Genomic DNA, 222853 nt, shown 5'->3' with positions numbered 1-222853 from the left:
GTCGCTAACGGAGCTATGATGGATCTGTCTCCTCTGTGGGTCAGTGGGTGACTCCTTTATGCTGCGAATGTGCCTCAAGCAGCGCAGGTAATCTTGGCTTAACTCTTACCTGGAGGGACCAAGCACTCAGAGTGCTTCTGTTGAACGTGCTTATGTTACCTCCTGGCCTCTAAGACAGGGCTGACTGGGGTTGCCTGGAGGGATAGGTCCATCACCAGAGTGGGGTCCAGCAGGGCTCCTCGGATGGGTCCCCACGGGGATAAGACAGACAGCTCCACCAGAGTTGTGCTGGCGTCAGGGTGGGGGGGATCAACAGAGGCAGGACAAGGACAAATGTCTGGATTCAGACTCGGTCGCCTGAGAAGGGATAATGTGGTGAGACCCGGAGCTCAGGGAGGTCCCCACCACCACCAAACCCTGAGCGGGAACAGAGCTGGGATGTCCTTGTGCCTGTGAGGGACCCTGTGTTTGCCGACACGGAGCTAATATATGGAGCACCATGTGTGATGAATAAAACATCCCAACCTACAAGCAGAAACTGCGTGGACTCATTTTAGATCTATTTTGCAATCAATATAGTTAATTCAGCACCTTGGCTCCTGAATTCCTCACCAGGCTGAGATTGCCCTAAACTGGATATCTTACCTTGCTCCCACACAACACCCAAGGGCTGTGGTGCATGATGCTTTCCAGCTGCTACAGCCACTGAAAAACGTCCAGCTGCATTAATCTCCTTATCTGAGACTGCCTTTTTAACTGCATGCAAGAGGCGCATGCAGACATAATGAAATTAGCAGTAATTAATGGCGCTGACACGCACGTAGGGACCAGCCGGAGCTTCGTGTGTACAGCTCCCGTGGACCGTGCACCCGCAGCACAGCGCCCAGCACCACCTTGAGACATCGAGGGCTCTGACTCAGTGGTTCCTCATTGCTGGGATCGGGTAGGTGAATGCTAATGAATAGCAGCTCCCATGATCCTACAGAAATTGAATTAATTGAATTACTCTGCTGATGTAAACTGGTGTCCAACCCCTAATATTTATAGGCTGGCCGAGCAGAGCTGCAGTGATTTATGTGGCTGCCTAACCTTAGCACTGCTTTTTCCTCATAGCTGGAGTGTTGACTCACTGCTGAACAGCAGAACGGAGTAAATTTGTTAAAATATTGTAGCAGCCTGAGGACAAGTCCAACTTCCCTCCTTGGGTAAGAGAAGTGATGAACAGGACGGCCAAATCCACTCTGCACCCAGGCGAACCTGTCGGGGCACTTGTGAGTCATTGCTGAACAGGGTTTTGCTCCTTCAGAGTCCTCCAAGGGATTTTTTTTCCTTGTTCTTTTTTCTCCCCTTTTCTGCTTGTTTAGTTTCTTCTTTAATCTTGTTTTTAACATCCCACCTTGGATGGAATGAAAACAAGATTAAGTGCCAGTTACAAGATGAAAACCAGCAACGAACCTGTGAGCAACAGCATCAAAGCAGAGCTGTTACAGAAGGGATATTTTTATATAGGTTATCTGGAAAGCAAACAAACTCCAGCTGTGTTTTCTTGCTGCTGGCATTAATTGAAGCAGGAGGGCTGATTAATATTGTGGAGTTGTTCCTGCTGAAGATGTCTCGGCCACGTCTTCCTGAATTTACCAGTTTGCTGGCAATTTGCTTTGCTGCCGATGCGCTCACGTACATGCCTGCAGTTGTGGCTCTTCAGTAACGCCCAGGACATCTGATACTCAGTGGGTTTGTCCACGCGCTCACATCGCATGGTGTTTGTGTTCGGGATGGAGTACAAGCCCCTTTTCCCATACCGTGATCCGTGCTACATCCCAGCAGGCCCCTTCCCCTCCAGTAAGTGTCACGGGGTGCATCAGCAGCTCCACGTCAGGTTGGTACCATCACCACAGCCACAATCCCAGCCCAAACCCACGATGAGACTTTGGCATGGATCAGGCTTTAGGGGAAAACAGTGTTTAAACACCACTCAGGGCATATCTTTTGAAAGGCAGAACCCCAAATCAACATAAAACCCTGGTCGTTCTTGCCTTAAATGGATTTAACAGTGCTAGATGGAGTGGTGGAGGCAACTACCTCCAGCAAGGGTGGTGATGAGTATCTGGAGCAGAAATGTCATCAGGTGGGAAGGCTGGAGGTGGAGGAGAACATCCCTTTCACAGAATCCCAGGCTGGTGGGGGTTGGAAGGGCCCTCTGGAGCTCACCCCGTCCCACCCCTGCTGGAGCAGGCACACCCAGAGCAGGGGGCACAGGAATGCATCCAGGCGGGGGGTGAATGTCTCCAGGGAAGGGACCCCACAGCCTCTCTGGGCAGCCTGTGCCCCTGCTCTGGCACCCGCACAGCAAAGGGGTTTCTCCTCATGTTCAGGTGGAACTTCCCGTGTTCCAGCTTGTGCCCGTGGCCCCTTGGCCTGTCCTTGGGCACCCCTGAAAAGAGCCCGGCCCCATCCTCCTGACACCCACCCTTCAGATATTTATAAGCATTGATGAGACCCCCTTCAGCCTTCTCTTCTCCAGGCTGAACAAGCCCAGGTCTCTCAGCCTTTCCTCACAAGGGAGATGCTCCAGCCCCTGATCCCCTTGGCAGCTCTGCGCTGGCCTTGCTCCAGCAGCTCCCTGCCCTTCTTGAACTGGGGGGCCCAGAACTGGCCACAGCCCTGCAGGTGTGGCCTCACTGGGGCAGAGCAGAGGGGGAGGAGAACCTCCCTCGCCCTGCTGGCCACACGCCTTTCCATGCCCCCCAGGGCACCGCTGGCCCCCTTGGCCCCAAGGGCCCGGTGCTGGCTCAGGGTCACCTCGCTGCCCCCCAGCACCCCCAGGGCCTTTTCAGCAGAGCCGCTCTCCAGCAGGTCCCCCCCAGCCTGTGCTGGTGTGGGGGGTTGTTTACAACCTCCCATTTCAAATGAAACCCCAGTGTTTTCCTGCCGGAATCCATGCCCAGCTTGGGTACTTCTGCTTGGTGATCTTGGATCAGGGAGGAAGAGCAAAATGGGAGAAACACTCACTGACAACTAAGATATATTTTGATTTTTATATATATATGTATATACACACACACAGAGTCTGATAATATCAGCGATGGCTCCTGCAGCTTAAATTCAGAAGTCAGCTAGCTGGGGAGAGCAGGAGTCGATGCCAGTCATGTTCATTAAGGTGTGACAGCAGTTGTAAGGTCTCATACATCGTCCCTGGAAGGAAACATACATCTATATGAGCTGTGAAAGTATGGCCCATGTCAATGTGAAGAGTCAAACCCTACTGCGCTTGCATGAAAGGCCATGTTTCTTTTTTCGCCTTGGCTTGGCTGATGAGAAGCAGCCCGCCCAGTTCTTCCCAAATGGCTGACGTGATTTCTGCGGTCACCTGCGCTGACCCACACATCAGGCTGTGGGGTTTCCCTGGCAGAGCTTCGACAACATCAATCTGTGGGTACGACTGGAGCACCACGTTGTCGATCCAGGTGCCCGGAGGAAGGGACGATGCCCCGTGTCCCTGGCTAATCTGTTTCACTGACTCACACCCCACGCCGGACCTGCAGCGATGTGGCAGTGGGAGCCGTGCCCAGAAGCACAGGGCTGCTTGTGCCTGGGGGTCACCCTGTTTTCCCCTGCTAATGGGGGGTCAGGGTGAGCCAGTTAGGGCCAGCACGGTGCTGCCTGCCCTCCACCTGCACCCCCCCAGCTGCCATGCCCTAGCACAACGCAGCCTGTCAGGACGGTGACTGAAACCTCCAGGGATGGACGCCACCGTCTCCTCTGCGTGCCCCAAAACCAGACTTGGAAAGTTTTCCCTAATGCCTAAATTAGAAACAAGCCTTGTCCCTCCTTTGGACTCTTCTCCTGATAAGAAGCTGAATGGGGTTTCCATCTTCCTTTTTTTCCCTAAACTATTGATGTAATTGAACTGGATTTTTTTTTTTTTTAGTATCTGAACTGGATTATATATTTTTTCCCTGTCTTCAGAGTTAAATAGAAACTTTTCAATTCTGAAACCCGTTTTTCCTCTCTCTTTCTTTTTGGCAAAGACATAGAGCAATGAAAAGACGTTTTATTGGCCGTGTATATCATTAGACTTGTACAAAATACCATGTGCAAAGAGGAAACAATCTGAATGCTTTGGGATGGATTTATACCCTTGGGCAGTACGATTTCCCAGCCTCATACATGGTGATGGGTCTTTTTGTGATACATGACCACTGCTGGGTCTGTTTGTTTCTCCCTTTTCCCCCTTTAAAACGCAGGGATGCCCATGTGAGACAGCACCATCCCAGGGAACCCTTCAAGCAAGACCAAAAGCTCCCAAAGGATGCAGGACCCGGATCAGGCATCCCAAGCCCATCCCACTGGCTCCATGCAGCAGCAAATATCTCCTTCCACAGCCCAGGCCAGCTGAGGTCCACTGAAAGCAAGTCCAGGGGCTGAATCCAGCAACCATGGCAAGTCCAGGGGCTGAATTTAGGCTGCAGACACCCACCTGGATGAAACAAGAGGCTCCACTGAGAATTTAAGGCAAAGCTAATCATTTTGTCTTCACTTTCCCTTACCAAACACTTTGCACAGTGCTCTTGCTTGCTAATTAACGCAGCCCTTTCTTTGCAACTGGCAAGTAAGTGAGATTGCTTGAGTTATTAAAAAATAAGGAGGACCCCAGATCTTAAGGAGGACCGTGTAATTACCTAGCTGGCTGCTGTCCCCTATTGCTAGCCTGGGATACTAATTATTTTCCTGCTGATTCAGAGGGAAGACAGCCAAGCTGTGAATCAGCCCTGCCACCTCTTGCAACACCTGTCTTTTTCCCTAGATCTCCTCTCCAAATCCCAGCCAGATCTTGGCAGCGCTTTGTTAATGAGATCAGGCGTAATTACAGCACGAGCCGGTAGGGCTGTAGGGCTGGGAGAGAACCGGAGTAACTGCGTTTTCTTCCACGTTGCAAAACAGAAAACACTGACCGTGAGCTCGATATATTTTTCTCCGAAAGACGGACTAATGATTGCTTTTTTGCAGGATCAGAGGTTTCCTGGTTCCTTCTCCGCTGCTCTTCCCACAGACTGCGCAACACCGACTCCTTTAAAAAAACCCACCAAGAACAGGAAAAAAAAAAAACCCGAACCCCAAAATCTCCATGCACGTACACAGCCCAGCAGCCAAGACGTGCATCCTTGTGTGAGTGAAAGTAGATATGACACAGATTTAATGAGGCAACAGTTTCTCGGCAGCACCACAGGTCTGCTGAGAAACTGTATCGGTCTTCATTTACTTGACTAATGCAGTCGTGTTGTGCAGAAGACGGGGGAAGCTATCTGGAGGGCTAGGTAAATGAGGTTTTTAAAAAAACCCCACATAGCTAACTCGGCAGCGTTTGCTGAAGCTTAGGTGCGCTGTGGGCATACCGTAGCTTTGAGGTTGATGGAGAAGCCTTCCCAGGAACGCCCTGAAGACTTAGGGGGCCTCAACACCAGGTGTGCAATGCGTGAGCCTGCACTGCCTACAGAGACCGTTTCAAATTAGTGCCACGTTCTCCATCTCTGATTGAGACGTCCCTGTGCTCTAAAACTTTGCAAAAGGGGGAATCGAGGTATGCGAGATGCCGTTGGTACCGTCATCTGAATTACTGGTCCGTGGGGGTAGTTGCTGCTTTCCCCAGTATATGATAAAAAGGTGTAGCCAGAGCTTTTAAAATGATGGTTGAGTCCGTTTCACAAACTGGCAGCAATGAGAAACTATTGTGTCAAAGATCTCTTTGAAAAAAAGTACATTTGGGAACATCTCCTTCTCCTACACGCTCATTTTGGCTACAGAACAGTTTTTCCCCTAAAATATAAAACCTGCAGAGGAGGAAGGGGCAGAAGCCAATCTCTAGATGCTGCAGGAAAAGAGGGTGATTCCTGAGCGTGCATTGAGGGGCCGTACCCAAGGCAAGGCTTTTGTGGCCTCCCAAACACGGCAGCTGAATTACGGTTCAGGGGTTAGAGGAGGATGCGGAGCGGCGCCTTGCTGCTGGGGTTTACAAGAAGAATTACATCGCTGTTGTTTTTTTCCCACACCCTCGGCTCCACCTTTCCAGCCAGCCGGTACTGCAGCAAATAAATCTCGATTGCGCTAATGGCTTTATGCTTGCCTAGTGTTTGAAGCTAAGCCTGGATGAAGCTGAGATGTAGAGGTGACCCCTCTAATTAATACTCAAGCAACTTCCACGAGATCTGTAATCGGAGACGGTCCGGGAGCAGGGGTTGGAGTTGGCTTCCTCACCAAGTAGAGGAGTCAGCGCAAGTGCTGGAGGTGCTGCACGCTGATGTTGGGGTCAAGGTTAGGCCGATAAGCACTATGTAGAAGGAAATACCCTAGAAGCCTCCAGGACATGTTCTAGACATGTTCCTTGCTGAAGGAGAGTAGGTTGTAGAGTGAAAATACCTGCCTTGGAAAGGGTGGGGAAATTCCCAGATGCCAAGTTCTCATGGGGTGAGAGTGCTGAAAACATGGGTGCATGGTTCCTGGTGCCAGGGGGTGAAGGGACTGTTGGGGCACATGGCCACCACAGCAAATTACCCTTAGTCCCTCTGAAACCTTCGTTTCCTTGAAATGCAGTGGATGCTCGCGGCCAACCCACAGGTCCTGGTGGGTGCTGGAGGTAGCTCAGTCAGAAATATATTGCAGTAATATCAGTAATTTAGTTGTTGTAAATCCCTGGGGAAATTTGCCCCTTCAGACCCACTGGCTGCTCCTCTTATTGTCTTGTCTTGTAGGGAATCATCTGAGTCATCTTGTGGCAGCTTTGCACTACGTACATGGTAGCAAGCACTTGGTCAAGGGTGTTCCCATGAGGTTCTATGTTTGCCTGGTCCTCCTCCTCAGAGCTGGCCGCTCCAGAAGCCAAGGAGGGCAGTCCAAAAGTGACATGGGAGGATCACCGTCCGGAAGGACAAAGCCTCTTCTGACACAAGAACCAGGTGGTGCTTTCGTGTATCTACACATTATAAGTGGGCGGTATTGTTAGGCGACTGGAAAGCAAAGAGAAACTCAAAACACAGCAAAATTTTCTAAGGTTTCCTTAGGAAAAGCAAATCCTGCCTTTCTGTGAGTCCTGATGTCAGAAACGAGCCTCCGGTTTGCACCGTGAGCGTGACTGGGAGCAGAGGGAAGCTGTTACCAAGAAAAACTCGGTCTCAGTTACACCAGTGTAAATCCAAAGTCATTCCACCAATCCCAGCATTCATTTAGGCTTGTGAAGCCAAGATCAGAAGCTGTCCTAATATCACAACGAGCTGCTTATCTGCAGGAAGAGTTGTGTGGAAGAGCTTTGATGTGTGGCTCTGCCTTGCCCGGCTCTCTCTATGCTCTTGGGAGCTACTGGAAATGGGAGCTTCAGATGTCTGCTGGGGGATGAAGGCAGAGATGGTGACAGAGGGGAAAAAAAAAACTGTAACTTTTTTTGTCTTTGGGGTGAAGAAAAGAATCAGCAGGAAAATTGCCTAAAAAGCTCTTGGCAGGACAGTTTGAAGTCAGCATTTGTTAGGGTGGCTTCTGACCTGTCATAAATATAAAGCAGCTGAGAGGACAGCGGTGCCATTTGCTCCTTTCCTTTCTCTCTGCTCCAGGGAACGTGGGATTTCTGGCACCCTGCTTGTTTTCCAAACTGTCTTGCTTCTCACTGTGGAAAACCCCATGGAAAAATCAAGGTCGTCGGCCAAACCCCTATAACGCTGTCTACTCCCAAGCAGAGGTGCGTCCCTGCCAAAGCAGCTGAGCCCTGGTCCTCTCCAGCTGGGTGGTCACGGCTGAACGATGACCAAAGTCCTGGAGGGATTGTGGTCAGGAGGTGGTGTCGACTTCCAAGCGCTCTGGTGCTGCTTGTGCCGTGAGTAACCCTGGCAAGGTGGGAGCTCTTGGCCACTGCTTTGATCTGCTGATGTCTGAGGGCTTTGGCAGAGGGCAGCACCCGTTGGTTGTCACTGACCGATCTCCACCTGGTCCTGGCATCCCACTGGGGTTTCGTGAGGGGTTTTGTTCCTTTCGATTGAGGAGGAGCATAAGCGACATGGTTCTGGGAGTTGTAATCTCCTTGTTTTCTATATTAGTGCAGCAAAAGGATGGATGGCAGGTAAGATGGAGGTGTCCTATGGCTGTTACTGAGTTCTCTGCTATTCCTACATCATCAGCTTATGTCTAGAAGCCTTGAAATTTGATGGTTTCTCTGTGGTATTGGGAAGGTGGCTCTTCAGGCTCTTTGAAAGCCCAGGAGTAGAGGGGCCATGTCACACTCAGCTCCTGGAGCCCAGAAGGAATTGTGGTGGGTTAAGAGCGTGGGAAACGCTCACATCCCCAATCCTCCAAGCTGCCCTTTAGGTGGGGTCTCCCCATTCTGCGCAGCAGTTTAGCTGTTCAGCTGCCTGGCTGCAAACCCAGCTGGGGTTTAGCCAGGACACTTGCCCCAGCCTCATCTCCTTAAGTGCAGATGTTTAATGTTGAAGCACATCCCCAGACCGGGCTTTGGAACACCATCTTTTTTTTCAGCACTTGGGTATTTTCTTCTGAAGTCGCTTGTTCATAAGCAGGTGAGTATGCGTATAGGAGAGCAGGTCGATGTGGGGTAGGAAAGCTGTTAGAGTAAGCTCAGCTCTCCTCAAATTATGCACTGCTGCTCAGATGGCCAAGGCGCTGGGGACCTGAGTCCTGTTTCCCACGCTTGTGTCACCCAGTGTCATCCCCAAAGAGGAGAGAATTCAGGATAGAAGAGAAGAATAAATACTCAAGCAGCCCTGTGCTGCCAGAGCTTGATTTGTGATCCCTGAGTTACCTTCTTTAGATATTATAATGGATAATCTTTCCTCTGCTGATTTACCTTGCTAGTTTTCCAGGGGAAGGCCAACCTCTCAGCATCTCCCTGGGCCACAGCCCTCACTCTGATCTCGGCTGCAACTCTCTCCTCCAGCATAAACCCTGATGCCATGTTTCTGTTCCCTTCAAGCATGCTTCTTGCTGGTTGCTTAATAGCCAGCCCATTAAAAAAGCCGCCTGATTTGTGACTGTGCAGAAGTAAGCGCTGATACAGACAATTAAGTGGAGAATTTAATGGTATGGATTTCCCAGCAGAGTTATCAATTAGCGCGAGCTGTTTGCCAGCCGGCCGCTGCGCGGGTCACGGCGCGGGTGCATCCCGAAGCGCGGCTGATGCATTGGCCAGGGCAGCGAGGCAGAGGGTGGTTTTCATCAGGGCTTATGATTTCCACCTCTTATTTTATGAGGAAATAGGGAAAAAATGGGCCTTTTGATGATGAAAGGTTATGATATGGACTTTTGGATGGAAAGGTCTCTTCTGGCCAGGTACTGCTATCATTAAAGACACAGCTGCCATGATCACGATGCTCTCCCATCACACAGGAAGCTATAAGGTGTGGATTTGTTGGCTCCTAGTGACTCCAGGTGATACCTGCCCAGTTTAGTAACTGATTTTCCTACCTTAGCTGGCCCGTGGTAGCGCATGGTGGAGGAGAATGGAAAGGGGGGGGGGAGATGCCTGATATTGGGGAGCTCTTAAACTAGGAGGAAAAGGATATTGCAAGGTCTAATAGCTGTAAGAAGATGCTAGTGAAGTTCAAATGGGAAACGAAACACAACTATCAACAGAAAGGATATGCAGCTACTGGACCATCTGCCGAGAGAGGTGGTAAACTCTCAGGCAAGGACCTGTCTGCATGAGCGGCCGAAGTATCTCAGGTGCCCTCTGAGGCCTCCACCCCTGCTAAGCTCCTCCCCAGCCGCTGCCCAAGCATCTTTGTGGCAGGAGTATCACCAAGTTCAGCCCCAAGATGGACTTTGAGAGGGGGAACTGCCTGGCTGATGCCTCACAGGGCTCCACCAGGTCTCCATGAGCATCACAAGGCTGCCTTTCGATAGCCTCAACTTCTCCACCGTGGTCAAGGACAGCAATTTGGCTTCTCATCCAAGAGCCTCTTCCGTCAAAAAACGAGGAGTTGCTATAGTTTCCCCTTTCATTACCAACTGCTGGTTCTTTGGTCACGATGACCCCCATAAATAAAACAGCTAATTAACACCCTTCTCCTCCCACTAGTGATTGACTGTGACCTTGAACGACCTTGCTTAATTTAACTTTCTCAACCAGCTATTTTTGACAGTGAATAATTTAACATCCTTGTGACCCCAGTCTTGTCTCTCTCCTGCCAACTGGCTCTGCAGTTGAAATGAACAGCGATAAATAAATACATATCTGCAGAGGGACCTAAATGACTCCCATTACTGGAGCATCTGAAGGCCTGCTTAAATAAATCAAGTGAATAGGAGATTTTGCTGCAATCATGTGGAGAGGGAAAAGAGAGAATACATTACTGGTATTCCAGAGGCTGAAACCGGGGCAAACAACTTTGTAAAATTCAGAAAAATGCTGTTTAATTTAAGTGCAGATGGGCCACCGGAGGAATCGTAGAAGGCTCATTTCTTGGTATCTTCAAAGAGGAGCAGAAGACTGCAACCCGGTGGGATTGATGGTGCTCAGATGGCTCTCGCCAGGCAGCTCCATTGGGGATGGGACCGTCAGAGGTTGCTCCCTGTATCTCCGCGGCATGAAAATGAGGATACGGGCACCAGCCGCCCACCTGCAGTCATTGTCTCACTTTTTTTCCCCCAAACGTGCCCTCAGAGAGGGGGACCTGGCCTTGCAGGAGCAGGGGGGGCAGCAGCAGCAGGCAATTCTCCGCCTCCCACCACCCTGGGCAGGCAGACCCTCACCTTGAACCACCGCAGGACCAAACCTCACCTTGGGGGTCCCTGGCATGAGCAAGAACAACATATTATTCCCAGGAGGGAAGAAATCTCTTCTAACTAAGTCATCTGCTTTGAAATCCCAGAAGGAATAATGAAATCCCATTCATTGGAGGAATCACCGGCCGCACTCTTCCTGCTCCACTTTGCCTTTTACCTTATTCCTACTTATTTTCGGGGTCCGGTTTTAAAGCGCTGCGATTTCTTCCTTCCCCTCTGTGCAGCCCTCGCATCACCCCCGTCACCGCGGCCTCATTTGCATCACGCTGGGGAGCGACGAAGTGTTGTTATAAATTGTATTTACATAATTTTCTTTCCCCTGCTGAGGCTGAAATCAAAAATGCAACTAAGTTAATGGGTGAGATCTGGGCCTGTGATGAGAGCGGGCTGGGGCTCCACGTCCCCGCAGGGAGATGGGAGCGGCTGGGGACCCTCTCGATGCCTTAATTCAAGCGGAGGAGCTTTTCCCTAATGTTTTCCAGCCAGATAACAAAATAAAAGCCAGGCTCCTGCTGCTGACTTGTCTCAAGGGTGAGCCCGTTTTCTCTTGTTTTTCTTATTCCTTCCTCCTCTTTTTAATCCCTTCGTCCGGTGCTGCACAGCATCACCCGTCAGCCCCGTGGATGACGAACTCCCCCACGTGCCCCCCGGTCCTCATGTTCCCCAGCAGCGAGATGCTCCCCCTTAGCAGCTTTGGGGCCAAATAGGTGAAACAGCGCAAGAGGAATTTACCTACCTCCGTTGCTCCGTTAAAGCAAGCCCACAACACCTCCCTGGGCAGGAGGTGCCTGTACTGGTGGGTGGAATGATGGATGATGATATTAATTAATTAACAGTCATGGAGTGTTTCCCCATTAAGCACAACACAAATCAAAACGGGCTCCGCGCTCTCCCTCCCAGGCGGCAGCAGCAGCCACCCCTGCCCAAGCCTGCCTGGCAGCTGGTTTTAGGGCTGTTATGGATGATTTTGGGCTTGGGGTTGGAGATCTGCTCAGGGCCTGCTCTTCCCCCTTACAAACCTTCACAGACTGCGGGTTTATCTCTTTTTTTGTGTGTGTGTCTTTGCCTTTTGCTGCTGGAGTTTCCCACCGCGGTGGGGGTGATGGTTCAGCGCTGCACAAGGCCGGGCTCAGAACCTAATATGGGGTCCTAAATCCAGGCTCCTAAAACCCTGGGGGTTTTAGGGTTATTTTCCCAGGTGATTTTTGATGAGGGGAGAGAAAAGGGGTGCGTGAAACAGGACCCTGGCACTGACCTTACACCAACTAGATCACAGCAGCCCTGGGATCCATTGGGGAGAGGGGAAAACGAGCAAAGACAAAGAAAACGTTAGAAAATGGCTTTTGCTGCCAAAGAAAGCAGTTGTGGAACTACAGATTTTTGGCTTTCCTATTCCTTTAACTAATAAATGAATTAAAATAATTGTAACATAAATATTGCATGAATTGAATAAATAATGAAGTTAGCATAAAATTAACAGGAAAATGCCAAGAACCTTTATATAGGAAGTCCAGTAGGGTTTCAGATAATAAGAAACGTGAGGAAATGGCTGGCCCTAGAGGAAGTGAATCACCCACGTGATTTGCGGTGACCACGTACAGCTGCAAGTGACACCTCGGTGGGAACAGGAGCTCCTGCCAGGCCAGTGCTGCTCCAGGCACAGCCCCCTTTCTAATTTTATCACCGAAATTTCACTGCATTACCACAAATGTGGCAAGCAGACGCCTTTAAGCTTTTACTCTGTCGCTTGCAGGCAGCAGCTAACCCTTCGCCTTGCTTTTCTGTTGTCTAAAAGAGCCTGATCTCCCATAATTTTGAATGTGAAAAGTTTATTCCCATCATTTATGAACATTTTCTTTAATTGTCCTTCCCTTGCCATCTCTTTTTGGCCTGATTGATGATAAACCCTGAATGCTGCCAGTAAAGCTTGTGTGTCAGTTCAGAGCATCAGACCTGCCCGTGACATGCAGGGTCTGTAAAACCCCACCGGCTCCTTCCTGCTGTGGGGGATGCACTTTTGGGTGGGTCAGGTTTATTTTTCCCCCCTCCTGGATGTATATTTGTGGGCTGGGAACATACATTTTCCACCGTGGGGGCATGGCCAGCCTGGCCACATCTCCATCCCTGTGGCACCCGTTGCATGTCCACCTCCATGGATGTGCAGGGGGGCCAGGCACCCACCCAGGCTTCGAACTCCCTCTCCAGTGCCTCAGTTTCCCTCTTGCAAAACAGAAAAGGGCAATAACTTTTGTCTTGGGCTGAAAAACATTTCTCATTCAACCCCAGTGATCCTGCCCCACTTTATTCCTGACTGGGGGATGTTCCCTTTGCACCCAAATCCCATGACCTACAGTGACTCTCCCCTGCACCCTCTAAGCGTGATGTCCTAACGCACCCCAGCTGCCTGGTGCCTGGGTGGCCCTGGTGGGCAGTGCCCAGCTGGTGCTGGTGCGTGGTGTTCCAGTTTGCCCAGTTCCCAGTTCTGGTGTCAGGTCCGAGGCAGAGCCAGTGGGACCTTGTCCCGGTATCCAGTGCCATCGCAATGCCGTTCCCAGTGCTGGTCCAAGTGCCAGTGCCTGGGAGGTCCCAGTGGCTGCTGCCAGTGCCCCAGTGATCCAAGCACTGGTCCCAGTTTCCTGGACTGGTGGTGCTGGTGCTTGGGCAGCCCCAGTTCCCCATCTGGGCAGTACCAGCCCCGCCGGGGGGGCTGGGTGATGGACCCATTTCCCAGATGATCCCAAGTCCTGGTGCTTGGGCAACACACCCAAATCCCAAATTCCAGTTCCTAGTGAGGTTTCCCAGTTCACCAGACTGGTCCCTTAGTCCGGGGCGAAGGTCCTGGACCAGCGCCAGCCGGTGCCGCCTCCATTTCCCACTGCCGGCCGGTGCCGGTCCCAGTTCCCAGCGGTGGGAAATGCCGGTCCCCGGTTCCCGGTGTCTGTTCCGGGTTCCCGGTGCCAGTTCCCCTTCCCGATGCGGCTCCCCGGTGCGGTCCCCGGAGCCGGTTCCCGGTTCCCGGTGCGGGTCCCCGGTGCGGTCCCAGCGCAGGCGCGGCGGCCGCTGCCCGCCCCGTCGGGGCGGTGCTTGCGGGAGGCGAAGCGCTGCGGGCAGCGGCGCTCCCGGAGCCGCCGGCATCGGGGAACAGCACCGGTAACCGGCAGGTAAGGCGAGCCCCGGCCCGGGGGAGGCGGGGGGCGGCTTCTCTCTGCACCCCCCCCATCCCCGCCGCTGCTCTCCCCCACCCCGCGCCCTGCCCCGGGGTCCAGCCTCCCCCTCGGGGGATGCTCAGGGCACCTGTGGCTTCGGGAATCGGGTGCGGGGGGGGGAGCTGCATTGCGGGGGTGTGTGTGTGTGTGTGTGTACGATTATTGTAGGGCAAAAGAAAGCAAGCACCCGCCTCCTCGCCTGTGCTGCCTTGCGGGGAGCACGTTACTGCCCTTGCCTTTAGCGAGCGCTGGCGTGAGGTCTAGTTTTTAGGGATGCTGGAAGTCGGGGTGCTCAGGGCCGGTGCACCCGAAAGTCACGTCCCGGGATTGTTAAAACCCCGCAGCTGCTCCGAGGCCGGGTTGTTTCTGCTGGCGGAGCTCAGCTGGACAGAAACTTTCAGTGGCGAGGCCTCGCGGAGATCGGTGCTGGCTGGAGAGCAGAATTTCTGTGCCGGGGAAAAAATCCTGAGGTTTCAGTATTGTTCTTTGTTCCATTTTCTTTTGGGACAAATGCAAGAGCTTTTAGTAAGTTGCACGGAAAGTTAAAGCAAGAGAAAGCTCCTAACCCCGGGGCAGGCCAGGCTGCTGCTGGGGCGCAGGAGGCTGATGTCTTGTCGGGTTTCCAGGTAGAGATGTGAATCTGGATTGCCCCTATCCCGGGGGTGGGAGGCACCATCCCTTTCTCCCTTTCTTCCTGCCCTGAAGAACGTTATTTTGGACCTGAGAACCCAGCCCAGTGCTTTCTAGTGGAGGGTGTCCCAGCAGAAGCGGCTCTGGTCCTCTCTCCCTCACCTCCCACTCCCGTAGTGCCAGGTGAGCCCAGGCTGCTCGCCTGACCCCGCAGTTCCACCCAAGTGCTGTGCTTGAATTTATTGCTCATTATTTATTGCCAAGTACTGTTACACTTCTGCCTGGGTGCTGCGTTAGCTCTGGGCTTGGTGGGGAGCGCGGGCAGATGTGGCAAATGGAGATGAAAGCAGGGCAGCGAGCACGGCGGGTAGCGGAGGATGCTGTGAAATCCTCAGCTGCTTTTCTTGCTGCATCCAGCAAGCACCGTGCTGCAGGCTTTCCCTGGGGCATCTTTCACCTCCATCCACTCTCGCATCTTAGGGGGCTCAGATCCTGCTCCCAGGTTAGTCTGGTGTCCGGGTGTGCTGAACTGGTGTTATGCTGGAGTGAGGGGGTCCCTGCAGCCACATCTCCCACCCCATGCTCTGTATGTGGGTGGTCAGTAGCCCAAGGCAGAGGCACAGAGCCTGGCGAGCCAGCTGCTTGTGGTAGCGGTGAATTGAGGAGGGGCAAGCTTATGGATGCAGGTGAGAGAAGGTATCACCTGTTGGGAGCATCCTTGGGGCTGCAAGAACCAGGGAGGGGGAAAAGTAGGAGAGCCAGGCATGGGTGGAGGAGCTGGGGCCTGATCCAGGTGCTTACCATTTAGCTCCAGCTAAGTGCAATGTCTCACTACTGTCACATCCATCCCGCCAGTGCGATCCATTCCCCCAGCCCCTTTCTGAGGAATATAGGCTGCCTCCTACTTAAAGTAATTCTTCAATGCAAATCACCTGGGGCTCAGCTCCAGCCCATGAACCTTGCAAGTAGCACGGTTGAAAAACCCAAGAGGGACTGACAGATGCTCTCTGAGAGACCCTCCACCCTTGGGCTGTGAGGTCTAAATCCTCCCCCCTGCAATGGGGGTGTGTGTACAAGCGCTGCTGCTTGCGTGGGGGCTGGCTCGCTCGGTGTCTGGCGCTTGCCAGGAGCCACACGCCAGAAGTGGTTGGGAAAAACTTTCTCCTTGGCAGCAGAGTGGAGGATCAAGGCATTAGTGAATGGCAAAGCAGGTTTTCAGGAAGGCTTGCTATAGCAGGCCCTGCTCAGGATAGAAGTCAAGCCCCTTTGCCATGTCCCAGGGACGCTCTGTGTGACACACAGAAGCAATAATCCTGCCTGCAAAGCAATGACACACAAAAAAGGGGGCAAAGTGACATGACCAAGGCACTCGGGAGGTTCATGGCAGAGTCAAGTCCAACCCTGCTCTCTGCCACCAGCCCCCAGTCCTTGCCTGTTGTGGTAAGAAATTACTTAGGTGGGGCTTTCACATGGCCACGAGCCCAGCAAAATCCCTGCTTGGCTGCTGTCTCCCCCATAGCGCGATCTGTTCAAGGGAGCCCTCTCACTGGTGATGGATGCCCTTGGAGAACTACCGTGGGCATCGTCAAGCCCCCCGGGGCGGTGGGAGGTGGAACCCCAGGACTGCAACCAAAGGGGGATGTGCTGGACTGACCTGTAGCTTTGCTCTCATTTTTAGGCAAAGGAGATACAACACGGTCTCCTTTATCTGATGGGCTTTACTCCCACACACACTAAATATGTATGTCAGTGGAGAAGACTTCTGCCTGGGGGCTAAGGGAGGTGGCAAAGGGCACTGCTGGACAGGTTAACGCCACGCAGGGGAGCTTAAATCTGCTTAAAGCCTTTAGGGGAAGATCTGTGCTCGTTCTCATTTTCCATGTGAAAATTTGCCTGCGGAACCAAGCCGAGCAGCACCATCCGTAGGGGGCGGATGAGATGCTCATCCAGAGGGAACCGGCTGCCCTCAAGGATGAGTTGTGGGGTGAGGGGGTGTCCCCTAGGACATACATCAGGCCATACAGTGAGGTGCTGTGTGGCTGGGCTTTGTGCTATGTGTGGAGGTTGAATCACATCGAGATGGCAGAGCCTGGGGGTTCGGGGCTGCTTTGGTCCCTGGGTGCCTCTGGGAGGATTGCAAAAAGGCGAGGGGAACCAGGCAGAGGGTGCTGGTGGGACAAGGGTATGGAAGAGTTAATGTGAAAGGACCAGGCTCTGAGAGCTGGTGCTTGAGAGGGATTAACTCAGCCTGGAGCAGGTGCAGGGAAACAGGGCTGTGAGGCTGATCAGAGGGATGGAGAGCTATTATACAGAGGCTATAAAAGCCCAGCGAAACAAAGGCTGAGAGGGGATGTGCTTGCTGCCTATAAATACATCCAAGGGGTGAACACCAGGGAGGCAGAAGAGCTGTTTAAACTGGAGGACAGTGTTGGTGCAGGGACGAACGGGTGTGAATTCATTCCGTTTAGCTTGGGAGGCTTATCTAGAGGCTTTGCAGCTACATCCCATGGGAGGAGGGTAAGAGAGTGTTAATGAGGGCACATGACCTCTCTTCTAAGGTGCCTGACTGTGATATAAAGAGGATTTGGGGCTTGTTGAGGTAGGAGGCCAGGAGTCTCTAGTCCAGAGATCCTGTCCTGGCATCTCCTTTGGGAAGGGCTGTGTTAGCCGAGTGGGACTCTCGGCATGAAGCAGACGAAGCCCAGCCATGTCAGAGATAATTTTTTGGTTTTGATTATGCCTCAAAAAAAAAAAAAAATCCAGCTCCCCCTTCCCTGGTTGCAGCACAGATTAATAACAAAGCATCAATGCTTTAAGAAGGCTTTGGATCTGATCCCAAGAGGAGATTTAGATAACATTTGTGCTGGGGTATGATGATACTAAGAACGGGTGCATCCTCTAAATCTGTTCACACTTCTGCATTCGTTACCGGATAATTTTGGCTGGTCCAGAGGTGCCAAGACCCCTCTCCTAGCGTTTACTCCAAGCAGGGCTGCAGCAGGTTAATAGTGGAGAATGAAAAGGATGCAGCGGTGCTTTGAAGGCTGGGATCAGGCACTCTCCTTCCTCCTCCTCACTAGTTTCTAGAGGTGTCAACTCCTTTCTCTGCAGATGTTCAGAGGTGAAACCTCTTCCATACCTGCAGGAGGGTTTCAGCATGAGAGAGGCGTCCATCATGTCCATTGCCCTTTGCTCATGCCATGAGACACACTTGGGTACCGTTTATTTGCTGATGTCTTTGTGCCTGAGCCTTCACCTGCTCTTCTGAGCTGCTTGTGGAGCACAAAAGGCTCAACCATGGGCTTGCACTGACCTGCCTTGGGCCAGGCAGTGCTCCTCCATCTCCTGGCCCTGAGGGCAGGGTTGCAGATGGAGAATGAGGTGCAGTGATTACTCTGGCTCTGGTGGCTTCCAGCTGATTACTCAAGGAGAAAAAGCCAGGCTCTGGGCCCTGCAGAAAATGAACACAGACCCATTGGCTTCATGGGGCTGCTTTTTTTCACGAGTCGAGCATCTGGCTGAAAGATTAACCCTTCCCCTGCTCTTAGCTATCCCCTTCACACCATGGAGTCTTTTCATTCATAGGTTATTCCTGCTAAATTAGCTTACACTGTAGGAGGGAACCTCATTCTCAATATAGGGGTAACATCTTGAGGTCATGGTGGAAATAAGAATGGTTTCCTGAGTTTTTCTCCCCATCTGGGGAAAAAAAACCTCCTTTCTGATCCACACTCTGGGACTGGGGAGGCTTCAACAGCTTTTGCCTTTCTGTACGATTCATTAGTTTTCAGCCAATATTGCAGATTTTCATGCTTTGGGGTCCTCCTGTGCTGGAGATGTGATGGATGATACCCCTGCAAAGCCACATGGGGACCCGTGGGGTTTGCAGCATGTAGGTCAGAGAACAAGCTCCGTTGGGCTTGATACAGCCCTTCAGAGGGGGCTGGACTGAGCTCCTCATCCCCCGCTTGCTCGCTCATCCAGCAGGCAGCTTTGATGTGCCCTAGGGGGTATGTCCCAATTCAATAATGTTTTGATGGATTTTACCTTAAAATACTCTTCCAACACAGAAAAACACTCCCTGTCCCTTGGTTTGCCCTTGTGCAAAAATGACCAGTTTTAGTCCCCCCACCGTCCATCTGAGCATCATCTCTGCTCTCTCGTGTCCTGCCAATCCAATTGGTCGTGAATGTAGGTTAAGGGGAGAGGGGACTGTAAAGCACCCCAACCACCTTAACACTGGGAGGCTGGAAAACCTTAATGGGGAGCTCCAAATTATACACAGGAGAGGTTTTTTTTCTCCCCACCGTGCAAGTGCCTCCTTAGCTTATTGGGCAAATTGTCTCCCTGGCTGGCTGGAGCTCGTCCTCAGAGGAGGGAGGCTGCAGCCATGTTTTATTGCTTCGAGGTTTATCCTGTAATCTGGCCATAACTAATCAAATATGGCTGCAGCAGCCCAGGGCAGGGCTATGCTTTTACCATCAGGGAAAGGGACACGTCACACTGCTTTCTACGGGGTTACAACATGACTGGCAGCAGGTATCTCTGGTCACTGGGTGAAAAGGACAAGGTTCCAGCTCTGCCCCTGCCTGGCCTTCCCTTAAAGCAAGATACTTTTCCCCGCACTGTGTTTTTATTGTCGTTGCTGCACCTTTTTGTTATATCTCCAGGTAATTCATACAGCGAATTCCCTGGGTGAGAAAGCACATCCCTCTCTTGCAGTGAGCACCCTCTGTCCCAGGTTACACTGCATTTCTACTTGCTTGAGGTTCCCTGGCTCCTTGGTGCCGGATGCAGATGGCTCTGGTTGACCCCAGCCCATCCTGAATTGTTCCACCATTGCCCCCAGTCCCCTTATGAAGAAGAAGGAAGCATGCCTGTTTGCTGCTCAGAGTTTGGAGTTGGTTTGTTTTATATTTTGCAAACCACACCCTGGTAAGCAAGAGCTTCCTACAAAGTATTTGCACGCTTGCTGCTCTGAAAGCCTTGAAGAGCTGGTCCTACCAGTTGTCCGAGCATGTGTAAATACTGTAAGGATTACTCTGGATGATTAAAGGAGCAAAGAGAAGTCTTGGATTGGTAAAAGATGCAGCTGCAAACTCTGCTTTTGCAAGGAACCAGGCCATCGGCTGCTGCGTGGGCATTGGATGGGGATGGTGTTCGTTGGCTGCTTGCCTGGCAAGTCTTGCCTTGGGCTGTCTGGCAGGTCTTCATGCAGGAGCAGGAGAGCAGTGACTGATCACGTCTAACACAGGGCTGTGGCCAGGGCTGCAGCAGGTTTCTGTCCCATGCAGGGAAGGGAAACTCTTCCCCATGTCATGGGGTACGTCTTTTACGTACCCTGTGACTCTCTGCTCCAGCTCAGGGCTGCTGCAGCATGCTATCTAAAGAGATACAGAGCAAGGACTTCCAGCAGGATGTCTCCTAGGAGAGGAGGCAGGGGCTTAAGCCCCATCCTGGAGCCCTGTGCTCAACCCATGCTCTGCCGCTGGCCTTAACCGTGGGGTATTAACGTGCCCTGAGCAACCTCCTGCAAACAAGCCGCTGCCCGCTGCGGCCTTGAGCGGAGTTTCTGGACAGACATTGGGGCAGTGATAGGTATTTTTGCTGGGATGAGAACAGCGGCAATGGATCCTGCTGCTGGGCACGGCAGCAGGAGCAAGCACCAGCTGTGCTGGGCTGCAGCAGAGCAAGAGGCCTTCAAAAGAGGAGAAATCCTCACCTGGAAGAAATCTGTTGACCTGGGTAGATGGCTGCTTTTTATCCTGCATCTCTCCTGATGATGCTGCCTGTAATCCCAGCCTCTGGGGATGTCCCTTAGGGGCAGCTCTCAGAGGAGTGAGGATTTTGGATTTTGCTCCCAAACATGAGGTTGGAGTTGCAGTGTGAGAAGCAGGGTTTTAGTATCATTTATTTGTGCTTGTGGCTTTGTGATGGTTAGTTTGACCCAGGGAACCCGCCCAAGGGCACAGCTCGGGGTGCTAAGGAAGGGCTAGCAAAGGGCAGGGTCTTCTGGGTTACCGCAGGAAGGGCCCAGAGGACCATGTGGACCCCATGGGTGCAGAGGTCCTACCTTGCCCTCTGGATCGCATGGAGCAGGATGACATGGGGATGCATCCCATCCTGATGGCTCATCCTGTTACAGAAGGGAAGCAAAAGCAAAGATGGGTGCTGCACCAGAGCATGACCCCCTACCAAAAGTCATGTTGTGTTGGTGAATGGAGACCTCCTGTGCTTTCTGGGGGTCGCTGTCCCTTGTAAAATGGATCAGTCCTTCCCTGAGTATTCCTGCTATGCACAAAGAGCTGAAAGCATCTCCACAGCAGGAGATAATCCATCCCTAACCCAGCAAACATCGCAATGCTGCAGCGTGTGCCAGCCACAGTGTGTAGCATCAGCTCCCGCGCTGCTGGTTGGCTTTGGTCATCCAGCTGTGGGTCACGGACCTGCTGTGGCCCATGAGGGGTGTCCGTCCAACCTCCTGCTACTTCTTAGGGAAGATGCTTGATAGGGAGATGAGACTGAATGGAGGTAACCTGCGGTGCTCGGCATCATGACCTGTATCCGTCTCCCTGGGGGAGGAAAGCTGGTGTCTAGTCCCTGCCTGGTGGAAGGCTGCAGCCTTTCAGCTCCAAGGGTAGTGTGGCAAACTCTTCCCTCTCTATTAGAGAAGAGCAGTGCTGCTGAAATGAAGGAATAAGGGGAAAAACTTGACTGGGAGGGTGGGGGAGTTGCAGCATCCAAGGCAGAAACAAGACTTGGAGAGCTTGAACTGGGACAGCAGGAACTTACAGTCAGACCTTTCAGCTCACAAGAGCTCAGTGGATCCAGTAACAAAGATTTCTAATAAACCTCACAAACTTGAGGTGGTTCAGACTGCCTGATAGAGGCTTCTGTCTTCAAAAGCACCAGCAACTTGAGGCACTACAGGCTTTTAAATATGACTTTTGTGCTCATGATGTTTTGGAAGAGTCACAGAAAGAAAAGCTCATGAAAGATGGGGAGGGAAAAGGAGGTAAATAAAAAAATAGCAGATCTTGCTGGCCCGGCCCGAAGGTTTTGCTGACAAGGGGAATGCTCTTCTGGTGTCAGGCAGTACCCAGGTGTGGTCTGGATACCTGCTGTTGTGGCTATGGGATTTGTAGGACGAGGGGCTCAGGAAGGGGCTGCCAAGGGAGTTAGAAGCCTGTGAAAGGGGAGGACTGAAAATGGACGTACTGAGTTGGAGGAGGAAGAGGAGCAGAGTGCCTCAGTGCTTTTATTTGGGTCTAGGTCAGGCAAAGAGGAAATACTAAAACTGTTTATTAGCCAAAGCTGGGAGATGTTGTCTTGGCAGAGGTTTGAGTCCTGACTTGGGGCAAGGAGCTGTAGGGTTGGGTGCAAAGCGTGGGGTGTGGAGCCTGATGTCGGAGGCAGTGGGGAGCCCTCGTTGGCTGAAATTGCAGGTGATGTTTGGATCCCGTTCAGTTTGAACCGGAGCAGGTCAAGGGACACACTTCTCGTGTGGCCCGGAGTCTCCCAGGAGACCTGAAGGACTGGTTGGTACCTCGAGGCCTTTGAGGGGACAGAGTTTTGGGCTCTGCCTGCACCAAGGGGTGAAGGTGAGGGAGGGAGAAGGAACCCATAGCCCTGGGGCTGGTGGTGGTGTTATGACGTGATCTGGGCTGAAGCTGCCAGAGGGATGCTTTGGGCCAGCCAGAGGGATGCACAGCACAGCTAGTCTGGGAGGGACGATCTTGTAGGATCCAGCTGCCTCGATTCAGTCTCCTACAGAGTAGCTGCAGCCCCGTTATCTCTTCTGCTCCTTGGGCACACGTCTCCGCATCTTTTGAAGTTCAATTGCTTTAATTATCCCAGAAGCTGCAGAAGCTATTGAAGGCAGAGCATTTGCATGGAGATGTGCTGCATTTTATCTGTCCTAATGATGAGTTTTCTGAATGAATTTTCTGGTTACCCAAACCTCTTAAAGAAGCATTAATGCCTAAGAAAAAAGCTCTCTAGGCTACTTCAAGCCTTGTGACTCTTCCATGCTTCCATCTAGCCAGGTCACAGAGGTACAGGTCTGTCTTTAGACCATAATGTTTTTGTCCAGCTGGCAGGAAAACCAGTGTGAGTGTATTGAAATGGTGCAAGGCTTTCAGTGGAGCCAGTGTGACCAGATTTAAAAGAAGCCGGTCCATTCTGTTAGAAGCCCTGAATAAATAATAGAAATACATGTTCAGTCCACTCCTACAAAGACAGCATCCTTTTGTTTTCTTTTCTTTTCTTTTGCAACCAATGATGATTAAAATGGATGCTGAGGAGGGCACCACACTCCTGTAACCTCGCGGGGTGGGTGGTCTGTGCTCAGTGCGAAGCATCTGTGGGGTGACAGCCCTCTTGGGATAAGGAAGGCCCATGTGGCTGGACAGCCTCAGATGGAGGTGGCTTTATTCTGCATGCGTGACTCTGCTCTTCCTAGGCTGTATTTCTCCAATGCCTGAAAACCTGCTCTGTGTAAGCCATGCCACGTTTGAATACAGACCTTGCAAGGCGATACCAGCCCCGTGCCCCTGTGCAGCTCCCTCCCGGTTCAGGCTGCCGTGTATAAACCCAGGAGAGCCCTGGGGAAGGTTCCTGCTGTCAGCAAGGTTTTGCTGGGAAGGGCCAGGGCTCCTGAGCGAGGTCAGGAGTGCTGTGCTGGTGCTGGTGCTGTGCTCTGTGCCTGCGCCTTGCAATTATTAACCAGGGTCAGGGCCGGGGTGCTGGGGCGTGGAGGGTTAGAGAAGAGATGGGGCTGGCATTGGCAAAGCCTGTTAACTTACCTTTTAGTACCTGTCATGCAACTTCTGCTGATCTACAAGGGGGTTTAACCCTGCTGTGGCCTAGGGAATAAGCCTGACGTAACATGTACCTGCCTTGCTAAGGCTGGCTCAGTGCTTGAACAGCAGCACCTGGGGATGTGTTGAGGGTATCCAAAACTGAGCTTCTGTGTTCTCCCCAAACCACGAGTAAGTTTGGATGAGCTGGACCCAGAGCAGTGAATATCTTCAGCTCCTGCCTGCTTCTCTTGGCTGAGACTGGCTGCCTGGTGGGACCTTATAGCCTTCCTCTTCCCCCTGCTTTTGGGTCTGGCCTGCTGCCATCTCCTTTTGCTGTTCTTCCGCCCCTGTCCCCGCTAGTTCTGCGTCTCTCCAGCTTCCTGCATTTGCCAGTCCGGTGGGGGATGCTGCCACCGGCTTTGCTTTGAGCTTGCTGCTGCTGCCTGTGCCAGGAGGCCTGCAGACATATGTCCTGGTCCCATCTGACCTTAACGTCTGTGTTGAGCAGAAGGGCCAGTCTGGCTAGTGCCACGAACGCATTTTGTGCGCAATGCTCTTGCCAGGCAGAGCTTGCCGCCGATGCGGGGTTATTAGGGTGTTTACCATGCAGGGCTGCCCTTTCCTCCCACAGCTCCAACAACTCTGTTTGCAAAGGGTGACTCATATCTGCAAGGAATGAGGAAATCCCGAGCCCAAAGGCGTCCCGTGTGAGTTATCCAAAGGAAAGGGAGCTCCCGGCCATCACGCTCAGCTGGCTCCTGCAGGAGACGGGCACCCAGGGATGCCTGGACCCCCGGCTTAAGCCCAACATTCCCAGGAAAAAACATATTTGAACACTGCCCCTCCACGCAAACCCGCTGGCTGGCTGTGTCTCTCCCTGCGCCGTCTTGTTGACATTAAACAATGAGGGAGCGACGTTCTGGGAGGAAAAACAACAGAGGAAATAAGGGAGCATGATAAAAACCACTGTGCTTTGCTGGAAACAGCCTCCAAATATGACAGCTTATCTTCAGTTGATTTTGTGCAGATGTTGCCAGCCAGGCTTGCTTTGGCGATACGGAGTCACTTGCACTAGTTCCCTGCTACGATGGGTGACCCTGGCCCCTGCCCTGGCTGTGCTGCAAATGCACTTTTTAATGAACGATTACTTTTTTTCCATGAGGTGTTTGCAGTAACAACCACCCGTTAGACAGTACCTTCTTCTGTAGGTCTCGGAGTGCTTTGCAGAAGGGACCAGGATCCCTGCAGATGGAGGGTGATGCTTTTTCGCACTCGGTAGATGAGGAGATATAACCAGGGAGCATTTGCCATACTGAAGTGCTTGCAAAAAGCTGTATCGCTGCAGCGGGTTTACTCGCTCAGAGCTAACAGCCCCTAACCCCATCAGGATTTCTTTGAGACTAAATCCACTACACCGAGTTTGTGAGGGGGAACACGTCTTGTCCCCATGTGCCTGCACACAAGATTAACCCTCTGGCTGAAAGGTGCTGGGCTGAGGTGTCTGGATTCAGCCCCCGGCTGAAGCACATCACTGACAAAAATCAGAGCTTGATATAAATGTAATTAAGAGTAAAAATGTTTGTTCCACCTTTAGCCTGGTGGAGTTATTAGCTCTTAGATGAGAACAGAGATACCACCAGATGAAGGGAAGAGATAAAGGCCAGAAAGGGACGTTCAGTTTTCCGTTCTTCAACAGTTTTGTTTCAGCAAGTAACTGCTGTAAATGCTCAGTAATTTGCATTTTGGCTGAAGCAGCTGCTCTGGAAAGATGTCCAACTCTGCTCAGAAACATCTGGAGATTAACTATCTATGACTTCCCACAGGAATTAACTCCTCTGCTTAACCGCAGTCAATCTGAGAAGAAATGATGTCTTGTTTCCTAATTTTCATCAGTGTGGCTTCACCTTCCAGTCCTTGCAGACGTCGCTAATGCAGGATGCTGTGCAGCCCTGCTGGCTCCGGGCCACGTCACTTCAAGTCCGAAGCAAAGCTACGGCAGATGCACAGCTGGGAGCAGGAAGGGGCTTTGGGAATGCAGCTCAGACCTGCTGTGGACCATGTGCTGCTGGCCCCGATGGCCTTTCATTTTGTAGCTTACGGCTTGAGGCTTTTTTGTTCATAGAGATTTTGGCTAAGAGGTATGGAGTGCTTATCTGGTGTTTGGTGTAGAGAGTGATTGACGGTTCAACTGCACCTTCCCTGGGCTCTGGAGAAAAGGCTGTATGAAGCTGTCCTTGCGTTGACAGTGTTTCTTCCAGAGAGCTAGACTTCTGTGTTAGTAGGCAGGAGGGCAACCCCAGAGTTGTCCCATGCCCGTCAATAGAAACACCCAAGGAGGCTGGAAAAAATTATTTAAATAACATTTTTGGAAAAAGCCTGTCTGTTCTGAACACCCTACTATTAGGCTGCAGTGTTGTAGGTTGCCCCCATAAGACTGCACCTGGCTGGGACTTGAGCAACCACATGCCTCCTTCCCACGTTGTCTTCTCTCGGGCTGATCCTATGCCTTTGCAATGCCATATCAAAGGTATCTTGTGTTCAGTGAGAACAGAGCTGGAGAGCACAGGCCAGCAGGTCCTGTCCTCTAAGGACAAAGTGTTTTGTCTGACCTAGAGGCAGGCAGCTGTAGGGTCTACAAGCAAGGAGCCCTTTGCTCCTGGCCGGGGTGCAGCCTTGCGATAACGCAAGCGCGGTGAGCCCGTGCCAGCTAGTCGTGGTACAGGAGCCTCTGAGCTGGAAGGGAAGGAGAGGAAGCAATTTGTGGGAGAGGAAGGAAGAGCCTTTCAGCAAGTATTTTGTCCAGGTACAATACTTTCTCTCCATGTCGGTGCTCGGAGCCATAATCATTACCAGCTGATAGGAGCCTGGACGACGCTGGAGGTGAAAAGGGGGAGTCCACAACACCCGTGAGTCATACGTTTGGGTCCCCCCTTGAATAAAATAGTTTCCCATTTAACTCCTTCGTGGCTTGTCTGAGGTTGGGCTTAGACCCATTTCTAAAAATTCAGCTCTACTAAGAGGAGTTTGGATATCCTTCCCTGCTCACACACAAACACCTGCACGGGCAAGTGTAGGGTTGTTAATTCAGACCAGGCATAGAAAACAGCCAGTTCTTGTGCTCCTGGAGTGTCCTAGCTTGGTGCAAGAAGGAAGAGAGTAATTAGGCAGCCCTTGAGGATTTTAATGTGGCAGTTCAGCCTGGTAAGCATGAAATGCTGCAAATTAGAGGGAGTAATGAATCTTAACACTGCTCTGAGAACATTCTCCCATCCCTTTCTTTTAATTATTTTGTAAGGTTTGGGGTTTTTGTTTTCTTTTTCTTTTTTTATTTTAAATGATCCTGAGCAGTATCCCTTCTCGTTCTGCTTGGCATTTCCTTTGCAACTCAAATCCATCTCCGCCCTCTGATGTGAGAGCAGCCCCGCAGCGAGGACAGATGGCTGTCAAGGTGACGGTCACCGTGGGGTGGGATAGCAGGGCAAGGAGTTGGCCCTTTTTCCCCAGACAAATTTGGGTGGCAGAAAGGCTGGAGCTCCTTGGCCAAGAGGACCACGGGCCTGTTCTCATAGGGGTGGGTGTTGCCCAGGGTGTCTCGTGGAAATCAGCGTTGCAAGGGTTGCTGGAAAACGCAGCTCCAAGCTGTTGTTGCAGAGCTGCCCGGGGAGGAGCAGTAATTTTATGAATGAGCAGCCAAGTGCCAGCCCTCGGCCACGGGACAGGCTGCGGAGAGACATCCAGCATCTCCTGTGTCAGACCCATAGCTCCTGCCTTAACTCAAGCATGGCTTTTAGAAAGGCACAGGACCTCCCTCCCCTCCTTTCCAGGCTCTCTTCCTAAATCTCACTGGTTCTTTCTTCACAACCTCCCATGGAAATGTCCTTTCTCATCTGTCAGCCCAGTTCATGCACCAGTCCAAGCTATTCATCTTGCAGCTCAGTTAACAGCAGCATCCTCCTCTCTCAGCCCGTTGTATTCATGCAGGAGGCAGCTGCCAACCGTCCCTTCGCAGCACTGCTGTGTGTCTGCAGCAGTGAGTGCTGTCACTGCGAAAGTCCTGCCTGATGGTGACTCGAAAGCAGCTCATTTACTGCCGACATGTCCCCACAGCCTCCCTGGGGATGTCTCCCCTGTCCTTCACCCCCTTTCTCTCTGGAGATCTGGAGGCTAGCTTGGTTTCTGGCCCTCTTAGCAGGGTGGCTGCATGTTTTGACTGCTGGGTGCGTTCCCTGACTGCTCAGTGGGGCTGTCTGCTTTTCTGAAGGAGTAAATCTGGTGTATTATTCAGGTTCTTATATTGGGCCATTTATTTTTAAGGCTTTTCTGAGGGCAGGTGATGCTCTTGGGCTGATTTGTAGCATCTGGGACATGGTCCTGATGCCAAGGAGAAAATCGCGTGAGCATTACTATATGCCTGGTATAACACAGTACCTCAAGGCATTGCTGAGCTGCCTTCTAAGGCTCCTGTGTGAATTAATACTTTAGCTGGCCCCACGCAGGCAGGGTCCTAGCAGGTCGTACAGCACACCGAAGGCAGAGCTGCTCTCCCTGTCTTTGGCCTGCAAGCTAAGATGTTATAGAAACATAGAATGGGTTGGGTTGGAAGGGAGCTTTCAAGGTTATCTAGTCCAACCCCCCTGCAGTGAGCAGGGACTTTTTTGTAGTTATAAATTATAAAATCTCAAATTCACAGTCCTGGAGGATCATCGCTGAATGCTCACTCTGTTATTCCTCCACGCGGGCGACATGGGAGCAGAGAGACATCAGGGTTGGTGGCCATCCAGTGCCAACAGTGGGAGATGCATCTACCTGTTGCACCAGTCCATCCTAGGCAGTCCACCCAGAGTGGTGCTTCTCTTGCAGTTCAGATCACATTTAATTAAAGGCCTAACTGCTCCTTTGCACAGTTATTTGCAGTCACTGCGTCTCAGGGCATGGGGCTGGGACGTGAGGTGATCTGGAGAAAGGTGGGTGGCTGGCACAGAGCACCCACCAAGCTTAGCAAGTGATCCTCAGCAGCAGAGACCTGTGGAGCAGCTAACAAGGGGGTTATTTTGGGTTCACTTAAGCTCTGAGTGATAATCACTTGTGCTGCTAATCAGGCTGATAAATGCCATTAATTAAAACCTATGCGTTGCTCTTGTGCTTTGCAGAAGTGAAATGTTTTCATCTCTCGCAGGCGAGAGGAGGCTGGCTGAGCGGGTGCTGCTCCTGGAGGATCGCTCGGATCAGCACTGACATTGGTTTAGCTCTCAAACACCTACTTTCCTTCAGCTAAGCCTAGCGGTTCAATAACAAGGGGTATGATACTGCTCCTGAGTGTCTGTGGATGTTCACCACAGTAAGCGGAGAGTTTCTCTGTGTCTCGCTGGACCAGCCTGTTGGCTGCATCTGCCCGCTGGATGGGGCACCCCCCATTTTACCATGGGTGGTGTTGGAGACTGCTGCTGGGATTATGGGGCACACAAACCCCCATTTCTTTAGGAAACCAGAGTAGATGTTTCCAGACTAGGGTCACTAATGGCCAATGGCTGACGAGGACATCCCGTTTGGGGGAGAGAAGGATTGTACCTGGCTGTTAAAAATAAATACAGAAAAACTTTAGGGAAGGAGCTTTGGAAGAAAGTCTGTAATTTAGTAAAGGGGAACGATGTAGAGCACCCCCTTTCCTTGTGCCTGCTGTGGGACCAAGGGGACTCGACGCGCAGGGTGGAGGGATGAGGACCTGACAAAGTGGTTGGTACCCAGTGACCAAACGGCAGGGGTGATGGAGAGGTGCTGTGCTCTCTCTGGGGGGCATTTGGGCAACGGTTTCCTGCTGTCTTCTGGATTGCTAAATTCACATCTCTGCCCTGGAAGCTAGATGCTTGTCAAGAAAGAATAATTAATTCAGAAACACATGGTGCTCTGCCAGGAGGCCTTTTTTTAATTAAAAACAGATCTGATAAAGTCTACTGAGAAACTGGCGTCTCTGAGGAAATAATGAAATGTATTGCTGTGATTGGAGACTGCATGGTGGGGGTGCTCTGGGTAGGGCTTAGCCCCCATAAAACCTGTGCCCGCCCAGATTGCAGGGGATGCCTTTTCCTCCTTTGCCTCCAAGAGCTGTGTTTTTCCCAAATGAATTATGAATTTACTAAAAGGCAGGACACCGGTTATCATCCCCTAATGTTCCTGTTTTGGTGGTGTTTGGCCACCTCCGGGGAAGATGGGAGTCCTGTGCCCAGGGGGCTGCAAGGTATGCTTGAGCTTTGAGGAGTCATCCATCTCTCCTCGTTTGGATGCAGGATTTTCCTTGCCTGTTTAAATTGGTAATGGAGCACACTGATGCCTCCCAGAGTGAGGCAGAGATGCTTCATGGGGCTATAAATGTGGGGCCTAACAATGTAGGAGAGCCGGATCTGGGGGAAGACAGAGACAGAGGCTGGGTGGTTGTCTCCAGCCATGATGTCTTGGTCCTGCCACCCAGGTGCTGTGGAGGAGGATTGGGTGTCCCTGGCCAGACCATTCCCTGTCTTACTCCCACTCTGCATGTCCTCACAGGGCCGGTGGGGAAGGATGTTTTCCTCGGTGAAGCCATACGAGAACCAGCGCTACGCCTCCCTGAAGAAAGAGTGTCACAGGCGGAAGCAGCTCTTTGAGGACCCGCTTTTTCCTGCCAATGACGACTCACTCTTCTACAAGTCAAGGATCCAGGGCATCCAGTGGAAGAGGCCAAAAGTAAGTGCGCCCACCCCCTTGCACCTTGACACTGCTTTACACCATCTCTGCTCTCGGGCATCCCTGACAATGCACAGCACAGTGTTCACCAAGGGTGCCAAGCCCCAGCTGACATCTCCTCTCCCCCAGGTTTATTTGCCCAGGATCGGCTTTATGAGCCTCTGGGGTGCCAGGGAGACCTGCTGCACCCAGATCCAAGCTGTTCTTCCCCCAGTGAGGCCCAGGAGCAAAGGAGGCTTTTCTGTGACCCAGTTTGCCCATGCATAAAACAGAGAGATGGTTTGCAGCCAGGTTGGTGATGGATACTCTTGTTAAGCCTGGTTGGTCAAGCAGGCCAAAGGGTGATCGCTGAATACTCTTGGTGGTCCATGTGGAAAGGGAAAAAGAGATAAGCTTTGGGTAGGTGAGATGGTTTTGGGGTCTCTGGGAGGTGGATGGTCTAACCCATCCTTCCTCCCCTGTGCAAAACCGGTGTCCTCTGCAAAAAGCATTCTATGTGTCCTCCACGCTGCTGTGTCTGACATGGAGGCAGGTTGTGGGAAGCTGGGGGTGATGTTGCCCGTCCCTCTTCTGCTGTCCTCGGTGCCTGCCCGAAAGGCAGATCAGGGGCCTGAGGGCACTATGTCTTGGGGAAGCTGTACGCCCTAGTATGGCCATCTGCTTGGGGTTGACCGTGAGGCCAATTCTCTGACTGCTGTGAAGTACCAGGCGTCCCAGGGAGCAGAGATAATTACAACAGGGGAGAGGCAATATCACAGCATCTAATGCACCAGGTCTCCTTCCTTACCCATGGGGAGGAGCAGCCCTTGCTGCCCAGCCCGTGCTGTTTTGGACACAGCTTGGTGGCATTTCAGCGTGGCAGGGTTGCCTGAGCTGCTGTTGTCTTCCTCACCCCCGCCCGCAGCCCAGAAAATCAGCTGGCCTTTCATGAGACAGTGCTGTGTCTGTCTGGGTGAGGCAGTCTCAGGGGGGATGGACAAAAAAGCTTTGTGTGTAGGGTAGGATGGAGCTGAACTGACTCTTTCTTGTGGCAGGAGGGGCTGAGCCCCCCCTAGCACCCCACAGGACCCGTTGTGGGAGGAGGTCTGACTTCCCTCTGCCTTGCCTTGGGCTTTTCCATGCCAGCTCTGTCTGGATGTGGGGTTTATGCAAAGCTTTGCACGTGTTTTAGCTTATTCCCCTTGTCCAATGGAGTGGAAAGATGCTCTGTGCACAGCTGCCTTCAGAAGACAGGGCTCACCACGGTTTGGGCTCATCACGGGGGAGAACGTTAAAACCCCTTGCACGTCCCACATATAGGCAATACCCAAGACTTTCTAAACAACTTTCATTGGGACTAGAGGGTAAGGATGTATTTGACACCCCCTTGCTGTTTTGCATTCAGAGACACACATTAATTCAGCCCCACATCTATTGCCAGAGGGTTGGATGCAGTTGTGGAGGGTCAAAGTTTGCTCGTCTTCTGCTGAGCATCTACGGCTCAGAGCTTGCTGCACAGGACACGAGTGACTCTGGTTATTCAGCTTTATCATGCATAGACTTGTTGGTGCTTCTTTTCAGGAAGCAGGGAGACCTTTTCTGAACTGGTGACCCACCTATTCTCCATCTGCTTTTCTGGCTTTCGGCTCACTTGCAGCCCTTGGTGTTGAGGTATATAGCATCAGCGCTTGCTTAGGAAGACATGAGATCAGCCAGCAAGGCATCATCCTGTTGCTGCCTTGCTCCAGAGAGCATGAGGTCTTTCTAAGAAAGGTTTCTGGACTTCCTGGTCTTCATCTGCATGATGGCATGCTCAGCTAGGTCCAAGCCCATCCCTGCTGAAGCATGGGGTGAATTCAAGCTCTTTCCAACCAGTCAGCTCTGCAGTTTGAAGAGAGGCTCCTTCTGGCGTGGGCTGGCAGTGGGTGCTGGAAGTGGGTCCCGCACACAAGCAAGGTCCTGTGTGCTTAACCGGAGGTGGTCCCTCTTTTGCTGCTTCTGCACCAGACGAAGGGAGCTTTGCCAGCAGTTTCATCACCAGAAGGAGTCCATGCTGAGCAATAGCAGTCTCCCTTATGGCACTGTCTGGTAGGATCGTCTGATCAGACCTGCCTAGCTGCCTGACCACAAAATCACCTCAAAAAAAGAAATTTGAGCTCACATGTGTCCTGGTTACTGCTGAAGTTTCCAGAGGCCTCTTTAGATAAAGGACTTCCCCAGGTTCTTTCCTTTCACTCGTCCATTTTGGCAAAAGCAACTGAATTTCATGGGAGGAACAACTGCTTTGTGCCAGCCAGCCGATGCAAAGTGACATTTTTAGTTGTTGGACCCAATTCTGCCTGAATTCATACCAGCTCTCTAAGGGAGAGACCCCAGCAAAAGGTCCCAACATCTGCAAGAAAACACACACAGTGCAGTTGGCCGTTAGGGATCTTGATATACATCTCACCACTTCGCTGCCTTGCAAGGGAGCTGGGAGAGGGTGCAAGAACCGGCATGAATGCAGTTGTAAAATCCCACGTTTCTCTGAAACAACTGTACACCCGCTGTAGCGGGTCTTGCTGTGTGTCCAGCCTGATGGTCTGCTGCAGAATTAACCGTGCTCTTTCCTACATCTGTAAACTGCTTGGTCTGGTCAGAGTAGGAACAGGACACAGTAGCAACGCTCAGAGGTCGCGGAGGAAGAGCTGGAAGCCACTGTTGGAGGTTGCGTGGGAGAAACTGGGTAGAGTTTTCACACAGAACCATCATCAGCTTCTCCAGTTTAATGCAGTGTTCAGTAAGGTCCAAAATGTCCACAAAGTTCAGATCAACTGCCCTGCTTGTGTGGTAATTGCGCGGCACGGTCATTAAGCCACACTACGTCCCTGCAACATCCCCTTTCTGTTACAACCAGCAAATCTTTCCTTAGGCAATCACATTTTATTTTTGTTTAGAAAAAACAGAGTGATACTCCCAGCTTTTGGCAAGTGCAGTTTTGGGGAATTCCTGACCCTGAAATGGAGTCTGCCAGTCATGGGGACGCTGTCTGCAGGGAGGGGATGGTGTGTACACACCTCTGTTATCTCTCAGGGCCATGGTTTGTTTTGGACAGTTTCAGCTGTAACTGCATGATAAAATGCAAGAGCTCATCACGCCTCAAGCTTTGCTCTGAGAGCAGAGTGGGTGGAGAGTGGAAATAAAAGGCATCAACTATTAAAAACAACTGTTTGCTTTCTCAGAAAGGCTGTTACTTATGATCTATGCAGAGAAATGATACTTAGGAGCTAACTTTTTCAGGCAAAGCCCTTGCATGTGAAGAGTATTTGTAGCAAACTTGGTGGGGTAGTGGGAATGAGCTTTGGCAGAGGCAGGATCTCCTTCTCATGTATTTACTAGTACAGATATAAACCCATCCCTCATGTGCACATCCCTTCTTTCCCAACCAGGACCTGGCCTCATCCTTTCTGTTCCTCTACAAGCTCCCAAGGCTTGAGGTTGCTTTGGCAGGGGGGGAAAAAAAAAAAGCAATCTCTGCAGTGCTCTCCCTCTTGCTTGAGTTTTTTTCTGGGGGGAAAAGAGGAGGCTGAAGGGCTTTGCTGGAACAGGCTGTTCGGGTCAGGCTGTTTTACTTCAACTTCTTCCTGCATCTGGCATTGCAGCCTTTCCTGGAACGTGCTCAGCCTTATTCTTTCCAGCGGGGTGTCCTCCCTCCCTCCCTGCTTTCCCCTGGCCTCTAGCCCTGCTCTGGATGCCAGATCTTTGCAGAGGGAGCAGCTGTTTGAGCCCTCTAATCGGGCTTTGGCTTCAGTGGTTGTTTGCTAGACATCTTGGTGATGCAGCACGGTGAAGCCAGAAAGCTAATTGCTCGAGTGTGTTGGAGGGAGGGAAACCGTAGCATCAGCCTAGGCTAGGAAGGGGTCTTGAAGAGCATTCTTTTACTTCATCCACTTAAAAATGAGACTGGCCGCTCATTGCTGGGCTGAAGTAGTTTTTGGAGCTGGCTAGGGCAGCATCAGCATCTCTTTCTGGCAGCAGTGCTTGGCTATTGCATTAGAAATTAAACCAAGCTTTTTGGACTAAGCCCAAATCCCAGCACCTTGCTTGAAACTCCTTTCCCTTGCGCTCTGCCTGCTACCATATGAAGGAGAAGGAGATCTGTGTGTTCAGGCAAGTAGTACCACCCGTAGAGAAAGTCTTCCTGATCCTCAGGCTCTGGGTTTTGCCGTCCCCGTTTGAGACAGGAATGCTGGCAGTAGTCTGTGCATTGGTGAGCTGGTCTGGGCTTTTGGGAGCTAGGTAAATGGGGAGGGGTGGTACTGAGAAGGGAAGGGAATGGATGAGATGCAGGCTGGGAGGCAGAAATTAGGGGCTATCTGGGGCATCTGCCTATGTCTGTTGATCCTCTGGGAAAAAAAACAGTGATGGCCCAGGGTGGAAGAGGCTCATCTACCCCGTGGAAAGAGTTCCTCTCTTCTAATCCTTACTGCCCCAAACTCTCTTCCTGGGTACAAACCACTTCCAATGATGCCATGGGATTGATAGAGGTTAAATTAGGGTCGTTAGTACCCCTGGGCCTTAACAAGGGCTTGCTTTCTCTCTGCAGCAAGGAGGGCCATGTGGTTCAGTCCACCAGGCGATGACCTGCTGCTGAGACTGGTCACCAGCCAGGACAAATCTGGGCATCACTGTGCTCCTGCGGGAAGCAAGTGAAGCCTGGTAGGAGGCTTAGGCCATGCACAGATGTGATGTTGAGCCACATGAACTGCGTGCTCTGGTCCTTCAGCTCTTGCCAGGGAGCAAGGTTGAGCCTGGAGAAGGTTTTTTTCCTCCCTGTCCCGGGAAGCAGACCAGGCTGCTGTGTGCTGAGTGTTTCCCTGCCCACAGCAGTGTGTCGCAGGACCTTGCAGAAGCACGTCATGGTCTTCCCTAAGATGCAGAGGGGTCGGGACAAGAGATCCCAAAGATTCTTGCAGGGGACCAGGTGGCAACTCAGCGGCGAGCTGCACCAAAGGTGGTGTAACGAGAAGCTGTGGCGAAGCACGAGGGTTTCCAAGCAGGCTGTCGTCACAGTGGCTGGGTGGCTCAAGGTGACGCGCAGTGATGGCTGAACCTGAGCTGCACCTCTGCACTGAGTTCAAGCCTGGCAGTTGCAACCAGAGAAACTCTTTTGGATAAAGTCTACACTGTCCCATCTTCAGGGGAAGAGTTTTGCCCTCAACCCTGTTTCTCAGTATTTTTATCTTTCTCCAGCATTTGCTTGCAAGCGCTGAGTTATCTCTGCAGGAATTGTCAAGGGAGGTCGTCACTGATTAAACAGCACAAAGGCAGATTCTTGCTAAATGGCAATATTATTTTATCTGGGTGCAGACGCAGTGTCATTTGGAGGGGAAGGTCTGAGAGTCAGAGTAGTTTTGGGGGAGGCAGAGAGGCCAGGCATTTTGGGAAGGGTTGTGGGAAGTGGCAGGTCCTAGGGCAGTAGGGCGATGGCATTTTCAGCCTTACAGTGGCACCAGGGAGAGATGCTCTTATTCACAGCCCTGGGTTGTTTTTTTTTTTAAAGCCATGCAAGAGGAATCTTGTTTTAGAAACTGAGAAAATACCATTTTTCAGTAGCCAGTTCCCTCTTGGCCTGACATATATCTAGCCTGACTCGTGTGTAGGCGTTTTGGCCATTATACCCATTGACTCCTGAATTTGATGCTATTGTGTTTGGAGGATGAGATGTTGCAGGATGGAAGAGCATCTATCAGATCCCCTCTTCTTTGTGTCATTAAGCACTTAGCTCCTTTTGCTTGCTGAGTGAGGGTTATACAATCAAACCCCATGGGCTTTTCCTGGAAGGGGAAAGGAGTCAATGAAATAATTCACTAAAAGCAGGACCGGCACTTGCCTGCCTGCAAGTTTCTGCATTAAAAGGTCTTTTACCCAGTGTGTAGCGCAGGCTGGGAAGCTGGCAAAGACACAAGGGTGAAGATAATGGGGAAGACAGAGGTTAAGTTCTTGCTGTTCTTTGCACTGAGAGCTCACCCCAAGCAGGTGCACGGAGGCAGTGAAAATGGTAACAGTCATTAGGAGCAATAACCTCCTGGTGCCCCACCTGGACCTTCTTCTGCCAGAAATACTAACCTCTGGCACCTGCGCTCCTGGGATGTCTTTGCTCAGCTTTTTGCAGTTTTTTGGCCTGTCTCAGGTTTGGTTCTGCCTGAAGGATGCTTATGGTTAGAGCATAGATGCCGTGGCTCCTCTGTGCTGCAGGACGGACTGAGGGATTGTCTCCTCTGAGCAGAGTCTGTCATCTGTCTGCAATCCATCACGGGAGTCGGAGTCCTTCCAGACCTTTACGTTTCTCAGCTTAGGAATTTATGAGCCACTTGCCTGTTAATTTATCTGCCGTTTTCAGTAAAGCCTGGAGCTGATTGCCAGTCTGGTCGCTCCTTGCCAGGAAAGGATTTGGTCACCATTTAATGCAATCTCTGAATTGACCTTGTTCATACGTTTTTAAGCCATTCACTGGTTCCTCCCCATCTTCTCCCCTCAAGGATGGACAAGAGAATTCTTGGTATTATTTATGCTTATTTTAAAAGGTCTCTCCTCTCATGAAATGTGATGCTGACCCTGGCTGCATTCCGGCAGATCTCACCAGATCCTCCCAAGGCCACGGCCCTATGGTGCCCGGCAAACACGCTCTCCTGCTTTGTCCCAGTGAGGATAGGGGGTGATAAGCTGCCCGGTGTGAGTATGGCTCACTGCAGCCTTTGACAAGAAATTAGCCAGCCAGCCTGCTCTGTCCTCAGCATCAGAAGAACATGGCCTTAAATGCAAACTCAACAGCAAAATCAGTGGATTTAGATTCATTGCCTGCTTCTTAACGCAACTGCGCATTGGTGTCCAGCAATTATTGTATTGGTAATGGGGAAGAGCTTAATGGTAGCAGTCAGTGTTGCAGAAAGGGGCCCTGAGCTCTGTGGGTTCAAATCCACCTGGATTTGGCTCTGGGGTACCAGAGAGGCACATTCAGCCTATGGAGCAAGTACAGAGCTAGTTATGCCCTGGATCAGCTCAGGCTTTTAATCTTGGTGCAAGCTAGGAGGTGCTGCACGGCCTGTAAGCTCTAATTTTTGAGCCCTTAGAGAGGATGGGATTTTGGGGCAATTTGCCTGTGTTAAGGGCAGGCTCGGTCCTGCTGGAACAAGTGCCTTTTGCCAAATCTTTTGCAAAGTCCCCTTGCAAAGACTCGATAGGCACAGTGCTGCCGCTTGCAGAAGGAAACTAAAGCATGACGTGAGGTGCGGTAGAGCCAAAGGCTGACTCCAGCTGCTGCCAGAAGTGGTTAAAGAAACAAATAAATAGGAGGAAGCGTCGGTGGGAGGCTGACAGCCGGCGCCACGCTGGCCCTGCGGTTGGAGCAGAAAAGGCGCCGTTTCCTTGGTCTGGTGGATTCGAAGCCAGTGGGATCCGTTGTGGATGCGTCGGCTGATTTTTGCGTAACGAGAGGTCACAGCACTTCCTTGAATTAACTCTCTGTTTAACTAAATTTCACCTGCTTCCTCTAAGCACCATCCAGTTTTATTTTTCCAAGAGAGGAAAATCCACAACAGCTCCAGATCACTTCATCTAACAACCAGTCCCCGCCTCAGGATTTGCATTTTTCTTTTTTTTCTGTTGGGTGTGAATTGGCTTAGCTTCAGCATATGCCCCTTGGATCTTGTGTGCACACTCGCTTGCTTCTGTATTTCAGTTCCCTTTAAATATATGGTAACCCTGTAATGCGTATGAGGTTCAGGCAGAGGGATACCTACACCTGTAAAGAAGCAGGTACAAACCTTCTCTCCATCATCTTTCCTTCTTGCCTCTGGACTGCTGTCCAGTCCAGGAGCATCAATGGGTTGACTGGGAATGAAGAAATGCAGTTAGCATCTGTCTTTGTAAACACCTCAGGGCAAGGGCTTGTCCTTTCCTTGCTGCCAAACTACTGATGCCGTCTGAATTATTTTTAAGGAGCGTTAAAATCTCCAAGTCATCCCTTTTTAAAATAAAACCCCAGCACAATTTGACAGCAAGTGGAATGGCACCGTTTCTCCTCTGAAATATGCAGTTTAACACAAAGACTGTGCAGGTACTTCCCCAAAAGCCCTGCAAAGATTAAAAACCTGTTTATGAAGCAGACTGAGGTGTGTAGTGCAGGGAAGCGTGGCAGGGGGGGATTTTTGCCCTAAGTGGAGGCACTTAGCCCAATGCAATAATTTAGACCTGTGTGTGCTGAAACACTGTGCAAAGGGGGGGTGAGTTCCTTGGGAATCTACTGCCCTGCTTGACCACCCTACCCGTGCCCGTGGCCATCTGTCCCCACCCAGCACGCTCTCTCGCTGCCACAGGTTGTTGCAACCCTATGGACAAACCAGTCTTGAACTGGGGCCCTCATGGGAGTGGAGGAGACTGAAAACCATCCTTGAGAAAGGACAAAGGCTTTAGGTGTTGGCAGTGCACTGGAGCAGAGCACAGGCTCCCAGTAGTTGAGCTCACCAGGACCAAACCTGCTCAGGGGAGTGTCAACCTGTGTGATCTGTTGACCCCTTCACATCCTCATTTGGATGCTCATCTCTGTGAAAACCCACCAGTAGGTCCCTTTTAGACTATCCTTTGGCACGGAAAGCACAGCCAAAAGCAGCACCCCAGGGTGATGCTCTCGTGGAAGTTTGCTAGATGCTCTGGCTTCACCCCCTTTTTGGCCCCGGCTTCCCAGGTGCCCTAAATGAGCTCAGTGCTTCAGCCACTGTTCCCAGTCCCTGTGGGGCAGGGGCAAGCTGGCATTACTTCCCCACCCCTTGAGGCTGGTGGTGTCTCACTCAGATCTCACAAGAAGAAATCAGGTCTGCAAGGACGAGCTGAAACATCTGTCCCCTTCGGGTGATAGCTGGGGCCGGCAGGAGCTGTGTCGACCAACAAGGCAAGAGACTGTAGCCTGGGAGGGGTGACCCGTGTGTTCACACCGAGATGAAACGAAGCATCCTACATCTTTGATATTTCTGGATCTTTGGGAAGAAACCACCACTCATTGATGCATTCCTCCCAGTTCCCCTCCAGGATGGAAAAACCATCTTAATGGAGAGTGGTCGTGGATGCTTAAAGCTTGACTGAGGTCTGATACAAATACATCTGATAGAGTTATGTAAGAATTAATGATGGAAGATGTAAACAGGGTGATTAGTAACTGCAGAAACTAGCTAAAAATCTAACGATAAAGGTGCTTAGCTTGTATACAGCCCCTGTAAACCATGCGGTGAGTTTGTGCTACGTATTGCTGGGAGAGCTTGTGCATGTTCCTGTTGTGGAGCTGCTGCTGCTGTACCTGCATTGTTGTGTCTCTCAGCAAACTGAGCATGAGTTGGACACTTCAAAGTCTTGCCAGGAAATGCTGTGTATTGCTGGTGTTACTGGGAAAGTCGAGCAGGTCAGGAGGAAATCACCGTAGGGAAAAGTGATGTTACTACGGAGAGAGGAAGCTTGCTTGAGTTCAACATCTCTGTGAACTCCTGCAGTTTCATAACTCGAGCCCATGACCTCATGGGAAGATCCCTGCTGGTTGTTAAATACAGGCTTCTTCCTTTCTGGTCAACCACCTCCTCGGAGGTGCCAGCCAGCACCAGCTAATGCTGCGTGCTTACGGCCAACCCTGCTGCCAAGTTCCTCTCCACTTCCTTCTTTCAACAGTGGCAGGAGCTCAGCCTTTTCCTGGTGGTTGAATATTGAATCATTTTCTCTAAATAGTCACCCTTTTTGTCCCTTTTCCCAGCTAACAGAAGCTCATGAGCCCGCATTTCTAGAGGGTGTTTTTCTCATAAAGCGGGTTTCTGTTTGTAAAGCTACACCCAGGGTATGAATAACCAGAATAGGTGTGGGCTGGAAGTCATTACTCTAAATGCCTTAAACTCGTGATAACCTCTTCATTGTCATTGGATAGTCAGGGATTAATTTGGACCGTGGTGGGGTCATGTCCTGGCCTTGGATCGAGGTGCTGCTGTGCTATAAATGTGACACAATCACAAACCAAAGGGTAGTTTCTCGCACTGGAACAGTATGGCTCGGGGAGGTGTGGGAGGTATCCCCATGAAAAGTAGTTAGGAAGTTTTGATCCGAGATATGCACAGTGGAGAGGGGAGGTAATTTTTCTCTGCAGCTTCAGGTTCTTTCTTTTCCCATCAATAACTTTGCTTTTATGATGATTGAAAAGAAAAACCAAACAAACCAACAACAACAACAAAAAAAAAAAACCCTGAATGAATTAGATTCCTAAATCCTGTTTTAAAAGATTGGCTTTTGGTGACACATGGGAACTGGGATTCAGGCACAGCAGTGTTCAGCAGGCGCAAGTGCCAAATCTGAATTATGTCGCTTGGAGGCAGAAACAGTGCAGCCGAGCTCATGGTCACATTAGCTTGCTCCAGGATTTCACAATAGCTCTGTGATGAGTGGGTGGTTTTGGACCATTCCTCCTGAAATACTGTGGTTTCTCACAGCGGGGTTTACTTGCACAGGTTCCTCCCTTCCCACTAACACATCCCCACCACCACGTTCTCCAGGGTGGGGACTGATGGCTCAAAACTGGTGCAAGCTGTGGAATATCCTCATGGCTCAAGCCTGTAGTTCACGGTCCCTCACTTGTACCAATGTGACTGTGAACCTCCCCAAGAACCAAATTGGGGCCTGATGCAGAGAATTTCAAGCCAAAGCAGTTCCTCTGGGTGAGGTTAGACCCCACGACTAGAAGTGCTGGCTGTGGTGAGAGGATGGGCTTTGGAGGGTGGGTGTATTTTAAACCCATGATGCTTCCAAACCAGGGCTGTTCCACACCCTGCAAATCCCTAGCACCATCCCAAAGGAGCTTGGTCAAGGGAGATCCATAGGAGAGCTCAACCCTGGGATATGATGGAGGATGGGGGGACTTGGGAGAAGGTGGCCAGCAGCACTGTGGTGAATCTGTCATAGCGTGTTAAAGTTAAAGCAGCCACGGGAGTTTATAGTTGTTTTTCCTCCTCCACCTCTCTGGTGTAGCTCCCTGGAGCCCATGCCTACATGTACTACGATTTAAGGGAAGGAGATCCTGGGGGAGCCATCCCTGAGAGATGCTGCTTTTGCTCAGTGTCCTCCCCTTCACTTCTCAAGACTAGTTGTGTGCACTTGTAAGGGTCAAGCTGGCTGAGGCAATGCAGCATGAAAAGGAGCCAGGTGACATCAGTTCCATAAAGGAACGATGGCTTGTGCAGTGACCGGACTGTGCTGGGACTTGAAACCAAGAGGGACCTCTTCTGCCTCTGGATGGGGTAACCTGGGGCATGCCATCTCACCGCTCTGGGCATTTCCCTCCCCCACCCCCCCCCAGTTCATCAGCGAGGAGTGTGAAGACTTTCTTGCTTTGGCACCGAGACCTGCAGGTCTCAGGGCTGTCAGGATCCAGGGAGTATTTTTTCTTAGTAGCTTTGCAACCAAACATATTAAAACAACTCACTGTGGGAGAGGCGATCTGGGGAGGGCTGCGTCTGAATGCATGGAGATGCTAAAAGCCAGGCTGTGGTGGCCTCTGCGTCAGTCTTGGCTGGATAGAGACTGAAGAAGTCCTGGGCTGAGTAATGGTGAAGCTTTCCAAGACTGCATCCCTGGAGAGCGTGGGTGGGAGGAATGGGAACGGTGAGCCCAAGGTCTCTGCACTTGTTCCAGTCTCCTTCCCATCCTTCTCACTCCCTGTCTGCTCCTGGGGAGGTGCAGTGCTCTCCAAGTCTCACTGCTTTAAGAGAGACCTCTTTGGTGCCTTTGCACTTTGGATACCTGGAAGATAAAACCGCAGAGGGACCTGTCAAGGCTTCTAAGCCTGCAAATTGACCTTTAGGTCTTGTTCGCCACCATCCCTACTCTTTCTGGTGCCAAAACAAACGGCACAACGTGGTGCTGAGGTACGCAAGCAGAGTCATGGGGTTGGTGGAGAGGGTATTTTTTTGATGCCTCCCTTAACAAGCGAGTCCTGCTTGCTGTGGGTGGAGTCTCCAATGTCCTTTATGGCATGGGAGCTGATAACAGATATAAATGTGTATGCATTGAGATACTCTGGGTCGATTAGCATTAGGGCTGCCTGACTGACCACAAACAGTTTTTTATGGTGTCAATATTTACCAACCAAACCTACCCTTCAGTGTTGTGTGAGGCCGAGCCACTGAGGATATAATTTTAGGGCCCGTAGCGGACAAGGGGTAATGCTTTTAATTTAAAAGAGGGGAGATTCAGACTAGATATAAGGAATAAATTTTTCACAATAAGGGTGGTGAAACACTGGCCCAGGTTGCCCAGAGAAGCTGTGGATGCCCCATCCCTGGAAGTGTTCAAGGCCAGGTTGGACGGGGCTCTGAGCAACCTTATCTAGCGGAAGATGTCCCTGCTCATGGCAGGGGGTTGGACTAGATGGCCTCTAACGGACCCTTCCAACCTAAACCATTCTATGATTCTATGATTACACGGACCCCTGGTTTTCTAAATTCACCTGTTTCTCTTCCCTTCCCTGTGTCACCCTGGTGCAAATTTTTATTTGCCCTTTTTGCAAAATCGCAGCCCAAGGCAGGCACCTGCAACAAGGCAGCGCGGGGACCGGCGTGTTGGCTGTGTCGCTGCTGCTCGCTGTGCTTGGACAACTCGTGCTCTCTTGGCTGTGTGAGTGACATTTAAGACGCAGGATCCTTTTGGTTCCCCATTGCCCAGGAGGGGGGAAGCGCAGCCACGCTAATAGATTAACTTGCTGATTTTGCAAGTCTGTGAAAGCATTGTTCCTGAACCAGCCAGGCTCTGCAATGCAATTAGACTAGTCTGCTCCTTGCAAAATCTTGTTAGCAAAAAGTGGTCCTGGCACGCAGCAGATGTTGCATCTCACAGGGTTGTTTTCTCCCTTTAGCTTTTTCCCTCCCCACAGCTGGCTTGACACAATCCAGATCCCCAGTGAATCTAAAGCTCAGAAACTGGGAAACATTTAGACAGTCACCAGTTATAAAGCCAATTAGAAAGTGATTTGCTCATTACTGCCCTGTGTGGAATTGGCCTAGCTGGAGAAGATGAGGGTGATATTTTCTGGTTTAAATGCATTTGGAAGGAAATTGTGTCTGTTGGGGGAAAGAGCACCAAAGGGGACAGCAGAGGAAAAGCCCACATGCTTTTTGGTGGGAAGCAAAATTACAACACCAAGTGGAAGATAATTGCTCTGATTGGGTCTTTTTACCTTAATGGACTTTAATAACCCAAAGCCGGAGGGAGCAAACTGGCCCATTCGGGGCTCCCATAAACCAGACCTGGTACTTTGGCAATCAGCCTCTCATCAGCACAGGCTTCAAAGTCCTCTCCCAGCCCTGGCTCTGATTTCCACCTCTGTCCCACATCCCTTGCAGGAGGAAGGATATGGGAAGGAGTATATGAATCGCCAGAATTTTGAATAAATACTTTGGTCGTCCCTGTGTTATCAGGCTGTATCTTTCCATAGGACCATTTGCACAGGCTTTCTTTAAGTATGTGTGGAGCTCAGTGGCCATTTCAACAGGTGCTTTGAGGGAGGACAAATCAACTCTGATGGTGTTTAAGATCCTTGTGATCCTCCGAGACAGGTTCTCCTAGTGGGTAAAGATCCATGGATGGCTCTCTTGGCCAAGGTGGAGTTAACAGCAACACACAGAAGCCATAGCTTCCCTGCAGCCATAGCCTTTGGCTGTCCCCCCCCTATTCCTAGCTGTTGACCATCTGTGTCCAGACTAGGAGGAGCCACAACCCGGGAGCTGACTCTGGTGAAATGTAGGACAGGATGGATTCATTGTTTGCTGAAGCCTTGGGTGCCACGGAGTGGTTCGAGCTGGCTCTGTGGTGGCTGATGGCTGAACTCAAAAGGCCCTCAGGGTGTGTGTGGGTGTGCATGTTTTTGTGCTGACCTCTCAGGGTCATGGTGCTGGGAGGGTGACATGGTGTTTGCTTTTTGGAGAAGCGCCCACCTGGGTAAATGTTATTGCTCACCTGGTTTCTGTCTGCTGCACAGTAGGGAGGGGAGGAAACCACGGTGATGACCTTCTGTGATCAGAGCATCTCTGCTTATCTCTTCCTCTTGCACCCACAAACCCCAGGCCCTGTAATTCAGTCTGGCTGCAGAACAAGCTCTTTATCATTTTCGGCTCTGTCTCCAGGAAAAGGAAAACTAAGTTCAATGCTTTTCTCTGCTCTTTTTGACCTAGTTCCCATGGGTGTCTAGTTCATCACCCACCTCTGCATATGGGCATGGTGGTTCATGGCTCTGAGTGTGCTTTGTACCCTGAAGGTGCTCCATCACACCCTGGGGTCCCACTGTGCTCCGTGCAATGCTGGGGGCATTGCAGCCTTGCTGAAGCAGCGCCTTGGTCCCGTGCTCCCACCTCAGTACAGGCAGAGCACCCAGGGAGTGTCATCCCTGTGGATTGAAGGCCATGCAGTCTAGACCAGGGCCAAAATGTGTGAGTGAGAGCTCGGCAGCTTCAGTGGGAACTGAAAAATCCAAGTAATTTAATCTTGAGAAGCTCCAGACTAAGGGATTTGGGAAACCTCTCAGGAGGTTTTGCTGGAGAGACTGAACCACAGATGAGTCTTGCCCTGCTGGGATCAGCTCTGCAGCATTAGAGCAAGGAGACAATGCTGCCTTCCCCTGTGCGAGTGCAGCAAAGGGCCATGAACATCATTAAGGGACTGGAGCATCTGATAAGGGGAGAGGCTGAGAGAGTCGGGACTCTTCAGTCTGGAGAAGAGAAGGCTCAGAGGGAATCTTAACTATGTGCATAAATACCTGATGGAAGGGAATGAAGAAGACAGAGCCAGACTTCTCAGTGGTGCCCAATGACAGGACAGGAGACAGCACAAACTGAAAAACAGGAAATTCCATTTAAGCATGAGAAAAGATTTTTTTACTGTGAGGGTGGTCCAAACACTGGCTTAGGTTGCCCAGGGAGGTTGTGGAGTCTCCATCCCTTGAGACATTCACAACCTGACTGAACATGGTCCTGGGCAACCTGCTCTAGCTGAGCCTGCTTGGAGTAGGTGGGATGGACTGGGTGATCTCCAGAAGTCCCTTCTAACCATAATTGCTTTGGTGATTCTGTGCTTAGGGTCACTGGGAGTCCACTGGGACCGAGCTCAGTCCTACGGCTCGAGGGTGCTCCGTGGTCCTTCTGCAGGGAACCATGGCAGCCCCTCCCTCCCCTTCAGGGTGGACTCCTGGGAAGACCCACTGAGCATTTTGGAATTTGCACAAGTTTTGTGCAGAGGTCATGTGGTGTTTCCTTCCAGCCAGGCCTGTATATTGTGCACGATCACTCCTTCTCCAAGGCCTGATGCATCTCCAGGCACCAGGCATACAAGATCCTGGGTCAAGGGAGAGGCTGTCACCCCCTGCCACAGCAGAGGATTGTGGCACTTAGCAACCTTCGTGCTCCTAGGAAACTTCCAATATAGCTGCAAACTTCCATGGGGTTTTGCACATTATGAGGGAAGGTTATCATGGGCTGATAAGTTATACAGCAAGTGTGTGGTTTCAGCCACAACTACGTTGGACCAAAAGCACCTTGAAAATGCCACATCCAAGTGTGCACCAGAATGGGAAACGCCTACTGCAGCATCTGAAGGGCTGCCTGAACGAATCCTTCAAGAATCATATGCCCTTAGGGACCCATCTGCATTAGTGGGAAGGGAAGCTGAGTCAAATGAGATGAGAATTGTGTTTTGCAGAGGGAGCCTGCCCTGACATGAGCGTTTCCAGCCATGGCACCTTCATTGCTGCCATGGGTCCAAGAGAGTGGGGTCTCATGAGCTACACCCCTTGTCTGTGCCAGGGCAGGCTGCTCTTTTGATGAGTATATAGGGCTTCCCTCTATTAAAATGAGCAATCATGGGGTTTTAATTTGCAAACTCTTTCCTGGTGATGGGGAAATCACAGCTAACCGGCAGCCCTGCTCTTAGGAAAGGTCCCTGAGCATCTGACATCCTCTACCCTATGCTAATTTCTTCCAGGCAGGAAATGTTTTTTCACGCTTTCATGTTCTCCCCTGTCTATGCAATACCAAGTGACTTCTTTTTTTTGGACACTGCAGGTTCACCCATGGGTAGAAAGGGCAGCTGTGGTCCTCAAATGGGGCAAAAACAGTGCCTCTGCCCCTCCAGAGCAGGATCACTAAGAGCTGATCTTGCAGACGTCCTCACCACCAACAGACAGGCAGATGCATCCCCTGCTGCTGGCTGCTTCCTCGGTGGTATGAAAGAGGAGTTAAACCCCACCGCTCCTCTCGCATCCCTGTGCACACTGTGTGATGCTGAGAAGTGCAGGTGGCTCTTGCCGTTGGTGGCTGTCAGCCTGCCTCCCTCTAGCGCTTATCCCAACCTCCTGCAACGCCTGCGGCTGGGAGGGGATTAGTCCTCTCCCTTGGGTTTGATCCCCGCCCAGTTTATGTCTGGATGGAGCTCAGGTTGTTTTTTAGGTGTACGGTGCTGGTGAGTTAGGTGGGAATAGCAGGAGGTGCTTACGAAGCAGCAATTCCTTTTCCTCCCCATGATGGGCAGAGGCAATGCAAGTTCTCATGTGCGAAGTTTGGAGGGAATATGTTATTCTGGGTGCAGCCAGCCTGAAAAACTGGGGGGTGTGGGGGAAGAAGGAAAATCTGTTTTTTTCTTTTCCATCTTCAAATTAAACGTAATAACAAAGGGGAAAAGATCCTTTCAGCTGTCTGTCCCATCTGCCCCCAGCCTCCAGCTGGACATGACCTTCCAAACTGGATTGATGAGGAGAAAAGATTAAAAAAAAAAAAAAGAAAAAAGAAAAAAAAGAGCAGTGTTTCACACGCAGCTTGCTCAACACCCTCTGTTATTTAAGTGCTTTCTTGGCCAGGCTGTAAGTGGGAGTGGGAAGACGGGAGGACTGCCTGGCAGGAGCCAGGCAGAGGAAAGGTGATGTGGTTGGTGCCTGAGTGGTTGGAGGGATGAGCTCACCTCCTAGCTGCGTCCTACCCAAGTTTTTCCGTTCATGGTGCCTGTGCACAATCCACCATGGTGGTCTTGTTGTCAGAATGAACATTTAATCCTCCTAGCCCAGCTGCAAAGCTTTTAGCTCACTGAATTTTCTCCATCTGCTGTGGTAAGGTCTGGAAGGACAGGCTTTCTGGTGAGGGCACTTGGCTTCTTGCAGCCATGGCTGAGCCCTCAATCGGTGTTGAGCTTTCCTGGATGAACTGTCTGATTTGTGCACTGTGATTCCTCATCTAAATGCCTGGCTTTGCCCTGCTCCTGGAGGGTTGTATTTTTGGATGGATCCACAAGTTCCAGTATGGGAAGTGGTGGGTTTGGGTGATGCTTTCATGCTCTCCAGAGCAAAATAAGAGAGGGAGAAGCTTGTAAAGCAGTCACGGAGTAGAGAGAGCTGAAGGGCTTGTAAGAAATAACAAAGAGTGGACTTAGAAGAGGGGGTGGGTCCCTAGGGCTGTACTGGTGTGAAAACATACCATTATCAGCAGGGATAATGATAGTGAAGATGTGCTGATGCTGGAACAGAATAGGCAGTAGGTCTGGCATCACTTTGGCAGTGATGCTGCCTGTATCTTGGTGAGAGCAGAAGGCAGGACAGGGTCCTCCTGTTACCGGTGTGATAAGCAAGGCCTTAAGCTGCAGGTGGGATTTAAATGGAGTCTGTGGAAGAGAGATTTTCCATTGCCAGGAAGCCTCGCTTCTGATTTCCCTGTCTCCTCGCTTACCCGGTGTGTCTGTTTTTCTCGTGTCCCACAGGAAATCTGCGATGATCCACATCTCTTTGTGGATGGGATCAGCTCCCATGACTTACACCAGGGGCAGGTCGGGAACTGCTGGTTCGTGGCTGCCTGCTCCTCCCTGGCATCCCGGGAGTCTCTGTGGCAGAAGGTAAGCCCTTCCCCATGCCATGGGAAAGCCTGTCTTCAACACCTTGGCTTCATGTTGTGTTTGTCCAGTGCAAAAACTGGTTCTTCATGAATGCCTCAGGTCCTGAAAAACTGTTCATGTGCAAAAACATGCCTTAAAGGACTATCTTTCAAGGGGAATTAGTCATCATGCCTGCAGTCACATCACACTCAAACCAAACCCTTGGCCAGTTTCTCCTTGGGCAACAGAATCAAGTCCCATCCTGTCTTCCAGATCCCAAATCTGACCCTCCCTACTCCAAAATAACTTAAAAAATAACAAGAACAAAATTCAGGATGCTCAGCTGCAGTGTTTGGCCCCATTTCCCCAGTTCCCATGGTGTTACCTCTCTTCGGCTGCCAGTGGGTGCCTACCTTGGCAATGAGAAACCTTGTGCTGGGGCAGGTAGGGTGATTTGAGGATCTCCCAAGCTGCTGCTTCCCCAAAGCGTCCATCCCTGGCATGTCCCATGGCTGCATTGCACCATGTAACAGTGCTCCTTGGAGTGCGGGGTCCAAAGGGACTGTTGTGGGCCAGAAAGACACCAAGGACCTGTACCACAGCAAGGGGCTGCAGGCCCGGGGGGCAACCACCGAGGTACAGTGGGGAAGGAGGTGCTCAGTGCCACATCCTTGGACAGTCTGTGCCCGTCTCCGCTATGTCCTCAGCTATAGAAGAAGTCATTCCTGTGGAAGCCAAAGCAGGGGGGCTTCAGACCCTGGTACAGGCATGCCTCATCGCAGGACAAGAGACCAGCAAGTTGCAAGCAGCTTTTCCTAGATTTTACTGCAAAAGGCAGCCACCAAAGTCCTACAGTGGGTGCAAACAGCATCACCTGCTTCACCCACAGCCTTCTACTGCAACAGACCCAAAAGGGGTCCCTCCACCCTATGCCTTTGTATCTGCTCTGTGCCTTTCCAACCTCTGCTGCATCTGTTTTTTGTGACCGTGAACACTAAGCTTAGGAATTTGTGTTTGTTGCAGCATCCCCATTTTTGGTTAACATCTAGGTTGTTCTTTATATGGGAACAGGGTAGCTGTTGGCTTCTGGATAAGCAGTAAGTTTTCCTCCCATCGTGGCTGCGGTGAGTGTTGTGGCTCTCGTTACAGGTGTGGTGCAAGGGGTTGTTTAGCTTGTTCCTCTGCATCGATGTCTCCCAAGGGCGAGCGGGCATGTTGTTGTCCCTCCTCACAATTCACTTCCAGCCCTGCCCTGGGAAATGCCAACGGAATAGAAGCCGCGTCCCTTTGGACACCTCATTATTTCAGTTTGCCAATGGCATTGCTTTTCCTCCCTTGGCAATTTGGCTGTGGGTGTTTGTGACTTCTCATGCCCTTGACTCCCAGAGGCTCTTCTTTACCTGCTTCCTCTTTCTCTCAGAAAGGTTTGGTTTGTGGCAAAAGCAAAAGCTGCAGCCCTCTCCCCAGGCCTTCCCTCCAGTTGTTTGCTGTGGTGTTTGCTACAAGGCTCTGGTCAGACATGCTTCAGCACACCCCTGCTTCTGGAGACCTCTGAATTAGATAGGACCTTTGCTCACCCTTTGCAAGGTGCTTTGAGGGCTTATGATGAATTGCAAGGAGTAAGCATGGCTATAAACTGGAATTGCAACTTTTAAAGCAAAATGGGAGCCATCAAGTGCACAGATTAACTCCTTGGTCCAAAGAGACACCAGCTCTGCTACATGTGCTGGGATTAAAGCATGGTCCTTGCTGAAGATCTCAGACCCCTTTGTTGGCCCAGAAATAATGGACATCTTGGTGCTTGGCACGGTTGTACGTGGACTTGTTATAACATTGCTGGAAGTACCCATTGCTCCTTGGCCTTCAGGCATCTCCACACACAGGACCCAACGCCTGCGGGGCAAAACTCTACTCCTGACTGGTCAATATGCTGATGTAAGCAACAAATGAGAGACAGCAAAAGAGTAGGTTTATTAAACCAAGTTTAAACCCTAGTTTTAGTGTCATTAGACACCAAAACATCTCTGATTCAGGGTCCAGGAGGAGCTGAAAGAGGCTGATGCAGGTTTTAGTATCACTGAAATATCAGTACAGGGATCTTGGCCGAGGTCTCCCATTGTTGCTAGAAAATGTAATCCTGATTTACACCAGGATGTGACCAAGGCTCTTTGTGTCCCTTGCTCCACTTCACACAGTGAAACTGTCTCTCCATGAGGAGGGGGAATACCTTCAAGGGAATAGGACAGACCAGCCACATCCCTGTATATCCCAAGAGATGATTTTATTCATGTGCTTTCTCTCACCTGGCTCCGAGGCTCCCTCCATGACCCTCCTTCCCATTAAGCCTGTGGTGTTTGAGTCACTGAGTGGGAATTGGGGCTGCAAGTTAATTTAGAGCTGTCCTCTATTTTCCTGACTCTTGGCTGGGCCTACATGGCCATGGTGTGTCCTGGCTCTATAACACCCTTTCTGTGACCCTCCAGAGGTGTCTAGCTCTTATGAAAGGAAATTAAGGCCTTGAAATGGTGGGGTTTAAATAATTTCCTGCAGCTTTTTGACCTAAAGGGTTGTCTGGATCTATAACCTGTGCTCCCACAAGTTGTGTTGGTATTGCTCAACAAACGGGGGACAGGAGCCAGACTCTGAAGCCAAGTGGTTCAGACAGCTCTACATCTCCACCACCTAGCCTGATCTCCTTCCCCTCAGTTTCTTCCAGAGCACAGAGCAGTCTTGGATGGGATGCCACAGGAAGATAGCTCTGAGGGCACCCACCTCCCAAAATCCATTTTGCACAGGTCTTCTGCAACATGAGATTAGTTGTTGCTCTGTGAGGAGGACCCAAAGGCTGGTCTTGTGCCTCAGCCAAGGCAGGGGAGGAACATCACATGGTCCCTGGGGGCTGGACCCTGCTACAGTCTGTTCGTCATCAGGTGCAAGGTCACAGCTCCTTCTACTGCCACCACATATGGGGTAAAAGAAACGAGGCTGTTGCAGCAAGGTCCGTCTGACATTGTTGCACGTAGCTCAGCTCAAAAAGGTCTCCAGGGTTACCTGAAGGTGTTTTTAACTTTTAAAACCTGAAGTTGGATCAACAGTTGTTGTTAAAGGTATTTTAAACCTAGGAAACAAGTGAGGCAAGAGCTCAGAGGACAGCCAGAAGGGTCAGGTTTCCTCAGACTGCTCTTTTGTCCCTTCAAATGGGCCTGTGGAGCTCTTAGCTTTCTTGACTCTGTCCTCAGGGTCTTTAGGACTAACAGCAGACTGGCGACTGCAGAACAATTCCCAGGGAAATGTCCCACCTTGGACCCCTGGTGTCTGTGGTTAGTCTGGCCAAGGCCAGCTTCTGATGGCTATTTTTGGGACTTCTGCTGGAAGTCAAAGTAATAGCTTTTGGGGATCATTCTGGGTGGCTGTGAGTCAAGTGTGACACAATCCAAGTGATGGCACAGCCTTTTGTAAAAATATTTTGGAAAAACTGTTTCCTAGAGTTCATTTCTCATAGTTTGAGCTCCCAAAGTGCCCTGCAAACATGGCATGTGGCAGAAGCCAACCTGAGTCACAGATAGGATGGAGACGACGCAAACAACTTGACTCCACACAATGTCTAAAGCTTTGCACTGAAACCCCTGCACTCTCCAAGTGTCCAAACCAGTGACTACATCCCAAAGATACCACAGCCTGCTTGCAGGAGTCAGGTCTTTTCCATGGTGCACCTAAAACTGTGGCTGTGGCTTAGCTGTTGTGTCATGGGGCCACTTGGCAGAAGGGGGCATGGCTTGGCATGGCACCTTTCATCAGGATCTGCAGCCTCATGGAGCCACCCAGAATCCTGCAAAGAGAAATAAGTTTACCACTATCCCTTTGTCCCATCCACTGTCTGGACAACCCACCAGCACAAGCACCGGTGCTCTGGATTTAATCATGCACAGCGATTGCTAGGGAATGAGTGGTTCCAGGTCGGGCATGATGGTCTTGGTGGTTCTGATGTAGGCTCAGAGCATCCCTACTGTGCCTGAAAAGAGGTTGTTTCAGTTGCTTGCATCTTGGACCTGCTTCCTGACCTTCTTCTTCCTCTTCCCCAAAGAGACAAGCATTAAAGTGCAGACTGTGCCTGCGTTCCCTTTTCCCAGGTGCACTAAGGTGAAGCCCACGTGTGAGCACTCTCTCCAACATTGGGCCAGTCTGTTCAAGGGCAGGCAGACCCATGCTGAGCTGCCGGCATCCGCCTGCTGCCGCAGCAGCAGTGTTGAGCCCGACTCCTGCCAGCCGTGCCATCCAGAAAAGGACATGGATTCCTGAGGGGAGAAGTTGACCAGGAATCAAACATTACCACTGCAGAGATGGGGGCCAAACTAATATGAGTGCAGCCGGCAGGGTGAGGGAAATTATCCTTTCCCTCTGGCTGGCATTTGTTAATCCCTATCTGGGCACTGTTTTGGGGTCCCCAGAAGAAGTTAGTGGCAGACTTGAAGCGAGCCTGATGAAAACCACCAAGATAGTCTGGAGCACAGGACACGCAAGGAGAGGCTGAGAGAGCTGGGTTTGTGTGGCCAGGAGGAAGGAAGGAAGAGAGGGAGCTTATTGCTGTCTGCAGGCACCTAATGGGAGGATGTGGACAAGGTGGAGCCAGAGACTTGCTGGGGATGCACAGTCACAAGTCAAAAGACAACAGCACAAGCTCCAGCTTATCTTCAGCATGAGCGTGGTAAGACACTGGAACAGGGGCCCAGACCCCCAGCAGAGAGGCTGTGGATTCTCCATCCATGGAGGTACTCAAAGATGGACTGGACAAAGCCCCAGGCAACCTGATTTAACCTTGAAGTAAGTCCTGCTTTGAGCAGCAGGTTGGACTAGACCCCTCCAGAGTCTCCTTCCAACCTGAATTATCCCATGAGCCTACACTCAGAGAAAGCCACTGCAACCCAGACCTAGCGGGTGGCATCCCTGGCTGCACGCCTTCATTCCGGAATAACGAGCTGTGGTTGTCAGGGAGGTTGCCAGGGAGGCTGACATCAGACATCCCTTCCCTATAGATTATCGTGCACAGCAGCACCATTCCGCAATCTGCAAACGAGGCGGGAGGGCACCCAGAGGAAGCCCCGGAGGGTGTTTTGCGTCACTGGCCTGGGTTGCCTAGCACCGCTGGGACCGTGGAGAGGGGGCACCAGCTCTGGGGGCTTGGAGGCTTTTTCCCCCTGCGTGTCCTGTTTGAGAGCCAAACACTGCTGAGGACGTAAGAGAGGAGCAACCGAGGCGATGGCAGCCGAGGCAGGGGTGCTCGAGATGCCCTTCGTCCAGGATGACCAGCTCACTAGGCGCATGCGACTGAGATTCCAGAGCCTGCAGCAAAAAAACATGAGGCCCCAGGATGGTGAGAAGCTGCTGCATCCCAATGAGCACATCTACCGAGTGGATTTCACCCAGCAACACAACCTGCGCTTCCTCCGCTGGGACATCCAGCTGGAGAGACCTGGGAAGGTCACTGTGACTGGCACCTCCCAGCACTGGACTCCTGATCTCACCCACCTTATGAACCGGCAGCTGCTGGAACCAGTGGGAATCTTCTGGAAGAAGCCAGGGGCCAAGGAGGTGGAGTGCAACGAGGCAGATGCCCAGGAATTTGGGGAGCGGATAGCAGAATTAGCACAGATCCGCAAGGTGATGTATTTCCTCCTCGCTTTCACTGATGGCCTCGAACCAGCTCAGCTGAAGGGCTCAGTCATTTTTAAAGCCTGATCCCCTCTTGCTCAGCCCTTTTTGCTCCAGCTGCGCTTTTGTTTTCATTTTTCTTTCTCTCAGTTCAGTTCTTGGTTCATTTTTTATGTTGTTGTTTGTTTTTTTTTTTTATGAGGGACGGCATTGTGAGAAAGTGGAGGACAGCTCAGTGCTTCCGGAGCCCCTCAGCCCTGCAACATATTCCCATACCTACTGTCCTCTGTCTGAACGATGGGAAGGAGGGGGCCATGAGCTTGCTGCTGTATTTTCCTAGACCATAAGACTGCATGCTTGTGAATTCAGTAGGGATTCACCAGGTCTGACTGGTGCAGGGTCTTGCTGGCTTGGAAATATGAGGCTGCCCTAAGACCTCCAACTATGGCAACTGCATCCTAAAAACCTGATGGAAAAATAAGAAATTGCCATACTAGAAATAGGAGAGACAATCTGGAGACAGCTGTGCCTTCCAGTTTCCATCCTAGCCTTTAAAAAGGGGGGGCTTGTTTGCAATGGAGTGCTTCTCCTTGCTGTGACTGTGGCTGCTTGGTGTCTCTGAAGACCGGTCTCATGGAGGATCACCTTGCCATGAAGCTGAAGTACATTTGGACATGATGTATTCTGCAGATTGCAAACCCACTGGACAAACTGGTGCGGGGAGGTTGGATTGCTCTCTTCCTGACAGCCGCCACCATTTCTTGCTGGGGGTCACTGTGGGGTGGTGTATTCCAGCTTGCTGCTCACCTTGTGCTTCCTGGAGATTGTTGGTCCTGAGATGGGTTGGAGCAGGCGTGCATGTGTGTGCAGAGCTGGGCAAGCGAGCCAGCAGCTCAGAGCAGGCTGTGGGTCTGAGCCAGCATTGTGTCCCCTGCAGCAAAAACAATCTGTGCATTGTTATGGCCTTAAAGCACCCATGAACATATTTATTCTGAAGCATCTATAGAGAGCTGGGAGGCTGCAGAGCACTTTGCAAACCACAGAGCAGGAACCTGCTGCTGCTGTCCCCAAAAAGCCTTGTCTCCTACCCTCTACAAATGCTGAGGCAGGCAGCGGTGTCTGGGTGGCGATGGGAGTGGAGAGGGAAGGTGGTACCTTTGCAAGTTTAGGAGCAGTAGGGTGTTTTGTGCCTGGCTTGTCCCATGACTGTCAATTAACTACTAACTTTGGGTGTTCCCTTTCTCTCCACCAAAAGGTGGAATGTATTTTGGTGAAGCTTCTTGAGACCCACAGATAGAAATGTCCTTTGAAAGAGTCAAGCATTATTACAATTTGTCCTTCATTAAGATTGCATTCAAACGTGGGTCAACAATCCTCAGGGTATGGCCTGAGTTTTTTCTGAGATGTGTAAGGAGAGGGCAGTGATGGGAAAGCAGGGACAAGGTGACCTCGTACCCATGGCCTGCTGTCTTGTGTGGACCGTCCCAAAAAGAGTCCAACCTCTTCTCCAAAGCCTCCAGAGATGCAGACTCCTAGCCCTCCCCAGCTCAATAATAGTGTATAAAATGATTTACACAAGCTATGCCAGGGAGAGAGGTGAAGGAGAGCAGGAAGATCATCTACTGGCCTGTGAGATGGTGGCAGCTTTGGGTCTTGCCCACAGCCAAAGCTCAGCAATCACTGAATCATACAGCCATGCCATGAGCACTGCTGGAGAAGTTGATGTCTTTGCTTAGACTCCAAGAAATTCTGGAGTAAATGAAGAGAGGTAAAAGTGGATCCATCCCTGCATAGCTATGGCATGGATCCACAGTAGGCCGAACCTACTTCTATGGCCCTGGAAGACTTTCCCATAGGAGACCCTATAGGAGGCATACATCCCAGAGCAGGTCTCCTGACTACAAATCACATTAGACCCAATAACAGGGGCCACTGCTAACTTCCAAAGGGGTTTTTGCATGCCAGATCTCACAATATGCCATTGCTACATTGCCAGTTGCTGGGATGGAGCTATTGCTGCACATACCTCGCTGGGTATTGATGTACCACCACAAATAAAAGTGTAGTCAACAGGGTTCCCCGTAAGGACTGAGGCTGTGAGTGTCTTCTTCATGACCATTTTGGAAGCTGCCCCAATCCTGAAGGCAATAAAACAGCACCCAACATCTTCAAGCCACTGTTGGTATTTTTGAGCACCTTTTTATCTCCTGTGGAAAGTAAAATGAATATTTACCTTCTTTTCTCTTGGTGTGAAAGGCTTAATGGAGCATTTAGCAGTTTGTGTGTTTTGGAGAGGGGTTTGAAGCTGGGTAGAGGAGGGGAATCAATCCTCAGGTGGATACTCCTTCCCGTCAGAGCTGGGGGTGGGAGGTGAGCAGGGCAGTGTGATCTCTCTCTGCTGCAGGGAAGATGAGCCTCTCTATACTAGTCCCTGAAACTCTCCCTATACGGTTTCAGCATTCCATAAAGGCTTTCAGATACATCACTCTATCCCACCTCCCAGGGAAATTTCATCGCCGTTTGTACCATGGTTCAGCAGATTGGCACAGCTGGGTCCCTCCTTCCCCTTCCTGAGCTGGCAAGTTCCCAGCAGAAGAGCCCCTGCTTGGAGGAATTGGGGTCTACCAATTTCTCCTCCTAATCAGGGACACTTCTCCAGAGTCACTGGTGCCTTTCCTCTTAGTTAGCCACTCTCTTAAGAAAAATGAGAAAAGCCCTAAACCATCTTAGGGAAATGAACCTGGTGTTCCTGGTCTCCCAATTTACCTGTCTCTGAGCCCTTTCAGTGTAAATTCATCCCACTAAAGGGTGTTACAGCTCCAGATTTTGGGAGCCCCTAAGCAAAAAGCAGCACAGTTGGGTGAATGAGGAGTCGTGGTCTCCACTACCTCAGTGTCACACAACCACGTTGAGCCCAGGACTCAGTGGGATCCTGGGATGGGTGGTCTATGGCATGCTCTCTAGCATCCACTGAGGAGGGATGGAGATGTCTGGGGAGGTTTCCTGGGAGCAGGTGGGAGCCATGGACCTCAGTGACATGATCTCCTGAAGGGATCTGGGCTCCAGATACTGCTGGGGTTTATAGGCGTGCCCTAGGTTAATCCTTTAGGTAATACACAACATCAGGTCATAGGCAGGGGTTGTGCTGTATGCCTTGATGCGTGGTGCCCCGATAGGCACTGCATCCAGAGCTCCTACCTCTGCCCTGCAGCAAGGGGAGTCACCTTGGTCAGGGGATGAAGCAACTGGAGGGATCCTTGGCCTGGGTGGGATGCTGTGCTCTGGGAGGAGCTGGGGGGAGGAACCTGACGTTTGAGCTCACACCTTGCACTTTGGTAGGTTGAGGACAGATTGGGCTCTGGAGATCAGGCTCCTCTCATTTCCCCTTCAGTCAGTGTAGAAATACAACCAGTTCTTGCTCCTGGATCCTGCTCTTTATGAAGTCTGACTGCTTTTTGCTGCCTTCAGCAGCAGAGGGTGTTTTCAGCACTGTCCCCAAATGAAGGGCCAGAGGAGGACGGTGGGGACTGGTATCTCCTGCCACCACTGACAGTAATGGTAAGTCTCAGAACCAGCCAGCTGGAAGCTGTCACTACCAGCTCTGGCTGACAAGCTTCCTCTAATCAATCGCATAATCATTTCTAAGCCCACATTAATAGTGAGTTAATTAGCACAATGGTCCTCTATGACAATTCATTAGGATGAGCTCCAGTCAGGAGAGAATCGATGGGGACTGATGGAGGGCTGTCTGACCTTTCCTGGCGCTCTCCCAGAGGGATCCTGGGGCATTGTTGTTAACACTCCTGGAAAATGCCAAACCCTCTAAAAGCAGCTCTTTTTCATGGCTCTGTCTGCTCTACTATTGATCCAGAGAACCCAAGAGTGCCAGTGAGCTCGCAGGGCTGATGGCATCACTAATATTTCAGTGTAGGAGCAATAAAAGCCCTGGGCTGATTGTTGCTGGTAGCTAAGGAGTCGGGGGGGCTCTCCAGAGAGAATTCTCTCTGCAGGGTTATGGCTTCGTGATGGCAGCCAAAAAAAAATAAAAGCAGCAAGCTGAGGCATGATGCAGGGGGTCTCATCATGGCCTGGGACCACCTGAAGATCCTCTTTCCATGCAATGTAGATGTGTCCTGTCCTATGCCACCCCAACACTTGCAGCTGTCTCCGCAGGACAGTGATTATTTGGGTGTACTGGAACATAATTTTCCCCATGGGCACATTGGGGCTTTTCCTCACTTAGGCCATGATGCATCGGGAGCAGGGAAGTAAAGAAGCGAAGGTATGGACAGTTGGTCACATTCCTGCAGCTGAATCAGTACTTGCCATCTATCGACTACATTAACTGTACATGGCCTCACAACCCACCCTGGCCATGAAGTAAAGCCATGTGGCCTTCACCCTCAACAAAAGCTAAGTTGTGGTGGGGCAGTTCATTGCTGTGTACCTCTGTGTCCTGGTTCCAAGTAAAATGCCAGTCCTCCTAGATGTAGCGTCTGTGCATGGCTGTGCCCATTTCTGTCCCAATTGTTGGGTGGATTTTCCATCCAAAGCAAAGCTGGTGGTGCCCGCAGCCATGAAGGACTATGGACGGTGGCAGTTACCCTTCTCTTATGCAGATGGCAGTGACACCAAACCTGCACTCTCTCAGCCCCTCAGCTCTCCTAGGGTTTCTTTTACCCCAGACCCTCTTTTCCTTGTTTCAGCAAGTCACATCCCTGCGCTTGCTTGGGTGAGTATGGTAGGTCTTGACAGGGAAACACGGAAACCTTGTGGGGATGGGGATCTCGCTTTTCCCGATAATATTTAGCAGAGTACATGTACGCACAGTGTCTGGTCCTTGTTCATTGCCACCAGGTAGGCAAATACAACACTTGCTCATGGGCCAGTCAAGTCACAACCGAATCAAGTTAGCAAATCAAAGAATGTGCTGTCTCTTAGTGGTACCCTACTGACACTAAAGTGAACAAAAATGTGGTCATAAAAATCACCATCCCTGGTCAGACCAAGGACTCTTCTGCTCCAATAGCCTGTCTACAGCAGTAGGTGGCAGCAGACGTCCAGGGCAGAATTATAAGAAAGAGGAAAAGAATCTTTAGGTCCATCTTCCAAGGTGTGATGAAGTCTAAGCTATTCCAGTACATGTTAATCTAGTCTGTGTTGGAGGAACCAGGTCCAAAATCTGGCCCCATATTCTGGCCCACTCATATTCTTCCTTGTCTTCGATATTGTCTGTTAGTTTCAGGGTGAGAGTCAAATCCAGCAAAAAAGGGGAATAATGTAGGTCCGTGTGTCTCCTCTCATGCAGGTGATCCCAGACTGGAAGGAGCAGGAGTGGAATCCTGAGAAACCCGAGAGCTACGTGGGGATCTTCCACTTCCAGTTCTGGCGTTTTGGTCAGTGGCTGGATGTGGTGATAGATGACCGCCTGCCCACACTCCACAACCAGCTCATCTACTGCCACTCCAACTCCAGGAACGAGTTCTGGTGTGCCTTAGTGGAGAAAGCTTATGCTAAGTAGGTACCTGGGCAGTTGCAGAAAAAACTGGGACCTGGGCACCCTCTTTTTCCTTTCTGTTCATTCATCAGTTGGTTTGCACCAGCGGAACAAAGAGCTTTCCTGGGAAGGAGTAGAATATATCGCAAACAGACAGAGGCTGTAAGAAAAAAAAAAATTCTCTAGCCTTAATTTGCCCTCAAAGCAAAATATCCTTCAGCTCCACATTTGCTTAAGTTACACCTGTCCTAGGGATTTCAAGTTCCATTTTGTCATGGTTTAATCCCAGCTGGAAACTAAGCACCATGCAGCTACTCGCTCACTCCCCCCAAGTGGGATGGGGGAGGGAACTGGAAGGGTAAAAAAGAAAATACTCGTGGGTTGACATAAAGACAGTTTAATAGGTAAAACAAAAGCCGCGCACACAAGCAAAGCAAAACAAGGCATTCATTCACTACTTCCCATCAGCAGGCAGGTGTTCAGCATCTCCAGGAAAGCAGGGCTCCATCACGTGTAATGGTTACTTGGGAAGACAAACGCCATCACTCCAAATGTCCTCCACTTCCTCCTTCTTCCCCAGCTGTATATGCTGAGGAATATAAATATATATATATTTATATTTATATATATAAAGCACTTATCACCCTATTGATAAACATTCTTTGGAACCACTCTGACGGGAGGGGTAAGAACAGGAGTCAGCCTGTCACTACCTCAGCACCATGTCATATGGTATAGAATATCCCTTTGGTCAGTTGGGGTCAGCTGTCCCAGCTGTGCCCCCTCCCAGCTTGTTGTGTACCCCCAGCCCCTTGCTGGTGGGGTGGGTGAAGCAGAAAAGGCCTTGACTCTATGTAAGCAGTGCTCAGCAATAATTAAAACATCCTTGTATTAGAATCATAGAATCATTAAGGTTAGAAAAGACCTCCAGGATTGTCAAGTCCAACCCCCAAACCAACACCCCCAGGCCTCCTAAACCATGTCCCCAAGGGCCACATCTACATGGTTTTTAAACATCCCCAGGGATGGTGACTCCCCCACCTCTCTGGGCAGCCTGTGCCAGGGCCTGACCCCTCTGGCAGGGAAGGCATTTTCCCTCACATCCAACCTAAACCTCCCCTGACGCAGCTTGAGGCCGTTCCCTCTCGCCCTGTCACTGGTGACTTGGGAGCAGAGACCAGCCCCCCCCTCACTCCAGCCCCTCTCAGGCAGCTGCAGAGAGCGAGAAGGGCTCCCCTCAGCCCCCTCTTCTCCAGGCTAAACCCCCCCAGCTCCCCCAGCCGCCCCCCAGCACACTTGTGCTCCAGACCCTGCCCCAGCCCCGCTGCCCTTCTCTGGACACGCTCCAGCCCCTCCAGGGCCTTCTTGTCCCGAGGGGCCCAACCCTGAGCCCAGCACTCGAGGTGGGGCCTCCCCAGGGCCGAGCACAGGGGCCCCATCCCTGCCCGGCCCCTGCTGGCCACACCAGGGCTGACACAAGCCCGGGGGCTGGTGGCCTCCTTGGCCACCCGGGCACTGCTGGCTCATGCCCAGCCGGCTGTCAGCCAGCACCCCCAGGGCCTTCTCCGCCGGGCACTTCCCAGCCCCTCTGCCCCAGGCCTGGGGCGTTGCCTGGGGTTGGTGTGACCCAAGGGCAGGACCCGGCCCTGGGCCTTGTTAAACCTCACACAACTGGCCTCGGCCCATGGATCCAGCCTGTCCAGGTCCCTCTGCAGAGCCTTTGTACCCTCAACACTATTTCAGCACAAATCCAAATCATCGCCCCATATAGCTACCCTGAAGAAAAGCAACTCTCCCAGCCAAACCCAGCACACCTTTACTTTGTCCTATGACAGCAAGAGTACTGCAAACAGCACGGCCCTTAGTTTTTTACCCTGGTTTTCTGTCCTCACCCACTAAAAGTTTTATTACAACTCTCTGTCCTCCAGGTGCCCCAAGAACTGTCCCAGACCCTTTAAAATGTCAGGCTAGTGTTGTTGTGCCATGTCTGTCACCCTCTTTCAGGTTGTCAGGCTGTTATGAGGCCCTGGATGGAGGCAACACAGCTGATGCCTTGGTAGACTTTACTGGTGGAGTCTCTGAACCTATCGACCTGACTGAAGGGGACTACATCACTGATGAAGCCAAGCGAAACCTCCTCTTTGAGCGTGTGTTGAAGGTGCACAACCGGGGAGGCCTCATCAGCTGCTCCATAAAAGTAAGCAACATTACCTGTATGGTCATGGTGTCATGGGAATAGGCAAAATAAGATGCAGTCATCTTATACTGTTGGAGACTTCTAAATTACGTCAGATAAATTATGGCCAAGTTCCTACTTCTTCCCATGAATGGCAAAGGGAGTCAAGCCTGGATGCCAACCCTTTTTACTCCTCATTGCTATGTGTAACAGCTCATATTCATCCCACCACCCTTTAAATGTTAGGAGAGATTTCACTTCCAGAGAAGGACATTTTGCTGTCTGCACGTAGACATCTCCACAAAGATTGGGTGCCAGACCTCCCGTTATAACCAGTGGGATGAGCTTTATTGTTGGTCAGTGTGGGAGCTCAGAGACCTCATGCAGCAGATGAAGACCAAGAAGGATCTAGCAACTAAAATAGCACCTGATACATCTCCCAAGGCAAATGACTCTGTCCTTGAGCACTGGCGCTCTTTTCAGCTCTGAGCAACCTGCAGGGAAATCTGAGTTCTCTTTTTCCCAGTCCCTGCAAAGGCAGGGTACAAGCATTGTCTGTGTCCCCCTGCCCAGGCCACGTCAGCAGCTGACATGGAAGCCCGCCTGGCCTGTGGACTGGTGAAGGGCCATGCATATGCAGTGACGGATGTACGGAAGGTCCGCCTGGGCCACGGCCTGCTGTCCTTCTTCAAATCGGAGAAGCTGGACATGATCCGCATGCGCAACCCGTGGGGTGAGCGGGAGTGGAACGGCCCTTGGAGTGACACGTGAGTTAGGATGGACAACAGCAGCACCTTTTATTTGGTGGAAAAAGGTGGCTTGGAGCAAGCCTTGAGGCATGAGAGAATTTGGCTACACCCACACCTGTAAGATAACATTCTATGGGCAGTTGTGCAGTGCTGCTTCAACCCATGTCCTAAACCTACTGTTTCACTGGGGTAGATTCATTCCTTGTCCTGAGGTCCCTGGAGGTCAGCAGGAAGGTGGTTGAGCTTGGCAGACCTTCTCATTAAGGCTCTGCTGGGTGTTGTGGTTAAATTGCCAGCATGTTCACACACATTAGTGAAGGATGATTATAGCTCACCTTTCCACTCCCAGTCTTGTTCCAGCAAAACCAGCACGCAACAGAATCAACCTCTGCCACCACTGACTGCTGTGGTGGCTGTGGATGCGATGAAGAACAAAGGGCTGGTGTAACCAGAGCCTTTGGCCAGAGTCCATTTTGTTATCTTCACTGTTAGGGTTGTGATTGTACTGGCCAAATGAAATCTTGCCAAGCTGGGTTCACCTCCACTGGTCAGGACAGAAGTTGAAGCTCCAAACCAGGCTGCACTCCCCCCGTGTTTGGAAGATGAGCTAACCAGAGCAGTGTGGGGACTGGTTGCATGACTGGAGCTTTATACAGGCCTTCTGCCCTTGACAGATCCTGCCAAGGGCAAGTAGCCTCTTGAATTCTTGTGTGTCCCCTTGCCCTCACAGTAACGATGTGTATTCTTCCCACAGCTCTGAGGAGTGGCAGAAAGTGAGTAAAAGTGAGCGAGAGAAGATGGGGATGACGGTGGAAGATGACGGAGAGTTCTGGTGAGTTCCTCCTGGGGTAGTCACCACAGGCCATGTCCACAGAGTCCTCCCACCCCATGAGGCATGTGAATCGTTTCCATGCGTACAGCTATCCAGAGCAAACATCCTTCCAAGCCCTAGGATCTTTAGTGAAGCCTCCTCCTTGAGCCCATGGGTATTAGCTTTGGATGGCCATGACCCTAGGATTGCAAGGTGCTCTGTATCACACTGTGTCCACACGATTTCTCCAGGGTACTGGGAACCTGCTATGAATGTGCTGAACTTAACAGCCTCACCAGGTACATTTCAATACAACATGTACCCAGAGGAGGAAAGGCCACTACACTGCTTCTCCGACTCCAAAGCACATAGCTCTGTTGTTTAAACTGAAGAAAAGGTATTTACTGCATGTATGGAGAAAGGTATCGCCATCTCTTCTGTTATTCATCAGCCATCAGAGGCTACCCACACACAGTCTTTAAGAGGTGATCAAGAAAATCCCATGCAGCGTACTGTTCATGGGAATGAAGCCCTATAACCCAGCTCTGTCCTTTCCTGACTTAGGATGACCTTCGAAGATTTCTGTAAATACTTCACAGACATCATCAAGTGTCGTCTCATCAACACGTCCTACTTAAGCATCCACAAGACCTGGGAGGAAGCTGTGCTACATGGGGCGTGGACCAGAAGCAGTGACCCATTGAAGAACCGCTGTGGAGGCTGTATCAACCACAAGGACACCTTTTTACAGAACCCCCAAGTAAGTCATGTTGCAGAGGACCTCCTGGAGCCTTCACATGTGCTTCCAAGTGTTTAAATCTCCTACAGGGACCTAGAAGGCCAAAACAGCTACCAGATCTCTAGTAGATTAAATGTGCTCATGGCCATTCTCTGGCTGAGACCCCTGGCACAGCATGACCATCATCCAAGCCAACTCTATTAACCTTATTCCTCTTGTCAGGGAGACTGCATCCAAATGCCTGTTGTAGAGCGTCTTGGCACAAGCAAACATCAAACTGTGCCACAGGGTAGCAGTGTTAGCTGGTGCCAGTCAAACAGGGCCAGCAATCATTTCCAACAATTTGTATGTCTGAATGATCAGATTCCAGTTCCTTTGCCCAAACCTTAGCACTGGTAAATTTACCAGGACAGGAGTAGTGTATGGGGACGTTTCCTTCTAGCTGGGACTTCAGAAAAGGCCCTGCTCTGAAGGTCATCTCCTGGAACAAGCTCTTCTCTCCTGTCCTGCTCTGAACTGGGATTCTCAGTAACACGAGACAAGTCCTTGTGAGTACTTCATCTAAGAAGCAGATGAAGGATGGTCTGGTCCATTGCAGGAGTTGTCATCAAGGATGTGGGAGAGTTGTTTCCTGCTTCCAGCCCTGTATTAGCCTTCATCTTAGGTCTCTGTGGACATCAGTTCCTCCTTCCAGGCCTCGAAGGAGGTCTTGTGGCAGACTGCAAGGGGTGAAAGTCTTTGGTATAAGAGTGCATCTGGACTCCTTGGATTCTGCAGAGCAATTCAGAGACTGGATTTCCCACTCTTTTTCTAAGATGAGTCAAAAAGGTCTCTGGCTTGGAAAGATGATGCCCCTTCCCAAGAGGAGTGGGTATGGGCTCTCGGTGCTGGTACAGAAGCCAGGCTGTCCCTGCAGTGGGGTGGGTGAGGAGGAGCTGAGGTTAACTCTACTATGTGACCGCCCCCACCCATGCCCAGTGATCCTGTCTCAGTAGAAGCCTTCCCTTACCTTCCTCCCTTTGCTTCTAGTATGTGTTTGATGTGAAGAAGGCAGAAGATGAAGTGCTGATCTCCATCCAGCAGAAGCCAAAAAGGACCAGTCGCAAAGAGGGCAAAGGAGAGAACTTGGCCATAGGCTTTGATATCCATAAGGTAGACCATGGTTTCTGCATGTTGGCCTGAATACCCCCATAAATTTGTTACTGGTGGAGTGGTACATCAGTCCTGCATGACCACGGGTATTGTTTATTTAAGCATTATCTGGGTGCCTCTGGGGTCCCTTCAGCACAGCCTGCCCCCCTCTAGAGATGATGAGAGATTTCAGAGGTCAACAGTGACAGCATGGACAAGTTCTCCTTGCTAAAAGCAATGGTTAGTCTGTTACCTCCAAACGTTGAAATCCATTAGACTGATCCTTATGTGTTGCTTGCTGGGTCCCCAGTGTCAAGCTGGGATGCAAGAGGCGGGTCCCTGAGCCAACAGTTGGGAGAGCCATGTCCACATTTGTTTTCCATCCAGCCCAGTTGGGACCGTTTTGCTGGTTCCCTCAACGCCAGCTCTCCCAGCACTGTGGGGACCATTCCCTGCAGTCTGGTCCCCCAAGGTGGATACCAATACATAGTCAGTCAGTGCTGTCCTGCTGACTGTCCTGCTGCGGTCTCTGCCCAGGTGGAGCTGAACAGGAACTATCGGATGCACACCCTGCAGCAGAAGGTGGCCAGCTCTATTTACATCAACTCCCGTAGCATCTTCCTGAGGACGGACCTGAAGGAAGGGCGCTACGTCATCATCCCCACCACTTTTGATCCTGGTCATGTAGGCGAGTTCCTTCTCAGGATTTTCACAGATGTGCCTTCAGATTGCCGGTAAGGAGCAAGAGCAGTGATGGGGAGAAGCTGGCTATTTGGAGACAGCCTTGTGCTTTTGACATGTGGTTTTCCAAGTTGGAATTGGTCATAGCTTTGCCTGAAGCTGGTGTTTGGCTTCCTTTCAAAGGCGTCTTTACAGGTCTCCCCACAGACACACAGAGAAGCTCCCACTCTGGTTCTAAGCATGACATGGGAGAGCATCCCAAACCCAGACTGAGGAGATTGCAGTGGGGAGCAGAGTCTGGCTGTGAACAGTGCATCCTCCTAGAGCAAACTCTCTGGCCTGCCCGTGGGGTAAGGCTGGGCACCTCTCAAAGGCTGTTTTTCCCTGCAGAGAGCTGACATTGGATGAGCCACCACACACCTGCTGGAGTGGGATGTGTGGTTACCCGCAAGTGGTATCCCAGATTCATGTCCTTGCTGCAGCCGGGCTCAAGAATCAGGACTCCCAAGGAGGTACTAGTCTTTCCCTGCCTATTGTCTAGACCCAGAGGAGCTAGGAGGTGGTTGTTTCAGTGGGAAAAGGGGGACGTGGTTTCATGAGGTGGGACATTGATGGGGTTTGTAATGTCCTCAGACTTTTTTTTCAGTGAACATGACTGATTCAGACACTAGAGGAGGAGAAAGTCCATGGAGAGTCAAACTCACTTCTTGCTGTGGCCTGATCTGGGAACTGTTATATTTAGGCTAATATCCTCTGATATCCTCAGGAGATCCTCCCAAAACTTCCCCAAAGCCCTTAGCAGGGGTTGTGTAACAATCCAGGCTTTCCTCCTGCCTATCAGCAGCTGTAAAAGTCAGGAATCATATTTAAAGTCTTTTTACTAGAAGGAACAGAGAAGCAATGGAACAGGCTCATGTGTTGGGGTAGTCTTCATCACCAGAGGCTGGATAAATGTATACCAGTAAAGGGTAGACCAAATTTAGCTCATTTTGGGATGATGTGGATTGAGAGCCTCTCCCTCTATTTCCTTGAAGTCCTGCTCCACACTTGGCTGCTAGGAGCCCTCTGAGATGATCTGAGCCACCACCAGAACAGTGTACTGTCTTTCTGCCTCCTTGGTCCTCTAAAGATTAATTTTCATGGTCCTACCATGCTCTGGTGCAATTTTGACATCCAATACTTCTCTTGCATGAAAGACAGCAGAAGCACCATGCCTCACCATGTCCTGTGGCCACACAGAAACTCAAGGCAAGACACACATGTTTTCTGGGGCATCTGGACCAAGATACCCAGGAGTAGTGATGACTTGTACTAGGAGATCATTGAAGTAGGGATGAAAGGTCTAGAGGTCATGATTAGAGAAGCAAATGCCTTTCTACCATGGGAACTGAGCAACTCCTAGCCTTTCTCCCCCACTTCCTGAGTCAAGGACATGTGTTGAATGTGGCAAAGTTTAGCCAGGCACTTTGAAGCCAAATTTAAGTATAAAGTATTTAAAGTATAAAAAATAGAAAGCCTAAAATTTATAAAATCTAAATGAAAAAAAAAAATTAATTTTTTTTTTTTTTCACCCAAGCATTATTGTCAGGGCTGCGTATCACTAGACCCCTAAAAGTAACAAGCAGGATCCTTCATTAGGGCAAGGACTAACCCAATTCGCTTATTTATCACGTGCCACAAAGGGAGTCTTTCTATCCCATCTGGTGTTTGGGGAGGGAATTTTACCCTAGGTAGGTTGGGGTTTTTTTGGTTACTCACAATAGCTCAGTGTATCTGTAGCAATGCAGGGAAATCTGTAGCTAAAGGTCTCTGAACTGTTCACGGAAACAAGGAGATTTATCTTTCCTTCAGACAAAGGTGCATGTGGATTCTGGAGCCATAAAACATTTTTTCAGCAAGAGGCCCTTGGGAATGACTGTTTTCCAGCTGTTTTCCAGCTGTTCAGCTCCCACCACCACCAGCCTGCCTGTTTGGTGCTTTCCAGTGCAATGGTATTGCTCGCATCTCCCAGCTCAGGCCTTTCACGCTACTTTGGAAATAGTGATTTACAGATCGGAATTTGGCTCAGGCTGATGGAATATGAGGATTTAATGGGACATCCCAAAAGACAAGGCTAGTTTGGAAAAAGGGCTGTGAAATCCAGCAGCTGTGTCTCACCAGGGGAGCCAGGTCCTTGAAAACAGAAAGCTAGTGAGGAGGTGGTCTGGCAATCAAAGATGTGGTGCTTAAATCCCTGACCCTTAGAAGGGGGTGGTTTGTTCTTCCTCATTTCCACATTTCGCTTGGACAAGAAAACTCTACCTGGCCTGTGTTTCCATCTTAGCCACTAATGGTGAGAAAATGCATTCTGTCAGTTAAATTTCTGTAGCAATAACTCATTCTCTACTGAAATTCCCAAAACGAGCACTTGTTTCTTAAGGGGAAAATATTTACTCATGAGGGACTCTTTCCCTCTCCTGGAAGCTCAGGAACTGTCCAGCTGTGGGCTGGTAGTCTCTGAACTTGGTAACTTTACATTCCATCTAATGGCCTGGTTGTTCCCGATGACTCTCTTGTTCCAGCTGGGATATTGTGATAACCTTCTTTTCCCATGGACCTGTTACAGATCCTGTTGTGAAACTCTTCTCTGGCTTCCCACTTACCTGTTTTAGAATCATAGAATCATGAAGGTTAGAAAAGACCTCTAAGATCATCAAGTTCAACCCCCAAACCAACACCCCCAGGCCTCCTAAACTGTGTCCCCAAGGGCCACGTCTACGTGGTTTTTGAACGCCCCAGGGACGGTGACTCCCCCACCTCTCTGGGCAGCCTGTGCCAGGGCCTGACCACTCTTTCAGGGAAGACATTTTCCCTCATCTCCAACCTAAACCTCCCCTGACGCAGCTTGAGGCCGTTCCCTCTCGCCCTGTCACTGGTGACTTGGGAGCAGAGACCAGCCCCCCCCTCACTCCAGCCCCTCTCAGGCAGCTGCAGAGAGCGAGAAGGGCTCCCCTCAGCCCCCTCTTCTCCAGGCTAAACCCCCCCAGCCCCCTCAGCCGCCCCCCAGCACACTTGTGCTCCAGACCCTGCCCCAGCCCCGCTGCCCTTCTCTGGACACGCTCCAGCCCCTCCAGGGCCTTCTTGTCCTGAGGGGCCCAAACCTGAGCCCAGCATTCGAGGTGGGGCCTCCCCAGGGCCGAGCACAGGGGCCCCATCCCTGCCCGGCCCCTGCTGGCCACACCAGTGCTGACACAAGCCCGGGGGTTGGTGGCCTCCTTGGCCACCTGGGGGTGCTGGCTCATGCTCAGCCAGCATTTGCCTGCTTTCATCTCCTCCAGTTCCCACTCATTTCCCCTCGTCGCCCCCCAATGCCTGATCTTTCTCTTCCCCATGTCTCTCACTGCCACCAATGATCCTTTTTGATGTTTGGTCTTCTCCCTGAATTCTTGCCCCCAAAAAATACTCCAAGAACTATCTTCACCTTTTTAAAAGCCTTTTATTTCCAACCTAAGGCTCCCCATTCATTGGTTGCTCATCAAACCTTCCCAGTGCCCAAGTGGTCTTATTTTTGGCTCTCATAAATTAGCATATCTTGGCACTTCATTTTGGCTCAACATTGTGCCATCTCTCATCACCTTGACCCCCCAGCATTTTTCTTACCCCAGCATTAGCCGTTATAGTGACAGCTCCTGCAGCATTCGAGCCTCATTCTGTGAGGAATTTAAGATCTTCCAGTGATTTGCGCATAGGGGTGAAAAGCACAGATGTAGCTGATGTAGCTATTATCCCTTTAACGTAAAACCAAGGTTAGCCTGGTTGGGAAGTATACAAGCTGCAGTGGAAGCAAGTGGGGTTTTGCAGCCTGAAGGCTCTTGATGGTCCTCTCGGTTTCCTTGTGTGAAACAAGCTCTGTGAACCCAGTTCTCTTCTCCATGGCTTTATTTCTGCCTGCCTTCAGCAGAGCAAATCCGGAAAGGGAGAGGTGAGCAGGTCAGTGTCTTCCATGAAAGGTTTATCCCAAAGGCCAGGAGGATTTTGGGTGATGAAAGGCTGCGTATGTAGAATATGTGGTCAAGGAAGAGGTGGACATTTCGTAGCGGTCCATCACCACCTGCCACACGGGGGCAATGTCATCTAACAGGAGTAAGCCTGAGCCCATCAGCTGAGCTTCATGGATGTCATCTGGGGTGTGATGAACTCTTTGCCAGATATCCATCTCCTCTGGTGGGCTGTGGAGAAAAAACTGCTGCATGACACCCCTGGAAAAGGGCTCTGAGGAATTACAGGAGCTACAACAAAGCAAAAATTCCCTTTTCTCTCCCCAGGAGCTGACCCTTATGTGATCATAAAGTGTGAAGGGCAAAAGGTTCGCTCTCCGGTGAAGAAGAACACGGTGTCTCCAGAATTTGACGTGAAAGGTCTCTTCTACCGCAAGAAGCCAGGACAACCCATCATTGTTCAGGTACCCAGCAGGCAAACAGTGAGCCAAGGGATGGAGACCCTCTCTCACTTGGACCCCTCCACCTGCCCTCTCCTCACACTCACCACAACAGGTCTGTTCCCCAAGGCTGAGCATCATCAGTTCATGTAGCTGAACCTCTCACCACCATGGCTGAGCCATGGCACCTGATGAATGCATGTCCTTCACCCCTCTCAGTAACAGAGTGAACCCCACACACGTTGGCCACCTCCACAGCTCCAGCTCAGAGCAGTTCCCCAATAACCCCTTCTCCTCTCCGGTGCATGAAGGTTGGCTGCATCCCCCAAGGAGCTGACCTTATGTCTGTTTTGTTTCCCCAGATCTGGAACCACAATTTAATAAGTGACGAGTTCTTGGGCCAAGTGGTGCTCACAGGGGATCCCAGTGACCGGCAGTCAGTGCACACACTGCACCTCCAGGACAAGGGGAACAGGAGATCAAACGATCTCTCTGGAACCATCGCTGTAAGGCTGCTCAGCAGTAACGTCCTCACCAATGTCTAAGTACTCAAGGACTCTTCTTCTGGTGCCAGAAATGTGTATATAAACATGCAGACGTACATACATACATATATATATACAGACACACATACAGAGCCTACCTACCATCTGCAAAGTGTATATGAACTATGCATGCATTCCACCCAAAGGAGCCAATCTTGTGTTTTCAATGTTAAAAAAATGGTGCCTTTCTGGGGAACCGCAACAATCCTTCTGCTGGCGTCCTCTGCAGCCCCCATCGCCGCCGTGTGCCCTGTGGGATTGCTGCAAGCACACTATGTATCCTGACAGCCAGAGCATGATGCCCTGATGCTGTTTGTTTACACGGGCTGGCACGCATGTGTCACCGCGGTCCCACCAGCCGCTTCAATGCATCTTCGAAGTGTCTGCTTGGTTTTAGAGTAGTGTGCGTGGAGTCATCTCCCATGAAACTGCCATTTAATAGCTTCTACGTGCAGGCACCTCAGCAAAGAAGTGGAAAAGAGATTGGACTTTTTGGATGTTTTCTGGGTATGGGTTTTCACACTGCAACTGGAAAGAAAATGCACCAAAACAGATCCAAATCTACAGGGGCAACAAGACTAATGGTTCCATCATTTTAGGGATGGGCTGTCTCCTCCTGAGTCTTGTTCAACCCCACGCAACTCTGAAGGATACAAAGATGCCAACAACCGTGGTGGGACAACTGTTCTCTGGGGTCAAGTTTTTGAATCGGTCTGGACTCAGCTTCTGTGTGTGCCTCTCGAACTGCCGTGGTGCCTGCTGTCTCCATGGCTTCATGCAGTCCCCATCCCAAAAGCTCACCCCAGTAGCTGGGGTGGGTTGTATGCTCGGGCCGTTCAGTGTTTAGACTAGAGGAGATCAGTTACTCTGAAGGCCAAAGCGTCAGGTCCAAGGGATGGGGAGCTTTGCTCAGTGGGTGCCATCTTTACTGCTGCATACAGTGCATCATTTCTCAGTGCCTCGCTTTCCCAAATTCTTTTTAAAAAATAGTGGGATTTTAGCTTGGGCTAGAGGAGAGACGAGGAGCACTGCTCCCAGTGCAGCCTGAAAATATTGGGAATATTTAATTCATACCAGTGTACATCTCTCACATTTAATTTCCAGTCTCCTGGCCTGGAGGATGAGTTGCGCAGTGCTAGAGCCAGTCTCACACGCACAACCCAAACCCATCCTCAGGGCCACGTCTAGGGCCGTGCCCTGCTCCCGTTTGCCATGAAGACTGCGTTTGTCTTCCTTATTCCACTGGGTGGCAGAATCTGGTTTCTTATAAACCGTCCTATATAAACCAAACAACAAATCCTTGTCTGGCCTTTCAGCAGCTGATCAGGGCAGGTTTCAAAGCATGTTTTTTCCTCCTGTTGTTAGGTTGGGGTTTTTTATTCATGTGCCTTTAAAAATGGTGCAAGCTAAGGGATTTTTCTGTCAGGTTTTCTTACAAGCATACCTTTTGCAGTCTCCTGTATGCAAGTGGAAATGAATACATATGATGTAATCTTCTAATCCTGGTAAATTTTGGCCTGAGCAGAATCCTCTGCCTGCAAGGACAAGCAAACAGGAAAGCTTCCTTTTGCCATAGCAAGCAGTGTTTCTGTTTGTCCTGCTAAATGCCCATGTTTGTGCTGCAAGTCTGTATTTTTTTAAAAAAGTCCCTAAAGATCTGCTAAGTCTGTAACGTGATAAGGTATTCCCCAAAGTCACATCAGCAGCCAGCTCAATTCTTGGTACATCCAGAAGCATACAGTACAACTTCATCAATTTTTGTAGGCGGTTCTTCCCCTTTCCTCATCTTCAGAGTTTATCTCCTGTGCTTCTGAACTGGGGTTTTGACCATATTGCTTATTTTCTTAGGTCTTGTTTTCCGGGACTTAGAGGCAAGCAGTGGCCCACAGGATGCCCTTCCCAGGTCCCAGTTATTTCTGGCTTGTGCTGCGCACCCTCCAACTCCTGGTGCCATCTCTGGGACCCGGGTTAGTTCAGCATCTTGCAGAATTGACTCAGATGCTCTTAGTTTGGTAAAGTCACATTTTCACCCCATGGTCAAAACAAATCCTTGAATTTGGGCAGACCAGTTCAGAGATATTTTTATTTTATTCTTGTTTTGTTCATGGGACTCATCACTGAAAATAAATGGAAGCAGCATTGTGGGGCTAAAGGCATGATTTAGGTCTTAGGAGACAATCTCACAGGCTCATGTTCAGAGTGGTATGTGAGAGGGACTGTGATGCCCAAAGATATCTCACCTGGCAGGGAGAAGAGCTATTTCGCTAAGGGAGAACATCACAGGAGCTTCGCACCATCATCATCAGATGGGGGTAGCCAGCCTGCCTGCATTAGCCTTGTTTTCTCAGGCAATCAGGCTACCGATAGCTTCAGCAAATGAAAGCCATTTGGCCAGGAGAGCCCTGACATGTGCCAAACTGCACCGTGATCCCCAAGGAAGGGCGCTGAAGCTTGCCGAGGAGTAGTGGTGCCCTGGTACCTGTGGGCAGCCTCCTTCCTTCCTACAGAGGATCAAGCCATAAAGAGAGGAAAAGCAGCTTTTTAACTGCTTCTCACAAAAAAAAAAATAAAATCATCACACTATATCAGGACCAAAATGTCTTAATATCAGTAATAGTTGTCCTTTTTTTTTTCTGAAAACTTTTGAAAAGATAGAGCAGAAGCTTTCTTCCCCTTACATTTCCAATGGAATAACAAAAATTACCTTCGTTGCTTTTTATTTTGGTCTTGTCTTGTTTGTAGAGCAGATGGGGAAGGGCAGATATTGAAATGCCGTTCCTAACATCGATGCCTTTTCTCTTTGAATGAAGTAAATAGAAATATTCAGGGCCTTTTTTTTTTTTGGCTGAAGGGAGGGCAGGTCTGATAAGCACTTTCCGCTGCCCTCCAGGTCATGTAGGACATGTCTCTGATTTATTTTCCATTTCTTTTGTTAATCATTTCAATGGTTGCAAGTAGCCTGCCATTACACTCTGTGAAATTCTTTTCTTGTTGACGTCTGCATGTTAAAACAGGCTATGACTTGTCTTCACCTCCAAAGGCACGGACGTGTCATGCTGCACAAGATCAGAGTGGTCCAAACAGAAAGCCAATGTTGTACAGCTGTAAACCTCCTATAAATAAATTGTGTATATTTTATTCAGACTCTCTGCCTTTAAAATGCTGTGTTCTTCCAGAACACTTTGAATGGGCACAAGGTGGCTCTGCAGAGCCTTTTTAAGTTGTGTGATCCACTAAACTCCATTCCAATTATTTTCTCTGCAGACTTTGAGACTGAGGCGAGGCAATCTGCATGAAGGTTTTACGCAAGGTTACACTGACGTTCACTGGGAAAAGCCCCCTCTGACTGTAAAAACCTTTGCATCCTATGCCTCAGAGTCACCACAATGCCACGGTTGCAAAATTATGCTGGAATATTTCTCTTTGGCATTGGGTCTGCTACAGCCTGCAGCTTCCCACCTTAATGTTTTTTGAGCCTCACCTGACTCAGAAAAAGCTAAAAAGCAGATTGCTAAAAAAATAAAATATGGGCAGAACAGCAGAAGGATGTGGGGTTTGGATGGCTTTCCCTCAAAGAACAAACCTGCAGATTGCATATTGGGAGCGTTTGAAAAGCAAAAAGCCTGTCCCTGCCCATGGGAGTCTCCAGCCTTGCTGCTGTAACGCACCACCCCACAGCAGTGGCCCAAGGGTCGTGCTCCCACCTCAGATTCCAGCCCCCAGCTCCATCACCTGCCTGTGCTTGAGGTCTCTGTAGCATGGAGAAGCTGTGCCCTTCTGCAGCCCGTCCTCGAGGGCCTGGAGCAGGCATCTGCAAAAAGCCTTTTTATTGTGGGGTGGGGACACCCACCCGTATTATAGAATCATAGGATCGTTAAGGTTGGAAAAGACCCTTAAGATCATCGAGTCCAACCGCTAACCTATCACTGCCAACTGTATCATCCTGCTCCTGGGATCATCCCCAGGGCCAAAGTGTGTCACCAAACCCTAGACAGAGAAAGGAGCATCCTACTCTGCCTTCGCCACTGAAACAATTGCAAGGGCTGTTCTTCAAGGAGGGGGGGGAGCCTCACAAGCATCTCAACCACACAAAAGTCCTCTCCTGGAGGATGTCCTGAGCAGTAGAAGGCACGTCTGAGCACCTATGGCGCTGTTATACTTGTTGCTGGATATAGGACAAGAACTCTTGTGTAGACTAGGTGGCTTTACCAAGTCTTGCTTTGTGCATATTCAAAAAAAGGTCAGTGCAAGCCTGGATAAGCCACAAATCATCCTGTAGGCGTGGAGGTCATGCTTCCCCACCAGCACCCACATCTCAGTTTTGCTGGTACTGGGGCAGTGGGCTTGAAAGTGGTGGCTGCTTTGCAGCCCTGCCCATCCCTGTGCTGGTGGTGCACACCCACATGTGGGCTGGCAACACAGGTGGGGATACTGGAGGGATGCTGGAATTGGTGTGGGACCCCAGCACATCAGTGTGGAGACATGGGGAGCTTGTGCATGTTCAGAGACCAGCAGCAGGTAGTAGAGTGGTGCACAGCTCCAGGCACTAGCCAGCCCAGGCTCCCCAAGGGTCCTGCAGCATCTCCTTATCCCTCCAGCACTGCCGTCTGCCAGGGATTTCTACTCACTAACACTAAACTAACTAAACCAAAACTTCAGAGTCTCCTTTGGACCTGCAAGAACATCTTCATGGAGGAACAGACATCCTACCATGGTTGCAAGATGATGCTGGAATATTCCACTTTGGCATTGGGTCTGCTGCAGCCTGCAGCTTCCCACCTTAATGCCCACATACATTCCCTCACCCCCCCATATGGATATGAGCATCCTGCTGCTCAAAAGGACCAGAGCTACTAGCAAGAAGGGCTACAGAGACAGCAGGGCTTTCAGCAAGGAGATGGTTTCATTGCCTGTCCCTCCGAGGTGCTCAGGTGCTACCACATCCTTGGCCAATGTCCCAGGTATTAAATGCCTTGGGATTAGCCCATGACCCACAGCCGTGAGAGTCTGTGCTGAGTAGTTGTGCAAAGGCTCCTTGTGCTCTTCAAATCCTACCTCCAAACCCAGTGGTGCAACCCCATATCCCTGGCAGAGCCTCCCTCGCTGCCTCCCCGCACTCCCACTTGTGCTGGCCACAAGAAAAGGCTGCCTGAGGCTGGGACCTTTCCAGGCACATCCGATGCGATCCAGAGCAATGCAGCTCCTGGGCACAGCCAATATCTGCCCTCGCATCCACACAAACCACGTTGGCACAGTGAGTAGGGCTTGAGTGAAACCGGGCATGGCCCCAGGTGGTCATAAATCATCTCTCAAGCTTGAAGTCAACTAAGTCTATTCATAGCCGGTTCCCACGAGGAGGCTGGGCAGCAGCGGGGAGTTTCGAAGGGCTGGGGAAGGGACAGGGTGGCTGCACTGTGGCTCCCACATTTTGAGCAGAGGTCCTGGTGTGGCTTTGGAGGAGGGAGGCTTCCTCTTATTGCTCCTTACTTCTGCAGTATCACAAAAAAATATTCAGCCATCCCAGTCCCCAGGAGGGGTTCAGGCCCCCTCGTTCCACAGCGGAGCTTAGAAACACCTTGTGTGATAATGCTGCAAATAAAAAGGCGTGTTTTGCACGATTTGCTAGCTAAAATGCCATGCTTTATACCTAAGTAAGAAAGCTCAGTGATGTTTCATAGCACTATTAAAAGCCAACCCCACCTTTCTCAGCAGGAAGGAAAAAAGACAGTAGCCCAGATTTGGGCAGGGAGTCACCAGGTCAGAGTTAAGCTTCTAGGCAAAACCTCAGCTCTGAGTTTCCTGGTCCTCAAGCGTTTCTCTCTCCCAGATCCCACATTTACAAGTGTAGGCTGGTGTATTCAAACCAGAATGCCTGTCAGCTCCTGGCCCCATCCCACAGCACCTCACTGTGGTCCCTTGCACACCCCTCAGACCTCTTTGCATGGGGCAGACCTCTTTGCATGCATCTCAGCCATCCCTTTGCCCAAGAAGGCATCAGACCTCTGCACAATGAGGACTTCAAAACGCAGCTTAACTCGTAGCAGGGCTCTTCCTGGGTACCACGGTGTGGGGCAGACCCCAAGGATGCAGGAGGATGCATCTTTGGGGTGTGGGGATGCTTGGGGAGCGCGGCGCCTGCGGTGTCCCCGGGCTGGAGGTATCACACACACACACACACGCATCCCCACACCCACACCCCCACAGCGGGGGCTGGCTGCATCCCGGCTCCTCCCCCGCTAAGAGGCTCAGCGGCGGGCAGGGCAGGCGCTGCCCTCGCTCGGTGCCGGAGGCAGCGCGGCTCCGCGCCGGGCACCAGCGCCCCTTCCCCGGCCCCGGCCATGCCCCGCTAAGGTAAGGCGGAGGGGGGCGACAGGCTGCACCCAGGAGGGACCGGGGTGAGGCCGGGGGATGCTCCGGGTGGGGTGCGATGGGTGCAATAGGGTGCTATAGGGGTGCAATAGGTCGGGGTGAGATGCAACGGGGTGGGATGGACCGGGGGTACCCCCGGCGGCTCTGCATGGCAGCGAGCCTGCTCCAGAGCCCGGATCAAACCTGAGGAAGGGGCTGGGTCTGATGGGAGTGGGGGAGACGACACGACTGCAGACCTGGCAGAAATGCCCAGCAGCCCCGAGCCAGCTCGGCTCCTGCAGCAGGGATTACTGCCTCGGTAATTTCTAGCTGCTGCTTAATTTAGCTTGGGTCACCCAGCAGTGAGCTGGGGTGCGGGGCGGGGGGGATAATTTCTCTCCTGTGCTGCGGTATGCATCCCCCCACCCCTTTGCTCCACAGCCCTTTCATATTCCGGGATATGGCTGGAAGTGCTTAGGGATGGGGAGAGGCTGTTGGAGATGTGCCTGCTGTACAGACCCACTGGCGGTAGCACAAGACCCCAAGTGCCTCCCCAACCCCATCGGTCCCTGGACCACCTCACCCTCTCCCTGCTCTGATCCAGCTCCAAACGCACCAGCCAGGTGGTTAAAGCACAACCAGCTCTCAGGCAGCTAGTGCTGCTCTTCAGAGAGCAGCAGGAGTTTCCCCTAGTTGCAGCACAGCACGGCTTGTGTGCAGGCTGTGTTTTGGTGACGTGTCCCCTGGGTCACACCAGTGCTGATAAGCAATGCCCAGGACCTTCCCGGGCTGTTTAATTAGGACCATCCCTGGGCAAAGAGTGAGAGCCAGCCCGGGACAGGCAATTCCCACAAAGCAGTTTGCATTTTGCTGCCTGGTTTGGGAGTACAGTGTTACGAGCATAGGCTGTGCTGGATCAGCTGAGCACCATACCGAAGAACACTCCCAGGCTTTCCTAGGATAGTGACAGTCATGATATCCTAACAAAGATGGAACTGGCATCTCTGGGAAGACTGGGGTGTACGGTGGAGGACCTGTCTTGTAGGCAGCACGGAGGGAGAGTTTGAAAGGCAACAGGACAGTGGGTCTAAGATTGCTTGGTTGGCCCTGGCTACTAAATCCCCCCTACAGAAGGAACTGGCAGAAACTGGAGGTGGTCTTCTCATGGTCCCAGGCTGTTGTGTTGGTGTGAGAATACTTATCTCCATAGTCCAGGCAAAAGGATGTCCAAGAACCGACCCCATGGCGTTAACCTGTGCTTTACATCAAGATGTCGAGGACGTGGCTTGTGTTGCAAGCTGAGTCCTCTCCCCTCCTTCTCCGCTGTATGATGCTATGGGTCTTATCTCAGGATAAGTCCCAAGAGTGGTGGTGTGAAGGTATGGGATGGGTCTGCAGCTTTGGAATGAGCTTTGCCAAAGCTTCAGAGAAAACCTGCATCCCTGTGAGATCCTGTGTGAATGACCCCCCCATCCTGTGTCTAAACTATCCCAGAGACAGCAGAAGAGGGACAAACACAGGCAAAACCCAGGACAGGACTTCCCTCCTGTTGGTTGATGGTCAAAATTGTTTTCACCTGTGGCTTTGCTATCTCTGAGCTCTGCCAATTTCCAAATGTGTTTGTTTAAATAACTTTTAATGTTTACATTGTGGTAATGGGCTTGTGACAAAAAGCCTTTCTTTTCCGCCTGACCTTGCTGAAAGCTTTGTGCTTCTGTAAAACCAACATGCAGGGCCAAAGTCTCTTCGTGGGCTTTTTGGGGTGAGACTGGAGTAACTTCATGAAGTTACAGTATCTCCCCACTGACGCCAACATTTATGAGACCTGAATGTGGCCCAGAGATGAACCTTTTCTTCCAAGGCAATATTATTTCTAACTCATTTCCCCTCCTCAGAGCTGTTGATTCATCTCACTCGCTATTAAGTTTCTGCGGACCGGGGGCTGCTGTACAGTGTTTCTGTCTTACACTTGCTAACTTGTGACTTCGCAATCCTTGGGTTGCCATGGAAAGGATTATGTTGTGATTAATGAAGGCATTGTCAGCTCATAGCTTTTTTTTTTTTCTCAAAGCCTTTCCTGGAGCTGCAGAGAACGGCTTCCAAGCCCGGCAGAAAGGGGCTGACGGGAGAGGTGGCTTCAGGCACTCTCAGACTGGGGCATATTTTTGGTTGTCCGCACTGACACCATGCTGCCAGGTAGCAGTTGCTCCCTCCACTTGCTGTCAGATCAGCTCTGCTGGTCCCTTTTCAGGGTGAAGAAAAATGGGGACTTGTATTGTTCTTTTGGGGCAGAGCCAGAGTTTTCTTGCTCCTGAAGCAGAGTGGGACAAGTGTCTCTGTACCAAGGGGCTGGCAGGATGTGGGAGCAGCATGTAAGGGAGCTTTGCACCGTGAAATACTCCTCTCTGCTAGGCAACATGCAAGGAGAACCTGATATGGGATAAGGCGGAGTGTTTGTGACTACCTGGTCCCCCAGCCAAGATGCTGTGTAGAGCCAGACAACCTCTCAGGATAGGACTGCGCCATCAGTGTCCATGCTCAGGCTGTCCATCCATCCCCAGGTAGGACCCCCAAACCCCACTGTGCCCAGAGCTGTGGACAGAGCCCCTGCTCTGAAAAGCTCTTGCAGTCAGGATATTGGGGGAGAGCAGAGTACGGTTGTTCCCATTTCACAAATGGAGTGTAATATATGGAAACCCAATGAAAAACAGGCACTTGAAGCAGACTGAGTGCCAAATGAATATAACAAACTTCAACATCCAAAGCCAAAAATCTCTGGGGATCCCTTCATTTCTTAGCACAATCAGCTGAGTCCTCCCCAGGCCTGCCCAGCCTGAGCAGGTAGGTACCAACTCCCACATCAGCCCAGCTGGGCTCTGAAAACCTAGTCCTTGAACCCAGTTCAGAGCAATTGCAGAAAAGCACCGAGCTCTTCTTGGACCTCAGTCCTAGCAAGTTCCTTTTACAGCATGTTGGTTCAGCTGCTGCCATCCCCTTTCCTGCATTTAACCTGGTGTAATAACCTGGTGTTTGCCTGGGGCACAGATGACCTGAATACAGTTTCCACATCCAGGAAAGGAGTTCAAACTTGCGCTTTTAGTTGATTATAGACTTAGAAGCTGCCTTGGGTGGAGGTTTCCACTGCTGTTGTTGCTGCACAAGCAGCCTGGCCTCCAACTTTAAGATGTGTGGAGGAAGGAAGACTTGCAAGAGGACATGCCCGAGGTTATGCGGAGTGTTGGGAAAACTGAGCCTCTGTGAATCCCGGTCTTGGTCTCTTTTCTGATCTGACATGGTGGGAGCTTGCTGGGGGAGGCTTCACCCCAGGAGACAAAGCCACTCACCCTGACTTTGGAAATGGCAAGATAAATCTGGGCTCATCACAGAGATGGAGAGAGGATGGGCACAAGGTGAAGGTTGGCAAAGGAGGATAAATAGAAAATGGCAGGTATCTAAAGTGCCTGGATGAAGGCAGCTGTCAATGGTACCAGGTAAATACTTTTAGGAATATTATAGTTTAGTCTCATAGTGCTTTCAGGTTGCAGCTGTGAAATTCCTTCCACCTGAGAGGGCTTTGCAAATGCTGAGCAGGACTCAACTGCTCAACACACATAGGGGAAAAATGCTCTGAGCCCTACCTGGGCTGTGCTAGACTTGGGACCAGGACCCATCCTTGGGACCAGGACCCATCCTTAGGACCAAGCCCTTGTGTGTTCCCCAGGGTATGTCATTGTCCAGAGAGCACATTTCGCTCCTCTGTTGACTTATTTCAAGTAATCCAAAACAAAAAAGGCAAAAGAGGTGTCATTAGAGGATGACATTTCAGTCTTCAAGGTGAAGATTTTGGTCTTCAGAATGGAGAGTGAAACAGCATTGCACCTTTGTGAGTCCCTGGCATGCCTGCAACTGGAATACTGTGTGCTGTTCTTGTCCCTCCCTCCCAAAAATGATGTAGGTCAGCTGGAGAGGATTCAGGGAAAGGAAGAACGGTGAGAGGTCTGGACCAGCTTCCACATGAAGAAGGATTGTTTAGTCAAAGACTTCAGACTGGAACAGAGATGGGAGGAAGATATGTTATAGAACCTGGAAGATCATGCTTGAGCAGTGAAGGCAAAAATAGAATTTTCCTTAATTTTCCTTTGCAATATAAAAATTAAGGAGCATCAGGTAAAGCTAACAGAGATGAGGTTCGAAGCAAAAAAGAGCTGACACAACCTGGTATCTGCAGTACTCATTACTGCAGGACCCTGTGGATCTTAAAAGTATTGATGGGTTAAAAAAGCACTTGGAGAAATGTGTTGATGAAAAGCCTCTCGAAAGCTATAAAATATATATATATTAAAGACAAAAGGTACCCTTCTTTGGCTCTAGAAGTTCTTGAGCTGCAATTTATTAGAGTCTGGGGAAGTATTATGGAGTACTGTCACTAAATATTCACCCTGCTTTTATACTGCTCCCTAGGCATCCTCTGTTGGCCACTGTCAGAGAAATACAATAGATGGGGAGCCCACAAGCTGGATCCAGTCTGGGCTATTTTATGTAGAGCTCATGAGCTCATGCTTCCACTCACAAAGAGTTGCCCGTGCCCTGAGATCCTCCTTGAAACAATTCTTCTATTTGCCTCGCTGCACTTCTTAGCTGTCTTGGGGAAGATAAGGTGTCAGCCTCATCACTTCTGTAGCAGTGCCACGTGTCATGTGGGTCAAGGAGAATAAAGCCTGTTCTCTTCCTTTTTGATTGAAAATACTTTCATGCCGACAAATACAGAGAGGAGCTTAATGAGATTTCTTGCAAGTTCTGTTTCAGATCTCTTGTAGGCTGTTAAGGAACTGCCACAAATCTGGTGATCATCTAGATCATTGCTAGAAAGGCCAGGGTTTGCAGGTGGTTTCCTGTGCATCCCAGTGCTGACCCATGTTGTTGTTAGGCTGAGGTCTGCTTTGCAAGTCAGCAAGGTAGTTTTCCACATGCCCAGTGTGTGTTGGTGTGGGGGAGTTTGAATTCATGCTGAGGGGAGAGGCTGGGAGAAGAAAATGCTTTGCTTCTTGGTGGCACCTAGTTCCCAGTCTGGGTAAAGGTCCCACTGGGCTCATGTGGGATCAAAGAGCTTCACAATAACAGTGGGGCTGAAAGGGAAGGAGGGGAGCAGCCACAAACCATATCACCTCCCACATTCAGAGATAGGGTCCCCTTGCCTGGCTGAGGCCCTGCATTAGGACAGAGGGGTACAGCAAGCACACGTTGTAGTGCATTGGAAGGAGCCCCACAAGCCTAGCTAGAGCGCATCAAACTTCTGCCTCCTACGTCTGAGCCTTTGGGAGTTTTCCAGCATCAGTGATGGTTGCCATTACATTGTGCTGCCCCAGCTATTTCTGTCCTGCTTCCTCTCATCCCTCAGTCTTGCTGGATCAGTGCCATCAAGGCCAGCAGATTTACCCTGGGCTGAGATGAACTCTAGAAACCACCCCCCACACACACATGCTGGGTTTGTCTCTCCTACAGCCTGCCCAAGGTTTCAATCTGGAGAAATAAAGGGGGTAGTTATTTCATCTGTAACCTCTCTGCAAGAGCCTTTCTCAAGCCCATTGAGAAGCTGCACGCAGACGGCTGTCAGGGTGAGCAAGATGATCCCCGTTTGCTCTTCAGCTCCTCTGCTCAGCTTCTTGGCTGCCTTTAATCCTGGTGGAACAACAGAGCCAGGATAACCTGGACTTCTGTGGTCTGTCTTTGGAAGTAAAGCCTAGGAAAAGGTCAGGCATAGCTGGCTTTATGTGGGGCTTTTTTGGATGCTGAAGTGCTGCAAGGGCCCAGGGCGGTCTTTGGCACAGACACGAGGAAACATTCTGTTGCTGGAATTACTGAAAGTCTCCGTGAGCTGTCAACGGTGTTACCGATATACATCCAAACATGCGCCCGTGCCAGGCTGGTGGTGCTACAGCATCCTTGATCCAAAAAAAGGATGGACAAAACTCTCCAACAGTCCTTTAGGATTTCCTTTCAATTCTGCAGGCTTTCAGATCTACCGACTATCTCGGAGCACTTTGGGTGCCAAGACACAGCCTGCCCAGGGATCAGGATCCAGAGCAGGAACTATTAGACCTTTTATGTAATTCAGTAAAGCAGTACACGGAGACTTATAAACAATTAATGAGCAGGTCAGCCCAATCTGCTGTCACGCCAGGGAGGTCTCTCAGAGCAGGTATACTGCAAGGACACCATCCCTGCCATGTAAGAAATTGCTTCTCTCCAGCACAATACGGGGAAAGCTTCACCTGGCGATTCCACCAGTGCTTATGGGTGATGGAGCAGGTCCTTATCCCATGGGGAGAAGGGTTTTTGAGAGTGCAGCTGTGTTACTCCAGCAAGGCACTAAGGTTCTGCTTTCCCCACTGCTGAATGTCATGCCTGCACCCAAAGCATCAGGGGGGAGACAAGAGAGCACCCAGTGGTCTTGGCCAAATCACTGTCATAGCCATGTCAGCTTGAGATACCATGATGGGGCAAATCAGGACTGCTGTTCATTCAGGTTAGTTGTACCAATACAGATTAGGGTGGTGGATAACAGAGGGTCAAAGCTGTTTGGGCAACCCTACCAGTCTTAGAAATAACTCTCTGGATCTCCCCCAGTACCCTGTTACATCTGTTTTTTGTGCATGGCAGACTACTGATTGGAGTAGCAAACCAGGTCCTGTCCTCCCAGCGCTGAGCTCAGCAGTCAGAGAAGATATTAAATAAAAAGGGCTGGAACAAAAGTCAAGGTTTTCAAGTGCAGCTGTGATGTTGAACTCAGCCCAGGGAGTGAGACTTGTCTCCAGGAAACACCCATTTCTTATGTGTAGCTGAGAGCAAGTCACAAATAGCAACAGCCACCCCTTTCCTTGGAGGAATAACTCAAAATACTGCAAACAAGGGTGGGAACGGAGCAGCTGGTTAAAACTGGAATAAATTAAGTACCTGATTAAAGCTGACTTGCTCATCTAGTCTGATTTCCATAGGAAGCAAGGCTTGTGTGGTCACACTGCCTCTCTCTTTAGATGTGTCACCTAATCACGGTAGTTTGCTGACCAAGTTCACTTCAAGTTTGACAGAGCTGTAGCAAGGAAACGAAGTTCCTAGATACTTCATGAGAATACGTAGGCGAGCATGGGAGAAATCTAGTGCCCTGCAGCATGTTGCCAGCTCCCGTTGGACACCAGCGAGTCCAGGTGGGGTGAGAACGCTGGTCTGGAGAGTCTTCTTGAGGGACTATGCCTTGTTGACCATCAAGAAATCTTATTAATTGGAGTTTCCTGGTTGTCAATGAATCTTTTTTTAGCTCTGCTGCTCGCAGAGGGATTTCTATAATTATTTCTGGCTTTGCTCTTCACCAGGTGGGAGCTTGGCATGGAGCCAAGTCACTTTACCTTCTGGAGCCCATCCAGGCTGCTTGGGGGTGCAATGATTTTTACTCTGTCTGTGCAACTCTTATCATAGAATCATAGAATGGTTTGAGTTGGAAGAGACCTCAAAGGCCATCTAGTTCCAACCCCCCTGCCATGGGCAGGGACACCTTCCACTAGACCAGGTTTCTCAAATCCCTGTCCAACCTGGCCTTGAACGCTTCCAATATGGGGCGTCCACAGCTTCTCTGGGCAACCTGTTCCAGTGTTTCACCACCCTCACTGTAATTAATTTCTTCCTAATACCTGATCTAAATCTACCCTCTCATATGCACTTTAGTCTAACTCTTCTTTGGCAAAGACCAATAAGCATGACTTCAGCTCAGCAAGATGACCTCCTTGAGAGCACAGAGCATCCCATGTGCTGAAGCACATCTAGCTACTTGATAGGCCGCCAAAATGTGAAGAGCAATGGATGCAGCACCAAACAGCCCCTGTGACTCAGTTTCCTGAGCTGCAAAGTTAGTATAACATTTTGCATGTGCAGCCAATGAGTCAGGGAGTGTCTGTCCCCCTTTTCATCTGAGCTATTACAGGGTTGGTGACTCCCAGCACTGCCTCATGCTGCCCTGAGGGATGCGATGATGATTGCACCAAAGGCACCCTGGAAGGGCAGAGCAGAGTCTCTATTTAATTTTTGCAGTTCCTGTTCAAGCAAAACACCCTCTGGAGTCATCAGGAGTCTTAGCAGGATAAAACAGGGCTGGTATCTTCTGATTTGAACCCACTTAATCCTACTAGTCCCTGCATTTGGAGGCTGACCCCAGCCTCTCTAAAGGGCTGTCCTGCATTTCTCCAGGACCATGAGAGATAAGAGGATAGTTTCAGGGCAGGCAGAGGGAGGATTTCACCAAAAATCCCAGCAAAGGGGTTCCTGCTGAGAAAAAACCTCACAGGATTATAAGAGCTTGCAGAAGCCCTGCTCCAGCCAGCACTAACAGCACTGAAAGGAGAAAGACCACACAGCCGAGGCCAGACCATTAGGGACCAGCACGAGTAGAGGGTAGGACAGCTGCTTATTAGGAAAATTTATGGACAGGGAAGAGCAGGAGAGCTGCCTTTATTAAAGACATTTTGATCTGGAGTCATAGGCACAAACTTGGGTGTCTGCAAGAGGCACGTTGCACCTTCCTGGTTCTCCTGCATGACCTTGGGGAGAGTCACGTCCTCCCTCCGTGCCTTAGTTTCCCTCTGTGTGAAATGAGGATAACATCATACCCTCCTCATCAGTAGGCTGGGATTGGTGAGGGAATAACACAGCATAACAGCTCACTGGAGTGATTACCAAAACAGTGGCTGCAGTAAAGACTCTTTTTAACTAATCTTTCTATAGCAAAAAAAAGCAGCAGTGGGACAGAGTTGGACTGAGATTAGTCTGGCGTTCAGATCTTACCTCTTTCATACGTTGCCCAGCTGGTGGCAGATCATCTAGAGACTGTTTTAAAAAGGAGCACTTCATGGGACTTAGAAAGCGCCCAGGTACCTAAATCCCTCTGAAACCACTTCAGGAACAAGCTCCAGTATGTCGCGGGGCAAATCACCTGACACCCCATAAATATCCTTTTAGGGGTCTGGTTCCAGCCTGCATTTGGGTGCAGTGCTCCTTCTCCTGTCCTCTGCCACGGAGCAAGGCCTGTGGTCTTGTAGATTCATGAGATAGAAATCTTGGAGGTCCAAGAAGATGATCCAGTTCAATCTCCTTCATAATATGGCCCAGTTATTCCTAACTGGAGCCAGTAATATAGGATTGGCCAGAGTATGTATCTAAGGGATATAAATATATCATTCTCTACAGGGTATATATACATGTATACCGCCTTCCCTTGGATCTTCATGGTGGTGTTCTCAGATTACAGATGCAGTCTTTGTAGCTGCCTGAGCAATACAACCAAGGATTAAACCTGCATCTGAGCTAAGGGTTAATGGCAGTGGTTCAACTGCAGGGCTGGCAGAGCCCAAGTGGATGAGAAGGTTGCTGCCTCCAGATCCTGGCCCAAAACAGGACATGCCACACATTAATCTTCTCCCAGATTCATGCTTTCCTTGTAGAATACATCAGCCTGAAGTCAACCACAACACCTGTGTGTATACTTTGGTCTGTCAAGGGCAGAGCTTGAGCTGCCCATGAAGGAGCAGGTCCATGGTGACCACACCAACACTTGTGGTCCACTCAGGCCAGGCTAGTTGGGGTTCCCTGAGCATGGGTGGGCAGTATCTGAGTTCTGATCTTGGCACAGTGGTGTGTGGATGTCCTGGTGTGCTCAGGACCAGCAAGGGGGCTTCCAGTACAGCCTAGCACTGTGCAGGACAGCCCTGCTCCAAGGAGGAGAGTCTTGAGAGTATGTTCATATGCTGAATCACCCTCAATTTCAAATATAGACTTCATTTCTAGTTTGTTCTTGTCATGTGCCAGGCCACATGTGTAGACCCTAGCAAGACTGGACGTCCATCTATGGATAAAGAAGAGATGAAAACAGATTGCAAACACTGTTTGGCCAATGTGTAAGTGCAGCATTTTGCCTAGATCAGCTCAGCCTGCTAGGTCTGGATTATGCTGAAATTACACCTGACCACTTTGCAAAAGGATACATTATTTGATTAATTATTGTGGCTGTTGAAAAATAGTTGCCGGTAGAGGCTGGTGCACAAAGGGAAATTGCCCTTCTCGGAAGGCTGTGCTGAGAGCTCTGCAGCGAGCTGGGATCGGATGCCACCGTGGTGCATTGTTCTGCTCTGGCTACCTGAAAGCACAGGGAGGGAGAAAAGGTCAGGTCTTTTGTTCAGCTTCTCTACCTGCTGGGCTTTTGGGAGGGATTGAATGCAGGGCAAATCTATTGAACTTCCTGCTAGAGGCTTAAAAAATTGATGCCTGCTTCCTGACTACTCTCAGATGAACAGAGGCTACATATTGATTCTCTGACTCTCCAGAGGAGGGAGTTTTCTGTGGTTTCTTGCTCTAATGTAGACTTTTTGGCTGGGACTCATTCAGATGAGATATCTTTCTCAGTGGCACTGCTACCAAGACCCTTCAAATTGTGGTTTGAAGGCCAAACCAGTCCCACAGAGTCAGCTGAGAGGTCTTTTGGCATATTCCCAGTTGCTCAGGGAGCACAGGAATGGGAGAAAGGAGGGGATATCCAAATGAAACCAGCCATCTCAGGCTTCCTTGGTAGTCAATGGGGAGAAATAATGCTGACTTCTCCGACTGACGGAGTGAATCAGTTCTTGGAAGCACCTGTTTGTCCCCATAGTCATGGAGGTGATCTCGGTTGACTTGATCAAATGCTGTGTCTTCATCTGAATATCTCAATCCCAGTTTGGGTGTCAGATGGGACTTAGAGCACAAAAAAAAATTGATAGCTACGAAGTCACCTAAATGACAACACTTTCACCAGTGAGAGGACAATATGTGCTGATTTGGCGTGGAAAGCCACAGAGACATGTATAATAATGAACCCCATTCTAGGATTTGCATGCTTCTGCCTTACTCCATGGTCCCCAGGCTCATGTGGATAAACAGCAGTGACAGTGATACTAGCTCCCAGCTCTCTTTTCATCTGTGCACGTGGCCAGGAGGAGGCAAGAAAATGGTCAGGCACTGATTTGCACCATTCCTAAGTCGTAAGTACAACGCACAACAGTCACTTGGCCTTGTGGAATCTTTAGCTTGTGTCTTGATCTCTGTTTAAAATCACATCCTGCTGTCTGTAGTGGTTTTGGTTAGTTTTGTTTCCTTTAGTACTGTGAGTCATGTCCTACGAAGACACGGCGTCAGCTCGGAGTGTTGCACTCTTGCATCCTCTGTGTAGCTGAACGCACACGTGGTGTCAGCCTCACTGGGGAATTGTCTATCTTGTCCTAATGCAAAATTTGAAGGAGTTTGGGTAACTGTGTGGGGAGATTGGTACTGGCATGCAGAGGACTACACAAGCTCTGAAAGCCTGCAGCTGGAGCTGAAAACTCCATGGTCCTTTGACTCACCGGTGCGGTGCTTAGCAAAGGCGAACAGGACGGCACAGCTTGGAGCTGTCATTGCGGGCGGTGATTAACGCCTGCAGCTCCTGGGGGAGGAAGGCACCGAGGATCACATTCCTTTCACTTGCTGTCTTTTAAAAGCCTTCACACCCAGTCTCCGGAGAGATCACCACCTCAGCATTTCGTGGCATCCCAATTCTCGGCTTGTGGAAATCAGCACGGTTGCACTGACGTCAGTTGTATCTCAATCGTTTCACACTGCCAGGGGTCTGGGCAGTGAGTTATTTTAGCTGGGTCAAAAGAAACAACAGTGTTTACTTTTTTAGCTGATCCATAGTTAAACTGACCAACACGGAGAGCTCAGGACTATGGAGACTCAGGATTAAGTGATCAGTTTTCAGGGAGAACCCATGTTTTTCAGAATCCTTCTGTTATACCTGAGGTCCATTAAAAATCAGGCCCTGATTTTGACTGCTGAAGTCTTTGGCCAGAAACTCTACCTACTGCACAACCCCTGACACCTCTCTCTCACTCATGTTGATTGCACCCTATTTATTGGTGGTTTCAGTTACGAGCATCATTTCCCTGGGTTTGAGTTGCACTTGCAGAGTGACAGACTGCGGTGCGCGTTAGCACAGCACTTTCTTCCTTGAGCTACTTGCATGGAAAAAGACCCTCATGTACAGAAATGCAAAATATCTGTGTATCTAATGCATCAAGGTTGGGTATTAGGAAAAAATTCTTCACCGAAAGGGTTGTCAAAGTGGAACAGGCTGCCCAGGGAGGTGGTGGAGTCTCCATCCCTGGAGGTATTTAAAAGAAGGGTAGATGTGGTGCTTGAGGATACGGTTTAGTGGTGGACTTGGCAGTGACAGGTTAGTGTTTGGACTCTATGATCTTAAGGGTCTTTTCCAACCTTAACGATTCTATGATACTAAGACTGCTCCCACCCTGGGCTGTTTTGCTACGGTAAGCCACCTTGGCACCTGCAGTCTTTTCTCCCTATAGTTATCTGACTAATTGATTAGCAGGTTGGTTGTGTTCTTCTGTGTAGAAAAGGTTGTTTTAACATCGAGTAGCTGGAAGTTTCTGGGTTTGGAGATCCCAGATCTGCAGGACGACCGGAACATCCCTTTTGGAAATAAATAAACAAACAAAATAAACAATAACAAACTACCAGGTCTCCCTGGGAACGGCATCCGCCCACCAGAAAGAGAAGCCTGACGGGAGTACCCTCAAATCTAATTAGTACCTAATCCTGTGGCTCTCATCACCATAAGGCTGACCGCCGCAGGCTGTTGTTTGGTTGCACGGTGTTGCATCCATGGCTAGGCACTGAGGAGCCTTTCTGAGGATCCAGGGCTTCACGATGGATCTTTACCCCCCGACTATCACCTATACCTTTACGTGTCAGCTTGCAGCTCCCCTTAATCCCTCTTTTCCCCTCAGCTGTACAGGTAGCTGGACCCGCAGCTCACAGGGAGGTAATTCTTTACACCAAAATGCACCTCCTGGTCAAAGCAGCTATTTCTCTGTCTTCTGATACCAGCATTCGCTGGAAATCTGGTGGCCACTCAAGATCTGATCCAAAGGCTGTAGGAAAGGCTTTTCTTGACTTTTAGTGAACAAAGATCAGTTTTTCAAGGAAAACACTCTCTGTCCTGATCACCTCCCAGAGCCTGAAGGCAGGCCGTGTCACAGATGCACCAGTCACATGAGAAATGGTAATTCTAATGTTTTCTGCAGCTTATTGCTGTTGTGACCTGCCGTGCTGAGGTGACGGCTTCCTCGCATTCCTCACATCACCTGTCAGCATGACCTCAAGCTGATCCGTCCCTGCGGAGGCGGCAATTAAGACATAAACAAGGGAACTTTCTCAGCATGGTGGCAGGCGGCGTGCTGGCCAGGCGGTGCTCGCCGTGCCCCCACATCTCCATCACGAGAGTCTCATACTTGTGAAAAATCAGGGAGTGCCATCCCATATGTGGAAAAATCAGCAAATACTCTGGGTGAATTCCTGTTGCCATTGCATTCAGGGCAGTACTGTTGCTTTTAATGAGAATGCATCTTTTCCCTACATTATAAGAGATGATACGTAACAAAATCAGAAGACTGGATTTTACTGTCTGTGTAATCTGCACTGGAGGAGTTAAAAATCATTATTTCTTCTTGCAAGGCTGAAGGTATTTGCACCACAGGAAGGTAAGGTGTAAGTGAATGGCCATTAACACAAATGTTTCAGTACAAAGCTCAGAGAGGGGAGATGCTCGTGTTTTAAGCAACATCCCAGTAGCTAAACCTCTCATCTAGAGAGACTCAAAGCCTGGGCTTTCCTCCACCAAGGCAGGGGTTTAACTCGATTTTAACTCAAGGTTTAACTTGCCTACCTCTCAGCAAGACCTGGACAGCCAGCCTTCACATAGGCTTTGAGGGCAAACCTGAGCAGATGGGAGAACTCGCCTTTAGTGCAGAAAAGGAAGAAAATGGGAGGCTACAGGCCAAGGAGACAGGGATGTCCCAGGGAGCACTAGATGTCAGGAGATCAAATGTATCTCAGATTTATCCAAGATGGGCTCAGAAACCACGGCAGGTGGTCTAAAGTTCTTTCTGTGAGAGCCTCTGTTTGGTTCATTGAAAAGCAGAGAACTGATGGGAGTAGGCTGTAAGTGCCTTCACAGGGAGCAGACACCAGATGCTGAAGCTCTGGCAAACCAGCAGACACAGCTCGTACCATGAAGAGGGCCCAGCCTGGTATCAAAGCAAGGGCACGTGCCTCTTGCAAAGGGTTTCTCAGGCATGGGGTGTCATCCTGGCCTCCCTCCACTCCATGCCCTGGTCACTGCTCCAAGCCAAGTGGTCCATGAGACCCTGGCATAAGGGAAGTGGAGGTGCAGCCATGGGGTAAAACCCTGGCACGTGGGCCTATCTGTGGGATCATTTGTGGTTGGTGAGACATGACTGGCCTCAGCTGGGAAGCTGAAGGTAAATGCAGATGAGGAAAAGATACTTCATTTTAAGCACTAAGGATGATTTGACCTTTGGAGCTAATTACCTAGAGAGGTAGCGGGTTGTCTCTGTTGAGAGCTTGCTTGTTGATCAAGCTAGCAGGGAAGACACTTGTTACCCAAGAAGAAAATGATGGCTGCCATGTTCAGACTAATATCTTCTGACCTTTAAGCCCTGGTTCTGATTCAGGGCTCTAGGAAGAATGCAAAAATACAAATTGTCATAGCTTCCCAAACATGCCAACTTGCAGCAGGACAAAGAGTAGAAGGATTGGTATGTAGCGACGGTGCCTACTCCCTCTCTGCTTGCTGTCATGCACATTCAACGGTTAGAGATCCCAAAGTCAGGTTTGTTAGTTTAACCTCATTCAAGAGCCATTGTTTTTCTTCCTGCTCTTAATCTTTGTTTTGGTAAGGACATAGGCGCTTGTCTCCAAGGCTGTATGTCTGACCTTTATATTCACCATTTCTGAGATGAACAGTAAAATACATTGCAAAATCCTTAGTTTTTCGCAGATCCCTTGCTGGAGGGCAGGTGGTGAAAGCAGCAGTGTGCAGAGAGCATTGGTGTGTTAAATCTCTCTGCTCAGCTAAGGTGATACATTATGTGTCTGCCAGTCAAGTAGATATAAGGCAGTGAATCAACAGCCACCTCTCTTTTGGGTTTGTTTTTTTTTCACACTATGAAGTGCCTAGGGTGGTCTACAAAAGACAGGCTCTCCACCAAGCTGGGTGCAGAGGGCATAGGCTGTCACTGAATGTGAATGCACACGCCCCGTAAATTAATTATTCATTTTCTTCCCTGCATTTGCAGGCAGGAAAATCATGTGGGACATGGAACTTCAGGAGAAAGGAACAGAATTTGCATGTAGAATGAAATACCTGAATTTCTCCTAACCAACGCTTAATGAGCATGTGTTCTGGAGGATTAGCACTGTGGAGTGATCCCCCAGGCACTATGGCCGGTCATGTGGTTGGACTCCGGTCCTGAAAGTGCCAACAAGGAGCACAGAACTGCCAGTTAAACAGATTACAGTAGCAACCCCCTGCTTTGCAACTGCAGGATAATGACTTTGTCCATGCTCCTCAGGCTTTGTCCCTCCAGAGTTGAGCTCTGTTGGGCTCCTCTTGCACCTGGGGTCTCTTCAGAACCAGCAAGAAAGCCACAGGGCAGGTTGATGTGGTGGAGACCTTGTGCTTCAGTAGAAGCACTCATTGGCTTTTGTTGACCACTGCTTGCAAGCAAGTGGCAGGTATAGCTCCATGTCACGTACCTCTTTGCATCCACAAGTAGTTTAAAGGATCTTTTAGCACCTTCAGCCTTACCCCACTGCCTCCCTCAGATGCCCTGTTCAGATGATGCTCAGCTAGTGATGCCCAGAAAGCTGCAAAATGAATCAAATTTACAGAAAGATACACTTTCCAGAGGGGTGCCTTTGCGTTCTTGTGTTATGTGTGAGTGATTTGGGAGAGGTGCTGGGTACCTTTTGTTTAGCCCAGCTCATTTCCCACAGCACAAGCAGCTGTAGAGCTTCACATAGGAGATGAAGGTGCGAATGAAGTCCCCTAGACTCACCTGCCAGCAAGGACTGGAGGGTCCAGATGGCTGCTTCATTCCACCAGGGCTCCCGTGATTAGCTGGCATCTGATCTCCCTGGTGCTTAGATAAGCCCAATTCTTCTTACTGATCCCTGTGGGAAGAACAGAGGACAGTCCACTGCTCCCCTGCCCTTCTGTTTTAGGGTCTTCCCTGTTGAGCAAGTGGTGGGAAAAGCTGGCTGCCCGTTGTGTACAACCTCCCTTGCAACAGCATTGTAAGCGGACTTACAGAGCATTGACCAAGCAGAAGCCTGGTGGCTTGGGCTGAAGGATAGACCTTTAGAAAATAATACATACATAAATAAATAAATAAATAAATAGAAAACCAGAAAAAAAACCCACAAAAAGCTCTGGGTTCCAAAGTCCTGTTCAAAGCAGACTCTGCTGGGTATGTAAATACTCCTCCAAGCCTGGCACAACACCTATTCAGCATGACCACAGGCTGGGCTGAGCAGGATGCCCATGTACAGGGCAATTTTTATGCCGGGAGCCAAGCCAACCATGTGGCAGCGATTTGCTTCAGCAGCAGGAGGATGAACGGGCTGAAGGAGCAGTTCTGAGACCTGAAGCTGGTGCTCTAGCTCAGTCTGTGGAAAGAGATTCCCCCTGTATGCTTTTGTAATAGGGACACCCAACGGGACAAGCTCACCTAGGCCATTTGGCTGATAAGAATGCAAATCAGTAATGACCAGAATACTTAGGGACTCCCCTGTTGGGTGAGATCTCTGTTTTTCAAAGGGGAAACTGAGGCAAGGAACTATAAGATTACTTGTCCATTGCAGATGTCCTTCAATCAAGGAACTCAGACCGCTACCCCACCCAACGTTTATCACTGCCCCTATGATCATCATGTTACAGACCTGGGAAGGACCTCTGGGGAACCTCACCCAGTGCCTGCTCTGAGCCAAGCCAAGATTTTGCTGACTATTCCTGGTGGAGGAGATTCATCAGCATCCCTAGGCAGTCTGCCTCAGGGCCCACTACTTCATAGGGTTAGAAAGCTATTTTCAAGCCATATGAGTTAAGGAGACAAGGAATAGTTTGATGAGCTACAGAGAAGGTTCAAACTGAGGATTAGGAAAGCTGCCCCACAGGCTTTCAGATATTGAAGCGGGCACGTGATTTTCCACCAGTCATCTACCTTCTAGAAAAAGCAAAATTAATTCATTAAATATGGTCTGTGGCCAAAATTTGTCTAGTGAGTATTTCCTGATGAACAGTGATGCTTTGGGTGCTCTTAGGACACCAGTTTCTTTCCTGGGCAATGCAGAGGGATCATGGAGATGGTTTCAGTAGCTGGATGTTTTCCTTAAGGTGGTGAAGGCACTTAGATGGCAAATTCCTACAACTTCCAGTGGGGTAGTTATCCACCTTCAAATATGTGACTGGTAAAAATGTAGAGGCGGTGCAGACAGCATGGTCAGGAAAAGGGTAATAATTGGAAATACTGTTGGGCCTTTGCAGTCCCTGCAGGAGCTAATAGAGATAAATCCCACCATTCTAGCTAGGATGGGAAGGTCGTGTTTCCCACTGCAGCTGAGAAGCTACAGAATATTGTTGACCGTTGGACTTGATGGTCCTAGAGGTCTTTTCCAACCTTAATGATTCTTTGAATATTCAGGCAGCAGGGTGAGCACTGAAGACTAAATCCAATATTACTGAATGGGATGAGTGCAGTTCCTACTGGAAGGGAAGAGATATCACTCTCTTTGTCATAAGGACAGTGTATTGGGACACTGGGACAGGGCATTAGCACTCCCTTTTTTGCAAGACTGAGCGTGTCCCATATTGCATCTCTTTGGGACATCTCACCTGCAGATGGCTGAGGGCGGGGGTGGGAAGACTTTACTATTCCCTCTCATCCCCTCAACAAATGTTCTCCTTTTAGTGAGAAAAGCACACACACACAAAAAAAAAGTATGGCTAAAAACTGAAACAAAATCTTTAGGTTTGTATGACGCGCCTAGACCGCTTTGTCACTGTGAAGGGAAATGTCTTGCGTCCTGCAGGATCATCTTTAATCTTCACATGCCCAGTGTCTCATGAGGGTTATGCCTCTCAGATAAAGTGCATTTTTGCCTGCCTTTTAAGGCATGAGAGTTTTTACTATACCAGAAGATATTCTACATCATAAATATAACAATTGCAATTGTCATGTTTCAAGGATGACTTGGAGATTAAAAGCTGCAGAAATGAAATTCTTTGAAAGCGCTTTTCTCGTACACACCAAACCCATTTAATGCTGGGAGCACCACACATCAGCAAGCACAAACCCAGGAGCAGCACGTGACTTTCCCACATAAAAAACATCTGTAAATCACACAGAGGTATAATTTGCACAACAGGTAGGAGCAGAGTGTGGAGATACTCTGTCCAACCCAGGTATTAGTTGCAGGCTATGGTGGAGGGCTCGGTATTTTCTTTCCTCTCCTGAAAGCAGTTTTGATAGAACGATGACAATCCATCCAGTCTTATGGCCTGTAAGGACACGCCCCCCCTTCTCCATGTGCTTTAATTTGTACCACGAGATCTGATGACACATGTAATAAATCAGCATCAGTCTGTTTGGTAGGTTAATCCTTGGGTAACTTTCTAAGACTCAGTTTACAAAATATTACTTGCGTAAGAAAGCTGCAGTCCCGGTCTCATTCACCACGGTGCAGGCATTAATCTGGATGTATTAGAGGATTGTCTCTCACTGCCTGGAGTTAATATTATGAAAGTGTTGGGAGTTTAAGTGCTCCTAGCCCTCTTCCACAGCTGCATCTGTCCCTGTAGGGTTGGGACAGTCCCTGAGCTGGGGTCTATGAGTCAGGTTGTCAGTTCATTAATTGCTGATTTCTTTTGGTTTAGGTCCATTCCTGGCGATCGCTGATGTGTTTATACAGGAACCATGGTCATTCTACGACAGGTAAGAGAAGCATTCCTCTTTTCAGCATTTCTGTTTTTACTCCATCACCCCAAGGACTAATAAAAGTCTTTTTTTGGGGGGAAGGGTCAAGTCAGGCTATTTTTATCCTACTCTATTCCCCTAAAAGGACTGTTACAAGATGCAGAGATACTCATTAGCCTTAATCCTTGATTGGCTTAGAGGAAATAATTGCTCTGTGTGTGTAGTCCAGATTAACCTCATGCGATGTTCCACTTCTATTTTCTCATCTGGGATGGCCCAGAAGCTGCATGTGAGTCCTGGATAGGCAGAATAAAAAAAAAAACCCAGCTTGCTGCCTGCTTTGAAGAACGATCTAGTCAAGAATTGATTTTCAACTTCCAGGAACAGTGCTGCTTTGGTTGTGTAAAATGGAGTCCTTTCACACATTTGAAAAGAAATTAAATTGAAGAATAAATTGTATGGCAGGTCTTGTGTAGATTCTCAAATAATTTAGGGTTTTGAATTATAGTGTTTTCCTGTGCCTAGGCATAACAAGTCTCTCTTGCTCTCAGCTTCTGGGCTGTCTCATTGCCATGTCTCACCCGAGAAGGACTGACAGTATTGCCACATGTGCTGGGTTGGGGCTGCAGATTGAGACTCAGATATGTCAACACAGTCAAGCACTGAGGCCATGGAGCAAATCTACCCAATAGTTTTGATTCAACTCTGTGTCTGTCTTGGCAAATATGCGTTTGGCTGCAACTGGGCAGAAAGCTCTGGACCAAAGAAGCCACATGCAGGAGCTCACATTGTACCAGTTTATACCAGTGACAAGAAGAGGTGAAGATAGATTTGAGGGTGGAAGGAATGTGCAAGATCTCATGGAGCAACCAAAATGCTCTTTACAGTACCCAACAAAGACAGGCTGCGTTTCGGTAGGGGAGATGAGGAGGTTGGTCCTCCTTCCAAACGGTTCAGAGGCATTGGCCCCATGTCACAAGCTCTGACTGACGCATTTTGCGATGCCAAGGAAAACAAGTGTGGAAATTAAATCAAACTAAGTTCGTATGCTAATTTGAAAGCTCAGAATAGCAGTTACGGCTCTAAGAAATACCCTATAACCACTCTGTCTGGGACGATATCTCTCCAGGCTGCCCGTAACGCCTCTCTGCTGGAGGCTACCCTTCTGTGGTTCAGCTACTAGTTCATAGTCTTCTGTATTGGTCTGAATTCACACTTTGCAGAACTTTAAGCAAATAGACCATCTTCCTAGTTACCCAAAACCAAGGTGTCTCGTCCTGGCAGAGAAGCAGGGTGTTTCTGAAGTCATTTCCTTCCCACCTGTCTTAGGGTAGGATGGATCTCCTTTCTGGAGATGTCTCTCTCCCTTGTCTACCTAAGCCCCAAGCAGGACTAGCTTAAGCACTTGACATTTACATGGAACCAACTGAAAATGGAGAGCTGTGGTGCAGAGACATCGTTCATTCTTCTGTCACCTCTGCTATCATGAAAGTAACTTAGAGCAAAGGGGACAAGGAGATGGCTCCAATTACATCATCAGGGCACTTTATGCCATCCATCTAGATGTAATTAGCCAGTCCCAGGATCTAGTCTGGGATTTGGGTCCTTATTAAAATCTCAGGATGTGGTTGGTCTGGTGTGAGAGCGGGGCTGAATTCTTGGGCGTTTACCTCTCGGGTCTGTAGTGTTTCAGCAGCAAAGCTGGAGCAGAGCAGGGGTGAGGTTGCCCTTATCTTAGCAGATGAGGTGTTATTTCTAGGATGTTACAATGGAAGGAAAAACGTAGTGGTATTTCTATACAGGAAAGCTGGATGCTGGAGAATAAACCTGGAGCCATTTGTGATTGATGTGTTTGTATCACCTGAGTGTTCAAAGCCTCCAGGCAGGTATTACAAGAATCCTTAACAACAAAGCCTTAATATTCAGTGTGCATGTTCTGTCTCCTGTAGGCTTTTTTAATGAAGGTACTCAGCTGTTTTTCATATAAACCTCTTTTAGTTCATAAGGACTGGGTATTGAAAGTGTATAAGGAATCTCCAAGTGGACTCCCAGAAGTTATAAACAATATTTGATATATTACTTTGGGATTAAATATTCTCATTATTAAACAAGAAAAGCCCTAGCCCCCTAAAACAACCTGCAGTTTTCAAAAGGATCTTCCATTTCTTGCTGTTCTTGATAGTTTTGAGACTAACTCTCCCTGTGGGTTCAGATGTTGAGTGGGTGCTGACAAATATCAGGGAAATAAGTTTGTGTAGAACTTGTTGCTTAGTGCAGACATCTCTCTGCAGCACGGATAAGGTCAGCAAGGACCCCTCCGTAATGAAAAGAGGGAGGTTTCCCAGTTGTTAGCAGATACAGGCTGTTTCTGAGGGCACTTTATACCAGCTTACCCTATCGAAAGGTTCAATCTGAGTCACACTTGAACCACATTGCTCTCTATGGTCCAAAGTGCTGCTGTTTATGGTGGTGCTTAATTGCAAGTAGCAGCAATATATGTGTTTTCCCTCCTTCAGTTTTGCTGAAAGATTTTAGGAACACATCTACGCTGCTTGTGATCAGAACGACACCCCAGAGAGCTTTACCTCTGTCTTGTATTTTTATTTTTTTATTTTTGAATGTCACAACATGCTTATGGTTCCCCCCTCCCACCCCTTTTCCCCTGAAAACTTTCTCTAGCAAGATCAAGCAACAGAGCAAACCACCACTCAGGTGAGATCAGCGCAGGGCTTTTGGCCCCTACAGCTTAGTTTTCCTGTCTTTACCCAGCTATAAATCCAGGAATTTTGAAGATGAGCCTGTGGAATCTCACCCGTTCCACTCTCCGATCAAAACAATTCCCACTAGGATCTCCCTTAGAGGTTGGCTCTGGGCAGCTGAGCTTGGAGGGCGGTGCATCGCTCCGAGGAAGGAGGAGAAAACGCACAGAGCTCCTGCCCTGTGTCTTCCACCCAGTAATTCAGAAGAAAAGCCAGTACTGTTTCCCAGCAGGGGTCTGCAGGGAGCCAAACTTATCAGCTTTAGTCACTAGCAAATTACTCATGGCAAGTCCATTTCTATGCACAAAGAAAGGGAAGAAGATAAAGGAGGGCTTCCTAAATCCCTGCCTTGGCAGCCTGACAAGTTCGTTTGGCTCTGCCGCACAGCAGCAGCTCGTTCCCGCATGTTCTGTCTTTTATTTAAAGCAGAAATGTTTTTAGAGCGGGAGTGGAGACCAGGAGGGTGTGGTGGCCCCGGCCACAGATGACCACACAGCCTGGCGAAGGGCACATCGCTGCTCCAGGGAGAGGGCTTTGCCAAGGCCACCACTGTCCTGGTGGCAAATCGCAAATGTTTGCTGCTTGCCACGGGGCTGTTTTTGCCAACTCCGTCTTCTCACTCGTGTAAGCAACTCTTGTATAACCTAGTCTTAAAGCCAAGGTTTCCCAGTGCTGCAAATTTCCTGCTGCTGGGCCAGCCCGGCAGAAACCAGAACCACTTATCTGCTGGGGAATAAAACAGACTTGGCAGAAGATTGTACCTGTAACACTCTGGTCTGCTGACCATGTCCAGACCATGTGAGGAGCTTTGCTGCTGTTATGGGTTTCCTCCAGTCTCAGTGGCCTCCCAACCTGCTCCTTATAGGAGGTTATAGGGAGAGAAGTAGAAATAGGAACGAAAAGCAACAGCAGAGACCTAAGCTAAGCAGAAAAAGGAGACCAAAGCTCAGCCTGCAATGAAGGTCCTGAGGAGTCAAACACTGTGGATGTCTCGTACTATAAAGCTCTTTCTAGTTTGACACCAGGGCAAGGAGGGTGTTTCTAACTAATCTGAAGCTTTGGAGAGGCCAAGGCTTGGTCAGAGACCTCAGCTCTGCTTTGCTGCCTTGGCAGTGCTCCTGGTGGCATGACTCTTGGGGGCAATGCCAAAACCTCGCAGTTTCTCTGCAACCATCTGTTCTGCAAAGTCTGTGCCCCCTCTGGCATTTCTTTGAGCATAAACCCCCCTGCTTCAGCTTCAAACCCCCAAAACCAAGTCCTATAGAAATGAGACTGTCCTTGATATGTTCATGTCTGTGTTTTCTGAGGGTAGTTGTGGCTTCCTGTTCATGTCGCAAGACTGGGTTTTAGCTAAAATTGTCCTTTCCCCTTCTTGCCATTTCTCAGGCGTTTGTATACAAAGCAACCACTTTCCTTCCTAGCCTTGAAATTGACCAAAATCCTACAAAACTCTTTTTTTTTTTCCCTTTGTAAAACAAGCTCCGCAGCCTTCTGGTGATGGTAGCAGCCCTTTCTGCACCTGCTCCAGCTTAATTTCTTCTTGCTAAGACCAGAATTGCACATTGCACTGCAGGTGAAAGGGATTTGTGCAGCTCATTAACAAGCAGGAATAGATTTTTTGACTGCCAGCATTTACAGAGACTTGGTTTGATGCTCCAGGAGGTGTTTTCCCTTGGTAGGAGTAAGAATAGCAGAGACCAGGTTTTGCAATCTTTCAGTCCGTTCACAGGCATCTTCCAGCTGGGCTCTGTGAGCATCGGTTTTACCTGGAGCTGACATACACTATTTTGGGTGTTATCCGATAATATGCATTCAGCTTTGCTAAGTGATTCATGGCGCTATATATTTTGTTAGCAAGGAGGAAGGGGCGGGGGATAAAACCAGCATTATTGTAGGTCTTCTCAAGGCTGATCTGTAATCATGTTATTATAAAAAGCAAAGTGTAAGTCCACTGTTTGGATTCTCTCTCCCATAAACACTGAATAATTTAAGTCTTCTCCCATTTATGTCTTATATCTGTCTGATCTATGAGTCTGAGGCTTCCCTGGATAGCTGTAAATGCAGCAATGAAAAGTCCAGTGCAAGCCAACCAAAGGGCACATTTGCATATAGATTGAAACATGAATCGTTGGGAGCCATTCATTAGTTGCAGTGCTCAAGACATTTGGCATTTTAACAGCCCTCTGCATCAAATCCTTTCCATCAAATTTATGGGACAATTGAAGTGCTGGGGTAGCTGTGTGCAGAAAATGAAGCTGCAGGCTAGGGAGATGTTCTTGCAGTGCTATGGCTGCAGAATATAAATCGCAGGGTGTCAAATAAAGGTAGAACGAACAATCTCAGCCCTGGTGTGGAGATACCCTGTCTCTTAGAGTGCCTGTCTGAAATGCACTCGTTCCTGCTTTCTGAAACCTTAGACGAACTCCCAGGATCTATCTTCCCCAAAGTATATGCACTGAAACCTTAATCTATTTGATCTCAAGATAGAGAAGGCTTAAAGTGAGAGTTGTTATGTGTGAGTGAGCTTAGTTTTGCTTCTCTTAAGAGGCGGTAGCAAAATACCCAGCCAATGGGACATTCATCTGAGGGTAGAGGAAACTTCAAAGGACTTAATAACAAAATTTACCCTAAATTAATCTTGGCACCTTAGGTGTCCCCAGGGAAAATCTACATCCTCAGGACAGCTCTTGCAGAGCAGTTCACATATCATCTTGTCTTCCTGATGATAACTTCTCCCTGTCTGTCACAGCCCTTAAAGACGGGATTTAACTTGCTGAGGCTTGAAGTCTGGAGCAAGAAGAGAGAAATTCAGCTCTTCAAATCACCTCTTTCTCTCAAGCCCTCCAGCTCATCATGGCCTCAAGTTGCACCAGGGAGGTTTAGATTGGATATTAGGAAAAATTTCTTCATCAAAAGGGTGATCAGGCATTGGAACAGGCTGCCCAGGGAAGTGGTTGGGTCCCCATCCCTGGAGGTATTTAAAAGATGTGTAGACATGGTGCTTAGGGACATGGTTTAGTGGTGGCCTTGGCAGTGTTAGGTTAATGGTTGGACTTGATGTTCTTAAGGGTCCTTTCCAACCTAAATGATTCTATAATTCTATAACCTGATTCTGAAGAAGTTTCACTGATTGTATATGTTTTCCGTGAAGAAAAAAGCCTGTAATGAATCTTGACCCTCACATGGCCGTTGTGCACCAGCTGGTGGAGCTGGGGGCTGCCAGTCCTTCTAGCAACCCCTTTGCAAGAGTGAGGCTTGGGGAGGGAGGTCAGAAGCGCTTCATTCCCACCCAACCCCATCACACCCCACATCTTACCCTGCTGCTAGGAATCAACTCAAGGGTTGATTTCCCTTGGTCCCCACTCCAGTTGTTGAGCCTCTGGTTACTGCTTGTAATGGGAGGAAGCATCTTCATCCCAGCTGCAAAAACAGAGCAGAGCAAAGGATATCCCGTCCCATCCCCACACACCCACCTCCCTCTATCTGCCCTCCACTCCCTCCCAGATGTGGGATACAGCTGTTGGCTGGACAACATTGTCCATAATTTCACCAAAACCATATGAATTACAAGTACTTAAAAAAAACCTTGAACATAATTTATTATTTCTGATCGGGGGACTGGAGCATGTCCCTGATGAGGAAAGGCTGGGAGACCTGGGCTTGTTCAGCCTGGAGAAGAGAAGGCTGAGGGGGGTCTCATCAATGCCTATAAATATCTGAAGGGAGGGTGTCAGGAGGATGGGGCCGGGCTCTTTCCAGCGGTGCCCAACGCCAGGCCAAGGGGTAACGGGCACAAGCTGGAACACGGGAAGTTCCACCTGAACATGAGGAGAAACCCTTTCCCTGTGTGGGTGCCAGGGCAGGGGCACAGGCTGCCCAGAGAGGCTGTGGGGTCCCTTCCCTGGAGACATTCACCCCCCGCCTGGACGCGGCCCTGTGCCCCTGCTCTGGGGGTGCCTGCTCCAGCAGGGGTGGGACGGGGTGAGCTCCAGAGGGCCCTTCCAACCCCCACCAGTCTGGGATTCCGGATTTCTTATTTATTGCTTTTATTTTTACTCAGCTCAATTCTCAGATGAGATATAAGGAGTGACAAATGGAGGGATTTGGGTAAAGGGAATACATTTAAGCCACATAGTTGCTATAAGAAATGTCTGTGATATGACAGCCTTAATGGAGTGTGGGACCGTGCTTTTAATCTGCTCCTTGTACAAACGGCTGTGCAGCAGGCAGGCAGCTCCCCCTGCTCGAGCCGACCTTCCTCTTCAAATTCCTCTTGCAAAATTGGAAAACATTAAACAGCAGGTATTAAAAAAGAAGCACTCAACTTTTCATGGATTTGGGGTCACAGGCACATCTGTGGAATGACCCTGATGTACACTAGTGAAAGATTTGGCCCTTATGGTGTAAAATTCATTCCTTTTTCAAGCCACAGCATCATTTGCTAGCACAGTGTAGGTGACAGCTGTTTTCCTAAAAGAACCCTTAGCTCTGGCTTTCTGCAATCAGGTTCAAGCAAAGCTCCTGGGGCCCAGGGGAAGGAAAGCAATAACAGACCTTTTCAAATTGAAAAATGACATTTCTTTCTCAGGAGAAAGTTGAGGTGGGAGTACAGGGAATGTCTGCTGAGATGTCATTGCCTGGTCAAAAAATAAAATAATTTTATTGTAATTAAAAGCTGGCTTTGAAGACAGAATTCCAGTGCGAATGTCAAAACAATACATTCCATGTCAAACTTTAGCTGAACTCAGGTGTCTTCATGAAAAGCTTTGTTTATAAGTTTTTCCTGTGGCATTTTAGGTTTTGGTGAGATGGCATTCTCTAAGAATTTCCAGTAAGAATTTTGGAGCTGTAATGCTTTTTTTACATCTTTTATAAACGTAACCAAAACAGAAGGAGGATTTGATGTTTGCTAGGATATACATAAGGAGTTTGTTCTGGAAAAAATATATCTTTTTAAGAGCAGAGAAAATTCAATACAGTGGGTGAAATAGCCCAAGACACACCGGTAAGCCAGCTGCTGCTTTAGATACTTCTACTGGGGCTTTCAACAGCGGGGAAATGAGATGAATAAGTGTGGACTGGGACCTGGGAATCTGTATGCTGACACTTTTGCGTTTCCATTTTGCCGTTCCTGGGTATATTTACAGATATTGCTCTCGTGGTCAGCAGCACTGACTGGCTCATGCAGGGGTTGTGCATTAACTGTTGCATTAGAATGTCAGGGAATTGCTTTTCCCTTGTTGACCACATCTGTGGGGAGCCGAGTTTTGAAAACATGAGAAGGTGATAGGGTGGATCAGTCCCCCTCCCCTTCCCAAATCACCCTTGCTGCTATCTGCATCAGGGAAGTGGCACTGGCTGAGGAATGCAGCTGCTTCCTTGCACTGGGGAAAGGTCAACTTTAAAAATTTACAAGGATTTCATCCTCCATTAGGTAATTTTGTGAAAGAGGAAACCACCAGCTATAAAATACGAGGACGTCTGTTCCTGAATAGAAATGATTATAAAATTCTTAACAGGCTTACAGTGTGCTGAAGTTGCGTACATATGTAAAATTACCGTATTTGTTCAGACCCAGGTCTGACCCATCTGGTACTCTGTATCCAAACCGACTGTTGGTGAACACCAAGGGATGAGTAAGCATACAGTGTAATTTCCTCATAATATTTTCCTATCCTTCAGCTAATTTCCTGGCCTCCACCTATGAACTTTCAGCTCCAGGATTTCCCAAGCCTGATGTGATTTTTGGTAGTAGTCCCCTAATGCATCTCCCCTCCAAGCACTTGTCCGGCTTCCTTACTTCTCCAGGTGTCCTATTCACCTTCACAGTTTCTGATGAATGTAGTCCCTACTGACTTCAGCTGGTGTCTCCTTATTTTTGGACTGGAAGAGTATTTTGAAGAAGTATCTCTACAGACTTGTCCACTCTGTCCTAGGCATCCACATGGGCCACTGGTGAAGATAGGGTGCTACCTAGATGGTCCTTTGGTGCACCTTCACCTTGCACACGCACTTTCATATCCTGCCTGAGGCAATTCACAGCATCAGAGTGGTAGGGGTTGGAAGGGACCTCTGGAGATCATCTGATGTTGAACAGGACTGGACCCAGCACAGACCTCTGGGGAACACCAGCACTGACAGGCCTCCAGCCAGGCTCTGCCCCGTTGATCACAACCCTCTGAGCTCTGCCATTCAGCCAGTTCTCTGTCTACTCATCCCACCCACAATGCCTTAGCTTGCCTGTGAGGATGCTATGGGGGACAGTGTCAAAAGCCTTGCTGAAGTCAAGATAGACAACATCCACTGCTCTCCCTTCATCTACCCAGCCAGTCACGCCATCGTAGAAGGCCATCAGGCTGGTTAAGCATGATCTTCCCTTGGTGAATCCATGTTGTCTGTTTCTGATAACTTTCTTGTCCTCTACCTGCCTGGAGATGACCTCCAGGATGAACTGCTCCATCCCCTTTCCAGGGATGGAGGTGAGGCTGACTGGCCTAGAGTTCCCCAGGTCGTCCTTCTTGCCCTTTTTGAAGACTGGAGTGACATTTTCTGTCCTCCAGTCCTCGGGCACCTCTCCTGTCCTCCACAACCTTTCAAAGATGATGGGGACTGGCTTGGCAAGAACATCTGCCAGCTCCCTCGGCACTCGTGGGTGCATCCCATCGGGGCCCATGGATTTGTGAGGATCCAGTTACGTGCTGAAAGTATTACTCCACTCTTTTACCAAGAAGCAGATGCCCTCCATCCTTTCCCCAGAGTCACTTTAGCAGAACCCAGGAGAAAAAGAGGTCAGCTTATTTTGCATGGTGAAGAAGAAAGAGACAAATGCTGCTTGCTTTTAAGATTGGGAAAAATGCCTATCTGGGACAGAGCCTTGCCAGTGATTTGCGCACTACAACTCAGAAACCTTTTGTGTAGTCAGTGTGAATGTGATGTGAGCAATTTATGTGCATCCCCTACCATCCAGCCAGACATTTTATTGCCAGCACCATTGCTGGTAAATGACTCTTAAGGTCACACACTGCATTTTCATGATCTGCAAATCACTTTGTAAAGGCATTTTATTGCCCTTTAACCCCATAAAATTGCTGGATTCGGCACAAGCAGACAGGCAGCCTTTTCCCATTAAGTAGATGCTTGAAGTTAAACAGCATTTGCATCCAGCAAAATGCAACGGAGGCATTAACTGATTTTTCCATGCTGATACTCTGTCAGCCCATTCCTTACAGAAATGTAGGCATAATTAATATATTTATGTGATAATACTTTTGCCATCTCAAAATCAAGGCTATATGGCAATTACTGAGTTACTCAAAACAAGTATAAAATTGATGAGCATTCTTCACATGAATTAATTTCCTTTTACATGATTTAGATTTTCACATGAGCACCAACCAGCTGCCTGTTGCTGGACGAGGATCTCTGCCGTGCTGGGCACCTTACAAACCCACAACAAAACCGAAAGTTTGGTACAAGGAGTAACATTTAACAAAACCCATTTGTAATGTAACCCTTTTCATCATAAAGCAGATAAAACATGAGACAAAACCACTCTGGAGGCCACGTCTCCCCTGTGCAGATTGCGAGCGTATGCAGAATGGACTGTCTGTGTAATAAAATACCTGTAAGGAAAATAAGAAGTCCCAAGAACAGAGGCATTGGTTGCTATCCCAAAAGCATGCAGAGCTTATTTCTTTTATGGTTTTAATCTTCTAGATACCAGAGTTCAGGACGCCCATATGAAAGCCGAATCTCACCGGCAATCTTACCAGCTACCATTCCTGGATAATTTCATGTAAGAAGTAGGTCCTACTTACTTTTGCAAGCTGTGGCTGCTGCTTTGTTTTGAATGGCTGGTAATTATTTGGTGGGACGTGAATTTCGAAGAAGGTTTCTGTGTTTGTGTGTTCATAAAGGACTCTTGTTCAGGGTCTGGCTTCTGGTTGCTCTCTGAAAGCCAAGTCGCTTCAATATTTGCCCAGTGAGCTATAAATCATTAGCTGTAAGCCTGTCCCAAGCTCACAGTTTGAAGGCATCCACAGTGCACATCTGTACGTGCCCTGATCCAACAAGGCAACCGTCTTGGGTCTCCAAACTACAACTGTGATTTGAGTAGTGATGGTTGTCCCTACCTCTATCATCTTGGGCCAACCTAAAAACTCCACTCTTTCTCTATTTGCAACCTCTAGGTTAGGGTTTGTCTAGCTGGACTTACTCACTGGTTCCTTCACACCCTTAATTAACGTGGTTGGCCTCGGGGGTCCCTACCTTCTTCCAGAGCCTTCTGGAATTTCACACCTTCCACAGTCCAGCTGTGATGGTGTGAAATTTGGGATTAAAATACACACTGTCATTCCTCTTTCTGCTTAGGTTACTATTAGCATGAAAGTTGAATTAAAGCCCATGGAGAAATCAGAAACAAACCTCCTGATGCACTTGGTAATTCCAGAGAGTTACAGCAGATGGGGCTGGTATTGTGCTGCCGGAGCCCATGGCACAGCTCTGCAGCTGGTCCACCTCTTCCCTCAGAGGGACCCACCACCAGCAATCTGAGAAGTTTTCCAAACATGCTAGGCAGAGGGGCTTGAAGAATCCAGGCAAGTGGCTGCAATTACCCAGCTGCTCTGGGTTTTCCTTTCCAGGGTGGTCTTGCATGGAGCCAGCCCTGGAAGTTGGAGTCTCCAAACCCATGAGGCCAGCAATTAAATATGGATTATTTTGCTGGGTTTTAATGAATACTAGTAGGATTCTTTTTGTTATCTGTATCCTGATGAAAAAAAGTCCCAGCGCTTCATGTTCTCAACATTTTTTTGACATCTGGAAGTATCTTTTCTCCTTTTGGAAGGATGCTACTTGTATGGCAGCATCTCTGCATCCTTGTGGCTGGCACCTGAGGAACAAAAACCTGTATCAAGATGTTTTGGATTGCATGACAAGCATTGCCAGCGTGATTTTTTTTCATTTTCCATTATGCTTTCTCCTGCCGTTCATTCCTCTCAGGAACTGGCTTTTAAAACACATCCCTGGAGCATCCCCTTTCTCCCTTAAGCAGTCATCACAAACTCCCTCAAGATGCTACTGACTGAGCTGCAAACTAACCTTCCTCCAGACCCACTCACTCTTCTCAGTAACCAAGACAACCCTCATGGATAAGCAAAGGAAGTGTGTAAAAAGGGCAGTGCTGCTCAGATTCAGCATGGCCATGAAGGAAAAGCAGCATTACTCCCCTTTCATTCAATATTTCCAAAGATGAGACATGATATTTTAAATTATAGGGCTTGGCTATATATATCAGTGCCACTTTGGCTAATGCAGACCCTTAGCGCAGGCATGATTCTGATGGTAAAACTGCATTTACATGAGTACAGGTTACTCCTATGTGGGAAAAGAATACATTTTTACTGGAATTAAGCACTTCTTTGCACTATGTCTATGTTGCTGTTTATGCAGGAATAGCTGCGCAGATTACGATAGACCCGCATCTATTTGGTACACAGGAACTAATTGCAAGCTAGGTCTCAGTGTGGTTACAAAAAGGCAGGGAGGAGGGAAGGAGGAGCCTGGAGTAAAAAAAATAAGGAGAAAGGATCTACTGAGAGCACGAAAGATGAAGCTGCTTCCACCAGATGAAACTCTGAAAGAGAATTTGACAGATTGCATATGAAAAGTAACAGAGATTTTTATCGTGGATAAAAATTCCTGTTTTGCTTCCCCAGGAATAAAATGAGGTAAAACAATTGAATTCATGTGGTTGCTTTTAGGCTGCTTTGAACAGCCTTTCTGAGCCAGGATGAAAAACATCCCTTCCAATTTACATGTCTGTGTATGAATTTTTTATTATTATTATTTTTTCCCCTTCATCAGTACTGTACTTTGGAGTTCAAACTGAACCATTGTGATCTTGAAAAGGCTGTATGCCTCAGAGGCAGAAAAATGTTGGGTGGAAATACCTGATTACCTCCATCCGTTGCATAGCTCTGTAGCTCTCGCGCTCATCAGCTGGGACTCTTCTTTCCTTAATCAAATCAAACAGCTCTCTGCCTTCACCCGGGGAATAAAGCTCATCTGTGAGCGAGGCAGAGGCTCCATCAGCGCCGCTCGCTGATGCCACAGCAGATACCTGCACAGGCAGCAGCTCCGCTCCCCCGGCTGCGCTGCCAGATGCACGTTCCTGCTGCTCTCCCTGCTCCTTCACTGGGGCTTTGCTGATTGCCTAACGAGCCAGATCAGGGGCTAAACCTTCAAAACACTTTGAAAAAAAACACATTAAAATGTTGCTGCTGGGTTAACTACCTGAGCCAGTTCACAGTGGAATCAAATCAAATAAAGGGATGGGAGCACGCAGCTTAGCTGTGCTGTCCGGCCACGTTCCTGCTGGAACCAGCATCCCTCCCAAACTGTGCTCAGAGAAGGAGATGGCATTCCCTTAATCCCATCTTCCTAAATCTTGACAAAGAGAACAATATGCATTTAAAGGAAAATGTGCAATATCTTTGCTTCTGGATGGCTGAGGGCAAGTGGTTTCCATTGTGCCTCCTATTGCAAACTAGGGAGCTCTTAGCCATGCCCTCGGTTGTCTGGGGGACAGGGGTGATAGGTTGTTGTTTGCAGATTTAGAGTGGATCTGAGAGCTCCCAGTGTGGTACCAGTGCAACCTCTCTACTCCCAGAACCTGAAGGAATATGTCTCTGTCTAACAGAACTAAATTACATGCTCCCATCCTAAAGCAGTCCCCCTCTGATTCCTCCTGGTTTTACTTTTCCCCTCTCCAGTTTTCCAGATTTATATGTCTTATGACTGCTCTGTTGTCTTCCTTTGGATTTATTCCATTTGCATTTAAGACAGGACCCAGCCGTGGGGCTAAAAGGCTTAGTCTTCATTTCCTGTTCCATTTCTGTGCCTTAGCAGATTTTCCAATCGCATCCCAAGCGGTGGCCATCAGCTTTTTGTGCGAGACCTGGTACGCAGTGCTCTGGGACGGTGTTTGGGTGGGTGACGCCCAGGGCCAGCCTAATCTGCTTGTAACGTCAGCAGATTGCCGGATTCTCCGCTTCGCCCGTGACAGTAATGCCGTAGGAGTCACGGATTAAATCTCTATCTGTGTGTTTGTCTGCGCGCTTAAAGCCCACTCTGAGCCGAGAGGTCCCAAACAGTCAACAACAAGCTCCTTGCCAAAGGCTAGGGATGAGGTCAGACATCACTGGGAGCTGAGCCTCGTTGTGCCACGCTGGGTTTCACCCCTGCAAACCTGATTAAATCCATCTTTTTTGCTCCTGGAGTCTTCGACTATCCCTCAGCGCTCAATGGGAAAATGCTGGGATGGGTGCCACATTTGTGGGTTGTTTTTTCCCTCCTGTCAGTATCAAAGATACAGGATGAGCAAACAGTGCATTGATTATTGAATTATTTAACAATTCCCCTTGCATCTCTGCCTTTGCTTCAGAAAGCCTTTGTGTGTAGCACGTTACCCTGGCTGACAGCTGATGCCTGATGTGCTACAATAAATTGGGAAAATAATCTTATTTTTTTATGAAACAGGAAAATTATGAAGGTTGCTGACTACCAGTATGTGTGTTTCTTGCACTATGGGTTGTTATTAAATAGAAATTCAAGCTTTTTCTTCCTTTCTCACCTTTTCTTGATGCTCACGGCAACTGTGCAGCTAAAGATGGATGCAAAGAATAGAGGCGAGCAGTGCTAATTCTCCCCTGGGTTGCACAGCTGTGGATCCAAGAGAAGCGCCTTTAAACTGAGCAGGGTACACCCATGTAATCGAGAGCTGCATTGAATCAGATAGGTGATATCAAGAGGTGTTACATATTTTTAGTAGAGCATAGACATCACACTGCCCAAAGGGCTTAGGTAGCTGTTGGAAGTCTGCACTGCCATAACATGCTGCGATGCACCAATACATTTAGATTTCAGTCTGCTCTCCAAATGACATTGAAATTTGGAGCTGGGGGAATACCTGTGTTTGCACTTGTTTCTGTGTGCATTAAGGATTTTCTGCTTCAAGACAAGCAGTAAGGAAGTAAAGGACTCAGCTTGGATCTAACTCTCTGGAGACCTGGGTATGTGACTGTGCCTGTTCCCCCCCCAACCCCCCATCTGCAAAAAAAATAAAAGGCTGCATAAACACGTTGTTTTACATCAGCTGTCAGAGGTATGGCCCACAGATCCTGTCTGGCCCACACGGTTCATCAACAGCCATTCTGCAGGGTATCATCTTTCCTATTTTAGAAAAGTAAGTTTATTGCTGCAGGGAGCAATCAGTGGAGCACTGGCCGACCTGAGCCCACAGGCAGCCTCTGATAACTACTGATTTTCCACATCCTTCAGCAATTTACCTGAATATCAGCCCTCAGGGCTTCTCATGCAAGGGGTAGGAGATACCTTAGCTAGCTTTGGACACCTGTACTGTAGATTTCTGCCTCCAAACTCTCTTCACCCACCCCTTTAGGTCAGTATCATCTGAAAAAGTTTAAATACCTGTTTTATGCAGAGGGGACCGTAGAAGTGCCTTGAATGTAGAACAGAATAGAGTACTTCAGGTGGAAGAGACCTACAATGATCATCTAGCAAAGATCTGGATGTCTTGTGCACAGGTGGATGCATGCACTGGGTTAGTTGAGTCCCACCTGACCTCTTTCATGGAATAACTCAGCTTTTCAGTGACAGCTCAGGAACACCTCCTCAGCCCTCGCAGTGTCTGGTACATTTTTTGGGGGTCTGAAAAACAGGCTGGGGCAAGCTTTCATTGAATTAGATGGTTTACCTGCTGTGAGGGTGGTTCATGCAGGTGGTGTTGCCCTTTTTTCTCCAGCAGTGAGGTCCACACCACATGGTAACAATTAATGGGAGCTCAGGTCTCAGCAGCAGCATAAACCTATAGCCTGGGTCATATCAGTTCTTTAGGATAAGCATTTGCCCCTTACTATGCGTGTGCACAAAGTGTGTCGTAGCAGGGCCTCGATCTCAGCTGCGCCTGCTGCTGCAGGGGTGTAGTAAGTCATCAGATCAGGGACCAGCATGGCTCTTTGGGCTCATGCTTCTGTCTCTGCAGTGAAGAGTCTAATGTTACCCTGGAGAGCTGTAATCTAAACCGGGTAGCATTGCTGACGGGCTGCCAGCCAGCTAAAGGTTTGTTTTCCTCTGCTGTGTCCCTCCCCTTATTGTCCTAAGTGTGTTTGTTTGTTTTCTGCATAAGGCATAGCACGTTCCCTTAGAAAAAGCATGCTGATAGGAGGCTTAGTGCTGTTGCTCTGCCCCTTGATGCATACAGAAGGCAGGCTGGTTTCCAAGCTGGGTCATCCCTTCAGAGGGATGGGATTTCCCATTTCCAGGAGGCAGCATGCTCGGGCCATTCAGACAGACAGCCCTGCAAACGCCAAGTGCCTCTGGCTGACACACATGACTCCATCTAACGAGTCCCCAGAAAATGTCCTGCTAGCAGAGGAGCAATGCAAAAAATCTGCACTGGAAATGTATGAAATTGCAGAATTTTGGCAGCCCCAGCATCAGGGGAAAAATAAGCACATTTGTGTAGTAGGACTGCAGAGACTGGATTCAGCCCTCTGGGCTCCCATCTCTACTTTGCTCCGAGGATAACCTAGGGCAAATCATTCCCCTCCTCTGCTCCGTAGTATACTCTTTGGCGTCACACAGAGATACACAGCCTCAGAAATACGGTATAGGGTGTAGCTGAGCAATGATCGTAATGTCTGCTGCAGTGCAAAGTGAGATAAATACATTGACGGCTCTTTCTCAGATCTGCTGCTCCCACACAGCTCCAGCTACAGTGGCACAGCAGTGAAGAAAGGTGTGCTGATGAGCAAAGAGCACCTGTAGCACCCAACTCGTGTCCAAAGAGTCCATCCTGTGGGTCCCTTTAGATACATTTATTCAGTCCTTCCTTCCACGCGCATCCTTTCATTGATTATTAGCTTTAATTGGACATTTATCTTGTACTTTCTAGGGAGCAAAAATGCAGTCATTTACAGCATGTGTGTTCAGGTCATGCTGGAGATAGACATCTCCCATGAGATTGCTACATTCAGTCTACGTCTCCTTCTCCCTGCGTTACTACTGCATCTCATATACGTTTTTGCCGGCTCCTTTGGTAGATATCCATCTCATTAGGCTCTCACCTAACTCTTATTCATGAGACTCGACCTCTTCCTTACATCACCTGCACAGCTACAAGAATTAGACACTTTATTGCCTCAGGGCTTTGTAATATAGCTTAAGCCTACAAAGTTATGTGTCCTTTGGGCAAGGATTGCCTCACTTGTCACTGCTGTTCACTGATGAGCAGAAGTAGCTCAGTATGAGTTCGATGTGTCCATCATCTACTGATGTCCTTCGTGACTGTGTCCCATCAATGGGACCTAGAAAGCCTTCCCTCATTTAGAAAGCTTTCCACCAAGAATATGTCCGCTTCATCATGGATAAATGGATTCAAACCCTTCTGGAATCAAGATGTCCATAGAGTTTTGCATTAAAATAGTGATAAATAAGAATGGCATAGAAAGAATGACTATCTAGTCATGCATTGCTCTGGTTTGTACAAATAATGCCAGGTTAGAGTCAACATTTCCATGGAAGAGACTGAGGCACAGCTAGAGTGGTCTTAAATTCTCTGAATGAGCAGAATAGCCTTTCCACATGAAAATGAGAAAACTCGAGTGTATCTAAGATAGGACAGGAAAAAACAAATCTGGGGTGACTGTAAAATATCTTGTGCTCTTCTGGTTGGGCCAGCAGTCCTAATTAGTCCTTACAAGAACAGTCCTCCCTACAGAGAAGGAGAGGTTGCAGAAGTGGGTCTGTAGAGCAGCCAGGTGTAGAGTCAGTGCGACCTCATTATCGCCATGGTCCTCATGTTCAGCTCATTTTCATCCACAGCGCAGGCACTCCTCTCACCTATAGGCACAGAGGCTGTGCTGCTCTGAACACCTTCCACTCAATTATTTAAAATTCAGTTGCTATGGATCTACTCAAGGTGATCAGTTTAAAGAAAATGCAGATGGCCTCTGGTTTTGAGTTCCCGCTGCGCTTTGGCTAATTTGGTATGTAAAGGTATTAGGGTAATTAAATGCCATGTGTTGCATGAGGACTGACTGCATTTGTGGATTAATAAGCACCCAAGTGTGTTCTGTGCTGAAAGTCCTCAAGCTGGCAGGCGGTTGTTTCAGTAAGAAAGGAGGGTAACGGAGAGAAGTCATGGGGAAATGAAGAGGTTTCCTGTGAATCCTGCAGTCATTTTTCCAGAGCAAGTGGTTACAGTGTCCTTCAAGTCTCCAACCAAGTATCACCCCTTACTGGAGAGACTGGAAGAATTTAAGTGAAGAGAAGCAAAGTTGCTCAGTTTGCTTTGAGACTCCTGCAGCACCAGTTCTATGGGGCAAGCGTGCTAGCAGGCCAGTGGAGGACCATGGCTGGTGCATAGAAATTTTTCTGCTAGGAGAAGATCTTTTCCAAGAACTATATTGTGAGTCAGGTCAGAGGGTGCCCTGCAAGCAGCAGGCACCATCACGATGGAGGTCTAAAGGAAACTGGCCACAGCTCTCTGGCGTTCATGGTGGAGTACACATAGAAAGCAGAGAGAGACACAAATACCACTGGAAGATTTTGGAGATGTTGAAGAGGAAGAAAGTAGTTTTCATGCAGCCATGCCCTGAGGTGGTGGAAGACCAGGAGAGAGACCAGGGAAAATGGACACTGCTCCGCAACGTCAACCAGGCCCTGAAGCCCACGACCATTTTAGCGGTAAGATAGGGGTTCCCAAGCTTTAAGCATGGCTGGCAGCTTTCAAGCTACTTTGAAATAGATCTCGCTTTCTGATGGGATCCTCGCACAGCTTGTGCCAGCTTCGCTCACCCTCCTCCTGAGCCTTTGATCCCCCACAAGTGCGGTAGCTCCCCTGTGGCACAGACTTCTTGCTCTTTGCATTTGGAAGCTCCTCCTAAAGATCCTCTTCATGAATTGCGTTGGTCTGTGTGTGCACCCATCGCAGTGTTTCCTCCTCTTGCACCGCTGGTTTGTTCTCACTGCCCACAGCTTGTGAGGTCCTGAGGGTCTGCCCCGGAGCATTTGGAAGGACACTAGCACCCAGTGGCTGCACTGAGGGGGAAGAGTTGGACCATGTTGATACTGTAAGGTGACTGATGGTATTTTCATTTCCTCAGTACTCTTGTCGTGTGTGTTGGAAAATAAACTGCACCAGTCTGGGCACGAGGCAGGTTATGCAACTTGTAAGCCAGTCTTCCCAAGCTGGTAAATGCATGAATCACCCTGATTTGCCCTGAAATCCTCAATATATCTGCTGGTTTTTTGGCTGATCCAGAGGTGATTGCATCAATGGAAGGCGTGTAACTTACTTCCATGGGTTTTATAGCAAATTGATTAAAGTCAGGGAAGAAAATACATCGGTACTCTTAATAGGTGATGTTATTTTTTACCCCCCTAGACCTTTCTGAGCTGACCAGCTTAGCCCATCACATAAGACTTGCTTTTTTCACCAGTATTAAGAACTATGCTTTATTGTGTTTAGAAAGAGCATTTTGAGGGGAACAAGCACTCTGTGCGTTAGGCAGGCAAAGCACGGGAGTTGTCTTAGTAGTAGTACAGTATCAATTTACCCTGGGGAGAGAAGACTGCCTTTTATCTCAGCTATGTGGAAAGAGAACATATGAAGCAGACTTCTTTTACAGCTATTCAGAATTAGAGATTAAAAAAAAAAAAACAAACCAGCTTTACAATTCTTGTTTTCCTGATGGAGAACAATTTTTACACAGCTGCTGAGGTGTCAGAAAGGCTTTCTGCTGAGAGGGGACTGAGCAACCTGGCTCTTCTCTTGCTGACACCTTGATCAAGTTACCCACCCTGTGCATGAATTTGCACAGCTATGCAGTGAGGGTAACAGTGCTGAACACTCTGAAATGCTTTGAGAGTCTTAAATCAAAGGAGCTAAGAAATAAATATTAATATAAGTGGATTTATAATGTACCTGCGCATGACTTCCTGCATTCATTAGGTGGGTTTTCTTTTCCTTTTTAACTGAGTTGTGAGATGTGAGGGTAAAGCAGTTAATGAGAAAACGATCTGCATATTGTCTTTTTATGACCTGGGTAAAGATACTTACAACAGTGCTGAGGCACAACCCTCTGAGGAAACGAAAACCCAAACTAAGGGCTGGATCCTCAGCTTCATGTAAGCAGGGTGACTTTGTTGATATCCTAGGTGAAACCTAGCAAGCGGTTGCCAAGGGTGGAGTCTACCACAAAATGGCTGGGGACTCCTGGTGTGCAGTGTTTCTCCTTGTGTAGGTCCCTGGGTATAGCCTTACATCCCTGTGGCACTCACAGGTTAGTATCTCTCAGAGGTCCTGGTGAGCAATGACTGCGATGGTGAATGTTTCACCATGTTTTATATTGCTGGATGTCTCCAGTTCCCGCTGCCCAGAGTGGAGCTGAAGCTTCTTCAAACCAAATCTGTAAATACTCTGTCCACAGGAGCAGTCGATAGTGGGTGCTCAGGACAGGGGTTATATCAGAGCACATGCAAAGTGATCCCTCCTGTTTTTCACTTTCCCTTCTCCCACCAGTTTTTCAGGACTTCAAAAGGTACATACTGTATTTGCATTGAGCTTCAGCAGTACAAGTGGAGCTGGCCCCCAGGAGCGTGGCATTAGGTGGGGCTGCAGGTTCACAGTACTAAACTCAGATGCATGAAAAAGTACATATGCTTGCTTGATACAAACATGCCTGACAAAAAATTAACTAGGTGTCTTCCAATTTTAGCACCTCTTCACACTGAGATTAGGGGTGGGAAATAATTCTGCCTTCTGTCAAAGCATGCGGGTCCTGCTTGGGAGTTTAGTTTTGGGTTATTTTGGGGTTTGCTTTTGTATTGAGGAAAACAGCTTCTTTAAAAGCCTTGTTGCATTTGAGTAATTTAATACCCACAGAGCTGATGAGCAGATAGTCCCTGCCCAGCAGGACTGACAAGAGGTCTATAGGATCACCAGTGACATGGACTGAGTGGATTGGGGTCAACTGCTTGCTGTGTTTTCCTATACGAAAACAAAGACGTCTCAAATGAAAGAGGTGACACGTTCAAAACACGCGAAAGGACACAGCTTTTCACCTTATTTTCAGTTAAACTCTTCCTTTGAGATTATGAATGCTAAAACTTTGCACAGCTTCAGGAAGGCACTTGACACGCTCACAGTAGATAAAATCCACTGAGAAGGGCTAAATGCAAAAAGCCCACCTACAGATTGCTGTAGCTGAGAGACGTCCTGAAGAAGTGTATGTATCTGCCCCTCTGGTATGTTCTTAACCCTTCTTTAGTCATCCCCTTTTCATCAGTCTCCAAGATAGGGGAATGTATATTTAATAGTGGTTATCTGCAAGAAAAGGATGTGCCACAAGCCTCCAGGCAAGGGTTTCCAGAGGTCAAAACCATCTCCTAAGCGTGGCTTTCTAAGCTTGTACATTGCACAGAGGGAAACCTCCACCTCGGTAAGTTTTCTTGCCTGAATCACTGCGCCGTAACCTGCTTGCTGGATGCAGTCTCTGACCGACAACCACTCACGAGCTCATGAAATGGAGAGCGAGTGCAGCGGGTGTTTGCTGTGTGGAGCATCCCTACTGCTATTACCTTGCAAGGAGTTTCCTGAGCATCTATGAAAAAGGGATGGTTTGTGGTTTAAAAAGAAGTAATTTGACTTGTACCAATGGTTTGGGCCCAAAAGATCAGCATCTTTTATCCCAGGGGATGTGAACTTTCTGCAGCTCTGGGTCTAACTGTCCTCTCTTTGGTTCCAGGGGGATTATGTGTGGATGGACCTCAAAACGGGGCGGGAATTCGATGTCCCCATTGGAGCGGTGGTTAAACTGTGTGACTCTGGACAGATCCAGGTTGTGGATGATGAAGGCAATGTACGTACAAAAGGTTGTGATGACACTTCTTCAGCTCTATGGGCCTGGCTAGACCAGGGGTCATAGGGTCATGATGACTGACTTTGTCACAGGCTTCTTATATGCCCTTGGGAATCAACTGTGCCATAGTTTTCCATTTGTAAGGACAAGATAATGTTGTGTCCCTACTTTTGTGGCACTACTGGGAGTGAAAAATTCAGAAGCTTCAAGTACAGTGATAACAGAGACCTCCAAAACACATTTAGATAGTGCTTGGAGCAAACCTACCTTGACCTACTTACTGTTCCTCTGCTGTTATCCAGTCCTTCCTGACCTCCTACCAATGCAGGATGTGCCCAAACACTGGTTTTCCTTCAATTTCCCCCCTCTACTTCTGTGCAGTTGTGGCTGTTTTAGAAGAACATCTCTATCACAAGCAGAGGGTGACCAGAGGAGGTTCTCTGTCCTTCATAATTTTTTTCCAGCCTGAGATAAGTGTGAATTATCTCATTCCCTTCAAGGAGGGCAGAAAGAGATTTGGTTCAGCAGGGTCCTTGCCTCCAATTCATAGCGGCTTTTGAAGCCTGTTAGAAGTTATGAGTCTAAATGACACTCTGCCAATGAAAGTGTGATTTTTACCGCCCCTGTGCATCCCTCTCTCCTCTTCTAAATCATCTTTTCTCTGTTCAGCAGTATTTTGTGGCAGAGGGTTACCCAGTGATGTGAAACTGTAGTTGTGTGAAAGGAAAACTAAAACACTTTCCTTCTTCTGCTAGAAATCTTGCAAATCAGTCACTGCCATGTACCAGGAATAGAAGCGGTGGACTGTGTGATAGTGCTCTCCCGTGTATGTTCTTCCATCTGGTCCTTCTGTCTGGGGTGGGCTATTTCTGTCTCTCATCCCAGTGGTATCTAATTTAATTTGTCTTTCTCTGACATCGCCCTCTTCCCAGGAACACTGGATTTCCCCGCAGAATGCCAGCCACATCAAACCCATGCACCCCACCTCCATCCATGGAGTGGAGGACATGATCCGCCTGGGGGACCTGAACGAGGCGGGAATCCTCAGGAACCTGCTGATCCGCTATCGGGAGCACCTCATCTATGTGAGTGTCCTCCCCAACTCCCCATCTTGCTCTGCACTGCACCCCCCGCCCTCCTTAGCTCTAGGGAACCCGCATGTGGGACGCCCTGAGTGAACTGAGCATCGCAGATGCCGCCTCCCCAGCAGGACAAGAGTCAGCATTCAGGTCTCTGTGCTGGTTTTAGCAGTGTGCTATACGCTGTGTAGTCTCGTGCACACTCCTGGGGCAGAAGTGAGGAGCGTGTGTTTGTGTTTACTGCTAGCTAATGTACTCAAACATCCTATGCAAATATTAAAACTTTGATATTGTTCTCAAATCCTACAGTTTTCAGATACTCAGGTAAGTAGGTTTTCTGAAGGCCTTTTCAAAGCCACCTAGGAATCTGATTTTTAAAAGGCTCTAGAGACTATTTTTTCAGGCCAGAGGGAATCACAGTACAGTCTGACTTCCCAGATGGGATGAGCTAGCAGGCCATATACAGGATTTTAGCTATCAAATCTGCTTGTTCTGCTTGATGTCCAGTGCCTTTTAAAAGAATGGCTTTGAATTAGAGCTGGGCAGAGATGGAGAGCACACCACTCTCCTACATAGGCTCGTCATACAGTTGACAGCCCCTTGCCCCCAATTCTGGAAGATATCCATCTCTTCTTTCAAAGACTGATTTCAGTCCTAGAGGAAGGGGATATGGCTGCTGAAAAGGCACCCCTAATTCCCCAAAGCTTGGAGGAGAATAGAGACCTCCAAATTCATCTCTCACCAAGGCACCTTATTTGTTGTGCATGACGTCTAGGTCCCCTGTATTGTCAGTTTAGAGAAAAAGGCCTGAATAGAAAATAATTCACGTGTTAGATGAACTGAGTTACTCTGTGGAGCTCTCTTCAGGGAGCCACAGCCGTTTATAATGATAAACTAGCAAAAGTTATCAGGCCAAATTCATACTTGAGGTGGTGTCTCCATGTGCACTAAGCACCCCTGACAGTCACCAGAGATATCAATAGAGTCAACAGAACTAAGACTGCCTTTCAGCTGTGCAAACATAGGTGCCAGTCGGATGAGGCGATAGCTTTAGAGTTGGCTGGTGCTTGGAAGAGTTTATGTTGTGAGGAAAGTTCAGGTTGGAGGTCTACACGCCAACCTCCTCCAGCTCAGAGCATGTCCGTCTTCAAGGTTAGATGTAGTACTCATGTGGATAACTAAATTCAAGCAACATGAATACCACACAAGAAGTACAGATCGCCAATAATTTGTAGCTGATTGGTTCATTCAGGGAACAGCCCCTTTTTCTTCTGTTTGTGGGCACCCTGCGGTGGTAACAAGTGGATTCCTACATACCTCTCTTGCCTTCTGAGAAAGTTGGGATCATGTTGGATATTTTTTCAGTGGTGTCCATGTGTCTCTCCTGGGGTTTCTGTGTCATCAGGCAAGAGTCTGTTGCCTCACTAAGTGAACAGAGGTCTTCAGATAAGATTTCATGAATGCGATATCAGATTGCCTGTGAATTCACTCAGCTCCTTCACTAAAGCTCTGCCTCTGAGCTCCCTCACCAAGCTATTCACAGGCCTCTAGGGAGATTAGGAACATGAATGAGAACTGGGCAGAGTTTTCTGGCAGCATCATACTAATAAGGGCTAATGCAAAGGACAGCTGCTAACCTGGGAGGTAAGTGTGGGCTGAAGTGACTCAGCAACAATGTGGTTTCTCTGCGAGTGGCTTGGGTCTGATGGTGACAGAGCTATGTGTCCTACAAAGCTGCTGCATCCCACAAAGGGATTTGAATCACAGAGGTTACTGTGCCTTGATTGCTCCACACCACTAATGCCCTTGGAGTGCCAGCCCATGATCCTGGGCACAACACAGCAATTACTGCAATCTCAAAATCACAATGATGTTCTTAACATGGCATAGAGTGCATAGCTTGATAGAGAGGCATGTTATCCACCCTGTCTACATGTGTGTTGTTGGAGGCTCAAGAACCCAACTTCAGATCTCATTTTTTAAGAGTGGTGGCAGTAGGAGGAGTAGATTTGTGTTGAACGTGGTAAGTATTGATTGCAGTTTTGCAAAGCCAAGGTACCATATGGATGCCATGTAGGCAGGGGATACCCAGACCCCTGAGGTGTTTTTCCCTGGGGTATAATTTACTCTGTCTTAAAGGTGGTGAAGCTTAGAGTGACTTTGCTTTCACTGTTTGAAAGGATTTCTGAGCCTGCTGAGTAAAGGTTGACTTTTCCAATGGGACTTCAGTCCCCCTTGTTTCCTCATCTCCTTAGCTTTGTGAAGGGTGTAATTCTGATCTAATAAAATATAATTTTCCTTTTTCTCCTCCCTCACATTTTACTCATAAGACAAACTGCGGCGGGAGGGTAAGTATGGCTCTTGGCACTGTCATTTGCAATCGCTGTCACGCCTTCCACGGGATCACTTGTTTCTGTTCACCATTGTGGCATTCTCATTTACTTTGCACCACCATTGCTGCTGCTTCACAAATGCATTGAGAGCATCATCCCCTTTGCTGCAGAGCTTGGCCCTCACGGTCAAGTTGTGACACCTTCATTACCTGTGAATGTGGTTAAAGCTGTAAGCGCTTCTCAGTAATGACCTCAACTTGAAGGAAAGAAATGTTTGCAGCAAAATGAGAAAAAATTCAGCCAGGGCTTGTTGCCCATGGTTTGGCTTTCATGCACTGAGGGGAACTATGCAAGAGTATCTGGTGGGGAGTTTGGACTTGTGAATAAGGTTAAATCTCTTTCTCTGGAGACAAAACCAATGTCTGTTGCTGCTCTCTAAGGTGTGCCAAAATGCAGTAATATTTGGTAGAGCTGAATCCAGATGAAGTCAGCTGTGGTGTTCTGGGTAGTGAGGGGAGCAAGCTCAGAAAGGATTTGTTTGGAGCTAATTAAAATCCAGGTCATACAGGCAGTAATGAATTTCCTCTGAGAGATGGTTCCTGTGGTCAGCTACGGCAGAGTCCCTGCCTATTGGTAAAGCTTTATTTTCCCAAGACAGGAGGGCTTTGCCTTCACCCAGCAATAGAAACCAGAGAGATATTTCCTTGGAGGTGCCCTTTGGCCCCTCATCAGCAAAGTGGACAAAGTTTTGCATGCCATTAACTGAGAGAACTGGGCAAATTTTGAGTATTTATCAACTAGGAAAGACCTACAAAAACAAGTAATAGTACAAGAGTTTGTGCTGACAAAGTGTTTTGTGGATCACAAGGAAAGGGCCAGTGAGAGCGTCCAGAAAGCATTCCTGCAACTAATGGTTAACTCCTTTAAAGGTCTCACTGGCTGCATTTGGGGCAGGGCAGGCCAGCATGGTTGAAGCACAGGGATTTCAGACCTCTGCAGGGGGTCGGTCTTTTTCAAAAGAGGCTCAAGGAAGATCAGAGATGTCCCTAAAATTAATCTGGTAACAAATAATGAAAACAGTCATCCAAGTACCTCACCCAGCACTGGAGGGAGACTTGGAGTTCACTGGAGATCTTGGTGACATCATACCATTCAGAAATTGAGCTCACTCCTTCTCTGAGCACTAATTTACCTGCTCTGTCGCTGTGGAAGGCTGTTCTGAGGATTCTCTGCTCCCCAGTTCCAACGCCGCCTTCTTCTAACATCCAGTCTACATGACATCGCAGCCAATTTCTACCCTTTGTATTTGTGACAACTTCGTTCTTGAGCTTTTTTCCTTTACTGGCACATAACCCCCTATTACAGGGAAGGCTATTGTATCCTTTCTCAGTTACCACTGTAAACTCAAACTTCACCTGGGAGTGAACAGAAAGTTGCTCTCTGATGTTGGCCGTGAGGCTAGAAAGTGAGGAGTCCCTAAGGGCTTCCAGCGTCCCTGTTGTAGTACAAAATTGCCACCTACTGGCTGCCTTTCAGCAAGCCTGAGCTGGTGGGAAGAGTTGTGTAGATGGTGGCAAACAAATTATCGTCTCACTGCACTTTCTGTCATGACTGAGGGAAACTGGGCTTGATGGAAGAAACTCAACCTGGGGCTGCCAGCTTGTGCCTCCAGGTCTCCCTTTCTACTCCTCTCCTCAGCAGTGACAGTTATTTTGCTGCCTTCAGAAGTGAGGAACAACTTATATTTGTTTTAAACATCAGCCACGTTGAAATATGCACAAAAAGAGGAGCAGTCAGCGGAGCATGGAGAGATTTTATTCGCGGTTCACAAGCATCCTTGCCTGTGCCACTTTGTTACTTTGTGCCGAGGGCTTCCTGTTGGGTTTAGGCCATGCAGATAAAAACCCGTAAGGACTATTTTTATGTTGAAATTATTTCCCCCCCCCCCACCCCCGAAAAGAGAATATGCAGCAGTGGGGGCACTTTCACAGCTGGTCCCACTAGGAAAGAAAGGTGAGATTAATCTTACAACTTTAGTTTCCAGTAGTCAACCTAGAGAAGGTGACTCAGCTCCTTTGAAATCATGGAGTGAAACTAGCCTTTATCTCATGCTCTTTGGTTGGCCCAAGATGAAGCCCCGTTGACTCGCTTGCTCTAGACAATAACTTTTAGACAGCTGAAGTTGGGGAAGGAGATTCTTATTCTCTGCCTTGAGCTTGGGATGTGGCCAAACCTCCTCATGTCAGAGCTGCACCTGAGCAAGGTGACAAAGGGCATGAGTCCTTTGGTGAGAGGCTTGTGAGAAATAGCTTCTGGAAGGGCAGAAATGAAAAAGGCACCACAAAGGGGTTTTCTGCCCAAGACCCAGGAGAGCTTTCCTTGTTCAAGTCCCACAGAGAGCACAGCACAGACAAAAGGCCATTTCCAAAAATTACTCAGAAACAACCGAGAAGGGATATGTTGGAACTTTGTGGGTCATATCCACGTACACAGGACAAGGTTTAAATTGCACCATGGAGAGGTTTGATTAGGCAGAGATGGTAGAGAAGAATGGATTGCAGAGGCGTAGCAACTCTGTTGTGGATTTTTAGAAACAGGTTAGACAGACGTCTGTCAGGAACAGTTTGGATCCAGCTGGTCCTGGTTTGAGACAGGGCAATGGTCTCCAGGTCCCTTTCACCTCTAGTTTCTCATAATTGGTGCAATGCAATAAATATATATGGATATGTGCTGGCTCTGGCGGTATTTTTGCAAATACGAGCTTGACTTGAAACTCTGAATCTTAACTGATGAACAGCCGAAATATGAATTAAGGCTTGAATCCATGTTGTGCATGAGCAAGGCTGAGTATGAACTGATAGTTTGGGGCTTTTGTTCCAATTTTGCTCCAGGCTCCATCCTGCAAGCATCTTTGACTTGAACACCATCTTTCATCCAGCTTTTGAAAAACCTTGATTTTTCTGGCTTCCACATTCCATCCAAGCTGCCAAAGCCTCTCAGCCACATCCCACTGTCCCCATAAACCTTCATGTGCTTCTCCTCCAGACATACACAGGTTCAATACTGGTGGCAGTAAACCCCTACCAGCTTCTACCCATCTACTCACCTGAGCAGATACGCCTGTACACCAACAAAAAGATTGGTGAGATGCCACCACACATCTTTGCAATTGCTGACAACTGCTACTTCAACATGCAGCGCAACAACAAGGACCAGTGTTGTATCATAAGGTGAGTTGGGGAATTTCCTAATGGGCCATATCCTGAAGACAGATGCTGAGCACCTCCAACGTGGTTGATAGAGATATTATCAAACAGAAACAGAAGTTTTAATGACCGATCAGATCTTCCATCCACATATTCCCAGTGCAGAGGTGGCGTTTGTTTGCAGTCACTGTTCCTAGTAAAGATCCTTTGGTACTTATCCTACAACCCAATATATCTCATATTCAACTTTAACCTCCTCTTTTAAGTTTAAACCCAGTACTCCTACAGACATCAAGGGTGCAAAGATCCATACATTCTGCACTAGGAAGGGCCAGGGACAAGCTTGATCACTGGACCTGTGGTTGTTCACACTGCTGAACTGGTGTCTCCCTGCATGGCTCGGCTCTGCTCTGCTCTGGACTAGTCAACCTTGGACTCCAAGAAATGCCCAATCACATTTATGGGTATAGTTCACCCCAGTGTCTGTCCCGAATGGGGGTATGAAACAGATGTGGTTCCCTCAGCCTTCTAATGCTATTCTATCATGTTTTCAACTCTCAAACAGTCCTGCATGCTTTCAGGGCATCACCTCTCACCAAGGCATGCCTACCCTCAGTTTCATTGCACAAAACCATTTCTCTGGGGCACCCTGTGCACAGTATTTCAGATATGTGGGTGTGAAAAGACCATGTGATACCTTACAGGGCTAAAAAAGTATCATATGGGGCCCAGAGGAGAGTCAAGGCCAGGCAGGATACAGTGTGCCAGTGGCCAGCCAACCCTGAGAACTGAGGCAATTTGGCCATGGGGGCAGGGCTGGTTACCGAACACCAGGAAGGGCCATTTCAATCATTTATACTGGCTACCCCATATAACAGACAGGTCATAGACTGACAACAAAGAGTTTCTACCCATCCCTTCCTCCTGTGCCATCACAAGGTAACAAAACTTATCTTTCAGTGGAGAGAAAGTTTTGGGGAGTAACTCTTGCTTCCTGCCCCATGATCTTCTCTCCTACCCACCCCTTGGTATGGCATGCCTAGGGGACATACAAAAGAACCTATCACTAAAAGACACTATTTCAGAGTCTGCTTTCTAGTGTGTTATGGCAGCTCAAGACTGGTGATGGAGATATCCCACGGGACCAGCCAGCCCCTGAACCACAGCATCATGTTTTGGTGATCATACCTGGAAGAGCACTGTTTGAAAGTGCTTCGTGACCTTTTTAGTGCTGATTGAATGATGGTATTTGCTGCAGAGGCCCAAAACCAAGTAACAGCTTGGGCCAAATGGACTGGAAAATAAATCTGTATTGTGGCTGGAAGATGTCCAGTACTGTGTCCTACCATTTCTCCTACAACCAGGCCTTGGGATGCTGGAAACCCATCCTTAGTGGCCTCGTCCTGCTTGTGCTAGCAGAATAGGCACAGAGTCATCAGTCCCTTTGGAGACAGAGAGCCGGACATTAGCAGAGATGTAGCAGGGCTTTCACTGACCTCAGTTCCTGTTGTCTTTGCAGCGGTGAATCTGGAGCAGGGAAGACAGAAAGCACAAAACTGATTCTGCAGTTCCTGGCAGCAATTAGCGGTCAGCACTCCTGGATTGAGCAGCAGGTCCTGGAGGCAAATCCCATCTTGGAAGGTGAGACCTCAGATGATGGAGGCATTTTTATCACTGGTAGGATTGAGAGGAAGAGAGGATCTGTATTTCAAATGCATCTCCATCACCTGCCAGCAATCCTGGAGCCAGGGCGTGGTGGCCAGGGTGCTTGTGCCAGCGGTCCACAATCGCACAAGGGATGGATGTGGGTACCTTTCTCTGCACACAGTCTGTTTGTAGGGAGAAGTCTCCCACTTGGAGGTTGGCTTAGTCCCTCTGTATTTCCCTAAAGGATGAGCTCTGTACTTTCCCTCTCAGTCACCAAATCACTCACCAGCAGCTCTGTCATTTCCCACACAGTGTCACCTCACAAGCTGCAGCATCATCCTACCAGCCTTGCTCAACCCTCTTGTATTTCATCAGCTGCTGACAAATTCCTGCTGTCCTAGCCCGTCTTCCTGGACAAGGTCACCCCATTCCCATGCCTCCTTCTCTGTGCTCCTCTCTATATTTCCGAGGACAGCCATCTGCGATATATCCTGTTTCCCCACACTGAGTTGAAATTGAGCCAGCCAAACTTAAGGGAAAAGCTTTGGGGCTACTTTTTACCCTCTCAGCCTCACGCTTTTGATTACCTTTTTTTTCCATGAGGCCAGATCCATGATCCTCCCTGCATCAGGTCCTCTTTAATCCACTGCAATTCTTCCCCGCAGCTTTCGGGAATGCAAAGACCATCCGTAACGACAACTCTAGCCGATTTGGGAAGTACATTGACATCCACTTCAACAAAAGGGGAGCCATTGAGGGTGCGAAGATTGAGCAGTACCTGCTGGAGAAGTCCCGGGTCTGCAGGCAGGTAAGGCCGTATATCTGCAAGGCGTGGGAACGGGCATTCAGTCAGTCAATCTTTGCGGTGCCGTTCTCCTTGCAGAGCTGATGCTTGCTCTCCTACTGCAGGCCCAGGATGAGAGGAATTACCACGTGTTTTACTGCATGCTGAGAGGGATGACGATGGAGCAGAAGAAGAAGCTGGGTCTTGGGAAAGCCACAGACTACAACTACCTTGCAATGGTGAGAACGCAGCAAAGCAGAGGTTTGGGGGGGGTGATGTGGTGAGAGCTTGTTAGCAAGGGATAAAGAAGAGAGAAGTGCTTCCTTCACAGCCAAGAGCTGCTTTGCCAGTTATGACCTTCCCAAGTCTTAGCCACAGGGTTTGTAGGACTTACTTGTCCCGCTACCGCAAGCCTCGCAGTCTTAGTGCAAACCCTTAAACCACTCTCAGAAACCACTTCCCAGAAACTTAGACAAGGTTGTTTCTACTCTTCCTGTGGAGCAGGACACAGGCTTGGATGGTTTTGGTGTTTGGTGCCCAGGCCCCTTGTTTGGAAATACCCAGTGTGTTAGATATGACCCAATGCTCTTGCAGCAGCGATGGACGGGGGGGAGTGCATAGCGGGATGGAGCATTCTCTGCAGCATACAATGCTGAGCTGTCTCTGCTCCACATGTCTGTCTGAACCAGCAATGTCCAGCCCCACTCCTTATATACTAGTGCAGCAATCCAGAGGAGCTGGTAGAAGCAGGTGTAATTAAGGCTGGCCCGTCATCAGCAAGGCTGGTACACAGCTTTCTGGCTGGATCGGTGGGACCCTCCAGCATGTTTCCGTCTTGCTTTTTAGCCCTATCTCAGGGAGCTTTTTCTCCTCTGCTGACTGCAGCCAGACACAGGGTAGCTGGGGACAGCAGGGTAAGTGCAGGTAACAAGGATGAGCAGTCATTCATAGTATACACCAAAGGGCAGAGCTAGATTCACAGGTTCAACATCATCTCTTCCTTATTCATCTCTTAAATAAAATGTCTACTGATTTAGGGCAAAGCCCTGGATAGCTTAGGGTTACACCCAGATGCTCTCTGCTTTACCCCACGCACAGTGCGACCCCTTTGCCTCCCCAGGGTAACTGCACGACCTGCGATGGCAGAGATGACAGCAAGGAGTATGCCAACATCCGCTCTGCAATGAAGGTCCTTATGTTCACCGACACGGAGAACTGGGAGATCTCCAAGCTGCTGGCTGCCATCCTGCACATGGGGAACCTGCAGTACGAAGGTAAAAGGACAAACACAGGGGCGTAGCCCAGAGCACTTCTACACTTTATTCTGCATGCTCAGGGGAGCCAAGCTTAGGGAGGGAGGGCTTATCCAGACCACCTGCCTGGCACCATGTCAGGGACTCAGGTCCTTATTGTGGCATGTAAGGACAAGAAAGGAGGGGTAAGTTCACCTGCCCACCCTGCGGAGCTGCCAGACTCCAGTATGTTCAGTGACATCCACGTTTTTCTGAATGTAGGGAGGTTAAATATGGCCACAGGCCATTCGTTAGACTCAGGCTTTGCAAGGAGAGACTAATAGAGTGTTTGACAAGTGCCTGTGTCTTATGATATGCCTTCATAAAGGTACCAAACTGCCCTGCTGTCATAAATGACACAGTGATTTTAAAAGCCTCTTTGGAAGTCAGAGGTCTAAAACACGTGCTAGAAATATTTTTACATCATCAGTCATTTAGGGTGGCAGGCAGAGCAGACTACAGGCCCTTTGCAGTCAGTAGCAGGACTCCAGCAGCTGCACGAACTTTTCTCTCTTCTGATGGCCAGATTTTGCCTGGCCATCATATGGAGGCAGCAGAGGAAGACTCTTTCCCTCACCCTGTCCACCTTCTGCAGAACCACATCCATCACTGATGGCTTTCCCTTTGCCTTTCTTCCCCCAGCTCGGACCTATGACAACCTGGATGCCTGCGAGGTTGTTCAGTCGGCGTCGCTAATCACTGCGGCATCGTTGCTGGAGGTCAGTGGCTCTGCAGTGCTGCTGTCCCCTTTCTGGCTTGTTCCCTTGTTTCTAGTATTGTGGCAAAGCTTCATCCGAGCCAGGCTCTCCTTGCACCACCAGCTCTAGGAGACTGAAGAGGCCTGGGTAAGCCATACTTTGCCCTGCAATGGCAGCGTGAAGGTGGGTGTCTCCATCTCAGCTGGGTATCTGAGCTCCCCTTCACACCAGTGGAGATAAACAGATGCTTTGGTGGTGCATCGTCCTAAAAAGGGCATCCAAAATAGTTCAGTCTCTAAACTAGTTTCCCTCATTGACGTAAAGAGAGTCCATTACAGTAGCTGAGACAGGTATGTCACCTATACCATGTATATCTGAAGTGAGGTGAGATAAACCTCACCCAACTCATCCATGCCATGGCTGGAGCATTTTTCAGTGGCTTCCCCAGCAGGTAACAGCCCCCCTCCCCCACCCCCGGGACAACTTCTCATCTCCATCAGCACTGCTGGTCCCAGATCGTGATCCACAGCTGTCTTCAGGGTGTTTTCATGTACTTTAGGGGGTGGACATTTCCCTGGGTTGATCTCAGAAGTATGAAAAGGGGTCACAGAATCCCAGACTGGTGGGGGTTGGGAGGGCCCTCTGGAGCTCACCCCGTCCCACCCCATGCTGGAGCAGGCACACCCAGAGCAGGGGCACAGGGCCGCGTCCAGGCGGGGGGTGAATGTCTCCAGGGAAGGGACCCCACAGCCTCTCTGGGCAGCTCTGGCACCCTCAGGGTCAAGGGAATGCAAAGCCACATTCATGTTGGTAGAATACAGCGCTGCAGGCTTTGCTTTATTTTCTCTCCCCATGCCTCATTAACTTCTCACACTAAGTCACAAGAACATTTCCCATAGTATAACACTGTATAAAGTGTTAATTACTCTCTCTGAAAATGCTTATGACATGATTTGAGATATTTACCCTGTACAGCTAAGACACTTGCCTCCAGCTACGGGGGGGCTGCACTGTTCCTCTCTGGCCATGCACATTCAGGCCGGTAGCCCAGGCCACTGTAAGGACACCTTGTGTTATAAAGTCAGCAGTTGTTTTTGGTGGTGTCTTTGCCAGGTTGACCCTCAGGACGTGATGAACTGCCTTACCAGCCGGACTATAATCACCAGGGGGGAGACTGTCTCCACCCCTCTCAGCATGGAACAAGCACTGGATGTGAGGGACGCTTTTGTAAAGGTCAGCCTTAGAGCATTCCCTTCTGCTCCTGTTGGTAAGCTGGTCTGCCACTTTTGAGACCAGAGCATCCACTGCACAGGAAAAGTGTCTTGCTTGGTGCCTGTGTGAGTTCAGATCAGCAGATGGCCTTGAAACTATGTTCTCATTGGGATACACAAAGAGTTGAGATGGAAGGAGTCTAGATAGCCTGGTCTTCAGGGGATTTGCAATGTGGACTTGAGACTGTCTATGCTCAAAGGTGACCTATGGAAGGAGCCAGCATTCTGAAATTACTTCACCTCAACTTCAGGAAAACATCCCAGTTCAACCCTCAGGGTTAGATCCTCAGCTGCTATAAATCAGAGCAGCTCTATCAACACCTGTAGCATGCACACCTGAATTTCAGGATTTGGGCATGTTTGCAGCAGTAAATAAAGCTGAATGTCATGAGAATAGGGATAGAGCAATTCAGTAGCCATCAGAGCACTTAGAGAGAACATCACTTAAGGCTTTGGGGTGATGAAGGTTGATGAGGTGGGTGCGCATCACTACTGTGCTGTTTACAACCCCATCAAGGTTGCAAAACAAGCATTGGTGGCATACTTTGGCCACCGTGGGCCCCCCACTCTATCTGTGGGGAACTGGTAGATCAAACTAGCTGGTTTGATACCCAACTAGTCTGCAAATCCAGACAGTGACTTCTCTAGTGGTGATGGGCCTTTGAATCAGGCTCCCCTCCTGGCAGCACTGCTTTGGCTTATACAAAAGAAATTAATAACACTATAAAACATGGAGTTCTGGAACTACTAAATCAGCAATAGCTGCTTCATTAAATCAGCAAACTGTTCAGCCAGTGCTGTAGCATTCAAGTCAGCACCTTGTCCAGGTGAGACGTCCATGGCTTGTCTAGCAGCATAACATGGCTCTGCTGATCTGTAAAGATGTTTAAACTAAGCCCATAGATCAAAAATTCAGGGTTTTTGCTTTCAGTTGTCTTTTATCTAGGGTTTCGTATCTGTTTTCTTTGATCTACGTAAAGCTTTTAAAGCTTTAAACCATGCCAAAGGTCTAGCATAGATGTTGGTCAGCATGTCCTCAGGGACTGTCCAGTTGCTGTGCCACCTGAACGGTGCTGCAGACTAGCAGGGTGAACTGCTAACCTGTCTCAGTGAGCTCCATCTTTGGGATGTTGCAGGGAATCTATGGGCGGCTTTTTGTGTGGATCGTGGAGAAGATCAATGCTGCAATTTACCGACCTCCTTCCCAGGAACTCAAAAGTGTCAGGAGATCCATCGGCCTCCTTGACATCTTTGGCTTTGAGAACTTCACTGTGAACAGGTATGGAGTCTGCAAAAGCAGAACCAGGTGTTAACCCTCCTTCACCACCCCAAGCTCAGAGTCTTGCAGTCCTTTCACCTCTCCTGAGATGAACAGGATGGACTGGGCAAAGCTTTTTTCTATATGAGAGATTATTAGAACTGATCACTTTTATGTTGCAGCAGACAACATATTCCCTTTAGTTGTTCAAGTATTGGCCACATAGTAGCCATAGGAGATAACCTCCAATTGATTGGTTTAGGCTACACAGGTATAATGGCTATAACATAGTTTTGGGGGAGAAAAACTGATTATCTGAACCAATAAGAAAATTCTCAGCCAGCAGCAACCTTGATAAGTGGTTGACAAGGTCTGAGAGGTCTTGCTTCAAGCATGGAGAGAGATGGAGAAAGGTAAAGCATGGTGGATCTAAAGTGGCCTTTCCTTGACCTTCCCTCCACAGTTTTGAGCAGCTTTGCATTAACTTTGCGAATGAGAACCTGCAGCAGTTCTTCGTGCGTCATGTCTTCAAACTAGAGCAGGAGGAGTACAACCTGGAGAACATCAACTGGCAGCACATCGAGTTCACCGATAACCAGGATGCCTTGGACATGATTGCCATCAAACCCATGAACATCATCTCCCTCATTGACGAGGAGAGCAAGTTCCCCAAGGTGTGTTTTGGGCTCTCCTGTTTTTACCCCCTTTGCACTTCACACGCTGGCACCCCGTGAGAGGACTGATCAACCCCAAATGCACATTCATCGGTTTGTTATTCATAGCTTTTATTGCTCTGTCACATTTTCTTCCATGAGTACCACAACCACGCTTAAAACAAGTTACCATTTCTCATGGAAGAATATACCTGCAGGAGACTCAAGAATAGCCTCTGACAAAGTTTAAGACAAAATAGTATTAAATATACTTCATTTGGAGCACTATCATGAATATAGCACAACATAACAGTGATATTTAATCTGTTTGTTGAATTCCTGAATTTGAGATATCCCCTCCAAAACATTTATTCTCAAAATAAATATACATTGTCACCCGAGACAAAAAAGAAATGCACTACCGATTGGAAAATTATTTTAATGGGACAGACCCTCGTTACACATCAGATCTTTTCCTGTGTGCACAGGGTACAGATGCCACCATGTTACACAAGCTGAACTCCCAGCACAAGCTTAACACCAACTATATTCCTCCAAAGAATAACTACGAAACACAGTTTGGTATTAACCATTTTGCTGGAATTGTTTACTACGAAACAAAAGGTATGGGGCAGCTCCTGGGGCACTGCAGGTGTGAGGGGATGCTTGGGGGACGGGGAGCTGCTGCTGTGTTGGAGCAGAGCAGGATGGTAGCCCACACTAGTGTCAGTGTACTCCTTTTCCTGGCTGCAATGACTTGGCCCTTCAGTGGTGCCCATGAGCTTCAGAGGTTGGTGCCCTCTCACTCGTGCATGCCCATGACAGAATCGCAGTGCTTTGCACCGTATGCATCCTTGACCCAGTCTCAAGGTGCGCCTCTCTTCCCTCTCTTGGTCCCCCTTTTTCTGCTCACTCATTACCCCCACTACCTCCCCAAGAACCGCCAGCAGTCCAGCAACCCGGAGGCTGCTTGCAGGGCACGTCCTGGCCATGTTGCACTGTGTCATCTATCCATGTGTTGTCCCATTATTCCGCTAGGTTTCTTGGAGAAAAACAGGGACACGCTGCATGGAGACATCATTCAGCTGGTGCATTCCTCAAAGAACAAATTCATCAAGCAGATCTTCCAAGCAGATGTGGCAATGGTAATGCAGGCGAGAGAAGATCTTTATTCATAGTGGGGTGTTCCTGGAAGGGGCGGAAGATTTGCAAAGAGTCATATTGTTGTTTGGGGTGTTTCAAACCTGTTAGTGTGAGCCAACCATCAGAAAGCGTTTGTGCGGTGTCATGGGTACATCCACATCACTCCCCCAGTTCACTGCATTCACTTTGTCAAATATTATTCTGTGCTGTGATTGCTCCTGTCCTACTGTCCTAATTGTGTAAGGATGAGAACAATAAGGTTGGTGACTGTAGAAATCTGAGAGAGAAAGAGCTAGCCCCTCCAGCTGAGGAGTCCAGATCTGTGCATAACAGAGCGAGAAGTGAAACCCAAATACTTGTAGACCAGAGCAGAACGAAGGGACAATCTGGCTGGCCCTTAAGCACCGCAGCAGGACCGGCAGGGAACAGCCAACGGTCATGTTTTACTGTTACGACAGCAAAGAGAGGGGACACAAGCTACAAAGGCTGAACTTTAAAGCTCCCCTTTCCAGGTCCCAGTGCTCCAGGAGGGTATGTGCTCACTCCATGTTCAGTGCAGAAGACCATGTGCACTGAAGCGTTGGAGAAAGGCACAGTTATTGCTTTAACTCCATTTGAGCATTTATTACTAGGTTACCAGCTTAAATGTTGAGATTAGTGACTATTTCACCATTAATAATGCAAATATATGATGTTTTCTTTAGGAAGTTGAACATCTACATCTCCCTACTAAGACATCATCAGCCCTGTTCCCAAAATTAAAGTAGAGACTGTTTTAAAATGTGAGCCTTGCAGAACCTGAAAGTCTACACAGATAGGTCGATATGGCCAAATCCCCCAGTCTTTCCCTAGGCAAAGCCATGGGACTGCAGGGGGAAGGGGTAAAATTTTCCAAAGCAACCAAGTTTTTTAGAAGTTGGGGTCCTGTTTCGAAATGACAGCCAATGCCACTGATGGTCCAAGGGACTTAGGGACTTTCAGGAGTGCCAAACAGATATAAGTGCTGAATTCCTTTGCCTGCTAAGGGAAATAAATGTTTAAATATCCGAGCAATTTCTTTAGAACAGGCTACAGACACTTTTGCAAGCCTGGTTTATCAGTTTTGCTCCTGCTGAAATTAATGATCAATATCCTTCTGGCTTCATTAGGCATAATGCAACATTTATCAGCCCCAATTCAGCTACCAATTGGCATGACCCTCCCAGTGCATTTCAAGCTATCCCCAGATGTCGATACTCCTGCTGAACTAGACACTAACTCCCTTAGCATCAGTGCTGCCATTTACTTTGCTTTTTATTGCTTGTCCCTCACTGCTTTTTATTTTCGGTGCAAGCTTTGCAGTTCACCTTGGAAGAGATTTCCTGCGAGTTTGGGCAGAGCAGAGGTGCATTCTGGGGAGTCGATGAGAGGGAGCTCTCAGGTTTACACAGTCATGCAGACTTCTTCATGGGAACACCTACTAAGCATCTTTAAAAGATGCTGGAAGTACGTGACAACAAAATTGAGATGTCCACCTGGGCATCGTCTAGGACCTGAGAGCTGAGACCTGTTAAAGCATCAGAGCACTTTTTTGAAATAAACCTCTTCTTTTATAGTTCCATTAAACATCTTCAGAATCTGTCCCAAGTGGTGGTCCCTGTGCTTTGATACTTTAATGATCTCTGCTTTAATTATTTGTACGAGAAATTTGTAACCTGACTAGCATGGAACTGGAAGAGGAGCAAACGTTGGGTACCAGCTCCCCTAATCATGCACAGTGTTAGTGTGAACTGGGAGAGCACAAACCCCCTGAGCACCACAGAGACAAAACTGCTCAGACAGGCAGAATCCAACACGGGGCTGAGATCATTTTGCCATTGCTTTCCAGAAAAAAAAAAAAAATCAATAATCTTTGCAGCCCTTTTCTTAAAACACACTGCCCAAAAGAAGGAGCATGTGAGCATGGGTCATGGGAATTGACGGCATGTAGCAAAGAGCTGAGGCAAAGGCACTTCTTGGAAGTGTGCACACCTTCCCCGAGCACCAGTGAGACAATCCGCGGAGAAATCTTCCAGAGACGCTCAGGCCAGGTCAATCAAATCTAACATCTTCCCTTAAAAAGAGACAAGTGACTGCTTTGCTAAGGGCTAAATCAAATAATGAGGCATTTTTGCTCAACAGCTTCCAAACTTTGGTCCTCAGGAACTTATCGATGAGTTTGTAGGATTTTATGAGTCAGTGAAAAGCAAGTCCATATCTGCTTCACATTGTCTTTCAAATGGGATCCTTATATGCCAGAACCTTGAGAAAGCCACAGATCAGAGAAGTTTCAACACTAGCTATGTTTGAATATTGCAGTACCTTTTTGGTCCCTGAAAGACCTAATATTTGTGCACAATAAAACCTGTGTTGTGAACTGGGTGTTGCTGGAGCACCCGGGGCCGTGCAGCCTGATTCATGCATGCCCATCTCGGAGGTCTATCTGCATGTGTTTGCTGGATCGGAACGTTGCTCTGAGCGGTGCCGGGTGAAATGGTGGATTCACTGTTCCTCTGAGGAATCAGACGGTGGGGTCTGACAGTGCTGGTCACTCAAGGAACAGGTAGAAGGAGCAGTGCAGGATGGAAACCAGTGAAGGGAAAAACAAACGGGGCTTTCCCCTTGGCAAAAATTTCAATTCTATAGAAACCACTTGATTAGTTGGATTAAAATTAGGGAGGAAGGGAGGGGTTTCTTTAGAATTTTTGTGAAAAATTGTTTTTTCCCTGGCATCCTCCAAACTGCTGTGTATCGAGACCACCAGTCACAGGAGATCAGGGATGTATGAGGGATGGGAGTGGGGGTGGCTGAAACTGGATGGGCAATGATTGAGATTAAAAGATGTAGAAGAGTCATTTCCAAGAGGCAAGAGCTGGATAGTGATGGTTCCTGCAGCTTCAGGGATGTGAACATGGAGACGAAGAGGAAAAGTCAGGAGAGGGATTGAAAAAATCTAAAAATTAATGCATTTTGTTTGTGAGATATTTTAACAGCTGGACCTCCAAGACTAGCAATGTCAGGCTCCCATTTCAGTTATTCCTTCTTTTCACTGTTTGCTCTTCTCTGTCTCTGTTTTTTTATTTGTTTTGTTTTGGTTTTTTTGTTTTGTTTTTTTTTTTCACCTGCGCTTCACGTAGTTTCTCTGTGGCTATGCATCCAGCACATTTGGCCAGTCGCCCACACCCACACCAAAGGTAAACTGAATACATGAGTTCCTCTGTTGTATATTCACCTCTCCTTTTCGAGGGTTGTGCTTTGCTGTTGTCGGTTTATTCCTCTTCCTGTACTATCTATAGAGGATCCATTTCAAGTGACCGATGTGACAGAGAGCATTTTTACGGCTTGTTGAATAGATGCAGGTGTATGACGGCGACATTTATTTCTAGGATTCAACTCAGAAAATCTTGATGGGATGGGACTCATGATGATGATGGGAATTTGGTTTGGATAAAATCAGAACCAGCCTGAGACAAAGGTTTGAGGATTTTTTCTGATAGCTGAATCATTTTAATTAACTTCAGATGGGCCATCTGTGGGATTTGGATGTTGTTTATCATGGTGCCACCATTGGCTTCAGTGGGACATTATTCGTCCATGCAACTGCAAATCTCACCCTGTTTTGCCCTTTCTGGGGCAGGAAGCTGACAGTTCATGGGTAAAAAACTCCTGGATTGCATTTCTGGGTTGCTTGGAAATGCCATCGTTCTTGTTCAGGGGAGAGCTCAGATCAAAGCCTTCAATGACACAGTTAACACTGAACTTTGCTGTGATCGTCCCAACAGGGCTCTTGGCACCTTTTTTGGATCTTTTCTGTTGCATCTCATCTTCTGACTGGTTCTGATGGCTTCCCAAACCTTTCTTGCTAGATATTTGGTCATAGGGTAGCTTACTGTGTGCTACAGGTTTTGTGAGGTTAGCATTGCGATTCTGCTCATGTTTCTATGACCATCTTTCGACAGCCAGAGGATCATGTTAGAGATGGACCTGACTTTCAAAGTTCAAATCCTTGCATGGGGCTGAATTTCAACCCTTCTTATCTTTGCAGTGTCTCGGGGTGTTTGGACTTGGAATTCCAATGAGGGGGATCTGACCCAAAGTCATTCATTCCAGAGCTGGACTCCTTCCCCTCTATATCATGACTGCAAATTATTTGGATTGCAACATCTCATTGGGCCCTGCTCTAGAGTTGTAGTAAAGCCACAAATCCTTCCTGAGTTAGGATATGGTGGGATTAAATCCAGGAGAAAATTTTTGTGCAAAACCTGTCAGAAATGCCCAGGCCAGTCGTCTTCTCTGAAGACAACCACAGGAGATACAGGGAAATGGGAGACATCATACTGATGATTTCTATGAGCTTGGTTGTTGTCATAGTTGTTCTCATAATATAGCCTCCTGTCTTGTAGGTTTTTTGATGAATAACAATTGATCATATTTGTTAGGCATTGAGGCAAGGATGGAAGAGCCAAGCCAAAATAGATTTTCCAAATATATCAACATCAGTAAGTTTTATAAAATGAGGGCATAGTTCAAAATAGTGATACTCGGCACTGTTATGCACCCCACGTCAATTTTGCACCTGAAGGCACTTCCCAGACTGCACAGCCTTTAGGAGAGAGACTGTCTCTTCACTATATGTCACTGCAGAACCTGCCTGTGAGGGGGCTTAACCTTCAGTGGTCACCTGGAGGCCACCCCAGTGACATTTCATATAACAAAATAAAAACAAAAAGCATCATTTTTCTCAGACTTCAGAACAAAGGCTGAGAAACAGCATGTCATATTGGCATGGCCCATTTTAGTGACCTTGTAATCCTACAGAGATGGGAGAACAGTCCTTTGTCCAGAACGTGTCTCCAAAGTATTGCTGGTGGTACATGCTTCCCTCTCCTTCTCTAAGTCACCTTAAGTAATTAATCTTTCTGCATTTCCACTGAAGCAGGTCGCCATCTCCCCAGCTACATAGCGCTGAGCACGGCAATCCTGGTGCACCAAGCAGCCTTCTTCTTAAAGTGGGCGGAGAAGGTGCAGAGGGACAACAGGAGTAACTCCTACCATTTCTGGTTCAGTGCCATTTCTCCTTGTACTGGCCTTTCTCATTGTTTCTATTTCCTTTATTTGAATGTTACAAAGAAAAAAACTGGGTCACTGCCCTAGCTGGAACTCTGGGTCTGCATTAAGACCATCCTACTTAACATAACTTTGCATCCACCTTAAGCCACTGATCCCACAGGGTGCAGATAGGCTGAACTGGTTATTGCTTTCTCAGCTCTGGACACAAATACCTAAACATGTCCAAGACACCAAAGGAAGGAGTCTGAATGGGTCCCTAGAGATTTTACAGCTTCACAGAGATGCTGGGAGATGTCCTGATGCTCCAGCTGTGCCATTGGGAATCTCGGGCACCCCATGCTGGCGGGATATCCCTTTGTGTCCTGATGATGACATTCTGCCTTGACTTTTGTCTTTATGTTACCGCAGCCACACATGTCTCTGCACCTCTAAAGCCAGATTGGCTTGAGGTGGTGGAAAGAGGTGGCATTGAAGCATGCCTGAATGTCATGCTGGTCTGCATATCTTTCTGAACATCTCTTTTGAGAAGGTGCTTCTCTGTAAATCATGTAATTCTCTTTTTTTTTGTATTTTCTCTTCTGCTTTTTTTCCTTTGATGCTGAGCACAGGCTGAATGATTACTCAGTGCCCCAACCTGGGCTACAGCACCTGTGAATCCTGCTTGCCCTTCCCTATGACACACAGGTCACATCCTCTTGTGTGCTAGACTCTGTATGGACACCAGTGAAGAGATAGTCTGTGCCCCAAAGTTGCTACAGTCTCCATTTGAAAGCTAAGACATGTCTGGTCAGGAGAAACGCAGAATATATTCAGCTCTTTATTCTTCAAGCTATGGGGACTGGGTCTGTTTTAAGCTAAAAGATGCTCCTCATCTGCAGTAAAACCGGTATTTTCAGTGCCTTGCTAGGTTGTATCAGGAGGCTGCTCCACTCTTTTTGGGGCAATTTTGTTGGAATAAAGGAAGCGCCTTGATTCTCCCCACGCTGGTGCTGAGGTGAGATGGGAGGAAACACGATGAATGCAGTGGTGTCACCCTGTCCTTGCAGGAGGAGGCTGATGCAAAGTTCTTGCCTGAGGTTTCGTTGTGTAGCTGAGAGCCTGGTTAGTTCCCATGAGGCTGTTGCCCACCGTTGAGGGGGGTCTGCGCACAAACGTCAGGCCCAGGAAGCATGTGAATGGATGGGATGGTGCAGTCTTGACAGGAGGAGCCCAGACCACTCTGAGCATTTGGATGGGAAGACAAGCTGTTTTCTGGCCACTCTCCCATCCCTCCAGCCCTTCCCAGCAAAATGCTCTCAGGTGTAAAGGTGGAGATGGCACCACTGCTTTTTACTGGAGCTGGATGCATGCAAGATAAAATGCAGGGCATCAGCAACCTAGAGAGGCAGGTCTTGCTGTCTGGGAGCAAACCACTCATGCATTTCCTTGTAGAAGCTTGTAAAAAGTCTTGCATCTTTCCTAACACCACGGCTGAAAAATGACCTCTCCCAGCCAAGCCCAAATTGTCAAACCTGGCTAACATGCAGTTGCTTCCAACTTCCAGCCCTGCTCCTGCATCTCTTGCTGCTTCTAACCGCTGTGGCTATCCTTTCACATTTCACAGAGGTGACCCCTTGCACATAATTAGAAAAGTGCTAAAAGTACACTAATCAAAGCTAGCCAAACCAGGATTCTTGCTGAAACAGCCTATTCCTCATCAAATCTGTGACAGTATGTAAGCACCAGCCTCTACAGTGCTCTGCAGGTAGCAGCTGCATCCATTAATTACTCTAGATTTGTTAACAGTTTTCCAGGGGATGATTTTGCTGGGAGAGATCACTGATAGCCCCCCATGCTCTTCTCGACAAGTAGGCCAAGTTTTTCTGGTGTGTGCATGAGCTGGGTTTTCTCTTGTTGGAATTCCATGATGACTTTGTGTTTGTGTTGACTGGATTTGTCTCAACATCATATCCAACCTGAGCTGTGCAGATTCCCTGCCCATGGCAAGGGGTTGGACTAGATGATATTTATAGTCCCTTCCAACCCAAACTATTCTATGATTCTATGAAATTCCTCACTTTTGGGGGTGAGAATGTTATCTGACAGGTTATTAGTGCTATACAATGAAGCACACATAAAAACTTTAGCAAAAGTAGAAATAAAATTCACCAGCTTGCAAAACATAACAGCAAGGCCAGTGCAAATCGGGACTCTGTGACTCTGCCCATGGCTCGGCCACCTGCAAAGAAGAGGAGGTTTGGAGGAAACATGCATTAAAATCCTGCTGGAATCCTCCTTTTGGGAAATCCCTGTCCAACAGATCATATCACATTCACCTTGGTTTTGATTTGGAGGGAGTTGCATCCCGGTGCCCAGCTCTTCCTCCAACCCACCAGCAGCACCTGCTGCCCCACAAAGGCTCTCTGAACACCAGAACCTACGAGACACACAACACCACTGTGGCTGATGTGTAAGGAGCTCAGGTAATAGTGTTTAACACACAAAATCAGTTGGAGGTTCATTTCATTCGCAGCTGGTTTAACAAGGTTCTCCCAAGACCGGGAGAAGGGGTCATTAAGGGAAACCACTCCATTCTGCTTTAGAAACACTTGCCCCAAACTGGAGATTGGATTATTAATTTAACTGAGGGTGCTAAAACAAGCAAAATACTCAAAATCATCCTGATTCACCCTAAATACCCATCTCATTTGGTTTAGTTAATATTCTTTTCCGAACACAACTCAACTCTCCCTGTAGTACAGGCTGAGGAATATAGACCGTAGCAGTTTCTGGAGATGTTGCAGAGTCACCCCACAGTGAACATGCCCCTGGCTTGTTTTTTGCCCTACATGGGTCTCTGGTCCTACACTCCAGGAAGCCTGACATGAGGAACCATGACAGAGGGTTGCCATGACCGTGCTGTGATGTATGAGGGCAGGGAAGCCCAAGCCATTCCTGAAGAGCATCCCTGGGCAAATGCATCACCCCAAGCTGCAATACAGAGATTTTTGACAGCCCAGAAGGGGCTGTTTGCTATCATGGGCAGATCTTCCTCACATCTCTGCATAGGGTAGTCAGGATTGCCAGTCACACAGGGAGGTTTTAGCAGGAGAAATTAAATTATGGCACTTTTCCTCCCTGGGTAGAGGCATATGGAGCAGGTTGCCAGAGTTTGGCCATTGCAAGCTCACCAGCTCTAGCTCTGCCCCTCTTCTGCCTCAACACTCAACCATCTCTGGCCCTGCTCCCTCCTCCGGCCCCAGCTGTCACGGGAGGCTCCCGGGGACGCGGCCGGAGGGGAAAGGCGCTGTTATCTTTTCATTTCCTGAGCCTGCTCCACTGCGGTTTTGCAGGGAGCAGAGACAAGGAAGCGCTCGCCGACTCTCAGCAGCCAGTTCAAGCGGTCCCTGGAGCTGTTGATGAGGACTCTCAGTGTGTGCCAGCCCTTTTTTGTCCGCTGCATCAAGCCCAATGAGTACAAGAAGCCCATGGTAAGTCCTGCTTTTCTCTCCTGGTTGCTTGTCATACAGGACTGCCTGCAGGGTCACTCTGCCCTGGAGCTAATAGCAAAACTTTGGGTACCAGTGAAGTCAGGATTGATGCTGGGTGCTTAGAAAACCAACCAAAAGCCTATTCTGCAAGCAAGGGAGTCACCAAAGGGTTGGCAAAATCAGGCATTTGCTTTGCAATCCAACAGTGCCCCAAAATTTTTGCAGAGAGGAGCTCCTGCTCCTGCCTTTCTTCCCAAGGATAACCTCGAGGAATTCTCCCTGGAGCCCTTTCTCCTATAGGAAATGCCTCTGAATTTCCATAGGGGGTAGGCACCTCCCTACCAGAGACTTAGTCTGAGCTGTAGGGCCCTGGGTTTAGCCCTATGGCAGGGTTCGTGGTTCCTCAAAGAAGTGATTCCCTTTCCCACGGGTGCTTTCTACAAAACTTCTCAAGGGCTCTCACTTGGTTTCACCCCTCTTTGATCCTCTCAGCTGTTTTTTTTTTTCCCCACCAATTGCAAAAGCACAATTCTAAAAGCAGAGAAAAAAAGAGGCAAAATAGCACAGAGGAAAGGTGAGAGGAATTATTTTGCTCCGATTCCCAGGGACCTGCTTCAAAAGCAACAAACACTCTGGGGACAAACTTTAAGGAGCAAATGACAGGGAAGGAGACAGCTGTAAATCCCCCTGACCACAAACTGCTCAGGGAGGGGCTCTGAGATCTGCAGCAAAAAGTAGATGATAAAGTGGGTGCTGCGTGCCCCAATCCCACTGTCAGCACCTTGCAGGATTGGACCCTGGTGCTGTTAACAATCACTGTTAGCTGCTCACCGCTCTTAATAGTGATACTGCTTGTGGAAGAAGAGCTTTATTTAATAATAATTTCAGCTATTTGTTTCTGCGAATCATTCTGCCCATGCCTGTGCACTTCGGTAGCAATTAATCTTCTCAGAGCTGGAGTTTATCTAAAGTCAGTGCCTGTTGGAAAAGCTCAGCTAAGTGCAAAAAAGCATAAAATATTGAATTTCAGGGCTGTTACATACAAACTGTGTTTGAAACTTATTTTTGCTCTTCAGTGAACCTAATATGATTCAGGGTGAAAGGTTTGGTGGCTCTCTCAGCGTGGCTTACTGTGCCCTTATCCTGGTTTTGGTGAGCACAAAAAGGCACCTAATAGCATATTAATGGAACACTTTGGGTTAATGCTTAACAATATGTCTGATCTGAGGTTGTCATCTCAGTTGAGATCAAAACAAGACCTTTAAGAGCAAGGGCAATGTTGAGAAATAGATGTACATCCCGAACCGATTTTAACAAATTATTCCCAATGCCCTGACTTTGAGCTGCTTTTACACCTGGATATCTGGGATTTGGTCTGGCATTTTTGTGTCCTGCTTAGGAAATCTGCATGTCATCAGCTCTTGCAAGCACTAAGCCAGACGTCTCTGTCCAACCCATTTACCTACAAAACTTTCAGTGGGACATAAAACCAGCTGTAAGTTTGAAAGAATCAGACAAAGAGAGATTAATCTCCCCATTGAAGTAGTGTCTGGATGAGCTAACACTGATTCAGAGGCTGTAGTTTATATCATATGAAATGTGATTTCTTACTAAATTTATTTTTGGCCTTGGTTTAATAATAGGGAGGGAAAAAATCTCAGATAACGGTACACAGAACTGTGCAGGGCGACTGCAAAAGAGAACATTTTCTGGGAGTTCATTTCTTGTCCCTGGCTTTGGAGGAAAGTGTACTGATAGTGATAGGAAATGGGATAATGGGAAGTAAAAGGTCAATGGAAAGTCCTGACTGTTTGTTACTTTCTGTTATTTTAAAACTTTTGCTTCCTTCTAAAATGTGCTTTGGGAGAAAAAAAAATTGTTTGCATCGTGATGCTGGCTGGAGTTGTCTGGGTCTACGCACCATCCCACGCTGCTGCTTCTGAGCATTGCTCTGTTGTTCTGGTTAGTCCAAGACAAACGTGTGGGATGAATTAGCTAACAAACCATGCATAGAAAGTTAAAACTGTCTTCAGCAGTCTGTGCCTCATCAGGCCCTGGCTCCAGGAGCACATAGTTGCCCTTACTTGCAATGAACTAGACCTACAGACTCTGGAGGGTTATTTGCAAGCCCACAGCCACTCACATATCCTCTGCTTCATGGTGGGGGGAGACCTAGGAACACACACCTTGTTCTTCTGCACCTTTCTTGTCCCCAATACCCCCTTTAGTTAAGGACAGCTTAAGACCAAATCTGGATAATGCTATTTTCTGCCTTTTCCTTGCTCATCTGTTGTCTTATCCTGGGATCAGGATCTGCCTTAATTCACTCCAGCCCTTTCACGGTTAAGTGGCTGCTATGAGCTAGCCAAAAATCTCCCTCCAGGGTCGGGGAGATGGGTGCACCCCTAGGGCAGACCCTCTCGTCCCAGAAGATACATCTGAGATACAGGCACATACCTATCTCTCCTCACTCACTTCAGGTGACATTTTAGATGCTCATGCCTTACATGCACAGATGCTCACGTTTCAGACAGCTGAAGGGAGGGCAGATGAATAGCACCCTGGCAGTAACTCTTTGGCTCAGGCTGGGATTTACTGGCCCGACGTTCTGTGGTGTGCCAGCACCACACCACCTCTGCCTTTATTTTACGCTTGGGTTGAACACTTTTTGGATGCTCGCAGAAGACAATGTCAGGCTGCAAGAGGGTGCTCTCAGGGGCTCCAGGATTGTCCTCAATGCACTAAAGCATGGTAGAGATTTTCCTGAACCTTCCTTTGCTTCAGCAGATCTGCCCATCTAGCAGCACCACTCATTACAGACCCTGAGGCTCCTGAAGCAAGGGAGAGCAGCCAGGTTTATTAGCAAACATCTGCAAGAGTTACCCATGTCTGCTGTCTGGCCTTGAAACTGTCTGTTACTTGTCAGGAACAGCCACGAATGCTGGTCTGAGAGTTATCCTTTCCCTAAAACCCTCAGCTGGTCTCAGTTTTGACCAGTTCGTTTTAAGCTCCTTGGACGTCCTCCTGGGTACAGGGTGGCTTGATGATAACAGGCTTATCTGAGGGCCTCGGCATCTCCAAGGCCACACTCTTCCTTTGTGGGACTTCAGGGTGTCACCTCCCCTAAGATCAACTGGTGTAGGCACCCTTAGCCTTTACTAATATGCCCTTCTGCTTCCTCTGTCTGCAAAATGGTACTGCCCTGCCCATGCGGGAGTGCTGTGGTCATGCCGGTAAAGCTCAGAGTGGCGTTCAGAAGTTAATGACCATGAGTGGTCATTAGATGGGTGACTGTATGGTATGACCCTTGTAGATGCAGCATCACTGCCCATTTCCCCAAGGTGATGTTCACCGTTGCATTGTTCTTGCCAGTTCTCCTCTCAGTCCTTTGTGTAACGTGTAGGACACATCCAGTCTTGCAAGTGGGGATCAGTCACATCTGTGTGAGCCAAACACACTCAGCAGTTCACAGGACCAGACCAATAGTTGTACAGTCTTGGGTCCACCAAGTGATGGATTTGGATGGATGCCTGACTTGCTTGCCCCGCACATCTTCGGAGTCCCTACTCTCTTATGGCAAATCCAGGCCCAGATGTGCAATCAAACCACCGTGTCCCATAACCTCCCCAGCTGTTTGACAGGGAGCTGTGCGTCCGTCAGCTGAGGTATTCGGGGATGATGGAAACCATCCGGATCCGCCGGGCTGGCTACCCCATCCGCTACACCTTTGTAGAGTTCGTGGACCGGTACCGGGTGCTCATGCCTGGGGTGAAGCCAGCTTACAAGCAGGTGAGTGTCTTCTTCCATGGGTAGCGATTGCTCTCTGCTGGTCCCTCCAGGGATATTTATGGGGTGTGCATCCTCTCCGAAAGCAATTATGCAACATTTGCTCCCCAGATGTTACAGTGGTGCTCTGGGCTTTCCAAGTGAAGGAAAAAAGGATACAGGACAGGCTACCTGTCCCTCTCACTCACCTTAAATGTTGTGACAGTAAAGCTCTTCGAACCTCATTAGCAGAAAACTGCTGGAACTGGGGTCAGAAAAGGTCCCCACTGGGCTTGGGAGGAGCAATGGGTGAGGCTGGTCCTGGTGAATCCCAACCCCTCTCTTACCAGGGTGACCTGCGTGGGACATGCCAGCGCATTGCCGAAGCAGTGCTTGGGAAGGATGATGACTGGCAGATTGGCAAGACAAAGATATTCCTGAAGGTAGGTGGTTCTCTGCATCCCCCCTGCCATCTGGGGCCCTCACCTGTGAAGGGGTCTCCTACTATTCCCTTTCCATGACAAGACATGGCCCTTTCTCATGGTCTCTGGGCTCATGTGGCAGCGGGTAGAACCTTGGCCAAGGCAGGATATTTGGGCCGGTTCAGGAAGTGACAGGCAGGAGGAAGTCCTGACACCCTGCCAGCACTGATACCTGCACGTATCCATACGGACGCAGAAATAGTCACACACAGCGCACGACCTTTTCCCTCCTGGGCTGAGCCACTCGACCTCATCTCCTGCCTTCACCCAAAGAGCACAGCAGCAGGAGTCCATGCAGACCCCTGCAGAGAGAGGGACCGAGAACACAACGGGCTCACTTTGCTTTCAGCACGTCCTTGAACAACCCAAGACATGCCTACAACGTCACTTTCTGCATCAGGCCAGCTGACAGAGCACAACCCAACATTGCATGTCCCCTTTAGCCCCATTCACACTCATCTTTCCTTACAAAGCCATTCCTGTGTTGCTCTGGAACGATGAGGCTGAGCTGGCCAGGAACCAGGCTGGAAGCAAAGGCTTCTCTCAAGCAAAAATCTCAGCAGTAAATCTGGAACCTTTATATCTAAATTCACCCCCAACCCCAACACCAGTGTGAACACCCCCATCTCTTTCCTAGAAGCTGTTCCCACTAGTGACTCTTTCCAGAGCCTGTTATCAAGATCTCACAGCTGTCAGGGCAGGAAATAGAGAAATTGGGAGGCCCCAAGGGGCCACGTGAGGTCGAGCAAAGCAGGAAACGTGTGGAGCTGCCTCTGCTTCACCCAGCACAGCAGGGCTCAGTGTGCCGCAACCAGGAAAGAAAGCCAAGTTGCAGTGTGGGAGGAATTAGTGAAAAGCTTGGACTGGTGCATCTGAAAGCTGCAGGGCAAGGAAATTCAGTGTCTTAGGGAGCTGTTTTGTCCTTAGGGTATGGAGGCATTGCAGCCTTGGCTAGAGGGAGCAATGGGACTCAGGCAGCCTGGAATTTGTTTCCAAACCTCCCAGTAACTCTCCTAGTAACTGCTTCTAGTAACTGCTCCCATGGCTGACAGCACTAGCAGGGAGCTCTGCTAGTAATTTGGTTATTTTCAGACTGTAAAGTATTGTATATGCAGCTTCTGGATGCTCTGATTCATTTGGGAATAAAGGCAGTATATCACTCGGGTTTATATTAGAATCTTCTCATTAAGTAGGTGGGGTGATACTTGGGATGTAAAATGTGCAAGAGTTTATTTTGGTCATCTCCTCTGAGGAAGGGCTTTGTATCAACCCTCCTGCCACATGTCAGGCAGATGGAGAGCTTGAGACATGTTGCTTCCTCCCACAGGACCACCACGACATGCTGCTGGAGATTGAGAGAGACAAGGCCATCACGGACAAAGTCATCCTTATCCAGAAGGTGGTTCGTGGGTTTAAAGACAGGTAGGTGTGAGCCCCACTGCCAAATGGGAGGTGGGCGATGTGGGATGCTTCACCTGGCAAGCATCTCCCAGGGGATGTGTGACTCCCTTGGTGCCCTTCTTGTAACAGGGGAGAGGGGAGCCCTGAAGTGTTGGCACTCAAGTGTGCTATGTACTGGAGGAAAACAGTAGAGGAAATGAGGAAAACTGTGTTATCTGCCTCAAACACGGACAGAAGAGGACCTTCTGTCCCTGTTCAGTGCTGTCTTCAGGGGAGGTCATGTTTGCTATGACAATGCAGCAGTGGGGCTCTGAGCTTGCTGAAGGCAACGCTAAGCCTCCAGTCCATGGGGATCTGCAGAGACTGCAATGGGACCACTGGGTCATCCACTGTGACTAGCATTGCTCTCCCCAAAGCCCAAGTGGTTCCGGACTTTACAACCCAGTTGCTACCCTTGGGAGGAGGCCAGGTAGCCCATGCAGAGCTCATGGCACAGTTATGGAAGAAGAGGGAGCCACAGTTAAGGACAAGCTTCACCCATGGAGGAGCTTTTTGCTCTTTGACTTATGACCCATGGTTGTGACTCAGGTTGTGCCTTAGGCTTTGCAGAAAGGGCACATACTAAATAACTCAGCAATCTTTCCCATAGGAATCCTAGTGAGACCCCCAAGCCCTTCTAACATAATTGTCTCTGAGGAGTCTACAGGAAGAAGCAGACCAGGCTAAGAAGGGTGGGAGGAGCAGATGGAGATAGCAAGGCGGTGTTGCTGAAGTTTGCTCTTGATCATTTGGGTGAGATTGAATCCATTCTCAGGTGTTAGGACTGAAGTGGGGAGAGCTGGCAGGGAAGGGATTTCAGATGCAAGAGGAGGGTGCAGGGCAGGGGGAAGGAGGGGACCATTCTCAGCATCTCCTGCTCTGCCCATTCCCATAACCTGGCAGAATCTGCCTGCAGAGTCCTATCAGGGAGAGCCCCTACAGTTCTTTCTATGACAGCAAGGAGAACTGGGGGAGGAGACTTTTTCAGGTCAAAAATGCAGTGTTTACTCCACCTGGCTGCTCAGTTTCCAGTCTTCAAAGAATGAGGCCCTGGAGATGATAACTTGTAGCCAACCTGCAGAGGTAAGTGATTAAAATGATTTTGCAGGTCCAATTTCCTGAAAGTGAGAAATTCAGTCCTGATGATTCAGAGATACTGGCGTGGACATAACTGCAGGAAGAACTACGGTGCTGTAAGTATGGGGGAGCTCCTCGCACCTCTGCTTTTCTACCTCTTTCAGCTGAGACAGATGGAAGAGTTCCCTGGCTCAAAATGCCCCACAGAATGTAGGAGGGAGTGGGATTGGCTTTTATCAGCTGGAGCAATGAATGGAGGTTTGCTCTTGCTGATTTGCCTTCTCATTGAAGAGAGCACCTGATCACCTTCTAGCTGTCCTTTTCCCTGTGACTTAGATGCCCATTGCACCAACTAGTCACTTGGGGTTTTAAAAGTCTTCCCCTAGTCTCCAGGTGACTGAAAACTCAAGAGCAGCTTCCTCTGAAAAACATACTCTGTCTCCAGGTGGGACCATATCTGGGTTTCTCCCCAGCCCGGTCCATGGCCCTCTTACCTACCTGTCCCAGCTGGCTCTGACTCAACAGCAGGTCATTTGGGAAGTATATTGGGGCCTAAGTATTTCAATATCATTCTCCAAGCTTGAAACTTGATAGGAATAATCACTGCCAGGCTGGCTAGGATGCTGCCTCCTGCCATGAAACAGCACCTTGGCTGTCAGGCAGGAGGTCTGCAGATACTCGACCTCCATGGGAATAATCCTCATGGCTTGTGGCTACCTTGAGATGACCAGCCAGACCTTCTGATGCCTCTCAAGGGCAGAAACTCTGTAGCATTCAGTGGGGAAGAAACTGCCTTTGTCCTTCCTGGGCTTTGAATCAGCGCAGCAGCCAGAGGGCTTAATTCCTCCACCCTCTTGGAGAACCTCCCCCCCAAAGCCTTGTCCTGGTGGGAGCTGATTCCAGTGGCTCTTATTTACAGCTGTGCAAGAAGGAGATTAGTGATGGAAATCTGCTTATGGTGGGTGAGCCTCTGGGTGGTGGGGTGGTTTCATCCTGCTCCCTCTTGCAGATGCGGATCGGCTTCCTGAGACTGCAGGCCCTCTACCGATCCCGCAAGCTCCACAAGCAGTACCACATGGCTCGCCGGCGGATCATCGAGTTTCAGGCACGATGCCGGGGTTACCTGGTCCGTAGGGCTTTCCGCCACCGCCTCTGGGCTGTCCTCACCATCCAGGCGTATGCCCGCGGCATGATCGCCCGAAGGCTGTATAAGCGCCTCCGGGGGGAAGTAAGTACCATGGAGGAGAGGTCAGTCGTGGGAAACAGAGGTGGGGAGAGGGGAAGTAACCATGCTTCTGCTTCATGTGCTCGTGGGATCGGTTTTTCAAGACCAAAAAAAGAATTTCAAAAATAAGTAGGTGCCTATTCAGAATGGCTCTTGTCTTTATTCTCCCAGTATCATCGACGCCTGGAAGCAGAGAAGCTTCGGCTGGCAGAAGAGGAACGACTTCGAAAAGAAATGAGTGCCAAGAAAGCCAAAGAGGAAGCTGAAAAGAAGCACCAAGTACGCAGGGACCGATCACTTTCTGGGGCTCTGTCCCTGTTTTCCAGGGACTGGTTTTGCTCCTTTGAGGAGGAATGCCAAAAGTATCTAAGGGATTTCTGCCCTGCTTGAGCAGTTTGTATTTAATTCACTAAAGTAGTCTGTGCTCTAACTAGTTTGAAGCTGCTCCAGAATTTCTGATCTGCTGCACAGGAATGCCAGAGATTACAGTTATTATTCGCTTGCTTTTGCTATTGTATAAAGGCTGAAGGGAGAACCGGGGCACTGCGTATGTGTACGCGCGCACATACATGGTTGATGTATCAAAGAAAAAAATAAGGTCAGTGAGAGGCTCTGTGTATGGACCAAACCCCCTAAACAGGCACTAAGGAAGGAGAAAATGCTCTTGCTTCGTCCTTCTGCAGTTAGAAAACTAAGGCATGGACATGTCACTGCTTTGCTCCAAGTCGCAATGCTGGTATAGTGCCCCAAGCACAGGGCAGTCTGCCTTTCTAAAGCCAGGCCCTGCAGAATTTAGTGGCAGCTCTTTGGAGGGAGCAATTCATTCATTGTACTTGTCCTCTTGCAGGTACGCCTGGCCCAGCTGGCACGGGAAGACGCAGAGAGAGAAGTAAAGGAGAAGGAGGAAGCACGTCGGAAGAAAGAGCTCTTGGAAAAAATGGAGAGAGCTCGCAATGAGCCAGTGAATGACTCAGAAATGGTGGACAAAATGTTTGGATTCTTGGGGACAACCTCTTCCCTGCCTGGCCAGGAAGGACAGGCACCCAATGGCTTTGAGGTACTAGAGACATACACGAGCATGAATAACCCATGAAAGGCTTTAGCAACACATTAATGAATCAGAGCAGAGTATAGCAATGCAAAAGTGAGTCTCTGAAGGCTTCCTTCAAGACCAGGCTCTTCTGTGTGGCCCCAGAGGGTCACTGTGGCTGGGGACAGGCAGGCAGCCTGCAGGTTTCCTCTGGGGCAACTGAACAGAGGAGAGCAGTATCACTATAAGATCACTGAGGACATGTGCTCTTTGAAATCTTTTCCTTCATGGTTCATCATGGCTCACAGCTTTTAGCTCTTAGACACCCTTTCCCCGTGCTAGGAGTGAGGCCGTGCTTGTTGCTTCTCCTACTGCTCTGGGGACATTCCTGGGCACAGGCATGTCCTTCAGGACTTGGGCTTTTCACGGGCTGCAGAGTTATATTTCATGGTTTTCGCTCCAGTTGGCTTTGCCTTTTGGGATGGAAATCAGACAGATATAAAAGTCAGGTCCAAAGGGAAAGGTAATTCAGTATCCAAAACCATGCGGAGTGCCTGACATGTCCTTCCTCACCAGGATCTTGAGCGAGCCCAGAAGGAGCTGGAGGAAGAAGATCTGGATGCAGCATTGCCTCTTCCCGAGGAAGAGGAGGAAGATCTCTCAGAATACAAATTTGCCAAGTTCGCTGCCACGTATTTCCAGGGCACAACGACACACACCTACATCCGTCGGCCTCTCAAGCAGCCTCTCTTGTTCCATGAAGATGAAGGAGACCAGTTGGTGAGGCAGGGGATGAAAAACCTCAAGCAGGGCAGGGTGGGTTGGAGAAAGCCTGGGGAACTCTTCAGCCAAAGGGCACCAGTAGTTTTCCTTTGGGATACACTGGTGTGTTCATGGCTCAGTGGAGAGCACAGCCTTCAACTGCTGCACATGTGTCAGTAGGCACTGTCCCACCAGCATGCTTTGAGCACTGACAAAAGAACATTAGAGGCGTGAGTCCATCTCTGTACCTTGATATTTGTGTTAAGACAATTAATAAAGCACTCTGGACTCAGGGCATGAGTGATGAAAATTGCTGAGCGAGGACCACTTGTAAAGCTGCTGCACAGCGGCTGGAAATGTTGCTTCTTAACTTTTCATATGCGTCAGTGCAGAGCTAGCAGAGAAGAAATGCTTGTCCTACAGCCAGCAGTACAAGAGCAGAGCTGTACTGAACATGCATGGCTGTAATGAACATTATATTGGCCATGAACTTGCCTTCACTTTGGTTCTTCTTCCCCTTTGCAGTGGGTTAGAAGCTGCTGGTCAGTGCCTTTCTGTAAGGTTGGCGTCTCCTAGCCAAGAGGCAAACCCCATGTAGGGTGCACAAACACGCCTATGATGGCATGAACACAGAGCCGGAATTAGTGGTCCCAGCCGCCAGCCTGCCCAGCTTTCTCAGACGGGGTGTGTGCTGCAGGCAAAACTGTTGTGTGTGACGCAGTAAAGTGTGTTTATATCCTGCAGATGTACAGGGAGACCACAGTGGCAATCCTGAGGGATTCAGCATGGCCTGAGCACCCCTCCACTGCCCGGTGCAAGCTAATGGAGTTAATCTTTCCTTTCAAATAGGCAGCACTTGCCGTATGGATCACTGTCCTCCGTTTCATGGGAGACCTCCCTGAGCCGAAATATCATACAGCCATGAGTGATGGCGGTGAGAAGATACCAGTGATGACAAAAATCTATGAGACTCTTGGGAAAAAGACCTATAAGAAAGAACTGCAGGCTCTGCAGGGAGAAGGAGAGGTAACCGCTGTGGCTGTAAAAGAGACGCTGTTATTAGTTGTTGGATATTGGAATGTGTTGGAAAGAAACGACTTGTGGGGTTTGCTGCAGGCAGTTTGTCAACTTTATTTGCAATTATGCTACAAAGGGACAATTGCCCATGTGTCAGGTGTTGATCCTGTCCTTTCTTCTTCACAGGCATAACTGAATGTCCCCATATAAGGAAAGTGCCTGATGTCTCTCCTGGGGCTTGGATCTCTCTCCTTCTCCTTGTAGGGCAGAAATACATGGGGGGAGTGCAATGGCCTCTGTCACCAGTCTCTCATTTGGGGACTTTTTGATCTGCATTGGGTCAGAGGAGGCTAAATTAAAAATGTGCCCTTAATCTTGGAGCAGGAAGTAAAGAGTTACCAGGGATTAAGCTGTGGAAATAATTAAAAAAAAAATCCCTGTCGCATCCTCAGCGCATCCTGGGATGTCACTGGAGGACTTCACCTTAGGACCCCTCCCAGATAAGGCAGTGTTCTGGATAAATGGCTGTCCATAGCACTGATCTGCTTTCATCTTTGGCAATCACTTTATTCAATAGGACAATATTTACCTGGTATTAGGATTTTCTAGATGCATTTTCAAGAAGTTTTCTGTAGTATTTTCTGGACAAGCCCCTGCATCATTTGCAGATGTAAATTAACAAATTTCCCTGTTTTTTGAGATGATGATATCATTCATCACTTTCAGTGAATTACTGGAGAAGGAGAGTAGCCTCATCTAGATAGTAATTCTGTAAAAATATACAACAAGAATAACCTTTCAGTCCTTCTACCTCTCATTTCTTCCTTGTTTATTACAAAACGCATATTTGGGCCAACTGAGACATTGTGTAGTACAGAAAAGAAGGAAAATTTAAGCTGTCATTTTTGTCTGTAGTTACATCTGCTCTGCAGAGTGCACAACAGTGCAGAAAGGTGTCTGAGCTGACCCTGAGCATGATGATACGGAAATCCAGGTCTACAGTACCAAGTTGGCTTTATAATGGGTATAAACCATCACAGCTGCAGGACCCGAAGTGTTGATCCGGTGTAAAATCACAGTCTTCTCTAAGTTGTTTAGATAGGGAGAGGTTACCTGGGTCAAAAACTGAAGTAATTATCTATGCCATTTTAATTCCACAGCTGGCATAAAGTTGGTATAAAAGTAGAAAGCCAATAGTAACTTGATGAAATGTAGTCAGTGCCTGGGTCTGTCCCACACCAAATTTATTTGCAGAAAAACTGCAAGAGCACAGAGCTGGTTAACAGTGATGAAACCACAATGGGTAACTACCTGCCCATGAATCCCTGGCTAGATGACTTCCAGTTCAAAAACGTGCCTTGTAAATGGCTCATCTCAGAGAGCGGTCTTGCTCATCTCATTTGCGATGTAGGAACAAGCCCGAGTGGCGTACAGCAAAACTGGGTGGACCTAGGTTGACTAGGAGTTAGCCACGTATTCAACATAACTGTTCAACATATTCATCAGTGACCTGGGGGAAGGGACAGAGCGTAACTTCAGCAAGTTTGATGACGATCCCAAGCTGGGAGGAGCAGCTGATACACCAGCAGGCTGTGCTGCCATCAAGCGAGTCCTGGACAGGCTGGAGAGCTGGGCCGAGGGGAACCTCAGGGAATTCAACAAATTTGGGGAGGAACCTGGGGAGGAACAACCCCATGCACCAGTACAGGTTTGGGGTTGACCTGCTGGAGAGCGGCTCTGCTGAGAAGGCCCTGGGAGTGCTGGTGGGCAGCAGGTTTATCATGAGCCAGCACCGGGCCCTTGGGGCCAAGAAGGCCAACGGTGTCCTGAGTGTGGCCAGCAGGTCAAGGGAGGTTATCCTCCCCCTCTACTCTGCCCTAGTAAGGCCACATCTGAAGTACTGCATCCAGTTCTGGGCTCCCCAGTTTAAGAATGATAGGGAACTACTGGAGAGAGTCCAGCAGAGAGCTACCAAAATAATCAGGCATCCCCATTATATAAATATGATCTGAGGAAGCATCATTTATTAGAGAGTATCTGCAAAATTCAGAGCTAGACCTGGGTTATCAGGGACACAGGAGTATGGGTCCACATTTCTGGTTGCCCCCAAGCTCTGAAATACCTCACTCTCTGCCCGGGATTAATGGTATTTTGCAGGAGCCCAGGGGAGGCAGGGAGAGCACGTACTCGGCAGGGCTCTGGGTCTCACCACATTGAATCCACGCCTCTTGCTTTGCAGAGTACTCACGTTGATGGGCACAAGAAGAACAGTGTGCGGCACAAACTGGTCTCCTTAACACTCAAGAAGAAATCCAAACTGACGGAGGAGGTGAGAGGAGACGCTTGGCCGCCTGGCAGCACAAGTGCCGTTGGATTGTCTGCAGCCCTCTCTGACTCTCTTCTGCTTTTCCCTAGACAACATAGAACCAGCCCTCCTCTGGGTTTGGCGCTACCTGTCTCTCTGCCTGAAAGATTTAAGGAGTGTTTAAGGGGAAAGGTTGGCTTCCCGTGTCTCCTTGAGTCATTCTGCACCTCGTGCCGGCCTCCCCTCGGCTCCCGTTCTCCATCCATCCAGCATCTTCCCTCCCCTCTTTCACAGCCCTCCATCCAGCTGCTGATACCTCCCACCACTCTATGATGGTCTGAATGTTATCCCTGCTTTTAGCTTCCCACCCTCCACCATGGTGTAGGTAGCAGAGGTGGGACATCCAAAAGCACTCACTCATCCTCTGCTCCTCCCTAGTGCCAGGGGCAAAACTCCCCATGGGAGCAGTTAGCCCCAGCTGAGAGCTTTTGGAAATCCCATCCCCAAAGAGTAAGGAGCAACAGATTTTTTGGGGTGGGGTGTGGGGATGAAAACAATGCAAAGACATGGATTCAGTCTTCTTTTACACACTGCCTTGTCCACTTCCAGAGCAGTCACCATCTCACCTGGCTGTAGCTGCTTAAGAGTGTGAAGATTTCTCTCTAAGACAGTCACCCTCCTTCCCTTTAGGGTCAGTGGGGGGAAATGGGACCCAATCCAGCTTACCCTAATGTGGCTCTGAACATACTCCAGAAATGCCCATCTTTCTCCAGTGGCTCTAAATGGAGACTGGGTTGACTAGCTGAGACAGAGAGCTGGTAGGTAGATGAATGCCATCCCTGTTTTCACAAACAGCACCATGTGTTCTGTGCTTTTGGCTGCATCATCAGCCAGGGGAGCAGGTCCATTCTGTCAGTTTTAATTTTTTTTTTAATATAACGGAGTTAAAGGGACAGGCCTTCCTTGGAAATAAGCTGGGGTTATTCCAAAGATCCTTGGTGGCCCTTTCCCGGCTGCAGGACCAGCTCAGAGCTGGGATGTAAGGGTGCCATTGTAGAAACCCTGGGCAAAGACCAAGCAGGTGGGAGTGTGACTAGACAGGACCATTTTTAGCTTCACCCACATGTGATTAAAGCTAACAAAGTCACATCCTCCCATCACTGATAAAGTGCTAGATTGAAGAACTTCTGAGACCCCTCCTGGCTGGTGGAGGAGTCCTCCTGGGGGAGCACTGCACACTTGGGATGGGGGCGGGGGGGACATAGTAACTGGCTGTACTGAAAGAGAGCAATGTGTCTGGTTGGCAGGTGACAAAGAGACTTCATGATGGTGAATCCACGCTCCAGGGTAACAGCATGCTCGAAGACCGACCCACCTCCAACCTGGAGAAGCTCCATTTCATTATTGGTAATGGCATCCTCAGGCCAGCCTTAAGGTTAGAAATCAAGACAAAGGCATAAACATGCCATTCTTCTCATTCCTTCTCCCTTGAGGTATTCTTCTCCAAATGATTTTGCTATTGTGGGCAGCTTTACAAAGCTCTCATCATATAATTTTTCTGGTTGAGTTGTATAATATGTGCTCAGCTGGATCATATTCCTTACTGTCCATATCAGGCCTGATGGAAAGACCACTCAGAGGGACTTGAATACTTCTGAAAGTGTTAGTGGCTACTGGACTGGTTTTTTAACACTCACTCTTGTTGCACACTATCCATTGTTTTCTATTTGACCATATATATCTCTTTTGTTTGCACAAATATTTTTAACGGTATACTAATGAAAAACTCAAACTCCTTTCAGTTGCTAAATAAAGCATTCAAAAATTGGAAAGTGTTAAATTAAGGCCAACTGCACGTCTTTGGTTTAACCCATTTATGTGTGGGTGCGTTATAATACAGTCCTTGTTTATGTGGTCTCACAATCTTTTCACCCACACCTATCTGCTCACTCCAGGAACAGGCTGGACATCCTCATCTGATGAGCAGCTTCTCTAATTTTCGTTTTATCCTCCCAGTTCACCATGAAACCCTTAGCCTTATCTTTCTGCACAAAGTCTGCTCTGAAGGCAGGCCTTGTAGTGTCCCATGGGCTTCCCCAAGGGGTTTGTCACTGTAACTGGTTGGATAACACTTTTGTTGCCTCTCACATAGATGAGGAAGTTCTGTTACCCCTCATTTTGCATGTAGAGAACTAAGGTTAAAGTCAAAAGTGGACATGAAATCCCAAATTGAGATACCTGTCAATGTACATGCCTTTTTGGATGTAAGAGCTGGACAAACCTCAACCTCTGCTGGAGCTGATAGTTCCCAACACTTCCACAAAGGAAATTCAGGTGCCTCAAGAGGAACAGCCAGCAAATGAAGACTCCCAGCTGACGGCCCTCTAAGGAAGTTAGTTTAGGAGACTCTCATGGTATTACTGGGAAAGCTTTGTAAGAAGCCAGAATAGACTCCATCATCCACAGTTGATATTGAGCTTCCTTGAACCTTAAGACTCCCTTTTATTTCCCTCCTCTAAGTAGCGTCAGTCAGCTGAAGCACAGGGAAGACTCAGCAGATGTTACAGGACTGGTGATGGATGGCGGTTTAGAGACAGTGCAGCCATCATTAGGGCAGTTAAATTAATATCCTTGTGATGCTAAAAGGAACATTTAGCTATTGATCCCATGCAGACAGGGTCTGTCTCTCTCTGTTCATGTTGAAAACCATCACCTTGTAAACGCTAATGCTTCTTCTATTCTTATTGCAGGGACGAAATCTATTGTCAGATTTGCAAGCAGCTGACCCAGAACCCATCCAAAAGCAGCCATGCCAGGGGTTGGATCCTGATGTCCCTCTGTGTGGGATGTTTTGCTCCTTCTGAGAAGTTCGTGAAGGTAAATTGTAGATTATATTTGTCTCATTAATTACCTGCAAATACATTTTCTCTTCCATCCATGGGACCAGCTTTTCTCTTGGGTTTCACAGTACAGGGAATCCTGGTCTTCAACTCTGCCAGAAAAGTGTGCGTGATCCCAAATTCAATGTCTAAAGTGGATCAGACGAGTCAGTCCTGAGAACTGACTCTCTCTTTCCTGTGACTCTAAAGGGACCATAGACAATTGGTTTAGATGACGCCTCCTGCACTGTAGATGTGTGAAGATGTGATTAAGTGATTTCTGGCAGGAAAGTTGATTGAGGGAGGCTGCAAGTGGAATTCTCACACCCAGAATAGCCCCCATTTCTCCCCTATTTCTCAGATGCAAAGGTCTATGCATTCATTCAAGCATCTACTGGTTTTGACAGTATGGTCTCAGGCATGTACTCTAACAATATTGGCAAGGAATAGTACTACACAGCTAATTATAAATATAAATTAATATAAAAAATCGCACATAGAAGGGAAGGGTTTAATTTACCTGGAAGTATGTTTACATAGTTGCTCTCTGCATGCTACAAGTTGCCCCGCAGGTGTCATACTGAAAACATCCAACAGTCACATGAGAGATTACATGTAATGGATCTTCAGAAACACTGTGGAACAGCAGGACTGAAGTCAGTGGACGATGCTAAGTGGCTGCCAGTTTTGAAAATCAGATTGTTCTTAAGGATATTCTTTTTCTCTGGGCAAAGTTTTGTTGCCTAGATTCAAAGTCTGCCTTCCAAAAGAGTTACATGCCTAGACTCTGACTGGACTGCTCAAGTTAATCCTGTGCCTAAGAGTTTGGCTGGCTCAGAGCAGAGGGCTCAGTACTGTCTTTGCTTTGCCATGATATAAGACCTCCTTCGTCACTTTTAGACCTTTGAATGTTGGAGCCTGGAACTGCTCCCAAGCCTGCTGGAGATAAAGATTTCCCATTAATTTCCATAGATATCAGATCAGGTACTGGTTCCTCAGCACTGAAAGAGCTGAAGTCAAGAATAGAAATCCCTCCTTCATCCTCAGGCCTTGCCAGTATGAAATCTAATACAGCAGACAAATCACTGGCAAAGTGGCAGAAAATTAAATTATGTCTGGAAATGAGATCTGAGAAAGTATGTCACAGGATGTTGTGTGGGCTTAAATCTTTAATAGTGAAAGATTATTTTAGGTGACTGAAACACTTCCTAGAAATAATTTATGGGTAGCTCTGGAGACTCAGACATAGAATCATATAACGGTTTGGGTTGGAAGGGACCTTCAGAGGCCATCTAGTCCAAGCCCCCTGCCATGGGCAGGGACATCTTCCACTAGACCAGGTTGCTCAGAGCCCCGTCCAACCTGGCCTGGAATGTCTCCAAGGATGGGGCATCGACCACCTCTCTGGGCAACCTGGGCCAGGGTTTCACATGTACCTCGCCCAGAGTTATGGTCCATGCTGAAATATGTGGCAACATTCGCAACAGCTTCGGAGAGGGTTTATACTAATTTTGCCCTTATTCATCACCCTTTTGCACCTTGGGCTTTTGGAGGTAATAGGCAGCCTGTGGTGACTGAAGCTCCTCGAGTATGAGTACAAACTACACTTGCAGCAACCCACACCGAGGTTACCTTTCAAGGCCCCAGTCTTGCAAACAGCAACACGCAAGCAGTGACCTGGGCAGTGTCTCAGAGTTCCTCTGAAGCCACTGTAGATATCCACAGGGATGTCATTGATACTTTCCAGCACAAGATGTTATGTTTTGAGGTAAAGGATTCTCATGATGAAATGTTAACTCTGCCCACGAACCACATAAGTTTCCATCCAGACCTTCCATTCCTTTTTTGTTTGTAGTAAACAGAGGAATATTCAAAGTTTTCTTGTTGAAGTTCAGTGAACTCTTCTGTTTCTAATCTACATGAACCCAGGCTACCTAGTCCAGTCTGTGCTGGGTTGGGAGACAAAATCCATGTCAGTGCCAGACCTTACTCTCGGATTCTTAATCTATCAGTACCATGTCTTCAGCAGTTAGTAGTCAGCCAAAATCAGATTTACTGTGACTTCACTGACTAAAGCTTTAACCATGCAATAGCTACCATTGAATATATGATAGCCACGCGATGGCTGTCAGTCAGTTAGCTAGATGGCACTTTGTTAACCTCACGGTTTTTTTAGATCATTTAGCAGTAATTATCCACCATTTTAATACAAGGAAAAGTATATAAGGGTGAATATCTCTTAGCATTACTTTCCTATGCTCTTTGATGCAGTGAATGCTGTATCAGACTCCTGGTTACTTTTCTGCTGAAACCTCTAGCCTATAACTTTAATAGTAGCAATATTATGGAAAAAAGATGAGGAGTTTCAGGAAATCTGTGCCTGGAAGTTGTTCCACAACCTTCAAAACTGTCAGTTAGAACTGAATATTTTGAGAAGGATTTAGCTGATAATGAGGCAGTCTTTGGTATGTTTTCCCGCTCCCAAATATGAAGGTCACGCTTCAGATTCCATTAGGCACCTTTATCGCATCATATGCTAAGCATGGGTCAAGACACATTAGCACCCCTGTTCTTTGTACTTTTCTTTCAATTAATAACGGACTTTGGTGGGAAGGTTCTGTCACAAGAAATACCAAACATACATAATTATATAGTTCATTATTAACAGCATATTTAAAGCTACACTTCTACACAGCATCAGCTGCTTGCAATCATTTGCAGCAGCTCCTATCCACATAACCTGGCTGTATTACCTACGTATTTCAGAGTATCTCTATAAGGTACGATTGTCAGAGATATCTGACTCTCTACCCTTGTTATTTATGGACTGACAGTGTTGTAGAGCTGTCTGTGCTACTGAAGGAACAGCTGTGTGTTATCATTCAGAGAACTCTTCATGTATCTATGAAGTGTCTCTGAAAAATATTATTTATTATTAGTCTTAGATAGCTTTTTGGCCAAGATATTTATGTAATATTTTAAAGTGTATTATCTTTCGTATTGTGGAAGTTGCTGGATCTAATTTTCTCTACAGTATTGTGGTTGTATTTTTAACATACGGTGAAGTGCTTTAAGTTCTGGTTTAGGATCTTCTAAAACGCAGTTTAAAATCCGACTAAAGAAACATCTGTTTAATGTAATTGTGAAAGATCTTTTGTACTGGCAGCCAAGTGTTCTGAGTGGCATTTGCTTACAATTCCCCTGGTTCACTACTTATGTACCTCCTTCATTCTCTCCCATCTTGTTGGCCAACACTCAATAACATTTTATAATACAACTTTAAAATGCAGAGATAGAAATCAGTGGCAGCAATAGCAGGAACAGAAAAACTGCTGCACTGGCTTCGATTAAAGGTCTGATTAGGCCAGTATCTTATCTCCATCGAGGTCAGAAATGCACAGTATAAGAACATGGCAAGGGTGCAGGCTGTTGTACTCTCTCTCACCTTCCAGCAATGTGATGTAGGAGCATCCTGAGCCTGAGCGGTATCACTGCTGTTAGTCCCACAGAGCTTTTCTCGAATAAAACATTGCTTTTTAACCTTTGCAAATGCTTGGCCTCTAGAGCAGATGGTCTAACCAAAGTGTTCCCTGATGCCAACAGTATTTAAGGAACTTTATCAATGGAGGGCCCCCGGGTTATGCTCCCTATTGCGAAGAGAGGCTGAGGCGGACGTTTGCCAACGGGACAAGGACACAGCCACCCAGCTGGCTGGAGCTGCAGGTACGAGCCCCTCCATCCCCTCCCCAAGCAGCTGGGGCTCAGGGTTTAAACCTTTCACTATCATGGGAAGCACATCTCTGACAGGACAGAAAGAAACATGACAAAATGCCTATTTGTCTCAAGAATTTCCAGGTATTTCCAAGATATTGCATTCCCTGTGCATTCTGGCTTTGCTCCAGAATATGTGTTCAAGAGTGCTGTCAGGCATTGAGGCCAGCTGGCATGGAGCAAGCCCCCGTGTTTGCTAGGAAACTCTCTTCCAGATGAAGGTGGCTGCAGGAAAACTGCCTACTGAGAATGGTCCCTGGGACTTGTTTGGGGATAGCCGTAGCTGGAACGGGCACAGTTTGTGCAATAATTGCTCGTTTTCTATGCTGGTTTACTATCACAGACAGCTGTGCTCCAGTGTCCAGGAGCATTCCCAGGCATGCTTGGATTTACTGTATTAGACACTTTGATGACGGAATGTATTAAATAAAAAATCTGGGGCTTCCACACGCTTCCAGTGGCGGATCACACATTATCCTGTTAAGAAATATGTTATGGTAGTATTGAAAAGCAGTCAGTCAGTGGAATCAGGAATTAGAAAGTGGTTACCACAGTTGGGTGGAAGAGTGTGTAGGTAAATAGTCTCGATGGGATTGAAAAACACATGCCTTTATAGAGTTTGACTTTAATCCATTAGGCAACCAAATCCAAGAAACCGATCATGCTGCCTGTCACATTTATGGATGGGACAACGAAAACCCTATTGACTGACTCTGCGACAACCGCCAAAGAGCTCTGTAATTCTTTGGCCGACAAAATCAGCCTGAAGGACCGATTTGGCTTTTCACTTTACATTGCACTTTTTGACAAGGTATGTCTTAAATTATGTTCCTGTCTAGCACTATAAAAGAAGAGGGAGGTTCTCCTTGCTGTCACATATGTTCCAGCAGGCAGAAGGACCTTGTGCTCTGAGCAAACAACCAGATTCGAGGTCAGGAAAAAACATTTCTACAGTGCAGATGCCAGCATGATTTTTACAATAAGAGCAGTCAGACATTGGAGCAGAGTTACAGAGACACTATGAAATCTCCCTTCTTGGAGACATTCAGAATTTAACAGCAGAAGGCACAGAGCAACCTGATCAAAGATGGACCTGCTCTGACCAGTGGGCTGGACCATAAGCCTCCAGAAGTGGCTTTCCACCTACATTATTGTGTGATGCTATGCTCTTACTCTCAGTCAAGATACTTTGAGTCAAATTTCCAATAAAAAAACCAGCCTGGATTTTTACTCAAGGGAGCAACTACATTTAATTGGAAAGCTGAAACTAAACTTTCAAAATGAGCTAAAATCCAGACTGCCATACCTGCATTGGCATTTAACCTGATTTATTTAACCTGAAAACATACCTTTTTTTTTTTCAGAAATTCCATAAAGATAAGGTGAGTGTAAATGAGAAGGGAAAACAATCTTAGGGTAAAACTTCATCAGGTGAGACAGCAGCTGCAAGCCAACAAAACAGAATTATTCCTACAGCTGCTGTGTAAGAGGATGTAGTATATTCTCACCTCTGCATGGGGCCACCTCTGCCTTTGGGTGGCAAAGAAAATGGTTTATACTCTGTCTTCTTGGTCTTTTTTGAGGAGACATCCATCGAGGGATGTTCACTCCGAGGACACATAGTGCCTTAGAGCCTTGTGCCAGACCAGTGAGAAGGCAGAGGTGATACATCTTCCGTAACAGGAGAGGCTGTATATTTTGGATTTGTCTGGTGCTTGGCATGGTTGGATCCAAGTCCATGACTTTGAAACAGGATGTTTCAAAGCACAGTATGAATAAACACTACTTTATAATGGGACCGTTGGCTTTGCTAATTCACACTGATGTTCTCTTTTCATTCTGGGTGGTAAACTGGGGCTCAAAACAAAACAGCACGCCCAGCTATGCTGTAGCCCTATTCAACCTTGGCTGGCTAGTAGAGATAGATACTTTGATTTATTTTGATTAGAAAGGAAGTCTGGGTGAGTGACCCAGAGATAGATATCTCTACCTAGATTAGATTTTAGTTGGGTGAATGCCACATTTGCCTCCGCCCTGACCAGGTCTCCTCGCTGGGGAGCGGCAATGACCACGTGATGGATGCTGTGTCTCAGTGCGAGCAGTACGCCAAAGAGCAGGGAGCGCAGGAGCGCAACGCGCCGTGGCGGCTCTTCTTCCGGAAGGAGATCTTCACTCCTTGGCACAACCCGAGTGAGGACAATGTAGCCACCAATCTCATTTACCAACAGATCGTGCGAGGGGTGAAGTTTGGGGAGTACCGATGTGACAAGGTAAGTGTCCTCAGCAACTACTGGTCTCACCAGGTTTCATCAAAGGGGATGAGAAATCTCCTTCACTGAACACCTGCTAGCTTGGGGATTATAATATTCACTTGGGAAAGAGGAGCTACATGAATCAGATCCTCTTGGCTGGGAAGAGATCAGACACTCCCATGAGCACTGTCTCCTGGTGAATTCTGGATGTGATAGTGAACAGTCACTTCAATCTGTCAGCCTCAGTATGGAGGGCCACAAGCACACTGTAACTAGATCACCCCATGCACTGGGGAGGCCCCACCTCGAGTGCTGGGCTCAGGTTTGGGCCCCTCGGGACAAGAAGGCCCTGGAGGGGCTGGAGCGTGTCCAGAGAAGGGCAGCGGGGCTGGGGCAGGGTCTGGAGCACAAGTGTGCTGGGGGCAGCTGGGGGAGCTGGGGGGGTTTAGCCTGGAGAAGAGGGGGCTGAGGGGAGCCCTTCTCGCTCTCTGCAGCTGCCTGAGAGGGGCTGGAGTGAGGGGGGGGCTGGTCTCTGCTCCCAAGTCACCAGTGACAGGACGAGAGGGAACGGCCTCAAGCTGCGTCAGGGGAGGTTTAGGTTGGATGTGAGGGAAAATGCCTTCCCTGCCAGAGCGGTCAGGCCCTGGCACAGGCTGCCCAGAGAGGTGGGGGAGTCACCGTCCCTGGGGGGGTTCAAAAGAAGGGCAGACGTGGTGCTTGAGGATACGGTTTAGTGGTGGACTTGGCAGTGATAGGTTAGCAGTTGGACTCGGTGATCTTAAGGGTCTTTTCCAACCTTAATGATTCTATGATTCTATGATTAGGGGTACACAGCAGGATCCTGTTTGGTGAATCCTCCTAAGCCTGAGACGTGAGAGATGCTTTTCAGGATACCCAACCCTCTGCTGTGAAATACAAACCAATAAAGCTGCCATATGCTGAAGGGACATTGGCAGCAGAAACCTATGCCTCTAGAGTCTCTAGGAGCTTACAGAATTATTCCAGTGTCACTGAAATGAGCATCTCAAGAGACATCAAAATCTCTGACAATCTCCATCACATTTTGTTTTGCTTGTGTTTAAGATCATCCAGGTGTCGAAGATATCTCTCTTCCCCAACACCTAATCATTCTCCTGTGGTCCAGGAGAGTCCAGTCACCTTGGGAACCAAAGCGCCTTTTCCCATCTATATTGCATTAACTGCAGCTCTTTTTTCTTATCAGAAGTCCTGCCCTTTCTTCCTCCCCTTCTCTTGCTCCTGGTTTCCTTATGCTATTATCAGCTCAGTAGCTCTATTATTTCACCCAAATGTGCTTGGGATGTAGCTGCACCGAAGGACATTTTGCAGTTCTGCATTATGCACTGTTTGGGGGCTTCTGAAGTACGAGGAATGATGGATACATGCAGTTTTCAATCATTAAACTCTGTCTACCATAGCAAAACCACCCACTGTTGGCTGTAGGCATCAGAAGCAGACTGAACTGCAAGGAAAGAATTGGTCAAATATGTTTTTATGGTTGGACTCGATGATCTTAAAGGTCTTTCCCAGCCTAAATGATTCTATGTTCACATACAGTACAGGGTTGCATGGTGCTGGTCACTGAATATGTTAACTTAATCACACCTTTAGTGGTCCATTTCCTGAACTTCAGATGTGCAAAAAGCACTGCTGAAGTTCTGCTGAAAGGAAGCATCCCCACACCAATCTGAAGCAGCAGCACCTCCAGCCTCCACAAGGAGCTCCTTCAGTGATGGAGGATGGACATAGAGGCGATGGCCTGGTGACAGCATTAACTTGGCTTGTTTGGCTTCCACAGGAAGAAGATCTGGCAGAACTGGCTTCCCAGCAGTACTATGTGGACTATGGGTCAGAGATGGTACTGGAAAGGCTGCTGAATCTAATTCCATCCTACATCCCAGACAGAGAGATCACAGCTTCAAAAACAGTGGAAAAGTGGGCTCAGCTCATTATAGCTGCACATAAAAAGGTGGGGACAATAGATCACCTGGCAAGGACCAAGGTGTGCTTCAGTAGCTTCGTTTTCCTTTTAAACATACATCAGACATCATAGCTTAGCTCTTAGCCTGGCCTGAAGATAAACCAAAGAGAAAGGGCAGGTTTTTTACCAACCGTGTTCAGCTTTACCACTGGCTTTGATGCAACAGAACTACTTTGACAGAAGACAACCTGCAGAGATTCACTGTGAGAAGCAAAAAGCTGCCTCTGGGGTCTCATTCCTGGTATACAGGATTGTGGTGTTATTGGTTGTATTATAGTGGTGGTTCATGTCTCCAGGCAATGTCAGGACCTTATTGTGCCAGGCATTGTACAAAACCTCCCTGACTTCCATGAGAACATTTATGACACCCTTCCACAGCAACACCTCCCATCACTCATTACCCGTAACTCATCCAGGAATGAGAATTGGCATTAAATTAACAGCAGGAACCAGCTTCAGATTAAGACCCCTAAAATGCATCTCCATGTGTGTTAAGACTCTCACCTCCCATTACTGTCAATAGAGACCCAGGGATGCAATTTAGTTCGATCTTGCAGGTCGTCCATTAGCCTGTCGGCTACATATAGCAGTCTCAGGTATATGAGGATCTCCTAAACAAAGCTAGATGCCTGTGCTTAAGGTCTTTTGAGGGTCTGCTTCCAGCTAAAGGACTGTCAAGCCAAAAGGTAACCGACCTTACGGAAACCCAAAGTCATCTGGGTTATTCTCACCCAGACTAGTCACTTTAGATGCTTAGTCAACCTCAGAGTTGTCTTATTCCCTGAAGTGGGAACCAAAATTTTGCCAGGACTTTGGCCCTTAGTCTCACTGAGGACTAAATTAATATTAGTTCCAAGATCTTCAGATGACAAGAGTTGGTTTTGTTTGCTCTCTTCCTGACTATAACTGGGTTTGTACTTCATGTTGGTTGTCATTTGCTTTGTCTATAGGGAATTTACACTCAGAAGAGGGCAGACCCCAAAAAAGTCAAGGAAGAGGTAGTGGATTTTGCACGTTTCAAATGGCCTTTGCTGTTCTCTCGGTTTTATGAAGCCTTCAAATTCTCAGGTGAGTCAGTAGAGCACACCCCCAGAGTACAGGACACACCAAAGAAAAAGGAAGGAGAGATAGGGACTCCACAGACAAGAAGACTTAATGGACCATCTACCTGGTCCTATAGATACATTATTTTTGGTGCATTCTGACTGGCAATGGCTTACGCCATGAGTCTGTCACTACTTCTCTTACTAAAAATAATACTGAGTTTTTTGGTCATTGCACCCTACTTTAAAATGCTCACATTTTCTGTATCCTAACGGACGTTTCATGAAGTGATTGTATGTCTTGTCTTCAACCCAGGGCCAAGCCTGCCTAAAAATGATGTGATTGTAGCTGTCAACTGGACAGGGGTGTATTTTGTGGATGAACAGGAGCAGGTTCTCTTAGAGCTCTCTTTCCCAGAAATCACAGCCGTCTCAAGCAGCAGGTAAGACTTAGCTGGTGATCCCACCCTAAAAGAGTCTTTTTCCAGGCTTTGCCTCTTGACGCCGTTATCCTTCCTATTTATGTCTCCTATAAAAACATGTCCCAGAGGGGGAAAGCTGCAAGGGCAGAGTTTCACCTTGGCCACCATTAAAGGCGATGAATACACTTTCACCTCCAACAATGCAGAGGATATCCGGGACCTGGTGGTGACCTTCCTTGAAGGGCTAAGGAAAAGATCCAAGTATGTGGTCACTCTCCAAGATAACCCAAACCCTGGTAAGTAAATGGCCCAGCCCAGTTGCAAACATATAGATAGAATAATTACTCCAAAGGGATTTAGAAAACAAAAAAAAATCAAACTAATGGTTGTTCTTCTTGCAGTGGGAGAAGAATCTGGGTTCCTCAGCTTCCTCAAAGGAGACCTTATAGTTCTGGACCAGGACACAGGAGAGCATGTGATGAATTCGGGGTGGGCTAATGGGTTCAACGAACGGACCAAGCAGAAAGGGGATTTCCCAACTGATTCTGTCTATGTCTTGCCTACGGTGACCATGCCCCCGCTGGAGATCGTGGTAAGTTGTCTTACAGAATGCCACAATTTGATCCAAAGCCCAAGGAGGTCAAAGCCTTTCTGAAGAGCTTAGATCTGGCCACAGTCTCCCTGACAATAAGGCAGGTACCAGGGTGCCTGAGAGGTGACAAGTTGTCCAAGACAGAAGTGTTCAAGCCTTTTCTCTGGTCCAAGCTTGTGACTTGGAATATCGATGAGTCCTGCTACACCCCTCTAGCTGGCCTGACTACTTGTAAGTGTATTTGGGGTTGGTGGGCACATTCGCATATGGAGCTGTAGGGCCGAAAGCACATTATCTTAATTAGGAAATGATCCACCCTATGGAAACTTTTGTTATTCCTTGCATTAGTGACTGAGAATGACACAGAGAAATGACAATTTCGGAGTTCTTACTGGCTATTAACTGCAATTAATAGGTTATTCTTACTCACTGTTCATTTTGTATCTGCTTCCTCCCTCTAAATACATCAGATATATATTATATCAAATATACCAGGTGACAGAGACCTTTTAATCCCACAGGCACTGGTCACGATGACTCCTGACCAACGACAAGATGTTATCAGAACTTCTCAGCTGGCAATTTCAGACAGTGAAGAGAGGGTGAAGCCATACACCTTGGAGGAATTTTCCTATGATTATTTTAGGTGATTTTTAAAAAACATCTTCAAAAATTGTGGAAGTAGGAAAACATCTCCAGGTAGCTTGGGAATCAGGAAATTTTTGGCTACTGGAAAAGACTCTAAATGTCCTTTTGTGTGACTTTGTACAGCTGCAACCTCCAATTTAGGTCACGGCATTTGAACTGTAGGTTTTCCGCAGACAAGGTTTTATGAAGGACTTCTTCAGATTGGCTCAGCACAGGTGTAACAGTGTGAAATTTAGTATTATGTGGGAAGCTGTGCTTAGTGGTCTGATATACCTTCTCTACAATCCCATACACAGCCTCAGACCCTATAGGCAGCAGCTGAATTAAGTGTGAATCTTTTCATCTCAGCTCCAAAGATTTACGTGTGTACCACTGCTGACCAGACCAATCCCAAACCTCCCACTCCTGCTAAGATGGGCTGGCAATCCAAACAGGCAGACCAGATCCTCTGGGATGTCTTCACCCTGGTAGGCTTGTTCTGCTAGGCATTATTCTTTCGGTGTTGCTGCCCTGACCATCCATCGCCATCATCCTTCCTCTTGTGTTTCTCTGGGGGTAGAGAGGTTGTTTTTGTGTCAGTACTTGCGTAAGGTCTGTAAGGGACTTTTCTGAGCCCTAGGAAAGTACAAATGGTTATCTTTGGGCAAAGCTGGAGCTGGATACTTGCTGAACTCTGAATTTCCATTTGGTGTAAGAGTTCATTATCCAGGTGCTGTGAACAACCTTCATAGGTGAAACATTGGCTGCAAACTATCCCTTTTATCTTTGTAACCTTTCCATCTTTCCTTTTGCTTTGCCTTTGCCACCAGGCCACCTCCCAAGCACACCCTGAGCCGGGTCATGATCACCAAGAGCCGCGGGAAGGACAAGCTGTGGTGTTACACCCGTGAGCCCATCAAACAGCCATTGCTGAAGAAGATCCTGGGCAGCGAGGAGCTGTCCCAAGAAGCCTGCATGGCCTTCATTGATATCCTTTCACTGTCTGGGGAAGCCATTTTCCTTTTGCTGTGTCTTACATGTTAATTCAGAAAACTGTGGCCTGTTCTCATGCAGAATAGTTGTGATATGGCATGATGGTGAAGGCTGTCATTTGGTTTATGTTACTGCAGCTCCACCAGCGTCTGACATCAGCTGAACATGTGGTCTTTTACAGTGGTACCTGTACGTGTGATCAGGTAACACATGATCACACACAGCTTTCTTAAGTCTACACATCTTGACCCCAGAGCAATTCTTTCAACCTGAGATGATGCATGATAAAAGGAGAGAGCTTGCTGGGTATCTCCTAAAGCAATTTAAAGCATTTACCATACACTGTGCTGCTCCACCTAATTGCAACCACTTCTGTAGTCACGTGTAGGATGTCTTTAATCACATCATCAACAGAAGAGCTTCCCCAGACAACTGATCCTTGACTTCTACCTCCCACCAGTGCTGAAGTATATGGGTGACTACCCGTCCAAAAGGACCCGCTCAGTCAATGAGCTGACAGACCAAATATTTGAAGGTGCCTTGAAAGCTGAACCCCTGAAGGATGAAATCTACTGCCAGACGCTCAAGCAGCTCACAGACAACCACATCAAGTAACAATCGTTCATCCTCCTTGGCCCAAATGCCCTAGCCCGTGTCGGGCAAACCACATCTGAAGAGTCTGTGCAGTGAGTGATTTTTTTCCTCCTGGGTCTCTTGTCATGTAGGTACAGTGAAGAGAAAGGCTGGGAGCTGTTGTGGTTGTGTACGGGCCTTTTTCCTCCAAGTAATATCCTCCTGCCCCATGTGCAGAGGTTCTTGCAGTCCAGGAAACATCACCCCTTGGCGGCAGACTGCATCCAGAGACTCCAGAAAGCCCTGAGGTACAGCACCAAAAGACCTCCTAGACCTGACAGTGCCACAGCATCTAAATATGCATGAGAAAACATGATTGGGAGATACTGGGGTGGTTGAGGGGACAGTGAAGGCTCACAGCTTCTCTCTGCATTCAACCAAGCAGAATGAAAGGGACATCAGGTGGAAAATGTCACTAGTAAACTGTCTGGGGAAAAAAAGAGATTAATTAAGTCAACTTTGTCCTGCCAGCTCCATTTAAGTCACTTACAGCTTAAGCAAATACATACTACCCGTTACAATTTTTACTTCTTCTGTTTGGGCGGGGGGGGGAGCAGCAGAAACCTAATATTAAGAAAGTAGCTGAAGTTACTCATAAAAGAATATGTATAAAAGTAGAAGATTTAAACAAAGGATATTTGCTTTGATGCTGTGGCACTTGCCACGTCCTGTTCTGCAGGAATGGATCGAGGAAGTACCCACCTCATCTGGTAGAAGTGGAAGCCATTCAACACAAAACCACTCAAATTTTCCACAAGGTTTACTTCCCTGATGACACCGATGAGGTAAACATGGGAGAAGGGAGAACTTTCTGTCAGGATGTATGTTGATTTTCTTATGAAAATCTCAGAAGAGTCTAATATTGGTTCTGATTCAGAAAAACTCAGCCTTCCCAGAAGACTGGACAAAAGCAGTGTAAGAAAAATCCATCCTTATCTACCCAGACCAGCTCAGGGGTTTGACTTACTGCAATTCACCTTATTCAAGACATGGGTGCTGTGCTGGTGTTCACTGGAGGCTTTATAGTATGACCCCAGAAAGATGGAAACTGGGCGGGTTCATCTCCATTCACTCTCAGTGGTTCACAAGCCTCAGATATCAGATATCTGCGGCCTAGACCAACAGATATTGTCCACCCAACCGTACCCAGCAGGGTACTGTGATGGGGTTCCCCAGGGGACTGGGCATACTATGGCAGCACTGGCAAGTAGGTAACTGAAATTATACCTTCTGACCTGAGGTGACACAGAGTCATACCTGCATTCAGGGAACTCTCAGTAAGCATCTTACACGCTAAGATACAGCTAGTTACATTGATGCCAGAGCAGATATGCGTGTCACAGAATCACAGAGTCACAGAATCCCAGACTGGCAGGGGGTTGGAAGGGCCCTCTGGAGCTCACCCCGTCCCACCCCCTGCTGGAGCAGGCACCCCCAGAGCAGGGGCACAGGGCCGCGTCCAGGCGGGGGGTGAATGTCTCCAGGGAAGGGACCCCACAGCCTCTCTGGGCAGCCTGTGCCCCTGCTCTGGCACCCGCACAGCAAAGGGGTTTTTCCTCATGTTCAGGTGGAACTTCCCGTGTTCCAGCTTGTGCCCGTGGCCCCTTGGCCTGGCGTTGGGCACCGCTGAAAAGAGCCCGGCCCATCCTCCTGACACCCACCCTTCAGATATTTATAGGCATTGATGAGACCCCCCTCAGCCTTCTCTTCTCCAGGCTGAACAAGCCCAGGTCTCTCAGCCTTTCCTCACCAGGGAGATGCTCCAGCCCCTGATCCCCTTGGCAGCTCTGCGCTGGCCTTGCTCCAGCAGTTCCCTGCCCTTCTTGAACTGGGGGGCCCAGAACTGGCCGCAGCCCTGCAGGTGTGGCCTCACTGGGGCAGAGCAGAGGGGGAGGAGAACCTCCCTCGCCCTGCTGGCCACACGCCTTTCCATGCCCCCCAGGACACCGCTGGCCCCCTTGGCCCCGAGGGCCCGGTGCTGGCTCAGGGTCACCTCGCTGCCCCCCAGCACCCCCAGGGCCTCTCAGCAGAGCCGCTCTCCAGCAGGTCCCCCCCAGCCTGTGCTGGTGCGGGGGGTTGTTCCTCCCCAGGAGTGTCCTGGGCTTGTTCCCCAGGAGTGTCCTTGCAGATACTCCTGTCTCATGCTAGTGATTAGCCTTCCTCTGAGGATCACATCACTCTTTTCCCTCATGCCCTTGGGCACAACTAAATTCCTGTATTTCCAGGTGGGTTTATGTGTAAAGCAGTGCACACCTATGGAAGGAGAAGGATGATTTCACTCCAGCAGCTGTGCATGCCCTTGTTTATCTGTAATGGGGAACTGAGAGAACTGCTGGGATTTCTCAGCAATACGCAAGGCACTGCTTTATACACATGCAGCTGTGTGACAGCCAGTAGAAGGAGCCAGTGGAAACTTCTGCACTTTGATGGGTTTGCTGTGATCCTTTTGGCCATGACAGTCACACAGGTGGGCCAGCAGAGGAGCCTCACCCTCGTACAACATGCTTCTGCACCAAAGGGCTGCTGAACACCAGCAGCACTGTGCTCTAGGCCGGACGCTCATGGGATATGGTATGGTATACAGGTCCTGGTGGTTTGGTGGTTCACGCTAACACAGTCATGCATGTGGTGGTCAGAAGCTTAAATTCCTTAAAATCCTATGAACTGAATGTCGTTAAGTGGACAGAGCAAAACTGAGGTAGTGTAAGTGCTGAGCACAGCTCAAAAGGCAAAACGGGTTGGGACCTACATGCAGGTGAGACAGTCCTTTAGATATCCCATCCGCATGTAAAGCATATCCCCTCTCTTCAGCTATCCAGAAGTCAGGCATTTGGTCTAGCCTGGCATCTGATTTCCTCACCATTAGTAGAGAGACAGTTGGGACAAATCAGCCTGGAGGTATCTTTCTCTCTCCCCTTGCCCTAGAAGAATAGCTCTGAGACCTAACTGTTCGATCAGAAAAATCTCTCGCGTTGCCTGGAGAGCCCCGGATAAGCCAGCACAGGATATAGATAGAGCATCAGAAAGCGCAACAGTATAGCAGTAGCATGGCTGAGCTTCTACAAACGTCCCTTCCCATGCCCAGAGCCACAACCGACAATGTCACTGATTTCATTGGTCGTGGGCACCTAAATCCCTTCTTGTGTCTGAGCCTAGAGTGCCACAAAGAGTATAAAGTGCAAATTAACCTTGAGGTAGCAGTGGTGAGGATCCTTCTTTCTTTGTAGGCATTTGAGGTGGAGTCCAGCACGAAAGCCAAGGACTTCTGCCAGAACATCTCCAACAGGCTGCTCCTAAAGTCCTCTGAGGGCTTTAGCCTCTTCGTCAAAATCTCCGACAAGGTGAGTAACGCACCCAGAATCGGGGTAGCCCCAAGGCAGTCGGGGTGACCAACCTGCCAGTGGGTACACATTGGTGGAACCAGAGCTATCTGCACCCTCACAGGTGAGAAGCATTTCTCTGCAAGCAGTGTGGTGCTTCTAAGTCAGATCCAGCCTGTTACAGGTGACATTTGCAGTCCCACAGCCCTGACCTAATCATCCTGAAGGGCTTAAAACACAGACAAGCAAAGCTCTTCTAGCCTGTTGTGAGTCAGGTTTGTAAGAAAGGACTAAGAAAAACGTGCATCTTAAAGCTGCTTCAGGCAATTGGGTGAAATCTGTGGAGATAGTCATCGTGAAGGGAAATTAATTGCTCTGGTGAAACAGGAAGCTGCAGTTAAGGAGTAATGGATGAAATTAGAGACAGAGCCTGCAGCAAGGTGCTGGTAGTGGCTGTCTCACGTCAGCAGTTTGTAACACACCAGTGTAACTGGGTCAAAGCAGTGAGCAACAACTACAGGAGATGGGGCAATGGCCAACCCTGCCTGTGGCCTCTTGCCACTTGCTCAGCCTTTGTAACTGTGTGCTGTGTCCCCCCCAGGTCATCAGTGTGCCCGAGGGAGATTTCTTTTTTGATTTTGTGAGACACCTGACAGACTGGATAAAGAAAGCAAGACCAGCAAAAGATGGTAACAGTGACTTTTCTCCGTTGTGGGTCACACAGAGCCCTCCTAGAGCTCTCCAGCCCTTTCAAACAAGATTTATCTCACAGTCTGCCCTGTCTGTTGGGCCACGCTGCTGTGGTTGTGCTCTCTGCACCGGCCCTGGGGACAGCACCCAGGAGATGATCTGTCCAGGAGCAGCAAGACCTCTGCTCCAGGGCTAGACCTAACCCCTACAGGGAGTTTCTGCTGATGGGCAGTTCTCCAGGGCCAGCCTGTGGGAAGTTTTCAGTGGTGGGATTCATCTCACCTTGCTGTCCATGACCACAGCAGAGCTGGCTGCAGCTCTGCTGAATGTATCTGTGGTTGCAGGACACGGGTGCCTCCAGAGTGCAGTTCCTCTGCCCTGCATTAGACATGAGCATTACCATGGAAGTACAGTTGTTCCAATGAATCCAGACACTCTTTCCATTTTATTAAAGCTTTGCAAGGGAAAGATGTGGTTTTCCCTGCAAGGTCAGAGTCTTGCCAGTGCCCCTGTCCCTGCAGGTTGTGGCCGCAGACGGGCACCACTGGCTTGCAGGGACAGCGATTGATTGCCAGCTGATGCTCACAGCATTGCTTTTACATATCTGCTCTCTGCTTCCTTTGCATAGGTATAGTGCCTTCCCTCACCTACCAAGTGTTCTTCATGAAGAAGCTGTGGACCAACACAACACCTGGAAAGGACTCGATGGCAGACTCTATCTTCCACTATTACCAGGTACTCTGGGACCCTGCAATAGCAGTGGAGACTTGGGAAGGATTAGGAATGGTTTAGAAAGACCTTGTCCATCTGGAGATGGATGAAGGCTTGCATTAAATGAAAAGAAGTCCTGCCTTAGAGCACTACAAAGAACGCTGTTGAGTTTCACGTCAAGGAGCAGCCTTCATGCACTTTAAGGTAGCCAGCTCAGCTGGGATTTGGGCCAGCAGTTCTTGGGTGAACAGCAAGAAATGGGAGAGGCTGAATTCAGAAGCATCCTGAGGGTTTTCAGCCCCCTACATTCATGCAGATGAGCTGTGATGGTCCCAGCAGTCAGGTAAGAAGTTAACAGCTCTTCTGCTCTCGTTTCTTCTGGGATGGAAGAGACACCTTCACATCCCAAAGCTCTCTTTCATGCACACATACACTGCCTGTGTTCTTGCCTGGATAAAGTGGTTATCCCAATATGGCTGTACCCCTTAATGCTTGAGTCAGTCACCTGACACATTCTCAGACATTTTTGGTAATGAGGGAATAGGCTTTTAAAATTACAAAAAAAAGCAATTCCAAGTGGCCATTACTAGGGGTGGATTTCCTGGAACAAGGGAGGATGAACAAGGCTGTAGGCTCACACACCTGATAGCTAACATAGGGACCTCCCTGTTCCGTGTAACAGGAGACTGTTTTAGACCAGAGGCAGTCTTTAAACATCTAGTGTGGTCTCAGGTGAGCAGCTGCCTCTCCACTACACGCAACACAACTACTACGAGTGTTGCCAGGGCACAACCTCTTAACCAGGGCCTGGAGACCTCCGCAAACTCCACTTAACATCTGAGGATGAAGGTCTGTGGTCACCCCCTCTATCTCTGAATTGTTCTTCCCTCCATGCAGGAGTTACCAAAGTACCTGCGCGGCTACCACAAGTGCACACGGGAAGAGGTCCTGCAGCTGGCAGCTCTCATCTACCGGGTGAAGTTTGAGGATGACAAGTCCTATTTCCCCAGCATCCCCAAGCTCCTGAAGGAGCTGGTGCCTCAGGACCTCATCCGGCAGCTCTCTCCAGATGACTGGAAAAGGGTAAAAACAGAAGCTTGAGTCATATGCCAGGCCTAGCTGGGGAAGCCCACCCTCTCAGGTGACTTGTCTGACATTCAGCATCAAAGTGGTGCTGCCAGAATGAGTGACCCATGGTACCTCTTGAGCCTTAGCAGAGCTGCAGCCTCCCCAACATCACCAGGAGGAGGAATTGCACATGTGTGTTCATACGCGCATGCCTTGCAGTGGATTTTGTTTGGGCTGCACGTGCTGGCTGTGGCTGTAGTGGTGGATGCAGCTCCATAAGGACAAATGTTGGGAGACAGTCTCGCGTAAAGGTCTGTTGTTTAAGGCAGACGACTGAGCAGAGAGGGGTAATTCTCCCTGCTTTGTACAGGGAGAGCTGTGGCAGAGGTTCAGACAGGTCAAGAGACATCAAATAACATAGGTGCCTCTCTGACAAGAAGTAATCTTCTAAGTCCTTTCTGCTCATGGGACTTGAACTCAGCCACGTGCCTAACCAACGAGCTATCATCTTCGCTGGGTTGAATGTCTCTCATTCTCCTCTGCTGCATAAATTGGAGAATCAGAACTTATAACCCCTTTAATGGGGTCACCAGCACAGCTCATATAAGGAAGAAGGACCTGCCCTGGTTCCAGGCCGTGCTCCAGTGACCACCCAGCACTTTTGTGAAGTGTTCATTAGAGCAGAGACTACAACCAACCATCTTTGTGAGACTGATGCTCCTTCCCTGCAAAAATCCCTGGTGCTAGGTAGTGCAACCCTCTAGCTCTGTTTTGTTCTCTGTTGCAGTCCATCGTGGCATACTACAATAAGCACGCGGGCAAAACAAGAGAAGACGCCAAGCTTGCCTTCCTAAAGATTATTTTCAAGTGGCCTACGTTTGGATCAGCATTCTTTGAAGTGAAGGTACCTGCCCTGCTTGGGGGTTCTCTGGCAGCTTTGAGCCAAGGTCAGGAGCCCTGTAACACAGAGAGGTTCCAGGTAGGCACGGTTGTCCCAGTGTCTGGATCAGACTGGGACAACCCTGATGAGGCAGGGAAAGGGTGTGACACTGTCCATCACTAAAGGGCCAATATATTCATTTATTACTGCCCTGCACCTTTACACAGACAGAGGAATTGTAGAGCTTCAGCATATCTCAGTCATTGGGACTATCCTGGTAGCTGTGCTGCTGAAGAGCCAAAGAGCCAATCTCTTTGCCATGGGAAACGTGCAGTTTTCCAAGGGACATGTCCGCATGTACCACGAACCAAATTCAGACCACCCACCACGGAGCCAGGCTCCTATCAAAGACAGTAGAGGCCAGTAGTCATGAAGTCTGTCCCAGTACTCTGGACAGTTTATTGCAACTCCTTCTTCTCAGTGACCACACGGTGAGCCTGGGCTAGAAACAAGTTGCTGAAATTATTCATCAGTTCCTTGAACCTGGGCACTCCATCTTCTGTCATGTCCACCTCAGATGGCATAAGGGATCTGATTATATCCTGTGATTTATTCACCAAAAGTGAATTCTTAGCCAAGAAATATGTGGCAGGGCCAGGAGATGAGCCCCCCATCCCCTGTGTCGTACTTCATCAATGGAACAAATTGAAGGTCCTCATGGCACAGGGCTGGGAGAAGGGGTTATCAGCAGGAACAAAACTGAATGTCAAGGTCAGAAGGGGACAGAGCAATATAGTCTTGGCCTGGAGGTCCACAGCAGCAGGCATGAGGTGGAGCAGAGGGACTGGAAGGGAAAGGAGAAGTCTGGGCTTTTCCAGTCTATCACAGCTCTTCCATACTAATGGCAAGGAACTTAATGCTGTCAGCAACTCACCCACTGGTTATCATGCGTTTAGGAGATCTGTGCTTAACTAGACAGCTCTGACTATTGGTGATACCTTAATGAGCTCTATGCTTAACTTTAGAGGATAAACTGGATAGCAGTTAATGGGCCAGGAAATGCTGGCAGGAAACGACATGGAGAGAGGAAATAGGAAGAAATCTGATTTTGCATGACACCTTCCCTAACCAGTTCTCATCTCCAACAGCAAACTACAGAGCCAAATTACCCAGAAATCCTTCTAATTGCCATCAATAAGCATGGAGTCAGCCTCATTGATCCCAAAACCAAGGTAAGCAAAACTGAGTTCTTCACCAGATGTTCCTCATCCCACTCCCCAACACCTCACAGAGGTCATCCCAGAGAACGTGTTGTTCAGAACTTCAGGGGTTCTCATTAAACCTAGTTAGAAAGTCTGGATAGCCAGGAAAGTTTCTGGAGGCAAAAATTCCCTGTTGCACAGTACCAGCCCAGCTTTTTTCAAGAGGAGATGGATGGGGAGCATCAGCTGTTAGGGGCCTGTAGCTGGAGGACACACACACTCCTTCCTTAATCCTTTCGCAATATTAGGACAGGAGCCGGATTAAATGAGATCATACCAGTTACTTCTACCAGCCACATAGTGGTTTTAGTATGACAGTCTTCCACAAGCACAGGAGGATCCAAAGTCTTGCATCTCTCTGTCGTTACCATGAGGCCATGGTACAGTCTCATCTCAGTAGACATCTTTGGTCTGCTTTGATGGAAAATGAACAAGGACATGAGAGGTCCCCACAGCCCTTCATGAAAGTTGAGGCTCTCGCATGTTGAGTGTCAGTCTTGTGTTCCCACCAGGATATTCTCATCACTCACCCCTTCACCAAGATCTCAAACTGGAGCAGCGGCAACACTTACTTCCATATAACCATTGGCAACCTGGTGAGAGGAAGCAAGCTGCTCTGCGAGACCTCCCTGGTAAGGAGTGTTAAAAATTATTGGACATAGTTAAATGAAATCCTGACTTTGGCAGGCAAAATTAAATGCTTCCATCAGATTGTGTCTCAGGGGATTCTCTGGGCTGAAAGTGATCTCTTAGAAGATCCCTCAATATGTTTTTTCCTTCTGGATTTCCCATGGCTCTGCTCAACTGGCCCACCATCCAACTTACACGCAAGCCTGCGGTGCCTGGGATGTTGCCATCTCAGGAGCATGAGGGACTGCTCCCTGTCACTGGACTGGAAAGCATATTGAAGCAGATATGGGATCAGGCAGTGCTCTTGAGCCCTTTTACTAAGATCCTTTGCCCAGCTTGTCTCTAGTAACAGTCACAGCAATAAACCTCCTCCTAGACTATCTTAAACCTGAAGCAGGAAGGATAAAAACTCCTGCTGGATTAACTGTTATTATTTTGAGGCACTCAGGATTTTGTTGGCCATTTGAAAATCTAGGTCCCGTCTAAAGTTCCGTACATCCTTACCCTCAACATCATCCTGGGATGGTGAGTTCCTCCATCTCAACACTGCAAATTATGTTTGGACTGTGTTCCTTGTGGTGGTGTCATTTCACCCAAGGAGAATGGTGGAACAGGTCAAAATGTACCTGAAAAACTTGAAAGTCAACAAATAGTAGCCATAGTGTTCAGGAGGCACGAGCCAGAGACTGGTAACTGTGCTCTAAAGGCAGGTAACATCTTCTCTGTCCTCCTCAGGGGTACAAGATGGATGATCTTTTGACCTCATACATCAGCCAGATGCTAACAGCCATGAGCAAACAGAGGAGTGCAAAGGGTAGCAAGTGAACTGCAAGAAGCCACTGGCAGGTGGCCATGGAGCTAATTCACCAGCTGAGGCCTGTGGGATACCCATGCAGCTGGGGGACAACCTTTGCCTCCCAGATGTGGAAGATGAGCCGAACACCATCAGGGAGTTCGCTGGACTCTGACCTTGAGGGCTCAAATCCCACCTCCCCTTCCAGCGAAGATGACTATCTCTGACCTCCCATTGTCCTTCCCTACCCTGCACCCTGACTCCATCTTACACCTCAAAGATTTCCAGGGGACACCACCGCTCTCAGACAGTGACTGAGCAAAGGCACTCCACAGGAGGTTTGCCTGAACCCCAATGGTTGGCATCACAAAGGCTCTTGGAAGAGGATTTGTGTGTGTGTGTGTGTGTGTGGCTTGTTTTGATTTGGTTTGTTTTTTTCTTAAGTAAGAGAGAGCTATCAGGATGCTAACAGCTTTTGGTGAAGTTATGGGCTTTTCGGGTCTGAAGAGGAGTAACGGAGCCCTGGCCCACTCTGGAAAGCTATCCAGCGAACACTGCAGGGCTTATTTTTTGACATTACAAAAGAATACACTGTGTTCTTAAGGACAGACAGAAAAAGCAGGCTGGGAGGAGCACACTTGAACTAGGAATCAGAATACACAAACTACTGATTGAACAGGCTAGAGTACTAAAGTGCTGTCCGTGCAATGCTGGAAATATTTAAAGAACAAATTTTAAAGTTTTGTTTCTTCTTCTATTTATTTTTTAAAATATTAAAAAGGAAAAAAAAATCCTGCATTTCGTGCCGGTATCTGGATGCTGACTCGGGGCTGAGGGCGACCTGCAGGACAATCCCTCGCCCAGGGATTCCCCCAGAGCTGTGATTGCCGGAGGCTGAGTAAGGCACGTCTTTCCCAACTTATGGTCTCAGCTGGAAGTGAAGCTTGGAAGATGAATTATCTCCTTTTGCCCCTGGTGTCCAGGCAAATTAACACTGGGAGGATCATTACTTCAAGCGTCAGTATGGATGTAGGGGTTTTGGAGTCCCCATGCTTGGAAGACTGAGGCCAAGCCTGTGCTGAGCTGTGATTCAAACAGGGACTTGGCCATCAGGGTTGGAAACAGCTAATGATTTTATTGTGCTTTTGTGTGTTGCTGTATGAAACGGTTCTTTACTAGTCCCAGCTGGACCCGATCCACTTACAGAGAGGGCAGGCCCTTGATTTCAGTGGGCTTTTCTCCATCTTTTTTTGACTGTATTAATCTGTTGGCTGGTTGTCCTGTCTTCTATCCGACACCACTCAGTGTGGACCAGCCTGCTTTGGAGCAGAGATGGGACCTGCCAGCAAGAGGAGGCTGAAGCCATGTTGTGTCTGGGGGGATGCAGAGGAAGGAGCCTGGGGTGCCTTTCCAAAATCCAGGCTTCAAAGGAGCATGTGCCTGGGGTGTGTGGCAACAGGAGGGGCCAGAATTGTCCACCAAGACCTGGTGCTGGCGTCACTAACACTGAGTGTATCTCAGTAGGTGTGGGAGACCTCTCTTGGTCCTGTGCACTGGGCTGAGTTTGGCTGCTTTCATAAAAGTCCGTATTGTAGGATGTTGTATGTTGTTCTGTTAAGCTCAGCTGGGCTTGGTCACCCAACACCATGGCGTGCCAGGAAGAGTCGGCAGCACTGCCTACCAGACCTCAAGGACCATGACATCTGACTGGGCTGCAGCAGTGAATTTGGGCCACAGTTGCTCCAGCAAAGCAAATGAGATGCTGTGTGGAGACATCCATCAGCCAGGCAGGGCTGCTAAGAGATCCCCTTTGTCCACCATCCCCCTACCCAAAGCACTCTGGTGATGGGAGCATGGTTACACCAGCCAAGGCTACATTAGAAGCCAAGCTGCCTTCTCGCAATCCATCTCTGATGCTTCTCTCCCCTCCCAATCTGCCATGATTCCACTGTCCCAGCGATCCCACTTGTCCTTAGACATGTGCCCACCATCCCCACCACTACCACTGCTTTCGTGCGTCTCCAACCATCCCCGCCTCCCACAGCATGCTCAGTAGACAATGCAGCATAGCAACGTTTATAGCATTGTCCTGGGCCAGGTTTCTCCTGCCACCACCCTCATCCCTCCACTCACAGCTCTGTCAGCCTCCCATGCACCCCACTGTTTTGGGGGGTGCTGGGACTCTGTGTGTGTGTGCCTGTGTGTCATATATATTAGTGTCTGCTGGCCTCTTTGTATTCACACCAAGCGATGTAACACAAAAAACATATGTCCAAGCGAAATACTCTAATTAAAAAACGTTAAGTGGTTTGTGGGAGGCTGTTCTGCACTGTGCAGTTTTGGTGGTGTCTCCACAAGGAAGGGTGGGCTCAGGGCTCCCAGGTCCTCACTGGGTCAAGACCTCCTTGTAGAGGGGGACTCCTGGTGAGAGTATCCAGCAATGGGGAGCAAATCATCGGTTTAACTGGACTGGAAATTAAGTGCAATCTTTTCTTTTTTGGGTAAAATCACTGGAGCTTGGGGAGTCTCCATAGCTCATCCGCTAAGACAAGGGCTGGTTCCTCCACAAAGGCCAATTTTGAGCTGAGTCACTGAATGTAGGAAGTATTGGGTGAAAAGTGTATGTGTGGGAAACAGACTACCAGCGACGTGCTTAACAGTGTTGACAGACCCTGCTAGCTGTGAAGCAGCAAAAATAGTAGCTGAGATGTGACAGGGCGTAAGGCATTGCAGGAGAGCACAGTCCTGACTGGCCAGGCTCTGCCTGGATAAAGCTGCTGAGGATGAGGAAGGTGAGTACAGGGAGATACCACTGTGTAATGGCCAAACAGCAGCTAGATACATGGATGAAGGCACATTGATGTGGCTTTTCCTAATACATATTAAAAGCCATGATCGGGGACCACAGCTTGTCCGAGCCAAGTCCCTCACCTGGGCACCAGGGGACAGGCCTAGGACCCCATGGTGCACACCACCACTCAGCCCATATACTCTCCACCTCCTGGTTTTGCTGCACATACCTCCACGCAAGTGGTACCCGCAAAAAATTATGAACCAGCTCTGGATGCGGGGCATGGAAAGGGGGTTTAACACTATTAGTAGCATTCTTCCCCCATGCTTCATAGACCTGGAGCTGTTCTACACCAACCCACCAGCCCTTTAGCCCTTTTCCAAAGGAGGATGCTGCCTTTTTGCATTTCTAGCCTCCAAAATACTCCAAAATTGCAGCTTGGAAAGGTTTGAGTGCCTCTCAGCACAGCTAACTCCGAAACCTAATGTTTTCCTGTCACAATCCACTTGTGATAGCTTTATTTAGCAAAAAGCACCAAACTGCAATAGGCTCATGTATGAGAAAATGTCTATAGCCTGATTTAGGTAAAGACGACTATTTTATTCCCCTTTCCCAGTCTGCAGAATAAGAACAAAACAGGATAGGAGAGCTAAAATGTATTTAAAACATCACTTCAATTTACAAAAAAAATGTGTTCTTATTGTCTGTTCAAGTAGAAAATTATGGCTTAAACCTGGAAGATGCTCACATCTCCCTTGCAGAGCAGGGCATAAACCCCTTTCCCCGATGTGACAGCAGCCACTGGGAGAAACAAAAAAATAAGCATAAATCCCAGGGCACAGAGCCCTCCCCAAGGGAAAAGCAAACAGGACACTTGGTGGGACCAATTCACGTGCAGCTCAACCCTTCTGAAGAAAAATGTGCTCCTGGTCGTAGTCCCAGTAGCTACATGGCCATGGCACCAAAAAGCCCTTCAGCACCCATGGGAAGATATGCGCTTGCCTACAGCCAAGGGGAGGAGACTGTCCTGTCAGGGTCTATGAAAGGGCAAGAGTGGGGAAAAGGAAAAACTAAGCTGCCCCTGCCTGCATTATAGAAATGTACGGACCCTCATGACCCAGCCAGCAGCACTTGACCACCGTGGTGGGGATGGTGTGCTCTCAGGGGTGGAGGAGATCTGTGAGGAGGGAAGGAGGGAGTGTGTGGAGAAGAGGCTGAGCTGACATAAGAAATGTGGGAGAATGGGGAGGACTGGAGGATGCTCAGATGTTTACAGCATGCATAAAATGCAGCTGGGGAAACAGAAGGCTTACACACGCCAGGAGGGATCAAAGGATGACTGCCTTGTGAGATGCCAGTGGTCTCAGAGGGAAATGGCGGCTCCCATGAGGTAGCTGCATCTCATCATGGTGCACAGCTTCTTCATGGCTGCAACTCCATCTGTGCTCCCCTGCACCCCAGGGATCCCTGCCAGGCACAGGAACGTGAAGACAACTGTAGGAGTGGAAGCTCGGTGCTCATCTCCAGGAGGGTCATAGAGGCAAATGGTTCCTCCTCACCAGGCGATCTGACCCCCCAAATGGCCACCTTGGCAGGTTGGTGTTTGCATTGCAGGAAGGGGCAGCAGGGGAGGGTCTGCTCTCCAGTCTTCACCAAGATGACAGGTCCGTGTCCCCCCTCTGCCCGTCAGGCCATGACGACAGGCATGTCACTGAGCTCTGGAAAAGGGGACACAGAGTGAGCTACCGAAATACCTGCAGTTGTTTTGCCAGCTGTTGTGAGCAAACAGATCTTGGCTGAAAATGCCTGCAGCCCAGGTTGGGTCATTTTGTCTGGATGACAGAGCTCCATGGGTGCAGAAACCTGGTGCATGGGAGGGTCCCCTGTGATCCCACCCTGCCTTGCAGACCCTAGAGTGCTCAGCACCTCTGGGCTCTCTTTTCACAGCATCACAGTGTAATGCATGTTGGAGGGGACACCTGGAGATCTCTGCCCCAGCCTCTGCTCAAAACAAGACTATTTAGATCGGGCTGCTCAGGGCTTTGAACATCTCTGAGGGTAGATATTCCCCACCTGTCTGGGCCCCTCTTTCAGTATCTGACCACCCTCACAGGGAAGATGTCTCTTTTTTTCCTCTTTATATCTAGTAAAAATTTCCAAGGTTGTAGCTTGTGATGTTGTCACTACACATGCAAGAAGCATCTGGCTCCATCTCCTCTACACTATCCCATTAGATGGTTGCAGACAGTGATAAGATGCCCCTTGACCTTCTCTCCCACTGTGCAAACCGAGATCTCAAAAGCCCCATCCTCCAGGTTAGTGGCGCCACTGAGCTCGTACCCATCTGTAAGCACCTGTTTGGTACTGGGAGCCTGAACTGGACCCAGTGCCAAGGCATGGCCTCACCAGTGCTGAACAGAGGGGAGGAATCACTGCCACCTGCACCCTCACTGAGGTAACCCTAGATGCCTCCATCCTTCACCACAGCACGGGCACCCATTGCCAACCCATCCATCAGGACCCCGGTGCTCCCACAGAGACGGCCTGAGCAGGATGCGGCTCCTGGCGCTCCTTGCCCTGCTCACCTGTCCTGAACTTGTTGTAGGTGCCGCTCTCCAGCATTGAGCCACCGTCATGGGCGCAGCAGGAGAAACTCCGCTCTCGCCACCTGCATGGGGCAAAGCACCTGGGTCAGGCCACCGCTTGCTGTGGTTCCCCTCGCAGCTCCCTGCTGCCCTGGACACATTTTTTGTACTTTGTCAAGGAAGGATCTGCCCTGGAATTTTGGGATTTGCGCAGTTTCTTACCGAGAAAGGACTTCAGCGCATGACTAATATCTAAGCATCCACACTTCACGCGTGCAACAACTTTTTGGAGGCAACTTCGCGACTAAGCCCTGTTTTCTAAGAAATGTTTAAGAGCTCAAAAGCCCCAGAAATGTTTGCAGCCACTAGTTCCTAAGCAGCCAGGGAAATTTAGAAATTGTAATTTTGGCGCATTCATAAACCTGACAAACAAGGCCGCGCAGGGCTCGCGGGCACTGCTGGTGGCAGGGCTGGGAATGCCCTTGCTGCAATGCCAGCCCAGAAGAGGTGGTTGTTTGGCTGGATCAGAAGCAGCTGCAGGGCCCTGGGAAATGCACACCCAACATGAATAGACTCCTGGAGGAGACAGCCATGGGAAGGTCTGATGGTGGTGGTGATGCATTGCAGGGGTGATTGCAAACTCCCCTGCAACTTGCAGCCTTGAAAGCAAGGTGAAAGCTTCTAAAGCAGCACCTGAGGAAGGACTGCAGAGGGTAGGGCAGGGTGAGAGCGGAAGGAAGGGAAGGAGCCACTTTGTGCCTGTCCCATTAACCCCAGCTTCCTCAATTATTAAACAGAGGCAATGTCTTTGATAGCTTGGGAGGAAACAAAATGCAGTGTCTGTGACATACTCAGACATTTTCACGTAGAAGGAGGGATTTCCCCAGGGGCTCTGACATATGCAGACACCACACAGGGCGCTCAGATATTAACATTGAGAGCTTTCCTCCTTAGCCAGTCCAATGCGACAGTGTATAGATAAATATATAGATAAAGAATAGAAAAATCAGTTGCTTTCTCAGCCCATCAGCTTTGATAACTGGTTTATGTTGTGGTGGCTGTAAATCCACCAGGTCTCCACTGAATCCTGAGGGTAGATGCCTGAGCTGCCAAAACAGAAAGGGACAATGAGAGCAAGCAGGAGTAGCAGAGAGGCTTTTGGACACTTTCAGGGCTTTCTTCTAGTGAAAAGAAGTGCTCTCAAAAGTAGTTTTAACCCTTCAGACCACCTGAAAGGACCCTTCCTTCCCTCCACCTGGTGCAGAAGATCAGGTTAGTATGACCGTTAGCAACTTGGTAGTTACCAGTGCAGAGCAAAGATGAGCGAGATGAGGAGCGCGGAGGTCAGATCTGTCAGGATCCACATGATGTTGTACTGCTGCGGAGTCTGGAAGAGAACAACAGAGGATGTGTCTACCACCAAGGACCCCAAGATATGCAAAAAAGTTCCTCAAACTGTCTTGCTGCTTGACTACAGCAATTCTGCTGCCTGGTGTGCATGTGCAGTAACATCTCTCAGGTGCTTAAAGCATTTGGTGGCATTTCAAGGTGGCCACCCCCCAGGGGATGTTGGTGCCAAATCTTCACCTCTCATAAAAGCAGATCTGCTGGGTAGCCAAGAAGACTAGACCTCATCACGGTGAATATAATAGGGACCTCTTCTTTGTACAGGCAGGCCCTTTAGTTCTCTCTGCTTCCCTCTTACATGAACGTCAGCTGGTGGCATCTCATTTTCCCTGGCAAAATTGTCCTTTAGTGACCACCACAGAGGGGCTGGCATGGCTCCTGATTTAATTCTAAGAGCATCTGAAGATAATGCCTTAGACTGGACCTCCACCCACCCTCCAAATGGACTGAAACACTGCAGTTTTCTGGATGGGAGTATCATAAAATCTGCTTTAAGAGTGTGAAGCCAGTTAATTCAAAGCAGTAACCTTTAGGCTGCAGGGAGTCTGGTGGGACCAGTGCTCCAGGTGCTTCTTAGCTCTACATGCTGCCCAAGGCAGAATAGGGAATAGACAAATGATGTGTAAAAAATTCCTCCCAGCAAGGAAGGTTTATTTCTATGGTTGTTTCCCTTGGGCTTGTAGCACCAGATCAAGTCTGAGATGGGTGGTGGGAGGCCCTGGGAAATGAGGAGCTTCTGATATCAGTAAGGTGCATCAAAAGCTTAGAAATGGGACTCCTTTTGCATCAGCTACATGTGCCCTCAAAGGCCCTTCTTTTCTCCCCACACAAGAATCAATATGACTTCTTTTCACTCATCTCAAGGTCTAAGCTGCAAATCCTAACAAGCAGGGTGCTTCTACCTGTGCCAAGAGAAAAGAGGAGAAGGGTATGGCAATACCTGGAGTGGCTCACAGGTGCCAGGGAAGCCAGGTTTCAACTCACATCCTTTACATGCAAAAAGTCATCTCCTTTATCCATGCGTGAACTGGCCCATGGTCTCCAAAGGTAACCACGAACATCCCAACCCTAATTCCTACCCCTGGGAGGGGGAGGGTTTTCGCTTACCATGAGGAAGAGCGGTTGGCTGAGATTCTTCAGTGTGTGGACGGCATTGGTGGTCACAGAATGTGCCCCAGAGCACCATGCCAGGGAGAAAAGCCACGGCTCATTGACCACATAAAGGTTGGTGGTGATGTTTGCCTTAGCATACATCCTTTAAAAGACCAAAAGACAATAGATTTATTAAGAAAAGCAAGGAGGTTAGTACTTCCTTTGGGCTGAATAAAGGCGAAACAACTCTCTGTAGGAAAGGCTTGCATTGGGACGTAAATCAAGAATAGAAAGGAAGGCCAACCAGCCAATAATTAATCATTCACAATTGGCCAATACACAATACCTGACCCACTGGCAGTAAATGCAGTTAAAATGTCCGAAAGGTCAAAACTTTGCTCGCCCCTCTGCCATATGGATCAATGTAATGGTGTGTTTGTAATCTCCCAACAGTGTGTTTGAAACTACCTTGAAGCTGGCTACTCATGTTTGCAGTGTCAGCTGGTCACCGGTAGAGTTCTTATAAGCTATTAAAATGTAACACAAAGTGACACCATTCTCTGTGTAACACCAAAGGAATGTATCATCAGTATCAGCATTTGCAAATCTACCTACGATCTATCGAGGATTTACCCAAATGGATCTACCCAGGATTTTAAATTCTGTGAAAACTATTATTGAGAAAACATGAATAATACTCTCATCCAAAGGACTAAACTTTCTTCTTCTTCTTTTTTTTAAATTAGATTTCAATGGTTTTGCGCACAGGAAAGAGAAAAAAAAATCCTAATTACAAAAGAAGAACTGGACAGGTAAGACCTTTTGTTTGTTTGTTTGTTTTTTCCTTTTTTTCTTTTCATATGAGAGAGACATTTTGGAAACTCCTGCAATGAATGTGGAGCCTTCCATTGCAGAGATGATATTTTCAGTGTTTCACAAGCAACAGAGTACTGGTTGCAACAGAGACGAGAAACTAATCTTCCAAAACACAGCTACAAGAGGGCGATGGTCTCTCACCACAGCATTTCACACTCACACTGATGTTTATGGAAGGACCATGGGAGGTTAAATAGTTGCTCATTCTCCATGATTCAGTGTGGTGGGACTGGGGATGGCATGAAGAGGAAGACAAGAAATCAGGAGATAACTGTGTTATTCTACCAGAAGATTCTCAGACCCTGGACAAGTAATTATGGAATTGGGGGCGGGGTGGGGTGTGTAATTACATATGCCCCCTCTTGGCCATACACAGCATCAACAGTAGGAGTGAACTGCACTCCTTCACCTTCAAAATGTTACAGACATGGCCATTTGGTCTAAAGGAGCTCTTCCCAAAATGCTATAGATCCTGGGGCTGGTCACTGGAGGGAGACATTGCCACACACATGAGGCAAATGAACGCCAGACGCAGTCCACCGACTGCACTTGGGGCTGAAACTGCAACCTACCGGATATCTTCACTGGACATTTCTGTGTAGGCCAGATTGAGTTTGACAATATTGTCCATCAATAGATCTTCAACTCGGGCCTTACTGCCCATTGTCTGCTGAAACCCAGGAGCAACAGACTGAACAAAGGACCTCATGTCATTCTCCAGCCACAGGACCTGCAGGCAACGAGAGGACCCAGTAAATTCCCAACGGATTACTAATATGCCCTGCCCTACGCACAAACCCAGTAAAGATAAGGTCTTGAGCCTGTCAAATGATGTATTTCTTTCAACGATCAAAGAACATTTGGATGCAGGGTTAAAACTTGCAAGTCATTTTCATCAAGAAATAAGTATTCACTGTTCCTTCCTTATCAGCTTGAAATCAGTGAGTACATCTCACACAGCCCGACAAAAGATGCGGTGTTTGAAGCGGATGGAAGGACAGCTTTGGTTTATGGGAAAGGCAACAGAAAATATTCTGTTCTCCCATTGTCCCAGCATGGGAGAAGGGAACTTCAGCAGATACAAATCAGCGTAACTTCCCAGACATCAATGGATACATAACCTGATCCATGTGGATTTAACATCCATCCCAAACAGGGAATTTCCTGGGGAAGGAGGAAGGCAGTGAAGGCTCCCAGCTCCATGTATTTTAATTTAACCAGGAGTTTCCATGCAATATATAAAATAAGCATGGGAAGCAGGAGGTAGGCTGCCAATTATTACAACGATGAAAGGATGCCGTTTGAGGGCTAAGGCATCAGCTGGTATATACACTGCCTTATTTCCCTGTCCTGCTGTAGGGTTACACCATTTTGTACCTGCTAAGGAACCGATAGTAGGAATATACTCCAAATGATGCCTCTTTAAACAAGTGAAATGAAAGAGGCCGGACTTTATGCAGGCGAAATCATGCAGGGTATGACCCCAAAGTCCCAATTCAGAGAGCAAGATAAAAGGATACAGAGGAGTGAGGCCACCCTACCAGATGAGGCCTAATCCCCGACTCATTGAGGATGACTTCCAGGGTTCTGTTGATCCATGAGTTCCTGTAAGGGTGTTTCTCTGGAGGGCGGTAGAGATCAAATATCACAAGTTTATTCTGACTGTCTGCGAGGCGCAAGAAATTACTTAGCTTGTAAATTGACTGATTCATTGCCTGGTTTTGATCTGCCCTTGACAGTGAGCCCATGCATGAAAATGGTTTGTCCTATAAATAAACAGATATAAAAAAGGAAATCAATCAGGTAGTCGCCTCTGAGACTCAGCTGCATACAAAGAACTCATATCTCTAAGAGGGAAAAAGTTTGAAATCAGCCCTCAGTAGGTGAGGATACTTTATTTTGCTTAGCTCTTCTACCTGAGAAACTAGCAAAATTAATCCAGGCTGTGTCAACACTGCTTCTGGGACCTAAACTGTGTAGTTCACAGCTAACTCTGCTGTGCTTCTCTGCCCCACCATGTTAGCTGTGACCGTTATACACAGCACCTTGCACAAGTAGCTGTTGTCTTCTTCCTCTAGAACACACGTTCTGCTGCAGCCATGCTAAAGAGCCACAACAACACCCACCAGCCAATTGTTATAGGTCTCCTAAGCCTAAAGGCTAACCAGACAAAGCAAGGAGACCTCAGCTGAAGGATTTTTACTAACTTCTTTGAGTTTTGGCTCAGCCAGTAGCTCCTCTCCAAACATTCATGCTATTAAGTAGCAGCCAGCTGGTGTCTCTTCTACACCTAGTTGATGACAGTCCTTTATGGTGCTTACCTTAAGGAACCATGTTCCAGCATTCAGCTCCTGCAGGGTATCCCAGGAGAATAACGCAGCATTTTGAGCAGTGTCATTGGGGTAGACCTCCTTGATGTTAGTTGTCCTCCTCAAGGTTCTGTCATGCATGAGGAAAGGAACGCCATCATAGCTGTTGGAGAGCAGGAGTTCAGGTCACCTGGGGTGCAGGTTCGTTCACAACATGAGCAGACTCATGCCAGGTCAGAAGAATTTTTGGGCCATCATGAATGCAGCAGTACAGCCTCCCTCAGTGCAGAGGCTGGGATAGGGATAGGTAGGAAGGCTGAGGCTCAAGACACCAGGTTATTTCCCACATAAATACTGCTGGGTGACCTTGGAGAAGTTGTGACTGTCTGTGCCTCAGTTTCCTCAGGGACAAAGTGGAGATGGTGGCTTTTATGCCTGCCAGCCACCCCAAAAATGGATACTAACTTATGACTGAAATCTCTTTTTGCTGACTCCAAAGTGTTTCAGTGGGTTTCAGAGGACTGAAGACTAAATGGACAGTGTTGGGAAGGCAAAACTGCCTCTTATACAAAGGTCTACATCAGTGGAGCACCTAAGCGTTAGTATTTTTCTCATTCAGTGCCTGGAAACTGCTCATCCTGCACAGCATGTTAGCAATTCATGGCAATGAGTCCCCCAAACAAAGGTAATTAAAGAACTAATAATTAGGATAATGCTTTCACAAGTCTGAACACAATTTTCTGTTGGTTTGTAGGCCTGATACAACCCTCACTGTGGCCTGGAAGTCAAACTACGGTAGGGACTTTACTTTATACTCAGCAAAGCTTTTAAAATATGCTGTAGAAATAATGATTTTTAAATCAATAACTACAGCTTACTGACTTGCCTGAGAACAACCATGCCCTACAGCCCTTATCATCACGCACCAGCTGAGGGACTCTGTCCCAGCCATCAGTAAAACCTAATGCCTGGAGCTGCACGTCTCCAAAGGCAACTCTTAGAAAAAGAAGTGTATATTCTGTGAGATGCAATGTTTTCCCCTTACCTAATGGTGACATCTGTTTCGAGACCATCCCCACCATGTTCAATTGTCTTCTGAAATGACATCTCAGTGTTTTCTGGTGCCAGCTGAAAAAAAAAAAAAGCATATGAGCAGGTAATTTTCAAACATACTCTGGAGGACTCTAGAAATACTTTCTGTCTCTTTGTAACACCTCTGGTTTGTATTAAGGGACTATCATTATCCTGTTAAAGTCTACTCTTTGTTTTCTTCTGCTTCAGCCACCAAACTCATCCTGTCCCTCAGGAACAGCTTTCTCCTTGTTAGCAAGTCCATGCAGTGATGCCTATGGCATGCAATTCCGAACAGAAATGTCTCCCCTTCCACCCTCCACAGGTTTCATGGAAAAACCCAGAAGATTATGAAGAAAGTAGCAAGACAGAGGATGAAGAAATGATGTAAAATAACTTCTCCAGACCTACCATTGGTGCTCCACGGTGTCCAATGAGGGCTGGCTTTGGTCCAAGTGTCCCCATCTCTCTGATGCAAGGAGAGTACATCCCCAGAGGTATCAAGAAAAGAAAGAGAAGGATAGCCAGGTATGGACCAACAATTATCACCTGAACAACTGAAAGAATTTGAAGGAGGAAGGCTAGAGTTAATTCATGTGGTAACATACGGGTTTGCCTTGCAGCTTGACTTTTAATACAGTCCTCCAGCTAAGTAGCTGTTGAGTTTCATCCCATCCCTTTTTCCATCCCTTCTTCCACTAATTTTCACTTTCTCTCCAAACAATGCAACCCAGGGCAACAAACTGGCCAAAACAAGGACATGGGCTGGCTAAGTCAGGACTGCAGGTTTTGTGTTTCAGTTACATCTCACTATGCCTTACAGCAAGGCATGGCCTTAATATCTTTTTCTTGAGAGGTGGTGCAATGAAATATCCCCATCTGTAGAAAAACAATCCTCAACAGAAGGATGCTCTTTTTTTTCTTAAATAAGAACAAGCAACGTTTTGAAGTTTCATTCACAGTGAAGAAGAGGAGGAACATTTCTCCTTCAACTATGTTACATCCCCTTCAAGCAGTCCCTGGTTCATTCAGATTGCTGTCAGCGTCATTCTGTGTGTGACCTACAGAACCCTACAGACTCTGACTGCATGGGCATTGCATCTCAGAAACTTGCCGACTAATTACCCACAATTTTCTCTGGTGTCTGTTGACACATTGCCCAAAAGCCCCAGTGAGCCTTCACCTCAGGGAACAAAACAGTTCCTCTGAGAACTGAGCACTATGCACCAACATCTCTTTTTTGAGCCACCACCTCTTTGCATGTGCTATCAGTGGCTCTGAACACACTTGGGCTTACACCAAGCTGATGTATTGAGCTGAGTCCATTAGGCATGGTGGACTGTAATGTCTAGGGTCCCAGTGTACTCCCTCCCAACCTCCCCAGTGGTAGTTTGATAAGAAAAAACCTGGGCAGGAAAAAAAATACCATTCACCAGCCCATCCTGTCTTTTAATTTTATTACGAATCAACATCTGCAGATGGGTGTCATGTAGATAATTTTGGCTATATGGAAAGACTAAGTCACAGAAAAACAGCCATTCCCAGAGCCAGGCTCTCCTGCTGTTGTTCCTGGCATCTGCCCTTGTTCTTTACACTACTTGGTCACAATGCTCAGAGGTAGACAGAACCTGCCATGGGATAACACCAGGAAACGATCAAAAAGCTCTTTCCCCTGTCTCAGCTGGCTTCTGAGATGCACTGTGAAGTGGATTGACTGGGCTGGATATCCCTTCTGAGACAGTGAGGCTGAGTATGGCAAGCAAAGGTCAGCCAAGAGAGCTGCTACTGGCTGCTGTCTCCTGCAAAGGGCTGACCAAATTTCCATGCACGACTCGGAAGGTGGGTACTTCTGCTAATCTTCATCTCAAGGCAGGTCACCGCCTTGGTAATAGGTCAAAACTGTGCAAGGGAGCATGCAAAGCAGTAACACACCTGGACGGCCACAGGACAATGCACAGCCCAAGCCCCGGCCCCCCTAGTTTCCCTGGGATACACAGAGACTAAAGGCTCCCCCCAGCTGGAGCACAGGTGTGGGAGGAAAGGGCTCCTGCTTGCCTGTGTTCCCACACTGATATATGCCTTTTGTCATATAGGAAGCAGAAAGCAGAGCTACTGTACCTTTCTTATCTGCTCTGATGGCATGAAGAGCCACAGGCCAGGATAGCAGGACCATGATGGCTATTGCCCCTATGTGGAGATAGGGAGCTGTGATCTGGCAAGGAGAGAAAAGGATTTTAGTCAAAGGATTCATCCTTTGTGTGGAAACATAGAAACAAACCCCAGCACGGCTACAGCCTTCCACCTGAATGGGCTCCTGCTGCACATACCAGCAGTTCAGCCTCTCTCCCTCACCTGTCTTGGACCCACCAAACACCTCTGGAGTCGGGGGAGAGAGATGTTCCCCCAGCCAGGCCAGATCCTCAGGCTGAGGAGTGCTTCTCACTGCATTATGCAGCTCTCCTTTCTCCTAAGTCAGCAGAAGGGGACAAGGCTGTCCTCTCCTCCTTGGACGGCAGGTCTTATCAGGAGAGGTTGAGGGAGCTGGGGGGGTTTAGCCTGGAGAAGAGGGGGCTGAGGGGAGCCCTTCTCGCTCTCTGCAGCTGCCTGAGAGGGGCTGGAGTGAGGGGGGGGCTGGTCTCTGCTCCCAAGTCACCAGTGACAGGGCGAGAGGGAACGGCCTCAAGCTGCGTCAGGGGAGGTTTAGGTTGGATGTGAGGGAAAATGCCTTCCCTGCCAGAGCGGTCAGGCCCTGGCACAGGCTGCCCAGAGAGGTGGGGGAGTCACCGTCCCTGGGGGTTTTCAGAAAAAACATGTAGACATGGCAGTTTAGGGTATGGTTTAGGAATCATGCTAGTGTTGGGTTGACGGTTGGACTTGATGGTCCTAGATGTCTTTTCCAACCTTAATGAATTCTATGATCTGTAAGGATGCAATCACCATCACTGCTTTGCCGTAATTCATGAGCTTCCTCCAGACAGCAGACACTTTGTTCCAATCTAACCCAATCCAAACCTGTCCAGATAATAGTCATCTCCACACCACACTGCAGCTAAGTCATTAAGCTGATGCCAACAAACCTGAGTAATAAAATGTGGTATTTACACCTACATGGAAGTCACTACTGTGGTGTAAGAGAAGTAGTTAATCTGGTACATGTCTGACCATGGACATTATTAGACTTGTATACACCCTACATCACCTAATTTCACATGTCATCAATATATTCCAGAAAAAAATTATGAATTTTCATTTATTTCAAAGCATTTAGTTCACTTGCATTAGGGCTAACTGTGGTTTTTGTCCTTTTTTTACTTTTAACGCAACATATAGATATTTTTCTTGATTTAATAACATAGAAAACCCCATATTCATTTAATGCTTATGCTATATTTGATAATGCCTATTGGTGGACAGATAAAGTAATTTGACTTTATTTCTTTGGTCCTAAAGATTAAACAAGAAGATCAGAAGCTAAGAATCACTTCTGTGCTTATCGTGAATTTATGAGCAGAGCCGAACACAAAGCAGAAATAGTTTGGCACTGAATGGATGGTCTTCACTCACATAATGTTGATATGACACACCTTTTATAAAACTAGGAAGTCTGTCAAAGAAACCAGTCCATCATTTTCTCATGCTCATCAGAGCCCTGTGGTTTCTGTTCCAGCTGGAACAAAGAGTTATTAGACACGTGCTAGGAAAAAATATCTATTCAGATGCAGGTCTTTCCTATTGCTTAGTCCATGCCTGAGTCTCTAAGCTGGAAGAGTTGAAGAAAGCAGCAGTCACTGAGAGATGTTACTGCCTGTCATACTGCCTGCCCCAGGCACTTGATACCAACATCTTTCGATTAGAAGCAGGATTCAGTTACGTAAACAGAGGTGCCATCTGAGATGTCCAGGATATTTGAGATAGTTTTGCAGGGCTAATGGACATGACACAGAATCTACAAGAGATTCATGTTCTTCGGGAACACCAGTGGGAGGCTCTGTGAAGCATCTCAAAGAGCACGAACACCTAAAATAAACAGCACCTGGGGGGAACACAAAGGCTGTTTTGTCTCCTCCTCGTCCACCTCCCCTGGACTCTGTAAGGGGGGAGAAGAAGCCAATGATTTCTCATTACCTTTGCCAGTGCATAGCCCAACGGTTTCCTAACTTTGTAGAGCAGGAATGTGCAATTGACCACACCCTACAAACACCTCATATCAAAGAGACTTCCATAACTCTGGAGCTACCAGCTCATTCCTCTTCCCACCCATGTGCATTGCTCTCCCAATATTCACAAGCAGGAGGCCACATGGGGGAGAGGTGATATGCCCAAATAACACCTGCAAGGCAGCTATGTAGTCAAAGGCTTACATATTTCCTCCTTCCCAGTACATGTGGGGACCTGGATGCTCAGACACTAAACATCGCTGGGCAGCTCTAGCTTCCATCTTCAGATCTGTTGAGAGTTGAGGAGGCCAGTGGAACATGCACTCTGACCTCCTGCGTAGAATCATAGAATCATTTAGGTTGGAAAAGACATTTCAAATCATCATGTCCAACCGTGAGCTTAAACACTGCCAAGTCCACCACTAAACCATGTCCCCAAGTGCCACATCTACATGCCTTTGAACCCCCCCAGGGACGGTGACTCCCCCACCTCTCTGGGCAGCCTGTGCCAGGGCCTGACCGCTCTGGCAGGGAAGGCATTTTCCCTCACATCCAACCTAAACCTCCCCTGACGCAGCCTGAGGCCGTTCCCTCTCGTCCTGTCACTGGTGACTTGGGAGCAGAGACCAGCCCCCCCCTCACTCCAGCCCCTCTCAGGCAGCTGCAGAGAGCGAGAAGGGCTCCCCTCAGCCCCCTCTTCTCCAGGCTAAACCCCCCCAGCTCCCCCAGCCGCCCCCCAGCACACTTGTGCTCCAGACCCTGCCCCAGCCCCGCTGCCCTTCTCTAGACATGCTCCAGCACCCCAATGTCCTTCTCGTCCTGAGGGGCCCAAAACTGAGCACAGTATCCCACAGGTTGTCCCACCTGACACCAGCGTTACCCACCTGCTCCCCAAAAACTCAGCACTGCCCTGCCCTCAGGAGGTGAAGCTCTGTTGAGTCACAGAAGACTGAAATTGTGTTAATGCTAAAGCTGCTGAACTGGCAGAATCATAGAATCGTTAAGGTTGGAAAAGACCCTTAGGATCATCAAGTCCAACCGCTAACCCATCACTGCCAAGTCCACCACTAAACCGTATCCTCAAGCACCACGTCTACCCTTCTTTTAAATACCTCCAGGGATGGAGACTCAACCACCTCCCTGAGCAGCCTGTGCCAGTGCCTGACAACTGTTTTGGTGAAGAAGTTTTTCCTAATGTCCAACCTAAACTTCCCCTGGCACAGCTTGAGGCTATTTCTTCTCATCCTGTTGCTTGTTACTAGGAAGAAGAGACCGACCCCCGCCTCGCTACAACCTCTTTTCAGGCAGCTGCAGAGAGTGAGAAGGGCTCCCCTCAGCCTCCTCTTCTCCAGGCTAAACCCCCCCAGCTCCCTCAGCCATTCCTCATATAAGACTTGTTCTCCAGACCCTTCACCAACTTCATTGCCCTTCTTCGGACATGCTTCAGCACCTCAATGTCCTCCTTGCTCCAGCAACCCTGCCAAGCAAAGGGGTTTGATTTACTTGCCCTGGGCACATGGAAATTAACAGTACACCTACAACATTATTTCCAGAAAAAAAAAATAGGAAAAAAAAGAAAAAGTATGTGATTTCCCAAACTGAGACGTGTTACATCAGATAGCTTGAAACTCAACCTCAGGTCTCGGCTTACTTTCTCCCAACAGGAAATGTTAAGTTATAAGTGAAAACCACATACCCTGCCAGGAAAAAAACGTGTGAAAAACACCATATGGAATATTTTATACCAATTACCACAGAATACTTCTATAAACAAGTTGTTCTATCAAACAGACCTCCCAGCCCCTCTTACCTGGAATGACAGGCGGACAGTTTTCCATTGATCTCCCCAGAGTACTGATAATATGAAGAGGGCGGTGATAGAGAAGCCCAGGACAAGAAAAGTCCCAATCTGGGGAGGTAAAGATATAAATCAGCTTCAGCATTTCTGCACAGGGTGTGCCATCCATTTGACTCACAGGCTTATTTAGGCACCTTGGACTTGAAAAGTTTGGGATGCATGAGCTTGACTATGCCGGTTCAGAGACAGAGAGATGCAACAGGACTGAAACCAGACCAACAGTGTTATTGACTGGGTTTTCTGTATGGCAAGACTGATCTTAAGAGTTGGGTAGCCAACTAAGTGAGCCCTCAAGGCTCCCTCTATAATCACTGGAGAAAGAGGAATTTCCAGAAGTGATCCATTTCCACTTGCTTTAAGATGGGAGATGCCTCTCTCTCTGGAGGCATTTAGGCTCTCTCCGGAGCCTAGATTATCAACTCACATTAAATCCTTAACCTGCAGATGGTTACACTGGGAAGTGATTAATGCCACCCAAAAGAGACAGCAACACAGCTTCCTTATTCTATGTGCTGCTTTGCAACAGGCTTCAGCAACATCAAACACTCCCATAATTAAGAATGAGAGTTTGCTCTTTAACCAAAGAAGTGACGAGGTAGCTCATTCTGTTCTTTGCCTTCTGGCACAGTTTGGTACAAGCACGGTTGTGATGGCAGGCTCTCCTTGGTACATCATCTATCTGCTGAGAACTAAGTGCAAACAGAAGTTGGACCGAGGCCCTGCCCATTCTTCAGGGGGATCCTACAGATCAACACCTTAATAATCCAGTCCCCGTCTCTTCGACCCAAGGATGCAGTCTGAATTTTTTTCTACAGATTGTTCTACATGTTTCTTCTGAAAGAAGTACATGGTTCTTCTGGAAGCCAACTTTCAATAGCAAAGATGACTGTCTTTTCCAACCTACATGACTCTATGATTCTATTCTATTACTTGAATGACAAAACGCAGGATCAAGTATCTGCATATTCAGCTCTTCCCTTCCACTGCAAGATTTGCAATCACATTATGTTCTCCCCTAAACTGCATGGCTAGAGGCTCATTTCTGAAATTCTTTTTATAACCTTAAGAATTTGCTAAGGACGGTGACTCTAATGCATCATTGTGCAGCAACAGCTCTCTGAGGATTTGTTTCTGCACCTTCAAAACTTCAATTGGCATTTCCCAAACCACCCAAAGACCAAAAGGTGTAAGGTACCAAGATGCCTTGGAAAAGCCAGATTTCTCTTCTGCAGATATAGCAGCCCTTTTTTTTCAGGGCTGCTGGAGCCTGCTACAGAAAATTACACCGTGCTTCTCACGGAAACTTTGCTTTTGTCCTCATGTTACCACATGTAGATGTGTCAAATATAGACATCTTCACCTGAATGAGTCACCGCAAGCTCCTTTTGGAGTCAGTGGGGGAAAAAGGTACTTTAGGTGTGATTCATCTTATCTTAATTTAGATGTCTATGACCAGCTGGATTAATTGCATCCTCAGAGGATTCATTTCACTCACCTGACTGAAAGGGAGTTCAGGTGATCAGCTTAGACGGAGATATCATTCATATGGGTACCTAAAGTCTCCTAAGTTTAACCTCTTCCCTCTCTTCCTTGAGAGGGAATCATGTCTTGCATGATCTAAGACATTTTTCATGCAGAGAAACACCCCAGGCTCAATTGGTTTAAAGCATAGATTAGAGTTACCAGAAAGCCCTGACTCTGCCCACCTTGTGACTCCAGTGTAGGTACAGCTGCTGACCTTCTGCAAGCAAACACATCGCTAGGACCTAGGAAATCAAGAAGAGATTGTTTGCATCCTGGTAGAAGATGGTGAAGCGTGTTCAGTGAGGTACTTCTGGAATTGTTTTTGCATTGGAAATCACTTTACACTAGGTTTTCCTTGACAATGTCTAGGCTGTTAGCAGGTCGGGTGTACGGAGAGAAGTGTTTATTGCTACAGTAAAAATGCTTCTGAAATAGCCAAGCATGTATCAAGGCTGCCCCGCAGGATCAAAGGCCTTTCACAGGTAACAAATAATTGGGCACTTTGGAGTACACACTTTTAATGACCTTTCTTTGTGAGTACAAATTCTGAAAGAGAAATGATGGCCAGGACGAACTGCTAGGGTATGAACCAATGCAGCAGTAACCTTGCCTATTTTCTGTGCATTTGTTGTGATAAGACACATATCAACCACGGGAGAGAGGTCAGGGACTGAAAAATGCCTCCATAGCACCACAGAAATACAGAGCAGACAGCAAAGGAGCCAATGCTTCCACAGGAATCACAGGAAGTGCAAGAAACAGGCACATCTCAGAAGAGGGAAAACTGCCTTGGAGATTAAAAGACTCTAGTTTTTGGTGGCTGGCACGTTCCTTCCCTCTGATGGCAAGTTGGGGCGCTTGGGGAGGGTTCCTGTGAGGCATGGTGCAAACCCCAGCCAGGGCAGGGGACAACCTGAGAAGCCCTGAACACCAAGAAGCAAAGGATGGGGAAAGCCAGTCCACTGCTCTGATAGAGAGTTTCTTCAAGTTGCCCCGGACCTAAACAACCAACTAACTTAGTAGATGAATTTCACCAGAAGCACCTTGCTGCTGCGAAAACGCACAGGTCTGTACCCAGGAATCTGAGTACCTGGGGCAAGCTTCCCTACCACTGGAAGGGACAGTCTGAGGACCAGTATCACCAGATCTCATGGTTCAAAGAAAAGTATCTGTTACTAGAAAGATAATTTATGATCCCAGTCCCTCCAGACTGTAACACAGTGGGATTGTGTGAAAGCAGGACGTACAGATTTAAGGGGAAGGGTCTCTGCTCTTCCAACGCACAACTACAAAGGAATTTAAACTGTTTCTCATCCAGCTACAAACACACTGTATTTCCAGGATCATGCTGATCTGAAGCGAGACGTAAGCTCAGCAGAGAATACAGATCAGCTTTTAAGTGCTTCTTTACATGTTAGCCTCCTTTAATCGAATCCTACACCCAGTACATGATGAGTAATCATGGGAGCAGTTCAGAGAACATTTAATTACTACTGAAGATCTTAAACCAGACCCATTTAAATAAGCCATTTCAGAAAAAGGAAGAAAAAAAAGACACTTTCAAAATTGCCCCTTTTCTGTAAGCAATGTTACAAAGACCTGGTCCTTGCCTAAGGTACAGCCAAACACTTATTTCACAGGCCGTGCTCAGCAGGACTCTGCCCTGCTACTGCGGTATAACTTTTGTATGAACGATGCACCACACCTGGGAACGCCATCAGAGGGTGAGCTCGTTTTTATGGGTGGAAACAACATCTCTGTATCAGCTTACAAGAAGAACAGTCACTAGGTTTCATCCTCAGAGGGTGAAGAAGGCACTCTTACTGTTGCACCACTGGTCACTGTAGGAGAAAACATCTTGATGGACCAGTGAGTGATGTGATGTGGACAAGGTTTATCCTCTGGCACAGTCAGCTTGAGTTTTCTTTGCCTTCCATGTAGCCCTGAAGCTTAACATCTCAAACTGCAATAACCTAGCTTCATCCCATTCCTCAAAAGCTGCTTCAAGACCTGTCCAATACGCTCTTCATGGAGAGCAGCTGCCTTTAGCAGTGTCCCACAGCCTTGCACCTAGAGCAGGTCTTCCTCAGGCAAAGGGACAACCAGCACCAGCAGGTGTGGCTCTTCCAAACTGCTTCCATACATATCCTGAGCTTGTCTAATACAGGCACACAGACCTGTGGGTTTAGGTGACTGATACGTATCTGACTATTACTGCTGAGGCTAGAGCCAAGATCCCTCTTGCCAGCCCTATCATCTCCTTGAATCTTACAGCCTCCAACCCTTACATCCTTCTCTTCTTTAGTATAAGGTGTGGAAGAGTCTCCCCTCCACCATCTACCTGCAAGGTTGCAATTAAGGGAAGCTTTCCAGTGGCAAGAGAGATGGATTCGCTGCAAGGGGGATTGCACCTCTGTCTCCCTCTTTTTGAGTGGACTCAGAAAGAGCACTGACTGTGAGGTTATGCTGCAAAAGGATGGACAATACACCCTTAATCCCCCTCTGCTTCAGCACGGGAATGACTTTGTGCTGATTTCAATACTGCTGGTGAGGCTTAGGCAGGCTCTGAACCTACCACAAGGATGAGGAGGCAGGCACTTAGACACTCAGCTCAGCTAAAGTATCTGCACCCTGAGATGTTCACAGCAGCAGAATTCAGGTCCCTACATTCACTTTCTGGCAAAAAAGCAGCAACTCAGAACTTCTCCTTGTCCCTTAGGGATGGAGGTTTCAGATCTCTTTTTGAACTTCAATGCCCATGTACTGTTTTCAGTTGCCTCTTAGCCCACAAATCAGAGGCCACAACACATCTGAACCTCTACACTGTACAGTCATGAGTCACCTCCTCAAAACCCTTGGAACAAACATGGCTGAACTGCACAGAGGAAAATATTATGTTGGTGTTTAAAGCCTGAACAAGAAAGGATTTTTCTTCTCCACTGAGCATGAACTGTTCTGCAATTAGACCCCCTCAGCTTAACCTTTTAGCTCTAATGGGGATGAGAAAATTGTCTTGCAGAGTGATAATAATTGAATTAATTGAAACGGATTGTCTGAAAAAATACAATGATGCATGCAGATGGAGAGTGTCTTTGTGCAGACAGCAAGTGCTTTGCTGTGCAGCGTTTTGTTCAGCTGGTTGTGGCCGGTGGGCAGAAGAGTATTTGCTTCAGTGATTCACAATAAGGTCATGGAAGCAACCTTGCAGGCTCCACTTGAGTGCCATCATTAAGGAAGAGGGTATGGACCAGCCACTGGTTGCTATAAAATCTCTCTACTCCAACAAGGGCATCAGTGTGCTCAGTTTTCTGATGCGATGGACTGCTGATGCAAAACATCACAAGGAAACATTGCCAGTGTGAAGGTCTCCAGTCCTTCCTGCAACACGTGCGGGGATAGTCTCTATCCAACACTGTTCAACCAGAACATGGGATGTAATGCATTGTGGGGGCAACCTATTTGGCCATCAGTTGTCTGGAATGTATTAGAGTGATCCAGCTATCGTATAGTACCCACAGCGATAGGTTTCTTTAGCTGTGAAAGGGCTGAGTTGCACTTCTTAGCCTGTGAGGCAACTGTTAGTGTTTTGCTGGGTGGTTCATCAAAGGCTACAGTGAAAGGCCAGACACTGTGATGGGGAAGCTCTGCAAACAGCGATGGAGGGGTGATTCATGGAAGAGTCCTCCTCTGAAAGGAGCCCTGCTGGGATGAGCATGGCCAAGCCACTGTTGTCATCACAAGACCCTGCATGCAGGCATGCGACTGTCGTATGATCCTGCGTGCTTTGAGATAGTGGGAGAAGGAATGGTGGTGCTGATTACTTTCCTTGCTCCCCTTTCCTTCAAAACCTACTCCTATTTAGGTGACAGCTCTGATGGTGCAGGGCCTTATGCCTCCCAGAGCCCACCACTCAATGTAGATGCATGCAGCAATCTTGCCGAATGAGACACGATGACATGGCGATGCAATCAAGCTTAGAAATACCCAATAGCTTTGGGTGGGTTGCCTAACAGCTTCCTGAAAGCAAGGAACAAATGGACCCTCACTGCAAGGGCTGTCCCCAGGGTAGAGGCATCTCTGAAGTGCTCCTCTTGCAGGACTTGTCTGATAGTATCCAAACTCCTCGTACGCTTTCAGATTTATCTGTGTTTCGCCCTCCTGAGGCAGACAAGTGTTGTTAGCCTCATTAGATAGAATTAGAAAGCTGAGAGGAGGACGATGTGCCTGCGCTACCAAGAATGGGACCAAGACTGAACGGAACCATGTAGGACACCAATTTCACCCTGTACTTTCCGTCTACCTTTCTGGCTTCATTTCGCCCACCACCTGCCCTGATAGCTTGCAGCCATCACAGCTGTGCGGCCAAAGACATGCAACTCCTCTAAGAAAGTCAACTGGTTGGACACTGGCTGATGTTTGGATCCGGACAGGGCATGATGGAGCTGACACACCAGCTCCAGGGGTCTTCAGGCTCCTCGAGCCCAGGAAATCATTTAAAGTCCATTTCTAGCATGTGCTATGATGGATTAGGCTGATCCTGAGGTTGACTCTAGATCCACAGCCTGCTGAGGTACAATCTCAGAGGTATCCATGTCACCTGGGTATTTCTGGCAAAGCTCTGAGTTGCCCAAAGTAGCACTGTAACTGCCAAACCACCCACACTGTCCCACGGTCACTGGGAAAGCCAGGTAGACTTCCCTAAATAATAGACGTTGAGCCCTAGAGCAACCAGGGTGTCACAAAATCCTTATAATTAAATATTGTTATTTGTCCTACTCAGACCTCAGTTAGTCCCCAGCATTTATGATGCTATTGATCCCTGTGGGCATGGCCAAGCAGCTGTGCTATTTATCACTTTGGTATATTATTGCTCGTACTAGAATAAAATCACTATTTATTTGTACTTCAGCAGGGACAAAGGACCCCAGAAACCTATTGTGTTAGGCACTGCATGAACAAAGCAAACAGAGATTCCCTGCCATGAGCAATTTACAGCCTGACTAATTGATGACACATCAGGGAATGGATAAGAACAGCAGGAATTGATGATAAAAGCTGGTTGTCTTGGTCACAGAGGTGAGTCAAAGCCATAACCTTATCCTCAGCACCTGGCATTTAAAAATGAAAGTTGGAGCAGGCATGAGACTGAACGTGGACTTCAGTCCCTGGAGTTAAAGTGATTTCTTAGCCTATAGTTCTGGATGCAGAGGGTGGAAACACAGACGCAGAGCTGTCTTTATTTGGGGGGTCCCTATGAGAGAAAAGACAAAGGAAAAGGATGACTGGGTAGAAATTTTAGGAAACACTTGCTTTTGGTGTGTTTCCAGTAACCAAAGCAGACAGCAGATTAGAAGTTTAAAGAAAAGTTCACAGGATTTGGAAAAGTGAAGATTTCAGGAACATTGCCTCTTTGGGCAATAACTTCAGGAGCATTTTGTGACCATGTCTGCAGACTCTACCCGGAGAAAAACCCTCCAGCAAAGCAGACAGAGTCAAGGCAGCGTCAATGGTAATATTCCCTTTCTTCTAATGAGAATTTTTATTCAGGATTAGAGGAATAACTCAGCCTTGATGACACATCTCCATTGTTACAGGACTCAGAGCCCCATACTGCCCTCCTGTTAAAGCTTAGGTTCCCCTAAATCTAAATCTAGCCACTCTTGGCTTGGCTTTCCTTGGGTTCAAGGAGAGAACGGACTCATTTACTGAACAGAAATCATCGAGAGAAATCACAGAAACTCCATCTGGCTCAGAGACACCCAAGCTGAAACTGATCATCTGCAGGTGGACATGGGGAGAAAGTACCATAAACACTCATTGTGTTCCCAGTCTTCCCCAGGTACCCACTGTCTAAGGATCACAGTTGAGGGATAGGCTGATCTTCGGTCTGAATCATTAAAGCCATCTCTATGTTTACTTTTTAGGACTATAAATCATGGTCAGCTTACAAGAAGCATTACTTACCAATAACAGCGTGATGTACATGAACAAGATTGCAGCCACAATCAGGAGAACAAGAGACCAGAGAAACCAGAAGCCCAGGTTCCCATAGTTATACCTAAAAAGCAATAAAATATTATGATGGTGTTTGTGTTTAGCACATGGACTGGAGGGGAACAACAGCCCTGTTCCTTGAAATTTTGAAACTTTCAAAGCAATAAAACAAAGAGGGAGGGAGGAATAACCTACCCTGTAACATGCAGAAGTGCTTAAGAGCGTCCTTCCCCAAATTCATGATGGCTTTAGCCACCAGACTAACACCCCAATGGGCTGGGGTGGTAAAATACAGGACCAAATTAATGGCCTTGCTGCAGAGAGCTCCTAGTCTGACTGTAAGACACAGCACCTTGCTGCAGACAAGGCAGCCTGGGGAAACAGTAAGATGACATGATTCAGGCCAACAGCCCACTGCATCTGCCTGTGGTTGTATAGGGCACCACAGCGAAAAGGGGATTTGAGTCAGGCCTTGAAGGAGAAGACGCCAGAAAGCTGGAGGAGCTGCAGAGGGATTGCCCAAGGAGAGGAGAGGGAAGCTTTACTTTTTACTCAAAGGCTCATTAAGGATGAATAATATTATTACACCTTTTTTCCCCATAATATCTGGGCTGTTTTAATTTAATTGTAGGGGCCACATTTGCATAACAGTTACCTACGTACTGCAGAAGGAAAGGATTTGCATAAATCCCTGCCAGTTATTTCTTACTTTCAAGCCTGGGAACATGCAATTCTCTTTGCAGTGAGATAGCTGGTGCAATGCCTCTGATGCCATTCCCTACATTTCTTCAGAGGGAATGGGGCGGGTAAAAAGACTCAGAGAAGGAAGGGGAAGAGCTATTTAGCCCCCTTCACTCACAATTTTTGTGATGGTGATTGTCTGCTTTCTCCCAAATTCACACTTACACCTAAAAACTGTAGCCAAGCAAAGTGCAGAGCCTCAGCACCTCTGAAGTCACTGAACATTCAATTTGGATGCTGTAACCAAGAGTTTAAGGAGTCAAACCTTTGGCTCATGGCTAAACTTCCCTGCTGCAGCCCAGCTGCTGGGGAGGGTGCTCATCTCTTCCCAGCCACCCTGGGGACCTGCCTGAGGAGCGGAAGAGGAGAAAAAGATGGTACTTACCAGTCAAAGTTATTGTAGTCATTTTTCGCTTCACCCCACATGTACAGGAAGACCAGAGAAAAGCAGAAAGCTCCAACAAGCAATGGGAAAAACACACATTCCCACTGGAGAGGGAAAGGAAGGACAAGTGGTCAGAGCCTTATCTCCCCCAGAGCAATCAGAGCAAACGGCAGATACTTTTAGGCTGCCCATAAAACACATGGCTTGGTGCTGGACATCCAGAAGTAGAGATGGAGATGATTTGCTCCCCCTGTCCTCTGTGACCGGGGGGGGTGGTGGCCCCAAAAGCATACTCTGCAGTATTTATTTTCAGAGAAAATAGATCTCAAGACATCACAAATGAACAGGATTTTAACCACCTCTCATGAGAGGGAATTGAACTCTCCAGCAGCCTGCTTTACAATTTTCACTGCATGCCTAGCCCAGATTTTCCTTCTTTAATTTGTTCCTATGGCTTTCAGACATTTCACTGGCCTGGAGGGTTTGGTGCAAGGTCCTTTCCTGCCACCACACTTTTGTCAGCTGCGTGGTGGCCCAGGCAAATTGAGCCTGGCATGGAAACACAGCAATACATCCATCGCCTAGAGCTGAAATCTAACAACCCAACAGATCTCAGTGGGCTCCAAATGATGTTGGGCAGGGATGCCTTTGGTCCATGACATCAACCACTTGTCAGCTTGGACCAACCTAACCCTACACAGAAATCAACACCTGTGCAGATTGTGAGCTAATTTACCGTCTTGCAGCAGCATTTCCCAGGCTCGGTCTTTCTGCGCTGGTACCGCTTCCACCGGCAGCTGTAGAAACCAGCCAGGCAGGAGATGAAGGGCTGATGCTCATACCTCTGTAGCAAGCGCCGACGTACCACTTTCAGCTTCCCAAACTTGTTCCTTTTGAGGCTGGTGGAACTGGCCTCCATCTGAGTGGCTTTATCTCATCTTCCTCCTGAAATAAGACCACAGGTTTTATGGGGAGACTGTAGCCCTCCTTTGCTTTTGGGTAAGTTTCCATATCAGAAAAAAGAGGGGAAGTTTTCTCAAGAAACAGCTGAGACCAGCAGGAAAGGGTGCTGAGGACACCCCACCTAATTTTATATACCTAAGCAAGATGTTTAACAGGAAAGCATGGTCATTCCAAGTCCCCTCTGCAGTCAGTGGAGCTCCTGGTTCTAACTTGTGCTCTGAATCACCTCTGAGGGAACCTCTGCCTCCTTTTGACTATACAGGAAGGTCTGGGAAATGAAATCACTAACTTAAGCACTCTGTGCAGATTCTCAAATTACATCAGATGAACCTGAGCCTAGGCTTAGCCATGGGAATTAATTCAACATCACTGTGGCCTGTCTGCAACCTACTACCAATTTAACTAGCTCTTGTAGGAAAGGGACTAAAACTCTCCAGACACACAGGTCTCTTGCCCTGGCAAAACTGCAGCACTGCAGAGACTGATCCCTTAAGAAGAAATTATTTCCTGTTTGAAATAGCTTTACCTGGCACAGTTTTTCAAGGGTAGCAAGAGTAGCTGTAAAGATGCACACATGGGAGACCTGTTCCTAATCAAGATTTTAAACAAAGAACTTGGTGGTAAATTGCAACCAATGTAGTTAACAGCGAAGCAAACAGCAGAGGTGTTTGTGCCAGCAAAGAGCAGTTCACCCAGCAGGGCGCTACCAAGACCACAAGGAAAGATTTAGAAAAAAAATAATCTTGCATTGGTATACAAAGAAGCATCATTATCCAGCACTTCTTCAGAGTACAGAGAGAGACAGAGATGTTTCACTGTTGCATTAAAAAGTGCCATGTCCAAATCCAGGGATGTCTGCTGCAGGTTCCCAGCATAGAACTCAAACTTCCCAGATTTATCTGATGCAATAACAGTTATTTAAGAACAAGAGCGAATAATTTGCTGCACTATACATGTGGATGAAATGCACACATAAATTGTTTGCACATAAGTCAAAGCCCAGTGTTCCTTTGCAGAAATCAGTGGATAAATCCTTGCAAATTGATACTTCAAAAATACTGATCAATTTTCAAAAGGCACAAATAAAACAGAGACCCAAGACAGAAGTTAAAACTGATGCATCCCTGGTACCCTTTCCAAACGCCTCAGTCTGTTGGCAGCTGGGGTGCAAGGAGAGAGGATAGAAATGAAACAGAAGAGTGTTCAGTTTGGACTACTACTAACTGAGCAGTGCCCAAGTTTGCCATGCCCTGAATGTTTTCTTCAGACAGACGTGTCCTCCCACCCAGGACAGTCACAAAGAATCACATACTCTTGGATGTGGTGGGGTCAAGCCATCCCTAGAAGCTCAGCAGTATTGGAGCTGGGCACCAGTAGGTCACCCCATAGTAAAAAATTGATGCCAATCTCATGTAGCAAGATGGTGATCCCGCTCTTGAATTACGCAGAGCACAGACTGGGGGGGTGGGTGCTATGCCACAAGCGAGCGGTGCAGACGACAGATGATCCTGCTGCCTTCATCAGCCATCCCCAAGGACGGCTGGCATACACCCAGCAACTACCAAGTTACCCCAGCCACACCTTTTGAATATATTTGCATCTTCGGAGCTCTTACCAGAAGGGTGTCCTGTGCCATGGGGTTGCAGTATTTGTTACCTCCTCCAAGGATCCCTAAACCATGATTTTCCCTATCACTGAACCACAGCATCAGTTCTTCCCCAGCCCTTCTCCTTCAGCAATAGGAATTCAGGACCCCAAAATCAGCAGTTTTGCTGTAGGGGTCATGAGGTTTGTTATTCGCATTCCTGGTGTGGGTACGAGGCTCACACATCAGTATTTACCTATGAGCACATAGATTTGACAGGAAAACAGAGATAGCAGAGACGTCAAAACACTGTTCACTCCACCTGGCTGGCTACAGCAGCATGTCAGGTGTTAGTCTATCCCCTCATGAAAACTGGCAGCAATGAAGAACCCACCAGCTCCCAAGACAGGCTAATCCAGTCCAAACTAGCTTTAACATTAAAAGGTGGTTTGGGGGTTTATTACCCAAAGTCGAGTCTCCTGTGGCACAGTTTAAGCCCACTGCTTCATGCCCTGTTCATGGATATAATGAACAGTCTAAATTTGTCCTCTGTTACATATTTCACAACTGTTTGGATGTTTTCCCCCAAGCCCTCCCTAGACTGAGCAACCCCCACTTGTCTAGTCTTTCCTTGTAGTTCATGTTTTCTCTGCCTCAGAGCACCCTTGTGTGGATTCTCCTTGTGTTTCCCATGTTTTCTGGGACATGGCAGCCATAACAGGACATGGTGAACAACCCACAGCCCCTCCAGGTCAGGCTTGTGCACCCATAGCACAGGCTACTCAACACTGGCAGCATCCAGTTTCTCTCATGTATCAAACACCTCATCTGGCCTTGATCATCTGAATGTTTAAATAATTCACCCTGAACTCACCCCCAGTGGCAAGGGAAAGGTGTTTTCAGCTTTATGCACCAGAGCACTTAACATCTCTGTAATTAAGAATTTAACAAACTCCTGCCTTAGTCCTTCCCACGTAAGTGATCTCTCCAAGCCCAGGGGTTGTTGGGGAAGGAACCCTTAATCACAGGGGAGGCTGGGGAGGGTGGAAGAGAGGAACACAGCCTCTTTTCCACAACCAACTCCATCAATCCCTAGACCTTCAAAAAACATCAGGCTGGCCAAAGAAGAAAAACACATTTGTGTCTCGCATCCCCTCAATCCCCATTGACCCTATGGTCCAAGATGTTTAGCAGTACCACTATAGCAATAACCCCTTTTGGTACCAAGAGATTCAAAGAGCTGAGCCCAGGCACCACAGAGAAGGTCCTAAGGGCATGGTGGCACCCAGTCCTTGCCAAATTTTGGGGAGCAGCACTTACAAGACTTAAGTTGAGACATCTGAGTTTGCAAATTCTGCACCCAGGAAAAAATTCTTTGGTGCTATTTATAAGAAGGAGCCCAGCGCTCTCTCCCATCCTTTGCCAGCGTATTGGCTTTCCATGGCAAGGTTTTGGTAGCAGAGGGGCTACAGGGGCAGCTTCTGTGAGAAGGTGCTAGAAGCTTCCCCCATGTCCAGTAGACCCAATGCCAGCTGACCAAATCCAAGCCCATCAGCGATGGTGGTAGCGCCTCTGGGATAGTATAGTTAAGGTGTGTGGCGGGGGGGGAAACACTGTGCAACTGCAGCTGGAGAGAGGGGAGAACATACGTGAGAGGAACAACCCAGCAGACACCAAGGTCAGTGAAGAAGAAGAAGAATAAGGAGGAGGAGGAGATGCTCCAGGCGCCAGAGCAGAGATTGCCCTGCAGCCTGTGATGAAGACCATGGTGAGGCAGGCTGTCCCCCTGCAGCCAATGGAGGTTAACAGGGAAGCAGATATCCACCTGCAGCCTATGGAGGATCCCATGCCAGAGCAGGCGGATCCCTGAAGGAGGCTGTGACCCTGTAGGAAGCCCGCACCAGAGCAGGCTCCTGGAAGGATCTGTGACCCATGGAGACAGGAGCCCACGCTGGAGCAGTTCATGAAGAACTGCAGCCCGTGGGAAGGACCCGCGTTGGGGAAGTTCGTGGAGGACTGTCTCCGTGGGAGGGACCCCACGCTGGAGCAGGGGAAGAGTGTGAGGAGTCCTTCCCCTGAGGAAGAAGGAGCAGCAGAGACAATGTGTGATGGACTGACTACAATCCCCATTCCCAGTCCCCCTGCGCTGCTCAGGGGGAGGAGGTGGAGAAATCGGGAGTGAAGTTAAGCCTGGGAAGAAGGGAGGGGGGGGGGGAAGGTGTTTTAAGACTTAGTTTTTATTTTCTCATTACCTTACTCTGATCTGATTGGTAATAAATTAAACTAATTTCCCCAAGTCGAGTCTGTTTTGCCTGTGATGGTAATTGGTGGTGATCTCGCTCTGTCCAGCTGGGGAGGGGGAGTGATAGAGCGGCTTTGGTGGGACCCTGGCACCCAGTCAGGGCCAACCCACCACAACCAGCATCTGTTCTTACTGAAATTCTCCTTTGCTCAAATGGCTATGCACAAAAGACCTTGCAGTCGCCTGCTAGACGCATCCAGAAATAGTAGCAGAGACCAACAGAGGCTAGAGACCAGGGAACTCAATATACCTGTTATAACACATCTAGTGGGATCAGCAAGCTCTCATCCAAAGCAGAAACCACTCTGCCAAGCCCCAGCTCATGACTTGACCTGGGGATGTTCCTGCTCCCTCTGTGCATATGGGACTCACATAGATAAAAACAAACGGGACAGTGGGAGCCACGCTGCCTCACAGCTGTAGGGGACTGCTGGGCCTCTGCTGAGGAACACAGCACAGGAGATGCTTGAGACACCAGACAAAGGCAACACTTGTGTGTAGATGCAAAGGAAAGAGCTGACAGGGATAAGGGAAACCAGAGATGACCCACCAAATATTTGGGTTACTTTGCTCTGAAGGCAGTGACACCTAAGAAGAGCTCATCTCCCTCTGCAGCTCTGTGGGATGCAAGTATCTGCGATGCATTTGCACTGTGCTGTTGCTGGTATCAGCAAACACTCCAGTGGTGACTCCAGGAGAAGTCCAGGAGAAAGCCCTCTTAGTGGTGACAAGTCCCGTGTGAGGATGAGGAAGGCAAAGGCAAACACAAGGGCAGCCAGAAAGCTCTTTCTTAGCTCAAAATGTACCCAGATCTCCAGGCACCCCTTTCTTCTCTTTATCTGTGTCCTTCCAGACAAGCATCACTGCTTCCCTTTTACCTCCACGCTTTCTCCCAGGTTCAGGCGCACCACCATATGTTCATATATTGCATTTAATTTAATGCAAGCTCCCTCCTTGCACCTCAGCCACTCTTCAGGTTCTCCATGAGCTCCATCCCACACTTCCCTCCTTGCTCACAAATTACCAGCCTGCTGTTACAGCTGCAGTGAGGCATTTAGAAGGCATAAAAACATTTCTCCCAAGGTCTGGCTGAATCTCCCGTGCCTCAGACCACATCAAACATTGAAACAATTGGATTCACAAGCATCCGATCCTAACAAAGATAATATCCCAGCATTTGGACCCAGGAACCACCTAAGGGGCAAACAACACTGCAACACGTGGTAGATGCAGAGGCCAAAAGACGGGAGGTCTGCGTTGGGATTTGGAGTGGTTCAGTCATTGCCAGGACGTAGCAAGAGGCCTTACAGTGCTTGCATCTAGATTTGAAGCATAATGCTCCTAAAACTTAGGGGTCATCTGCAATCCCTGCCCATCTCCACCAGGCAAAGGTAAACAGATAGAGGAGGGAAACAGCAAACTTGGATCCATTCACTGGGAAAGCCATGGGAGCAAAGAGCAAGCAGGAAAAGATGCATCAGTAGGAGAGCAAAGTTTAGGACTCCTTAGCAAGTGAGCCGTGAAAACGGTAACATATGTTTTTCAGCTCCATAAACCCAAGGGACCTCAGGTCTTTCCCTTGCAAACAGAGACTTTGTTTGCTCACAGATAAGAGTCCCTGTAATCGCAGGCAGTTGTGCGGGGCTGCTCCTTTCCCACTGCTTGACAGAGAGTGAGGAAAAGCATGAGAAATAGCCCCAGGGGGATGATGGAGGAAGGAGCAGGGGCGAAAAAGCAGGAAACATATTCAGCTGCACAGGCTGAACGCAGAAAGTACTGCAAGCAGAGCTTGCCTGAGGCCAGTGCACAAGCAAGAGAGAGTGCCTTTGTCTTTTCTGGTGCTGTGAAGCTGGGGCATTCATCTTTCAGTGGGCAAAGAGGTACAGCAGCCAAATCTGGCTTTACCCTGTAGCTTTGTCTTTGGACCTTTTAGGTCCATGTTTTCTCCCTTTCCTTTGTCCTGCTTCTACCCAACTTTCTCCAACACAATAGCCTAAAACATGTAGGCAGGTGGGTGCAGGGCTCTTTCCAGATATCACAAACACAATTCCCAGTCAGCTGCAGGCAGAGAGTTAGAAAGAAAAATACATGGGTACCAACAGCCAGATGAGGGACACGGAGATGGTTACCTCTCAGCACCTCAGCATGGTGAGCTTGCCCTGAGCATCTTGATGGTGTATGAAGCCTGACGCAGGCAGGAGATAGGGGTGATGCCCACATCACCCTGTCCAAGGGATTTTGAGAGAAAGTGAACCTAATTCTAGGCAGAAGAGGTGCCCTGAGCCTGAGCTGAACCTCCCTGCCACCTGCAGCTCCCTTGTGTGGTCATCTGGTGCCATCCCACCGCTCTCTGGGGCATCATTTCCTGCCCTTCCACCTAGGAGTCCTCCACAGCATTGCACCAACAGATGCAAAGGAGTAAAATCAACCTCCTGGCAAGCTGATGGTTGATCACCATCACCACGAGCTGCACACAGACCTTGCCATCAGTCAGAGAATCTCAGCAAAGAGCATCCTTTAAACCTGCATTTCTACCCTATGGAGTCTGCCGTGGGGTCTGGATCACAGCCTCGGATCCCTTTTATTTCACCATCATCTGCTTTCAGTTGCTTTTCAGAGAATAAATGACGTTTAACGCAGGAAAGGAAAAAGGATCAATTAAAATAAAGCTAGTCATAATCTCCTTATGATAGGGAATATATTCTATATCCCTTCCTTTCCCTGACAGATGATAATTATAATTTATCACTAAGAACTCTCAACAGTTTCTTTATAAGCCCTAATTATACCTTACTTCTGTGTGAGATCCCAGGCAGTATGTGCAGCCTGGGAAAAACACATGCAAAGTACATCTCATGAGTTGATTAGCTGTTGGCTCTGAGGTGGAGGATCACAGCCATTAGCAAAAAGAAACACTAGGGCTTAACACAAGAAATAATGAACAAATGTGGAAGTAGAAGGGGTTAACAAGGAATAAGTGCTCCTGAGTTTGCAGGGACAATAGTTCTCCACTTATTTGTTGTAGTACACCTCCAACATGCAATGGCTGTGGTTTTCAAAGCAACGAGGAGGTTTCTACCAAGGTTAATGCCCTGTGCTTTGTAATATGCCACCACACTTTGAACAGACACAAATAATCAAGCCCATTTCAAACAAGTTAACCTACAAATACAGCCGAAATCCTGCATCTATTAGGATTGCACAGGGACTTATCCCCACCACAGAGGACTCTCTGGTCTAAAGGTCAGGCACCCAGCAGGAGCTGTGCTGGAAATGGGCGATGTGGCCTGCTCAGCAGTCAGTCCCTCACCTGTGGTCGCTTCCAAATGCTTTAGGGCAAGATCTTCTGAGGCAGCCAGTTCATTTTGTGGGGTCACTTTGACAAGCCCTTGAGGAACCCACATTGCTGGCCATGAGTGATATGGGTTTGGTAAAGCTGCTGCCAGCCCCAAACTTCTACATGTTTACCTGCATGGTGATGCAAGCCTCGCTCCAAGGTGGGTTCTATTCACCCTAAAACAAAACCGGACTTTGGCCAGGAGAATTTAGGGTAGAAAAGGCACCTTAATCCCTGGCGTTATTCCAGAGTGACCATCATAGGAAATAGAGCTCCAAACTTGAACCACATTTTTTGCACAGATCACTTTTTCCTCTCCCCCAACCCTCCCCCCAAAACTCTTGGTGTCTCTCTCCTCCTTCAAGGTACCTTTCTCAATAGTCTCTCATGTTTGTCCCCAGGGCTTACTAATTATTCGTAACCACTTGCAGAAACCTCATTTAATCATAATAATCGTCGTTAGAAATTACAGCTGTTCATCGTTAAAACACTTTGTGGGCTACATTAACAAATGTGTGCCCAGGAAATTATTGGCCAAGCCTCAGAGCTTTTACAAGGGATTTTATAGAAATGCTTTCAGCTTCATGTGGAAGCAGGCAAAGGGAAATCACCGTGTTTGTAAAAAGGTCTCATGGCCTGCAATAGATTTTCCCTCTCGCCTACTAGGAGCAAAATGTGCATTTTGAATAAAGCTGATGAATAGTAGCTTTAATTAAAAAAAAAAAAAAAAGTAAGAAAAAGAAGGGGCGGCGGAAGACTTTTCACAAATGCCACAACTTTGGCTGGACTCAAGCATGTTCCCATCAGTTGTTATTACTCAGAAACCTCCCAAAAGGGCCGGGTGCTTTCGATTCTGCAGAGGTTTGTGTGCCACCAGCATCCCTCTGTTGCAAGGAGCAAAGATGTGGGTCTGCCACGGATAGGGACGATTTCAGCCATGGAATTTTTCCTTTGAGGGGGAATGGGAGGTTATGGCCAGCACAGCTGTTCAGTGGGGTCTAGGATTAAATTATTTTTGACTGAGAGCTTCCTTCTGGAGAGGTCCACCTCACTTACCTTCTAGAGAAGTCCTCCCAGCCCACTCTGCTTTTCTTCTGGAAGGCCTTGCTCACTCCAACCCTCCTTGTAGAACGTTGCACCACCCCCTCCAACAGCCCCAACTGTCCTTCTAGAAGCTTCCACTGCACCATGGGAGCAAAGGCAGCCACCTGCAGCCACCAGCCCAGCATGATTGGTGGCCATCAGGCTATGCCAGCCATGGGTTCCCATGGTCTTAAGCACTAAAGCTGCAGCTGCTCTATCATGGTGGGTCCGGGACTTGAGTGGGCAGGAGGTGTGCCAGCGCTTGCTGCGCTGGGGAAGGGATGCTCCAGTCCCCAGGGCAGGAAAGGGTGACCTGTGTCCAATGCAAGGTGCTCTCCTAGCCCCAGGTGGCAGCAATTGCTGATGGCTTTATTGGTGGTAATGGGGGAGAGGAGATTCCGGCTGAGGATAGCAAAGAAGCCCCAAAATCCAACATCAAATGCTGACCCAAACACAGTGGAATTTTGTATTTCCATGTCTGTTTTCCATAATTTCCTCTGTACTAAAATGTGGGTAGGGCCTAGTTTGGCCATGTAATGGCCTGTAAAACTCTGGTACATCAGAAATTAGCCTCAAAAGAAGTCAGGAACAGTATTTGTCCAGCTGTGACCACATGGAGGCCTTCCACCACCCAGCCAGAAGCAGTCCCAGCTGGCAGCAACAAGATGTCCATGTCTAGGTGTCATTTTGCTCACCCAAAGAGGGAACTGGGAGCATCAGTGAACTCAGACCTCCAGGTCAAGCCTGAAAATGGAGGCTCAGCATGACCAAATTGGGGTGAAACGCTGCTCCCCACATGACAGCGTGGTCAACAGGAGAAAGGAAAAGTTCTGTCCTCACCACGCATGTGGCCGTGCAAGTACACCAGCAGCGATGTGTGCAGCCGTGCCCAGCTCATCCCCGTGCAGCACGTGGGGCGCAGCCCCAGGCTCTGCCCCTGGGTGGCCTGAGGCTTTCTGAGAAGCTGCTTTCCCACCATTGAAAAGCCGCAATGGGGAGGCAAAAAAGTGCTTCCACGGCTCAAAGACTGACTCGAGGGGAGGAGGAGGAGGAATAAATCCCTTGGGAAAAAAAAAAAAAAAAAAGGGGGGGGAGCTCAGAAAGGAGGGAAATATTTCTTTGAAGATAAATCCTACTTTGTGCAGTTCAGCATGCCCTGGCTTGGGTCCCTCTCTGCTCCTGTGAATGCCTGAGCAGCTCTTTGTGCCCTGCTGTTAAGGGGAGACGAGGAGATTGGGACGCAGCGTGGGGGACCCCCTCTGGCCCCACAGCCCAACCGAGGGCAGCACACTGCCGTGAGCATCGTCTCCGAGGGAAGACTTTGTCTGTCAGCCAAGAGGAGGGAAGAAAAGAGGTTTGCAGATCACATACCTCAGCCCAGCAGCTCTGCAGAGTGCTATTCAGCCCAGACAAAGGACGGGGGCCCTGGACGGCCACAGCGCCGAAGCCCCCAGCACTGGCCCTCCCCCAATCTCTTGGTGTTAATGTTCGGACTTTGGAGCAAAACACCCCTGCAAGAAGGGGAGGAAAAGGGAGGAAAGGACGCTTTCTGTGCCACCAGCGAGAGGTTTCGCTGTTTAGTTATACACAGCATCCAAATGCATCAGGGCTGGCCCATTTTTGCACTGTAAACATATGTTTCTGCTCTTTCCACAGGAAAATAATTCCTAGCTGATTAAACACTACCACGTTTCTACATGAGCCACCTCAGAAAACTTTTGAACCCACTTCAGAGGAAAAGGCTAGTCTGACACACAAGATCCATGCTCAAATCCCCTGACCTCTCACCAACCTACGGACGCAGCGGAGCCGTCACCCAGAGCCTCAGTTTCCCAACTTAGGGTTGCGCCAACAGCGTAACAAGAGGGACAGATGAGGACAGCACAGCTTATTTGATTTTCATCTGTCGGCTGGTGTGAGCCATGGCATGTGCTTACCAAGGCAGGAAGATCAGTGAGTTTCATTATGTGGGCATCACCCCATGCAGGCAACCCATGGGCAGAACCTCGACGGACTTCTTCGAGGCCCAGGACACCCGGCACAGTCAGCGCTGCTGGATCAGCGCCCAGCAACACTCACATCCAGCAGCCTGGAGGAAGGGAGTAATTTATTTACTTGCAGAGCTTGGGGTGGGTGTTCTCATTCCTCCCTTGGTCTTCCTGGAAGAGCAGTTGGACTCATCTCCTTGGTGTTTAAGAAGTCTCCCTGAGCTCCTGGTACAGCCAGTGAAAGGAAATTAGGACAACTCAACTCATCCAAGGGCAGATGTCTAAATAGGCCAGATGAATGTCCCAGGGTATGAATCCAGCCCAAGATGAAGAGGCATTCGTCACTCAAACCCTGCAAGCCTAGTTCAGCACTGCAAACCTTCCAGCTCACCTTCAAGGAACTTCTGCATCCTGGACTTCACAAGCTGCCTTGGTATGGGCACCAATGCCTTGGCTACCTAGACAAAGCCCCCATAGAAAAGCTCGGACCAGGCACATGAGCTACTGGGGTGAGAAAAGTGTTTACCAGGATCTGGGAGAGCCAGGCACCACCAGCACATGAAGGTCCTTCCCCGATCCTTTTTTCACTGTTTGGTTTAGGTCAGAGAGGAGAGTCGCAGGGAACATGAGCCAAGGCCACTCTCCATATACTCAGAGCTTACAAACTGCCAACCCCTCAGCCACCAGAAAGCAGCCAGCTGCAGCTCCTCCTTCAACGCTGCTGGGAAAGCAGCATCCAGCACATGAAGGACTGCATGAGGACAAGATGCTGACGAGAGGAGCACCTCCAGGCAGCTCGCTCAGCGCTCTCGCGCAGGGTGTCCACCGCTGGAGCACACGTTGCAACGTGGAGCCAAGCCTGTGCTGCCTTCAGGGCTCAGCCTACCATGAAGGCATGGTCCTGGGTGCATCACAGGTCGTGTCTCCAAGCTGATCTACCCACGCTGGCTCCCTTTCTTTCCTTCCAGTAAGGTCTGCAGCCCAAAGATCTTCCCAACTTCTTATCCTATCTGCTTTTCTAAAAAGTAGCCCTCATTTATCGCACACCACAGAGGTCTCTGGGGCAGCCCTACAAGCCAAACCATAGGTGGTCACTCCAAGATGAGGTAAGAACCTCCTCCTTCAACATATCTCAAGAAGCGGCGTTAGGCTGGGACCGAAGCCAGGCTATGGCTGCACGCACGCACGGCGTTGCAGTCTGCAGGGAGCAACCACGGCAGAGCTCCCTCCAGCCTGTTCCCCACGCTGAGCTGGGACTTTGCCACTGGGCAGGGTCTGCCCCGCTCTGCAAGGAGGCAGGAGCACACGTGTCTCAGCTGATGGGTGAGAACTTCTGAAGCCATTTGGTGACAATAAGAAAAGTTTGCCTGAAGGAGGTATTCGGGGCTCTCACGTAGGAGGAAGGGGAGAGCACATGGTCAAAGGGCCACAAACTTTAAAACAAAACAAGAAAAGCTTTCTCTTATATTTCGGATGATACTTTATCACACTAAGCGCGACTGCACGTAACAACTTGCGCAGAGGCACCTGGTAAGCTGCAGGTAGTTTCACAACAAGCTACCACCACCACATTTAAAGAACTGCATTTTCATCACCAGAAATGACACATAAAGCTCAAAAGACACCATTCGAGCACCTCCTCAGTCCGATGTCACGGCATAAGGAAGGTACAGGACTGGTCCTGAAACCCAGCTTTGTATTTCTCTGCAAAGTTTTCAAATTGCCCTGGAAACCTTGCACACCTTTTAAACATTTCAATAGCTAAGCTGGAAAGGAAGCAACAGCTTTGGCTCCCTTCACATTCACAACATTTTTTTAATTAAAATCCAGCTGGTCGCATGATACATTATGCTTCTTTCTTTTTTTTTTTTTTTTTTTTTTGTTAAATGCAGCTTAAAAGCTTTGAGCAGCTGTAGGAAATTATTTCCGTTCTCTCTTGCCCTTCCACCTGGTATCACGCGCTGGAGGATAAGTCCTGAGAGACGCTATAGTGGGAGATCAGGACTCCCAAAGAAAGCATACAAGTGAAGAGGAGGTGATGTACAGCACAGGTGGGACTTCTACCTAATCAAAGTTTGCACTATCCAACCCGCAGTTGGTCTGGTACCGGTCCCCAGGTTCACATCAGCTGCGTGCCCAACACTGAATTAAAATTCACTCTTTACTAGAAGTGAAAATTCCCCCGTTTCACTGCTAATTATGGTTATGCCTACAAATAACGTGGAAATATTTGGGCAACAACAGCAGACGAAAGCCAGGGCCAAATCCTGCTTTCAGGTCTGAACCGAGCTACTCTCCAAAGAATTGCCCTTCAAAACTCCGAGGGTGATGTGCAGCGGTGGGGTAAATGTTGGACCAGGGGGTTGCTTCCAGGCTTTCCAACTAGGTCTTGATTATTTACAGCTGTTCCCAGATGTTACCCTTTCATGGGTTATTTGTTCCCAAGTCAACCTCCCCGGTCACACGCTAGGCGAGCTCAGGGGAAGAAAGAGAGAGGCTCCTTTCTCCCTTTTTACTATGGAAACAGCCCTTTATCCCAAGCATTGCAAATGCTGGGCCGCCGTTTCTCTCCCACCGCTGCCCTGGCTACAGCAACCCCACCAGCCACCCACCGCTCACATCTCATCCCAGCTCCTGTTTCCCCCTTCAACAAGTCCCAGCCAACTCATCTGGCACAGACCCCGAGAGCGAAGCCGGACCGCTGAGCACCTTCTCCTCCCCAGCCAGCCATCAGAACCCCCCCACCCCTTACAAATCACCCCCTTTGCTCCCCTTTTGTTACTGATTGTCCCCATTCTCCAGCTCTTCGGGCTTTGTTTCTCGCTGCAGCCCAGGCAGGAGCAGGGTCAGTCACCCGCTGTCACATCCCAACCAACACACTCAAAAGTCCAAAGGAAAAAAAAGGAAAAGTCAAAGAAATAACCCCCCACACACACTCCATGGTACTAACTTTTAGGGCAGGCAGGAAAGAGCAGGCAGGGATGAATTTCACTGGGCAGGAGCATGTTTAAGAGTTAGAAGAGAGGAGGTAACTTACCTCTCCGGGACACACATGGAGGGGTTATTTTTATTTTCTCCACACTTGGGTTGCTGTGTCCTTTGCTTGTGACACTCCAGGACCTGAATGGTGGCACCGCTGTGTGATACCCAGTATTAGAGAGGCTGCTGGAGCTGTCCCTCCCACGGTAGGAGGGGCCACGCAGGGCATAATAAATTCAGTCCCCAAGGCTGGAAAAACTAAGATCTCACCATGGGACATGGGCAGCTGCTCACTGCATGGCTCTCGGAGACGCCAGGGACTAGCAGGTGAACCCGGGTTTCAGTCACCCCTCGCCCACCCAGGACAGGAGAGGCTGGTATTCAGATCCCGCCTTGGCAGAATTAAGTGTCCAAAGGATGGGCTCCGATGAAATATGACAAAGGAGATTCGGCAGGACACGTTGTTGCTGACCCTCAGAATTAAAACTCCCGAACCTCCTCCAGGGAAATGTTTCCCGCAGCTGTAAGCCCCAGGCAGGAATCCGCTGCACCTGATTTCTGAGCAACCCTAGGTGCAAAACCTGCTTATTTTACTTATTTTTTGCACGGTTTTGAGCTTTAATATTTAAATCCTATTAGAGACATTATTTCCTTTGGAGGGGGAGAGGGGGCAGGTCAGCACAACAAAAGCATTTTGTGTGGTTGTATTTTGTAATCTCCAATGTGCCCTGGACTTTCGGAGAGGCATCTGTAACGTTTCTCGGGCTAGGAAGCTGCGCAACGTTGTGGAGATCCTTCTGCTCCTAAAAACCTCTTCCCTGTATGAGTGGCTGAAGAAACATCTCATCCAGCCCTGGAGGGATCTCTGAAGCACAACTGGTGCAGTTTTTTCATCCCTGTCATCTCTCCCGTTGGGATTTTTCTTGTTGGATGAAAAGGCGGATCAGAGGGTCCCTCAAAAGCAAAATCAGCAAATTGCCCTTGCAAACAGAGAGGGGAAGAGCAGGCAGAAATGATGATCCAGCAGTTTTGGGGCAGTTCACATTACATAGAGGATCTCTGAATTAGAAGATGAGCTGCAGAAATGACAGCCTGGTTCACTCTGAAACCTAATGATGAGCAGAAGGCTTATAAGAGTTCCACTTTAAAAGCAGCATTGCTAGTCCTTACTTAGCATCAGGTCCTAAAATAGCATCATTCCCTTTGGTATTGGAATATGGAATAAATGATGGAACCGCAAGGTACGAAGTTAGAAGCAGCTGGCTTTATCTCTGATCATCTTCCAGCTAATGCTCAGCTGGCTGGAGTAAAAAAGCATGGGTCGTGTGTGAGCCTCTAGAAATATTACTTGCTTTAAGGTTTGATTCCTGGAAACCTGCTGAATAGGACAGGGAAGGGTGAGACTAAGAAGGTTGATGGCACTGACAAGGTGTAGGGAGCAGCAACAGCAGCTTTTCCAGGCACCTTGCGGTTTTAATCTCCCGAGTTGATCCACTGGGTTTTTCTCGTGTATTTGTGGCTGTGTTGAGCCCAGCCCCATCACAGGGCCACGCTAAGGTCCTGAAGGTCCATGCCCAGGGGAGACATGGCATGGGGGTGGCCTGGCAAGTTTAATGAGCAGGGGAGAGTCCAGAGAGCCCAAGAGCTTTGCTCTGCCTTTAAAGCCAGTGGCAAGGTCAGCGCTTCCCGAAATACCTTCTGAAGGGCCTTCACTATCACCCTTGTGTGAGCTGCCTTTCTCCCAGCTGCTGCATCCTCATGGCGTGGATGGACTCCAAGGGGTACATGGGGGATAAGGGGACAGGGTTGAGCAACATGTTTGATGCAAAAAAGCTCCCTGCAGTGGAGGGAAGAGCCCTGAAAAAGGAAAAAGGTCATTTAAAACACAGCCATAGCCCCACCTCCTAACAAGCAAAGAAAACCCCAAATATCCCTGTTCTTTGCCCTAACATAATGCCATGGTTTTGCTTTCTTCTGAGTACAGCCTTCAGTGCTGCAGTTTGCTCTTCAGACACCTGGCAAAGGACTCACTGGCTGGGCAGAGGCTGCTCTGGCTTCAGTATCTTCAGCTCAGAGTTCACCAGCTTATCTGCAAAATCCTCACCCAGTGTCCCAGCCGGTGTCCTAGCCCTGGCGGCAGCTAGCAACAAGGCAAGAGAGAATCTGCTGGAGCCCTGCTGCTGGTACGCCCAGCCTTGGAGTTTATGAGCCCATAAAGAAAACCACCTGCGTGGACCTGGTGCCACAGGTCCCCGCAAACCCACCCCAGGGATATCAGCAGGGCAGGTCAGCCTTGAACCCCAGTGAATTTTGTCTCTGTTTGTGTCAGGAGAAGATAAAACCAGGGGGAAAATGGTACAAACAAGGAGTGGGGAGGGACTCCCTGCCCAGCTGCTGGCCACGACGTGGAGTATTTTGTGAGGAAATATATACGTTCACGTCATCCCACCCTACATCCTACCCCATTTGGGAGATTTGTCCTCTTGCAATGCCCTGCCTTGGCAGCATGAAGGGGCTGGTGCGTCCCCCTCCCCGGGCTGCGCTTGCATGTTGTTCCCTGCCACTGCGTGGTTGCACAACGAGCTGCTGCAGAGCCTTGCGAGCAGGTGACTCATGCAGGTAACGATGTCCCCACGAGATTAATTACAGAAATGGCACCATTTATGGCGTTGGCATTTCCAGGAATGATAAGGGGCATGGGGGCAGAAGGAGGACACGACTTGAACAGATCAAAACCTCAGCCCTCACCCTCCCAGGGGATGGCAGCATGCTGGCACAGATCCCGTGGTCATGGGAGAGCAGCGCCTGCCTCTTGCAGTGAGCAGTATCCCACTGAAGAGCAAAAGTGTCAGCCGATGGA

General features: G+C 48.6%; 4 protein-coding genes across 10 annotated transcripts; 3 read left to right on the top strand and 1 right to left on the bottom strand.

Annotated features, from left to right (window-relative positions):
* Positions 1-13812: 13812 nt before the first annotated feature.
* On the top strand, positions 13813-73558 carry CAPN5 (calpain 5). 2 transcript variants are annotated; one of them, XM_064441500.1, is made up of 13 exons: positions 13813-13943; positions 29960-30136; positions 47909-48040; positions 58977-59185; positions 61170-61362; positions 61915-62108; positions 62845-62922; positions 63466-63661; positions 64670-64792; positions 65309-65505; positions 65843-65964; positions 69757-69893; positions 70232-73558. In XM_064441500.1, exons 2-13 carry the CDS (start codon positions 29975-29977, stop codon positions 70412-70414), a joined length of 1926 nt encoding a protein of 641 aa, XP_064297570.1. In that variant the 5' UTR covers positions 13813-13943; positions 29960-29974; the 3' UTR covers positions 70415-73558. The 2 variants fall into 2 exon arrangements, with proteins under 2 accessions (XP_064297570.1, XP_064297571.1); XM_064441501.1 differs by lacking the exon at positions 13813-13943 and adding an exon at positions 26202-26222.
* OMP (olfactory marker protein) lies at positions 51598-55781 on the top strand. The gene has a single exon (XM_064441502.1). It carries the CDS (start codon positions 53276-53278, stop codon positions 53753-53755), a length of 480 nt encoding a protein of 159 aa, XP_064297572.1. The 5' UTR covers positions 51598-53275; the 3' UTR covers positions 53756-55781.
* Positions 73559-76666: 3108 nt separating the features above from the next.
* MYO7A (myosin VIIA) lies at positions 76667-180560 on the top strand. 6 transcript variants are annotated; one of them, XM_064441507.1, is made up of 49 exons: positions 76667-76765; positions 95634-95691; positions 117263-117376; positions 118309-118461; positions 123834-124018; positions 125514-125635; positions 126307-126449; positions 126551-126664; positions 127546-127699; positions 128360-128436; positions 129529-129648; positions 130823-130965; positions 131408-131618; positions 132086-132221; positions 132636-132742; positions 141161-141298; positions 144929-145087; positions 145414-145506; positions 146873-146967; positions 148094-148178; positions 149072-149290; positions 149459-149566; positions 150135-150344; positions 150894-151097; positions 151929-152105; positions 154336-154425; positions 155709-155836; positions 157152-157278; positions 160884-161003; positions 161689-161862; positions 163094-163321; positions 165120-165290; positions 166253-166370; positions 166662-166788; positions 166894-167063; positions 167169-167359; positions 167881-168005; positions 168817-168974; positions 169437-169590; positions 169705-169860; positions 170292-170397; positions 172840-172953; positions 173534-173621; positions 174251-174357; positions 175231-175416; positions 176189-176305; positions 177430-177513; positions 178056-178175; positions 178909-180560. In XM_064441507.1, the coding sequence occupies exons 2-49, from the start codon at positions 95674-95676 to the stop codon at positions 178996-178998; spliced, it is 6534 nt and encodes a 2177-aa protein (XP_064297577.1). In that variant the 5' UTR covers positions 76667-76765; positions 95634-95673; the 3' UTR covers positions 178999-180560. The 6 variants fall into 6 exon arrangements, with proteins under 6 accessions (XP_064297577.1, XP_064297575.1, XP_064297576.1 ...); XM_064441505.1 differs by having other exon boundaries at positions 176189-176380; XM_064441506.1 differs by having other exon boundaries at positions 125514-125671.
* A 1838-nt stretch (positions 180561-182398) lies between these two features.
* GDPD4 (glycerophosphodiester phosphodiesterase domain containing 4) lies at positions 182399-220124 on the bottom strand. Its single transcript, XM_064440640.1, has 16 exons — positions 220052-220124; positions 206493-206701; positions 205757-205860; positions 204601-204694; positions 198819-198878; positions 197065-197163; positions 193216-193309; positions 191509-191654; positions 191072-191154; positions 190039-190189; positions 189259-189483; positions 188290-188447; positions 186857-187004; positions 185647-185729; positions 184343-184425; positions 182399-183475 (listed from the first exon to the last, which is right to left on the bottom strand). Exons 2-16 carry the CDS (start codon positions 206673-206675, stop codon positions 183444-183446), a joined length of 1743 nt encoding a protein of 580 aa, XP_064296710.1. The 5' UTR covers positions 206676-206701; positions 220052-220124; the 3' UTR covers positions 182399-183443.
* Between the last annotated feature and the right edge of the window lie 2729 nt (positions 220125-222853).

Source organism: Phalacrocorax carbo, chromosome 1, assembly GCF_963921805.1.
Source record: "Phalacrocorax carbo chromosome 1, bPhaCar2.1, whole genome shotgun sequence".
In the NCBI taxonomy this organism is placed as follows: Eukaryota; Metazoa; Chordata; class Aves; order Suliformes; family Phalacrocoracidae; genus Phalacrocorax; species Phalacrocorax carbo.
Note: the sequence above shows the minus strand (reverse complement) of the source record. Positions and strands in the feature narration are given on the sequence as shown.

Coding starts and splice junctions, on each gene's coding strand:
- CAPN5 (XM_064441500.1), top strand. CDS start 29,975: ATGTTTTCCTCGGTGAAGCCATACGAGAACCAGCGCTACGCCTCCCTG. Junction 30,137..47,908: donor TCCAGTGGAAGAGGCCAAAA/GTAAGTGCGCCC, acceptor CGTGTCCCACAG/GAAATCTGCGATGATCCACA. Junction 48,041..58,976: donor GGGAGTCTCTGTGGCAGAAG/GTAAGCCCTTCC, acceptor CCTCTCATGCAG/GTGATCCCAGACTGGAAGGA.
- OMP (XM_064441502.1), top strand. CDS start 53,276: ATGGCAGCCGAGGCAGGGGTGCTCGAGATGCCCTTCGTCCAGGATGAC.
- MYO7A (XM_064441504.1), top strand. Junction 128,437..129,528: donor CTGCGGCATCGTTGCTGGAG/GTCAGTGGCTCT, acceptor TGTCTTTGCCAG/GTTGACCCTCAGGACGTGAT. Junction 151,098..151,928: donor AAGATGAAGGAGACCAGTTG/GTGAGGCAGGGG, acceptor CCTTTCAAATAG/GCAGCACTTGCCGTATGGAT.
- GDPD4 (XM_064440640.1), bottom strand. CDS start 206,675: ATGGAGGCCAGTTCCACCAGCCTCAAAAGGAACAAGTTTGGGAAGCTG. Junction 204,695..205,756: donor GACTACAATAACTTTGACTG/GTAAGTACCATC, acceptor ATTGCTTTTTAG/GTATAACTATGGGAACCTGG. Junction 198,879..204,600: donor TGTACATCACGCTGTTATTG/GTAAGTAATGCT, acceptor TTGATTTCCTAG/GTCCTAGCGATGTGTTTGCT.